This window comes from Neofelis nebulosa, chromosome 4 (genome assembly GCF_028018385.1).
Source record: "Neofelis nebulosa isolate mNeoNeb1 chromosome 4, mNeoNeb1.pri, whole genome shotgun sequence".
In the NCBI taxonomy this organism is placed as follows: domain Eukaryota; kingdom Metazoa; phylum Chordata; class Mammalia; order Carnivora; family Felidae; genus Neofelis; species Neofelis nebulosa.
Window position 1 is genome coordinate 33,052,564 of NC_080785.1, and position 288,358 is coordinate 33,340,921.

At 38.1% G+C, this 288,358-nt stretch overlaps 2 protein-coding genes, 1 long non-coding RNA gene and 1 pseudogene across 6 annotated transcripts; 2 read left to right on the forward strand and 2 right to left on the reverse strand.

Annotated features, from left to right (window-relative positions):
• Positions 1-69,586: 69,586 nt before the first annotated feature.
• ANKRD7 (ankyrin repeat domain 7) lies at positions 69,587-87,807 on the forward strand. Its single transcript, XM_058724486.1, has 7 exons — positions 69,587-69,989; positions 72,557-72,671; positions 72,825-72,998; positions 74,698-74,804; positions 75,490-75,627; positions 84,814-84,923; positions 86,616-87,807. Exons 1-7 carry the CDS (start codon positions 69,760-69,762, stop codon positions 86,621-86,623), a joined length of 882 nt encoding a protein of 293 aa, XP_058580469.1. The 5' UTR covers positions 69,587-69,759; the 3' UTR covers positions 86,624-87,807.
• A 12,525-nt stretch (positions 87,808-100,332) lies between these two features.
• Positions 100,333-218,389, forward strand: LOC131509085 (uncharacterized). 2 transcript variants are annotated; one of them, XR_009260285.1, is made up of 6 exons: positions 100,333-100,367; positions 104,784-104,836; positions 150,968-151,025; positions 151,349-151,625; positions 205,834-206,072; positions 218,033-218,389. It is a non-coding gene; the product is annotated as an uncharacterized LOC131509085 (long non-coding RNA). The 2 variants fall into 2 exon arrangements; XR_009260284.1 differs by lacking the exons at positions 100,333-100,367; positions 104,784-104,836 and adding an exon at positions 116,717-116,824.
• Positions 103,360-116,635, reverse strand: LSM8 (LSM8 homolog, U6 small nuclear RNA associated). Of its 3 annotated transcripts, XM_058724488.1 has the most exons (6): positions 116,490-116,635; positions 115,314-115,354; positions 111,685-111,812; positions 108,223-108,728; positions 107,440-107,724; positions 103,360-103,545 (listed from the first exon to the last, which is right to left on the reverse strand). In XM_058724488.1, exons 1-4 carry the CDS (start codon positions 116,518-116,520, stop codon positions 108,638-108,640), a joined length of 291 nt encoding a protein of 96 aa, XP_058580471.1. In that variant the 5' UTR covers positions 116,521-116,635; the 3' UTR covers positions 103,360-103,545; positions 107,440-107,724; positions 108,223-108,637. The 3 variants fall into 3 exon arrangements, with proteins under 3 accessions (XP_058580471.1, XP_058580472.1, XP_058580470.1); XM_058724489.1 differs by lacking the exon at positions 107,440-107,724; XM_058724487.1 differs by having other exon boundaries at positions 103,360-107,724.
• Positions 204,223-204,719, reverse strand: LOC131509084 (ubiquitin-like protein FUBI; annotated as a pseudogene).
• Positions 218,390-288,358: the final 69,969 nt, after the last annotated feature.

Genomic DNA, 288,358 nt, shown 5'->3' on the forward strand with positions numbered 1-288,358 from the left:
TTCAGTAAAATTTACATAATCTTTAACAAAGTTTTCTGAATGATTTCTTTTCTCAGTAATATAACATTTGTATGACTCAATTTTGACATCTTAAGAAGGTCTGCATAAATATGCATTTTCCATTGAATTTATGATATAGCCACTCAGAGCATATCCTTGACATCATCTCACCTTCTTGGTCACACATTGACATTTTAATGTTATTTACTATAAAATTGCATTGACAGCATCTTCAGAGCATTGTGATAGCATTTTAGTTGCCATCAAAGTGAATTTTTAATAGTATTCACTTGGAAGAAAAAAAAACACTACTGATTTGACTTCAACATACCCATTACAGTACACACACACACACACACACACACACACACACAAACAATTTAACTATTGTATGCTAATTAGCAGTTGATTGTGCATCAATGGCAGATGCGGAAGTGAACCTAAGTGGGAAGGACTTCCTCAAAAAATATAGAAAAGGAAATTCTTCTGTCTCAGGAAGCCAGGACAGAATCCAGAACCTCCTGCTTTTATCTTCAAGTAAAAGGCAATATTATTACCCCCCTCTTCATAGGTTTTTCCAGATAATTGTACTAAAAATGATAATCTATATTATAATAGGTATTCTTTAAGTGTGCACTTAGAAATGTGCATTTTAGTATAAACAGCATAGACTACCTCAAAGGTAAAGTCATTTTGTTTTCGTTGTAGAGTAGGCCAGCAACCTGTTTGATCCCAGTAATTCATTTTGAACAAGTTTTTCAGGCTTAGATTGCCAGTATTCCCTCTTAGACTTATTTATCAATTGCCTACACACCACATGCTGCTAAGTATTTTTTGTAGCTAAAGAAAAAGAAAAGGCAAAATTATAATAACTAGCATTCATGGAAGGCCAGCTATGTTCTAACCAAGTGCATTGTGTGCAAAATCTCATTTATTCATAACAAGAATCTCATAGGGAAGTGCAATTATCCACAAGCTATAGATGAGGGAACAGAGCCCTGGAAAGGAGACACTTCCAAAGGCACATGTGCTTCTAAAGACATGTGGTTAGTGAATAGTGGAGTTGGGATTTTAAAAATGCTGGCTTCAGTGCCCCTGCTATCATTCCTCTTTGAAAAAAAAAGTGAGGGAAAAAGTGAGGCCAGAAGCACATGTATGGTTGGGAGTAGTTGAGCATATCCATAGGTGCTTCCAGCCCATGGGCAGTATTTCCATTTCCCTTTCCAGTGGGAGGCTGGTGGAAGGGAAAGGTCTCTGACCCACAGCAATGCTGGGTGAAGACAGAGTGGCATTTACCAGACCATTTCTGAAAGAGACTGCTGAGGATCATCACCTGAGAAGTTTATCCAAAAAAGACCATTAGAGCAAAGGAGTACAGGGTTCCTACCAGAAGCTTAGTGAATGGTCCAATAGCCAAGAAAATGTGGACAGCTGGACAGGAGTCCCTCTAAATAAATATCAGAGACAGCAGCAGCTGGGCCTCACAGGTTGGATCAGTCAGTAAATTATGCAGATCTATTTAATGCTCAATTATGGCTAGCCATATTACTCTAAGGACTTACATGAGATGTGGTTTTAGTACCAAATTCTTCTTTTCTTACTGTTAGCTAAAATATTTCTCAGGACTTTCTGTCCACAATGCAATCCTGTCAAGTGCCATCCAGGTTAAATTCTGAACATCAATGACTTCTTGCAAAGAATGTCATTTGCTAAGCCACCAAGGAACATGTGAACAAGCATTTGACCTGAACCTACTTAGGACAACAGTTATGTAAACTTCGTTCTTATTCCCTTATTCAACACTAGGATGTAAATTAACTTCTTCAAAACATTCAACCCATTCAATTTTGTTAAGATGGTTGATATAAGCTTATAGTATACCTAAAGAATCATTTTGTCAGCTTGCAAGTCAAATTATCCCAAACATTTACTCACTAGGCATCTACTCCTAAAAGAATCACTCATCTGGATTATTTTCCAATTATAAACTTGAAGAATTTCACTGAAACAAGTGATTTTCAAGTGCCTTTTAAATAAATGAACTTGTTAGTTGTGTTCAGATAAGCTCTAGACATGGTAGCTGGGTGATTTTCAATTTAAGAAAATGTGCTATGAGGGTGCCTGGGGGCTCAGTCAGTTAAACATCCAACTCTTGATTTTGGCTAAGGTCATGATCTCACAGTGGTCACCGGATTGAGCCCTGCGCCAGGCTGCATGCTGACAGCACAGAGCCTGTTTGGGATTCTCTCTCTCCTCTCTCTCTGCACCTCCCTCTGCTCACACACTCTATCTCTCTCAAATAAATAAATGAAAAAGAAAATTTTTTAAGAATACTATAAAAAAAGTGCTACCATTTCTTGCCTTCATTTTAGAAAAAAAATGTCATTGCTTAAATAACTTGACTGCTGCCCCTTGAATCTCTGAGTGCATTGCTAGAAATCATTCTTGGTGATATACATTTACATTTGATAACTTATAATATGGAATGTATGAGATTCTATTTTATATAAATATGTATATATATGTAAATAAACATAATAAACACATGTAAATATGTATATATACATATATACATAAACATAAAAAAAGAAATATATATATACATATTTGTTTTGGTCATAGTTTTATGGCTGTAATAGATTATTAGCTATATTGAGAGTTCAGTCAAAAACAAGTAATATATACAAATATGTGGGTAAAGGTCATAGAAAGGTTTATAATAAACTAATAATAAGTCTCTGTCTGAAGTAAAACTTCCCCTTTCCTTAATAATCCAATTCACAACCTCCATCAACTTTTTTCACACTTTTCCTTTATTAGTTCTCTGGGTGGCTAACTTCTCTTCTCCAAATAATGTTGCTGTATCTAAATTTTACTGTGCAATCAACTTTATATATTAGCTATTGACTTCCTAATATGATAAATAAGGATGATCTCCCTTCCACGTCCTCATCTACTCCTTCTACTAATATTGTTTAATCACTACTCTGATTGGTCAACTATGCAAATTCAAATAAGATACTTAAATGTACATTTCTTATCCCACAGACTATAGCCAATATCTCTTGACTTCACATTTGGTAAGGTGAGGACACCTGCAAAGGTCAGGTAGATGTAGATGTACTTAAGTTCTTTGCCTTTCCAAGAGTCCTAGAATTACATTTCCTACTCTATAGGTACAATGCCATGACTCCTGTGCCCCACAGAGGGGAAGTTTTTATCATGAAATTTAAATGGATTATCCATTTTTAATGGCTTCACCATATCCAAAATACTTTTCTAAGCTCTCAATCATTATATATTCTATCGAATCTCCTTTTTTTTTTTTTTTTAAATTTTTTTTTCAACGTTTTTTATTTATTTTTGGGACAGAGAGAGACAGAGCATGAACGGGGGAGGGGCAGAGAGAGAGGGAGACACAGAATCGGAAACAGGCTCCAGGCTCCGAGCCATCAGCCCAGAGCCCGACGCGGGGCTCGAACTCACAGACCGCAAGATCGTGACCCGGCTGAAGTCGGATGCTTAACCGACTGCGCCACCCAGGCGCCCCTCGAATCTCCTTTTATATAACTGGACCACTCTCTCCAAAAATCTGGTCTTCTGCTGGTTTTCTTGGTACTTAGTATTAATTCATCTCATTATTTCCTAGGTACCTTAGAGTCCTCTTCAAATTTTAACATTTTGACACCTCTTTTGAGGTATAATTGACATACAATTAGCTTCTGATTTTGAAATATTTTAGATTTCAATATTTTAAATATAGAGAAGAGATCTAAAAATAGAACAGTGTTCCCCTACCCTTCATGTAGAGTCTTCTAATACTTTCTTTATATAGTGATCAAAGTTAAGAAATTAACATTGTTATAATACCATTTACTAAACTGGGGATTGTATTTGGGTTTCACCAGTTTTCTCCAAAGTGTCCTTTTTCTGTTTCAGGAGCCAATCCAGGATCCTACATAGGCTTTAATCGTCACAATCCTCCAATCTGTAGTATTGCCTGAGACTTTCCTAGTCTTTCATGACTGTGGCTCATTTTAAAAGTAATTGCAAATATTTTGTAGAAAGCTCCTCATTTTTTAATTTATGTGATTTATCTTTTTAATTAAAATAAGGTTACATAATTTTGAGTTGAATATCATAGAGGTGACTTGCCTTGCTCAGTGCACAATTTCAGGGAGTATGTGATGTAAATACGTATTACTACTGGTGATGTTAAACTTGGTCATTCAGTTAAGGTAATGTCTGCCCTGTTTTTTTAATTATAAAGTTACTTTTGTACCTCTTGATAAATAATATTTAGTAGAAATACCCTGAGACTATGCAAACATCTCATTTCTCTTTAAATTTTTGCCCAACTAATTTTTAAAGAATTTATCTAGAAACCATATCGTTCAACTCAATATGTTGGCTCTCTTGGTAAGTCAAGTACTTCCCTGCTTTTCAATGAGGGATAGATTTATCTGGCTCTGTTCTCCAACTGCAATCTGTTTTCACTAGTGTTATAAAAGCAAAGGTGTTTATTCCCCTTCTTTCCACATTTAAGACTCCTGTCCAAATAGGAGACAGAGGAAAAGGGTCCTGATGGAGTTCAGTGCCCCTTCCATAGTGGCACTCTTCCCCAGCCAGTTTTTCCCCCACAAGAAAGACTTCTCAGGCTTAAATCTTTGCTATAAGAGCCTTGGAGGGTTCCTGAAGGAAAAAAAAAAAACATGCAACAGGATGCAGATTACATTTCTCCTGCAATTTGTTCTCTAGTTCTAATATTTCTTCTCATTATTTTTAGGCTCATTCATATTCATACTGTATTTAAATATATGGTTGTGCACATTTAAGACTAAAGAAACAAATGTCTATTGCAAGCTCTGTCTATGGAGAAAGGGCTTGTATATGGCAGCCCTACTTCAGCATGAGTGTGTGGGGCACCAGGCCATACATACTCTATGCTGATGCAATCCTATGTAGAGAAAATCAAAAGGCTTTTGCCCCCATTTGCTAGAGGGAGGCTTGGGAAGATGGATGTTCTTCATATAGACTTCAATCTCTCTGTTTTCCACCTCCACGTTATCACCTCTCCCAAATTCAGAGGCCTCAGACTAAGATCAGGCCCCTATTTAACATATCCCTAAACATATTATATGCTGTGGCTTTCTTGTATTATTTCAGTTGTCTGCACTCTTCAATCCCTTTTTTATTTCAGAAATGTATTTAAATATGTTATCTGTTGGTTCCACACATGTACATTTTTGGAGGTTTGTATGTCTTCTAAAATATCTTTTATCACTTATGATTTATTAGGAAAAGAAAGTGTTAAATATTAACAATCAATCAGGCATCTTGAACCAAGGCTAAAAGTTTAATTTCTGATTTAATAAAAAACATATTTTCAAGGATGAATTTTAATCATATATATAGTAATGTGTGATTTTTCCTCATCAAAAAATAGATTTCACAAGTTCTTAGCCCTTTTTTTCTTTTGTTCTTACTGTAAATGGAATCATCCAGAAACAGATATATAATACAAAGGACTTTAAAATATGAAGCAGGGCATAAAGTTTCCTTTGGAAATTGTTACGTTGCAAATACTTTTTTTTTCTTGTCATAAGTTTGTATAAGTAGGCAATGGGATAGAGTGAAAAGAGCAATGGTCTTGGAGTCAGTAGACCTCCATTCTAATGTCGACCTCAGTCTGTATCTTAGTCTTCCCACACTGAGTAGTTTGCTAGGATAATTACTGAGGTCCTTTTCAGTTCCAAAATGTATTGTTCTAATCTTTTGATCTCCTTATTTTGTTGTCTTCAGTGAGGTTCTGGATCCTTGAAGCTATTAATTCAGCCTCATTTGTCAATTTTTTTTTGTCACCTAACTTACATAGCAAACACAATTTTAACTATCTGAGCATTGTACATGCCCTCCTATACTGGACAGTAGCACCATAATGCCTCTCACTTCTATAGTCCTTTTCTAAGACATTTCTCCCTGTGTGTAACAATTTAATGGAGAATGAGGGAGCAACTTTAAGTAGTTCATTACCTCTAAGAAGCCCCATTCTGTACTACAGCATCCTGCCACTTGGGAAATAGACCAGGAAATAGCAACTAACCAAATAAAACAAACCTATAGGTTAGCTAGCACTAAAGCACTAACCAAAAATGCATGATAGTATTTAGATAAGTTATCAAATTCCTCCTTTAGGAATCTAAACATGCACTATGGAAATAGTTAATGAGTTGGTAGCAAGAGCAGGAGCTGAAAATATGCACATGAGCAGAGGTCATGAAGGATCAGGGGTCAGAGTGGGCTATAGATAAGAATATGGTTATATTTATGTTAAAAGTAGGTTGAAACTGAGATAGATAAAAGATGTTCATAATAGAAAGTGAAGCAAATAATCACAGGGTGTCTGGGTGGCTCAGTCAGTTAAGCATCTGACTCTTGATTTCAGCTCAGGTCATGATCTCAGCGTTTGGGAGATGGAGACCCCCCACCCCCCACCCCACCGTTGGGCTCCATGGTGTGGAGCCTGCCTAGGATTCTCTCTTCCCCTCCCCCAGCTCATGTACCCTGCCTTGGCTCTCTCCTCTCTTTCTCTATCTCTTTCTCAAAATAAAAAAATTAGAAGTGAATAAAAAAGTGAATAAGTGAATTAAAAAAAGTGAAGCAAATGATTAGAGTAGAAGTAGAAACAAGGAAGAGTGTATATTTCCACAGCAGGGGAAGGAGGATCTCCTACTGATAAGGGCTAAAGCTTAATTGGATTTGCCTAGATTCTAAACTACATTCCTGTCTCTATGATCTCTGGTCTATTTCTGGATTCTCTTTAGATTACTCTGTCCTCATTCTCATGTGCAATATAACCATAATCTTACCATTAAATGTAACCTGAGTGAATCTCTGTTTATAGCCACCAAAATAACCTAGCACATTTTTACAAGTAGATCATAGGCCCCCCAAGTATCTGACAGTGTTCTTTGTACCCACCACATCATGTGCAGTATAAACATCAGGGCTTCCTGACATGGTCTTTTGAGGGTTCCAGAAACTGGAAGAAATTCGATACTCCAGTCTAGGCAGTAGAGAAGCCGTGCACATACCTGCAATCTTTGATGCTACTATCAAGTATCAAAACATTTACTCTTGATACACACACTACAAGAGTAATTGGAGTTGACTTAAAGTACAAAATGTGACAGGCCATAACTTGTACTGGTTATCACAAAACCACCATACTCTGAGACATTCTAAAACATTCCTACGGTGAATCAACAGAAATCTATAAATCTAGTTAAGATGCTTGGATTTGTCCTCCCTCAGAGGACAGTAATGTAAGACAGGTTTCAGCCTGAGGTCATTATGCATTTGATTCATAACATTTTTCTTGTTAGGTTATATCTCCTAAGAATGAATAGTCTGAAAGTTTCTTACACAGAAGTAGTGAAAAATAGGAAAGGAGATCTTCAGACTAGGAAAGGAATGGAAATGCGAAATAAAAAAAAAAACTTCTAGTATAATCTTGTGATGTTAAAATGTTTATAATAAAAATAACGTATATGACATTTTATGATGTTTGGCTTAAACATAAAAGTTTTATCTTTAATATTACTTCAAAACATATTACTAGTGCCAGTGAAGGACTATCTATATATCCAAGTCTACCTTACTTTAATATATGAATATTTTACAACAGCTTTATTATTAATCACAGGTGAAAGCTCATTAATGTAGTCATAAGTTTTGCTTCTTTTCTCAATTTTCCATGTAGTAATAAGATTCCAGATTCCATATATGCTACATAGACTTACATAGTGCCAACGTTTAAAAACTCCTAATGGATATCACATTTTGCTAATATTTTCATTTAGAATTCAGGACTGAATTTTAGTTTCCAAAGAGATGAGTGAAGATTTTTTTTTTACAATCCGCTAATAAATAGATCCCATCTGTCTCTTTAATAAGGTCATGTACTATATAAACCATCTTTGCTTCCACTATTATTAAGAGGATAAAAATGCAGTGCTTTAATATATATTTATAAAGTTAAATTAATATAAATTGTCAGCTGTCCCAAAAATTTATTTTGATAGTGATAGTTTGACTGTAACATGATTTACTCTCTAAGAAAATGGCCTTTTCCTTAGACCTTGAAATTGAGAGCAATTCACTATGAATGAAGACACTCCCCCAAGAGAAAAGTGGAAATGACATTGATTGAACTGTTACATGGCACACATTTGATAGGCTTTTTAACAACCTGTATGGGGAATTTCAAAATTAATATTGTGACCTTGTTCCTTCAAAAAAAAAGAAATTGAGACTCATACTTAATATATGTAAGTTTAGATGTTATATTTTGGTGCCACTTGAGGTTAGTAAATTAGAGATAAATCTATGCTGTCCACAAGACCTAACCACACACAAAAAAGTGTCAGTTCAGAATATTTCGAAGTTTAGTCAGCATAAATAAGATTAACAAGTTTAGCCAATAGCAGATTCCTTCTTCTTTAAGGAAAAATGTCTCAATAAAAGGCTCTGTGGGGCACCTGGGTGGCTCAGTCAGCTAAGCATCAGACTTCGGCTCAGGCCATAATCTTATGGTTGGTGAGTTTGAGCCCTGCATCTGGCTCTGTGCTGACAGCTCACAGCCTGGAGCCTGCTTCGGATTCTGTGTCTCCCTCTCTTTCTCTGCCCTTCCCCTGCTCGTGCTCGCTCTCTCTCTCTCTCTCTCTCTCTCTCAAATATGAAATAAAACATAAATAAAGTAAATAAATAAATAAATGGTTCTACTTCTAACATAACTTTGGGGTAGATGGACCTTTATTCACATACACAAAACCAAGGGGAAAGGGGTAATGTAGGAGACTTGTCAGGAACTGAGACCACAACTGTTGGCACACCCTTCCCATTTGTGTGAAATTCTGAGATCGTACAAGCTAAACCATTCAGTGTTCTAATGTTCAGCTCTGGAAAGGTAGCAAGCCCAGCAAAGTCATGATCCCAAGAAGGGTCAATAATATACCAGCCACTCCTGTCCTGAGGACAGCAGACTCTGAGGCTATCCTGCTTTTAATTATGGCAAGAAGCTGTGTTGGAGAAAAGGATTAGTGCAAGCCCTTCTCTCTCCATAGCATCCAATAAATCCCTCTCCCACCTTTTAAAATCAATCCATGTAAATGAGATGGGGTTGATTAAAATAAGATCTTTCCTAGAACTCTTAAATCTTGAACCAAATTTCAGGAACTGCATAGGACAACAACTTCTGAAATATTACTCGTAACCATCCAGTGTGGTAGGTCCACTGATGAAAAGACTGAAATAACCTGCCCAGCAGGACACTCTTAGTAAATGGCAAGAAAGAGGCTCTGTTGCCCTTGCAACCTAATGCCAAAGTTCATGCTCTAACCCTCTCCTGAGCTTCAGCACCACAGTCAGCTGTGAATATGGTGAGACTACATAGAGAGGGAACAAATTTCTACCTCTTCTGCAATCCCCACTGAGTACTTTGTAGGATGCTCTTCTTGACTTTAAAGTATTGGGCTTGGTCTGGATGCCTCACTACGTTTTACACACACACACACACACACACACACACACACACACGAGCATCCATGCTTGTATTATGTATGTATACATTCCAAATATGGGCCAATAATTGAGACTATTCAGTATGAATAAATTCTCCAGAATAACAACTATCCACATTCCACTCTTCCTTCTGAAGTCCCTGTGAGTCTTGCACAGAGGAGAGGAGGGTTCCTATACATAAGCTGAGCTAGAGAAAAAGCTAGAATAAGGATAATAAGATAATAAACATTTCTGTTTTCAAATAAATATCCTCTCTAAATAACTTCAAAGCATACAGATACTTCAGATGTTGCATAAGATGAGAAGGGTAAACCTTTTATAACTAATCATTCATCACCATATGAAAAATTAGATTCTGTAAATATGCATCAAAGGTTGTGCATTCTAATATTGTATTCTGAATGCTGTCCAGAGGAAAAGAAGAGGAATGGAGCATTAAAGCAATGAAAAAAGAAAACTACAGAATGAGACATGGGTGTATTAGTGATAACCAAAAATATATCCATCTCCTAGAAGTCATACATACTAGAGTTTTATGGTAAATCTCCATCCATATCTAGTAAACAATCTTGGTTTTAAATTTAAAACCCCATGTTTGTGCCAACAGAACTGACCAGTCCTGCCAAGATTAAAAGGAGAAATTAATTGTCCCTCAAGACCACTTTTAACTTGGCTACACAAACATGGTAATATTATAGACAAGCTACTAAAAGTTATGTTTAAAGAAATCTATTTACTCTAACAATATTGCCCTTGAGTAAGTGGAAAATGCACAAACTTTGAAATCCTCAAGAATGAAAATTCAAGAAAAAAAATCACTTCTATTGACATTAGAAATTCAGAAGTCATCACAGAAGAATTGATTCATTAAAGCTATCACCGGCCATTCTGCTTTCAGTTAAACAAAAACATAAAATAAATAACATCATCAACTCTGCACACAATAGAATAATTTGTATTATTTAATTCTAAACCTAAAAACAGGAGGTAAGCATTTCAGTACCCTCTAAATCCTGAAGAATGTAAAGAACCTGAGTCTCACTTTGTCCCTTCAGAAAGCACAGAGAAAGGGGCAGGAGACTCAGGAATGCTCAGTAGAGGCTGCACTGAAGGAACAAGAAAGGGACATGAACATATCCTCTTGCCCTCCCGTCTATGACGAAAAACCTTCCTTAGCCATTCTACAAAATCCAAAGTGTGGCACTTTAATGTTAATTTAGACATTAAGTTGGGAATCTGGTAAGTGTCTAACATTTATTGACTTCCTATGACAAACTAAGATCCATGCACAGCCCTGAGCAGTCAGAGATGACTATGGATGGTGGCTGTCTTATAGGAGCAAATAATCTAGTAGGGAGACAGACACAGGGGAGAAATAAAGTCAAAATAATGCAGAAGATGCTATAACAGTATTAATTACTGGTAATGGTAAATAATATTAAAATATCATTGTACCTGTAACATTTATTACATACTTATAATGTGCAGAGCACTATGCTAAAGTGATTTACAAATGTTACTTCACTGAATCCCATACAAGATAAGAACTACTATTATGAATATCCCATCTTACTGACTAGAGATGAGAGACTCTGGGAGGTTCAGGTTACCCAGACAGTAAAGGGCAGATTGCAATATCAAACCATCCTGAGCCAGGACTATCAATCATACTGTCGTCATGCCAACCAGAGGGAAGTTCAGAGTCTGCTCAGAAGCCTGGAGCAGAAGCAGATAGCCTCACTAGGGTCTAGGAAAGATTTCCTGGGAAGATGCTACAAGAAATAGGAACAGACAGCAAGAGTGTGGAGGCATGAAATAGTCCCAGAGGTATCTCATGACTACAGCATGAACTGAGCGAGACTGGAGGCCCTGGTGAGTCAAGGAAAGGGGATTGTTTGAATGCTTGACCTACTTCTTGTGGGTTACCAAGAGCCTTTAAAAGATTTCTAACAGGGAAGTAAATATCAGGTTTGCAATAAGAGAGATCTGCTCAGAAGCTATGTATTAAAGCCTGGGGAAGGTTTTGAAGGGGGCAAAACCAGGGGTGGGGGTGAGGGTGAGTGAGAGTCCAGTGAACAGCAACAGAGGACAGTGTTGTTAACTCACATCTGCAGCCTAACACATAATGAGTGTGGAGGACATGTTAGACTATTACACTTTTCTCCCGAGTAACTCAGCCCTTAATAAATTACCCACTACTCATGCATTTCTTCCCTCTGCCATCAGCCGACATAACCTAAATCCAGAGATTAGGAGATTCTTCTTCTTCTATATAAATAAAATACATTAGATTTGTCTTCCACTATATTTCTAGATGAGGGAGAAAAGAAGAAAACCCATGTGCCCAATCCACTATCTCAATGCTAGTTCCTGCCTCCTCTACAGAAACAAAGCTCATAAGCATCCAGGGATGCTGGATGGATGGCTAACCACGTGAAAGTGAGTTGGAAACGTAAGGTGCTGGATGAATACAAATGAGTACATAAAAATTCTGCGTATTAAATATTTATATTTACCATCTCTATTTGATCGTTTGTGCTGTGGCTTAAAAGATTAGCAGAAAAATGAAAACACTAATGTCTTTAGTGTGAAGCCCTAACAGAGGTCTTGGAATTAAAAACACGGAAGTGCTGTGACAAGAGAGGATCCCTTTATTGTTGAAATTCCAAACCTGCTTAGACATTAATAGCATCTCAAGACTCTATTAAAGTTAAAATAAAACTTGCAAAGAAAAGCTATCGTTTATACATGTATTTGTTTCCTTTCATTTATGACAACCACGTTCCCATTAGCAATATAAGAATGCATACTCAAGAGTGAATTCTTTCTAAATAGTTTTGCTTTAAAAAAAATCAGCTTTGCCTAGAGTAACTAAGTATAATTTTTTCATTTGTTTATATGATGAATAAAAATTATTTGAAGCTATAATTATAAATATAATTTTCCCTAACTGTAAATGGGTTTTTCATAACTTTAAAAATATTGGTAATAGAAAAGGTAATTACCACAATTATTTCATTTTAGATAAGTAGATATTTTAATGTATATCTTTATTGTTTATCTGAAATATTTACTCCTACTTCCTATATGTAACTCCCTCTACTAAGGTTCTTTAATATTTTATGTCACTGGATAATAACCATGCTAGGTAAATATCTACTAGCTTAATGTTTGCACAGGGTTAACAATATAGATTATGTCTAAAGCTCAATATCAAAGCATCTCCATATTGGAAACTGCCTAGATATTTTGCTTCTGAGATGTAACAATCAATTGATGGACCGAGTTTTTCACTTTCTGGTTAAAATGTTACTCTACGCTGTGTGTATAACATACCCACAAGCTCCAAACCAGGGCCAGGGGTGGTCCCAGTGAGTAATTATCAATAAATAGGCTGGTATCAGTGAAGCACCAGATAAAATCTTTCTGTCTTTTTTCTGTGTGTTTATTACTAATTACATAAGTACGACCTGTCAAACCCTGAAAGCAGCAGTAGGAAAACAGTAAGAATCAAAGACCTGAAGTGTCAGGAAATCAAATCTACAACTGTTTATCAAACACCCACCATGTGCAGCACCCTGATAAGACCACAAAGTACATGGGAATTTGGGATGAGGGAAGACCAGATTTCAGAATTGAAAAACCACTAAATATCACTTCAGAGTCAACCTGAATCAGAAACAAAGCAAGCAAAATCCCCAGCAAACACAGCAACTCAAATTCAGGAGAAGGAACTGGGTTATTGACCAGGAAGAGGAGCAGGAAGGAAGTCATGGAAAGCGATCAAATAACTGGAAAAATTCCCTAGGAACAAGGGTACACAGAGTAACTGAAAATGTCAGGCAGATAAGAAAGTGAAAAAATGTCAGACACGCTAACAAGGGCAATGCCTACATAGAGACAAATACTAAATCTAGCTGGCAGTACCTATGGCAAAACATTCTGAGGGCTCAGGCTCTTGATTTCTTGCCCTAGCCCTTCCAGAAAGTTCTTGTGGAGAGTTTTCTTAAGCGCTTACCAAATTTAAATTTTACCCACATTGTTGTCTAAAAGGTGGAAAATACTAACTCAAAAGATAACTTATTTAGTGTTATCTCAGCTGAGTAATATAAAAAGCACAGTAAAACCAACCAATTTAGCAAAACATGCTTACCAAAAAGGCTAAAAATATCCTAAAAATTTATTCAAAGTTTGCATAGGCATTATTATTTTTTCTGCAGCCATCATGAAAAATTTTTTGTTGTTGTTATTACCTTTTTGAAAACTGTGTCAGCAATGGTAAAGGAAAATGCAAGTTTATTTTGCCCCTACTAAATGCCAGAAACTGTTTAAGGTGCTTTACATTTGTTATCCCATTTAAGAGCTCTTACATTAGAACTATGAGGAGACTATATCTCTCACTCCACTGAAGCTGGAAAGGATTATTTTGGTGCAGTTTATGGTGCAAGAAAACTCGAGGTCATAATTATGATAGACACTTTTATTTGGTGATAGACAACTCATACTTATTATCAGTTTCAGTCACAGCTTATTCTCTTGCTGTGTTTAGCTATAATACTCCCCACGGCTTTGGCAAGATGATGCAAGACTAAGTAACATCATTCATCTCAATCCATGACCAGTTACTCTAACCTAAACTAATTTATTATATACATATGCCTGACTACTTTACATTTAGCTGATAAGAAATGATAGCCTAAATACTTTGAAAACAAGAGTAGGGAGCTACTTAACACTGTACAGTTTGCAAGGTTTCATACCACAGAGGATATATAAACACAGGAAATTTCACCTACCAGTTATGTGACCCAGATCACATATTCTGTCTGTGAAGTTAGAAGACCCTTGTCCTTAGCCACTTAAGTTTAGTAAGTCGACTACAAACAGTCTCCCCTTACTACATAAATTTCTTTGCTGTCATAAAAATAGCTCCTTACTCTCTCCTTACTCAAGAGAATGAACTTTAGCTAGAGATGAAAAAAAGTGAACTTGAAACCAGGGTTCATTGACCTAATTTTTCAACTATACCAATCCTATGATATTGAGTTGAGAGTAATTTCATTACTCTGCATTCTTGTTTGTTTAATTGTAAAATATGAGCAATGATACCCCACAGTTATGATGGGAGAAAAATTATTATATTTTTACCAAATGTTGATATTTTACTGAAGATTCTGCATAAATTGTTCCTCAAATAAGGGGGCAAGAAAATAGTATGGCAGCTGTGTAATTAAAGGGAGATGCTCCCAAACAATGGACCTCATAACATTCAAAAGCATCTCTTTATATGTCTCATGTGGTCCCAGAAATCACTCATCCCTACATCCCAAGTTCCTTGTATTAATATCAGACATCCATTTTATTCCTGTTGTCTATAATGTAAATTTCCTAAATTTCCTGCCATCAATCACACATATCATTAAGTTTAGACAAACATCTCAGAGCATTCCCTTTAGCATTAATGCTTGGGAGAGCCCTTATCCTTTCTTAGGTTGCCAAATAGGCATTGTCTGAGTAGAGTCTGAGGATAAGTTCAAGGTTCACTGGCTGGAGTGACTTCGGTTTTAAAGGAAATGTCAATACTAATCTGAGATGGTCCTTTTTCTGGTCTTCTTTGTCTGGGAAAATACTTTAATGGACATCTTTGAGCATGAAAGACAACTGCTGTATTCATGCCTCTACCACTGTCCAGGGTATGATTTGGAAAGAGAGTATAGAACAAAGAAAAACAAAAATGTTCTGTATAACTGAGGGAGAAAAATATGAAGTTTGGGGGAATAGCCCAAGAGAAAGAAGATAGTGGGAAAACCAAACTAGGTCCAGCGATATGGTAGGAGGAGAGGAGTATCCACAGGGACATGGCAAGTGAGAAAGACCAAGAATTAACAATAGCAGGAAGTTTCTAGGAACAGTGATAAGTGATTAATTGTTAAGTTTTTTGTCTAGGCTCTCTGCAATCACCACAATGTCAATAAAACACTGCCAGATGTGAGAGTCATGGGATGATTCTGTGGAAAAGTGAAGGAAGAGGGATGGCATCCAGCATGAGATGAAGCCAGACAGGAAAAAGGACTGCAGTGACAGGTGCTCAGGGTGACAGCTAAGTCACTGATTGACAAAGATGAAAGGTAGCCTCTACTCCCCATTAATCAGGAACATTAAAGATATGATGATAAGAGCACCAGTGGACTTCCCCAGGTAAGCACTATGGATGTCAATATATTCTTTTGGGATTTTAAAATAAGGTGGCCTGAAGACAGTAGAGGACAGGGAGATATCAGGAGAGCCACTGTGATACCTTTCAGCCATGGCTTATGGTTCATTCCTCTGTCAGCCGTGACTATTGCAAATATCTGCATGGAATTAAGAAAACATTTTCATATGAACAAATCATGTCCATGAGCTGTTTAATGGAAGAAAACCACTTCAGATATTGATATATTTTTACTACATTTCCTTTTTTACTATATTATTATCTCCAAAAAAATTTCAAATCATTATGTAAATGATGGCTATACTAGTGAATCCTAAGTATAATTGCAGGCATAAAAAAATTTGTTTCATTTAATAAATATGGAATGTGTGATAATTAAAAGATAGAATGAAGTAAAGTTTATATTTGCATATCAATGTCAAAGAGTCACTAAGAAATTAGTAATAAAATATGTAGATAAAGCAATCTTTATTTCTTAAACAATTTTATATATAATATCTGTCTTTGCAAATGCAAACAGCTCACTTGCAGGGGGAATTGAAGCTGATGATTTAATATACTGATTTTACTGGGCCGATAGTGTCCTTCCAGAATTATCCACTGGGGTCCTCAGAAAGTGACCTTACTTAAAAATAGGACTTTGCACATGTAATTAGGTAAGATGAGATCACATTGGAACAAGGTTGGCCCCAATCCAATGACCGGTGTCCATATAAGGTGAAGGAAGAGAGATGTGTAGACACACGGAGACCCACAGAAGAATGCCATATGAAGATGGAAGCAGAGATTAAGGAGATACATTGACAAGACAAGGAACAACAAGGATTGCCAGCAGCAACCAGAAGCTAAGAAGGAAGTAAGGAACAGATTCTCCTCCAGAACAGAGCCTCCAGAAAGAACCATCTCTGCCAACACTTTGATTTCAGACTTCCAGACTCCAGAACTGTGAGAGAACATACTTCTGTTGTTTTAAGACACCTAGTTTGTGGTACTTTGTTACCAGGACCTAGAAAACTAATACACTGATCACAAATCATCTCCATCTGAGGATGACTAAGGACATTGAATAAGGACATAAAGTTTATTTAAGTAACTGTGAATCTGAAATGAACTAACCTTCCTTCTTTTAAATCAATTTTGAGACTCAGTTTTTCCAGTCATTCAGGCCTATATTCTATAAATTACTTAGTAAGGTTCTATTAATATTTTCAGTTTTGAAACTTTTTTTTTCCTGGTGAAATAATCTGTCATTTCAACTCTTGCCTCCTGACTTTCAGGTGAACTCTTAAGTTCAGTGATCTAGAAAGCAAGAAACTATTACCTACTTATCTTTCTAAGACTATTCATTTCTTGTTTAGTCATCATGAAAGTTACCCTTGAGCTCCCTTCTTCAGTAACCAAATGAATCTCTCAGAATAATAGTGTTTATACCTGGTGTTCGGGCTGCCCACCCATCACATCTAACTAGATGGCAAGGAAGTAGACAGATTTGTTTCCTAATGGTGTCCAGTCACTTGCTTTCCTTGTAAAATTGACCGAATTTAAAAAGTATTGCTCAGTGCTTTTTCAGTTAACTCTTTAAGAAAACAAAAGAAAATGATGGTTCATTGACTTTTGGTCCTTTTATGTTTCTCCTAAGGTCATCAGTATAAAAGGGACAATCGCACAATTCCTGAAGCCTGAAAAAAAAAAAAATAATGTTACTAGTGTTATCTAGCCAGTACTGTCTACATATAACAGGAAATAATCATATTTGTACAGCACACTGGGGTAACCAGAGAAGGCCCCAACTATTCCGTTCATAGCATGGTAGTGCGCGCTGATGGGTAGGAGTCTCTGGTCGGGCCATTCTATTAAAAGTACTGAAGGAGCACATTGTTTTTTGTGCATGTACATTTACTGTAGGCTTGTTTAAATCTCTTGAAGAAAATAACTGAACAAAAAGAAAATTGTCTCCTTCCTTAAGTTCATCAATTGCTTATTTAATAGCATCATCTGGATATCTATTAATGACATATATCACATATGAATATCTTGATATAATTTTTACCCCTTTCTTCTCTTTTACTTACTGCATACCATCACATTTGGGGAAGAAAATGCACACACGTATTCTCAAAGATCATAATGCAAAAAAAAAACGTTGAAAAAAAAAATTTAAAAAGGGGCGCCTGGGTGGCGCAGTCGGTTAAGCGTCCGACTTCAGCCAGGTCACGATCTCGCGGTCCGTGAGTTCGAGCCCCGCGTCAGGCTCTGGGCTGATGGCTCGGAGCCTGGAGCCTGTTTCCGATTCTGTGTCTCCCTCTCTCTCTCTGCCCCTCCCCCGTTCATGCTCTGTCTCTCTCTGTCCCAAAAATAAATAAACAAAAAAAAAAAAAAAAAAAAAAAACGTTGAAAAAAAAAAGATCATAATGTGTAAGATCTTTTTTTTTTCTCTACATTTGATGCAGTGTGAAGTGACAAATCCATTTCAGGATTACAAATCTTGCATAATAGTAACATAGACTCTAAAATCAATCTTGCATAAAAATAATAAATCTTGACAACAATGTAGTCACCATAGAAGTGACCCAACACTGTTATGAAATGCTCATTCCAAGCATCTGCACTAAAAGCTAGGTGATTTAATTTATTCTGCTCCTATTATAACCAAATTTCTTATCATCTTTATATTTCCCATAAGAAATGGTAGAAATTAACCTTCCTTCAACAAGTTTTCATCCCACAGAAGTCAACCAATTTACTAATTCACATAATTCATGTATTTCTTCTAACTATATTCACTGGTTCTTATTTTGTCTTCATGGTACTATTTTAAGGAGTTACCAATTGAGGGGAATAAAGAGGAGTAACTGAGGGGAGAGAGTGAACTTAAGAATAAAATGGGGCGCCTGGGTGGCTCAGGTGGTTAAGTGGCCAACTTTAGCTCAGGTCATGATCTTGCGATTTGTGAGTTCAAGCCCTGCATCAGACTTTGTGTTGACAGCTCAGAGACTGGAGCCTGCTTTTGATTCTGTGTTTCCCACTCTCTGCCCCTCTCTCTTTCTCTGTCTCTTTCTCTCTTTCTCTCAAAAATAAATAAATATTTAATTTTTTAAAAAGAATAAAATTTGGGGTGCCTGGGTGGCTCAGTTGGTTAAGCATCCCACTCTTGATTTCAGCTCAGGTCATGATCTCACAGTTGTGAGATCAAGCCCCAAATTGGGCTCCATGCTGGGCATGGAACTTGCTTAAGGTTCTCTCTCTCCCTCTCCCTCTGCCTCTACCCAACTTGTGCTCACTCTCTCTCTCAAAAAATAAAATTAAATATGAGATTCCTGATATTCTAAAATATTCAAAACCAGTTATATATATTCCTAAGAAAAATATATTCATAACAATCTACTTCTAAAGATAAATTCTACTTAAACATAAAAATTCAAATAACTGTATACATGAAGAATATACCATAAAGAAAAAAAAATATGTTTATAAGAATTCTTTATAATAAAAAACATGTCCTTAAAGGAGCTTGGGAAGATGGTTGAGTAGGAGGACCCAGAACTCACCATAGCCCACGTTTTCAACTAGATATAATCCACATCCTAGTCAACAAAATACACGCCCTATGCCTACTAGTCTTTTCCTGTCTCTGGCCTTTGGTCTGCAGCTCCAGTAGAAACAAAAGGAACATTATGTAGCAAACTAGAGGAGAAATGAATTGATCATTACTTAAAAAGCTGTTACAAAGACAAAATCAAAACTATTTGACTGAAACTACATAGTTAAAAGAGACAGGTCATTTTAGTGAAATTGTTTTTGGCTAATTGACCTACAGCCCATTTCTACCTAAGCCTGACTCTTCAAAAGTGATATTAGCCACAATTTTAATAGAAGCTGGCTGGAACCAGGTTATGCTTCATTTATATAGATAACAATCCTCTCTTCTCCCCATTACACTGTGTTTTGATATAATCCTCATTGGGGATCAGTTTATTTTCTTCATCTTTCTCTTTTTGCCCACTTTTATCTTATCATCCAGATTTTCTCTGCTCACCGAAGGTAGAGACTTAAGGGGAGTATCGTAATGAATCACCCTCTATTCAAACAGCCTGATATCTCCAGATCCCCAGGAAAAGTATCTTACACTCATTCTGTTTCCTTTGAAAGGAACTGGCCCCACCCATCAGCCATATAGATATTTATTTATAGAATTAAAATTTGGTTTTGGTATTTGGAAGTTCCTCATAATCATTTTCTAACTTTGCTGAAATTTTGCTTTTAAAAATTCCAGTTGGTCGTTCAGCAGAAAATCTGCTGATTTGTCATTGCACACAGCTTCCATTATAGTTATTTGAAACTTTAGATATATCCATCCTCATTCCTTTACCTCTGCCATTCTGACAGATATAAGAGCCCTAATAGGAATCCTTGTGGGGAACCTCCCTCAAAGCAGATCCTTATAAGCTTAAGTAAATTGCCACAATGGTAACTTGTTTTGGACGTTCTCCAACTGATTTTATAATAATCAGCTGTTTTTCTCTAAGTTTCCAGGAGTCACATTTCAAAAGCAAATTTCAAAATTACAATTGCTGTTATATGTATTTTTAAAGTTTCACAATATTGGGGCACCTGGGTGGCTCAGTCGGTGAGTATCCTACTTCGGCATAGGTCATGATCTACCATTTGGTGAGTTTGAGACCCACATTGGGCTCACTGCTGTCAGTGAGGAGCCAGCTTCAGATCATCTGGCCCCCTCTCTCTGCCCCTCCCCCATTTGTGCTCTCTCAAAAATAAACATTTTTTTTAAAGTATCACAATTTTTATGTCACATCTCTCTTTTTTAAAATAAATTTTAGGGGCGCCTGGGTGGCGCAGTCGGTTGAGCGGCCGACTTCAGCCAGGTCACGATCTCGCGTCTGTGAGTTCGAGCCCCGCGTCGGGCTCTGTGCTGACAGCTCGGAGCCTGGAGCCTGTTTCCAATTCTGTGTCTCCCTCTCTCTCTGCCCCCCCCCCCTGTTCATGCTCTGTGTCTCTCTGTCCCAAAAATAAATAAAAAACATTGAAAAAAAAAAATTTAAAATAAATTTTAAACTCTCTTTTTTTTCTTTTTGTTATTTTTACTTTTTATTTTAGAGAGAGAGAACATTTGAACAGGGAAGAGGACCTTAGGGAGAGAGAGAGAATCTTAAGCAAGCTGCAGGCTCAGCGCAGAGCCTGATGCGGGGCTCCATCTCACTACCATGAGATCATGACCTGAGCTGAAATCAGGAGTTGGTCATTCAACCACCTGAGCCACCCAGGTGCCCCACATCTCACTTTCAAATCAAGATGATAACATTGTAAAATATAATTTTCACAGTGTCAGGAAAAAAGGTAACAACATCTCTCTACTTTGAAAATGAATTCTATATTTGCACATAACATAAATAAATGACATCAGTAGAATATGTAAATTAAATATGTAACTTGTCTTTAAGTATTTCTAATATTCCAGTTCATAAAATTTCAAAGTCCAGGTTGAGGTACTGCAGTTCTAACATTAGCACTGTGAGCTGCTTGCAGGGTCTTTATTGCAAAAGGCTTGCAAAATATGAAATATCACCCGGGCAGAACAAATAGCTTCTTTATCTAATCAGAATAGTCAGCTGCTGTTTGTTAAAAAGCAACCCCAGATCCTTTTGTTCAGAACCTGTTTCTCAGAATTTTTTTAAACTGGACTAGTATCTATGTACTTCATTTTTTTATTCTTGCAGAACAAGAACCCGGCCGCCTGTACTTCATTTTTAATAGACAGAAGTGCCAGTCTTTTAAAATTTAATATAATTTTTTTTAAATTTAAGGTTCAAATAAAATAATACAATGTTCTTATGCATATTTATCTCCCTCATATATAAAAGAGACATCGGATTTCTTGTTAATACTCATTTAAATATCTCTGTATTGACTTCTTCCTCAGTTTGGGGTAGAAAGACTTGTTTTCACCTGTGGAACTATAACTGAATCTCCTTTTTTCATTTATGCCCTAGAAATATTGGACTTGTGGATGTGGGAGGGTGACATTTCCCTGACCACAGAAACGGAAGGAAAGAAACAATGACAAGATCATGATTTGAGAGGTGTTTACCGAAGACAGATCTTTCAGATTCAGAACAGGCTACCCTCCAAATATTCTTTAAGAATGTACTAAATATTTGTTCATAGAAGCAGTTTTAGTTAATGGAGTGCTGTTTTAGTTGATCGGCACTAAAAGAAAAGTAAAGTGAGGTGGGTAATAAGTGAAGCCAGTGTGTAAAACTGCCTCTTAAAGAAACTAGGCATTTAAAGAGAGCAGAGGTCTGTCTTCGGCATGACATGCTGATGATGTATTCACACACAAGCAAAAAAAAAAAGAAAAAAGAAAAGAAAAGAAGAGAAAAGAAAAGAAAAGAAAAGAAAAGAAAAGAAAAGAAAAGAAAAGAAAAGAAAAGAAAAGAAAAGAAAAGATGGACAAATACAGAGATAATTGTTCATACCCAAAGGGTACTGAATAATATGCTATGTGTCAGTCTAAAGTTTTTTTAGTCAGTGCCACAAGGCTCCTTCTTCAGCCTTTTCCCATTCAACATTTTAATCCCTGATATGAATAAAGATACAAATTTTATCACTTTTTCTGACATAGCCAAGTCATTGTAAATGCATTGGATTATGGCATCAAAATTTCACAAAGACCTTAGAATGTTAAAATAATATATATTTCAAGATGGAACTTAATTTAAAAATGCAGTCCTACACTTAGATAAATAATAATTACAATACTTCAAGATGGAGACTATGGTTTAGTGAAAGACCTTATGGAAAAGAGTGAGGGTTTTCATTAAATACACTTCCCTAATGTGTATTTTTCTTTGTCAGTTCACTGTTTTATTTGCCTAGAAGAGACTCCAGTATATAGTAGGCATTCAGTAAATACCATTTGAATGAATGAGTCACATGCAAATTCTAACAACCACAAAAAGCCATTAAAGCCTTAGGTTGCTTTAATAGAAATGGACAGACCATAGAACAAGAGAGAACAGTCTTGTTTGCGCTCCATAGCCAGACCATAACTGGAGTAAGATCATGTCCATTTCTGAACAACATACCTTAAAATTGGATGTGTAAAGCCAGATTATTCAGAAGGAAGTTGCCAGAATAATGATGATACTCAAAACCCAGCAGGAATTACAGAAATAAGAGGTGAATCATCAGGGTCACTGTCTTTAAATGTACAAAAAGCTGTTTATATAGAAGAGGGGTTAAATCCATTCTGGATGGTGTCAATGTGGAAGACTAAAACAAGCGACAAGAAGAAAGAGTTCAGCTCAGTATGAAGGAAGGATCTTCTAGACGTAAGACCTATCCAAAGATGCCAAAGATGCCTTAAGTGAGAAGTTCCTTTGAATAGGAGTGTCTTCCAGAAGCCAGTATTTATTTTTTTCCAACTTTTTTTTTTTTTTTAGTTTATTTTTGGGACAGAGAGAGACAGAGCATGAACGGGGGAGGGGCAGAGAGAGAGGGAGACACAGAATCGGAAACAGGCTCCAGGCTCTAAGCCATCAGCCCAGAGCCTGACGCGTCGCTCGAACTCACGGACCGCGAGATCGTGACCTGGCTGAAGTCGGACGCTTAACCGACTGTGCCACCCAGGCGCCCCCAGAAGCCAGTATTTAAAATAGCCGCACATGACATAGCACATATGTAAATAGCTGTGTCTTGAATTACCCTCTAAATAACCAAATTTAATTGTTATGTGTTTGTAATAGAAGTGACTTCAGAAGCCATATCTTGTTTTCTGTTAATGCAACTCTTAAGGGCACTTCTGACCCAGAAAGCCTCCTTGTGTTTGTAACTGTAGTCTTATACCCAAATGTGCCCTTTTCTCATGGATACAGTCTCTTGAAGCATACCTCAAAGTCATAGAGAGAATATGGCATTTGAAAGAAATCATTTGCCTTGGGTCCATATGAGTTATTTTGTGAAACAACATTGTCTTTGTGCAAAAGGGGCCACTACTTTTATATGCTGAAGTATTTCATATCTTTCTGGGAAACCTTATTTAGGTATAAATGGTCATCGTATTATTTTTCAAAAAGGGGTATTTTAATAATCTTATAATTTATATACAGTTTGTGACCAGAATTTGAAAGTCTTTAGTGTCCTATCAAGGGTCTTTTAAATTATACCACTACAGGATGTATCATTTCAAGTTTATTTTGCACAGCAAAAATATTTTGCACATCCTTTCAGTAACAAAGGATGCCAAGTAGCACAATAACAGTATCTTCACATTTAACTAAAACCTAACACATGTTGAAAACCATATCATGCTTACCTGGTTTATCTATTAATTTCAAATTATGTATTTGTAAAACTAACTTAAAATTGCATTGGGAACCTGAGAAAGACTGACTAGTAACAGTTTTTTTGTGTGTGATTTTCAGCGTTGTCTTTTTATTTTATTTTTTTGAGGAGACATTGTTAAGATCTAAAACCTGCCGTTTAATGTTTATCTCCACCAGCATCAGAAGGAACGGCTGCTTTGAGGGTGTTATGTAATGGCTAGTGCCTTCTGTTTTCAGTGAAAAAGAGGTTTTATGAGGGCATTTATGACCATTACTGAAAAATGAATTAAAGGCCTTGGATTAAAAAAAAAAAAACAAAAAAAAAAAGAAGTGAGAAGTTCCTGCATTTTGACGTATGCAAGAATAAGATGGACAGCCAGTAATCAAAATATTAGAGTGAGGATTAAGAACAGCACAAATTACCGGCCTTAAAATCTTTAAGGACCACTAGCGCTTACTCTTTTAATGATTTCTAAATAAGAGTATATCAGAGGTGAAAAAAATGTTCTTGCAGCTCACAAGAACCATGAAAAGATAAAACAAAATACGACAAACTCAGTTATCCGTAAGTCATATATATTTCAAAAATATGAGCCTGATGTTTTTATCTGAGGAAATTTGATGAGCGAGAATGTAGTGATGTAAATATATTTGATTTTTAGCTGTTGCTTTCTAGAAGCAAAGTTATATAGTTATAAATAAGTACATAAGAATAAAATCATTTTATTCTAATGCTTTAACAGTTAACCTATAATAAATGTAAATGGTAAGAAAAATGACAAAATTATGAAACATTAATGAGAGAAGGGGCCTTAGCAGTTAAGATATAATCTAAGCCAATTCTTTATAAAAGTTCCCCAAACCATCTGTCTAAACTCTGTTTAAACACTGACAGTGTGGAGAAATTCATTACCTCAATCCATTTTGAGGTCTGGCCTAATAGAAATTATTTTATGTAAGGGTGCCTGGGGGGCTCAGTCGGTTGAGTGTCCGACTTCAGCTCAGGTCATGATCTCACGGTCCGTGAGTTTGAGCCCCACGTCGGGCTCTGCGCTGATGGCTCAGACCCTGGAGCCTGCTTCAGGTTCTGTGTCTCCCTCTTATCTCTGCCCCTTCCCCGCTCATGCTCTCTCTGTCTCTCAAAAATGGATAAACGTTAAAAAAATTAAAAAGAAAATATTTTATGTAAAATCATATGTTCACTTCTCATATTTTTACCTATTCATCCTGCTCCTGTCCTCCAGAACTTCATAAAATTAGTTCAAACCTCTCTACACATAACCATCCTGCGAATAATATAAGACAACAGGTCTTGGTCCCTAATCAGGTGCCTAATTATTTCATTCTCCAAGCAAAATATCTTCAGTTCTTTCATGTTTGTCCCAAGAGTGACCCCAAACCTTGCTTGCTGCCTACCATGTACACTACTCAATTTGATGAAAGGAGTGCCTAGAGTCAAACTGAGGAGTTCATATGGTTAGGCAGTGAGCACAGAACACAGTGCTCTGGTGATGTCCACCCAGCATGGAGTTGAGAAGCTGTATCACTGCCTTCATCATGGATATTCAACTCCTATTATTATCAACTATAACTCAAATACCTTTCACTACCCAATATGAATCACTACCTTATCTAGCAGTGGTATTGATACCACTACCTTATCTAGCAGTGGTATTGATTGAGACAAGGAGTTGTGTAAATAGTGCCATGAGATTTCTACATATTATTTTCAGGAACATGTGGGGTACAGCCCAATCAGTCAATCATGTGTACAAGGTAAATATTATCCCCATTCACGGATATTAAACGTGAAACCCAGAGACTGACTGATTCAGCCAAGGTCACACAGACAAGAAGAAACAGAAATGAGTCAAAAAATTCTCTGAATCTAGGGCACCTGGGTGGCTCAGTTGGTTAAGCATCTGACTTCAGTTCAGGTCATGATCTCACAGCGCATGAGTTCAAGTCCCACACCAGGTGAGCTTGAGCCTTTCTTCAGGTAAAAACATGAACCTGGGCGAGCCCCACCTCTCTCTCTCTCTCTCTCTCTCTCTCTCTCTGCCCCTAGTTCACATGCCCTCTCTGTCAAAAAAAAAAAAATTCTCTGAATCTAGTACACTGCACTTTTCACCATACCATGTTACCTTCATGAATATTTTCTATAATCTCCATCTATAGAATAGTTTATAACAAAATCATTCTTATATTAATAAAGAATTTGAGAACAAAGTAGTTAAACATACAACTCTGCTGTTTGTTCTTTATCTTCCTGTGTACATTTTTTAAGTGTCTGAACCAAGAGTATCGGCTTGCACTTCCAAAGAGCAAAGTTTTCTTACAATATTTTTAAAAAGAGGCTACCTTTAATTTAAACTGGCAGGTAATTTTTCTTAAGGGTCTAGAATGATGCAAGTAGCATTTTATGCTAAGGCTCTTGAGACTCTAAACAAAATAAGAAGAATTATGTGTTTGAAGCAAAAATTATGAACTATAGATTCAAAATTTATTAGCACAGACCTAAAAGCTGCTTAAAAGATTGAAAATGATGCAGTTTCCACTAGCTTTTCAGTTCCTTTTCAGTAGGGAATTGACAATTCCATTAGAGCCATAAACTTATGTCTGCAGAGGGGATTCAGGTAGGATCCTACCTAACAAACTGTAGCTGATGCCTGGGAAGCAAGAGGAAGCTCCCTGAACTAGAAAACCAGAGGAACGTGGTATATGTAATTTATACACCACCCTATGGTCTTAGAAAATCTATTTTTCATAAGCTCAGAGACATGGAGGTGCATCTACAATGATTTTTTAAATTGCTGTGGTATATTCTGGGATGATGTCACGAAGTCCATTTGACAGAGAACTACGATCTCCCTGAATTCACTGAGATTTCTGTTCCAAGTTCTGGGGCAGCTTTGGGTAAAATTAGATGAAAATCTGCTATTTCCCCCTACTAAATATCTCTCAAGATCAGGGGCACCCTAATCAGTTGTGTCAGGATGACCATCATGGCTTAGCAGAAGATGCTTCTTTGTAACTAAATCATTCAGCTACAATGATAGCTCCCACCTTCCCAGACCGTGATACTCTCCATGGTCAATCCAAAGGTCTAGCATTTTACCTTGTCATATTTTACCACATTCTTTTACCTCTTGCTCTCGGGAAATTCTTTTGTCCTTGTTTGACCTTGATACACATTCCACAACCCAGATACCTAGCTTGTGACAACCACAAAACTTCAATGTACTGTGGTATATTATAAAATCATGGAAAGAGCACTGAACCTAAAATCAGAATATGTAACCGTGAAGCCAGTCTCTGTTACTTAGCTTGATAAAGTTACTTCATCTCTTTGAATCTGGGTTTTGTCCACTGTTAGGTATGAAAACAATACCTGCTTCTGAGCTATTGTGTTAAAAAAATTAGACAAATAATATAAAAAATAAGTATCCAGAATGTGCAAATTTTCTAGCTAGAGATATAATTTTTCCAACTAAGGCTACTGAGTGTTTAAGTACTCAGAACTCTAACTACATTGTAAATGTTCATCAAACAAAAATTATTATCCAGGTAGGTAAAAACCAATATGGTAACAGAAAGTGGTAAAATCTCTGTTGAGCAAATTGAATGTATGCTACTGACTGCACTTTACATACTGAAAACATTATTAGAAAAAAAATCACAGGAGTATTATTACCTCCCAGACATTTTTTAAAAGAAGGCAGGAAGATTTATTTTCAAAAGTCTGTATTTTATGTTCCATCAGTCAGAAATAAAAGTTCAAAACCTACAGTAATCTAAGACTTAAGTGCAGAATTACATCTTTAGGCCACAGGGAACTGAAATTTGATTAGAAAAAAACTTTCTTAGTTCCTGCTCCCTCCCCTATGTTCCATCATTTTCTTACTAGTAACCCTTACCATAATTAGGTCTTGTTAGCTATATGATGGCACAAATCAGGTGTAATTTTCAATGATTAATTGGCTATATATTTTAAGTATAGAATGTCCTTGATATCAAGAGATGTCTGCCTAATCTTTCTTAAAAGAGATAAGGTTTCCTGCAATTATTCCACTAAGGAACACTGGTAGAAAAATAGCTGCGTGACTGATTTATTTGCTCTAAATTAGCAAATCTCCTGTTGCAACAAGATGCTTGATACTTAGGAGGAAGGTAGCTGCAGGGTTGTTATTATTAAATATATAGATATTTATTCTTGTTTTCCATAACCTCATAAAGGGGAAAAAAGGTTTTTTTCCATGGAAAAATAGATAGGGCAATTCTGAGTCCACGTCTATCAATCCTCAGAGAAGTCATGGCTCTTAATGTTTAATGGAGCTAAAAAGGGCACTAAAGGCCTTTATGTATAAAATTTAAATAATGGAAGACTTACTTGAAAATTTTTTAGGGCACTCATGTGTTTATGAAATGAATATACTGGCAATATAAGGGGACATTTTCTCCTATTAATCTAAACTGTCTTTCTCCTGAGGAATGAATAATAAAGGTACTGAATATTTCCAGGTCTTTAAAAAGGCACACAGCAAGCTGGATGCTTACTGGAGTTTACATTAAAAAGAGACAATCCAGTTGCCAAATGTAAACACTTTTTGATGTTGGCAAAAGGGACCAAGAGCCTTGACATCCTAAGGTAATGTGCAATAACGATCCCTATGAGATGTGATTCCAACACAGACTTCTTGCGTCATTATCCTGGTCTTTCCAGCCACCAGGCTATTCCTTGAAGTCCCTAGTATATTAAACAGAGAATGAAGCATGATTGCCATTAACTCATCTGAACTGAAATTTTCCTTCAAATTTGAAAATGACTGTTTGCTTTCCTCCCTAAAGAAATTTGGAACTACTTTTGTTTATTGCTATGGGTAGAATTATATCACTTACTTATCAAAAAGCACAGAGAGGGCTCTGCAAGCTGCTACTTGACTTTGACAGTTACTCTCAATGTATATTCACATTATTTTAGCAGCTATTTATCATGAAAAATGATTTTCCTTATTTCTCTTAGCATATGTTATTTTATAATGAATCTCCAAATAATCTACTTCTCACCCAATGTGCATGTAATTATATTCAGTTATTAGTTTTCTCACCTCATGTGCTATGCCTTGCTTTTAAATATTAGTACGGGGGCGCCTGGGTGGCGCAGTCGGTTAAGCGTCCGACTTCAGCCAGGTCACGATCTCGCGGTCCGTGAGTTCGAGCCCCGCATCAGGCTCTGGGCTGATGGCTCAGAGCCTGGAGCCTGTTTCCGATTCTGTGTCTCCCTCTCTCTCTGCCCCTCCCCTGTTCATGCTCTGTCTCTCTCTGTCCCAAAAATAAATAAAAAATGTTAAAAAATAAATAAATAAATAAATAAATAAATATTAGTACATATTTTTCTATTGAAAACTGGCAAAATATTCCCAAGGAAGCAGGCAACCATAGTTATCTTGTATTCGAGAGAACTGAAATACTTACTATGATTTTAGTGAAACTTTCTTTGAGTTTGAATACTAACTGTATTATTTCTGTCCACACAGTAACCTTTACATTATATTTTGTCCCTATTAAAATATTTGTCAAGGGCATCAGTTTCAAACTATTTTCTGTCCCTATTAGAGCTTTGTTTTAAAAGTTCATAAGTAGTGCTCCATATCTTTTCTAATGCTTCAAAGATAAATCCAATGCATTTGAAATCCCTCAGCATAAAATGAGTTATTTCTACCATAGGTAGAATGATTTTTGAAGATGCTAGAATTTTTTTTCAATTTCCCAGGTAATCTTCAGAGGTGTCGTGTGTATGGCAGTCTCAGTCCCCATGTTATATCACCTAACAAAATTAGCCTAACATAGCAAATCATAAGCATAAGCAATTAGAAAATTTGTCAAATGGAAGACAAAATATTTTCTTTTATAAATGTGTATAGCTCAGCTCTAGAAAATCTACATCTTCTTTAAGGATATATATATACTTTTTTTAAAATAACAGAAACCAATTTTGTTTGGTAATGTGGTAGGAGGAGAGGAGGGACAACCAAGAACAGGAAAACACTCATATATGTATAAATGTATTAGCCAAGTTGTCCAAATATAGATAACTGGAGGCAATTAATATTTCCTCTATATTTGCCTAAGGAGCATTTCCTGGAACATTTATACTTTCAAATTTCCCAAGATCTGGAGAAGAAGTCTTATTCTACTAATAGGCTTGAGGGAGGAAGAAAAGGGCACAATTAATGACATTTTCACTTTTTCCTCTGACCTGGTAAGCAGGCAAGCAGTCCCTGAGCAGCAGAAAAGGGGATGCTGCTAGGCTGCCTAGAACACATCCATAGATTTGGCTGGCAAAGGAATTACTCGTCCAAATGGATTTAAATAGTTTATTGCCTATGACACAGCAGACAGCATGAGCTTCATGTTGCATTGGTTCCCTTCACCCCTATAAAGTCAACAAGGTGATGAAGAGGCAGACCTAGATAGCTGTTGCACCCACAGTGAACCTGTGTCACACTTGAGAGACACTGCATTTAGAAAATGTCCAACCTGCCATCCTGGTTCCATCCAGCTGTGTGCATTTAAGGCCAACAATCTGTAGGTTCAGGTCTATCCAAGGCCTAGAGTGATCCTGCCTGAATAGTCTGGCATTATTTCCTTGGTTAGGTTTAAATTTTATTTTCCTGTCCCAAGCCTGGTATACCTAGAGAAAGCCTCTGAACAACTGTATCAAAAGGTTAAAATGAGCTACTATATGTAAATCACCCAACATATGGTAAGTATCCTAGCATCCTCTTTAACACGCAGAGATTTTATTTCCTCCTTCCTTATGACAGATTTGCCTTCACAAATTTGTTGCCCTCCAGTTTCCCCTGAAAATCAAAGCAAAACAAACAAACAAAAGCCCAGAGGCCTATATAAACCCCAGTCCATTTGTCTGGGACACTGGTGTCTTATCTCACTCCTATCAGCTCCACAGGCTTACGTCCCAATCTCTGCAAGCTGGAATGCTATTAACTCAGATATCTTCCAAGTTCAAATCATCATCATATAGCTAACTATAGCCACTACTTTTTCCTAATATTCCTCTTACCACCCTACAGCCTTGGACCAGCTCCACTGTGACACTGACATTACCCAAGCCTGTAAACAAATTGCATCTCATGCTGGGATACAATGATTTTCTGATCATTCTATAGAGGATGGTACTATAGGATTTAAGAGCTTCCCCATCCCTGCCCTACTTATCCTTTCTCTCCTTGTTAAGTTATAGCACATCTCAAGTGCTAAACTTTTACAAACTCTAAAGCAATGAAAAATAGGACAGATCCTAATGTTTTTTATATCTCCTACAAGGTTTTTTCATCCATTTACAGAAAATGTTTCTTTCAGGAAACAGGTAAAGGATTTCTGCTTCCAATATTACTAAACTCCTATCAGATCAACCTTCCTGCAAATAACTATGAACACTGGAGGGGAAAATCTTTGAAGGCACTGGAGAGTGAACATTCACAGATTTTGGAGGAGAGTCAACACATGCACGAAGGGAATTTCACAGGGTGAGTTTTCCATTTTTATAACTTTAACCTGAGGACAGCCAACAATTGGCACCTGGCCAAAAACTTACATTCTCTGTGGCCTGAAGAGACAAAAGACAGAGTTTGGGAAAAGCAAAACTGCTATGAAGTGAGTGAGGATCCAAAAAAGGAGAAAGCCAGAGAGTGAACCCAAAGTTGGGGTAAATACTCTGCCAAAATTACTTGCTGAATCCTAAACCATAAATGAACAATTGTTCTGAAGAACAAAGAAGAAAAAGTGGAAAAAAAAATTAATAGAGTGTTATGTACCTGTATGAGAAGATCAAAGTCTAGCATGTATGTAACGCAAATCCCAGAAAAATAAGATGGAGAGGGAGACAGTAAATGTCTCAAAACTCCCCAAATTTAGTGAAAGACACAAATTTATAGATTGAAGAGATTTAATGATATAAATATGAAGAAAATAATGACTAGCCACATCACAGTCGAATGGCTTAAACCAAAGATAAAGGGGAAATACTGAAAGCTTCCAGAGATAAACAATACATTATATACAAGGAAACAATGATTAGAACTTTTACTGACTTCTCATCAGAAACTATGGAGATGAGAATATAGTAAAACATTTTTTATGTGCAGAAACAAAAATACTGTCAATCAAGAATTAGACCCAGCAAAAATAGCCCTTGATAATTAAAGGAAAATAAAGATATTTTTGGATAAAATAGGACTAAGGGAATTTTTCACCAGAACTTTATTATACTATATGCTAAAGTAAATTCTTCAGGCTGAAGAGAGATGATTTCAGAAGGAAAAATGGATGTTCAGGGAGGAATGAAGAATATCAAAAATGTTAACTATTTGACTCAATATAAAATATTTTTTTTTGCATTCCCTTAAAACACATATGACTGATTTAAACAAAACTATAAATTATCTTGTGATTGTTTAATGAATATAGAGGTAAAACACATGACAAAAGGATGGGAGGCAGGCAAGTCTATGTATAAAGTGGTAAATTTTTTCACTGCATTTTATGTGAACAGATACAATGTTAACTTTAAACGAAAGGTACCAGTGTGGACAAGGAAGGAAATTATTATACAGCATTACACAATGGAAGAAATAATACCAAGCACTCCATGTATAAACTGTTTGGTAGAATTATTGTGTTTTCTTCTTGAATTTTTTTATAGAGCTGGTCCATTCTCTTACTTGGTTAACCAGCACTTCAGGAATGGCACAGAAGAAAGGTCAGAGCTAAAAGTCCATTAAAAAAAACAAAAACAAAACAAAAACCAAAAAACAACTTCTAGGCTTTATCAGTCATTATAAAGCTTTTGGCTTTTTTTCAGAGGAGATCCAAAAGCAGAAGAGGTAGGAGATATGCCTTACCTTGCAAAAGATCTCTCTGATGTTCTGTTGAGAATAAACTGAAGGCAAGACCGAAGGCAGGAGGTTTGATTGAGAGGACGTTATAATAACCCAGGTGACTGATGGTGGGAGTTGAACCAGAGTGACAGCAGTAGAGAGAGTTAAATATAGCTGTATTCTGGATTTATTTCAGGATGGTAACATATTAGTGAAATGAAGAAGTCTAGTTAGAGACCAGAGAGGTGGGCAAGATAACACAAGTTTAGGCCAATAGGAATGGGATGTTCAGCTGCCTTCAACCTTGGCATCTGAAACTGCTCAGACATTTCCTCAAGGACTTTGTCTAATAAGCAACTTCTTTAACCTTATCCAGCTACCTGACTATATGATAATTAAATGAATCGCTATTGCTTTATCTATTTGAAGACCTGTGTTATAGTTTCCCTTGAGAGGAGCCACACAGATAATTTCAAAGTCTATGCAAACTTCAGTTGGATCTAGCTGCACAAATAAATAGTGTTTATGTATATACATGCTGGACTATGTTGTACTGACTGTATGGTAGAAATATGGCAGCAGTTCCAAGGTATGCCTCAAATAGTACTGAAATGCTTCATGGAGAAAGGGTCCTTGATCCGTGATCTAAAGATGAAATCATACATGGAGAGATGGAAGGAGGAGAAGGTTTTCCAAGTGAACTCAACAAGGAGACTAGAACCATAACAGTTTCATGGGACACTAACACCCTTCTCTGAGCTTCAAATCTTCTTTATATTGAGATGAGTGATTTTCACTGCAGTGGGAGTTGGAGACTTCTAGTGGGAACTCCCTTTAAGGGAGAATGTCCCATAATTTATGGAGGATGGGTAGTTGGAAGGAGCACATCTGACAAAGATCCCAGCTTAAATCTAAAAGTATGGGTTCAGATGATTTACAAGGTGGTTCAATGAATGGAAATATAAAGTCAAGAACTTTTACTTTCTAAGGTCAAGAGGAAATGTTTAGCAAGAGTGGTACTACACAGTCAAAAGAAGGAGAATGTGATCTGCTATTTTTTAAGAAATTACTATGTGTGATGGGCTGATGGCTCAGAGCCTGGAGCCTGTTTCAGATTCTGTGTCTCCCTCTCTCTCTGCCCCTCCCCCATTCATGCTCTGTCTCTCTCTGTCTCAAAAATAAACGTTAAAAAAATTTAAAAAAAAAAGAAATTACTATGTGTGAGATACTCTGCTAGGTGCTTTACACTGTTATCTCATTTAATATCCCAAACAAGTTATCCCAAATACCTACAAGAAGTAGGTATTTTCACCCTCATTTTACAGATGAGGAAATCGAGTCTCTGTAAGATCATGTAACCGATCCAAGACCTGAAGCTTGGATTCAGACACAGATCTCCCTGATGCTCTTTCAAAGTGCTAATGCTTTTTCCACCAGTCCTTTTTTTTTCCCCTAGCAGCTGAGCCCCTTAATTCAAAGTATTTTTCTCCTGTTTTGCCTTAAAGTGCATATATATATACATATATGTATGCATATATATATGTATATATATATATGTGTGTGTGTATATATATACATATATATGCATACACACACACACACACACAATGATAGAGATATGTGTTGATATGGACAAGAAGATAAAAATGAATTTGCTACTCATAAAAAAAGTTAAGTGTTCTGTAACTTAAAGCACATAAGATTTCATATCATTGCTTTCTTCTACCCTAACATCTAATGTGACATATTTTACTATTTTAAATGATAACTAGAGTTTACAAGGCACTTAGCCCCATAACAACATATAATGGATGTTTATGAAATTGCCTATCACCTCCTACAATTTTGTTTTTATAATATATTGTTTGTCTTAAATGAGTTATTTTCTATCACTAATTATAACACAGATCCTTGGGAGGAAATGTTCTCCTTTAGAAGTTTCTGCTTCACATTGTGGTTTCCAGGAGTATAGCAGGGTTAAAAAAGCAGGGACTGAACATAGTTTCATTTCAGAAAACATCTGGAAAAGAAATGTGATAACCAGCATTAAATTTCTCCAAGACAGTTCCTTCTGAAAGCAGTGTAAGTTTCTTTCTTCTATGTGCACAGCTATCCTTGAAGTATATATCTTTGTCCTTAGGAGAGCACTCAGAAATGGGACTGCCATCTCTAGAAACACCCACAGCCACAAACTGCCACTTGTTCATATTTCTTTTTTACCACCTGGTTGTCCTTTCTTTCCACCTCCTTCATAAATGCCTTCTCATTCGCTGTCCTCTCTACAGATCCTTTTATGCTTGTTTCCCAAAGCCTTTAACATCACCTGCCCTTATAAGCTCTAGGTGATTTATGATTTAATTCTGCTCAAATTTCCATTCCATTCTCTGTTCTCCATTAATATGTTCAGCCTTAAGACAACCAGGAAATCACGTGCCCATCCTTCCTACATATTTTGTGAATAATGGCATTTTGGTTGATCACTTCTGTGACCTGGCTTCTTACATCTAAAGCTCTCCAAATGCCAGAGCTCATGCTCAGACGCTCTCATATTTTAAATATGTGCAGAAGCCCTATAAATGCAATGACCTCTTTCTTCCTCAGCTAAATTTTTGCATTAAATATCTTACTCCTTTTTCATTTGTTCATAGATCTGCATCTACCAAAATCTAGCCTTCCCGTATTTAGGCATCTTTCCAGTTTTCATATTATTTTACATTATTGTTATAGCCATATTATAATGTTCCCATTATTGTTTCATTTCAGAACAAAATGTAATCCCGACTGGCTTAACAACATTACCATTCACTTTCTCTAATGTTATCTTCCTTGTTTCAGGGAAAAACCTTTCTAATATAATTCAAGATTTAACTTTCTATATTCCGGATGCAATGTGATTTTCAAATATTTTCTCCTAGTCTGTGGCTTGTCCTTTCCTTCTCTTAACTGGGTTGTTTTTTTTTTTCAGAGAAAATGCTTCAAATTTCAACATATACGTGAATGTTTATATCAGCACTATTTACAATTGCCTAAACTTGGAAATAACCCAAATATACTCCAATGAGTGAATGAATAAATAAATGGAGGTACATCCATACAAAGCAATTCTATTCATCAATAAAAATGAATTAATTACTGTGTATTCAAGTTACACAAGAACTTGAACCTCAAAGGCATTTTGCTGATTGAAAAAAATGTCAAATCCCAAAAGGCTACATACCATATGATTCTATTAATATGACATCCTGGAAAAAAAAATTGGGAACAAAGTACAAATCAGTGGTTTGTATGGGTTAAGGGTAGGGTAGAGGTTCTGACTTATATTTTGTTTTAAAGTTTATTTATTTATTTTCAGAGAGAGAAAGAGCTAGCGGGGGGGAGGGGGGAGGGGGAGGGAGAGAGAGAGGCAATCCCAAATAGGTACTGTGCTGTCAGTGCAGAGCCTGACATGGGGCTCAATGTGGGGCTTGATCTCACAAACCGTGAGATCCTGACCTGATCTGAAATCAAGAGGAGCCCATCTCTTAACCTACTGAGCAACTGAGGTTCCCCAAGAGGTTCTGATTTAAAAAATCAACAATGGGGAAGTATCTAGCATATTGCAATTGTGCTATAATCAGGTGAGATGGTAGATACAAGAATCTATACATGTGTTAAAATTCATAGAACTCTATGCCAAAAACAGTGAATACTACTGTGGTGTTTTTTTTAAGACTAAGATACTAAACGCTGAAAGGAAATCAACTTTGACTCTGCATAGGCATCTATCAGCCCCATCTAGTAGTTTCCTCCACATGGTTATAAAACCCAAGAAAGGAAGCACTGGCGTCTACACTAGCTAAACAGTTTACACTGACAAGTGCAATTATGTTTAAATCAATTACCGGAAGTCATTCCAGTTGAAAAATAAATACTTATGGGGCATGTGGGTGGCTCAGTCGTTGAGCATCAGACTTCAGCTCAGGTCATGGTCTCCCGGTCTGTGAGTTCAAGTCCCGCCTAGGGCTCTGTGCTGACAGCTCAAGTGACTGGAGCCTGCTTCAGATTCTGTGTCTCCCTCTCTCTCTGCTTCTCCCCCACTCATGCTCTGTCTCTCTCTCTGTCAAAAATAAATAAACATTAAAAAAAATTTTTTAAGAAAAATAAATACAACCATCATAATCATATAATTATTATACTATTCATATTAGAAACAATATGACAGTTTAACTTAGGATGGTATCCACATGAATCTTTTTTTTTCTGAAGTCTTTGGCCTTCCACCTGCAGACTTAACAGCTGTGTATCTTTTACTAATTTCCCTTAGCCTGTTTCCTCTGGGTTTACTGTCATTTCCCATGTGCCTATTCCAAAATTCAATAATTTTTATTTCCTTCTTTCCATCAAATTGAAAACTCACTAAGAGGATAAACAATATCTTAACATTCCTTTTGTATCTGCTACTTCACCTAATTCAATGCTGGGCACACCAAAGAGCTCAGTAAATACTAGTATTTGATTATTTACTGTATATTTCCTCTGTCACTAGATGACTCAGGGCACTTCTGGACCCTGTTCCCAGACTGGAACCTGATTCTCTTCAAAATTTAGATTGGATGTTCTACAACATATTTAGATATTTACATATCGATATATGTTGGAGTCCCTTTAATTTTTAGTATTGTGTATCCGCCAAACTTGAACCAGTTTCCTTACTAAAGCTGGTATTTTAATATTCTTATTATCATTAGCTAGCATTTATTGAACAATGATTCTGTGTCTGACATTGTGGTAAGCATTTTATAGTCATTATCACTTTCATTTTGTTGGCTGCCTTCTGAAGTCTTTTCTTAGGAGGATGACAGTCATCCTGGTGGACATTTGAGTTATTAATGGGAAAAACCTGAACAGAATAATCTGTCATTGGTCCCATTTGCAACTTTCCAAGCTTCGTAATTAATTGGCATAGACTTTTGAGTAAGGCACTGGTCATGAAAAGATAGATACAGATTTAGAATACAGGGCTCAGCTCTTTTTTTTTTTTAAGCTTTGCTTTTGTTTTTGCATTTCCCCATTATGTGAACTCAAATGCACATCTCAGACATCTTTTAATACTTTCATTTATTCATTTTTTTCTTATATGACATGAAAAACAGCACATGAAATTAATGGAGTGGTCGTCAGTCCTCATTTATAAACAGTGATTTTTGTGAAATGTTTATTGGAACATTTAAGTGCCTAGCAGTTGATAAACACTTAACAATAGTAATTGTATATTAGTAAATTTCATATTGATCATCAGTTTCTAACCTATTTATTTATGTAACCCATGGTAGTATCATAATGAAGGGATACTGAAACATAAAAATAATTGCTGCTGAACTTGAAAATATCTTGGAAGAGTCATGAATTAGACAAGGGCTCTATTTCAGCTGAACTTGGTATAGAAAAATAATTACTACCTAGTAACATGAAAATCTGGAATTGGTGCTATCAAATATAGTAACCACTAACAATATGTGACTGTTTAAATTGAAATTAACTAAAATTAAACATAAAAAATTCAGTTCCCATTCACACCACCCGCATCTCAAACACTCAATAGCCACATGTGGTAGTGGTTGCCTATCAGAGAACACAGATACAGAACGTCTCCCTTAGTGCAGAAAGTTCTATTGGTGCACCACTAGACAGTGTGCCTGAAAACACATAAATGAAGAGCTGTTGCTCTTTGGAGTAAATCTGTAACTTAATTTATAAAGTAAGTTTAAAATTGCTTAAATCTGGAATTCTGTTAAGTAAATTTTGGCTCACTAATAATTATACTAAAAATTGTGCAAAGTACTAAAACCAAAATTAACTCCAGTAGTCACTAAATATATAGAGAGTACCTCATAACTAAAATATTTTCAAGGAAAATATTAAAACCTCAAAAGTTTCTAAGTCTTCTAAGACTTTTTACTGATATAAAAAATGTAAATCTAAGTCATTATGTAAAAATGCCTTTTGTCCTGTAAATAAGAATGCTTAAATGTCACAAGAGGAACTATACATTTTTATTGTATTTTTAAATTTTTTTTAAATGTTTATTCATTTTTGAAAGACAGAGAGAGACAGAGCACAAGCAGGGGTGGGGCAGAGAGGGCGGGGTACACAGAATCAGAAGCAGGCTCCAGGCTCTGAGCTGTCAGCACAGCTGATGCAGGGCTTGAACCCACAAACCGTGAGATCATGACCTGAGCCAATGTCAGACGCTTAACTGACTGAGCCACCCAGGTGCCCCCATTTTTATTTTGATCAAAAATAATACTTTGCTACTTTAAAATTATCTTTTAAACTGTAAGTTAAATTCTTCTTCACTGATATAGTGAATTTTCCATGTCAAGAGTTAAAATATGAATGTATATACATAAGCCCTTGCCAAAATCAGACATTTGCTATATTTGAATCTTGAGTAATGCAATATAATCTTGGATGTTTGATCATTCATTCAAATGGAGCTGAAATGTACCAATGCACTCTCTATAAAGAATGGCTTTTCTAAACAAATTGATTTCCCCAAATCACAAATGATCTCCAAAGTCATTTTTAGCACTAAAATTCTTTTTTTTTAATTTTTTTTCAATATATGAAGTTTATTGTCAAATTGGTTTCCATACAACACCCAGTGCTCATCCCAAAAGGTGCCCTCCTCAATACCCATCACCCACCCTCCCCTCCCTCCCACCCCCCATCAGCCCTCAGTTTGTTCTCAGTTTTCAAGAGTCTCTTATGCTTTAGGTCTCTTCCACTCTAACCTCTTTTTTTTTTCCGTCCCCTCCCCCATGGGTTTCTGTTAAGTTTCTCAGGATCCACATAAGAGTGAAACCATATGGTATCTGTCTTTCTCTGTGTGGCTTATTTCACTTAGCATCACACTCTCCAGTTCCATCCATGTTGCTACAAAAGGCCATATTTCATTCTTTCTCATTGCCACGTAGTACTCCATTGTGTATATAAACCACAATTTCTTTATCCATTCATCAGTTGATGGACATGTAGGCTCTTTCCATGATTTGGCTATTGTTGAGAGTGCTGCTGTAAACGTTGGAGTACAAGTGCCCCTATGCATCAGCACTCCTGTATCCCTTGGGTAAATTCCTAGCAGTGCTATTGCTGGGTCATAGGGTAGGTCTATTTTTAATTTTTTGAGGAACCTCCACACTGGTTTCCAGAGTGGCTGCACCAATTTGCATTCCCACCACCAGTGCAAGAGGGTTTCCATGTCTCCACATCCTCGCCAGCATCTATAGTCTCCTGATTTGTTCATTTTGGCCACTCTGACTGGCATGAGGTGATAACTGAGTGTGGTTTTCATTTGTATTTCCCTGATGAGGAGCAACGTTGAGCATCTTTTCATGTGCCTGTTGGCCATCCGGATGTCTTCTTGAGAGAAGTGTCTATTCATGTTTTCTGCCCATTTCTTCACTGGGTTATTTGTTTTTCGGGTGTGGAGTTTGGTGAGCTCTTTATAGATTTTGGATACTAGCCCTTTGTCTGATATGTCATTTGCAAATATCTTTTCCCATTCCGTTGGTTGCCTTTTAGTTTTGTTGGTTGTTTCCTTTGCTGTTTTAGCTCTAAAATTCTAAATCCAATTCCACATGTTTAAGAAAAATAAATTGTATGGACTTTTAGAAGGCTTAATGCTTAAACCAAAGTAGATGCAACTATTTACAAATGTAGTTCATCAGTCTATTTATTAAAGCAAGAACATTGAGATTTCTATCTAGAATCATGTTAGCAATTAAATTACTGCATGTGCTTGAAATCAAAAAAGGTTCTTTTCTGTATGATTCCTTAATGTACACGTTTAACATCATTTTATACAATTAATCCTTTCAGACACACCCCAAAATAATGAGTTTTTACTGTAGTAGTGTATAAAAACAGGATAAATATTAAGGCAGATGACCATAATTGGGAATATTTAGAATATTATCTTTTTTTTTAACATTTATTTATTTTTTGAGAGACAGAGAGAGACAGAGCATGAACAGGGGAGGTGCAGAGAGAGGGGGAGACACAGAATCGGAGGCAGGCTCCAGGCTCTGAGCTGTCAGCACAGAACCTGAGTCGGGGCTCAAACTCATGAACTGTGAGATCATGACCTGAGCCAAAGTCGGTCGCTTAAATGACTGAGGCACCCAGGCGCCCCATTTAGAATATTATCTTAATGAAATATATAAAGTAATTTTGTCCTGATAAGGCAATCTGCAGAGTTCTCAGAAAACTGATGGTTACTTTTAAATTTTTCTAATGATTAAAACAAACAAACAAAAAAGCTATTTTGAAGGAATCAATTAATAAAGCTAAGTTTGTTACATAAATTAAATATACATATATTTATAATGACTTTTTCCCCCAAATTTGGTTGTTGGAATAGCTATATTTTTTTCCAGTTGAGAATGTTGATTTTAGTCAAAGAGAACAAAGTTTTAGGACATGATTTTAAAATTGAGTAGAAAAACTAATGAATGTGATTTCAAAGTCAGAAAATGGGTGCCAATAACTTTATATAACTGCTTATCTTTGCTATATTAAATGATTTCTTAAGTAACATAATTTCAAAAAGACCTATTGCCTATGTTATTATTTTAATGTTTATTACTTTTGTCAACTATGAGGAATTATCTTTATGACAAAAAAAAAAGTCTATCATTTGTTTTTGGCTCTTTCTTAGGATTCCCATCTGTCTGCTTACATTGCCTACCACTATTTTATCCATTAAAATCCTTAGCGTATGCATCATGGTTATTTTAAATTTCCAGTGTGATGACTTTTTAAAAAATTTTTTACATTTTATTTTATTTTAGACAGAGAGCAAGTGCACAAGGAAAAGGGGCAGAGGAAGAAAGAGAGAGAATCTTTTTTTTTTTTTTTTTAATTTTTTCAACGTTTTTTATTTATTTTTGGGACAGAGAGAGACAGAGCATGAACGGGGGAGGGGCAGAGAGAGAGGGAGACACAGAATCGGAAACAGGCTCCAGGCTCCGAGCCATCAGCCCAGAGCCTGACGCGGGGCTCGAACTCACGGACCGCGAGATCGTGACCTGGCTGAAGTCGGACGCTTAACCGACTGCGCCACCCAGGCGCCCCGAAAGAGAGAGAATCTTAAGCAGGCTCCAAGCATCATGGGATGCTTGATCCCACCACTCTGGGATTATGACCTGAGCTGAAATCAAGAGTAGGATGCTCAACCAAGGCCACCTCCCAGCCCATCTGATAATTCTAACATCCCTGCCACGTTGTTCTGATACTTGTTTCTGTCTCTTCAAATCGTGTTGTTTGCCTTTTGGTATGCCTGGTAATTTTTCTTCTTAAAAAAATTTTTTTTTCAATGTTTATTTATTTCTGAGAGAGGAAGAGAGCACAGGAGTGTGAGTGGAGGAGGGGTGAGAGAGAGGGAGACACAGAATCTGAAGCAGGCCCCAGGCTCTAAGCTGTCAACACAGAGCCCAATGAGGAGCTGGAACTCACAAACTGTGCGATCATAAGACTTGAGCCAAAGGCGAACACTCACCTGACTGAGACACCCAGGGGCCCCAATGTTTTCTTGATAGCTGAACGGAATGTGCCAGGTAAAAGGAACTGCTTAAAGAGGACATTAGTAAGGTAAGGTGGTGGTAACTGGTGGGGGAAGGGGAAACAGTCTATAAATCCTGTGAGTAAATCTCAGCCTTTTAGTGAGCCTATCTATGCTCACTAAATTAGTCGAGCACACAAATTAGGTTTGTTTGTTTTTTTCTTTCCCCTTGGTAGGACAGGAGGCTGGTGGGCGCTGCAGTTGGGTATTTCCCCTCCCGGTGGTCAGTTAGGCTCTAATAATACCCCAGCTGGTAAGACCTAGGTTAATTAGCTTACCCTGAGGGCAGGCTTTGTTAAGAAGAACGGAGCTCAGACTTCAAAATGGTTCTTTTTCCCTTACCTATGCCACCAGTACAAGAGGATTTTACTCCATTATTTACTGTGGGAACCTGGTCAACTTTTTGGAGGTAAGTCTCACCATATTGTGGGGGTCCTATGACCGGGTCCCCCTGGAGTTTTTAACTCTCTGACATGTCCACACTGAGCCTCCACAGTTTGTCAATTACGTTCAAGTTTTCCTACCCAGTGCTTGTTCAAGTGGCGGTTTCTGCTTGTGAATCCCTAGTAAATCCTGACTCCTGAATTCTACTGTCTCTCTAATCTTGAAGAAAAGAGGTTTGTGCTGTGTCCTCCCCTCTCTTCAGGATCCAAGAAGAGTTGTTAATTTTTCAGTCTGTTCAGCATTCTGCTTGTTAGGACCCAGTGGTGACTTCCAAGTTCCTTACATGCCAGAAACTGGAAGTCAGTAGTTTATTCTGGATACCTAAAAAACTAGAAAGCGCTCATGTTACAGCAAATACTCAGTGCCCAGGAAGAGACAAGGCACACACAGTCGGGGAATCAGGAAAAGACTGTTTATCGCACACCGGTGCTGGCCCAGCAGAGTCACCTCCAAAGCCTGAGCCCAGAACCTTGGCATAGGCCTCCTTTTATGGTTGGGATGGTAGGGAGTTGTGTGACAAAAGAAAAAAGGGAGGGGGCACTTATCAGTGGTGCTCCGCGGACAGTTGGTGGGCAGTTGGTGGACACAGGAGGCAAGCCAGATTATAGAAGCCAAAAGAATGCAAGGGGAGTAGCCAGCCTCGGACATCTGGCTGGCCCCTTTTATCTTGTTTTTGCTGGTTTTTCTTCTCACTCAGATGTCAATTAATAGGAAAATGGATAAACAAGATGTGTCATATTCTAAAATGGAATACTCTTCAAAAAGAAAAGATAAAAAAATAATAACACATGCAATAGCATTGGTGAATCTGTATATGCTGAATGAAAGAAGCTTTACTGAAAAAAAGCTTTACTGAAAAATGTACATACTGTATATATAAAGTTCTAGAATAAACAAAGCTAACCAAGGGTAGAAAAAAATCGAAATCATTCTGATGGAGGAAGGGGATTTACTGGTAACAGATGATGAGGTTCTGGGGGTGACAGTGGGGTTTGTGGGGTGCGGAGCCAATGACCAAGAAAGAATTCTTGAAGATGTCTTTGGTGCAAAAAGGTGATTTTATTGAAACACGGGGACAGGACCACAGGCAGGAAGAGCTGTTCTGGGACCATGAGGAGAGACTGGTTTTATACTATGGGGCTGGGGGAGGAAAGTCCAGGGGAAGTTTCCAATGAGATTTTCAATGCTAAAGAAGATCACAGCATATTGGAGGCCTAGCTATTGTCAAGCTAAGGTTGTTTCCCCTCTAGCAAAGCATTAAGACAGTAGAGAGTTCCTGGAGAAATATTTTATTCTGCCAGCCTCAAATATTTGCCAGTGGGCTGCAGGTGATAAGGAAATTTGGCTCTATCTGCAATTTCCTTCTGCCTTTGTTTCCCACATCAAGAGACATGAGGAATCTTCCTGAGTAATGTTCTGTATCTTGATGGGGATTTGGCTTGCACAGATAAATGCATTTGTAGGTGCTCATCCCTTGGTATACTTGCGATTTGAGCATTTCATTGTATATAAATGTTATCTTAAGATATAAATAAATATTAATCTCTAGTTGATATGCATGCTGAAGTATTTGAGGGGAAGTGTACAGATGTCTGTGACTCACCTTAAAATGCATAAATGAAAAAATAGATTGATGGATGAATAGAGACCTAGAAAGATAGTATGTGATAATGCAAGTATGAAACACAGGAATCCAGGTAGAGAGCATAAATAAATTCATTCAAGTTTTCTGATGTTTGAAATTTTCTTTCTGGAGTAAAAAAAAAGGAATTATAGGAATATGATTACACAGAGCTTTGGCCTTAAATTTAGAAAAACTGAAGTTTAAATGCCACCACACATCTATGAATTCATGAACAAGTTACTCTGACACTCGGACAACAGGGTTGTAAAGATGTTTAGCCAAGGGAAGACATTGGCCCTTAGTTTCAAATGCCTCACCACTCCTTGAAGTTATAATTCCAGGGATCATCATATTTTTAGAAAAGATTTTTTTGCAGTGACTTACAGTATTTGAACTTAGGGACCTCTACAGGTCTCTTTCAACCAAGATTTCATGTTTGGACAAGTCAATGATTCCCAACTGAATTTTTAATATTTTTTATGAATGGCTTCTCTACATTTATTTTTTTTTTTTTTTTTTTTTTTTTTATTTATTTTTGGGACAGACAGAGACAGAGCATGAACAGGGGAGGGGCAGAGAGAGAGGGAGACACAGAATCGGAAACAGGCTCCAGGCTCCGAGCCATCAGCCCAGAGCCTGACGCGGGGCTCGAACTCACGGACCGCGAGATCGTGACCTGGCTGAAGTCGGACGCTTAACCGACTGCGCCACCCAGGCGCCCCAACATTTATTTTTCTTTATATATGTGCATAACTTATTAATCAGGACATTATTCAACTTACTGCTGTGTACCCCCTCCACTCATTAACAAGATAACATGTCACACAACACTTTGAAAATGCATAGCAAAATTGTAGCAGCCCCCACAAAAAAGACCTAGGAAGTACATTTCTTAATCTAATGCTTGATTTAAAATTTTTTTCTCAAGATTGTTTAAGCTAACATAGCACTTTGAACAAAGAAGAAATCTTTGATAGAATATAGGAAACTCAAGTTCTGAAAAATAAACCACTTTTAAACCTCCAAAACAAGAAAAGAACTTTGAGATTTATGGACCAGCAAAAGACAATAAACAAAAAGCAAAAACCACCATGTCTAGAATAGAGAGTTTTGGTTTTTTTATGATTTTGTTCATTCATTCTAAAAACTTAAAAGACTCTGACACAGGAGTGATGGCACAAAACTCCTTGAATGAGCTTACATGAGAAGGGCTCCCTTTATCCTTTGTCACAGTCATTGCCACCATCAATTATAGCTCCTTACACAGTCTCCAAAGAGAAAGAGCCTACCCGGGAACACCAACACAGCTGGGAAACACTGAAGATTTGGCATGAGAAAACATTTAATTTTTGCTGCTTTCTATCAGAAGGGATTTTACAGCAAAAAGTAGTGTAATAGATGTACTTAACATAGTCATAAAAAAGGTTTAAATTTGAGATTGCTTATCTTTTGGAATGAAGCCTTAGGGGAAATAATGGAGTACTTTTTTATACTATGACTTTTAGGAATGTTTTAATAATGAAGAGATTTGATTAGCAAACTAAATATGGAGAATATAAAGTTCATTGTCTTAAAACACAGGAAAATTCTGTTTGGATACATCTTTTAAAATATTACCTTTTGAGTAAACCCGATTTCTCTGTATCTTAAACAAACTACCTCAAAATGCTGACATTTTGAATTTTATTACAATTTTTATCTCTCCTTTCTCTTTGGTGCTGAAACAGTAAAACATTTCTCTAGTTTTGTTCTTTAAGCTAAGCTCCACTTTTCATTTGAACTTCTGTTCTCAGATGTAATAGAACAATAAATGTATATATAAACATGTTCATGTAAAAATGTACAAGAATAAGCTACATTCGTATATATTTCTGGTTAATCTAAAGGTTGTCTTCTTAAAAGATCCTCCTCCAAGGTTTTTATCCGTACAGCTATGAGAGACTGCTGTAATACAGAATGCCATCAATGCATTTTTCCAATGCTAAATGATTCTTCATACAAACAAAAGAAGGAAAAAGGGGAATATAAAACTTTCAGTCCGTGTTTTGCACATTAACAACATATCCTAAAAGAAATTCAATTATGAGTTACATTACCTTCTTCTAGAACAGTAGTTCTCAACTGGAGGTAATGTTTGCCCCCATTTGGCGAATGTCTAGAAACATTTTTGGTTGTCATGACGGGGGCAAAGGGATGCTTACTGGCATACAGTGGGTAGAAACCAAGGATGCTGCTAAACATCCTACAGTGTACAGGACAGTCTCCTAAAACAGAGAAGTATCCATCCCAAAGTGCTATTAGTTGCCACAGCTGAGAAACCCTGCTCTTGAAAAAGAAAATAGGGCACCTAAGTGGCTCAGTTGGTTAAACATCGACTTTGGCTCAGGTCATGATCTCACATTTCATGAGTTTGAGGCCCACATCAGGCTCTCTGCTGTCGACACAGAGCCCGCTTCAGATCCTGACCCCCTCTCTCTCTACCTGTCTCTCTCTCTCTCTGTCTCTCTCTCTCCCTCTCTCAAAAATATATAAACATTTTAAAAAAGGAAAAAAGTCAAAGTCCAAAGCCCATGTAGTCCATTAAATGTAGACAATAAAACAATTGATGAAGGTGGTAGCATACATAACAATCTACAGTTTCAAATTCTACCAGTTCCATTTTACATTCCCACCAACAGTATACAAGGGTCCACTTTTCTCTGCATCTTCACCAGCATTCCTCTTTTGTCTTTTTGATAATAGACATTCTAACAGGTATAAGGTAATATCTCATTGTGGTTTTGATTTGCCTTTCCTTGATGATTAATGATGTCAAGCATCTTTTCATAACTATTGGTCATTTGTGTGTCCTCTTTGGAATTCAGTTCCTTTGCTCAGTTTTTAATTGAGTTATTTGGTTTGTTTTTGTGTTTGTGTTTGTATGTGTGGTGTTTTTCTGTTTGTTTGTTTGTTTGTTTGTTTGTTTTCCTATTGAGTTCTATGAGTTCTTCATATATTTGGATATTAGCCCCTTGTCAGATATGTGGTTTGCAAACATTTTTTCCCATTTCGTAGCTTGCTTTTTCATTTTATTGATGGTTTCCTTTAAGAGTTTTACAGTTTCAGCTCTTACAGTCAAGATTTTAATCCGTTTGAATTAGACTTTAAGATAGGGGTCCAATTTCATTCTTTTGCATGTGAATATTCAGTTCTCCGAGCACCATTTTATGGAAGAGAGTATCCTTTCCTTGTTGTGTATTTTTAGAGCTGTTGTCAAAAATTAATGGACTGTATATGCATGGGTTTATTTCCAAGTTCTCTATTCTGTTCCATTGATCTGTGTCTGTTTTTATGCCAACACCATACTGTTTGGAATACTTTTGCTTTGTAATATAGTTTGAAATCACTGCAAGGTTTTGCAGAGGTCCTGGTAAGCCCTTGGCCATTAGTAATGAAACAGTAGTGATAGTCATTCTCCCAGTCAGCCTGCTCCACTGGCTTCTGCAGAATCCACAGCACACATGGGGCATGAGAACCTTCGGGGTTGATGGGAATCCCGGTTGTAAGGACCTACTGCCTCTCTGAGATGTCAATATGGGAAAATGAGTCATTCCCAAACCCACAAACCTCTACCCCTTCCCAGTCCATAGGCAGTTTTCCTGTCTCTGTATGTTCAGTAGCCTTCCCTCTAGCATCTCTTCTTCAAAAGGCTTAGGCTGTGGGGGTCCAATTTCATTCTTTTGCATTTGATATCCAGTTTGTCATACACCATTCATTGAAGAGACTATCCTTCTTTGCTTTTGTCAAAGAAGAGAAGAGCCTTTGAGTTCAGGCCCTTCTGCTTTACATCCTTGCCAACTCCTGAGGCAAGATATCACCAAGACTAGCAAGCATACTTAAACTGGAGAGGAAAGAAAACTACATACTCAAATTAATATTTTAGTCGATTGTCCTTTTACACATAGTTTATTTATGACTTCAGTATGTGAGCTATAACTTTAGTATGTGAGCTTCACCGGGTGTTAAATGCAGATTTAGTCACATCAATATTCAAATTGCAGTGTTCCAATTACCCACCTGCTAGGCTATGGGAAATTCAGCCTTTGTCATTAGAAACCCAATCTTGTGTGTACCTGTGCTAACAAATCAGAACTGTCTTCGCTGTCCCACAGTCATGATAACTGAGCTCTACAGCATATCTGGAATTCCACTGTCCTCTTCCTTGTTGCCACACTACAGAAACGGTTGCCAAGAGAAGCTTGAAATCTACTACATCCAAGTTGACTAATGTAGCACTACCTTTGAGATCACTGTGACTGTGGTTACTAAGTAGAAAATCTATTTTATTGCTCTTGAGAAGAAGAATGAATCTTCTGTGTTATATTTAATAGAGGTAGGGAAGTTATCCTGTTGTTTGAAATACAGTATATTCTGGTGACTAATGAGAACAGCTTTTCCATTAGTCACCAGAGCAAACCAAACTGAGATTTCAAAGCTCAGGATAGGACAATTTCGTGGAGTGGCTCTGCCCCATATTGTAGACTACTTCCTCTGGCTCCAGCACCACCAACAATGCCACAACAGCATTTCAACAAAAATTTCTCAAGTAAGGAGATAAAGAGTAGTAAAATTGTCAAAAATCAGCTCTGTAGTTTTAAGTAGACCTAAACTCTGCTAACCAAGCCTCTATTGCTGGATTACCGGACTCCATTTTCCCTTTTTCTCTGCAAACTAGCATTTATTGGAGCCCCTTTAACCATCAAATTGTCTGAGTCCAATTGATGAACAGAGGTTAAAACTTTTTCTTTTTCTTTGAGTTCTGTGACCTCTGTGTATGGTAGGAGATGCAAATGGGTATTTGGAATTGGAGCACCACCAGAAGTTACTGAGCCATAGCACATTATGTTCTGATTTAAAGAATCTCTTTCTGAGTAGTGTTAAATCAAGATGCCTTACAATTAAGGCTCTAACTGGTGTCCAAAGAGAAAAATTCATACAAGAAGCAGCCATTACAGAAGATTATTTTAATAAAGTTTATTTTTGTCACAATTTGCTGGTTATTCAACTTTTTTTCTACATACCTTGCCCCAGATTCATTCTTAGCCCTTCTTTATGGTCTGCTCTATGATCCAAGATGCTGAACACTATATAAGGCATCTGTGGATTACATGTGGCCAGCTGGCTCCCATTTGTATTTGGCCAAGTGGAGACCTCAGTAAATTAGAGGGTGCTAGAAAGAGGTGTGTGTATTACACATTCTTCATTTTGTCTAAAATGTGTTTCTTGGCAGTGTTTTGCATCCCCTCCCCTACTACGGTTTCTGTCCTGCACTCCTTGTCTATGAACTGTCGCTATTATTGGACTAGTAATGATGTCTCTGCATTTCTAGTCTCTAAATTCCTCAGCTTCTTTGTTGGTTGACTTAATCTTGCCATAATTCCTTAATTTCTATATTCATTAAAGTCTCATATCATCTAAGTTTGATTCTATTTCTTTCTAGGACTCTGATTGTTACAATGGCTATTCTATTTGTTACACGTATTATATGTTTTTTTAATCACTATATTCATGTTATAATTTAGTTCTTCTCAAGCTACAATAATAGATGAAACTTGCCATAAACAGCATTTATCAGAAAAGGGGGGAACTCACTGCCACCTGCTACCAACAACATTACAATAGCTATGGCTTAGCAGTTAAAGGATTAGCTTCCATTTTACTGAGATTAATAGGGAACATGAATAACAAGATCTCCTTAAGACTTCCTACGATATAGAATGTTCACTAATGCTAATAAAATTAAACTAATCTTAGCACTAGATCATTTTGCATGGACAGCCATTTCCACTGCTGATGTGCCTGTCATATCACTGTGTTATTTTCAATATATAGCAGGGCTGGAGATTTACTAGACAGTTTACAGCACCAACAGGTTATGCTGAGCTCAGCAGAGTTGCCAAGCAAAAAGAAATATTATATGAGGGCAGCATTTGTTCTAAACAAAAAATCCAAGCATATTTCTTCCTTATTTAAATTTGCTCATGGAAACCATTTTCCACAGGTAAGTGAACAGTGAATGTGTTTGCAATGTGCTATTGCATTCCTACCCGGTGCAGAAAAGATGGGAACCATGTTTTCATAAATAAAAAGCGACAGGCCATGTCATTGCCCTCCTCTTTAACTCTTCCCCCCATGAGTGTATGTGCAGTAGGGAAGGTTCTGCTTCACACCAAGCCAGGGAATTGAATATTGATGGAATTTGCTGACAGTTAGTGGATGAACATTTCAGCATAGAACACAAAGGTCATGTTTGCTCTAAATTCAGTATGTTTAATTTGATTTGGCTAGTTAATTATGAATATAGTGCTTGCAAAGGTAAATCAGGTAAAAAAGAACCAGAGTACAAGGAATCCATAAACTATTTAATTTTCAACCATGTTCTCTCCAGTTACACAACTCCTTTGGTATGGGGTCCAAATTTAAAAGTTAATGTAGTTTACTTTAAAAGAAAATTTGGGTGTACTATTAAATCATTTGTAAATGTCTTTGATAATTTATAGACAGCATAAACTAAGGAGTAAAAGGAAAACCATTGTTGAGACATGATTCCTTAAGTCACCGAAAATTTATTCTCTGTGTCCTGCATGAGTCAAATTCACAGTAAATTCTGAGAGAATGCTCAAATAAGTCATTGCGTTACCTCCACTGCTCTCAGGACTTTTTTTTTCACTTATGCTAATTGTATGCAAGGTCTTAGGCAAAACATTTGCCTCATTACCTAGACCTAGCATCTACAAATTTATTTGAAGGATACCAGCCATCTCAGGGAAGAAATATAGTTAGGGGTCTCCCTATCTTTCTACTACAATGAAATAAATTTATAGAAAATAAATAACTTGATTAAGAAAGTGGCTACAGTAAATCCTTGAAGAACATAAAAGTAAAACCTGAAAGAAAATATAACTTCAGAGTTACATAAAAATCATTTTGTAGTTGGAATGCATAGTTTAAGAATTTATTTTTATAGATGTAGAGGCTAATTTAAGTCATCCATTATATAATCAGATTATACATAATAGTGCTGGACACTCTAAGGGACACAAAGATTATAAAGCACCACCACTCAGAAGGCTGTGCTTACAGAGATAAGATATATTCATATATTCTCACAAAGATTAAATGCCTGACAGTATACGACAATGTGTGATAGTATACTGCTGTGAGATGATGTCTTCCTTTAGGTTTTTAAACCGTGTGTTCACACCGTTGATTCAGTATTGGTATCAGCCTCTCCCACAACTCTTCCTAGAATGTCACAGCCCTTCAAATGCTGCTCAGCTCTCCTTAAGGCTGTCCTTACCTTCTCCAGTGAAAGTAAGCCCTCTGCATGACAGCTTCTGCTGTTCTCAGCTCAAAGATCTTATAGCAATGTTTTGATCAAGCAAGGTGAGACTGTGACAATAGTAGAGTATTTCTACCCTGAGCACTAAATTCCAAAATGGAAAGAGAAAAAAAGAAGTTTTTTTCCAACTTTTTTCCTCTTTTTTATACTTTTTATTCTTTTTTAAAGTTTATTCATTTATTTTGGGAGAGACAGCGACAGTGGGGGGGGGGGGGGGGCGGGGAAAGGGCAGAGAGAGGGAGAGAAAATCCCAAGCAGAGTGCACACTGCCAGTGCAGAGTCCGACACAGGGCTCCAACTCACAAAACTGCAAGATCATGACCTGAGCTGAAAGCAAGAGTTGGACACTTGACTAAACCACCCAAGCATTTCTCTCTCTCTCTTTTTTTTAAATTTAAATTTTCTATAGCTGACAACTGCTGGCTAGGTATTACTGACAATTTATTTTTAATACTCTGCTAGTATATAGTGTGAATCTATACACTGAATTCATTTTAAAAATTTTATATTTTAGTGATCAAAAATGAATAAGGCCCCTGTTATAGAATAGGTTACACATATATTATTTAACTTAAATTCTCCCAACAGATCATGTTGTGGATGAAACTGAGGTTTGGTTTGGAGACCTACTCATGGTTTCAGAGGTCAAAAATGACTGGGCATAGATTCAAATCCAATCTCTCAGTGGAAAACATGGAATTTTTTTTTACCACTCATTGAGTCAGGGTTTATGATTTTATCCTGTTATGCTGGGGGATAGAGACTGAAGACCCAGATATAATCATAGCAAGGCTGGAAGGTGATTTTCTTCATGGCCTCTTATGAAGGGTTATATACTGGTAGTTACCATGACAAAATGACAACATAAAATATAAATATGTTCAGAATAATATAGCCTACTGGTTCTTAGGGAAGAATAAAATCAACAGCTCTGAATATGTTTGTGAGTTTATAAACAGAAATAACACACAGAAAATTCTAGGCTTTGTGTGTGTGTGTGTGTGTGTGTGTGTGTGTGTGTGTGTGTGTGTGTTTTGTTTGTTTAATGGAGTAGAGGTAGCCAACAAATACCAAACACCTGGAAGCAACAGGAAGTGATAAGTCTCACCTAAGGTTGTTCCTCAGGTTTGAAAGAGCCCCACAATAAGTTTTAAATACTAAAGAAGAGGAACAAGGAAACATCTGGTGCCTAAGAATATAAAAGAATTGTCAAAGTTCATAGAGTTGGAAGGGTAATATTCCCAAATAATGTAAACTTTATTAGAAAATAAAGTTATGTGTTAGTCATATACTGAATACTTATGTTAGCTTTTTCTACACATCTGAATAATATTATCTAAAATAAGAAAAGTTAATATTTAATATGCCCTAGAATTTACTAGATTTTAGTTACGTATAACTTAGAATGCATTGAAAGAACACATAATTGCATTATGAAATCTATGGGTTATTTTTATAATTTTCCCAAAAAGTAGCAGCATTCCCAGTGTTAATTTTAGAAAAAAGTGTGTATTTTCTCAGTCAGTTAACAAATACTTACAAATACTTATAAACTATGAGGAGTACTATGTATGTAAGTTAAATTTAAATTCATTTGAAAAATACAATTACATTTCCTGATATAAGAGCATGAATCATCAATTTTATTTGTGAAACTCAGATGCCACCTATTGTTTAGAAAAATAAATACATCATTTTTGTTAAAATTCTATTTTTACTACCAATTTTCATGTCTCTACAGAAATATGAACACTGTACACCTAGAACAGAAGCTGGCTCTCCAACTGTACAGAATAATTGGCGGTTTCAAGGACATAAAAATATTAAGTGAAGCTGTGATATTTATTATTAGGTGGGAAGAAGTAAACTATTCTTAAATACCCATATCTTCAGAGGAGTACATTTTGCCCTAGTAATTATTTTTATATGTATATAGTTTTTACTTTTAGATCAATGTCATTTCATATGCAATCGTAAAAAATTATAATAGAGAAATATCATTTATGCTTTAGTCTGTTTTCCCCCATACAAAAACTAAACTACAAATAACCAGGATATTGACATCGGTAGGGTCAGGACATAACTTTCATCATCCAAGGAAACCTTCTGTGACCTTTTTATAGCCACACCTGCTCCCTTATTACCTCCCACCACCTCCTTAATCCCTTGCAATCACCTATCTGTTCTTCATTTCTATAATTTTGCATTTAAAGAATGTTATATAAATGGTATCTACCATACAATATGTAAACTTTGGGGACTGGCTTTTTCACTCAGCATAATTATCTGGAAATTCACCCAGATTGTGGTATGTATCAATAGTCCATTTCTGTTTTATTGTAGTAGTACTTTATTGTATTTATTTGTTTTATTGTAATAGTATTCCGTGCTATGGATATACCATGGTTTGTTTAACCATTCACTCCTTGAAGGCCATCTAGGGTATTCCCAGTTTGTGGCTATTACAAATAAGGATACTATTAACATTTGTGTACTGAGTTTTGTGTGAACGTAAGTTTTCATTTCTCCGGGATAAACTCCCAGGAGTGCATCTGTTGGTTAGTACAGTAGTTACATATTTATTACTTAAAGAAACTGCCAAATAATTTTCCAGAGTGGCTGTACCATTTTACATTCCATCATGATGTGTGAGGGGTCCAGTTCCTCTGTATCCTAACCAGAATTTGACACTGACTCTGTTTCTTATTTTAGCCATTCTGATAGATATGTAGTGGTATCTCATTATAGTTTTAATCTGCATTTTCCTAATGATGTTGAAATCTTTGCATATGCTTATTTGCCATCTGTAGATCCTCTCTAAAAGGTGTTTTCGTGTATTTTGTCCCTTTTTCTAGCTGGATTGCTTTATTTTTATAATTTTTTTATTCTCCAGTTTTGATAGTTCTATATATATTGTAGAAGCTTCTAGTGTTTTGTCAGATATGTAATTTGCAAATGTTTTCTTCCAGAATTTGGCTTGTATTTTTATCCTCTTAACAGAGCATAAAGCAGGGCCTTTCATGGAGCAAAGTTTTAAATTTTTATCAAATCTACTTTATCAGTTTTTCCTTTTATAGACCATCCTTTTGGTGTCAGGTCTAAGAACTCTCTCTAGCTATTGAGTCTGAAGATTTTCTCTTATTTTTGTTTTCTTTAGAAGTTTCATAGTTTTATATCTTATATTTAAGCCCATGATCTGTTCTGAGTTTATTTACATATCAGATGTGAAACTCAAGTCAAGTTTCATTTTTTGTCTATGGATGTCCAATTGCTCCAGCACCATTTTTTGAAAAGGTTATTTTTCCTCCATTGAATTTCTTTTACAAAATAAAAGAAAAGCCAGGCTTCGTCAAAAGCCAGGCATATTTGTGAGTCTATTTCTGTGTTCTGTCTTCTATTCCATTGATCTGTATGTAGATCTCTCCACCGATACCACACAATCTTGACTACTGTAGAAATAATAAGTCTTTAAATCAGGTAGAATGATTCTTCCCACTTTATTCTTTTTCAAGAATTTTCTAGTGCCATTGCCTTTGCAAATAAATTTTAGAATCTTGACTATCTCTACAAAAAGTCTTGCTGAGATGTTGAGAAAATTGCATTAAACCCACATCTACTTTAAGAGAACTGTCATCTTTACTATAAGACTTCTAATCTACAAACATATTGTGTCTTTCCATTTCTTGAGAATTTTTTTTATGTTTCATCAACATTTTGTAATGTTCACTGTACAAGTTCTATACATGTTTTCTTAAGTATTTCATTTTTTCATTGTTAGTATGTGCAAATACTGATTTTTGTATGTTTATCTTATTCTTGCAACCTTGACAAACTCACTTATTTTAGCAGTTCTTTTGCAGATTTCTTCAGATTTAATACATATATAATCATCTCATCTGAAAATAGAGACAATTGTATTTTTTCCTTTCTAATCTTTATGCTTTTTGTTTTCTTTTCTTGCCTTTATTGCACTGGCTAGAACTTCTAGTACTGTGTTGAGTAATTAAGTCATCTGAATCAGAATTTTCTTTGTGGGAATGTGTTTAGCTATATTAGATATCTAATAGATGTCTACTCATATATTTCTCCTTTAGTGAGCTTTAAAATTTTTCTTTTTCTTTTCAGAAATTTGTATATTTCATCTGTGCAATTAAATTTATTGGAAGCTGCAACATTATTCCATTATAATCCTTTTAATGTCTGTAGAATCAATATTGATGGTCTTATTCATTTCTTTTTGTGTGTGTCTGTGTTTATTTATTTTGAGAGAGAGTGAGAAAGGGGGAGGGGCAGAGAGAGAGGGAGACAAAGGATCCAAAGTGGGCGCTGAGCTGACAGCAGAGAGCCTGATGCCAGGCTCAAACCCATGAGCCGTGAGATCATGACCTGAGCCACTGTCAAAAGCTTAACCGACTGAACCACCCAAGCACCCTAGCCTTATTCATTTTTTATTTTAATTTGCAACTTCTGTTTTCCTGATCATTTTGGCTTTAGGTTTAGTAATTTTAGCTTTGCTGAATTGTATTGCTATTTCATCAATTTCTGCTCATGTATTTTTTTCTTCATGCTTTGTGTTTTTTCCTAGTTTAAGGTGAAATTTTAAAGCATTCACTTGAGACAATTCTTCTTTTAATATAAGCATTGATAGCTATAACTTTCTAAGGACTGTTTTAGTCATTTTGCTAAAGATACTTCAGAAGCATTCTATACTTTTTACAGGTTCTCATTTCATTCTCTTTTAATTCAATATATTTTCTAATATACCTTGTGATTTCTTTGAGATAGGATTAATTAGAAATATGTTGTTTAATTTCAAAATATTGAGGGATTTTCCAGATACATTTTTATTAATTTCAAATTTCATGTTTGTCATAGAACATAATTTTAATATTTCAGTCTTCGTAAGTCTGTTGAGATCAGTATTGTGCTCCCAGAATATGTTCAATGTGGGTAAATGTTCTATGTGCACTTGCAAAAAAAGACAATACAAATGTGTTCTTCTGTTGCAAAGTGGAGTGTTCTATAAATGTTAATTATGTCAAATTGGGTAATAGTCTTTCCATATGCTTGCTGATGTTTTTGTCTATTTGTTCTATAAATTAATGAAAGAAGAGTGTTTAAGTTTGAAACTAGAGTTGTAGATTTGTCTCTCCTTTTAGTTGTATCATATCAATTTTACTTAATGTATTTTGAAGCTCTGTTACTATATACATACATGTTTAGGGTTGGATATTTTCTTCATTATATGAACCCATGTCATTATGCAATGTCCTTCTTTATTCCTGGTAATATTTCTTGTTCTAAATCTACTTCATCTAATATTGATATAGCTAATCTAATTTTATTTCAATTAGTGTTTATATGGCATATCATTTTGTTTCATTTTTAATCCCTCTTTGTCCTTGTTTTAAAGTAGGTGTTTTATTTTTTTTAATTTTTTTCAATATATGAAATTTATTGTCAAATTGGTTTCCGTACAACACCCAGTGCTCATCCCAACAGGTGCCCTCCTCAGTACCCATCACCCACCCTTCCCTCCCTCTCACCCCCCATCAACCCTCAGTTTAAAGTAGGTGTTTCATAAATAGTATAGAATTGGATTTTGCTTTTTTGTCTGATAGTGATTTTCTCTGCCTTTTGATTGGGTGTTTAGAACCTTTATATTTAATGAATTATTGATATGTTTAAATTTAAATTTGCCATATGTTACTTGTTCTCTACTTATCCTCACTTTTTGGGGCCTTTTCCCTCTTTTCCTACCTTCTTTTGGAATGACTGCATATGTATTTTTATGACATCTTATCTCCACTATTGACTTTTTGGTTAGATTATCTATTTTTTTAATTTTGTGTTTGTTCCTAGATATAATACACACACACACACACACACACACACACACACACACACACACCCCTCATCACAGTCTTTCAATAATGTTATACCGCTTCACATGTAGCATAAGAAATCTTACAATAGTATATTCTATATCCCCTCTTTTTTTATTTGAATTTATTTTTAATTTTTTTTAAACAAAAATTTTTATGCTTATTTATTTTTGAGAGAGAGAGAGAGCGTGAGTGGGGAGGGGCAGAGAGAGAGAGAGAGAAACACAAAATCCAAAGCAGACTCCAGGCTCTGAGCTGTCAGCACAGAGACCAGGGTGGGGCTCAAACCCATGAACTGTGAAATCATGACCCAAACCGAAGTGGGACGCTTAACTGACTGAGCCACCAAGGCGCCCCATATTTCTCTATCCTTTTCTACTTTGTGTCTCATATCAAGATATTCACAAGCTGTATTCTTACCTGGTGCTCAGGGGTTTCTTCCAAGCTCATATAGATGCTGAAAGAACTCAGTGGTTAGTGTCTTTAAGACTAAGGTCCCTATTTCTTGCTGGCTCTTGGTTAGGGGATGCCCTCAGATCCTAGAGGCTACTCTCACGTTCTTGCCACATGGCCCCCTTCATCTTTAAAGCCAATGAGAGGATTTCCCTCTCGTCAAATATTTCTCATACTTACATCTCTGACTTCTGTGTCTGACCTCTAGATCTAGATTTAAATGACTCATGTGATTAGATCAAGCTCAAAAAGAATAAGCTCCCTTTTGCATTTAAGGTAACATAATCACGGAAATGCTATCTTACCATATTTACACATGCCATCCACATTCAGGGCAGGGGTCACTTGGAGTCATCTTATTAATTCTGCCTATCACGCAAAGCATGGAGACTCATATAAGGTAAAACATAATTCTTAAAGAAGAAAGATAAGAGACTTGCAATCCATAACCTCTCCATTTAACTAAAAATCTCACTGGACAGTAAGATGTTTTTCGTCTTACAGTGCCATGTCTACCACATGCCTGGCATATAATAGGAATTCAGTAAGTATTTGTTGAATGGAACCCCTGACTTCTCTTTGTAAATAACAGAAGTCTAAAGTATCTGTTGATTAACATTATTCCCCAACAATCTCAATTGCCTTAATTGTTCAAGTCAATCAGGTGTCCTAGATTACACTTGTAGGAGCTTACTGGTTGAATACTCCAACAAAATCCCAAGTGAAATCAGTTTCTAGTAAAAGAAACACAACCCTAATCACTATTTCCCTGCATTGTGAGAACTGTAAGTATGAAAGATGCAAAAGGAAAGCATCAGTCATCACACATGCATATGTGATGTAAGTCTATACATTAATATAGTAATCAGGAAGTAGGACCTATGGAGCACTTTCTTGGTTTCTGACAGATGAAATCAGAGGGGTGATGTTTCTAGATAGCTGACACATTGCACACCATTTCTGTTGTCTCTCAACTCATTTTTAATCCCATCTTTCTTTTCTTCTGAGAAAACTTTTAATACCCTTTTCCATTTCCACTTTGTCTAGTTGCCTCTTTTCCCAGCTCCCTCTGTTTCTTCTTTGCTACTGCTTTCAGTCTCTTCATTATCCTTTCTCTCCATGTATCCTTCTCCACTCTCCCTTTCTCTTCTCTCTCATTAAATCCCTTGTTCTTCTCACCGCTATCCTATCTACTGGTTCACCTCCTCTCCCTGACTAGTACTTGTTATCTTAAACAATTGTTACTTGCTTTTTTATAAATTAGCTTTTCATTTTCTGTTTCTGAATACTAAGTCTGTAATAAGAACAATATGTTGCTTTATCTATGATGAGTATACATATCTCTAATATCAGCATATAAGGACAAAATGAAATATTAAATTTTATCTTATGTAATCTGAACTCTTATACACAAATAGAAATCACACATTGCACCAGAATGTCTCTAATCAGTTTCCATCTCTATATACACCCTATACAGAACCCTCTTACAAAGCTGAGCAGTACTTATATTGTCCACTAGATGGCAAATGATCACTCAAGGAGACTGACAATAGAGAAAAGATCTTATAGAATTAAAGATTTGTTATAAAGAAAAGTCAGATTTTTTTTTTACAAGTACAGTAAGTACCAAATAAAATATCCTAAAATCACCTTAAATCTTTATCCAGGACAAAATCCTTCCAAATTCCTATTTATAATTATTTATGAATCAGAAACAAAGCAAAAATTAAAAAATAGAAGTAAGTTTATAAGGAGGAAATGTTTCTTAGCTATAGGGACTAAATAAATGGTTCACAATTATTCATCATTTAAATAGAAATAAATAAAATGAAAAGGTACCATAAGCAGCTCTGTCAGTAAAATGGTCTAGGTTTTAAAACACTGTAATCACTTATAACTTATGTCTAGAGGGGAAATATGAATGATCATATATAGAGGACATATTTAAATAACGTAATAGTTTAGTGAAGGATAAATATATTACTAATGAGGGTGGAGTTCATTTCTACAAGGAATTACCAATTTAAAATCTATTGAACCAAATCTAAATCATCTCTACATTTATCATATGCAATAAAAAATGACAGGTAATACATCAGTAGCCTTAATATTCCAGGTATTCATGCAATTCAATAAAAAAGTGGGACTACATCAAACTAAAAAGTTTCCACACAGCAAAAGAAACAATAAAATGAGAAGGCAACCTACAGAATGGCTCAACATATCTGCAAATCATATATCTGATAAGGTGTTAATATCCAAATGTATATAAAGAACTCATACAACTGAAGATAAAGAAAGCTAACAATCCACTTAAAAACTGGCCAGAGGAACTAACTGTACAGACAGTTTTCCAAAGAAGACACACAAATGGCCAACAGGTACATGGATAGGTGCTTGACATACTTCTCCTCAAGGAAATGCAGATCAAAACCATAATGGGGTATCACCTCACACCTGTTAGGATGGTCACCATGAAAAAGTGCCTTTCCACAACATTGTAATTTACAAAAGGAAAAAATATATGATTAGGGTAAGGGTCTTGAGATGGGAGATTATCTTGGACCCAATGCAAATAGTCTCCTTACATGTGAAAAAGGGAGGCAGAAACCTAGAAAAGGCAAGGGGACAGATTCTCCCAGAGAGCCTCCAGAAAAGAAAGCTGGCATCTCAATTTTAGCCCTGAGAAACCCACTGGGGACTTCTGATCTCCAGAACAGTGGGGTAAAAAATTTGTGTTGTTTTCAGCCACTGTGTGGTAAATTATGACAGCAATAATAAGAAACTAATGCAATTCCTTAGCAAAGAAATATCAGATATTTCTTTTAAAGTAAGAAAGTGATTGCCTAAACTTGAGTAAGATTTGCTTAATATCTCAGAAAATACTGCAGGATAAAAAGCACTCGTCTTATGGAACACATAATGAAAATTCTTTTCCTTGTAGCTGATAAAATAATTATTTGTGGAGAAAGGCTTGATTTCTTGATAATGTACTTAGGTAAGTACATTTTAAGTGAGATATACACTCTGGAGCTGACAAGTTTCTTGCAAGTTTCATGGGCAAGAGGAAAAACATTCTGCATCATAAAAGAGACGGATGGTGGAGTGATGGGCTGAGCTGCTCTGGGTCAACTAGGGGAGGGGAGGGATGTAGAATCCAGGAATAGAACCCAGAGTATGTGTCCTGGGAACTGGGTGAAGGAAATGCCAGAAGCTGCAGGGCCCCTTCTCCATTTCTATACTGATCAGCCTTTTGCTGGGGTAATAAACAATCTCATAGTCTCAGTGGCTTAAACAGTAAATAATATGTCTCACTCATGAGTTTTGGCGGTGGTTCTGTTGGGCCCAGCTGGGTTCCCAGTAGCAGCTAGACTTGGGTTCAGAGCTGCACGATGTGTGTTTCATGCTGAGACTCAGGCTGCAGAAGCAAGCCTGTCTAAGCATGCTGTTCTCACAGAGGATGGTAAGAGTGCAGGAGGGTAATAGGCTTCTGTTAGAGGAGAGCAACTTGTCACTTCAGGGAGAAGAGGGTGAATGTTTGCTGAACAACACTCCAGTCCACTGTAATCCCAGAACACTTCAGTCAACTAGGAAACTAATGGTGAACCTGGTGTCATTTGAAATGTGGTAAAAGCCATAGTGTATGTTGAGTTTTGCATTAAAGTCTGCACAGGACTGAAACAGTAAGCCCAAGGGAATATGGAAGATAGCAAAAGAAAAAACTGGGTTAGTATTACTTCTTTAACCTAAAGGAAAAGGAAGGTGAACCCCAACATTCTGATAAGCAACATTTCTATCAGGTACTGTACTGAATAATTTCATTCTCATGTATTTTCTCAGGCTTGTGAAGTAAAGGGGGGGAAAAAAACTCAGAAAGGTTAAGAATATTGCCCAAGTCCCTGTAGTTTGTATTCCATGATGGGAATTCGGGAATGTATCATTGAGGAAAATTGAAAAACTAAGTCAATGGGCACAAGAAATGACTCTAAAAATAGAAGGCTAGAAAAACACAAAAAGATGGCAACCTCTATCAAAATTGGGAAGGACGGTTTTGCATGGAAATGAGGTTAAAACAAGCTGGATCAGTAGCCCAGGAGAAGTCATGGTCCATGGATTTCTGGAAGACACCAGTGCAGCCTCAGACCCCAGGAGACTAGCTGGAGCCAGCAGAAGCTACAGTTTTAGAGAGATAGCCAAGGAAACAAATTCAGAAGAGTTTGTAGTGGAGCTGAAACAGGGGCACTACTGGCCCATTAGAAATACCTTTGAGGGGCACCTGGGTGTCTCAGTCAGTTAAGTGTCCGACTTCAGCTCAGGTCATGATCTCACAGTTCACGAGTTCAAGCCCCACATCAAGCTCTGTGCTGACAGCTCAGAGCCTGGAGCCTGCTTCAGATTCTGTGTCTCCCTCTCTCTCTGTCTCTCCTCCCTCTCGCACTCTTATCTCTCTCAAAAATAAATAAACATTTAAAAAAAAAAGTACCTTTGAAAGTTAGAAAAATGTGCCCTTTTTTCCTTTGTCACAGACCTGTGTCAAAGTACGTGGTTTGGCCATTCCCACTTGTTTCTTCCAAGGAGGCAGCCTAGATCTGCACCACCTTATGCCATCGTACTAGTTTGGCTGGGATAAGAAGGGAGAGATGGAGGCTAAGGACTTCAGTTATAGAGAAGGGTATTCCTCTAAGCTGTCCACACGAGTGAGAAAAATAGTCTATTTATATGGCTGTCTAGTCGAGATTTAAATATTCACCTTATGTTGGATAGGTGTTAAATAGTTGTCTTTTTGTTGTTAAACTTCTTAAAGAAAGAATAAATGTGCTCTATCTTAGATATTACCAGACACAATAAAAAGTAATTCACAATTTGGCAACATTCTAAGATTTTAAATACTTAGGAGAACTCACAACAACGAGTCACAATTAAATCAAGTACCATTGCACTAGCACTACAAAATACTGTTTCAGAGTATGCATTTTCCTGAAATGGGCAGTCAACATGAATTCAGTTATAAAATATACAAAATTATCTATTCTGTCTAGTTTTTTATTAGATGTCCCACATCAAAATTCCACTCAACCTTCAGGACCTGATTCAGATCCCAGGCTAACCTTGGTCGAGGTTCCACAAATAATATTAGATGATCCTGATTCTTGTGTGTTTTGCTTGTGCCTCTATTGTGGATTTTTTTTTTAATTTTATTAGTGTTTATTTTTGAGAGAGAGATGGAGAGAGGGACAGAGTGTGAGCAAGGAGGGGCAGAAGGAGAGAGACACAGAATCTAAAGCAGGCTCCAGCTGTCAGCACAGAGCCTGATGCAGAGCTCAAATCCATAAGCCATGAGATCATGACCTGAGCTGAAGTCGAACGCTTAACTAAGTGAGCCACCCAGTCACCCCTGTGCCTCTATTATGAATTAACTTTTATGATTATAGGTAAGTTTTGATTAGAAAGCCTAGAAAAGCTACTTATTCTTCAAGCCCAGCCCAAAAGTTCTTTTTTATTTGAAATCACCCCGACCGTCCATAACCTACTTTGTCACTCCCTCCCTCTAGGCTAATATTAAAGGTAGAGTACACATCATGTGACCCTCACTAACTTATATAGCTGAGAAAGAATTTCTTTAGTGGTGGGGACTAGAAGGGTCGAGGTGAACTAAACATTAGTGAGCTCATTGAAGGCAGAGAATGTAAGATATCTTTTTCATCTTTGCTCCTCTGAAATAATATAGAGCCTAGATCAGAGTTTCTAAGCCTGGGAACTATTGACATTTGGGGCCAGGTAAGTACCTGTAGAGGGTTGCCCTGTGCATTGTGAAATATTTAGCAGTATTCTTCTTCAGTCTCCACAGCCAAAAATATCTCCAAACATGGCCAAATATTCCCTGGGGGATAAAATTGCCCTGGTTGAGAACCACTGATCTAAACCGTTATGGGAATTCGTGTGCATTGACTTGATGTAAAGAATTATCAAGTTTTGTTCTCCACCTTACATCTTCCACATCATGTAGCACTAGAAAGGAGTTCAACAAATGTATTCAAATGAATAAATAAATCTTTCCTCTGAGCCATTAAAAATAGGGTTTACAGAGATGGTATGTTTTCATCTATTCATGAAAGAGACAGTATGGAATATTGGCTAACGAGGCAAGTTCTGGAGTCAGATTGGGTGGGTTCAAATCTATGTCATATGAGTTTATATACCAACTCTCAGCTTGCCAGTACAGTAACCTTGAGCAAGTCATTAAACTTTGCTGCACCTCAGTATCCTCACTATCAAATGTTGATACAAATAGTATTTAGCTCAACAAGACTATGTGAAGATTACATGATAAGCTATGCAAAACACTTGGAGCAGTACATGACAAGAATCAGTTATTATGTATATATTATGTGCATATATCAGTATACTGTATAATACAGTATAATGTATGTTGTCTATTACAGAACATGTATCAGTATACTGTATAATACAGTATAATGTATCTTGTCTATTACAGAACATACAGACATATACAATCATTTTCAAAGCAACACATAATAATTGGTATAAAAAGGTTCTGATACCCACCCAGTGGATTTTTTTTTTTTTTTTTGTATGCTTTGAGTGCTATGTACTATTCTTTGAAGATTTCTGATTTTAGGAGCACACTGAGGATAGATTAGGGATTGGCATTCTTCGTGGCCGGGAAGCTGCTTACTGAAGGCTCCTGTGGAGATGGACTGGGGTCTGTGATTTTGGCAGTTACTTCTGGTGGGCCAGTTTCACATTAAGTTCTGTGTTCACACTCCCATCTGCCACCCTCAAGTTCTTGTTTAAACAGTACATCCTGCTTTTTACCTCTGATCCATGGAATTAAGGAGAAGTTCTGTGTCCAAAGTTGCATTCAAGAATTTAAAAGGTAGATAGAAGCAGAGGTCATTATTCAATTGTTTATCCATTCATTTGACAGACATTTATTGAGCATTTAGTGTGGCAAATCTTGTTATGGAAGTTGAGAATTAGCCTGGAACAAAGCATTCAAAAGTGGCTGCCCTCTCAAAGCTTACTTTACGGTGGCAGGAACAGCACTTCAGGAAAGGAGAGCAACAAGGTCAGAGGCTATGAGACAGGAACATGCTTAGTGCGTCAGGGAGCCACTGAGAAACCATGGTGGCTGGAGCTATGTGAGCTTGAGTAAGAAGAAGGACCTGAGGTAGAGAAGTAAAGGGTGGAGTGTGAAGGAGGAGGTCACAAATTGCACAGGCCCAGGTCATTATAAGAAATTCAGCTTTTACTGCGAGGGAGTTAGGAAATCATTGAAGTATTTTTATCAGACAAATGATACCATCTGAAGGCCCTTTAACTGGATCATTCAGGCTGCTGAGTTCAGAATAGACTGGGGCAAGGTGGCATACAAGAGCAGAAGCATGAAGACCAGTCAGGATTCTCCTATAAAGTAGTAAAGTAAAACTACAAATGAGAGAAATGATGTTGGCCTATGCTACATGGACAGCAGTGGTAAAGTTCTGCATGTATTTTGGAGGCAATACATTTAGATTTTGCTAACTTATGAGCTAGCTGATGTGGCCATTGAGAAAGGGGGAAGTCAAAGATGATGCTAAGACTTTTGACCTGAGCAAATTTTGACCTGACTTTTAAAGAATGGAGTTACCTGTTTTTAAGTAAGAGAGTGACAGAGTGGAATGTCAGGTAGAGATGTGAAGTGTAACATTCATGTAGGAAGTCAGTAGGATTCGTGGTCCACCCTGACAATAGGAGTTGTTACTGGAAGTAGGGTGACATCCAACCCCATGGCACTCACCTAGAGTGGGAAACAGACTGTTGTGCTATCTTCCTGGATAAGGGGAGAAGCTGATTGCAGTGGACAGCTTGTGGGCCCAGAGACCATGGCTACAGCATAGAAGACGGATTCCAGAGATGTAGAGTATAATGGCGCCATGGACAATGACTGTGGGGCCCCAGGCCACCATGTGACAGAAACAGGGCATCTGGGTGGAGACATGACAGAGGAGTGAGGAGTGAAAAGTCCACTTGCCCACCACAGAATCACACTGGAAGGGGAAAGGGGACAGCAAGTCCACTCAGCATGGAATGGGCAACAGCCAGCAAAGCAAGGCCAAGACCCAGCTGGCCAGCTTCAACCCCTTCACATTCAGAATGAGTTCATGAAGGTTGATCTGCCAGATTGAAGGCCTCGCTGAAAGAGATCTAGGCCCTTCTGAAGGACAAACAGGTACTCCTTTTCTTGTGCATGCCCAGCGCTCTGACGCAGCAACACGACATGTTGAGGAAGAAGAATCTATAGGCAATAGATACACTAGTCCAGAATTCAGGACAGGGGACCAGATTAGAACTCTCACTTTTGGAGTTGATAATGTATAGATAACCTAAAGCCATGGGACTGAATGAGAGAGATCACCCAGAAGGGAATATGGATAGGGGAAGAAATCAAATGAATTCTGGATATATTTTGTAGTTAGAGTTAACAGGATTTGCTGGCAATTTAAATGTAGGTATAAAAGATAAGATTCAAAGATGACTGACTCCAAGGATTTAGGGGGGGGCACAAAATGAAGCTATTGATGGACTGACCCTGGGGTTCTCCAATACTGGAGATAAAGAGGAATCAGCAAACCGAGAAGGAATTGTTATAAAGGAAGAAATCAAACTAGGGAAGTGTGATATCTTAGAAGCCAAGTGAAGACAGTGTTTCAGGGAGCAAGTAATGGTCCTTGAAACCTGTGTCAAATGCTACTGGATTAATATAAAAACTGAGTGATGACAATGGGATTTCACATGCTAGAGATCATGATCAATCATACTTAAAGCAGTGTTGGTTGAGAGGGATGGGAATAAAAGAAAGGTTGCTAAGAGAGTGAATCTTAAAAGTTCTTAATCACAAGAAAAAAATTTGTTGTAACTTTGATGACAGATGATAAGTAGAGTTACTGTGTTGATCATTTTGCAGTATATACAAATATTGTTGCAGGATTGTTTTACCTTAATACTCAGGATTCATTGTCTCGCTACTTTGAAGAATGAAGAGGTGGACCCAAAATGAGCAGCAGGCAAAAGTTTATTAGAGTTTAAGATTGGAAAGGAAGAATAGTATTAAAACTCTCTTTACAGAGGGGTGCCTGGGTGGCTCAGTCGGTTAAGTGTCTGACTTCGGCTCAGGTCATGATCTCACGATCCGTGAGTTCAAGCCCCATGTCGGGCTCTGTGCTGACAGCTCAGAGCCTGGAGCCCGTTTCAAATTCTCTGTCTCCCTCTCTGCCCCTCCCCTGTTTATGCTCTTTCTCTGTCTCAAAAATAAATAAATATTAAAAAGGGTCCTTGTTTTATAAGGTTCAGATCAACCCCCCCCCCCTTTTCCCTTCCCCCTAATTCCTTCTCAGGTCCTATCCTCACTGGCTTGATAGCTCTAGGTGCTGGGTGGTCCTTTCCTGATTGGCTCGTTTCCTTTGTATGAGGGATGGTCTATGGCCATATCATTCCTTGTGGGTTATAGGTCTTATGGTCTACTACTTATTTTTAGTCAGGTCTTTTGTCAGATCCCTGAGGGGAACCTGAGGGGAAGTAGGTGGTGTGTTACTTTCTCAAGAGGAGCCTTACACCTGAGTGGGGCAGGGTATGCTGTGGTCAGACACTCCCAACTTTGTTCCAAAATATGTCTCTCCACCCAGGGATCTCAGGTCCTAATCCTTTTCCTCTCTGCCTATTTTATCCTATCTTTTCCTATCATAATATCAATTCATTATGTTGTATACCTGATACTGATATACTGTTTTATGTCAGTTATAACTCAATAAAAAATAGGTAATGATAGGAATTGCTATGGGAACAGAAGAAGAAAAATGATATAGAGAGATTATAAGATTATAGACAACTCTAAGGAGTTTTGCTGTAAAGGAGAGAAATGAGGAAATGAATGTTGTGGAGGAAGGTGTGGTCAGTTTTGTTTGTTTTTAGTTTGGACAAATATTAGTATGTATTTATGCTAATAAGAGTTAGTTAACAGAGAGACAAACTTTATAGACACATGAGAAAGCAAGAGGTTGCTGAAGCAATGTCCCTGGGCAGGCTACAGAGGATGGGTTCCAGTTCACAGGAGAAGTGCTAGCCTTTGCTAGAAACATGGACATATCATCAATATGAACAGAAGAGAAGGTAAAATATTTTTTGGTAAGTAGGTGGGTAGATGTCCTGGGAGTGTAGAAATTTCTTTTGTGATTAATTCTTTTGTCTAAATGGATCAGGATACCAGGTCATCAGCCAAGAATGACTTTGGAGAGAAGATAATGAAATGGTTAAGGAAGGTGTGAGTGTAAATGAATCGGAAATATTTGAGGATTGCTGGAACATAGGGCAATCTTCTTAAGGTGAATCTTCATGAACTAAAGATGAGACAAGACAATGTGGCTTTGTTTTTTCCTTCAGTCACATTCAGTGACTCAAGAAAGATAAGTTTAGTTGGGAGTTTTAGATTTACCCAGGACTGTGGTTTAGGCAGCAAGTAAGAAAAAGATTGAGGGCTAACATGAAGGTATAAGCATTGGAGTGATGATAATGATTAACCATGGAATTTAATCTCGTTAAGTAGGGAAATGTGGACACAAAGTGCAGTGGTCAAGGTCAGTGAAGGTTGCAGAATTAGTGCACTGTAGGTGCAGTGAGTTGGAAGGATTTTTGAAATTTTGTGACGTGAAAAGGTAAGCTGGAATATGAGAGGTAACATTGAAAAGTAAGTTTGATATTGAGATTATAGAAGGATCTCAGTCACTGTTAACTATGTGTTAGATCCTGTGAACCATATGGATGAGGGTGGGGGATAGGCTGGAGGGCAAGGTCCCTGGAGAAGATCCATCCCCACCACAAGGAGGGTAAATCTCAGCTTTCAAGAGTTTAAGTCATTAGGTTTATACTCGAACGAGAAGGGGTTATTTCTAAGAAAGTTGGTAGGTTTCTACCAAAAGGCTTTTGATCTACTAGTAAGACTCACGGTGTAGCAGTCAGTCAAAGATCTTAAGTGAGAGTCTGGGTTTGGGCGTCTACAACACTGAATCCTGGTTGTCGCTCAAGGTCCTGGGCGTTGCCAGGCAACTGAGGCGCCTGCGTTGCCCCAGGCAAGTGGCCCAACCCCTTTGTCTTTGCCCGCTTCCTGTCACTGGTTCACTTCCTGTCTCTGGCTAGCTTGGACTCCTGGAGTGGGGTGAGGACCTGCCCGGACGCACCCTCAAGCCAGGGGGTCCAGGCCCCAGGGGCAGGTCGGGGGGTTAGGAGTGACCGGGACATCCTGGTCCAGCTGAAGGACTGTCTCCTTTGCCACCATGAAGAAGCTTCTCACCTTCTGGAGAAGGAAGGATGAGCCTCAAGGCCCCTCCTCACACCTGCCTGTGGCCCAGGCCAGTACCCACCACCCCGCCCAGCCAGGCTACAACCTTCGAGATAAAGATTTAAAGAAACTTCACAAAGCTGTCTCGGTCGGGGATTTGGAGAAGGTGAAGGAGTACCTTCAGCTCAAGAAACGTGATGTGAATGTACGGGACAGACAGTACAGGTGACCAGACGGATGAAGGGCAGTGTGGAAGGGAAGTTGGGTCCACTGGGTCCTGTAATCAGGAGCAGGACTTGTCTGGGCTCCTTTATGGGTTGTCGCTACAGGTTTTCCACAGTGGAGAGGTCAGGTAACCACTGACAGAGGGTCACGTGCCCAAATCCAGCTTGTTATTTTGTTTAATGCTTACCTGGATATTTGAGGGCATCTGTGCCTTCCCTGATTGCCACCACTTCCCCCGCTGCATTAATCTACATCTGGCATTTCACCCTTTACCCGAACTACTGTTTTTAACTTGATACATATATATTGTCCTAAGCCATCCAAGATTTACCATATTACTAATATACTAATAGGAAAAGAGTAGAGAGACCTCTCAGAATAGTGGTTGTGAAGATTTTAATATTTTGAGACAGCAAAACAATTGACTTTAATGTGGATCTCTGATGATTTTTTTCAATTGCAGAGTCTCTTGAAAAAGTCCATCAACAACCACTTACTGCAAAAACAAAATTAATTTTATATATTAAGAAACATAGAAGTTATGTGTTTGACATTAATAACAAAATATGTACTATCTGTGCCTACCTTAAAATCTTTGGGGGCATTTTCAAGTTATAGGGTATGAAGAGCATTATTTTTCACCATAACTGGGTAACTGGAAACTATGGTTATTAAGATTTATGTCAGTTTGCTGATAGTATTATGCCCTTTGACAAAAACAGAGTTATCTAAATTTATCCAACTTTTATCCTACACCACCCCATTCAATTACTTTACAAGGTCATGGATAACCTCAAAATGACTTCATTCAGTGGTCAATTCTCAGTCTTACCTGGCTCATATCTCAGCCAAGTATCTTCCATGCCCTATAAGTTGTATTCGAAATATTGACTTGTCTTTTAGGACACTTGGTTCACCTGGCATTTCTCCTACCTCTGTGGACACTGCTTTTCAGACTCCTTTGCTGATTTCTTTTCCTCTCCCTGCCTGGTAAATATTTGAGGGCTCAGAACTTGAAATGATTCTGTCTCTTAATCTTCACTTGCCTGGTGAAGAGAGATTATCTTTAAATGTCTATATTCCAATGCCTTCCAACTTTTTATCTCGAGCCAGACCTCTTCCCTGAACTCTGGACTCATATACAAATACCTATACTTCAGTGTGGATATCTAATAGCCTGTGGTGTACTGGTAAATGTTTAATAGCAAGCTCTGAGGTGAGGGTGGGAGTGGAGCTAAGGGAGGAGAAGCCCTGATTTCAGGCTACCAGTGTGATGTCATTTAGCTTGAATAGTTCCTGAAAATTTAGTAATTGATTTGAGAGCCACTGGCTCCACCACTGACTCTTTACAAATCTCAAGCATCCCCAAACGGCACTTCCATTTTCCCTCCTTAGATCTTCATTTCTCTTTCTAGAAATCCCAAATCCTTTCTTTCAGTTGTTTGGCCAGAAACATTCTTGCCTCCTGGAGTCATTCTTGACTCTTCTCATTCTTTCATACCACCCATGTGATTTTCTTGGCTCCACCTTCAAATTGTATCTAAAATCCAACTATTTCTTGCCACCTTCACAGTTACCGTTCTAGGCAAAACCTCCATCGTATCTTAACCAAAATTGCTGCAATGGCAGGAATTTGTTTTTTGTCTTTTAACCCTTTCAATTTATTCCCAACACAGTAGTCAGAATGATCCTATAAAATGTATGTAAAATGAATCATTCCTTGCCTTAACAACTTCCCCTGGCTTTCCATCTCATTAAGGATAAAGGCCAAAGTCCTTCCAATGGCTCATTCAGCCTTATATGATATGCACTCTCACCCTATTCTCTCTCTCATCTTACATCCTATGACTCTCCCTTTCCTTCATATCCAGCTTCCCTGGCCTCCTCAGTGTTCCTCAGAAATGCCAGAAATGTTAGGACCTTTGGACTTGCTGTTCTATTTGCCTCGAGTGTTTTCCCGCCAGATACCCACATGGCTTCCTCTCTCACTTCCTTACAGTGTCTATTTAATAATCACCTTATCAACGAGGGCTTCCTTGGCAACTCTATCTATAATTATAAGTTCTCTCCTTGCTGACATTTCCTGTCCTTCTTCCCTGCCTGATTTTTCTCTTTAGCACTTAATACTGTCTGCCATGCTTTTCTATTTCAAGCTTTTTATTTACCTTTTCCACTAACATTTATGATCCATAAGAGCAGGTGTTTTTGTCTGTTTTGTTTGCTGCTGGATCCTCATCATCCAGAACCCTGCCTAGCCATAGTAAATGATTACTAAGACATTTTTATGATGAAGGTATGCATACAAACATACATAGGTATTTTTTGACTCATCATAGTTAAATTTTCCTTGAAGTGAAACCAGTTAAATATTTGATCTTCAAGGCATTTGCACAGCCTTATTAGTTCAGTAAAAAGCAATTAATATAAATTTTCTATAAAGATCAATAAGTACCTGAAGCAAATACCTTAAAAGTATATGATCTGGCATGTTCTTGGGTATTGTAACTTCTCAAAATAAGACTTATCTTAGACTTACCTTAATTTTGTGTTCTGTCATATTGATATAGAACCCCTTTGCACCTGGCCTGTGCTAATGGATATTCAAATATTGTATCTCTCTTAATTGAGAAACAGTGCGAAATAAATGTCTGCGATGGTGAAAAAAGATCTCCATTGACTAAGGTGTGTTAATTTTTTCCTTTTCAATGGAAATGCATTTGAGTTCTTCTGGTTAACTTGGGTTGGATTTCATCTTTTAAAATATAGTACCACATGTTAGTTTAATATATCCTGGATAGTAAATTGGTTACTCATTTATTCTTGTTGTATCGACAGGCAGTACAGTGCGCAAAGGAGGACTGTGCTACTATTCTTCTGGAGCATGGTGCATACCCAAATCTGGTAGATTTCGATGGCAATACTGCTCTCCATTATGCCGTCTGTGGCCACAGTGTCTCATTAGTTGAAAAATTGCTTGAACACAAAGCTAATCTTGAATATCAAAATAAGGTAGTGTATTAAAAATAACATATTTTAGAAAGCAATGGAAGAAGGTATTTATTGCAGATGATTTATGTCTGTTGAAACACATGTTATATGAAGCATGAATTTTCCAAAATGAAATTGGGGAAAAGGAGAAGGAGAATAAGATGATGAAATACTGATAAGGTTTTCTTTTTTAAAAAATCTTGGTCCATTTCATGTTAGACTATAATGCTGACCTCCAAAACAGCATTATGTTTAACAATGATAACTGTTCAAAGGCTTATATCAAATGAGAAATATCTGATTTCCCTAGAAGTGGATATTGGTTAAAAATCATAAGCCTACATTTTTTTCCTGTCTTATTTATATACTCATAGATAATGAAAATGGGGTTGACATAGAAAATCACTTACTATACTAAAAGTAATCCAACTCTCCTATAGAGATGAGGGGTTTTGTTTGTTTGTTTTTGTTTGTTTTTTTAAAAAAAAAAAAAGCTTCTTAACACTTAAGTTCACTGATATTTTGTCTCCATGACAGCCCAGAATAAATGCCCAGGCTTGGAAGTTTAAATGAAATTCTGTGGAAACTGAAGCGTAATATTATTACATGTGAATTGATGGTTTGTAATATTTACATTAAATACTAGGTGCTTATCACTTAAATACTCCAGACTTCTCTTGCCCACAATTTGAATTAAGCCTAAAGTAGAAACTTTAATTTTAATTTTTAGTGACCCAACTCCAGTTTGTTTTCTTGGTCTCTGAAATCATATTTTGTTATATATCAAAACCTTTTCAAAATTAAAGTATATATTCAGAGGTTTCTTATTAACACACTTATCTTTTATTTTTATTTGTCTTTTATTTTATTTATATCTAAGTTAACATATAGTGTAATAATGGTTTCAGGAGTAGAATTTAGTGATTCATCACTTATACGTAACACCCAGTGCTAATCCCAACAAGGGTTCTGCATAATGCCCATCACCCATTTAGCCCATCCTCCCACCCAGTATCCCTCCAGCAAGCCCTCAGTTTGTTCTCTGTATTTAAGAGTCTCTTATGGTTTGCCTCCCTCTGTTTTTATATTATTTTTCCTTCCCTTCCCCTATATTCATCTGTTGTGTTTCTTAAATTCCACATATGAATGAAATCATACGATATTTATCTTTGACTGACTTATTTCACTTAGCCTAATACATTCTAGTTCCAGCCACGTTGTTGCAGATGGCAAGATTTCATTCTTTTTGATCACAAGTAATATGCCATTGTATATACACACCATATCTTCTTTATCTATTTGTCAGTCAATGGACATTTAGGCTCTTTGCATAATTCAGCCATTGTTGATAGTGCTGCCATAAACATTGGGGTGCATGTGCCCCTTTGAATCAGCATTTTTGTATCCTTTGGATGAATACCTAGTAGTGCAATTGCTGGGTCATATGATAACTATATTTTTAATTTTTTGAGGAACCGCATACTGTTTTTCAGAGTAGCTGCACCAGTTTGCATTCCCACCAGCAGTGCAAAAGAAATCCTCTTTATCCATATCCTCGCTAATGTCTGTTTTCTGAGTTGTTAATTTTAGCCATTCTGACAGGTGTGAGGTGGTAACACACTTATATTTTAAATTAAACCTAAATCTAAAATGTATATAATAAAATACATAAAATATTAGTACCATAGTTTAAATAATCATTTTGAAATAAAATTTTCAGGATGGGTATACTCCACTTTTACTTGCCGTTACTGAAAATAATGCAGAAATGGTAGAATATCTTCTGAAGAAAGGGGCAGATGTGAATGCTTCAGATAAGAATCAAAGGTATAATACATTCTAAATAAGAGCATATAACTCTAGCTACTTAATAAGATGATATGTGTGTGTGTGTGTGTGTGTGTGTGTGTGTGTGTGTTTATATATATATTTGTGCCTATATGTTTATGCATTTTGTGATATTGATAAAAGATCTGGGCATTTATTTTGGGCAAATTACCTAGATCCCAGGATCTGTTTTTTTCTGTAAAATCAAACAGTTGGGCCAGATTAGTAGGTGGTGGTGGTGGTAGTGGTTGTTGTTGTTGTTATTATTATTGTTATTATTATTATATTACTTATAACATTAGAATTAGGATCTTACACAGAACTCAATCTCTAAGTTCTAGATGCTGTAGTTAAATGAGGCAGAGGACCCAGAACCCCAGAACCCCAGACATGCCCCTCCCTAGCATTTTGAGATTTTTGAGATTTGGGTTCCAGGGAGCAGGGATTGAAAACCTTTGAGCTAGCTGCTTCCTAGAGACTCTTCTATCTTTAGACTCCATGATATAATCTGTGATTGATAAACCTTTTCGAGTAGATCTGCTCCAGTTTTTACATTCTTGCCCTGATTCTTTTCCTGATAGAGATTCTACATTTGAACAGTACATTTAGAAGACTAACGTTTAAAAAATGTACAAGACATGTCTAAGACCCATAAATACACATTTATGTATCTCTCTCGCTCCAGAACAGCCCTTATGATTGCTCTAAGTGATGAACCAACAAATTTAGTCAGTCTTCTTCTTCAGCAAGAAGTGAACCTATCTTCCCAAGATATTTATGGATTCACAGCTGAGGACTATGCTTCCTTTAATGGTTTTACTGTGTAAGTGGTACTTCATATCTTTTAACAGTTGTATGGGATTTGATCATAAGAACCATGAGCCCCCAAAGTAAAAAGCTGGAATGGGCTCTGCAGTGGGGGTAACCATATTAGGAACTCTGGTCCCAGGGACCCGGGGATCCTTGATTTCACCTGGTTGTGGGATCCAGTCAATATAAGAACTATAAGTGGGCCAAGTGTACAGCTTCACTCCCAGTGGTATGGGAATTTGAAGTCTGTCAGGACAGTGATTTCAGCAACTAGTGACATAGCCAATAATAAAACATCTGTGTAAAAGCGTTGGGCAAAAGATGATTAATCTACACAAGCCTCTTTCAATGTTTTTATGCATTAGTAATATAAATATTTTATTCAAGCTTTGAATATTGTTGTTATGTCAGCTAACTTTAGTTTGATAAGTTTTCAGAATTCTCATTAACCTATATATTCTCATTAATCTAAAAGACAAAACTTTTGAGATAATGGGGGAAGATGGTGGCATAGGCTGATGCTGGGCTCACCTTGTCCTGCTGATCACTTAGATTCCACCCACATCTGCCTAAATAACCCAGAAAACTGCCAGAACACTACCAGAACAGACTCTCTGGAGCCAAGCATAGACAAGAGGCCCACGAAAGAGGGTAGGAAGGGCGGAGAGGCAGTGTGCACTACCCGGACTGGTGGGAGGGAGCTGGGGCAGTCGAGGGGCAGCCCGCCTGGCAAGGCAGAGCCCCCGAGTGTGACTTGCAAAAGCAGAGGGGCTGGACTCTGTGAGTTCTGACAGCCAGTGGGACTTAACATCTGGAATGTTAAAAGTCAACAGCTCTGCTCAGAGAGCAGATTTCAAAAGAAATCGGGTCTGACTGAGGCCCACCCACCAACACAAGTTACTCTAGATAGCACAGGGGAAGTGCCCTGAAGTTTGGCACCACCCCAGGGACTAACCAAAATGACAAAACAGAACTCTCCTTAAAAGAAACTCCAGGGTGTAGTGAAACCGAATGAATTGATCAAAAATGATTTAAGCAATATAACGGAATAAGAATTTAGAATAATAGTCATAAAATTAATCGCTGGGCTTGAAAAAAGTCTAGAGGACAACAGAATCTATTGCTACAGAGATCAAGGGACTAAGAAATAATCATGAGGAGCTAAAAAAAATGCTATAAATGAGGTGCAAAATAAAATGGAGGCGACCATAGTTCGGACTGAAGAGACAGAGGAGGGAAGAGGTAAATTAGAAGATAAAATTATAGAAAAAGAGGAAGCTGAGAAAAAGAGAGATGAAAAAATCCAGGAATATGAGGGGAGAATTAGAGAACTAAGTGATGCAATCAAATGCAACAATATCCGTATCATAGGAATTCCAGAAAAGGAAGAGAGAGAAAGGGGCTGAAGGTGTACTTGAACAAGCCAGAGCTGAGAACTTCCCTGATCTGGGGAAGGAAAAAGGCATTGAAATCCAAGAGGCACAGAGAACTCCCTTTAGACATAACTTGAATCGATCTTCTGCATGACATATCATAGTGAAAATGGCAAAATACAAGGATAAAGAGAAAATTCTGAAAGCTAGGGATAAACAGACTCTAACTTACAAAGGGAGACCCATAAGACTAGTGGCAGACCTATCTACTGAAACTTGGCAGGCCAGAAAGGAATGGCAGCAAATCTTCAATGTAATGAACAGAAAAAAATATGCAGCCAAGAATTCTTTATCCAGCAAGTCTGTCATTCAGAATAGAAGGAGACATAAAGGTTTTCCCAAACAAACAAAAACTGAAGGAATTCATCACCACTAAACCAGCCCTACAAGAGATCCTAAGGGGGATACTGTGAGTGAAATGTTGCAAGGACCACAAAGTACCAGAGACATCACTACAAGCATGAAACCTACACACATCACAATGACTCTAAACCCATATCTTTCTATAATAACACTGAATGTAAATGGACTAAATGCTCCAACCAAAAGACTTACGGTATAAGAATGGATAAAAAAAACAAGACCCATCAATTTGCTGTCTACTAGAGACTCATTTTAGACCTGAGGACACCTTCAGATTGAAAGTGAGGGGATGGAGAACTATGTATCATGCTACTGGAAGTCAAAAGAAAGCTGGAATAGCCATACTTATATCAGACAAACTAGACTTTAAATTAAAGGCTGTAACAAGAGATGAAGAAAGGCATTATATAATAATTACAGGGGTCTATCCATGAGGAAGAGCTAGCAATTATAAATGTCTATGCACCAAATATGGGAGCCCCCAAATATATAAAACAATCACAAACATAAGCAACCTTATTGATAAGAATGTGATAATTGCAGGGAACTTTAATACCCCACTTACAACAGTGGATAGATCATCTAGACCCACGGTCAATGCAGAAACAAGGGCCCTGAATGCTACATTGGATCAGATGGACTTGACAGATATATTTAGAACTCTGCATCCCAAAGCAACAGAATATACTTTCTTCTCGAATGCACATGGAACATTCTCCAAGATAGATCACATACTTAGTCACAAAACAGCCCTTCATAAGTATAAAAGAATTGAGATCATACCATGCACACTTTCAGACCACAATGCTATGAAACTTGAAATCAACCACAGGAAAAAGTCTGGAAAACCTCCAAAAGCATGGAGGTTAAAGAACACCCTACTAAAGAATGAATGGGTCAACCAGGCAATTAGAGAAGAAATTAAAAAAATATATGGAAACAAATGAAAATGAAAATACAACAATCCAAATGCTTTGGGATGCAGTGAAGGCAGTACTGAGAGGAAAATGCATTGCAATCCAGGCCTATCCCAAGGAACAAGAAAATCCCAAATACAAAATCTAACAGCACACCTAAAGGAACTAGAAGCAGAACAGCAAAGACACCCAAAACCCAGCAGAAGGAGAGAAATAATAGATATCAGAGCAGAAATAAACAATATAGAATCTAAAAACACTGTAGAGCAGATCAATGAAACCAAGAGTTGGTTTTTTGAAAACATAAATAAAATTGATAAGCCTCTAGCCAGGCTTCTCAAAAAGAAAAGGGAGATGACCCAAATAGATAAAATCATGAATGAAAAATGGAATGATTATAACCAGTCCCTCAGAAATACAAGCAATTATCTGGGAATACATTGAAAGAGTATATATCAACAAACTGGACAGCCTGGAAGAAATGGACAAATTCTTAAGCACCCACACATTTCCCAAATTCAAACAGGAAGAAATAGAAACCTTGAACAGACCCATAACCAACAAAGACATTGAATCAGTTATTAAGAATCTCCCAACAGAGTCCAGGACCAGATGGCTTCCCTGGGGAATTCTACCAGACATTTAAAGCAGAGACAATACCTATCCTTCTCAAGCTGTTCCAAAAAATAGAAAGGGAAGGAAAAATCCAGATTCATTCTATGAAGCCAGCATTACTTGATTTAGGATTTGATCCTAAACCAGACAGAGACCCAGCAAAAAAAAAAAGAACTACAGGCCAATATCCCTGATGAATATGGATGCAAAAATTCTCAATAAGATACTAGCAAGTCGAATTCAACAGCATATAAAAAGAATTATTCACCATGATCAAGTGGGATTCATTCCTGGGCTGCAGGACTGGTTCAACATTTGCAAATCAATCAGTGTGATACATCACATTAATAAAAGAAAAGAAAAGAACCATATGATCCTGTCAATTGATGTGGAAAAAGTATTTGACAAAATTCAGCACTCTTTCTTAATAAAAACCCTCGAGAGAGTCGGGATAGAAGGAACATACTTAAACATCATAAAAGCCATTTATGAAAAGCCCACAGCTAATATCATCCTCAATGGGGAAAAACTGAGAGCTTTCCCCTTGAGATCAGGAACACTACAGGGATGTCCACTCTCACCACTGTTGTTGAACATAGTGTTGGAAGTGCTAGCATCAGCAATCAGACAACAAAAGGAAATCAAAGGCATCAAAATTGGCAAAGATGAAGTCAAGGTTTCACTTTTTGCAGATGACAAGATATTATACATGGAAAACCTGATAGACTTCACCAAAAGTCTCCTAGAACTGATACATGAATTCAGCAAAGTTGTAGGATACAAAATCAATGTACAGAAATCAGTTGCATTCTTATACACTAATGAGGAAGCAACAGAAAGACAAATAAAGAAACTGATCCCATTCACAATTGCACCAAGAAGCATAAAATACCTAGGAATAAATCTAACCAAAGATGTAAAAGATCTGTATGCTGAAAACTATAGAAAGCTGATGAAGGAAATTGAAGAAGATATAAAGACATGGAAGAACATTCCATGCTCATGGATTGTAAGAATAAATATTGTTAAAATGTCAATACTACCCAAAGCTATCTACACATTCAATGCAATCCCAATCAAAATGCACCAGCATTCTTCTCGAAGCTAGAACAAGCAATCCTAAAATTTGTATGGAACCACAAAAGATCCCAAATAGCCAAAGTAATTTTGAAGAAGAAGACCAAAGCAGGGGGCATCACAATCCCAGACTTTAGCCTCTACTAGCTGTAATCAGCCTTAGAGGCTTTAGCCTCTAAAGCTGTAATCATCAAGACAGCATGGTATTGGCACAAAAACAGACACATAGTCCAATAGAATAGAATAGAAACCCCAGAATTAGACCCACAAATGTATGGCCAATTAATTTTTGACAAAGCAGGAAAGAATATCCAATGGAAAAAAGACCGTCTCTTTAACAAATGGTGCTGGGAGAACTGGACAGCAACATGCAGAAGGATGAACCTAGACCACTTTCTTAAACCATTCATAAAAACAAACTCAAAATGGATAAAGGACCTGAATGTGAGACAGGAAACCATCAAAACCCTAGAGGAGAAAGCAGGAAAAGACCTCTCTGACTTCAGGGGCAGCAATTTCTTACTTGACACATCCCCAAAGGCAAGGGAAGTAAATGCAAAAATGAACTATTGGGACCTCATGAAGAAAAAGACCTTCTGCACTGCAAAGGAAACAATCAACAAAACTAAAAGGCAACCAACGGAATGGGAAAAGATATTTGCAAATGACATATCGGACAAAGGGCTAGTAGCCAAAATCTATAAAGAACTCACCAAACTCCACACTCAAAAAACAAATAATCCAGTGAAGAAATGGGCAGAAAACATGGATAGACACTTCTCTATAGAAGACATCCAGATGGCCAACAGGCACATGAGAAGATGCTCAATGTCGCTCCTCATCAGGGAAATATAAATCAAAACCACTCTCAGATACCACCTCACGCCAGTCAGGGTGGCTAAAATGAGCAAATCAGGAGACTATAGATGCTGGTGAGGATGTGGAGAAACAGGAACCCTCTTGCACTGTTGGTGGGAATGCAAACTGGTGCAGCCACTCTGGAAAACAGTGTGGAGGTTCCTCAAAAAATTAAAAAAAGATCTACCCTATGCCCCAGCAATAGCACTGCTAGGAATTTCCCCAAGGGATACAGGAGTGCTGATGCATAGGGGCACTTGTACCCCAATGTTAATAGCAGCACTCTCAACAATAGCCAAATTATGGAAAGAGCCTAAATGTCCATCAACTGATGAATGGATAGAGAAATTGTGGTTTATATACACAATGGAATACTACTTGGGAATGAGAAAGAATGAAATCTGGCCTTTTGTAGCAACATGGATGGAACTGGAGAGTGTTATTTATGCTAAGTGAAATAAGTCCTAAAGAGGAAGACAGATACAATATGTTTTCACTCTTATGTGGATCCTGAGAAACTTAACAGAAGACCATGGGGGAGGGGGAGGAAAAAAAAAAAGTTTAGAAAGGGATGGAGCCAAAACATAACAGACTCTTGAAAACTGAGAACAAACTGAGGGTTGATGGGGGGTGAGAGGGAAGGGTGGGTGGGTGATGGGTATTGAGGAGGGCACCTGTTGGGATGAGCACTGGGTGTTGTATGGAAACCAATTTGACGATAAATTTCATATTAAATAAATAAATAAAAGACAAAACTTATCATGTATGAATATGCATTTCTAAATTTTAATAGTCAATGAGAGGGGCACCTGGGTTGCTCAGTCAATTGAGTGTCCGACTCTTGATTTCATCTCAGGTCGTTATCCCAGACTTGTGGGCTCAAGCCCTGTGTCTGGCTCCATGCTGAGCATGGAGCCTGCTATGTATTCTCTCTCTCTCTGTGTGCCCCTCTCCCCAGATCACACACTTTCTCTCTCCTTCTCTCTAAAATAAAAAAAATTAAAAAAAAAAGTCAATGAGGAAGTGAGATGCAATGAACAGAAATTTACTTTATAGCTAATGAAATTAAACAATATACAGGATATTTTCCTTATAATTTCATTTTAAGATAAAATTTTAATTTTACATAGACATTTTTTTCTAGTTTACTGTTTTCTTATTTTTCTTCCACCTACTTATTCACATTTTAGTAATACATTTTAACCATTAATTCCATATGAGCATCTTAGGAGTGGTGGAAAAAGGAGAGAGAGAAGTAAATATATATATATATAATTATATATATATTTATTTATATATTTATATGTATATTATATACATATATACATATACGTGTATATTATATACATATATATACATGTATATTATATACATATAATATACATGTATATATATGTATATAATATACACGTATATGTATACATGTATACATACATATATGTATATATGTATGTATACATGTATATAATATATATATATTATATATATTATATAATTATAATATAATATATAATATATATATGTATGTATGTATATATGTATATAATATACATATTTGTATATTTTGTATATTTGTATATATACATATACACATATACGTATACACATATATGTGTATATGTATATATATACATATATATGTATATATATACATACACATATACATATGTATATATACATATATACATATATATATGTATATAATATACATATTTGTACATTTTGTATATTTGTGTATATACATATATACAAATATATATATTATACATATATATTATTTATATGTATATTATATGTATATTTATATTTATATTATATATTATATATATAAATATTTACTCAGATGTTTATTTTTAAAGCCTAAATTGAACTTTAGAAAGTAAATATATGAAATTACATATATGAACCATAATTGAATATAATACTTTCTTTGCAATATTGGACATGTGTACCATGTTTTACCTTGGTTTAAGCAAACCATATGTAGAAAAATTTAAATAAAGAGAAAAATTAACTGATGAATATCTATTCTATAAAAGGATTCTTTTTTATAAAAAGAATTCCTGTTACTTTTAAATAGGGAATTTTCGGGGCGCCTGGGTGGCGCAGTCGGTTAAGCGTCCGACTTCAGCCAGGTCACGATCTCGCGGTCCGTGAGTTCGAGCCCCGCGTCAGGCTCTGGGCTGATGGCTCGGAGCCTGGAGCCTGTTTCTGATTCTGTGTCTCCCTCTCTATCTGCCGCTCCCCCGTTCATGCTCTGTCTCCCTCTGTCCCAAAAATAAAATTAAAAACGTTGAAAAAAAAAATTTTAAATAGGGAATTTTCCTCATCATTTAAAAAGTTTGGGTAAATGCAATTAGGATATATATATATGTATGTTTAAAATATACATTAGTCTAAAAACAATACTTATATATCTAAAATAACTTGTTTGCATCTGTAAATCTTGTGAAGCTCTTATTGGCTAGTTCGATGGGAAGGAAATCTTACCATCTTCATTCATCTCCCCCAAATGGTTTTGCAGAACATTCTTTTTGTAGTTTACTCCATCATTAATTTCAGAATAAATAGAAGCATGTTGACCATGGAATATTATCCTCTCAATTTTATTTTAATATGTTCACTATTTAAAATTCTAAGCATTACATCATTTCTTTTTTTTCAGAGAGGTAAAAGGGAAGAGAGGTAATTTCCTAATGATGAAGCAATTACCTTTAGGATGTGGGAACTATGAGCATTCAATAAAAATTGCAAATAACTTCTAAGTTGCAATCGAATTCTCCCTGTCCTCTTTTCTGCTTTTATTCCTCTTTTTCAGTGGGAACTAAGCTCTCTGTAATTGTGACTTTTGTTGTTTAAATAGTTGTTGCCTATCTACGGTATTTAGCGCATGGCTTCTGCTTATTGGTATCACTAGTTAGCTCTCTTCTTGGTGCACATCTATGGCTTAGTAAAAGTAGAAGCATAGAGTATGCTTTTCATATAGTTTTTTTTTTTTTTTTAAAAACTAAGCGAGACTGTCAAATGAGAGAATTATATTTAGCTATTTATTTTACAATTGGCTTTAACTCACATTGGCACATTCATTTCACTGAAATTGTGAAACCATATGTCTATTAATGAATAACTAGGTCGGCTCTTTTCAGGCATGGAGAAAAGATTTATTACCTTCTGGATATGTTTCAGTCAGTCCCTGAATTAATTGTCTTCACTTTGTCAATTTACTGTTAAGCCCAAGTCTGATGAGTTGAATTGTGTCCTACCTCTACCCCACACCCCCCCAACCCCCCACAAATCATGTCCTAACCCCTAGTATCTCACAATCTGGATGATTGTATTTGGAGAGAGGGCTTTTAAAGAAATGTTAAATTAAAATTATTGTGCTGTAGGGTGGGTCCTAATCCAGTTTGACTGGAGTTCTTATAAGAAAAGGACATTAAGACATAGAGACAAGAATGGTGCTTGCTGTCAGAGGGGCAACTTTTAGCAAGAGCACAGTCATCTGTTAGCCAAGGAGAGAAGTCTGGAACAGATCTTCCCCTTACAGCCCTCAGTAGAAACCAACCTTGATCTTGGACTTCCAGCTTCCAAAACTATGAGACAATAATGTAAATACCACCAAGTCTGTGGTATTTTGTTACAGCAGCCCTAGCAAACTAATACACCAACTATAATCTAAAGCTACTTTTTATATCTTGCTTATGGTTTATTTTGAGAGCAGGAAGTAAAGAAGAAACAGAGAATGGGAGTATGAGAAATAAAAATGGTGTCTGTTAATGGAGTTGGCTTAAAAGGAGGCTTCAGGTAAGCAGTGAATGTATAGCATATTTAAGAAGGCATTAGCTAATGTCTAAAGTTTTGATTTGGTGATTATATATTATGAATTTAATTGACTATGAATTCTGGAATTTATATATATTTTCTCTTTGTTGATAGATATTATCAATTAATTGCCAGTTATGGAAAGGGGAAGAAAGTTAAACAGGTATCTAACTCTAAAGATACAATCTTGGACACTACATTTGATACAGAAGAACTGAAGGAAGGTAAGAAGATACAAACTGAACAAGTAGTTTTCCTTAATGGTTTTCATTTGTTTGCTTTTTAGGAAGGGATACAGCCTTATCAAATAACATTTAAATTTGAAATAGAAGTTCTCCTATTTTGAAATATTAAATATTTTTTAAAACTGTTCTTAAGAAAATTTGTAATTAAAATATTCTGATGTGTTGGCTAAAAATGTAAAGAGAAACTGAATGATTAAGATAATTTTTATTCGTAGTCTAGTTATAAAAAAACAAAATGTGACTAGTTGTAATAATGATGACTAGTTATAAAAAACAAATCTTTAAATAAATATAAAACTATTAGTAAATTTTAAATTTTATTCTAAAAATGCATCAGGTAGGGGCGCCTGGGTGGCGCAGTCGGTTAAGCGTCCGACTTCAGCCAGGTCACGATCTCGCGGTCCGTGAGTTCGAGCCCCGCGTCAGGCTCTGGGCTGATGGCTCAGAGCCTGGAGCCTGTTTCCGATTCTGTGTCTCCCTCTCTCTCTGCCCCTCCCCCGTTCATGCTCTGTCTCTCTCTGTCCCAAAAATTAAAAAAAAAAAAAAAAAACGTTGAAAAAAAAAAAAATTAAAAAAAAATAAATAAATAAAAATGCATCAGGTAAATACATTTGAAAATTTTTAATATAATATCTATCTAATATCACATAAAACTTAAAATTAGGTAACAGTATTTGTGAAGAATTGAAAATACCGTGCATCTATGAAAATGATTTTTGGTTCTTATTTTTAAAAAACAACAAACATACATAGTTTTGGGATTTTTTTGTTTTTTTGTTATTGGTTTTTGTTTTATTGGTCGATATGTCATACTTTGACTTTTTTTAATCAGATGACATAAAAATTTTTAGTTATTCTCTGTATTCACCAATAGCCACACTCCTCCCTTTCCCTTCACCTATAGTATAAAAAAGAAGAAAAATAAAAGAAAACTTAAGGCAGAGAGGGAACCTGATGGCAATAGGTGGTCCCATTACTGTCACAACTATTCAAACACTCTTTCTCCATCACCTCAAATCTAAAGTATCTAAGTTATGATACTTAGAGCAGTGTGTGGTCCTACTGCCTCTAGGTGAGAGAATTTCCCTGAATTTTCCTTATAACTTAATGTCACACACTCAAGAAATTTTGTTTCTTTGGACCCTTGTTCTTCATCCTAATGTGCTCCTCTCCTACCCTCTCTCTATCTTTTTTATAATGTTCACATAGCTGTAAGAAGTAAGGAATTTCTGTGATTTACACTTCATTTCTTTAGGGAAATAAAGCAGTAGAAACTTAGAAATACCACTCTTATATTTTGAGTATCTCCTGAGGCTACACAATTAAAAACACCCCTCCCCCCACATCCTTCTATCAATGGCAATACATGTTACAGTTTTTAGTGAAATGTTAATCTTTATGTCTTGAAGCATAATGGAGATATTAGGTCAAGAAAATTGCCAAAAGACATTACAAAAGATGGTGAACTTTAAAGTTTGTATTTCTGTCAGATTCAAATGGGGTCATTTAATTATGCATTTTTAAAAAGGACCATGAAATAAAGAAATATTATAATTATAGTATATAAATTATAATTGTTTTGTAGCTGAGCCATAGACTTTAAGAAATATACTTGGGAATGAAAATATCTGAACATAAATGAAGACATTACAAATATTACTTGTTTTCTAGACATGTAACCTCATTTCTACAAATCCTTTGCTGCTGCCTTGAATTAGAAAATCATTTTGAAAGAACAACTAAATGAACTGTCACAGCATTTCACTGACTACTCATTTGAAGAAAAGTTTGTTAAACAGAGCAGTTTTCGCCTTAGAAGATGTGAAGAAGTTTCAAAAGACAAACATCTATATCATGAACTGTCAGTTGAAAGGATACAATTTGTGTTCAGCTTATAGGCAGAAAAAAATCTTTTTAGTCATAGTTTTGAATGGGATATTCATAAGGGGAAGCTTTGCAATATATTGTGTTAGGTGTGCAGTAGAGCATTTAAATAAAGCAAAAACGAAGAAATAACTGATGTATAAAAATAGAGGAAATTGCAGCTATAGAGGAAGAAATGATAAATAATCCTGTGTAAATGGAAATTCTCTCCTATTTACAAGTACTTTCACTAACAAAACCTTCTTTTTTAATTTTTGAGAAATAATGCAATAATACATATCATGAAAATTTGGGTATTACAGAAAAAAAAATAAGAAAATGAATCACCCATAGTGTCATCACCCAAACAAAATATCTGTTCATTTTTGGCATGTTTTGTAGTCTTTTAAAATCTGCTTGACTTTTTTTTTTTCCTCAAAGGGAATTTACAGTTTTACATTTTTCTTTTTAAAAGCAATACCTACTACATAGTTTTCACTGTGTTCCATGTCCTACCTCCAACACATCCATCACAGTGTAGCTTCAGGGTTCTTCCCTGGAAGACTCTTCCTTGAGTTGTCTGCTGGGACGCTTCCTCACCTCATATGGGACATCAATGAAGTCTTCTCTGGCTGCCTGGCCATTCTGTCACTTACAATGTTTTAGTATCTATTCCTCTCCCCCTTGCCTTTTGGATTGCAAGATCTGTGAGACCTTGAACTTTTGGTTCATAGTAAATCCTCACCACTTGTAAAATGTCTGGTGATAGGAAATATTCAGTTGCCAAATACAGGCATACCTCATTTTATTGCACTTTGCTTCATTGCACTTTGGAAATATTTTTTTGCAACTAGAAGGTTTGTGGTAACCCTGCATCAAACAAGTCTGTCAGCACCATTTTTCCTGCAGAGTTTGCCTACTTCATGTTTCTATGTCACATTTTGGTAATTTTCGTATTTCAAACTTTTTCATTATTATTGTATTTGTTATGGTGATGCGATCAGTAATTTTTGATGTTACTATTATAACTGGCTTGTGCCACAAGCCACACCCACATCAGACAGCAAACTTAATCGATAAACATGTATTTTGACCACTCCACCAAACCTCCTGTTCCCCTTCTCTCTCCCTCTCCTCAGTCCTCCTTATTCTCAGAGACACAACAGCATTGGCATTAGAACAATTAATAACTGTATAATGGACTCTTAAGTGTTGAAGTGAAAGGAAGAGTCTCAAGTCAGTCACTTTAAATCAGAGGCAGAAATGATTATACTTAGTGAGGAAGGCATGGTGAAAGCTGAAATAGGCCAAAAGCTAGGCCTCTTGTGCCAAATAGTTAACCAAGTTGTGAATGCAAAGGAAAAGTCCTTGAAGGAAATTGAAAGTGTTAATCAAGTTAACTTTATATGAATCAAGAAAACAAAACAGCCTTACTGCTGATGTGGGGGAAATTTTGGCGGTCTGGAGACATCACCAGACACAACGTTCCTTTAAGTCAAAGCCTAATCCAGAGCAAGGCCCTATCTCTCTTCCATTCTATGAAGGCTGAGAAAGGTGAGGAAGCTGCAGGAGATAAGTTTGAAGCCAGCAGAGGTCGCCATGAGGTTTAGAGCAAGAAGCCGTTTGCATAACATGAAAGTGCAAGGTGAAGCAGCAAGTGCTGATGTAGAAGCTCCAGCAAGTTCTCCTGAAGATCTAGCTAATAATAATTAATAATAATTAGGATGATTCATGAAGGTGGCTATACTAAAAAACAGATTTTCAATGTAGAAAGAACAGCCTTGTATTGGAAGAAGATGCCATCTAGTATGTTCATAGCTAGAGAGAAGAAGTCAATGCCTGGCTTCAAAGCCAGGCTGACTTTCTTGTTCTGGGCTAATGCTGGTGACTTTAAGAGGAAGCCATTGCTCACTTACCATTCCAAAAATTTTAGGACCCCTAAGAAATATACTATGTCTACTCCTCCTGTGCTCTATACATGGAATAACAAAGCCAGAACATTTCTTTACCACACGGTTTACTCAAAATTATAAGCCCACTGTTGACACCTACTGCTCAGACAAAAAGATTCCGTCAAGATATGACTGCTCTTTGAAAATGCACCCAGTCATCCAAGAGTTCTCATGGAAATGTGCAAGGAGAATAGTGCCTGTTTTCATGCTACCATAGCATCCATTCTGCAGCCCATGGATCAAGGAGTAATTTTGACTTCCAAGTCTTATTATTTAAGAAATACATTTTTGTACACTTTTGTGAGGCTAGAGCTGCCATAAGTAGTGATTCATCTCATGCGTCTGAGCAAAGTAAATTGAAAACCTTCTAGAAAAGATTCATCATTTTCGATGCCATTAGAACATTCGTGATTCATAGGAAGAAGACAAAATACCAACATTAAGAGAAGTTTGGAAGAAGTTGATTCCAACCCTCATGGATGACTTGGAAGGGAAGGGTTCAACACTTTAGTGAAGGAAGTAACTGCCAATGTGATAGAAACAGCAAGAGAACTAGAATGAGAAGTGGAGCCTGAAGATATGACTGAATTGCTGTAATCTCATGATAATGCTTTAATGGATGAGTTGTTGCTTCTTATGGATGAGCAAAGAAAGTCTTTGAGATGAAATTTACCCCTGGTGAAGATGCTATGAAGATTGCTGAAATGACAACAAAGGATTTAGAATATGGTGTAAACTTAGTTGATAAAGCAGCAGCATGTTTTGAAAGGATTGATTCTAATTTTAAAAGAAGTTCTACTGTGGGTAAAATGCTATGAAACGGTATCACATGCTACAGAGAAATCATTTGCAAAGTCCATCGATGTGGCAAACTTCACTGCATTATTTTAAGAAAGTGCCATTGCCATCCCAGCCTTCAGCAACCTCCACCCTAGTCAGTCAGCAGTCGTCAGCACTGAGGCAAGACCCTCCACCAGCAAAAAGATTATGACTTGCTGAACGCCCAGATAATGGTTAGGATTTTTTAGTAAGAAAGTATTTTTAATTAAGGTATGTGCATTATATCTTTAGACACATGCTATTGTACACTTAATAGACTACAGTGTAGTATAAACATAACCTTGATATGAACTAGGAAACCAAAACATTCATCTTAGTTTATTACCAAGCTGAGAATAAATAGCCCAGGAACTCAACATGAAGTTGAGCATAATTCAGACCCAGTGGTGACTTTCTGTGTTAGCAGGGATTCAACAAGCCACTAAAAGCAAGGCACAAGAAGTCTCCAAGGGAACTGCACCCAGCTGAAATCAGGATCTGCAGTGATAGGTGATGTAAATCAAGTCTTGCCGGGTGGTCTAAGGAAACTGTGGAAATAAAGATAACCCAAATGAGAATAAATAGAAGCTATTCATTCAGAGATTATAGTAAGGGAGTGAGCCATCATCACTTACATTTGACGGAGACTCAAAGGAAAGTAGGAAAATGAGAAAGCTCTAATATTGAAAACAATGGAAGACTTCAAGTATGCTGTGATTGGGGGTGGTTGGCATGGGGAAGCTAGAGATTGGTTAATTAGAAATGTTGCATTTTATGTGATTAATTTGAAGAGCATATTTGGCTTTCTTTAGTTGGTGCTGAGTTGGAAGCAGAAGGAGGGAGGAGTGAAATACTGGGAAATTGGCAGTTATTGACAAGGTTTTGACCATTCTGGGATGATTACTGCAGAGTACTGTTTTCACATACGATCTGGCTATTGTCCATCTGTGTATTTACTCTTTCGCATATATTCTAATATTAATTTCTTTGCCTCCTTCTGACTTCTGAGTATTAAGTCTTGAGAAAATGTAAGTACTTAATCAACAAGTTACTATTAAGTAACTATTAAGTTACTATTAAGATGTTTAAGTTATTTTTCTGCCTTCTACAATCATTACAAGAGAAAAATTTGCCAACTTCTACGCTTCCTATATATATTTACTATTTCCATTGATGTTTCAGTAGCATAGTGGAAAAGATATGGTAGAATCAAAAGTCTACCTAGCCCCTCAAATGCAGAAGAATTTTCAAGATTCTTAACTATAGCTTCAGTTCCTTCAGTGTAATATAAGGATGATACACTAACCACTTCCCAAGATGGTTCTCATGAGGCAGATCTTTTCTCCTTTATCCTGTGGTTATACTACACTTTAGCATCCTTGGAATCATGGATCTTTGATATAAATTGTATTGATTGGCTAAATGATTCAGATATTCCCTTACTGTGAAGTATTACGTTTTTGTTTTTGTCCACCCCCCCCCCCCCGCCCCCCTTAGAGGCTGAAAAGCTTCTCTTGCTATCCATGTTTTCTTCTTTGGGATTATGTCCATTGGAGACGTACTTCTACATTGAGATTACTAGTTTAAAGTATAAAAGTATGTATGCTTCATAAAATACACTAGCAATATTTTTCCAAGGTCTTTCAGTGTTTTTTAAATTATTTTTTTAATATTTATTTATTTTTTGACAGAGAGAGAGAGACAGAGAGTGGGGGGAGGGACAGAGAGAGAGAGAGAGAGAGAGAGAGAGAGAGAAACACAGAATTCGAGGCAGGCTCTGGGCTCTGAGCTATCAGCACAGAGCCCGATGTGAGGCTCAAACCCACGAAATGTGAGATCATGACCTGAACCTAAATCGGATGCTTAACTGAGTCCCCCAGGCACCCCAAAAGTCTTTCAGTGTGTTAAGATCCACTGGAATCAAAAGTTGGCTGAAAAAAAAGATTTGACTATACTGAAAAAAAAAAAAAGGAAGACCAGAAACCACAGTGACAGAAGCCAATTTCTTCTTTGGCCATCTTGTCATATTTTATAAGAGGAGGAGGAGAGAAACACATGAAACAGATTTATATGAAGGATTTGTTTTGAATAATAAATTTTAAAATGAAAATCCTTAACACAAAAACATTTTGCATGTAATTAAGCTATTTGCAAACAGAGAGTTGATGATGTTAACATTTCTCTAAAGTTGTGTGAGGAGAAATTTCTTTAAATCTTGACAGTGCCATCTCTATGATCAAATTCATGAAACTTACTTGGCATCAGGGATAAAGTTTAAAGGTAAGGTTTTATTGAGTGAGGCAGAGCTGGAAGAGGAGGGGAGGAGAGATGATGAAATGCCTTTTTTCTTTTCATCTGGACAGGGTACTTCCCTTTTTCTTCATAGGTTTCACCTTGGGCACATGTGCTGTCACACTCTGAAACCATGTCAGGGACGAGGGTTGCTGCATGGGCTCCCAAATTATAATCCCCACTACCTTCCAGATGTGGGAGTGGAATCAGCTTCAGGAAGGAAGCTTCGGCCATTAGAATCAGTAAGTAGAAGAAAAACAAATGCAAGGTGCCAGGGGAAGTTTTCTGGGTGCAAACCACAATGCCACAGGCTATTACCATTACTGTCCACAGGCTGTAGTGCCCTCCTGAACACCTCCCCAACCACTGCTGTAAGTACAACCATATCTATCAAATGACACAGAAGGGCCAGTTCAGCACCTGCTCACTGTGTGCCTGTGGCTAGAACAAATGCACTTGCTCAGAGCTGCTGCCTTACAGTTAGGTTTAGTTTCAAAGGGTTTAGCTTTTTTCCTTTCCCTGGAAGTACGAGGTTATAAGGAACAGAGCATTGATGCTGTGGGTTGCTGCTGCAGGAACTGCTTCTGTGACCTCATGCTTCTGGGGTGGGGGGGGGGGGATCAGGTGGCAGAAAGAAACAGGAAACTAGGAGAGCATCAGGATTCCTTTAGGCGATCCTCAACCCACTCCCCTAGACAATGAAATAGGTTGTGTTCTTCCTTGGAAAGGAAGGGTTAGTGACACATCAGGTCCTCCACCCAGAGAAGAGACTGCAGGGCCATGGGCATGAATGGTGACGAGCCTGAGTCCCACTAACAGAGCTCAGGAAATCCACAGGGTGCTGTGTGGGGAACATGAGGAAAGTGCCCTGTAGCCTTTTGATAGGGATCAATAGCCTCACCTACAAGTCATAAAAGAGCAGGTAATAGGGACAGTGTGACAGGAGGCCAATGGGGCACGGCCAGGAAGAAGTGGAGACATTCTGGGAAAAGACTGTGTGTCTGCCCTGACCACCCCCCGGAGTAGATGGACACTATCTGCATCCCCTGTGAGGCATTGTTTCCCCTTCGAAGTTTCCTTAGCAGCTGGGACATAGTAACACTTAAAACAGTAACTTCAGGGGGCACCTGGGTGGCTCAGTTGGTTGAGCGTCCAACTTCGGCTCGGGTCATGATCTCGCAGTTTGTGAATTCGAGCCCGGTGTCGGGCTCTGTGCTGACAGCTCAGAGCCCGGAGCCTGCTTCAGATTCTGTGTCTCCCTCTCTCTCTGCCCCTTCCCCGCTCATACTCTGTCTCTCCCTGTCTCTCAAAAATGAATAAACGTTAAAAATTAAAACAAAACAAAAAAACCCAGTAACTTCAGGGGGGACCTGCATGGCTCAGTTGGTTAAACATTGGGCTCTTGATTTTGGCTCAGGTCATGATCTCAGGGTTGGTGGATCGAGCTCCACTTGGGGCTCTGCTTGTGAAGCCTTCTTGGGATTCTCTCTCCTCTCTCTCTGCCCCTCCCCCTCCTTGCATGCATATGCTCTCTCTCTCAAAAATAAATAAACATTAAAAAAAAATCGTAACCTCACATAGGATCCAAGACACTGTGTGTCTGTCAGCCATTTATCAAAATTTTAACATCAACAACAGAACTAAAAACTTTTAGCTGGATCCTGATCTTTTCATAATGCATTATAGGACACATTATTGACAATTTTAAAGAGGTTTAACTAAGCTTAAATAGTAATAGAAAGTACATAAACCACCATGTCCTTTTTTAGTATATACATTTTATTTATTTTTTTAATTTTTTAAAATGTTTGTTTTTGAGAGCAAAAGACAGAGCGCGAGCAGGGGACGGGCAGAGAGAGAGGGAGACACAGAATCCAAAGCAGGCTTCAGGCTCTGAGGTGTCAGCACAGAGCCTGATGTGAGGCTTGAACTCAGTGACTGAGATCATGACCTGAGCAGAAGTCGGATGCTCTACTGACTAAGCCACCTGGGCACCCCTACTCATTTTAAATTATCAAATATTAGCATATTATAGATAAGTCTGTAATGAGAGAAAAAAAACTCTTATAGGAACTTGTGAACTAAAAATACTTTTGATAAAATCATGTTTTTAAAATAGACTTTATATTTTAGAGCACTTTGGGGTTCACAACAAAATTGAGCAGAAGGTACATTTCTCATATGCCTCTGTCACAAATGCACTGCCTCCCACACTATCAATATCACTCACTGAAACTACACTGGTTACCAAGGATGAACCTACATTGACACATCATAATCACCCCAAATCCATAGGTTACATTTACTCTTGGTCTTGTATGTTCGCCGCCCATTCATTCCACACTCCCTCCAGCCCTTGACAACCTCTTTTTCCTGTCTCCATAGTTTTGCCTTTTCCAGGATGACATTATGGCTGGAATCATATAGTATGTAGCCTTTTCACATTGGCTTCTTTCACTTAATAACATGCATTTAAGTTTCCTCCATGCCTTGTCATGACTCAGTAGTGCATTTCTTTTTTTCTTTTTATCTTTTCTTTTCTTTTCTTTTTTGAGAGAGTGCGAGCGAGTGGGGGAGAGGGGGAGAGGGAGAAAGAAAGAAAGAAACTTAAAAGAAAGAATCCCTTAAAAGAAAGCCCTAATGAAGGGCTCAATCCCACAACCCTGGAATCATGACCTGAGCCAAAATCAAGAGTCAGATGCTCAACCGACTGAGCCATCAAGGAACCCCAGTGCATTTCTTTCTAGCATTAAACAATATTCTATTGTCAGGATGTACCACAGTATCCGTTCACCTCCTGAAGGAAATTTTGGTTGCTCCCAAGTTTTGGCAATTATAGATAAAGCTGCTATAAATGTTCATGTGCAAGATTTTTCGTGGCCATAAATTTTCAGCTCCTTTAGGTAAATACCAAGGGGTGTGATTGCTGGATTGTCTGCTAAGAATATGTTTAGTTTTGTGAGAAACTGACAAACTGTCTTCCAAAATGGGTGTACCATTTTGTCTTCCCACTAGCAATGACTGAGAGTTTCTTTTGTTCCATATCTTCACCAGCATCTGATATTGTCAGTCTTCTAGGTTTGGGCTGTTGTGATAGGTGTGTAGATCTCTTAGTAGTTTTAATCAACATAGTTGTTTTAATCATAGGTATGTAGGTAGGTAGAGAGGTATAAACTGTATGCTTTACTAAAGGCATCTTAGAAAAACCTTTGGAGTGGAGAGGTCCTCCATGTTCTTGAACAAAAAGACTCATTAATCTAAAATATGTAAACTTTTCTCTTATTATTTTAGTAATTTTCTATAAACCAAATCAAATATCAAGATTTTAAAAATTAGAATCATTTGTGATGCTATTCTCGTATACCATTATGATGATATTAAGAAAAGTTTTGGAAAAAGATAAAGATATTTGTAAATTTCCACTAATTAAAATATTGTTTTACTGACAGAAGAATAGGTGGACAAATGAATGGAATAGAAGAGAAAGTCTAGAAACATCCCCAAATATATATGAGAATCAATACTTGATCATTATGAAAATTCAAATTAGTAGGGAAAGGTTAATTCATAAGTGCTGGCCCAGATTTTTAGTACTGAACTGCACTTGGAGTCTTAGAGTACAGCTCTTTTAGTGCACACTGAAGTGCTCAGGCATTGTTTCTGAAGCATTCCCTCATGTCAGTTGGAATTTTATGTGGAGCCCAGATCATCACCCAGACTCTCTGCTAGGTTCCCTTTTGAGCCTTTTGTTGTTCTTGCCAAGAAATCAGGGCTGGGACTAGGATGAGGAAAGTGGGACACTTAGTGTGTAAGTCCAAGGGGTGCTAATAGGGACCAGCTTAAGCCATCAAATTCAAAGAGTATTGCAAAAAGGGATCAGTCTCCTTTCTTTGCTCCTAGATGGTCTCCGAAGACCTATGTCTGATGTAGCTGCCTGTGTCAGATTGTGAAAATTCCTATGTCATCTTCCTCCAGAGCAGTGGGGGACCACTTACTTTCAATTCCAACTACTAAGGTCAACTACTCAAGTCCTAAATTTGATATAGTAATGAAAACCTCCTATGTGGCTTGTATCTGTACCTTAGTTTTAGGAGACGCTATCATAATTTTCAAGGTTCAGCAGAATTCTCTAAATCTAGGGAACCTAAGTCTCTCAGGGAAAGTTCATTCAAACCCATCTATATATGACAATCCAAATATAAAGGTTAATGTTCATCTTCTAAAACAATTGGGGATCAACATGGAAATTGAGCATTATTCTCACTAAGATCAATTGGTTTGGAATGTTTGTGGATAGAGTAGGAACAGTATTCTAAATCAGACTTGACCTCTGTTAGCTGTCTCCCATTAGCATGATTAGCCACTGTTAATAGAGACCCTAAAATTTTTATATGCAATCACAAATGTGTTATCTAATGACTTATAATATATGTAACTTTAGTTACAAATGATGCAGTAGCTGGGAGCAAGTCATGAAATTACAAGCCACAAGGAATAAGCCACCTAGTAAGTAATATGGGATTTAAAATATTTTATGAAAACTGCAGAACTTGGAAACTGTAGCAACTATATGAAAACAGACAGTGGGGGGCGCCTGGGTGGCTCAGTCGGTTAGGTGTCCGACTTCGGCTCAGGTATCAATCTCACGGTCCGTGAGTTCGAGCCCCGCGTCGGGCTCTGTGCTGACAGCTCAGAGCCTGGAGCCTGCTTCGGATTCTGTGTCTCCCTCTCTCTCTCTGCTCCTCCGCCATTCATGCTCTGTCTCTCTCTGTCTCAGAAATAAATAAACATTAAAAAAAAAAAAGAAAAGAAAAGAAAAAAGAAAACAGACAGTGGAATTTATTTAAGGATCCAGAATAGGATAGTAACTAAGTTAATGAGCAATTTCTTCTGTTGCTTCACTATCTCACATCATTAAAGCCCCACAACAACACTTAGGGATTAGGAAAGTCAGGCAAGATTCACATCTTAGACAAGACAGTGGAGCCTAAGAGAAAGTACTTGACCAAGAAAAAATAGTTATGTGTCCAAACTGGGAGAAGAGCTAATCTTCAGAACTTTAAAATCTTCCCATCATATCATGCAACTTCTGGTTAATTTAATGAAATGTACTGCCCTCAATTCAGGACTACTCAATGATAATTTTTTTACTGAAATGCTAATATAAAGTTAGTATAGCTCAGAAATTTGAAGTATATAAAAATTATATACCAATTTTATATAATTATTTGTAGTTATAAGCTTCTGTTCTGTTATAAATATGAGTATTATGTAGTACAGTTGGTACATTATATCAGTATTAAAATAGCAATGTTATTTATGACTTCTTTCTATATAATAGTCACCATGTGATTTTCCAGAAAAAATAATAAGGGAGATCCAAATATTCTGTATCCAAACATAGCTATCTAGTTAAAACTACTGATAATGAATTTTCTCTTGGTGGTCCTGCCAAATATACAGAAAGTAGGATTATGACAGTTTTGATAATAAAAGAGCTATTTAAAAATCAGTGTGTAAGTTTTATTGTTTTCCTTTCTTAAAATTCTACAATTTTTAAAAAATGTTTATTTACTTTTGAGAGAGAGAGACAGACCGTGAGTGGGGGAGGGGCAGATAGAGAGGGAGACACAGTCCAAAGCAGGCTCCAGGCTCTGAGCTGTCAGCACAGAGCCCCTCGCGAGGCTGAAACCCACGAACTGTGAGATCATGACCTGAGCCGAAGTCAGACACTTAACCGACTGAGCCACCCAGGCGCCCCTTAAAATTCTACAATTTAAAATTAAGATGTTAATTGGGAGATTCTGAAATCATAGTGTAACATTTTTTGTATGAAGAGAAATGTAGTCTCAAAAGTTTACTAAGTTCATTAAATACATATGGTACCTTTGTATAAATTAGAAAATAATTGTTATTTGTTTCTATACAGTTACAAACTGGATTTGTTATAAAATGGATTTATTATTTTTACAAGTTATTTCTAATAAATTAAGTAATAATTATTTATAATAAATGATAATAATCATTTATAAGAAATGATAGCAACTTATTCATAATAAAAGTACCTGTGTATTTAAACTGGGACTGTAAATAAACACAAAGCAATAAGAAATTTCAGGTTATATTTTTAATTTACTTTTGCAGATCAGTATGGAAGTTGGAAAAGCAATTCCTTATTGAGGATCACAAGTTCTTTTATATGTTGTTACGTTAACAATCTATTAACCTTTCTCTTTAATAGGTTGAAGAGAATGAGTTGTTCCCATTAGAACAAAATATTTTTCTTCCATTTGTTGGCTAATTATCATGTTTCACTGTCTTAATCTATTCAAGTTGGTATAACAAATTACTATAGATTAGGTTGCTTAAACAACAAATATTTATTACCCACAATTCTGGAGGCTGGAAGTATGAGATTAGAGTGCTAGCATGATCTGGTTCTTGGTGAGGGCCCTCTCTGTTGACTTTCTGTGTCCTCAGATGGCTGAAAGACCATCTCTGGCTTCTAAGAGGCACTAATCCCATTCATGAGGGTTCCCGTGACTTAATTACCTCCTAGAGGCCCCCTTCTCCAAATACCATCACATTGGAATTAGAATCTGAACATAGGACTTTTGGGGGGACATAAACATTTACTTGGTAACATTTACTAATTTTGTTAGAACAAGATATTTTATTACCATCAGCCAGATTTGTAGTTGTATAATAAATATACATCCAGCCCATCTCTGGACTTAAAGTTTCAATAGAAGTACAAAAATGTGTCACAAAAACAAAAATGCTATGATGTAAGTTGTACCCTTATATGTGGTGACTTGTGCAATGCAGATTTAATAAACTGTGTGAAGCCATCTTAGTTTGGTCTAAGTTCATTAGACATTCTATGAATCTGGCATTTTACTTCAGATCAGAAATACAAACATGAAATAGATGTAGTTCTCATCTTCAAGGTACTCATGTTAGAGCAGAATTAATTCCCATGGTTCTAATCTTTTCTAAGGAAAACATTGTTTTCATCCATTCATTTATTCACTCAACAGATAATTGTTTTAGTTGTATTAGTATTTCTTCTTAGTATTGGGGAATGGAAAGTATTTTTCTTACCTCAGTATACATTAAAGATTATTTGCTTTGTGTGTTTCCATATGCTTTTGAGGGTAATATCTATATTGTCTTACTTTGATCTTTATATTTGATTTTCTAGGCAGCTAAACCATGCTATAACATACTGTAATAGAAGGGTCAGTGGATGGCGTTTAAATGGTTAGAAAACAAAAATGCCAAGCTAATGAAAAAGATTTTTCTTGTCCTTTGACATAGGGCTTGTCATAAGAAAATGACATCACTCTTTGGACCATCCTACTGTATGAGAGTCCAGATTCTCTAGCACTAAAAGAGAGAATCTCAAGTGGTCACCACTTAAAACTAGAATCACAGACTTTTCCACAACCATCTCCTTATTGGAAACAGAGTCAATACAGAATATAAATGCTGTTTCAAAGGCTCCTCATTGATCCTCTTCCCTTGAGGGACAAATCTGAAAACAGCCTGTATCACACAATATGGCTTAATTTCTACTAGTTTTTCTGTCATGAAAAGTACTTTTAAAAGATGGCACTGTTTTGGCTTACATGTTATAAATGAGAGTTCTCCCACTAGAGAGAGGGATACCTAATGTCACACTCTGGGAGCTTGACTGTGTTGATGTAAATTATTAATTACATATCCGGCAGGATCCACTCTGGAAAATTGCCACCACCTGCTCAGTGGTTCATCTTGGAGTTAATAAGTATAAACTCCAAGTAGTTCAGACCTTTTTCATTTATTCTTTCAAGAGAGAAGTAGATATGTTTGCAGGGTACATAAAGTGGCTAGGATTAAATGAGTTACTGCCATCTCTCAGAGAACAGGAAATAAATACACTTGTCTATTTTGTACTCCTCTCCTCTGGCTACTGGAAAGTTTATGCAAGGATCATTGTCTCTTACCTGTTTTCTAGCATTGCATAGTATAGTCCCTCTAGACCTTATAATGGGTTCTTCATGCTAAACTGAACAGTTTCTACCTACATCTCCTCTTTGAACTAAAGAATTAGCAAAGTATGCTGTCACCTGACTGCCCCCAATGGAAGAGATCTAGAAAAATTGTGCTACTTAAATTTGTTGTTCAGTTGTAGTACCAAATTCCATTCATGATGCCATTTTGTGATTTGTTAGGTTTAGGTTACGATTATAACTATACCTGTATCAAATTTTGATAAATCACATTGCCCTTTGCATCTAATGATTGTGATAGTGGGGAAGATTTTAATGTATCAACTACCTACCAATAGTATACTTAATACTCATTCTGGAATATTCTCCAGGAGTGTTCCAAAGGGATACTTTGTGGAAAAGCATAAGAGTATTATATTAATAATATTATTTTCCTTTTGCTGATTCAAATTCATTTTATTTTTTAGTTATGGATGAAAGTTCTGAAGAAGACTTACTAGCAGGTAGGATTTTAATAGATTCATTTATTACCTTTTAAATAAGGAAATGAAGAGAAATGGAACTAACATTCATTCAGTGTTTGACTCTGGGCTAGACAGGACATTATGTGCTTGATGTATGTTCTCTGTATAATAATCATAATTGCTCTGCAAAGTTGTCATGCTGTCATTTTCTTTTTATTAATTACAAAATTGTGGTTTAGGGAGCTTGATTAATTGGCCCCAGATCCCTTAGGTAATACATTCAGCCCCATAACTTAACTCCAAGCCTACCAGGCTTTCAAACCAATTCCTCTCCCCATGGGTACACCCATAGTAGCAAGAGACAGGATCCAGTTAAGATCCACCTCAAGGGATGCCTGGGTGACTCAGTGGGTTAAGTGTCCAATTTAAGCTCAGGTCATGATCTTGTGGTCCGTGGGTTTGAGCCCCGCGGTCAGGCTCTGTACTGACAGCTCAGAGCCTGGAGCCTGCTTTGAATTCTGTCTTTCCCTCTCTCTCTTCCTCCCCCACTCTCACTCTGTCTCTCTCAAAAATAAACATTAAAAATTAAAAAAAAAAAAAAAAAAGATCTACTTCAAGAAGTCAGATTTTAACTGCTTTGGTTTTATTATTTTCTGAGAAGCCTAATTAGGCCTAGAATGTGTTTGTTCTAATGTGTTTGATAGTTAAAGTAGTAATCAATACCTTGTTTTTGCCATAAGGGTTTGAGGGCAGATCTCAGCTGTGGCCTTAAGACTATAGATTTGATTGCCTTCTCAGATTAAGATCAGCAAATGAAAAAGATACTTAGGGTGAAATCCAAAAAAACAAACAAAAAAAAAACAAAACCCAAAAAACAAACAAAAAAAACCCCCAACCAGTCACAAGCTTCCAATAGTCCTCTCCCAGTGGAGTTGCAGATAGCCTCTAATTTTCCCAACAACGTCTGACGACCTGTGCCAAGTGTTGCTAATCTGAGCAGCTCACCCAAGCCTTGGCGTTCGGGGTTTTTATCAGTTCAGTGAACACTGTTGAGATAGATAGATAGATAGATAGATAGATAGATAGATAGATAAATAGATAGATATGCAGCTCCCACCCCCTTAAGTTAAACTGAAACCAGCATGGCCCAGGACTTCAGGTATATGAAAGCTCTCTTATTAGGAAGGATATTCCAAGGACTCTGAGGTTACTCCCCAGAAGACAGAGGGTCAGGCCAAGTCCTTTCTTTGGAGTGTGCAGGATTGGAGCTTTTCCTGCACAGATACATCAGTCTATTCCTTATTACTCAAGGAATTATTACACATCTTGCTCATTCTGGCCTTTGTGTCTACCAATGCTGAAAGCTGTCTCAACCATTATGCAAAGCCTTACTATCCCTAAGGACCCAGCACAAATCTGTTTCCATGAATTCTCCTCCGTGCTCTCCCACATCTCTGCACATGGAAGCATTTGCAAACTCTGCCATACATTGGGCACATTTATGTATTGCCCTCAAATAATCACTTTGTCATCTTTCAGTGAAGATTCTCATATAGCACATTCTCAGGAAGTAAAGTTGTATTGACAAATTGCTTGGGTTTATTATTCATTCTTTAATGTAGAATTTTATTTGCCCTAAACGGTTTATTAGAAGATAAACTTCCAATCTTTGTAAGATAGTTTTAATATACAAAATTAACTGTGCAAGTTCTTATCATTCTTAATTTCAGACTTCTAACACATTTCCATTTCCCATCTATCTTTTCATGCTAGAGAGATCTAATCTTTCTAGGACTTCTAATCATTTTGACTTTAATTGCTTTTCTCTGTACTTTCTCTACCTCCAGCATTTAAAAAAAGTGGCGATCAAAACTTATCACCTTTAAGGGAAAGATACTTTTACTTCGTTAACTTACAGCTCTGTACAGAATCTTACTAGTATTTTTTCCATCAAAGAGCTTTATCAGGAAATGCTCTTACTTTTGAGTACTTTTCCTACCTCACAATAGACAAAGTCCTTCATTCAATATTAGGATGTATGTTAGGTGTTATTAACATTGACACATTACTTTGTTCCAGGCAGTGTTCTAAGTGTTTACTATCTTAATCTTCATTTAACAACTCAAGGAGGGTTGTCCCATTTTTATTAGAGCATCTAAGACATGGGAAGATTAATTTGCTACAAAAGCTAAGTCTGATTCCCTTCACTGACATACTACACTGGCCTCACCTGACTCTAATTTAAAAATCCCTAAAAATTACACCTCCTACTTATCTTCAGTTTCTCTGGTCCTTTCCTACATAATTACAGTAGAGTTTACCCAAGTCGGGCTGAGATCTCTAAATACTTTTTGAAATAAAATTTTAACTTTTAAGAAAAATTAAAACCTTTTTAGCTATTATGTCATTAACATCATTATTTTTAAAATGTTATATAAGCCATAATGCAGTGCTTTCTGGCAACTTGTATCAGCTTACATACTTACCCTTTGTAGAGTGCAATTTATTATAATCTATGATTTTCCTGGTATAAGACAAATTAAGTGAAACAAAAGATATATTGTGCATATTTTAAGACATCAAACAGAACGTTATTTTCACCTGCTCCCCAATACACACATACACACGCACACGTTTTTCACACACGAATTAAGTTATGTATCCCCCAGAGATATGCCCCCCCATACCCCTGCTCCTGAATTCTTTTCCTTTTAATATATTTCAAATGAAACAATTTGGTACCATTTTCATTATTTGGTATTTTGAAGACAGTATACAGGGAAAAGAAAACAAAAACCAAAGGTTTACAGTATAATTGAAAATTACCCTAATGAGAAAAGAGAAGCCATATATTTGAAAGAACACTGGGGTAGAAATAATAGGATGGGAGTTGGATCTTAGTTGTAGCAATACTTTACCTGTGCCACTTCTGGCAAGTAATACATCTAGAAGATAAAAGGATGTTTAAAAAAGAAACATGTACACAAAAGATGGAAGTAAAAGGTATAACAAAAAAAATCAATACAGAAAGTGGAGGTTTGAAAATTTTTAATGCTGCACCTAAGATCTGAAAGATGTCTTGCAGAATATTCTCAACTCCTCCATTCACCAAATAAAGATCGTGGGCAGCAGATGGTATTCTGTTAACTAAGGAGAGAAAATGGCTGCTGAAGTCCTCTTTTGCCTTTATTCTTACTGTTACACAACTACAGAGACTCTGCAATCTTAAAACATGAAAAAAATTAGAACCACTTAAAAAGACAGTTTCTAGTTGCTTTAAATGAGTATAAGCCCTGTAAGTGACTTCCTAAGGTACTGAAGGAATTTAACAAAATAACTCATGACCTTGGATAGTAAACCTTTGAGTCAAGATGATTTGGTTGAGGTGCTAACAAGCTTCACAAGGACAAAAACTTGTTAATGTCATTCCCTGGTATATCCACAGGTTAAAGCATGGTACCTAGTGTGCCTTAATGGCTTTACAAATGTCTCTGATAAAATTCCAAAGTACTGAATATTTTTCAGTTTGTGGAAAAATAGAAAAGGAAGCACTGATCACTAGGAGGCAGTGTTGATTCACAAAGACTGAATATGCTCATGTCACATAGTTTCTCTGCTAAAAGAGAAATGAAGATCACGGCAAAGCATTTGACCAAATTTCACATAAATAGTCCCTATAAGCAAGATGGAGAAAAAAGACTAAATATCTTATAATTAAACAAATTTGTAGCTGGCTGAATGGGAACACTGTGTTGTTTAATGGATCAGTATCAACTTGAGTGGAGAGTTCTCACTTGTCAACATTGTTTTTCAGTCTTAAATATAAACAGAATTTTTACCAAATTTGACAATGACTTAAAAACTGAGAATAACAGCCCAAGGTAAAAAAACAAAACAAAACGCCAAATCAGTAAACAAGAATATTAAAATGAATAAATTTATAAACTGAGGTATATAACTACACAAGTTCAGAATGGATATCCTAGTTTATGTGAAAAACTTGTTTTCATTTAAACCCCATCAATCAAGTGTATATGATTGCCATAAAACAGATTTATTTATACTGTATATTTGTTAAATAATATAAACTTACTACACATACCTTCCACTTCACCTTAAATCATCATAATATAAATACTCCAGTCTCTTACATAGAGATATGGTAGCCAGTGGGACTCTGAAAACCGAAGGTGCAAGACCGCCATTTCCAGTTTGGCCTTTGAATACCTAGAATAAGCTGTTTACTGTAAAATCCCATAAATCAAATCAAATTTTGTAAAGGGAATCTAATTTTGTCACAATGCCCAAAGATCCATATTGTTATCCATGTCTCAAAGGTAAGGATTTTGAAGCATAATTAGGGACTCATCAAGGCATATAATAGGTCTTTTAATAATTCTACCACACTTTCCTTACTTAGTTAGCTATTTATTATTACTTTTTGCATCATTTCAGATCTACTGAACCGTATCAGTGAGTGGGACCTGATAATATTTAAAGCAATTCAGGTAATTTGAAAATGACCCATAACACAGCTTTGCAAATTGCCTTAGATCATCTAAATATTTCTTTCAGTCAGGCCTCAGGAATTTGATATTACACTTTCTACTCATAGGCAGTTTATAAAAATACGAAGACCTGATCAAATTCAAGCCCTGTTACTCATAAGTGTGACCTCTCATAAGGCACTTAACCCTGCTGAGCATCAAATTACCCATGTGTAAAATGGTCACTGTTGTAAGCATTTAGCATCATGCCCAACACATGATATGCACTTAACCTACTAAATTTTGAAGGTGAAGGCCCGAATTACACTGTATGGCCGGTTAAAGACTGCTCTATAATTCTGGGTGGTACCCAAGCAGGTTGACATGCCATTGTGAAGACATTATACTTGCTCATCCACGTGGTGAATCCTTTGTTACATGTCTGAGAAACATGTTGACATGGAGAGCCTACATTTATTATTAAATACTACTTAAAAGTTTTTATCATATCTCACATCAGGTTAAAAATTCTGAATGATTTTACAAAGGTGTTAAACAATATATTTAAGTAAAGCATATATTAATAAAGCTTATCTTTATCTCTTATTCTTCTGGTATCAAGATTTGTAATATTGAAGCTAAAACTGTCAGCATGTAAGGCCATTTGATTTAGCAAAGTACATTAGCCTAAAAGCAGTGTTCTAAACTATTGCTTTAGCTGGTTTTTCAGTTAAAAAGAAACAAATTAAGTCCTTTTGCAGTTAATTGCCCTTTACAAAAAAGTTTAGTGAAATATCTTGCCAAGACAAATTTATTTGATTCATTAAGCTGGACTTAGATAGTGCCAGAATCACAGAGCAGAGCTAATTATTGGTTAAAATTTATTTGAGGCTCTTTAGTGATTGCAGAATAAAAGTCTCATTAAAAAACATAAACACTTGACACTGTGCAAGAATCAAGTTGCCACTCATGGTTGTGGTTCCTTTACAATGCTCATGCAAAAAAAAAAAAAAAAAAAAAAAAAAAAAAAATCCAAATTGAACTGGTTAAGAGCACAAAAAAAACCCTACCATGTGCACCCAGAAATAAAGAACTGCTTATACCATTTTTTTGTTTTGTTCTTAAAAAAAAATTTTTTTTAAGGTTTATTTATTTTGAAGGAGAGACAGCGTGAACAGGGGAGGGGCTTAGAGAGGAGACAAGAGAATCTGAGGCAGGCTCCAGGCTCTGAGCTGTCAGCACAGAGCCCAACACAGGTTTCAAAATCACGAGCCATGAGATCATGACCTGAGCCGAAGTCAGACTGAGCCACCCAGGCACCCCAAGAATTGCTTATATCATTTGGTGTGCATTTCATTTGGTTTGCTTTCCCTACTATTCACAAAAATATCCAAGTCATATTTGGGGAATGATTTTTTTTGACATCCCTCATTACTGTGAGGGAGGGTGGGGGGGACTAGGATTTGTTTACTACTTTGTGTGTGGTTTGTATTATATCAAGTATGTTGACAAAGTATCTGACTTGGACTTCATTTGTACTGTTAGAATACATTTCACTTAGCAAATGAATATCTGTATTCCTTATTTGATTTTTGGAAATAGTTTACCCATTTAAAATACCATCATTTACTTAAATAGCACATTTGGTTTATAGTTCCTAATTAAATTACCTGTTTTACTCGCTTTGCATTATTTTCATTTTATTAATTATAAAACTTTATACTACAAAAGCAAAATGTTTTTTTAAGTTTTATTTATTCAAGAGAGAGTGAGCTTGTGGACACACTCGGGGGAATGGGCACAGAGAGAGAGGGAGACAGACAATCCCAAGCAGGTTCTGCGCTGTTAGCACAGTGCCTGAGGTGGGGCTTGAACACATGAACTGTGAGATCATGATTGGAGCCGAAATCAAGAATCAGACGCTTAACTGACTGAGCCACTCAGGCACCCCTAAAAGCAAAATACTTATGATAGCCAATACTAGCTAAACTTCCTCTAATCCTGAGGCAGATCAGAACATCAACCAAGATATGCTGGGTGACGGTGCCTTGACGACCAGTAAAGAAACTATCTCAACAGATCTCCTTATAAGTCTTGTTTCTGTGAAAGAGTGAAGATACTTTCCTCTGAAAAATGTTTTCTTTTTGCACCAAAAAACTATCATATCTGGCAAGTAGAGAGTTAAATATTAAAAGTACAAATGAAATCTACCTCTAAACTCTAAAAGGATCTATTCCAGAAGCTCTTTTCAGATTTTAAACAAATTAGCCCTCATCTTTTCTTATTGAGCTTGTATTATTTTCAGCCAAGGGTCAGCAAACTATGGCCTACAGGCCAAATCCAGCCTGCTACCTGTTATTATAAATGAAGTTTACTGGAATACAGCCACAACTCTTCATTTATGTATTACCTATGGTTGTTTTCATGACAGAACAGAATTGAGGAGTTGTGACGGAGACCATATGGCCCTCAAAGCTTAAAATATTTGCTATCTGCATTTTGACAAAAATGCCAACCGTAACACTTGCCAACCCTTAAACACTTTCATTTTTTAAAAAAGAAAAACTATTTTAATTTTTTGTTTGAATTACAAGAATGTAAATATTTTTCTATTTTGTACTCACCACAAAGTTACAGACTCTGGCCCTCAGGGAACTGATGAGAATTTCTGTGGACCAGTCAGAGATCTCAACAGTATTTTAGCATTGTTTCTATGAATTCTTTAAAAAGTCCACAGTCAACTGGGGTGCCTGGATGGCTCAGCTGGTTGAGTGCCCAACTTCAGCTCAGGTCACGATCTCACAGTTCTTGAGTTTGAGCCCAACACTGGGCTCGCTGCTGTCAGCATGGAGCCTGCTTTGGATCCTCTGTCCCATTCTTTCTCTGTCCCTCCTGCTTGTGCACTCTCTCTAAAAAATAAATATTTTTTTTTAAAAAGTCCAGTCAACTGTACAAGGGGTTTTAGAAAACAGCCCATTTGTAGATGAGGGACATTATCTACTTAATTGATTCACTCAAACAGTCAACCTATTCTGTTGATTATTGCTCTGAGAAACCAGGTTTACTTCTTTTGAAAATAGGTTTATGGAACCAAGGAGTCATGGAAGTTCTTGACAATAATAGCGAGCACTGCCTCAATACAAACATAAGGTTTATTTACTCACATTTATAAACAACAAAAAACTGTTAATACTAAAAATTCTCCAATTTTTAAGATTAAAAACTAAGATGGCTTTTAAGACTATACGGAATCATTCTTTTTTCAGATAATATCAACTTTGTTAGCATTTTTCCTTTTCTTAACCAAACACATTTTTTACCCAGGCTTCTAAAATGCTAGAGAACAATGAACCACCAGGGCAGTGTGATAAATGGGGATGGTTCAGACAACATGACACATGACTTACCTTTCTGTGACTTTCTTAAAAATTGGAAACGCGTGTATCTTGCACCATTGATGGTATTCGGATGCTTGATTTAACATAACACACAAATTTCTCTTTTTAACTAGTTTTCTATAAGTATTAAAATATCAAAATATTTTTTCCAAAAGTTCTCACAGTAAACATTAGATTTTCATACTATTTAAGAGAAAAATAAAACTAAGCTACCAAACCTGATTTAGGCAAAAAAATAAATAAATAAATAAAATAAAAAATTTTCAAGGAAATGTAGAAATATTTTAATTTACATATCATACTACAATGAATCAATATATGGAGTCAAAAGTCCACAATTACACATTCATAAAAATTACATCATCCTCAGAATAATCAGTTTCTATACAAAGATTTACAGATGTCCAATGTATGTAGTTTTTCCTCAGTGTGCTACAGAGTTTAGAGGTTCTGCTCGAATATTCCCCAAATCAAGCGCAGAATCTGTCTCTTCATCAATTTCTCCAATGACTGCACTGTAGTTATTTAAGGAGAAAAAAAATCAGTTAAAATAATCTCACTTGTAAATAAAACTGAAAGGACACAGTAAAAACTACTTAAGGTGACAAGCAAATACCGTTTTCATGAAGTAGTGAATTGCAATTTAAGTCACAAAACTCAAGAAGTAATTTGAAGGCAACATTATTGTAGGAACCAATTATTAAGACAGATTGTATACAGTGTGATTGGATCATGAGTCTTCAAAGAAAAAAGACACATATCAGATAGATAAGGTACAAAACCCTCAAACTGGGGCAACTGGGTAGCTCAGTTGGTTAAGCATCCGACTTAGGCTCAGGTCATGATTTCACACCTCGTGAATTCAAGCCCCACATCAGGCTCTGTGCTGACAGCTCAGAGCCTGGAGCCTGCTTTGGATTCATTGTCTCCCTCTCTCTGTCCCTCCCCCACTCATGCTTTATCTCTCTTGCTCTCTCTCTCAAAAATAAACATTAAAAAAAAAATCAAAATCCCAAAACTTCCAATCCTATGATTTCAACTCAACCCAGGGACTGTGTTAGGGTTGATCACAAAATCACTACTAAATAAGCAAATAAGTGTCTATTCTTTGAGTAACTTTAATGAACTAAATCCATCAGAGTATACGTAATACCCATTAATTTCTGTTTCAAGATTTCTCAGTTTACTCAATTTAAATCCAAGACCAAAATGTACAGTTCTTGGGAAGCCTCAGTGGCTCAGTCAGTTAAGTGTCCAACTTCAGCTCAGGTCATAATCTCACAGTCTGTGAGTTTAAGCCTCACGTCAGGCTATGTGCTGACAGCTCAGAGCTTGGAGCCTGCTTCAGATTGTGTGTCTCCCTCTCTCTGCCCTTTCCCCACTCGTGCTCGGTCTCTCTCTCTCTAAAAAATAAACAAACATTAAAAAAAAAAAAAGACACAAAGATAATAGCAACGGGTACTCAGGTAACTTAACACATGATTTTTTGATGTGATTGACTAGGGTTAAAGCCAGCAAAACTTTCCTTGATTCAAGGAATCACTACCATAACATCTACAATGAAAACGTTAATACCATGCTAAGCACCAAGCCACGGCTCTCCAGCTGGATATAGTTGTTGTTATATCCAGACCACAGGACATATATGAAACATTATTCCACAAAAAAATTGGTTGTTTAAATTAGTTTGGCTTTAATAAGAGTAGCATCTATTAGTGAATACAAGTAATAGAGAATTTGCCCAATTTTGCTTTAAACTCTACATAGCCTTCAGCTCTCTGATAAATGAGAAGTACCAAACTCTGGTTAAAATAAATATTGTTTTCTCAATATAAAACAAATCAAAGATCTCAATTCCACCTTAAAAATTTTAGTATCATTTGAAATCCTTAAGGAAGACAGTGGAGTACTGGTACAGGTTTTAAAACTTGCTCTCCAAAGGAAAAGAGGGAGGCAGACCTGCAGTGTTCACTCACATCCATAGTGCAAATACTCCCACTATGGTCAATTTCAAACTACCACCAAGACATCAACCAGCTTGCAAAATTCCTGAAAATATAACAATCTGCCTCCATGAGCCAATCAAGCTGGCTCTAGCACACCACTGAGTCTACACCAAAGTTTAAATTTTTTTAAAAATGAAGTCCAAAAGTTTTATTTTTAATTTTTTTTTAAAATCGAAGTAGGAGAAAGCTTCTTAAAATCAATTATTAGGCAGAGATCCAATATAAAATAATCATTATTATTCTCATCAGGGAACCTGGTCTCCACCAAATACTCTGCCTTTCTCTCGTATTTTATAGCTCATTTTATAACTTCACACCTAAAAGTCACCTCTTTAGAATATTTTGTAAACTCCCGAATTTTGATTAAAGATCAAATAATTTATCCATCCAAAGGTGATTTTCTTAAGATAATTTAAATGAATAAAGTATTCCCTCATCTATATCCTATTGTCTATATTCGATACCCTATTTGTCTTCCAAAATAATGTGTAATATATCTTTTGCTGCCTTCCAACCATGTTTTAATTCTACACTCACTAGAAAATGGATTCAACAATCTTATAGCCTCTATAACTACACTAATACAATAGCTACTAGCCACATGTGACTATTAAAAGTAATTAAATGAAGTAAAATTTAAAATTCAATTCCCATCACACCAGTTTTCAAGTACTCAATGGCCACACCTGACTAGTACCTTAGGACAGTGGACAATGCAGACCTACATTTCCATCACTGCCACAAGTTCTACTGCACAGTATTGCTTTATACTGTTGCAGATTTTCTTAAATTGCTACCACTAAAGTGTATTTTCAGTTAACTGACGCTACAGCATAAACATGGGGCATCTTATTGTACTAAAATATTTAAAGAAAAAAATAATGGATAAGTACTTACTCATAAATTCATCAGTTATAGAGCATGAATTATTTAAAACTGTTCACACAAGAGGTTTCAAAGGCATTTTCAAACCCTAGCCTTGGACCCTAGAAGTATATTTATATTTCTCTAAAATTAGGATTATTTTGGAAGAACACTTTAAGAAGGCTCTCTAATGAAGTATTCAGTGTAAGGCAGGGCCCTTTCTGGATCCTATCTAGGCCACTTAACTATCATAAATATGACCAATCTCAGTAGATAAAAACCTCTTCTCCATACAGCAAGGTAGTACACCTATAGCAGATTTGACCTGCCCTTAAAAAGAAGACCTATGTGGGGCGCCTGGGTGGCGCAGTCGGTTAAGTGTCCGACTTCAGCCAGGTCACGATCTCGCGGTCCGTGAGTTCGAGCCCCGCGTCAGGCTCTGGGCTGATGGCTCGGAGCCTGGAGCCTGTTTCCGATTCTGTGTCTCCCTCTCTCTCTGCCCCTCCCCCGTTCATGCTCTGTCTCTCTCTGTCCCAAAAATAAATAAAAAACGTTGAAAAAAATTAAAAAAAAAAAAAAAAAGAAGACCTATGTTACTTACACATTGTCACCTCTTACGATGTATAGTCCTAGCACCACCTGTTCTACTCCCTGTGAAGAGCTGAATACTCGTTCATGGCTTTCATCCAAAATCAAATTAATGGTCTGGTCAAAACCTTTCAGTGTTCCCTGTAAAGAAAACATTCAAAAGAAAAAGATAAATATTCTAGTTTACCTGAATATAGACATTAAATGACACAAAAATTTTAGTTCCAGGGACACTAACAGAAGTATTCATTTTAAATAGAAGTCCACTGAAAATAGAACACTTCTTTATAACCAACAGTACCCTGGGGCACAAAACTTACCTCTGGGTTTTTTAAGACAGGAAAAACCACACCACACATGTGACTAGTATGCAGAGTTGTCCAGAGTTACAAAGAACACCCATGTACCAATAAGGAAGTAGCCTAAAAGCCCATGTAGTGTAGGAGCTAACATTAGACATAGACTATTACAAATACAATACAAGGGAAAACTATATAAATATACAAGAAGCATATACATAGCAACCATAGCTGGTAACAGAACAGTATCACTTTGTTCTACATACTAGTAGGAGGCCTGTGCTAAACACACTGTACACAGTATCTCAAATAATTTTAATCCTTTGAGGTACATACCATAGTTATTCCCACTTCAGAGAAGAAACATTGAGGCACAGAGAGGTTAAGTCATCTCTCAAGGTTTCATGGGTAGAAAGCAGCAGAGTTAGGAGTTGAACCACAAAAAGCTACCTTCAGGGCCATGCCACTGAACTACTATATTATACTACTATGAACGAGCAAATAGAATTTACCATTCTTCAGAGATTCAAATCAGTCCCATAAATATATACAAACTTTGACTGGTGGTGACAGCTAACGCTTAAGGAGTACTTCCTATCTGCCAGTGTTCTATGGGCCTCACATGTATTTATTTAATCTTCCTCAAACCCGGCAAGGTAAATACAAATAGGATTGTAATTAGTAGAAGCAGAACTTGAAGGAAATATTCAGAGAAAATTTTATGGAAGAATCCTGGTTTTGAATAAAGGAAGATATGGATCTAGCACAACACGGTCACTCAGATGCTTTTCAAGTTTCTGAAGAAATGTCAACTTACAGTTGTTTTGGTTGGTTAATTCTCTCAAGCTATTAAACTCTTTCATGTTTTGAAAATCAAAATATGTAAAATCAGGATATAACAAGAGAAAACGATAACCTAGAATTTGGATGAGAAAGAAAATCTGGAGTATTTACTAAACTAATTAGTATATAGTTGTTACCACACCGAGACATAGCCTCTTGACTTCATTTTACATGTAAGCATTCTATCAAGTGAGCCGGGGTCAAAAAAATACAAAATTACTAAATTTTGGTATTCAAAATGCTCTTTTAAAATAACTTTCCTCCTTTTTAAAATTTTTTTAGTGTTTACTTATTTTTTTTTTTTTGAGAAAGAGAGAGTCAGAGCAAGCGGGATAGAGGCAGAGGGAGAGGAAGACAAAATCTGAAGCAGGCTCTAGGCTCTGAGCTGTCAGCAAAGAGCCCGATGCAGGGCTCAAACCCACCAGCTGTAAGATCATGATCTGCGCCGAAGTTGGAAGCTTAACCAACTGAGCCACCCAGATGCCCCTAACTTTCCTTCTTCTATAAAATTAAAATATTTCTCAAACTTAGCTATCCCATTAACAAAAACAGGAAAAATTAAACTTGAGGTATTATTTTTTTTTTTTTAAAAAAAACTATTTGCAAATATTTAATAGCAATAGATTTCTTGAAGTGTCAAGATGAGATAAAAATGTTTCAAACTGTCCTTATTGACAACATACAATGAGGTGCCTAAAAAACAAAAAGATTGTTTTCTTAAGAAGGAAGCAAGGCAGGGCTGCCTGGGTGGCTCAGTCAGTTAAGAAGGAAGCAAGGCAGGGGCGCCTGGGTGGCTCAGTGGGTTAAGCATCTTGACTCTGGATTTCGGCTCGGGTCATGATCTCACAGTTAAGTGAGTTCGAGGCAGGCATCAGGCCTTGTGCTGATGGTGGGGAGCACACGTGAGATTCTCTCTCTCTCCATCTCTGCTCCTCCCTACTCACGCTGACTCTGCCTCTCTCAAAAAAAAATTTTTTTAAAGAAGGAAACAAGGCAAATGGGACTTTTTTTTAAAGAGTCAAATTGAATTTAAATCTCAGTTTTGTTCTGCCACTTATTATTCAATGACTCTGGGAAAGTGACTCACTTTTTCTGAACCTGGTTCCTAACCAAGAATTCAGGGATACTTCTACAGAGTTGTATTGAAGATTTAGATGTAAAGTGCCTGGCACATGATATACATTTAAATAAATGGCTAAGTTTAACACTTTGATAAATCACTTAGGGACTCACTTGGAAAAATCACAAGGATTAAAAAGAAAACAAAGACCCAACTGCAAAATGGGAAAATAAAAGATTAAATTACATGAATTAGATACAATTAGGAAACAGAGGGGCGCCTCGGTGGCTCAGTCGGTTGAGCGTCTGACTTCAGCTCCGGTCATGATCTCACAGTCTGTGAGTTCGAGCCCCGCGTCGGGCTCTGTGCTGACAGCTCAGAGCCCGGGGCCTGTTTCAGATTCTGTGTCTCCCTCTCTCTCTGACCCTCCCCCATTCATGCTCTGTCTCTCTCTGTCTCAAAAATAAATAAACGTTAAAAAAAAAAAATTTAGGGGCGCCTGGGTGGCGCAGTCGGTTAAGCGTCCGACTTCAGCCAGGTCACGATCTCGCGGTCTGTGAGTTCGAGCCCCGCGTCAGGCTCTGGGCTGATGGCTCGGAGCCTGGAGCCCGTTTCTGATTCTGTGTCTCCCTCTCTCTCTGCCCCTCCCCCGTTCATGCTCTGTCTCTCTCTGTCCCAAAAATAAATAAAAAACGTTGAAAAAAAAATTTAAAAAAAAAAAAAAATTTAAAGAAAACAGAGAAAGCAGCTTTAAAACTTTTTTTTTTAACAATGTATGAATTATAAGTGAAGAAATAATTAAGTAGCCAAAAATCATGAGATAAATTCCTCAGATCAAGAAACAGATCAAGGAGAGAGTCCAAGAATTTTCTGGAATTATAAAGGGGATACTGTGATAAAAGGTCAAATAAAATGATATAAAAGAGTCAATTATAATTTATCCTACAGAAAACAGAGGTCATGCAACCTACAAATATTAAAAATATATTAACAACCATACAAGCCTTAAAATGTTCATTATTCTATATATGTAGTATCTACATCATAAAGAAGTTTCTAAGAGGCATACACAAAATTTCAAAAGAAAGCCTATGATTCATGTCGGCGATGTCAGAGCATTGAATGGGGGAAGGAAATAAAAAAATGTTAGAGGAAGATAAATATAAAATACAGGCAGATGTCTGAAGACTATTCTCGAAGCTCTCCGAGGACAGAATCTGTTATTCATCTTGGTTCCTAGAAGCTTTGTATATAAATTACACCCAACGTTTATTAATGAAGAAAATATGGATCAGCAGCTATTTATGATAAAGAGGTGAATCATAACAAAACTGCAATGCAGGTGTACTGTGATGCTTAGGCATTAGAGATCAGAAGTTTGACTTAAAACTTTACAACCAAGAAGCTTACAAGGAAAGGATGAATATGCTAAACACTTACCACAATCATTCTCCCATCAGAAGTAATAACTGCAACAGTTCCTGATAACTGAATCAAGGAAAGCATTCTCAGGGAATGAAAATAAAGATGTTAGAATCTGGTAAAGAAATGGTTTTAATTAGTAGGAAAAAGGTGGACGGAATTAAGATATTATTCAACACAGCCACTACATTCACAAGATAACTTTAAGTATTTATAACTTCCTCAATTAAATTACACAATTAAAACAGGAAAAAGAGAATCCCTTTCTGTTTGTGATCAGTTGTTTCCCATCTCAAAACAGTTGAGATGTTTGGTACTTTTTCACTGGGGAATGTTGCCAGTTGGACTTTGAGCAAGACATTTCCCCCATTCCTCAACCTGTTCTTTGATCTCTAAAAGGAAAATTCTATCAGTGCTAAATTAATCAACGTTGACTCTTTTCAAACGTGTTAAGACACTTTATTCTAGGACCTGGCCTCTGGAACTCAAAAAAGAAGCTATAATCAGTGTCACAAGGTGCCAGTACGCTTGCATTATTAAGGCTTTAGTATTTCACTTTTGTCCCAAATTTGTACAGGAGAGCAATGCAGTGTTTCTGTCCTGAGACTTTAAAATGGTAACACCTATATAGGGTACATTAAGACTTCACATGGGGTTTTAGAAGTTATTTGCCCTTCGTGGAGAGCAATTACAACGAGCGTTATTGTCATTCTATCAACAAAGAAGTTGAGACTTTAAGTGGTAAAGGGGCAGAAACTCAATCTGCGCACCATCTTTAAAGTTTCTGGTATCGTCGAACAATGAGCAAAGCCAATGAATAAAGTAAATTCAAGGATTTACAAGACCCTTCTCCCCAAATGTGAACGTATAGGCCTCTAGGGAAGTAGCGTGGAGGAACAGATGGCTGATTACTATAGAGACAGGCGTTTCTATAGAGACAGGAATATTTCGGTTTTAGGTGAAAATTAAAAGGCGCCCTGGGCCCCCAGGACCGGCAGGCTTTAGCCCCAGGAGCGGGATTAGCGGGTCCCAGGTCCTTAAGCCCCTCACCCGCAGCCCAGGCCGCGCAGGGGCCGGACATCCCAACCGCCCGCCGGTCCCGACCCCCGATCTCTCCAGCACCAGCCCTCCCAAGTGCGAACGCGGGCTTCGCCGTGCCCCGGCTGGTAGCTGTGGCAGCCGGCCCGAGGATACGGTTGATGTAGTTCTCCAAGGCGGACGTCATGATGCTCGGCCCGGCCGCTCTAAGCAACACAGCAGCAAAGGGGACAAGAAGAGCTAAAAAGGCCCGCCAGGGACCGGCAGCGGCTCCCGCCGAGTGGCGGAAGCAAATATCGCGAGAGTTACAGCCCCGCAGGTTAAGAGGATCGGAAATTTAAAGAAACCGGCCAACCACACTTGAGAGTCAAAGCGGTAGCGAGTTAGTGCGCCTGCGTAGTGTGTTCCGCAGTTTTTCCGGTCGGCGATCTCAGGAACCAAGAGTGGCAAAAACGAGCAGCAGGCGGAAGAGAGGAGGAAGTTTCTTGAAGGTGGGGTAGGAGGGAGAAGGTGGGAGAGCGAGTTTTCTAGTGGAGTGAAAGGCAAGTAGTAGAAGTCGCTGAGGGAGAATGTTGAGAGAAGACAGGGAAGGCGGGAGAAAACGAAATAAGGTGTTTTCATCACAAGTAGAGAGATGAATGTGTTCTCATATGAAATGTAGATGCAGGGAACTGGAACGATCCCTAGTTTCTGCCACACGGGCCGAAAATTAATATTTTAGAAGTTCAGTGGCCCAGGACAAAATTGTGCACGTTGTGACCATATAGTATACATCTCTGGAGAACACTACAGTAAAAAGCATGCTCGCGCATTCTACATTTCCCTCTAAAAGTGCTCCAACGTGAAGGCATTGTTGCTAATTTATTTAAGAAACCGAATACAAAGATGTGTGAGCCTCCGAAAACCGCCTCCCTATTACCGTGCCGCAAGGTCTCTGTGTCCTCAGGGTGAAATTAGTAAATATAAGGCAGATCTGCCACTGCTTGCGAAAAGACAGATTCAGGAAGAGGCTTCCACATAAGCACCGGATTGGGTTTTAGACTTGGGTCTGCTAACGAATTATGCGGTCGTCCTTGCCCAAGTAACAGCAACTTACCTGGATCTCAGTTTGCGTATATCCTGTCACAGGTATTTTGGGTATCGCCATATATTACTAGAAAACGTCACTACTATTTTACTGTAACTTATAACTTGAGGTTAGAAAAGAATCTATATACAAAATACCGACGAAAGCTATTTGTACAAAATTTCTAAATGGTTTTAGTTAGGCTTGTGATTTCTTAACTGAAGTATTGTGGGTTTGGAATCACTTGCAGTTTCAGCCTTTTTCTTCTGAAAAGTGAAGCATCTGTTTTCATTACGGCATACCCACACAATTACCTACAGATCACTCCCAAATGGTTAATATTTTATATACTGAAAGGTATTCTGGCCTGTTTGAAACTCCAGATAGTCAGGAATTAGGTGATGAGTGTCCCATTATTTTTAGGGGGGAAAATGAAAGTATCTTCCACACATGAAAACATGAAGGTATTGTGTGATTTGCAAACGTTAGACATTGAAATAATGAAAAACAGAATGCTGATTAGTGATAAATGAGGTATCATTAGTAAAGAAATAAAAAAATAATTTTGCTATATTTTTAAAATGAATAGTCTGTAAGTTTTTCACCTCTTAGAGTGCTTATGTTTGAAAATGTTTATTAACATTATATAGTAACAATTAATTTTATCATAAATACATTACAACTTTATGACCCTGTGTGGTTTCCAGTAAATTAATATGCCAGATAAATAGCAGATGTGTAGTGTTTATGTAGCATCACTTTGGTTTGAAACTTTTTTTACACGGGTCTTAAAAATGCTGTATTTTCTGTAGTCCATAAGGGTCACAAATGCTGAGAGAAAGCCTATGGATAAAAAGTCCAGTTAGTAAGACAAAAAAAAAAAAAAAGAATTATATCTGGATGACCTTGGGATTATATGGACAGAGAGTTCAACACCTCATGAAGGAAAATTAAGTCCCATCAGGGGAAAAGGATAAATATAAACATCTGACAACTGAAAAACCAAGGTGTACAATGAGACCTTTAATTTCGATCAAAACCTCTCAAAGTGCTACTCATTTAAATGATACTCTATTACTGTTAAAAAGAGTCAACCAAAGTATGCTGGAATAGATACTCGTTTTATTCCATTAGTCCTGAATCTAAACCTTAGAGAGAAAACTACGTTTTGCTTTCATATGTAGTTCATTTAAGACTAGCTTATAGGCACGCCTGGGTGGCTTAGTTAATCGACCGACTCTTGATTTCAGCTCAGGTCATGATTTCATGGTTCATGAGCCCGAGCCCTGCATCAGGCTCTGCGCTGATGGTGCAGAACCTGCTTGGGATTTTCTCTCTCCTTCTCTCTCTGCTCCTCTCCCCTCCCACTCATTCTCTCTCCCTCTCTCTCTCTCTCTCTCTCTCTCAAAAATAAATAAATAAACATTTAAAAAAAAAAAAAGGCTAACCTAAAATTTTTTATATCTCCCAGCCCAATCATGAGCCTCCCTCTTGTTAGTAATCCAGTCGCCTGTATCCAGAACAACAGATAAGATTAATCAAGAACAGGACCAAAAAGAGAAAGCAGTATCCCTAGACATCTGACATCCTGGGAGTTACTTTTTGTTAGTAGAAACCAATGTGTATAAAATGGGTCTCTCTGGAAGCAGAATCAGGACATAACTCATCTCCCTTTGTATTCTGTATTCTTTTGTTAACCTGAAGAATCAGACTCATACTAGGATCTGAGGATACTAAATTTTCACTTTCCTGTGAATGGCCCATGGAAAATACTACTTTTAACCTAATGTGATATGAACTTTTATTTACTTTTATTTTTTATTGATTTACATTCCTGAGTTCCAGAAGTGTCAACTAATTAGTAATATATGTTGAATAGATCATTCTAGGATTTTCCAAGACAGAAAAGGACATAAATCATGGTCTCTCCTTACAAGTAAACTGAATAGGTACAAAGCTTTAATTATAAACCTGAAACAATTAGTACATGGAAAAACAATAAATATTCCAAATTTAAGGAAAGATAAATGATGTTAAAGTACTAGCTCATTTAACACTATAGATTACAAAGGATTACCCATATTTCTTTTTTTGTCTTCTAAGTTATTAAGACAGACATTCTAAACTCCCATTTGTTAAGGGATGGGGGAAAAAAATCATATACAATTGACTTGTTAATTGAGAAGCAGTACAGGATCATGATTAAGAGGACTGACCCAGGAACTAGCCTGTCTAGATTTTGATACTGTGTAACCAAGTGGATTGCATAACTTTACCTCAGTTTCCCCAACTGTAAAATTGAGAAGATGTTACTTACCTCATCACATTGTTGGGGGACTAAAAGTAATTCTTATAAAACTTGGCATAAAATAAAGCACTTAATAAATATTAGTTATTATTACTCAAGGATATACATCACATAACCTTTCAGTCCCGAAGCTTGTTCTCCTACAATAGTTTGTTCACTGCCCTTTTTTCTGATTGGCCAAACTGAAGGGTTGCACATTTTAAGTGCTTGAGGAAGAGGGATATGTATTGGAATCTTGGAAGGTTTTTTTTTTTTTAATTTTTTAATCTTTATTTATTTTTGAGAGAGAGAGAAAGTGGGGGAGCAACAGAGAGAGAAGGAGAGAAGGTGCTGTCAGCACAGAGCCCAATGCAGGGCTTGAACTCAAGATCTGCAAGTTCATGACCCTGAGTGAAGTTGGATGCTCAACTGGCTGAGCCACCCAGGCACCCCGGAATCTTGGAAGGTTTTATGAATAGCATAAGACTTAAACTGGGGCTTGAAAAAAAGTACAAATACACTTTAGGAAAATTAATCTGACATTATTTATTTAGTGGTGGTAGGAACTAAGGATAAGAAGGCTAACAAGAATCCAGGTGTGAATATCTGATTTATAGCAGAAGGAATAGGAAAGCAGAATAAAGATCATTCAGAAATAATGGTTAAGAAAGACAGTGGGGCAGACAGCATATCGTGGGCTGCACTGTGACAGTGGTTGGTGAAGTGAAAGGATGGCAAGTGTAAGGAGACCCGGGAAAACAGGACTGCTAGGTAATAAAGTGGATGGTCCAGTCTGTAAAACTGTGTACATGTAACACTTGTTGCTTACCAGCTAGTGGTGAAGCTACAGAAGGTACTGGTCACTCTGAAAATGGCAGTCACTTCACCTTAAAGGTCCAGTGGCAAATCAGTGTATCTCAGGAGGTTCACTATTTGCCTTCATGAAGGATAATACATGTTAATAAAATACTTATGTATGCTTTTATGAATTCTTTACATTATTTTTATTTTGGAAACCCAAATAGTAATAGAAACATTTTAGTTACAGTGTGCTATAATTATATTCCTATAAACACTACATTTTAAATTATAATTATATTTATATATATGTATATATATAATAATTATATTCCTGTAAATACTACCTTTTTTTTTTTTCAACTTTTTTTTTTTTTTTTTTTTTTTTTTTTTGGGACAGAGAGAGACAGAGCATGAACGGGGGAGGGGCAGAGAGAGAGGGAGACACAGAATCGGAAACAGGCTCCAGGCTCCGAGCCATCAGCCCAGAGCCTGACGCGGGGCTCGAACTCACGGACCGCGAGATCGTGACCTGGCTGAAGTTGGACGCTTAACCGACTGCGCCACCCAGGCGCCCCAAATACTACCTTTTAAAAAATAGCTCACTGGGGGCGCCTGGGTGGCTCAGTCAGTTAAGCGTCCAGCTTCTGCTCGGGTCATGATCTCATGATTTGTGAATTCCAGCCCTGCACTGGGCTCTGTGCTGACAGCTCAGAGCCTGGAGCCTGCTTGGGATTCTGTGTCTCTCCCCCCACTCCTGCCCCTCTCCCAATCGCATGCTGTCTCTTACAAAAGTAAATAAACATGAAAAAAAAAATAGTTCTCAATGTAACAGAGCTTAAGGAAAACATAGATCTGGCAAGGACCACTCAAAACTTGACCTGGTGAGTAATAGTTCCCTGACTGCTCTCACTGAAATCACCTGGGGATCTTTGAAAACTGATGCCCGGGAACCACCCCCAGACCTTCCGAATTAAATGGAATAAAGGGAGAGTCTGGGCATCCAGCCTCTCCCAAAAGCTCCCCAGGTGACTGCAACATGAAGCAAAGTTTGGGAACTACTGAACTGCAGTATTAACAGGGACAATTCCTAACAAATAAAAGCCGTCGTTACTTATTTACCTTTTAAAAGAGTTGAAGTTAGCTTGAAAAATGAGTTTGTGGAAGAGTTGATACTGCTGACTGATTGAAACACGAGCAGGCAGTAGTTATCATCAGAGGTTGCAGGTAGAGAAGCAGTTGCAAACTTTGCACAAAATGTAGCAATGCCAGAGATGGATAGCTCTGATTCATGTCCTCTGTGGCTTTTGCACAAAGATCTAAGAGAACTGCAAACTAAGCACTATCAAAATGGAAAACAGGGTTGAGCTAAACCAAAGGAAGAATGGGATGCCACACAATGAAATGTCATTTGGGTACTGTCTTCCTCCAGGCCTGGCGTGATCATGGTGGAGTCAGCTGTGTACTTTGCATTCAGCTGTTGTTTCTTGGTAGCACAAGACATAAAGTGCTAGGAAAAATTAAGTATGAACCAACCCGCCTTCTGTGTCATTCTAACATTTCCCCCCTATTTAATAATCACATGAGCTGATTTGCATTATACAAAACAGCGCTATAGCACAACGGACTGTTACTATTCCGCTGAGAATATGGGCTTTAAATTTGGTTAATCTGCCCCTATTCTCCCCTCCTGTGGTTCATCCTCCCTTTTAGTAGCAGGTACCTTTTTGGGTAGGAAGGTCTACAACCTCTGACTCTGTCCTAAGAGGATGTTTGAATTTGTACAGTGTGGGGTGACTTTATTTAAATAGCGAGAGTAGGACTAATCTAAATGGAACACGCATGCCTGAGCCATTTAATATCTTTTTTTTTTTGTATAAATTGCCATCTCTGTGTTATCACCATCACAAAGCAAGTTAAGAAACATTATTTTAAGTTGAATGCATCCACTTGCATTTTTACTTTTGCTAATATTTAAAGCTTAGTGTCTTTAGTGGCTTGGATTGCAGTATAGGTAAAATTATATTTTTCTTTTCACTGGGATTTGGCATGACAAAATTGAAAAATCATATTGAAGGCAGACATTACTTTGACTTAGGTGTCTATAATCTTTCACGTGAACTCATTCCTGAATGGCATAATCCACACTGAAGGAATAGATTGATGTAGATTTGTTGTGACATTATATTGCAAGAAAGAGCAAATGTAGAGGCTCCTGGCTGACTCAGTCTATAGAGCATGCCACTCTTGATCTTGGGGTTGTGAGTTTGAGCTACATGTTGGGTGAACAGATTACTTAAAAAAATCTTAAAAAAAAAGAGATCAAATTTGATGTATTGGTATCCTTGGGGAAAAATACTGAAGTTAGGCTATGAGGGAAGAATAATACGAGAAAGTACAGAAGATAAATGGAGTGGTAGGGGAAAGTATTTGAATTATATTGACAAAAACTAAGCATGAGTAACCTTCAGTTACTTTTGGGAAGCAAATGCTGAAATTATGTTAAAATATGTATTGGGTAGTTAAGCCACACTTAACTGGGTGGCTCAGTTAAGTGTCCAACTTTGGTTTCAGCTCAGGTCATGATCTCATGTTTTGGGAGTTTGAGCTCTGCACTGACAGTGTGGGGCCTGCCTGGGATGCTCTCTCTCCCTCTCTCTCTGCACTTCCCATGCTCGTGTTCTCTCTCTCTCACTTGCTCTCTTTCTCAAAAATAAATAAATATTTTAAAAAAATATGTATTGGGTAGAGGGGTGCCTGGGTTGTTCAGTTGATTAAGCGTCCATCTTTGGCTCAGGACATGATCTTGTGGTTTGTTGGTTCAAGCCCTGCGTCAGGGTCTGTGCAGACAGCTCAGAGCCTGGAGCCTACTTCAGATTCTGTGTCTCCCTCCCTCTCTCTGCCCTCCCCCATTTGCATTCTGTCTCTCTCTGTCTCTGTCTCTCTCTCTCTCTTTCAAAAATAAATAAACATTAAAAATTTGTTTTCAAAAATATGTATTGCCGGGGCACCTTGGTAGTTCCATTGGTTAAGCATCCGACTTCAGTTCAGGTCATGATTGATTTGTGAGTTCAAACCCCGTGTCAGGCTCTGTGCTGACAGTGCAGGCCTGGAACCTGCTTTGGATTCTCTACCTCCCTTTCTCTCTGCCCCTCTCCCACTCAGGCTTTGTCTCTCTCTCTCAAAAATAAATAAACAGTAAAAAAATTTAATACAAAAAATACGTATTGTGTAAAAAAATGAAAAAAGAAATTAATGCTTTCTTACTGTTTTTGAAAAGTTCTCATTATTTTTATATCTAAGCTATATTACTCTCCCACCCCACCCCCCACCTTTTTTTCAGAGCATGGACCTAGATTTTTAGAGCTGGAGAGAAATTTAGTAATTTCCAAGTCCATGGTTCTCATCTTATGGATAAGGAAATTGTCCCAAAGAAGCTCAGTGACTCTCTCGGGTTACATAGCAAGGCTTACAGAGCGCTTTCTAGATTCTAGATCAGTAACTTGACAGTAATTAGTAATAAGTTGTTTTACTTGCAAGACAAGATTTGAGTCTGTACATATAAATGATCAGCATATATCCATAAATATGTCATTGTCTGCCTTTGTATGTAGACTTTTTTTAAAGATCAGAAGGAACAGATATCCAAGAGTACTCAAAGGCAGTCTGACATTTTTGAGATATCAATATCACTGGGAAGGCTAGGAAAAACAAATAGGATGTTGTGTTAGGCAGAAAACAACCCCACTCTACCCCAAAGATGTCCACCTCCTAATTTCTGGAACATGTGATAATGTTACCTTGTAACAAAAGATAATGTTACCTTGTATGACAAAAGAAAACAACCCCACTCTACCCCAAAGATGTCCACCTCCTAATTTCTGGAACATGTGATAATGTTACCTTGTATGACAAAAGAGTCTTTTCAGATGTGAGTAAGGTTAAGGACCTTGAGATGAGGAGAATATCCTGGATTATCCAGGTGGGCCCACTCTAATCACTTGAGTCCTTAAAAGTGGAAGATGGAGGGAAGGGAGTGGATCTGAGAGATGTATGCAAGGACTGGTTCCACTGCTCATGGTTTTGAAGTTGGAGAAAGGGGGCCATGAACCAAGGAATATGGTCATCTTTAGCTGGGCACAGCCCTTAGTTTACAACCAACAGGAAAACAGGGACCTTGGTCCCACAAAGGCAAGAAACTGAAATCTGCCAGCAGGCCTGGTGGGAAGGAAATGGATTCTCCCTCAGAGCCTCCAGCAGGGAACACATTCTGCCAACACCTTGATTCAGTCCAGTCAGATATCTCCATACCAGACTTCTGACCTATAGGTCTGTGAGACGATAGTTCTGTTGTTTAAGTCACTAAGTTTGTGATAATTGTTATATCAGCAATAGAAACTAAGGGAGATATGCAGTGTCTTAATTTATTATCTTCCTGGATTTTGACTAAACAAAGTTATTAGGAAAAAATCAGCTGTACTACACCTTAGAGATTTAGAGCATATTTGATTTTGGAGCACTTATAAACAACTTAGGTACTGTTGTTCATGGCCATCTTTCTCTGTCTTATGAAGTCCATTTAAATTCTAAACTTCTCCCCAGAATTTCCTCCATAGTGGAATTAAGTAAAACCTGGGTTTCTTCAACCCAAATTACTATTTACTCATGTGTGTATTTCTGACTCATCATACTGTCATTATCATAAGGTGGAGGGCGAGGAATGGTACATACTCAACCTTTACTTCTCGATCAGGCAGTCACAGTCTTCTCAGCTTTCCATCTCTCCTGTGAACATGTTCCATGGTTTTAGTTTCTTTGGGTTTTGTCTTGCCCAAAGTCATTTTGTTAGTAAATATCAGAGCCAGTTTTGGAACCTAGGCAGTCAAGCTCCACTGTACTACACTGCAGTTTTAATGTTGTCTAAAGGAAATGCCCAATAGAATGAAGAAATATGATATAAACAAAAGGTCATTTAAGGTTAATGGCCCAGATGTGGGCACTTGTGACTCTTCCTTCAAATTTCTGGTTAGGACACTTTAAAAAAATTATTCAACAGTAAGTTCCTCTGCTGCATTAATTATATATATTTTTCTATATTCATCTCTTTCTATTCAATTCATCTGTATTATTACTATTAAACTTTTCTTTTTTTTTTTATTTTTTTATTTTTTTTATTTTTGGGACAGAGAGAGACAGAGCATGAACGGGGGAGGGGCAGAGAGAGAGGGAGACACAGAATCGGAAACAGGCTCCAGGCTCTGAGCCATCAGCCCAGAGCCTGACGCGGGGCTCGAACTCACGGACCGCGAGATCGTGACCTGGCTGAAGTTGGACGCTTAACCGACTGCGCCACCCAGGCGCCCCAACTATTAAACTTTTCTAACAGTGGCTGGCAAACTATAGCTCTCAGACCAAATATTTTTGTTAATGAAGTTTTATGGAACAGCCACACCTACTGATTTATATGTCTATGGCTGTTCTTCAGGGACAATGGCAAAGTTGAGTAGTTGTGAAAGAGACCATATGGCCCACAGAGCCCTAAAATATTTGCTGTCTGTCTCTTTTGCAGAAAGTTTGCAGATCTCTGTTCTCTAATGTCAACAAATGAGATTTTTAAAATTTTTATGTCAATATTACCAAATTGTCCTTTTACAAAATTCGCACACTTCCCAGCAGAAATATGAGATGATTCATCATCCTACCCAGTCTTAGGTATCACCATGATGCCCATTTTGACCAACTTTAAGATATGGTTCCTCCATTTTTCTGAATTTAATAATTCGTACCATGAATAACAAGAAACAAACAAAACTCAGGTTAGACTTCAGAGGTATGTGTGCGTTTTTTCTTCCATTTCTCCCTTCCTTCCTATTGTTGGAGTTTCAGGCCAGAATTGTAAAACATTTTCCAAGTCATTACCCCGTGTGATGACAAAGCATGTAATGGGGTTTTTCATGCATAAGAAATAGAAAATAATAGAAAATAAAGAATGACCTTTATTTTTATTTTAACATATGTATTAGAAACTGAATTAAAAACCACACACACATCATAATACAGTGGATTAAAGGAAATTATGAGCAGAGAGGTTTTTTTTTTTTTTTTTTGGAAACAAAAAGTGGTAATTCAAATTAAACACAACTCTGCATTAGGGATATTAATCTTTGTGATTTTGTTTTGTTTTGTTTTTTCGCTATTCAACATCAGAAGGTGTTAGATAGAGCTCAGTATATCAGGTACTTTTTTTTTTTTTTCCTGGTCTTTGATTCAGCAAGGGAGCCTGAGTCTCTGCTTATAACCACCTCACACTTTGAATTGGGACCTACAGAGAATGCACTCTTGAGATCACATCAGTTGCAGCAGGAGCAAGTTCATAAAGGAGCTATACCATTGATGCTACTGGTAACATCAGCTTCCGTCTGTAATGTTTGGCAGTGGTGTCAGGATTCTAACTGACCCAGCTTTGCTGTGTCCTTAGGACATGCTGCAAGGCTGTGGAATTTCCGACTCTTTCTCCAGCCTGTCTCACAATTATGTTGCTACTGAATATCCTCTAATAACCCTTTGCTGCTTAAACCAGCTTATGTTGATTTCTGGTTTCAAGCTGACAAGAATTCTGACTGTTGAAATGTTCTGGAAGTGTAATGTTAGCAGTGAGCTACCGAGACCTTGAAATATTCTTTTGCTTATTTCTACCTTTCTTTTAAGGTTGTTTATTTATTTATTTTACTAATCTTTACACCCAACATGGGGCTCGAACCCATGACCCCAAGATTAAGAGTCACATACTCCACCAACTGAGCCAGCCAGGTGCCCCTTTTCTACATTTTTTTAAACTAAAAAAATTTAAAACCTGTTTATAGGAGCTTACTTTAAAACTCTAAATTTTTGTATCATAAGTTTATTAATTACAATGTTATTTCTGCCACATGGTATAACTTTTTAAGTTTATTTTGAGAGAGACAGAGAGGGTGGGGGAGGGGCAGAGAGAGAATCCTAAGCAGGCTCCATACTGTCAGCACAAAGCCTGATGTGGGGCTTGAGCCCATGAAACGTGAGATCATGACCTGAGCCAAAACCAAGAATCAGTCGCTCAACCAACTGAGCCATCCAGTGCCCCTAAATATATTTTCATTAAAACCTTGGTGCTGCAGATTTGACATAAGTTTACAGCAAAGCCCATTACCAGACCCATCAGCTAACTTTCTTTTCAATTTAAATAAATATGTTACCATGAATTCTGTGAGAACTGAACATCCCTGCAGTATGGATATGTTGTGGATCTAAAGTCCTGGTCACTCCACCTGGGCCAACTTTATGTCCTTCTAGCTCAATTTCTGGATACATAGGTATATAATAACCATTTTCCAGTTCTCTCAAAACTATTTCAGTGTGCTCCAGTCACTTTCAGTTGTTGATATGTGCATTTCTGTGTTTGAGGGCTTTTTCTGGAACGCTGTCTGTATGGTGATAGGTTGGAAATGCTAAGAACTTAGCAACCCCAGGAACCAGTCTTCAGTCCATGACTGACAAAGTGGGTTTCTAATACCTCAGCCCCTTCATCAAGTTGGGATAATTCAGTTGGTATATCTCCTGTCATTCAATACAGTAGCCGGATTAATAGCGCACCTTTCATTGGCTGCCTTCCTTTCCTTGTAATGCTTTTCTATCCCCTTATTGGGGATAGAAGTAGTTTATTCCCTAAATAAACTACTTGCACTTGAATTCATGCCTCAGGGTCTGCATTTGGGAGAACCCAAACTGAAATCATGAATACTTCTTCCTTTCAAAGGGGTCTATATCTTCCTTGAGCTTGAGAATAGCTGTAGCCTAACCATAGTGCTTGTCATCATCTGATTCCACCTAATCGTCTTTTAGATGATGCAAAGGACAGGATGGTCTTCTATTCAGGCATCTTTAAATATCCCTAGGTAAACAATCACTACTGTCGCCAAAGTTGGTCTGAAGTGGGAAGTTTACTCAAAAATGAAATATCTGTGTATGGTACCTTAACTGGGTAGCTGCATTGAAACCTTAGGCTCAGTGCTGTATTAAGAAATGAGTGCAGATGGGGTGCCTGGGTGGCTCATTCGGTTAAGCGTCCAACTTCAGGTCATGCTCTTGCGGTTCACGAGTTCAAGTCCCATGTTGGGCTCTGTGCTGACAGCTTGAAGCCTGGAGCCTGCTTCATATTCTGTGTCTCCCTCTGTCTCTGCCCCTCCCCGACTCGTGCTGTGTCTCTGTCTCTCTCTCAAAACGTTAAAAACATTAAAAAACATTAAAAAATTAAAAAAGAAATAAGTGCAGTAATTACTCAATTATCTGACAATGGCTTAGGAAAAATTTATGGTATTAGACTCTTGACTCTTGATGAAGGGATATCCCTCATCAAGCCTGAAATGGAAAAAGAAAAAAAAAAAAAAAAGAGAGGCAGAGAGTGAGTCCACAGTTCAGAGCTGTTCTCTTGCTCATTCCTTCCTTGGGGAGAGTGATATTCCCAAAGCCTGGATATGCCTCCTGATTGCCAGTGACTAGTCTCTGTCCTAATCTCATGTATACCTTTTACTTCTCTTGCTTACTGGTTCAAAGGCAAACCAAAGTGAAAGTACCATTGAAGAGAGCCCAGGTGGCCAGTCAGTTGAGCATCCAACTCTTGATTTTGGCTCAGGTCATGGTCACAGGGTCAGAAGATTGAGTCCCTTGTCGGACTCCATGCTGAGCAAGGAGCCTGCTTAAGATTCTCTCTCTCTCTGCCCCTTTCTCTCTCTCTCTCTCTCTCTCTCTCTCTCTCTCTCTCTGTCTCTCTCTCATAAATAAAAAAATAAAATAAAAATAAGATAGTAAAAAAACAAAAACAGTGAAAGCACCATTAAGTGAATCCGAGTGGCCATTCTGACCCATCCCCAAACTCTGGCCAGCGTGCAGTCTGGCCATAGGTAGAGTGCTACCAGTAAGCCTGGGTATCTCCCAAACATTGGGCTCTTCAGGTAAACATTTGACAAATCTAAGCTCACCTTCCTCTTCAACACCACAGTGAACTAGTTATGACATTGAGAAGCCTGAGCCAAACTTGCAGTTTGGTGATTTAGGTGGTAGAGATGAAGGTTTGAGCCACCTGTGCCTCTTTCCTGAAATAACTGGGTGTGAGATGTTGAGTTTGCAAAAGGCTTCTCAGGTTTTTGTTGGGATGGTGACAGTGATGAGACTGGCCTTGTTATATTCCCCCTCTGAGTCCTGGGATCTCTTTATAGACCTTTCCGTTTAGAAGAATGTCTTAGGACAGAGTCTCCACAAGCACAACTTGAAGGAAGGATTTATTTATATGTCAATGGTTTACTAAGGAAGTGTTCCTAACAGGAATCCGTAAGGAAGCGAGGAAAGCAGGAGAAGAAGTGGACCCAAGCACAGGTACATTTGCAGGCTAGTTCTCACCAAAGATGGTTTGAGTCTGGCCCACTGGAAAATGTTGATGTGTGAGTTGGCACTGTGCAGTTTTATCCTCATCCGAGGCAAGGGACCTGGGCTTCTCCAACTCCCTGTCTGGTCCTTAGGAAGGGCTGCCTTGAGTGGGGGCAGCAGACTTCTAGCTCACTGTAAGTGAAGGCAAAACCCAACTAGCCTAAGGGTAGGCAGTATTCTGGAAAAGAGTACAGGTCCTGACCTCTGGAATAAATGGTTTTGAAGTCAGGAGAGAGGTGCCCAAGTAAGTATAAAAGCAATCCAGGTCAAGTCCGTAAAGCTCCCACAGAAGAGCAAGGGAACTTTATTCATAGGACTCCTTATTAAGTCACATTTCATTGGTCAAAATGTGATACATGTGCCTCCCTGAGCCAATCAGTGTGGTTAGGTGCAGGATACTCTGCTGAACTTAACCAACCTGGGGATGGGATCTATGCTCAAACCACATGGCTGCTTTGTACTGGGATGGGTGAGTTCTGTGATAGAAAATGTTTGGACAAAAGGAGAAATGAATCCTGAGGAAGCAGCCAAGAGATATCCACTTTTCCCTAAGAGCTATTTGAAGCTAATGCAACAAAGCTCCAAAGCTCTAAGCAGCTCATAAATTCAGTTATATCAAGTTGAATCATATTCCCTATATATAATACCTATAGTATCTAAAATGTTACTAAACATTTTTTTTTCCTTTTGCATTTGCTTGAAGTTTTTAATATAACCATGAACCTAAGTTTGGAAATAAAGATTTAAACATAAGCATTTGCAATTGCTGTCCCTTTAGTGAGAAGTCCTAAAAATCTGATGGCTCAGAATACATTTGTTTTTTCTAGGGACCCCTGGCCACAAAATTTCTGAACAGAAAGCATAACATAGGGCTTCTGCTAACTCAGGACAGAGACGTTTTTCTGAGGCTTTTCTTTCTGTGTTGTCTGCACATAATCAGCTCCCCTATACATTTTCAAATAGTCTCTGAAGATATACAGGTTGTATCTTTCCCATAATTCCTTATTCTTCTGTTTTCCTTAATAATTACTTTCAAACATTTCCATGCTTACGGTGATACACACATTGAGAATGAGCTGTGCAAAATAAACATTTTGTTGTAGGTCCAAAAGAACTAGACTTTTTTATGTCTGAGAAAATACTTCAAAACTTACCACCTACACAGCAATAAATCATTTAATGATAACCCTTTAAGTGTACCATTAGAACTCGTCTAGAATTTCATGAAAGACCTGCCAGGTTATTTCCATGGCAATTGGTCTAATATTAGAGATATTATCCTAAGGAGCATTCCATGTTGTTTAAAAAAAAAAAAAAAATCAAATGAGTAAGTTTGAAGATCTGATTGGCATTATTCGATGATTCCTGAATCAGGCAGCATCCCATCTAGCGAACAGAAGAGAGCTCTGAGTTGTATGAAATGGTTAAGTTTTTACAGGCAGGAGGGTAGGACCAGAAAGGCAAAAGAATGGATTATTTCAGGTGGTTACCTTCCCTTAGGTGCAGGCCAGTGGGTCTTATCAGGCAGATTACTTCACTAGTGCTGACCAGGAAATTCCAGACTATTAAAATTCCACTCCTGGAAGAGGCTGTAACTGTAGGTAGGTTACATATTAAGTTGTGGGGCATAGCAAGTGACTCCACTTTGGGCTTGTTGTTTCTTTTTAACAATGTAAACAATTCATATTTACTACAATTTTTTGAAAAAAAACTTTTTTTTTTAAGTTGAGCTAGCATTCATATCAGGGTCTGCTGAATGAGAGCAGTGCTGATGTTATGCGTGGGCTATATTAGACCTTACATAAGGTACAAAACTATGTCATATTTTAACAGCTGTGACAGTAAGTGGGGGTATATATAGATGTACTAGTGAAGCAAATTATTGAAGAATATTATTTTTTATTTTATTACTGGTCACTTTTACTTATGTTGAGTATAGCTTGGGTTGCTAATTAGTGGTAGTAATATAAAATATCTTTTACAAATTAGGTAACAACATGAGTTTATTTGAAAAAAAATAAAATAATGAAGTTATTTATATGTCTTTAGATGTTATCATATATATATATATTATATATATATAGGTTGTATATATATGTAATTATATATATAATATATATATATATATATATATATAATATATATAGGTATGTTCTCACCTGTAATAACAATCATTGAAGGTGGTATAAGTATGACTGAAATTTAAGAAATGTCGGCTTTGCCCTTCAGCATATGCTAATGGACTTGTAAATGCAAATGAAAGGTTATCTTCTATATGGAGGTGATCCTAGACTCCTCAGAGAACTCTGAAAGTTTAAACAATAACAAGTGTAGTGCATTCAGTGCAAAGAAAAGCAGAATCAGTTTATAGAGATGTATCTGCTCCTCGGCAGAAAGGTATCAACATTGTAAGGAATGGATAAGCACCTTAGAAGCAGGATGTTTAGAAGTAAAGGTGCAGGAAGTTGCCAGAGCCGACTTCACCTAGAGAAAGAATGTTCTATGAGGCTGATGTAAGAAGCCACTTGACAAGGATATTGCTATTGTCACGTGGAAGCTAGATTTCATGACCCATTCCAGTAATCTAAGTCCTTGTTCAGGCTGATCTATCTAGACTGCTTAGCAGTTACACTGCTTATAAATAAGGGAAGTGGCTCAAACAGCGTTCTATGATGAGCTTTGTTAGTATGGATCAGCTTCTTGAGAAGCTAATTATATTCCCATTGATGAGATTAAGTTTCTAAATCTGAAAGGTTCAAGGCCAACCTTGAACTGGACTGGGTGATTGCATGAACATGTGCGCTCACTTTGTGAGGATCTGGGTGAGCTCCACATCTGGAAAATCCCTACGTCTCAACAAGGCTTACCTGTTTTTAACTTTTTCACTTCTGCTGTTCATGTTATTTGTCATTCGAACCAAGTTCTTGATGTTATTTTATACCATATTAACATATGAGATAATTTGCAGATATTCTCTTAAGGAAAAAAGATTTATTTCTGTTTCTCATTTTTGAAAATGTAAGGACTCAATGTTTTGCAAAAAATGTTGAGTTATTTGAGTATCCACCTGCCTGAAATTGAAGCATCAGACACATTAAATATTTCTCATTCAAACTGCTGTATATCTTTCTCTTTCTTCATTGCCAACTCTTTTGAATGAGCCATTTGCTCTCACTGCCTCCACTTGTTTAGTGCCAAGTTTCCTCTCTCCACCCCCCACCATCTGGTTCCCACCTCCATTATTCTGCTGAAACTCTGCAAGATTTCTGACTGATAGAGCTGCTTAATCCTCATGTCACTTGACTTCTCTGCAGAGTTGGATGGTCTGTTTTATTTTATGCTTTGAAACATACCTCCTTTCCTTTCTGATGTCCAAGACCTACTGTCTCCTCTTAATTTTCCCCCTGACAGCGTATACTCCTTTCCTTCTTTTGGTGTGTTTCACTGTAAGCTTTTTTTTGAAAAAGAAATAATACCTGGCAAATGAAGCTCATCTCTTTCCTATTCTTCTCCTCCACTCTATTCTCCTATTCTGAAGTTGTATTATCATTAATATGCTTTCCTACATTTGTGTGTCCACATACAGTATGTGTTAACTTTATGTTTTAAACTTTCACATACACAGAATCATAGCATCCTTTGTAGCTTTCTTTCACTGAACTTTATTTGAGATTCACCTGCTTTGATATATCTAGATCAGTTAATTCACTTTAATTTCTCTGTGATCTTTTGTGTATGAATTAATGACAGTTTTAACGACCCTTTAAACACAGACTTTTAAAATTAAGACTTTATTATTCAGGGCAGTTTTAGGTTCACAGCAAAATTGAGGGGAATGTGCAGAGATTTCCCATATACCCTTTATTCCTACACTTCCATAACCTCCCTCCTATCAACATCCCCACCAGAGTGTACATTTGTTACAATTGATGAACCAACATTGACACATCGTAATCAACCAAATTCCATAGTTTACATTACTGTTCACTTTTGGTGTTGTATGTTCTGTGAGTTTAGACAGTTGTATATTGACATGTATCTACCATACAGTATCATGTAGAATAGTTTCACGGCCCTAAAAATACTCTGTGTTCTGTCTATTCATCCCTTCCTCCCCGACCAACCCCTGTCAACCCAGTACTGACCTTTTCATTGTCTCCATAGTTTTGTCTTTGCCAGAATGTTACATAGTTGGAATCATACAGAATGTAGCCTTTTCAGATTGGCTTCTTTCACTTAGTAATATATATCTAAGTTTCCTCCATGTCTTTGTTGGTTTAATAACTCCTTCTGATTTAGTGCTGAATAATACTCCCATTTCCGGAGTGTGCTAGAATTTGTTTATCCATTCACCTACTGAAGGACATCTAGCTTCCAACTTTTGACAGTTAAAAATAAAGCTGCTGCTGGGGCGCCTGGGTGGCTCAGTCGGTTGGGCGTCCGGCTTCGGCTTAGGTCATGATCTCGCGGTCCGTGAGTTTGAGCCCCACATCGGGCTCTGGGCTGACAGCTCAGAGCCTAGAGCTTGTTTCGGATTCTGTGTCTCCCTCTCTCTGACCCTCCCCTGCTCATGCTCTGTCTTTCTCTGTCTCAAAAATAAATAAATGTTAAAAAAAAATTAAAAAAAAATAAAGCTGCTGTAAATATCTATGTGCAAATTTTTGTGTGGACATAAGTTTTCAACTCCTGAATTCAAACTTCTAAGAGACTTGGTATTATTTTACATATTTTTAAGTGATTTCATCTATTCCCATTGTACCAGCTACCAGTTATAGACCAATGACTTCCATAACTCCATTAGCCTCAGAGATCATTTTGGGGATAATTTCAGCAAGCTCCATGTGTATATTTCTTGTAGGTATTCAACTTGTCCAAAAATGACCATTGTTACTATTCCTGAAAGCTTTTACTTCTCTCATCCTTTTTCTCCTACCACAGTTGAGAAAACCAGTACTCTCCCAGTCACCAAAAATAGGAAACGTGCAGTCATTTTTTTAACCTATTTCTGTCATGTTTTTTCTCATTGTTTATCTAATCCTGACTCTTTACACAATATGTCAACTTTTTTTTTTTTCTTTTCTGTGTCTACCTCCATTGGCTTAGACCAAGCCTTTATTACTCTTACTGCACTAACACAATTTCTTTCCAAATATTTCCCATGAGTCTAATTTCCCCCATTCTTATTTATCCTTCATCATGCTGCCAGAGTTATCTTTCTAAAAAGAAGCTGTTATATTTTTCTGGAAAGGGATAGTAAATATTTTAGTCATTGTGGGTTATATGGTCTCTGTGTCAACTATTAATCCTACCATTGTAGCATACTAGTCACAGATAGGAATACATAAATGACTACTCCAATAAAACTTACAGAAGCAGTCAATAAGCTAGATTTGGCCCAGGGCTGTAGTCTGCTGACCTCTATCCTACAACATAACTTGGATCATGCATCTCCCCACCAAAGCCTTTCCATTTCCTACAGAACATAATATTCACTATCCTTCTGAATCTGGCATTACTAACTTAACCACTTATTATCAGTTGCCTCAAACTCTGAAGTTTCCAGCTATATTCTGATATGTTCCTTGGTATCCTGATCTCATGGCAATGGGAAAAATGGTTCGGAGGCAGTAGGCCTGGGGATTTGGTTGTGGGAGGATGAGAATGCTTCTGTCTGACAGTTCTGTATTCTCAATAAATTAATGGGCAAGGATACCTGCTAAGAGATAAAGGTGGAAGAGGGAGAGTAGAAGATAAATGAAAGAGAATCCAGATCAATATGTTCATCCTGGGGAACAGAAAAATAAAATCATTAGAGAAATCTAGCAAGATTTCTGGGTCATAGTCAAGATTCAAACTGTGGCCTGAGATTACGAATTTAAAGTGAAACTAGTTACATGATTATGTAATCTGTGGTCACTAACATTTCTGTGCAAACAAGGAGAAAGTCTGAAGCCACAAGAGTTCATACATGGATTAGGGTTTTGTAGGGTGAGCTCAGTTGACGGAAAGAAGGAACTAAGAGTTGGAAGTATTTACAAAGGGTCATTATGTTGATAATGGAATCTGTGCTAAACAAGATGGGAAGTGATGACAGGAGGGGGCTGATGGATAATAAGAAAGGGGGGATGAGAGGATCAGATGTCCCCATATCATTGAAGAACTGTGTAATTGTATGGAAGTACTTGTGCCCACTGAATACATTGGAAGCTGCCCTAGGAAAGTTCGGTGTTTGGATAGGAATGTTTTGAAAAGGTTTGTATTTTTTAAGAGATGTAAAGATCCAGGGTATGACTGCATAAAGTGAGTGACTGAAGTGGAAAAGAAAAATGTCAGTGGAATATAGAAATCAGGAAACTGAGAAGTTGGAGCTTTTTGATGGGTCCCCCCACTTACGTATTGAAATCACCAAATATAAGGAAAGGAAACCAAAATTGGAACATTGCCAGGAACCAGAGGCTGGTGAAAGATGAGGTGTGACTAGGAGGTTGAGAAGAGTGTAAGAAGGTGCAGGAAACAGTGATACATCCAAATGACAGCATTAAAAGAACAGTGATTCTTGCAGGAGGAAAAGGGTGACATCATTTGGAAGTAGCAAGGGGGAGCAAGAAATACACCTACCTCAATCAACTCCATATAATCAGCTTCTGACCCTGATGTTTGCTCAGGACCCAGGTAGGTTTCAAGTAAGGCAAGGAGGTGAAGGGAACACATATTTGAAGAACAGGAATGGCTGCTTCAGATTGGGGTCGAAGGAGACACTGGAAGAATTTGTTTGGTAAGAGAGGGAAGTGGAGAGGATATACAGCTTGTGGGTTAAGAATTTTTGAGAAAGAATAACTTAGGCTCAGACTCCTGCTAATTAGTGAAGCATGATGGCATTAGTCCTGAGAGGTTCACCTTGTAATACTCTTGATAGTGTGTTGGCTCAGGACTAGTGGTTATTCTCAGTAATTGAAAGTTCTAGATTCATCTGCTACAATTAGCTCACTTAGCTTGGGCAAGGCTCTAAACCATTCAAAACTGCAATTTTCCCTCTATGCAGTGTGGAGTTGGTCTAAATAATCTCTTGAACTTCAGGTATTTAATTAATTTATTTGGGCTGGGGGAGACGGGACAGGGAACAAGCGAGGGAGGGAGGGAGGGAGGGAGAGAGAGAGAGAGAGAGAGAGAGGGAGAGAGAGAGAAAACCCCAAGCAAGCAGGCTCCATGCTCTGTGTGTGTTTGTTTTTTCTTTTTTTTTTTTTGCATTTATTTATTTTTGAGAGACAGAGACAGTGTGAGCAGGGGAGGGGCAGAGAGAGAGGGAGACGCAGAATCAGAAGCAGGCTGCAGGCTCCGAGCTGTCAGCACAGAGCTGGACCTGGGGCTTGAACCCATGAACCGTGAGGTCATGACCTGAGCCGAAGTCAGACGCTTAACCGACTGAGCCACTCAGGTGCCCCAACCATGCTCTGTGTTTAGACACCAGGTTAAATCTCAGGACCCTGAGATCATATCCTGAGCCAAAATCAAGAGTCGAATGCTTGACTGACTGAGCTACCCAGGTGTCCCAAACTTAAGGCATTTTAAATATCTGAAAGCAAAGAAATAGGGTCATGGCACTCATGAGTTTGCAGTATTAGAAATAAATATTTAGGGGCGCCTGGGTGGCTCAGTCGGTTAAGCGTCCGACTTCGGCTCAGGTCATGATCTCGCGGTTCGTGGGTTCAAGCCCCGCGTCGGGCTCTGTGCTGACAGCTCAGAGCCTGGAGCCTGTTTCAGATTCTGTGTCTCCCTCTCTCTGTGACCCTCCCCCGTTCATGCTCTGTCTCTCTCTGTCTCAAAAATAATAAACCTTAAAAAAAAAAATTAAAAAAAAAAAAAAAAAAGAAATAAATATTTATTCTGTAAATCAGTGATGTATCAAGAGTGAACATTAGGAAGAAAGAAATACCGGAGAGTTTATGCATCTGCTACATTTGGCTTCACAGTAAGTTAATGATTTCAACAAACTAGAGATAAGTGACAGAACAGTTCAGAATGTATATTTTAGAGCTATTTGGTAATGCCTTCCTGCTAAAGCAAATACACTTTGTTAACTCATAAATATGAAATAGTGATAGATTTATGATATCTCAAATGGTAGGTAGTAATTAAAGTTGGAACTGAATCGCCAGCCCTTATCTCATCCTCTTCCCATTTTTATTCCCCTCCTTATTCAATTTGTGTTATTAGTTGATCATATTATTGTTATAATAGCATGATGCATGAATGAGACAGTTGAATCATAATTGGTGAAGGCAATGAGTTAGTGAGGAGGTTTATTCAATCAAGAATGAAAATGCTTCTTCACAAGTTTTTAATTTTTAGATTAATTTCCTACTAACCTACTTAGTAGAATTGTTGGATCAATTCAGTCAACCCTGTAACCATGCTAATAAGCCTACTGGTTAAACACTGTATTTCAGTCCATATTGGAGAACAGCTTTGGATCCAATTAGATGATGGATCTTATCAGGTGAGGACTTTGTCCTGCTGTCTTGATATTTAGCTGAGTTTGGTGTCCTGGTATGTGTTTTGTTGAATGGCTTAGACTCTTCAAAGAGAGAGGTCTCTAAGAGAAAAACCAGCAAAGTTTGAGCTTGGTTGGGAAAGGACATTGCATAAAATCAAAGGCAGGTAATATGGACATTACATATTCCTTATTTGCAAATAAAAATGATATATATTTGAGCTATAAATCTTATAATGTGAATTAATTTCAAATAGAGGCAAAATGTTAAGAACTGGAATATTTCACTAGTTTAAAAGTGTATATGTATAAAATTGGTATAGAAGTTTCTTATAATATTGAATGTAATTTAAATGTTTGTATCTGAGAAATAGGGCATATTTGCTTATTTCATACTAGGTATTGCACCTACAGTTTGGGTAATTGGCCACTAGATGGCAGAACTGTGATGTGCAAGTAGGTCAGAAGACATAAAGGGGCATTCTGAAAATAAAATAAAAAATAAATAAAATAAAATAAAATAAAATAGAGGGGAATTCTGTAGGCTTAGATAATTTAAAGAGCCAGCACATGTAATTCCTTGAAATACAGTTTAAATGCACAAGTTAAGCAAATACTGGTAGGATTTTTATAAATGAATATTATATGATCTAGGTCATCAAAGAATTGATAGTTCAAGATAGGTGTGAGGTTTTTATGTTTTTTAAAGCACTGTAATAGAATGTGATAAATACCATTACAGATTTTTTTATGTCAAAGTATAATGGGAACATGGGGACTGTTAGAATTAATTCTACTTGTAATGGTGATGTTGAGACAAGGAGTTCTTGGAAAGGTATAGAGAATGTAAAAGTCAGAGAGGAGCATGTCTTCTAAAAAACAAAACAAAAAACATAATCTAAACAAAAAGTATAAAAATAACATCTTTTATGGATAAAGTGGCAAAATAAAATTTAAAATAAGATGAAAAAACCCAAAAAAACTAATTCCTATGTAATCTTTACTTCTGATCCAGTGATCACAACCAGGGACAATTTGCCTCCCATAGCACATTTAGCAGTGTTTGTAGATATTGTTGATTGTCACAATTGGGGAGGGGGTGCTACTGGAATCAAGTGTATAAAGGTCAGGGATGCTGCTGAGCAGCCTACTCTGCACAGGACAGGCTCCACAAGAAAAATACTACCTGGCCCAAAACAGTAACAGTGCCAAGGTATTGTAAATATAGGTAAATAAATCCAGAAGTTTAAAATTGGACAGTAGAACACAGGTGAAATTCAGTATTTAGGAACAAGTTCAGTTTGGAACATGAAAACTAGAATTTTTATTTCAAGAACAAGAGCAGATGAGATCTGGTGTTTGGCAGGGGGGAGGCTGGAAACAGATATTTGGGCAAGACTTCTCAACCACAGTTGGAGCTAGGACAACACAGGCTTGATTTTGCCCTGGCAAATAAGGGCCAGGGGGTGGAGTGGCCAGAGTCAGCTCCGTGGAACATGCACAACAGGGTTCAGATCTAGGCTTTGGCATTTTTTAGCTGGGTGACTCATCTAACTTCTAAGGTTCCATTCCTTTAAAATGGGGAAACTTATTGAAAGGATTAGAAATGTATGTTAAGTACCTACGGCATAAAGGTGCTGCATAAATGGTATTTAACATTATTGAGATATCGTACCAGTTCTCTCTCATTCCACAGTTGTCTTCGCCCCTTCTGGAAAATTACTCAGGATACAACTATATTTCATAACTTCGAAAATAGAAAAACATATGAATTGTGGGATGGGAAAGAAGAAAAGTAAATGACAAAACACGAAACTTTTGCAAGACATCATTGGGAGAAGTACTGAAAGCTGAGTCAGAATCACCAAGCTCTCTGAACAGTATTGTTATCTGTTAGGAAAGAAATAGCTAATATTTCCATGAGGAGGAGAGGGGGTTCAGGGATGGGGGGTGGAGGGAGATGAGGCTGTGATTAGCCAAACACAGCCTGGCTAAATCCAACTGTGCTGTTCCTGCACCTACACATCTGAGTGGAATGAAGCCCACAACAGTGCTGACTACTGTCACTTGCTGTCACTACCACTGTTCCTAAAGTAGGTGACATTGCCCTGCGATGCCGATACCATATATCCCCAATCCATACTCTTCCTTGTTGATTACTTCATACTTTCTGCACCTCTCCTCAAACCTCCAAGGCCTTCTCCACCGAAATCACTCTTAGCTGATGACCCTGATTCCTATTTCACTGGCAAAATAGAAACCTTCAATAGAACTTTCATGAACTCTCACACCTCATCTACTTACCTCCTGCATCTGTGTGCATTCACTCTGCCTTCCTTTTCTGTTACTAAGCATGCACTTAAATTGTCTGTATTCTTAAATAAGGTCAGTTTCTCACTGTTGTACTATATTCCATCCCTTTTCACCACTAAAGGCATGATTCCAGCAATTCTGACCCATTTTTTTGGATCATAATTATTCCCTCTCTTTTGGGTTATTACGTCACCATACTAACTGCTGTTATATCTCCCATTAATTTTTTTTTTTTTTTTTTTTGCTATGGCAACTTCATTTTGCTTCTTACACATAAAAAAACTTTGGAATTCTCTATATTGACTGCTGACTTTCTCTGCTTCCATTTACTCTTGAACTCAATCCATTAGGCTTTTATCACTGCTTCACAAAAACTGTTTTTCACCAGGACAATTTGTGTTGCTAAATTTGATCATGAGCTCTCACACCTCATCTCCCCTGAACTATTAGCATTTGATATGGTCAGTTATATTTTCCTCCTTAAAACATTTTCTTGGTTTTCTAGCTACCACACCTTGCTGGCTTTCTTTCTGCTTTGCTTGTTGCTTCTCAGTCTCTTGTTTTCCTTCTACATGCTCTCTTTCCCAACTTCTATATCTTGGAATGCCCTGTAGTTAGTCTTGAGACCTCTCCCTTGTCTATCTATGTTCAGTCTCTTCATAATTTTATTCAGTGTCATAGCTTTAAATACCATATGCTGATGACTCCCATATTTATATCTCTGGCTTGAACCTCTATCCTGAATTCAGGCTTATTGCTCAGACTTCTTCCTCAGCGTCTTGAGTTGCAGGTTTAATATCCATCTCAAAGTTAATGTGTCTAACACTGAACTCTACATACAAACTCCCAAACGTCCTCATCTCAGTTAATAGAAATGTAATTCTTCATTTGCTGAGGCCAAAACTTTGGAGTAATGCCTAACACCTTTCTCTTTTATTAAAAACATCTCACATCTGAAGTGTCAGCAGATTCCATTTCTCCCTGCACCCTCACCCTCCCTGCCCCCCATACTGTTACCGTTCTGGTACAAGTCCTTCTTCTGTCACCTGGTATTGCAGTACAGTGATTGGTTGCTTTTCCTGAGTATTCTTTGGTCCTCTTTTCCCAATCTGTTTTTAATACAGAAGTCAGAATCATACTCTAAGATGTAGTCAGATCATATCACCCCTCTGCTAAAATTCTCCACTCACTTCCAAAAGATTCTGTGTGATCTAGTCCCCTATTAACTTACACCTTTACTATTATTCCCTTGCTCACCCAGCTGTAGCCACAATGGCCTCATCACTGTTTCTTGAATGCTTCAGTAACAGCCTTGCCTCAAGTTTTGTATACTTGCTGTTCTTTCTGCTTTTCTTTTAGATTCCCTTGTGGTTCCATCTTTTCCTAAGGGACTTTACTCAAATGCCGTCTTCTCAATGAGGTCATCTTTGGTTACTTAATCTAAAATTTGACACCTGTTTGTAAACATTTTCTCTATTCTCCTTTTCTGCTTTAGTTTTTCTCAACTCTTAACACTCTCTAGATACTATATATTTACATTCTATGAATTTATTCTGCTCATTGTCACTCTCCCCTCTCCAAGGGGACAGGGTTTCTTATCTATTTTGTTCATTACTATAATAGTGCCTAGAATAGGGCCTGCCACATAGTAAGTACTCAATAAATATTTGTTCAGTGAATTTCAAATGACTGTTGAGTGAACATCAAATGACTCTGATAACCCTATAACATCCACACTGGGGAGGAAGGTTAGAGTAGGCATGAAAAATTTTTACACAGTAATATTCAACAATGTAATTTGGCAAAAAATATCAAAAACACTTCCACTCAGAATCACTAAAATTACTCAGAATCCTTCAGAGCCATAACTGATGGCAATTCTTCCCAGCATGGTATTGTCCAACAACCTTGGGACAGCATCAGTCGTCTGAAGGCTTGACCGGGAGCTCAGCCAGACCTCTCAGTCAGATCTCAGTTCTTTTTTTTTTTTTAATTTTTTAAAATTTACATCCAAATTAGTTAACATATAGTGAAACAATGATTTCAGGAGTAGATTCCTCAGATCTCAGTTCTTTTCACATCGTCCTCTACATTGAGCTTTAAGTTACTGTGACCAGATTCCAAGAGCAAGCATTCCGAGAAGTAAGAAGCAGAAGCTGTGGGGTCAGTTGAAGGCTAGACCCAGAATAGGCACAGAATAAGTTCTGTTTCATCCTATTAGAGCCATCATAAGCCCAGCCCAGAGACTGTGGAAGGGGGACTGCACAAGATTCATTAACTATCTACCACATTTGGGTACTTTCACTAGACACCTCTGAAACACTGAATCTCATTCCTTGTGCCCACCTTTGATTTTAGCTGAAGCTAAAGTGTGTACTTCTGTGTAAGCTCAGGCTGCCTTTGCACTTCTCACTTCAAGTGAGAGGCAGATTTTTCAGCTTTCTGCCCCAAATCTTTCTGTTATACCAGGGAGCCTGAAAATACAGGTGAGTTAACTTCTAGGACAACCTTATATCAACAGGAGATGGAAGCTCCAGCTTCTTGTCCCTTGGGAAGCATAATGTATGCATCAGGACACTCAGGTGAATTGAGCCCCTTTTGTCCACAGTGGGAATTTGGTTATGGACACTTATATTGGATTTTTCAGTTTTTTTGTTTAATGTTTATTTACTTTTGAGAGAGACAGAGTGGGATTGGGGGTGGGAGGCACAAAGAGAGGAGGAGACAGAGGATCCAAGCAGGCTCTGCGCTGTCCGCATAGAACCTGATGTGGGGCTTGAACTCAAACGGCAAGATCATGATGTGAGCCAAAGTTGGATGCTCAACCAACTGAGCCACCCAGATGCCTGGATTTTTCTATTTTTTGAACTCACTTTCCCTGGGTCCTTTGTCCTATGTCCTAGGATCACCACCCAAATAAACTACCTGACTCTTTTTTGGGAAAACACACTTGGGTATTTTAGGTAATAATGAGAAAAATCCTTGCATCTTTCATTTAAAGAACAAAATTAGGACTTCTGAAAATGGTTGAACTTGTGACTATAAATTCCAGTCTTTCCATTTCTGTAAAAGGGTTTATAGTCTGAGGGCTGGAGATGTGTTTCAGTGTGTAAAGCTAATTGAGGTGATAGGGAAGAGGTTTAATCCTTTGTCAAATGGAGGACCAATTGGAGAGGATGACTCATTCTGTCTTGGCTGTTCCTGCAAAGAAGTTGGATGTCTCCAGATTTAGAAATAATGCATGTAAATGTGCATGCAACTTTCCTTTTTTTAATATAGATTAAGCCTTATTGGAAGGATAATTCTGTCTCCTTAGGAAAGGTGACAATTGCAAAATTTTCCTGTTTTAGGAAAAGAAAATATTCAGTACAAAGCCTTTAAATGTGGTTTATAAGCTAAGATCTGGCACCTTCATTCAGTAAATAATTCAGTTGAAATGAAAGAAGCTTTTATGCAAACTTTGGAAGAGTCTTAATATGTATATGTTGTATATGTATGTATTTACTAGTTGAATTTATATTTGAAGATGTATATTTGAAGTAATGTACTTAAATTATACTTCTTTCACAATTTATTTCTCATCTTCAGAAAAATCTATGGCTTTCAATGATACATAAACATGACCAGGTAGGAAGTATTAGAATTAAAACAGAAGAAAGAGTAACAAGGTGGGGCACAAAGCAGATATGCATTCAAATATATGTGCTTCTGTGCCGGCCTTTGTCATGTCTGCTCCGCTTGAGATGAATATAGAAGAATACCTGTGGAAGGCTGACTTTCTCTCCAAAATATAACTTGGATCTGTTCTAGCATACAGTTGAACATAAAATGGAATCCAAAAGTGTAGCATGGCAACTATTAATTTAGTTTGAAAATACTTTAAAACAGCTATAATCAGATACTTGCTTCAGGTGAAAAACCACAAAAACGGAATTCTTAACCACCACCACCACCGCCCCCCACCAGCACCTATAGAATACCTGACTTTGAGGAGAGCTATTTCCTCCCACATCCTCCAAGATGTTCTGTTTGTTCAATGTTCACCAAAATAACTGAGATCACTCCTTGTATTGGCTTGTTGTTTATAAATTAGTTGAAAGTTCTGGGACACCCTCCAAAAGCAACTATTTTCACATTTAAAAAGTTAGTCTGTAACTCTTTTCTGACAATAATGAGTTTGCAGAACCTGTTGTTTGTGCAGGCTACTCACGATTTGAGATAATAATATAACTGCATCATTAGCTTATAAAACATTGTTCATCTTTGTGTTCTCTACGGGACTGTGTCCAACTCATCTGAAAGCGGCATCTGATCATTAAGAATCAAGTTATAAAGAGCGGTGGGGGGTAATAACTTTGCTTTACCCTTGTGGAAAATTTCGGCTCTTGTATCAGATACCTATTTTTGATAAATTTAAGGATTATTGTAGGCTGCTCTTCTAGTTGAATAACTAATTCACTTTATTGTTACATGATTTAATTATTAAATATTAATTATTAATATTATTAATTATTTATTATTAATTATCTGGGCGACCCAGGATGACATTCACAAACCAATAGGACTTTCCAAAATCTCAGTTTATCTAGGTTGAACCCACAATTTCCCTTTGATGCCAACCCAAGAATGTTGATATTGGTTCTTTTTTGTTTTTCCTTTTGTCTTCTCAGCGCTGCTGCTAACTCCCCAAAACAATCATTCCAACTTTAGAACTTTGCTTTTTCTCCAGGCCATGCTATTGTATTAACAGTCTTTAGCTAAATCACTTAACCTTCCCATGTCTCAGATTCCTCAGCTGAAAACACTTACCTCATGGGTTGTGATTAAATGAGTTAATACATACAAACTGTGGGGGATGAAAATATTATTTTTTTTCTTCTAACCCCTGTAGGTTCTCTGGCTGGGGCCCTGTAAATTGGCTGACAAAAAGACAGATTAAGTTGAAAACATTCGCATGTACATTTGCATGTACGTTGCATATCCGAGAGCACTCGGCAACGAGGCACTCAAAGGAGTGGTTAGAATTTGGGGTCTATATACCTAACTTAGAAGGGGAGGGGATGGCAAAGGGCACTTGGGGAAGAGCAAATGGCTTTTTGGAAGGGTGAATGGATCCTTGGAGGGCTGTATGGAAGATATGATGGTTTGTGACAGTGTGTGTCTGGGTGTGGTGCTGACTTCTTGTCTCCCAGAAGCTATTAGAGTGGATCCTGGGAGAGGATTTGTGGCACTTGAGTTCTTTTGGGAGGCCCTGCTTTTAGGCAGATAAGGGATTTTCAAGAACTCAAATGCTTTCCTCTCAAAATAATCCTGTCAAAGTGGCATATTTGGGGATGGCATATTCTGATCCCCTTCAATATGTAAGACCATGTAATGCTCTTAGAACATTCCTGACAAATAGCAAACACTCTCTGAATGCATGTTGCTGTTACTGTGGTGCTCGCTGACTCGATTCTGTTGGAGCATTCATAAGTGAAGGTTTGAGCTGAGCTGTACTCGAACCAGAGTCTCTGCCCACCCAGTTAAAGGTGAGGGGGATCTAATCCCTCATTTCTGCCTCCTTCAAGATTCTGACCCAGTTAAGAACAGACATAAGACAGTAGTGCTGAAGGTCAGTTGGTTAAGCATCTGACTTCAGGTCATGACCTTACAGTTTGTGAGTTCGAGCCCTGTGTCAGGCTCTGTGCCAAAAGCAGGGAGCCTAGAGCCTGCTTTAGATTCCGTTTCTGCCTCTCTCTCTGCCTCTCCCCTGTTTGTGCTCTGTCTCTCAAAAATAAATAAACATGAAAAAAAAGAAGAAGACCATAGTGCTGGATGGCACAGGGACAGTATGTGGATAGAAGCAGACCTCCAAGCCTCTAGGGCTGTCTGTAGCAGGGGTTGGGGCATTCGAGACAGCATGGCCTGCCACAAGCCAAGAACTGTGCAGGGTCTGGGCACCTGAGAGTGTAGATGTTTGCTTCACATTTTAAAAATTAAAGCCTGTTGCCACCATAGAAGCTGGGCTTTTTCTATCCTGCCAACAGCTATAATTCTCTCCTTTGGCTAAGGAAAAATTGGGTGTGAACTGATTTGACTTCCGTGTTACCCTGATACTACTTCCCTATTTACTGTGTGTGAGCTAAATCACACTGCTGAAATATATGTGGCAGAACTGTCCTATGAAGTTGTGACTCATGTTTGCTTTTTCATTTTAAGGTTCCATCTGAATGTCAGTTACTCTGGCTGGTGCAGGGCAAGTGGAAGCAGGCCTCTGGGACCTCGAGTGGGATCCTGCAGGCCTGTCAACCACGGGCAGGTGTGGGCACACACAGATGATCAGATCCACTAGGGATTCATGGAATTAGTTAAAACACATACATACAAAGCAAAAAAAACATGTGTTGAGAATTTTCACTCTGCTGGGTTTTTTGTTATTGTTGTTCGTACATCTTTGATATCCTCTGTGGCATCCTCTGGCTGTGCTGAGCTGCCGGCCTGGAGCTGATGCACCATACAAAACCATGTAAAGTTCCCAGCATATAGCAGACATTCAATGAATATCACCTGCTCAACAGAGAAACGCAGCCTACCAGGTACTGGTTTCTCCCAGGTCTGTCAAGTCATTCAGTCATGCCTCTTTGCAGAAGAAGTTGCTAGTAATTGAGATTTGCTAAGAATGGAAGATTTTTTCCCTTGGCATTTCTGAGAAGGCAGAAATGTTTGTCTAAGTCTCCAACACTTTGCTTAGAGAAAGGAAATGTTGATGGAAGTTCCTACATTTTGAGCCAAGGCAGAAACACACAGTGCAGATAATGAAGTTTCTATTTATAGCATGGATTCATGTAGATTTCTCCACTGGAAGAACACAGGCAGTTGGACTACAGATCCCACATGTGTCCAAATATATTTTGTGTGACTTAGCCAGTCCCAAGGCCTCCCGGTTCATCAAACACAAGCAGATGGTCCTGGCAGGGGTGACACCATAGCCTGTTTGCTGAACGCTTCCTCTGGAACCTTATTTTGGGGGAGGGAATGTGCACACTCAGTAGGGTGTCCATGATCGTGTGTCTGGTTTGTCTAGACTGTCCGGTGTTCTGTTGTACTAGCATCCCAAGTGATGTAGCATTTGTCACTCTCAAAACTGTTCCAGTTTAGGTGATAAATTATATGCTTACTTCAACATGAAGACACATCAGCTTGCCAAGAAACAAGTTCTAAAATCACATAAAAAGATTTCTTTCCTAATGCTTTAGACAATTTTGCAATGGAAGCCATAAAACTGATACAGATCAAGATGATGGATCTATCTGTAGCTTCATAAGAAATGAATAGAGAATTAGGGGCTTAGTTGGTTAAGTGTCCAACTCTTGGTTTCTGCTCAGGTCATGATCTCACGGTTCATGAGTTCAAGCCCCGCATCTGACCCCTCCCTGGCAGCAGGGAGCCTACTTGGGATCCTCTCTATCTCCTTCTGTCCCTTCCCTGCTCACTAGCTCTCTGAAAATAAATAAATAAACTTAAAAAAAAAAAAAGTAATGGTTAGAGAATTAAGAGACCCAAAGGGCCAAATATAGAAAAATTAATGAACAATCCAGAATTCTAACAGGCAACTAACATTAAAAGCCCCCAACATTTTGTAGACCTTACTCTTGGGGTCCCAACCAGCCAAAATGCAGAAGAGGATTCTTGGAGGATGCAGACTGTGCTCCAGGACTCCCACCACTCATTTATCGTGCTGTGGAGCTCATGGCTCATGGGTTGCTAGAGTGCCATTTCTTGTAGAGCAGTATACTCTACCTCCAGCCAGCTGATCCCATCTGAGTCAAGAATGGTGGATGAGTCTGCGGAATTTCTGACTGACCATTAATCCCCACTGGATTAGGGGTTGGTGGTAAAATGGCTGGAGTCAGGCGGTGGGATCTATCTGGAGACAGCTAAGTCCCCTCCCACTTTCTGAAACTTTGCAGTGTGTTAAAGATGGCAGGATATGAGAGGCAGGAAGAAGACAGATTATTTAGTATTGGGGAAGAATCCTTTCAATGGGAACATCTTTCAGTGCAAGACATAAAGCAGTCAGGCGATTTGGGGCGAAGAGGGCAATTGTCATTATCAGAGTTATCAGTGGCTTAGATCCAAATTTGATAAAATACCCTTTGAGGGACTCTAGTTTTCATAGGATAGCATCCTGTACCCTCTATGAACAAAGAAAAAAGCCTGGAAAAGCCCAGCCCAGCCATAACGCTTTACTTTAAGAATTTGGAGGACTGAAGGGGTTGGGGACAAGGTAATAATCATAGATGGGAGACAAAGATCATGATCAGAAAGTTTGAAAAAAGATACAAAGTATGTAAATATATAATGAATATTAATGTTATATATTGTTAGACGCACAGAAAATAAAATTATACAAACATGTATGGGATTGTTTACATGCACTACAGGAAAACCATTATCCTGGGGGAAAGGGGAGAGGACAGAGATGAGCTATGGCAGGACTTTGCCCTTATTCTCCCCAAATTATATTGGAAGTGAATATTTTGAAAGCAGTGACAAGACTCTGATTTCCAGGTCCCAGGACCCCGGTGCGGCCTCTGAGAGCTCCATTACTCTTGGCTTCTCAGAAGGATCTTGGGTGTAAGGTTGGCTCACCTTGCTCTTCCCTCCTGGAATTGCCAAGATGTGCCTAAAACCCAATTATTGTATATTTTAGAAACCATGGATTCTGACATATATTTTCTCTTAAGGAGAATGGTGTGGTATGTATGTGTGTGTGTATATATATATATATGTATGTATATGTATACATATATATATATATACACACACACATATATATGTATATATATGTATATATATATATATATTTAGTGTAATATTTTAATAAGTCACCTTGTTGGCCAATTAATGACCCATATACAGGGGAGGGAGGATAATAATGGCCTTGGGAAAAGTTTATATTGAGCAGGGAGTAGAATGTGTTGGGGAAAATCCAATAAAGCATGTGGGCGTATAGTGAAAGTGGGTTAGGATGCATGGGAAGGGTTTTTACTAGTTATAATAAGGACTCTATCCCTATTCACACTTTTCCAGACCGGTGGTTCTCAGAATGTGGTCCCCAACTCACAGCATCAGCATCACCCAGGCCCCACCCCAGACCCAATGAATCAAAACCTTAGGGGCTGGTGCCATCAATCTGTGTTTTATAAGCCCTCTAGGTGATTCTAAGATACACTGAAGTTTGGTAGCCACTTCTCTAGACTCAATTCTTGTTTCCTGTAATGAAGACGGGTCATTAAAAATCATTACCACCATTCAATTCAACCAAAAAGAAGAAATGGGAGAACAAAGAGGGTCATCCAAACCCAAGTGAAAGACAGGCTTAAACTAGTCCTTGAAGTGTACAATTATAGAATGCTGACAGTTGACAAAATTAAGCATAATGATTTAAATTTATAGAGAAACCTAAAATTAAGAAAAAGAACTAAGATAATGCTAAAATTAAAATGCAATAAAATAAACTGAAGGTTAAAAATAGAATAAGGGGGAAATAAGTAAAACTTTCTATAAAAATAACATCTACCCTATATATCCTTCATATCATACCAGACACTATTCTAAGAAAGGTTACTCTTCTAACTCATTTAATTCTCTCAATAATGTCATGAGACAGGACCATTACTATTTCCATTTTATAGCAAGGAAAGGAAGGCACAGAAAGAGTAGGTACTTTGCCCAGAGTCACACAGCTTGGTAGGTAAAGTGAAGAGCAGAAATCCAGCTAGGAGAGCAATGAAGAACATACCTATTAAGAGAGCCTAGATTAGAAATAAAAATAAAGACTATGAGTTTAAAATGAAAGGTCAAGAAGTAGGAGAAGGTTGGAAACGAAGCAAAGACAAACAAGGTCTTTGATGGAGTGTGGAGGTGAGTGCTTTCCCAGCATCAGGGCATCAAGGCAGAGGGCTCTTCTGTGAAGAAGTGGGTGGAGAGCCTGGCCCACCTTCATCGCTTCCCTTTCATTTTACCCCCTCTCAGGACCTCTCCCCTCTCCACCGAAGCTAGAAGCAGATCTTCTCAGACCAACAGATATCCCTACAGTACAAATACCATATCTGTTACAGGGCCAGGACCTCATTTGGTTCTTTTTTAGTAAAAGTAGAAAACCTTTGGTATGTCCTGGTTAATTGGGAGTTAATTTGCTGTATATCAGTTGAAAATTTTGTTTTGTCTGAATCTAGGATATGATGGCTTCAGTATTTCTGAAGACACAGAATTTCCATTAATCATTCAGCAGAGGTAAGAACCCTAAGCTCATTGAAATAACTGCTACTATTATCTGGGTTTAAGGACAATTTAAATGGCTTTTTTTTTAAATTATTTTTGAGAGACAGAGTGGGGGAGGGGCAGAGAGAGAGGGGGACACAGAATCCGAAGCAGGCTCTAGGCTCTGAGCTGGCAGCACAGAGCCCACCACAGGGCTCGAACCCACAAACCGGGAGATCATGACCTGAGCAGAAGTCGTCTGAGCCACCCAGGCATTCCTAAATGGCTTTTTGTATTTTAAGTTTTGTTACGTGTTTTTCCGCCTTCTCCTTTCTTACTGTGATTCTTCAATGAAGAGGAGCTATTATGAAGTTCCAAGAACAAGGACAGAATATCAGGGCAGCTCACATCCTAGCAATCCAGTCGTGGCGTGACTGAATGAGGAGGCATCCAGATGTGTCCTGGGTGCAGACCTAAGATGACCTGCCTAAAGCTATAGCTAATAAGAAGTAGTTGCTTGAAAGCTGGTGGGAAGTTTCATTGTTTGCTCTCCTCTCTAGGAGACCAAAGAGAGGTGAAGTCTTTCCTGAGCACAGATGATCGAAGCTGGGTGAACACTCAGTCAAATTAGAGGTAAAACTGCAATTGAGGGCAGCCATATCTTTGGAGTGTAAAACTGGTACTTGTACTACTTTTGGAAAAAAAAAATGTTTAGAATTAGTATTCCCTTCTAAGGTAGAAAAAAGAAATGTTGAGAATCATAAAACTGAAAGGGAAAGATAAATTGTGCAATATTAATATGATTCAGAGTGTATACATTTTAGTTAATGAATAACACTTTGATTAGATAATATCTATATAGAGTATAAAGAATTTAAAACTACCAACAAATACACTGTTGAGATGAATTTTTCCTCTCGCTTCTATTCTCTGGTCCTCTGGGTTTTTCCACTCAGGAGGCAACCAAATATATATTACTAAATTTTGTTCAAAGATTTTTTTTACGATTTTTTTAAATACTTTTTAAATACTTTTTTAAAACGTATGTATGTATGTGTGTATGTGTGTAATCTCTACACCCAACATGAGGCTCAAACTCACCACCCCAAGATCAAGGGTTGCATGCTCTTCCAACTGAGCCAGCCAGGTGCCCCTAGTTCAATGATATTTAAATATTTTGAGTTGTTGATCGATTATTTTATATTTAATTTTATATTGGGAAAGGGGCCTTATGGCAAATTTCCTGGGCATTAGCCTATACTTGGCAAATGCCAACAAACAACCTTTCCTCTGCATTAGCACAGAAGGACCAATGTTTCCTCTGAAATAGAATTTTCTAGATCTTGGGATAGACATATGGGTAGAATCTGGAATGTCTTTTGCTATTACATACAGCTTGTCAAAGGGATTTTTAATAAAATACATTGGAAGTTGCCATAGGATCGCCCTTTTTTTTTTTTTCTTTCTTTCTTTCTGGATATGTGTGCTGTTGTGTCTACAGTTACCAGTGTTGGTTCACCTGGACCTGGATACTCTGAAACTAATTACTGGACAATTAGGCTTAAGGGTAACAATGTTAGATGTAAGATCCCCAAGCTGACCCTAAGCTTTGTGGTTCCTTTTGGGGCATTTGTGATAGACTATTCTAATGGTTTGCCAAGAAAAAGACTATAATAGTTATCTCTTGTTGTGTAACTATTTATCCTAAATGTGATGGTTTAAAACAACAACACTCATTATGGTACAGTTACTGTGAGTAAAGGAATCCAGGGGCCTCTGTTTCAGGGTCTTTCACAGGTTTGCAGTTAAGGGGTTGGCTGGGGCTGCAGTCCTCTCCAGGGGTTTCTGTGGGAAGATGTGCTTCCACATTCATTCATGTGGCTGTTGGTTGGAGACCTCGGTTCTCAGCCACATGAGACACTTCATAGTGTAGCTCACAGCATGGCAGCCAATTCCCTAAGAACAAGCAAGCAGGAGAACCAGAAGGGGTCCTCAACACAGAGTTTATAATATTTTAGAATTCAGTCTTGGAAATTAAATTACATGCCATCCACTCTATTCTATTCTGTTTGGTTCTATTTCTTGAAGACAGGTCAATAAATCCAACCCATACTCAAAGGGAGGGGACGACATAAGAGCAGATTAGGGGCGCCTGGGTGGCGCAGTCGGTTAAGCGTCTGACTTCAGCCAGGTCACGATCTCGCGGTCCGTGAGTTCGAGCCCCGCGTCAGGCTCTGGGCTGATGGCTCGGAGCCTGGAGCCTGTTTCCGATTCTGTGTCTCCCTCTCTCTCTGCCCCTCCCCCGTTCATGCTCTGTCTCTCTGTCCCAAAAATAAATAAAAAACGTTGGAAAAAAAAAAAGAGCAGATTAGCAGTATACTGGGATCCTTGGAAGCTATAACAGAGGGCGCCCACCACAAAGACACCTTACTATAATTGCCTGCTCATTTAAAACTTGTTTCCTTCTTTGTTCCTTTCTTTAACCTGTATATTCTATAAAAACAAGGGCTGTGTCTCTTTTGTTTACTATTCTAGCAAATGTGTACTCATATGTAGTCAATAAATATTTGTTTAATGAACAGGTTAAAGGATAAATTTTAAAAGTGGTTGTGGTCATAATTCTTGTACAAGTTAGTATCTGTCAAATTTTTGTTTAACTCATTAATGAGAAATGAGAGCTCATATATTTATTATCAGATAAGGAATGCGGAGACGATTTTTACAAATGGGTGCAAACTGGCAAAACTGGTCAGTATTCACAGGACAATAATCAATGGCATTCCACTGGACAAAATTTGTGTTCCTATGGACAGAAATTATTCTCATTACTAATAGTTTTCTACAATTAACTTGTATCTTTACTGTGTTGTAAAATAATATAGTCAAAGGCAAAGGCAGAAAAAAACCTGTATTAGTGAACTAGATGGTGTGTTCACTAAGTTTCAAAATCTGCCAGAATTGTTTCTTACAAACCAGTGGTACAAGACAGAGAAAATGCACCCCAAAGAAAGGCCAGGCAAGAGGATAATCTTTTCCCTTCAAATTCATGTAAGCAGTTATGACACTTAACTGGGGACTTAATGTTCCTTGATTGTTAAGGAATAGGATTTCGTAAACACATTAGAGAGTATAAACCATAGAGAGTAAAACCAAACCATTTCAATGCTTCAGGGATTGAAGGGGTCGTATAGTAGATTCCAAGGTTTGTGAGATCCAGGGTTCTGTTTGTCCACAATTGCCAAACGTAGGTGGATCAGCTACATAAAAATCTTCTTGGTGGGGGAGTGTGTGTATCAGGGTGCAATGTCTTTGTCAAAAATTTTACTCATGGGCTCTATCCTAGACATACTGAATCTACGTGTATTACAATGAGGCCTGAATAATCTTATTTAAAGGTACTCCTCAGATCATTCTATGTGACCGATTTTATTATGCACTGGTATAGATCTCTTCTCATTGAAGGCATTCATGGTTCTGTGGCCATGACCAAAATGCATCTTAAGAATTTGGGGAGCCTTTGAATCTACCATAGAGATGTTATAGATGCCTTTCCCTTTGAGTTTCTCCAGGTGAATATGGGAATAGAGATCCTTAGAAAACATATTATGCTATCAATTTAGCTGTAAAATCACTACAGGAAAAAAAAAAAGAAAAAAAAGAAAACAACAAGAGGTGCAACTACAAGTCTCTGCCTATATCCTCAAACCATAGACCATGGTATACACTGAACTAATTTTCATAGCCTCAGTAAAAAGCCTTTTGTTGATAGTATCAATCCATGGAAATTTCAATAGATATTTGCAGAATGTCCTCCTAGGTTCTACTGGAATAAGAGAAAGACGATTATTTACATTTTTTCTACCATGCAGATTTTGCTGAATCATTTCAGTACACTTGAAAAGCTACAACTATTTGAAATTCAAATGAACATTTACCATCTGTGGTATTCATTAACATTATAATGGCATGATTTCAGACATTTCCATTGATGAATATTAGTTTTCTTGAGCTTTATACCCACTAGTTTTAATTTTGTAGTCCATAAAATGTAACAGGTAATCTGATTTAGAATATATGGTATGAATTACAGACTTTAGAAATGATCAATTCCGATATCCTTATCAGAAATGGGAACAGTTATGGGCTGAATTGTGTCCCTGCAAATTAATATATTGAAGTCCTAACTCAGACACGATCTTTAAAGAGGTAATTAACTTAAAATGAGGTCATTAGTGGAGGGCCTGGGTGGCTCGTTTGGTTAAGCAGCTGGCTTTGGCTCAGGTCATGTTCTTTTGGTTCGTGAGTTCGAGTCTGGCATTGAGCTCACTGCTGTTAGAGTGTCAGTGCAGAGCCTGCCTCAGATCCTCTCTACCCTCTCTCCCTGCCCCTCCCCTGTTCATGTTCTCTCTCTCAAAAAATAAACATTAAAAAAAAAATAAGGTTAATAGGGTAATTCCATATGAAATGTGTCCTTCTAGGAGGCAGTTTGGACATAGGCATTGTCCTGTGCATTTGGGCTGCTATAAGAAAGTATCATAGACTAGGTGCTTATAAACAACAGAGTTTATTTCTCACAGTTCTGGAGGCTGGGAACTCCAAGATCAGGGTGCCAACAGATTTGGTGTCTGGTGAGGACCAGCTTTCTGGTTCATAAACAGCCTATCTTTTGGCCCTGTCCTCAATGGTGGAAGGGGCAAAGGCTCTCTGGGGTCTCTTTTATAAGGTCACTAACCCCATTCATGAAGGCAACACCATCATCACCTAATCACCTCCCCAGGGCCCCTCCTTCTAAATCATCACATTGAGGATTAGGATTTCAACATATGAATTTTGGGGGTGCACATTCAGTCTATAACAGGCATATATGGAGGGAAGATGATGTGAAGACACAGGGAGAACACAGCCATCTGCAAGTGAGGGAGAATGGACTCAGAGGTGACTACCTCTGCAGACACCTCGATGTGGGACTTGTATCTTCCAGAACTGTGAGAAAATAAATTGCTGTTGCTTAAGCCACTTTGTTATGGCAACCCTAGCAAACTAACACAGGAACTAAATTGCCCAAAATTGAAGAACAATAGCTGTATGCCTGAGACTAAAGTATCCAAGACTTCTGCCTCTCAGTTTGGTATATTTTCCTTTATGTCATGATGCTATTAATACACAAAATATTAATTATTAAAAAGCTTTAGTTATGCAAAATTATAGGACCATAGCAGAGTAGTTTCAAGATTGTTCTCGTTCTTCATTCACCTTGAACATTAGATGCTCTTAACAAAGGTTGGATGGGGACACCTGTGTGGCTCAGTGGGTTATGCGTCTGACTCTTGGTTTGGGTTCAGGTCATGATCCCAGGGTTGTGGGATGGAGCCCTGTGTCAGTCTTCATGTTGAGTGTGGAGTCTGCTTAAGAATTCTTTCTCTCTCCCTCTCTGCCCCCTCTCCCCCTCCCTCACTCTCCTTAAAATAAAAAATAAAAACAAACAACAAATTTTGGATATCAGTGTGGGGTTGAGCATTAAATGTAAAACATTTATGCTCTGAAATCCAAAGACTAAGCATTGTACCATTTCAAATATATGGGGTCTATTAAAAACTAAAAACTTTGGCACTTGTTATTATAATAATGTCATCTTTGGCATCACCTGTGCTTGCCTGTTTCTCCGCTTACTTTCTTATGTACTATGTGTAGTGTCTGCAAGCCCATGACTGAATCCAGCTTTTATACTAGGGTGACAAATAGCTTTTTAGCCTGCAGTTGTAGCTGAAACCTTAAAATTTGGTGCTCAATGATTTAAACAAAACAAAGGTTTCAAGATTCTTTGAGAGTGAGAGGGTTTTTTTTTTTTTTTACTACATTAGAATTTTGTTCTCTCCATACTTCATCTGTAATTTGTCTACCAACCTAAAGTAACTAACCTGAAATAATTATTGAATTCAGTTTTGTAAAGTCATTAAGATCTTTCAGGATCACGAATAATAAGCAATTGGAGGATGTGTATTGTTAAAGTAGAACCACAAGTCCTGCCACATACGTGTTAGGTAGAGTTGCCAGATAAAACACAGGATGCCCAGTGCAATATCTGGGACATGCCTGTACTAAAAAACTGTTTGTTATTTTACTGAAATTAGAATTTAACTGAGTTTCCTATATTTTATTTGCTAGATCTGACAACCCTAATTTTATATGATTTAATGGTAGATTGAATACCAACATTTCTCCATGTGATGAAAGACCCCAGAACTTTCTTTTCCTAATGTGTGCAGAAAAGATTGTGTTAAGCACATCTGATGCTTACTTTTTCAGAACAGAGATTCATTTATTGGAGAAGCAATGATCTATATAAGAAATAGATTGTCAATTAACAATACCTTATAAAAACTACCAAACTAACCTATTTATGAAGGAAGAGCAAGTTATCGCTTATTGCATTAAGGGACATCATTATATTGACAGTGTGCTTCAGAAGCGTCTCAGGAAGGGGAAGTCAAAGGCAGGTATTTGTTGGAGTTGAAGAGTCTTGTTTAAGACAGGTCTTTCAATGTGGCAGGAGGGCTGTTGGGATTGGGCAAGGTTTATGAAATAATAGTTTAGGATTGATGGACCCAGCAACACAGATTTTGAAGTTAGCCTTGAAGAATAAACAGTCTTTGATGAGACTGATGAATGATCTATTACTCAGATGAGGGCAAGTTTAATGGCTGATTACTTGGATAAATGGATTTTCAGAAAGTTCTTGTAGCAAATAATAAACAACAAATAATAAAAGCAACAATAACAGTAGCGAAACAAATAATTCTAACGTATTTACAGCTTCATCTTCTAAAGCAAGAATTTTATGGAATGAGTGAGTCATGTAAACACAGACTATTCTGTGGTAAAATTATTGTAGTGTAGTCAGCTGCACAGTCATGGCTCATTGGTTCTCTAGGTGTGGTCCAAGGACCACTGGGATCCTGAGATCCTTTTAGGAGGTCAACAGAGTTGTCTCTTTTCCAGCTGCATGTCTGTGTGAGGCCAGTTTTTCTGGATACATTTTAGCCAAGATGATATATTGCAAGGATTGAATCAGATGAGAAATCTTTCTTCTATTAAGTCAGACATTAGAGATTTACGAAAATGTTAATACTGCTGTTTTCATTGCCTTTTTTGGTTGTGATTATCAAGAACTATAAAGGGTCTAAGGTTTTACTCTACTTGAAAGCTAACAAATTAGCTTACCACAGTTTAATGGAGGCTGACAGGAGACAAGAGACTCCTGTGTCAGAATCAAAAGATTTTATTATTCTCAGCAAAACCAGTAGCCAGAGTGTCGGTATGTTTACATCACTTTCCCCCAGTGAGTACCAGTTCCTCAGGGGCAGCACAGACAGGCCTGGATGGATGCCTGTACACACAGTGGGTTGCAGACAGGAGAGAGAGGCTGAGTTTGGGGAACCTGCTGTTCATAGCTGGCAGTCAGCAAGCCTGCTTTTTGTCCTGGAGAGAGACCCTAGTTTACCCCACAAGGCTACTTGCTGCCCATTAAACCATGAGAAAACCTAAATAATAAGCTGTCAGAGCATTGGCTTCTTGATATACATAACAAGTTGTCTTGGAGCATGAGACATCTGTGGAGGCATGTCACTCAACAGTTATTTTTCATAAAAATATTTGTCAACATATACATATATTGCTATTTTTTAACAAGTTAAATAGTATATAAACTTGTCTCCATTTTAATTTGTAATTAGTAAATATCAATAGTTATAACCCTTTTAAAATGTGCTCTTTGGCATCCTTAATAATTTTTTTAAGACTATGGAGATGTCCTGAGACCAAAAGCTTGAAAACTACTATTGCAGATAGTTTGACTTCTCACTATTATAGTCCCTCTATTCTTTTACCCTAGTCCTAGAGACAATTTATTTATTGCTGCCAAGGAATGCCAATGGGTTTATACAGTGCATGCTCTGGAACAAGCTCTTTTTTTTCATTAATTTATTTACTTTTGAGAGAGAGCAAGATCACGCATGCATGAGTAGGGGAGGGGCAGAGGAGAGGGAGAGAGAGAATCCTAAGCAGGCTGTACTCTATCATGCAGAGCTGGACATGGGCTTGAACCCACGAGATCATGAGATCATTGAACCCATGAGATTATGACCTGGGCCAAAATCAAGAGTCGGACGCCCAACTGACTGAACCACCCAGGCGCCCCTGGAATAAACTCTTTTAAGTGTTCCCTTGGTACCTCACCACTGCTGGTCCCCACTGCGCTGTCTGTCCCAGAGAAGGCTAGAAGAAGTAGGTGGCTTCTGGACCCAGATGGCTCTGAGAGAGTGGAGACATTCCGTCGAAGGCCCTGCTGGCTGAATTTGCTGAGGGACTTTTGGGTTTTTAATCCTTTGCTACTTGATGTCAGGATGGCAAGAGTCAGGCCTAAAATCGTCAGACTGACATATGCCATTAGTTAAATTTTCACTTTTATTAGAAATCCTCTGAACAATTTGTTTGTTTTTTTCATTTGGGATTTCTTTGTTCTTCATGTTTATTCAGGAAATCTTCCTTTCTTTCAGGTTTGTCTGACAGAAGTCTTTGGACTTTCTTTGTTATGTATATTTATACAATATATATTTACATGTGTGGGATATATATCGCAGGACTTCTTGGCCATATTTGCATTTTGACGGCATGGGGCCTCTAAGTTGTCTTTGTTTCCTTTCTTATTTGCATTTTATCCAGACAAGACCTCCAAATTCTTATTACAAAATAGCCACTTAATGATTCCTTAGCACTGTCTAGAATATGGTCACATTGAAATGCCTCATAATTCTGAATAGTAGGCGACACCAATACAGGATGTCTACTTTCTAACTTAACACATGTCTGTAATATTTCTTTAGTAATGAGCAGATGCTACTTTTTTCAAACAAAAAATTACACGTAATTAGAAAAATGGAAAATAGATTTTTTTCAATATAATAATTATTTGGCAGCCTTAGAATTTGAATGCTTCCGCTCAAATTCAAATGGAATACAAGCCATCAGACTGAAAGTTCCTTAAATTCAGGAGTTATGTCTTATTCACCTTTCTATCCTGAATAACTAAAAAAGAGTCTGAGCACACCAGAGGTGCTCATTAAGTGTTTACAGTATTAATGAGATGAATAATAACAGAAATTTATTAAGTGCTAATTTCATGAAGTCATAAAACATCCTTATGGAGTTATCTTCTTACTAGATCATTTGAACATCACTATTCAGACTTTGAAATTCCTGAACAAAATTTCTCAATAGACTTCCACCATAACTGAATATGTCTAGTCTATTCATTTGAACTCCCTAAAACTCCTTTTTTTTTTTGTAGAATTGTCAGATAATGGCTATTCCATGTGATTTATCCTGAATAGACCTAGGTCAATGTTATTTTTTTGTTATATATAATCTAATTCAGGTAAGATAGGGCAAAGAAAACAGGTAGCTGATCCCTCAAATGAAACAACCTCATTGTGCTTCTATATTGCTGTAAAGGGGTTGGATTTGGGGTGGAGATAAGGTACTATGATATGTTAGAGACCTACGAGATGTTTTGTTTATATTTTGTTTCTGAACCACTCCTGTTAATCATGGACTGAAGGGAAAAGAGTGTGAATTTGGATCAGACGTCAGAAACAAATACAGAATGCTGTAGAATTATATAGTCCTCTCTAAAAACTGAAGCAAATGGATGCACAATATTTCATATTGTGCTTGGGATTTTAAAATATATTATTTAACCCTATTTATTTTTTTTAATGTTTTTTTAGTTTTCAGAGAGGGAGAGACAGAGTGTGAGCAGGGGAGGGGCAGAAAGAGAGAGAGAGAGAGACACACACACAGAATTTGACGCAGGCTCCAGGCTCTGAGCTGTCAGCACAGAGCCCGACGCAGGGCTCGAACTCACCAACCGTGAGATCATGACACGAGCCAAAGTCGGACTCTCAACCAACTGAGCCACCCAGGCGCCCCAATTTAACCCTATTTATAATGAGAGATGTCATCCAAGAAAAGGAAGCACTGAATCATTGATAACCATTTTGGCCAGTGACCACTTTGGTGCTCCTGGGTAACCTCTTTGTTCCACTGAAATCTTCTTTCTGGGAATAATATATTTTGTGACTGACAACGTTTTGGTTCCTAGAAATGTTCGATCCTCATCATCTCTCATCCCCAAATAAACAAACGTAGGAATATTTTCTAGGTTAAAGCAAACATCGGATACAAGTCGTGCAAGTTTCTGGGTGGCTTGAGGCGGCAGATATGCGTACAACAGTGTATTCCAAACTTTTTTCACTGCAAACCTCACTTGGAAATTTATTGAGCATCATCATCACACACACACACACAGACACAGACACACTCCTGAAACAGAAGTTTTGTAAAGTATTATTTATCTTTGATATTTAGAATTCACACTAATGTTTTTATTTTTTATTCTATATTATCAAAGCATTGCCACAACCCACTAAATTGGCTTCCTGATACACCAAGAGAGTCCTGCCTTTAATTGGGAAACAGGAAATAATTCATATGTAAGCATGTAAAATCTTTATTTCAATAAGGGCTGAGTAAAAAATATAAACAAGTACAATTGTCCTAGGAATGAAAACCTACTGGAAGACAAAGCCTCAGCAATATTTTGGGAACAATTGAGGGAAATCAGAAGGAGTGCCTGAAGGTGGAATTTTATTGCTGATTAATCTAGGTTGTTTCAGAAGTAAATGCCTTCTATAACTTCTATTTACCAGGTTTCAAATCTACACATGAACATTATTTTGATTCTCTTTAAAACTATTTTGATCCTGTATCATTTATCTTTTTTTGATGCCTTGTTTTTGCTAACAGTATTTTTAAATAATCATATTTTTTTCCAGGAATGTAAATCTCATGGTTATCAAGAGATATAAAGCAATCTGTTGCCAACCCTGTCTATACATATCCCTATCTATCTAATCTATCTACATCTATCTATCTGGCATATTAAGTGATTGTAAATCTAAAAGGAAAACAGGGGAAGGGGACTAGAAATGCTGGATGGAGACAGTTGCAATTAACATTTTTTTAATGTTTATTTATTTTTGAGAGAAACAGAGAGTATGAGCGGGGCAGGGGCAGAGAGAAAGGGAGACAGAATTTGGAGCAGGCTCCAGGCTCTGAGCAAGCTGTCAGCACAGAGCCTGACGCGGAGCTCAAACTCACAAACCACGAGATCATGACCTGAGCCGAAGTTGGACGCTTAACCAACTGAGCCACCCAGGCACCCTGAGACAATTGCAATTTTAAATAAGATCATCAGGGAGGGTCTCAGAATGTGACATTTGTGTTAAGATCAAAGGTTTGGAGAGCAAGACACATTAATTAAGAAAAAACTCTTCAGACCAAGGGAACTGAAATGGCAAGGAACCTGATGCTGGAGCTTGTCTAGTGTGTTGGAGAAGCAGCAAGGAGGCCACTGGGGTGAGGCAGAGTGAAGAGTGAGTGAAGGAGTGAATGGTAGAAGATGACATCAGAGCAGTCACCTCAGGACAATGGTATAGGACACTGTGAGCCACACTAATGATTTGGCTGTTACTTGGGGGCAAAACGTGAAGCTAATGAAGGGTCGGAAACAGAAGAATGATAAAATTTATTTTACATTGGATAGGATCTGTGGCTCCTATATGTGGGGTGAGGGGCAGTGTGGGAGCAGGGAGACCATTTATAGTAAGCTGTGCAAAAGATGTTGGCTTGGCTAGGGGGGTAGCAGTGGAGTGGGAAGAAGTGGTAGGACTACAGATTATTTTGATGATACAGTTGGCAGCATTTGCCTACAGATTGGACATGGGCATGGGAAAGAAAGGAGTCAAGAATGACCCTGAGGATTTTGGCCTGAGTTACTGGAAGAACCCGTGCTGACCGATTGAATAATGATGAACACCTCAATGGAAAAATAGGCCACAGTGTAATTGAACTTAAACAAAAAGTGATTTTTAAAGCAGTATATTTTGTTTAGCAAACCTTTTATCAAAGATAAGTGCACAGATCAGAAGTGTATAGCTAGATGCATTTTCACAAAGTGAACAAAACACATCCATGTAACCAGAACCTAGATCAAGAAAGAGAATTATTACCTGCACTCATGGAAACCCCCTGCCTGAAGTAATTATTTTTAAAAATAACTCTGTATTTGACTTGGTTAGGCCTTTTCTGCATAGCAGATGATGCTGAGCAGCAGACCACAGAGTAGGGGATATCTTCAGAAGTCAGAAGAGGAAGAGTTAAGAAACCTACCTGCAACAGTGTGACAGGAATTAGTCATCCACTTGATCTCATAAAATTCATACTGAAAAGTTCTTTCCTAATAATACAATGTGAGACAGACAGAAGGCAAAAATAGATACATTTTCTACATAGATGTCAAAATTAGAAAGTTCACTAAAAAGTTAGGGGAAAAAAAAAGGAGCCCTGAGTTGACAAAAAAGAAACTTTAAAAAACTGAAGTTGAATATATACTAAGGTCCAATGATCTGTACTTTTAATATAAAATATTCATTATCTGGAAAGCTTGGTGAAGGCAATGATGAAAGTAAGAGGATGTACGTGCTGAGTCTGAAAACAGGACTTAGAAACTATGTTATAGTTTTTCTCAGAAGTTACATATGAAAAATACATGATCCAAAATGGGTGTGTGAGGGGCTGGAGGTGGAAAGAGAGAAATAAATGAAATTAAGTTTCTAGATAACTGTATTAGCTCCCCCACCCCCGCAGTATTTTGGAAATAAAAATCTTAGGAAGAGAAGAGTCCTTGATTTTGGAAATAATACAGAAAATTGCTTCATTCTGATTGGAAAAACGCTGTGTAAAGACTTTATGCTGACAACACAGGAATGAATTTATGCAAATATATTTTTTCTTCTTGGGCAACATGGAAGGAAAAAGAAACATTTTATAACTCTAAGAAATGACTGGAATTTCTCAAAAGCCAATTAAGGCCCTTTCAGTGATTAGCAGAAAGCAGCAGAGCAAGCCTGTGAATTACAGCCACAGAAAGACTCAATATGTCTTGATCCCTATTCTGCCCAGAAAGACACTCTACTAGTTGTTAATATACCTAAACATTCTTTATGTTATCTTGTTTTTTAAATGTTTATTTACTTTTGAGATAGAGACAGAGTGTGAGCGGGGGAGGGGCAGAGAGAGAGGGAGACACAGAATCCAAAGGAGGCTCCAGACTCTGAGCTGTCAGCACAGAACCCGATGAGGGGCTCGAACTCACAAACTGTGAGATCATGACCTGAGGTGAAGTCAGACACTTAACCAACTGAGCCACCCAGGCACCCCTATGTTATCTTTCTTAATTTTACCGGCTGCATTTCATTATTTTGAGTCTGAGGTCATGTCTTTTAAGGTCAGTTAACAGGCTTGACAATTTAATTCCTAAAACCAGAAAACAGAGACATCAGATATATCATACCTTGATAAATTATATGGATATTTTATCACTAAAAGGCCAACTTAGAGATACTCGTGTGCTTAGAATCCTCTGGAAGGAATTCTTGAAGTTATATTTCCATCTAAATAAATGGTAATCATCAGGCTTTTGTGAATTACCCAAATGAGACTCATTATGTAAAATGCTTTATATTCAGAAAATCTTTCAATGGTTCTTTCCGTTTATTTTACCTATTTATTCTAAGTGATAGCTGTGGCCACACATTTATGTATCATCTTATTGCAAAAACACAATTGTCTCAGATATTTTAGCTATCTTCTAGTGATGTCTGTAAATCTTTCATGTTGTGCTCATGGGGCTATCCATTCTTCCTTTTTAGCAATATTGTAATCATCTTCACAAGTACTTGTAAGACTCATCTTCTTTCCAGTGCTAGACTGAGTGGCCTCCATGTTGCTAATGGCAAGAGCAGTATCCATTTTGTTTACTGCTATATTTTGGTCAGTAACCATACAAAGTCGGGCATAAGTTTGGTAGTTAATATTTGTTGAAAGAATAAATGAATGAATATCAAACTTGTGGAGACCCCCATGCACTGGAGAGAAACCAACCATGATAATACCCTGAAGTTTGTCTTTATTTCTCTTACCTCTTCTGTGGGTGGATCAACACCATCCACCCACAGCATTCTGTCGGGGAGCCTATCAGATGACTGGGAAACATGGAGGTTTAAATCACCCAAGCTGTGTTTGCCATGTGTACTTATGCCAAGCCTGGCCATACACCTGGCTCCACCTCAAACAGCCATGTGTTACTGCAGATACATAATGATGTGAGTGGGATTGTGTGTGAACGTGCTCTTGAAATTTGTGAAATAAGAAATATTTCAGCGCAACCACATTCACTCATCCTTCAGTTCAGATCCCTGTCTCTGAAAATGCTATTTTGTAGTCACATAATTTCTACCAAAAATGAAATAAGTGAAAGGCACTGACAGTACCCTGCCTTCCCTGAAACCATCTCTATAAATTGTCCCATATTATGTTGAAGAAAGAAAAAGCCAAAATCCTATGATGAGTATTTCTTTTTTTTTATTTTATTTTTTAATATATGAAATTTACTGTCAAATTGGTTTCCATACAACACCCAGTGCTCATCCCAAAAGGTGCCCTCCTCAATACCCATCACCCACCCTGCCCTCCCTCCCATCCCCCATCAACCCTCAGTTTGTTCTCAGTTTTTTCTCAGTTTTTAACAGTCTCTTATGCTTTGGCTCTCTCCCACTCTAACCTCTTTTTTTTTTTCCTTCCCCTCCCCCATGGGTTTCTGTTAGCTATGATGAGTATTTCTAAGGCTGTTTTGATTCCTCCTGTATCTCCTATCCCAATTATTCGGCAAAAAAGGAAAGAATGTCAATATTTGTTAAGTGTTCCCAGGTGACAGACATCTTATGGGTAGTATCTAATTTTAACTTTGCAACAGGGCTAGCATGTAGGTACTACTTATCTAATCTGCACAGACTACTGGAAATGAAGCAAACTGCCCAAGGGCAGGTAGCTAATGAATATCGAAATCTGCCTGCTGTATCCCCAACATCTCAGTGCAGTAAGTGCATGCTGCAATTCACACACTCTAATAGAGATCTCAGATTGCTTTAACCACCTTTTTTTCCCTCACCTGGATTTTCATGTACTGTGCTGCTGTCAGATTTTTTTTTTTTTTTTTTCTGAGAGCAGATAGTACGGAGACTCCATTAAGGAAACTTCTCAAAAAAGTAATTAATAATATGTAACTAAAAACTGTACAGGTGTTTAATATCTATTTTGCATTTTTGGTTTCACAGCTTATTTAGTTCTAAAAGGCAGACTTATTGAAATAAACTTTTCAGTGTGTAGAAAGGTTCTCAAGTAAAAGGTCCCTTGCACTTAAAAATATTTTTGTTGGAGCAGCATGGAAAGGTACCACAGAAGCCTATTTGAACAAATTGCATGAGTCATCAACTCTGTACAGGCATAGTCTGAAAGATTTGTGAATTCAGGTATACATTTTAGAAGGAGACCTAACGTTTCAGGGTTCCAGCCCAGTTTGGAGGCATATTTTAAATAAACATTTATTATACGCTACTCTTTTCTAACTATGACTGTAGTTTCTTAAAATGTTGAAACAACAAACTAATCTTTGCACAGGACATATATATAATCTTTCCCAGGAGTTATTTGGGCTGGGGATTAGATATAATTTCACTGTCTATTACTATCAGTTCAGGGTAAAAAAAACACAAAAAATGTTATATAATATGACATTGCTTCTAAATTTTACCTGGAGGGGGCAGTAAGGAGGAAAACGGTAACATTTCGGTAGATAGGAACATTTTATTAAAAATCAGTTCTAACAGAGATGGATCATAAATGAGAAAAAATACATGTGTGGATGTGTGTTTAATCTATACCCTAAACTGCAACAGTTTATAAATCTTTACAAATCTAGATATATACATACATATACAGATATATGTACTTATTCACATATACATATAGAATTGATGAGTTTTTATTTGGTTTATTTTTGGAAAATAATAGTCCACAGAAAGCACTGAAAGTGAGCTACAGCCGTCTTACCTATTCGAAGGATGTTTTAACTTTCATGTCACCAGACATTTACAGTTAAATATATTTTGATTCAATGTTTTCTTCTCCACAAGCACAATAAAGAAAGAATATTCTTTATTCCAATAATTTAAATGTGTTGTTAAAAATAACTCATCTTGGGGTGCCTGGGTGGCTCAGTCAGTTAAGCATCCGGCTTCGGCTCAGGTCATGATCTCAGTTTGTGAGTTCAAGCCCTACGTCGGGCTCTGTGCTAACAGTTCAGAACCTAGAGCCTGCTTCAGATTCTGTATCTCCCTCTCTCTCTGCCCCTACTCCCCCACCCCCATGCTCTGTCTCCCTCTCTCTCAAAAATAAAAACATTAAAAAAAATTCATCTTGCAGTATTCCCATCTTGCAGTACTTTTGACTCATTATATTCAGCATATATTTGTTTATAATTTATTATGTGACATCGTTTATAATTTCTGTATTATATGACATTGGCTGTAGAAACATTTTCTAGATACATCTCCTCAAACAAAGGAAACAAAAGCAAAAGTAAACTTGGTACTACATCAAAATAAAAAGCTTTCACACAATTAAGGAAACTCAACAAAACAAAAGGCAACCTATTGAATGGCAGAAGATAGTTCAAATGATATATCTGATAAGGAGTTAATATCCAAAAATAGAAAGAACCTATTCAACTCAACACCAAAAAAACAAATAATCTGATTAAAAAATGGGCAGAGGATCTGAACAGACATTTTTCCAAAAAAGACATATAGATGGTCAACAGATGCATGAAAAGATCCTCAGTGTCACTAATCATCAGGGAAATGCAAATCAAAACCACAATGAGGTATTACCTTATGCATGCCAGAATGGCTAAAATCAAAAAGAAAAGAAATAACCAGTGTTGGTGGGAATGTGGTGAAAAGGGAGCATTTGTGTACTGTTGGTGGCAATGCAGATTGGTACAGCCACTGTGGAAAAGAGTATGGAGGTTCCTCAAAAAGTTAAAAATAGAATTACCATAGGATCCAGTAATTCCACTACTGAGTATTTACCTAAAGAAAATGAAAACACAAATTTGAAAAGATATATGCTCCCAGTGTCTATTGCAGCATTATTTACAGTAGCCAATATATGGAAGCAAGCCAAATGAATGGATAAAGAGGTGGTGTATATATATATATATATATATATATATATATATATATATATATATATATTTATATATTTACATACATATAGTATATAAATATATATGTTATAATATAATACATATACATGTATACAATATGGAATATTATACAGCCATAAAAAATGAAATATTGACATTTGCAACAACATAGACCTAGAGGGTATACTGCTAAGTGAAATAAGTCAGAGAATGACAAATACCATATGATTTCACTCATATTTGGAATGTAAGAAACAGAACAAATGAACAAAGAAAAAAAGAGACCAACCAAAAAACAGACTCTTCAATATAGAGAACAAACTGGTGATTATCAGAAGGGAGGTGGATGGAGGATAGGTGAAATAGATAAAGGAGATCAACAGTACATTTATCTTGGGGGTGCCTGCATGGCTCAGTGGGTGAAGTGTCCAACTCTTGATCTTGGCTCAGGTCATCTCACAATTTGTGAGTTTGAGCCCTGCATTGGGCTCTGCATTCACAGTGCAGAGACTGCTTGGGATTCTCTCTCTCTCTCTCTCAAAATAAATAAACATTTTTTTAAAAAAGAGCACATTTATCTTGGTGAGCACCGAGTGATGTATAGACTCATTGAAACATTATTTTGTACTCCTGAAATTAATATAACATTGTATGTTAATTATACTTCAATAAATTTTTTTATTTTAAAAAATTCATGTCACTTTTCCACCTTGCAGTATTTTTGACTGATTATAAAGACAGTATATATTGGTTTATTTGAGTTACAATCTTGTATTTTGTCACAATTGTGCACAAACTGCATTCCTTTCTACTCAGATCCACTAAGTCTAAGTGTTTAGAATGAACTTTGTGCATTGCATGAATTTATCTTATATAGAGATTTATTTTAAATGTATTGAGTTTGGAAATTTCAGGGGATTCATAGTTTTTTGTTTTGTTTTGTTTTTTTCTTTCTGGAAAAGCTAAAGTAAAGAAAATCATTTTTTATTGAACACCTATTATGTGCTGTCCCAGGGAACTGATTATAGAGTCGTAGCATTGTCCACATTCCAGTAGTTGGTGCTAGTATTACCAGCTCCTACTAAAACCACAAGAACTTGCTTTATCTTATTCATTTCAGTGGATCTTGGATTGCAAAGACTAGACTTCCAGTTAGATGCTAGCTATTTTGTTAATGTCATATTTGAGAATCGTGGATTTTAGAGCAGTATTGAAATAACTATCCATGGCTTGAATTTTCTTTGTACAGTTTTATTAAGTATTATTGGGCAGAGGTTTATATTCCTTGGCACAAGGGCTAACTCAGTACCTCCTGAGGTAATCATCCCACCTATGAACTACTATGGCTCTAAGAAAATTCCTTCTAATATAGAGCAGGAATCTTCTCCTTGTAAAATCCATCCACCAGTTCTGAATTAACTCCCTGGGGTTATGCAGAAGCAATCCAGTAATTATTTACTGAGCATATTAGTTTCCTAGGTAGGGTTGCTGTAACAAAGCACCACAAACTGGATTGGTTATAACAACAGATATTTGTTCTCTTCTATTTCTGGAGGCTAGAAGTCCCAAATCAAAGTGTTGGAAGGGCTACCCTCTCTGAACACTCTAGGAGAAAATCTGTTCTATGTCCTTCTCTTAGCTTCTGGTGTTGCCAGCAACTTTTGGCATTTCTTAGCTTATAGATGCATCACTTCCTTATTTGCCTCCGTCATTGTAGAGTATTTCTCTGTGAATCTGTGCCTGCGTCTCCTTTTCTTATAAGGACACCACCCCTATTGGACTAGGGCTCATCCTGATACCACCCTAACAGTTAACATCTACAAAGACCCTGTTGCTACATAATATCACTATTTCAGTGATACCGTGGGTTAGGACTTCACCATATCTTTTAGGGGGCATAATTCAACTCATAACACAGAGCATCTACTCTGTCTCAGGGTTTGAATTAGTAACTGAAGAACATAAAGGGGAAGAAAAAGATAAAGTAAAAAGATGAAATAACTACACTCTGAAGGAGCTCAGCCTCATCAGAAAAAGGCCCATAAAGAATTAGTACATGTTTAGGGGCATCTGGCTGGCTCAGTTGGAGGGGCATAGATTCTTGATCTCAGGGTCATGTGTTTGAACCCCATGTTGGGTGTGGAGATTACTGAAATAATAAATAAACTTAAAAAATAAAAAAAATTCGTACATGTTTAAAGTGAGGGAGAACAAAAATGCTGAGAATGGAAGCAGCAGCCCACTCTGATTAGGCAGGTAGAACAAGGCTTCACGGAGGAGGTCACTTCATGTTTTCTTCCCACTGATTTTCTGCTTGATTATAAAATTCATATTCAGTATAGATCATTGGAAAATATGGAAAGCATAAAACAAAAATGTTACATTAAATGTTCACTCAAGGATAACAATAGTTACTACTTTAGTGAACACTTTTCAGTATTTATGCATGTATAAAAACTTTCATAGGAAAATGAAATTGCTACAATACTTGCTATAATGTTCTATAAACAATTTATTCTGTTTAATGCGATTTCAAATATTTTTTCACTTCACAAGATACCCTAGAGTATTTTTTTAGTTCTATAATAGTTGATTTTCAACTATTACAACTTATTTAAACTGTGTTTACAGAACCATAAATATATTTTTAAATTTCTTAAACTAACGATGTGGTTTTCTAAACACATAAGAAAAATTTCCCATGCCCTCCAGAAAAGTATCTTTAATTTACATTCTCACCAGCAGAGAACCTACTTCTACATCTTGTCACCAACATTGTATATTTTATTTTTTTTTAACGTTTATTTATTTTTGAGACAGAGAGAGACAGAGCATGAATGGGGGAGGGTCAGAGAGAGAGGGAGACACAGAATCTGAAACGGGCTCCAGGCTCGGAGCTGTCAGCACAGAGCCTGACGCGGGGCTCGAACTCACAGATTGTGAGATCATGACCTGAGCCGAAGTCGGACACTTAACCGACTGAGCCACCCAGGCGCCCCTGTATATTTTAAAACTTGGCCACTTGATGGGTGAAAATGTATATGTTGATTTAATTTTCATGTCTTTGGTTTTTAGTGAGGGAAAATTTTTATATATATATTTTTTTTTTCTGCTTTGCTTTTGTGAATTTTCCTAAAGATAAGCTACATGCAGGTAAATGCTGTATCTCTCATTTTATTACTAGATTCTAGTTCCCAGTGCAGTAGTGAATACATTAAATATTTATTGAATGCATTCATGCATTACTTAATTTTTCCACATGTTTTTATCATTGTATTTATATTTTGCTTACTGAGTAGTTAGCGCTTTGTATATTTTAATTTTTTTTTTTTAACGTTTATTTATTTTTGAGACAGAGAGAGAGCATGAATGGGGGAGGGTCAGAGAGAGAGGGAGACACAGAATCGGAAGCAGGCTCCAGGCTCTGAGCCATCAGCCCAGAGCCCGACACGGGGCTCGAACTCACGGACCGTGAGATCGTGACCTGAGCCGAAGTCGGACGCTTAACCGACTAAGCCACCCAGGCGCCCCTGTATATTTTAAATATATTTAACTTCCCACTTATATCAGGACTATTTTCCCCACATTGTTTGCCACTTAATTTTTTTTTAATTAAAATTGTTTCCATTTTTGTGTAGCAAATCAAGTAACATTTTCCTCATGCATTGTGTCTTTGGTGCTTGCTAAATAAGGCTTTTTGCATGCGAATATTATGTAACTAACTATTCATCACTAGTTATAAGAAGCAATTCAGGAAGTAATGGTCAAGCTCTATTTTCTCTGAAACTTTTAATCATTGTTGTTGCAACATTGTTGTGGAATTATTTTCAAAGTGTTTTGAAATCCCAAATTTTATTATATTAAAATGATAATGGAGGAGCTCCTGGGTGGCTGAGTGGGTTAAACATCAGCTCTTGATTTCGACTCAGGTCATGGTTTCACAGTTTGTGGGTTCAAGCCCTGTATCGGGCTGTATACTATCAGCCCAGAGCCTACGTGGATCCTCTCTCTCTCTCTCTCTCTCTCTCTCTCTCTCTCTCCCTCCCTCCCTCCCTCCCTCCCTCCCCTCTCTCCTCTCTCTCTGTCCTGCCCCATTCACTCAGCACACACACATGCTCTCTCTCTCAAAAATAAACATTTTTTAAAAAGATGATGGAAAATTATAACAACTGTAGTAATTCTAGAGCCAAGAATTACTGTTAAGCATTTGATATGTGTTATCTTAAAAAGTCAACTCTATTATCCTATTACCATCTCTGCTTTACAGCTGAGGAAATTTAGGCTAAGAGAAGTAGTAAATTTACTATATTTACCATCTCTGCTTTACAGCTGAGGAAATTTAGGCTAAGAGAAGTAGTAAATTTACTATATTTACAAATATAGTAAAACTTATATTTGAGTTTGTTTCTGAAACAGTGCTTTCTGATTATTGTTACGTCAAAACATACTGCTTTTATTATTTTAGCTTTATCATCTGCACATCAGGTAGAATAATGGACCAGCCTTCTAAATAGAGGTTTCTAAGAAAACCAAAGCAGGAGGCATCACAATTCCAGACTTTTGCCTCTACTACAAAGTTACAAAGTTGTACTCATCACGATAGTATGGTATTTGCACAGAAGTAGACACATAGACAAATGGAATAGAATAGAGAACCCAGAATTGGACCCACAAATGTATGGCCAACAATCTTTGACAAAGCAGGAAAGAGTATCCAATGGAAAAAAGACAGACTCTTTAGCAAATGGTGCTGGGAGAACTGGACAGAAAACATACAGAAGAATGAAACTAGACCACTTTCTTAGATTTTTTTTTTAATGTTTATTCATTTCTGAACAACAGAGAAAGAGCACAAGCAGGGGTGGGATGGAGAGAGAGGGGGACACAGAATCTGAAGCCGGCTCCAGGCTCTGAGCTGTCAGCGCAGAGTCCAATGCAGGGGTCGAACTCATGAACCTCAAGAGCATGACCTGATCAGACGCTTAACCGACTGAGCCACCCAGGCGCCCCGAAACTAGACCACTTTCTTACACCATACACAAAAATAAACTCAAAATGGATGAAAGACCTAAATGTAAGACAGGAAACCATCAAAACCCTAGAGGAGAAAACAGGTAACAACCTCTTTGATCTCAGCTGCAGCAATTTCTTGCTTGATACGTCTCCAAAGGCAAGGGAATTAAAACGCAAAAATGAACTACTGGGACCTCACCAAGATAAAAAGCTTCTGCACTGCAAAGGAAACAATCAACAAAACTAAAAGGCAACCAACGGAACATGAAAAGATATTTGCAAATGACATATCAGGTAAAGGGTTAGTATCCAAAATCTATAAAGAACTTACCAAACTCAACACCCTAAAAACAAATAATCCAGTGAGGAAATGGGCAGAAGACATGAATAGACACTTTTCCAAAGAAGACATCCAGATGTTCAACAGACACATGAAAAGATGCTGAACTTCACTCATCATCAGGGAAATACAAATCAAAACCACACTCAGATACCACCTCACACTAGTCAGGGTGGCTAAGATTAACAACTCAGGAAACAACAGATGCTGGCATGGATGTGGAGAAATGGGAACTCTCTTGCACTGGTAGTGGGAATGCAAACTGGTGCAGCTGCTCTGGAAAACAGTGTGGAAGTTCCTCAAAAAATTAAAAATAGAACTACCCTATGACCCAGCAATAGCACTACTAATAATTTATCCAAAGGATACAGGTGTGCTGATTCATAGGGGCACATGTACCCCAATGCTTAGAGAAGCACTTTTAACAATAGCCAAATTGTGGAAAGAGCCTAAATGTCCATCAACTGATGAATGGGTAAAGAAGATGTAGTTTATGTATACAATGGAATACTACTTGGCAATGAGAAAGAATGAAATCCTGCCATTTGCAGCAACATGGATGGAACTGCAGGGTTATGCTAAGTGAAATAAGTCAGTCAGAGAAAGACAGATATCATATGTTTTCACTCATATGTGGAACTTGAGAAACTTAACAGAAGACCATAGGGGAAGGGAAGGGGAAAAAAATAGTTACAAACAGAGAGGGAGGGAGGCAAACCATAAGAGACTCTTAAATATAGAGAACAAACAGGGTTGATGGGGGCATGGGGGAGAGGGCAAAGGGGGTCATGGCATTGAGGAGGGCACTTTTTGGGATGAGCACTGAGTGTTGTATGTAAGCGATGAATCATAGGTATCTACCCCCAAAACCAAGAGCACACTACACATTGTATGTTAGACAATTTGACAATAAGTTATATTTAAAAAAATAACAATATAAATAAATAAATAAATCGATAAGAAAGAAAGAAAGAAAGAAAGAAAGAAAGAAAGAAAGAAAGAGAAAGAAAGAAAGAAAGAAAGAAAGAAAGAAAGAAAGAAAGAAAGAAAGAAAGAAAGAAAGAAAGAAAGGTTTCTGCTTTGTGTATTCTCCATACACAGTTAAGCCTCGTCTTCATTACTGATGTTTTTGCTCAGTACTCTCTTTCTAGTTGGAATAGTAGCTTAAGAACTCTGAGGATACAATCAAACCTATTTTTGAGTATTGTTAGGACCTCAACAAAGGAGATCCTTGGAGGTCTGTTCCCATGAGAAACATCTTGTATCTCCTCTACTTACTACTTGTGATACCAGCTACCTTGAAGGAGGAAAGTGGCAAGTTGTTTTTGGTGTCTTCTCTACCCAGACCTACCTGCCCTATATCTAATAGACATCAAGATCTTCTAGCTTGTATAAGGTATTTCTGTTTTTGTATTCTTGGGCCATTTCAATGAGGATGTGGGCATAGAATAGGAAGTTAGAGGTTTTCTAGAAATCCATCATTATCTTTAAAGGATGAGTAAATGTCTGTTTAGGCAGAAAAGAAGAGTAAGACATTCTAAATAAGAAAATTATTCATAGAAAATGTAGAAGTAAGAACGAAGCTGCCTGGAGCTGGTGTGATTGCAATTAGAAAGACATAAAGTAGGAAAGGTAGTTTGGAATCCGATTGTGCAGGGTTTTGTATGCCAACTGAGATACACGGGTTTTGTTCTTTAAGGAACCATAAGAATATTCTCTCCACAAATGACAATCCTTCCAACACATGAAATAGCTAACATATTTCCCTTGAGATTGTCTTCTGCAAACTAATATGTCCACTTTCTTTTCTCACATAGCATAGTTCAGTTTTATTATTTTTTTGATAGTTCTCCTGTGAACATACTTCAATTTATCTATGGCAGTTACTAAATGGACTTTATTCAGTTTCCTTTTGCATCTTTAAAATTCTGCTTCCTTGGGGCGCCTGGGTGGCGCAGTCGGTTAAGCGTCCGACTTCAGCCAGGTCACGATCTCGCGGTCCATGAGTTCGAGCCCTGCGTCAGGCTCTGGGCTGATGGCTCGGAGCCTGGAGCCTGTTTCCGATTCTGTGTCTCCCTCTCTCTCTGCCCCTCCCCCGTTCATGCTCTGTCTCTCTCTGTCCCAAAAATAAATAAAAAACGTTGGAAAAAAAATTTTTTTTAATTCTGCTTCCATGTATATAATACCTTGAAAACACAGGCTTTATCATTTTCTCTTTTTTATACTCTCCTACCACCACACACACAATACCTCCAAACACACACGAAATACTGGAATCACTTTATTAACTCAGTATACAAATTTTGGTGAATAAGGTGATTAATTGCTAGTATCAGCAATCAATTGTATTTGGTAGTAATGCTGCAAACCTCTCTCTCTCTCTCTCTCTCTCTCTCTCTCTCTCTCTCTCTCTCCCTCTCTCCCTCTCCCTCTCCCTCTCCCTCTCCCTCTCCCTCTCCCTCTCCCTCTCTCTCTCTCCAACAGTGTATCAGCATGTCTCTTTTTCATTTCGTCTCTGAAATGAAGTGATGCCCAAAGATCAAAATTAGGAGACATCCAAGCTCTCAATTGGGGACCTGTTAATTAGTACAAGTTCTAAAATCTTCCCAATATTTTATCCAAATGCAAGAGAATAATTTATTTGGAAACTTTTAATATCTATGGTTTCCTTAAAGCTGGTTTTACAATAGAGCTGAACCATTGCCATACTTCCATTAAACCAAAAATGGGGGGGGGGGGGGAGAGGAGAGTAAATGTTTCCTACTTGTTATATCCCTTAAATTGTCTCCAGCCATGCAGAGTATCTTTAATGGCATTATTGTTAGCTTGGAATGCTGTGTAAGAACCTTTGCAGATGTACCAACTTAAATAGGAAAAAAAAAAAAAAACAACAATGGTTAACCGTGACATAAAAAAAAAAAAAAGGTGGGATAATAGCATACACACCCTGAATAGTTTAAGCAAATTTCCTGAAAGTTATCCAGTGGAAATTTGGAACACTGTCTAGTTGTCTAAGTCTGAGGTAAAATGTACTATATTGGATACTGTTAAAGTGATCTTGAACTGAAATACATGATCAAGAAGAATTTGAATTAAAGAAAAAAAAAGAGTCCTGTTATGACAAAGTAGTGGGGAAAAACATACTATGGGAATATTTAAGTATTCCATAGCAAAAGTTGGCTCCTGGATGTTTAATATCATCTGTGACTATAAGGGTTAGTATGTTAGTATATGCGGGTGGGGATGTGTCTTTTGGTAAACACCTCAGTGTGCTGTGCTATCGTGTTCAGTGGGCAGCATCGATTCTGATACTTAATTTTTTAGATAAACAAATGATTATTTCAGAAGCAATAATAAGAAACTCAACAAAATATACCTAAACTTGATGAAATCTAAATTTTAACAAGAACATAGATGTTTGTGATTATAATTGGATACTAAAATGAAAATATTTAATGAAAGCCTTAGCTTTACTTGAGGCCTTACAAGTGTGCAAACTACTCCTGTGTTTTAAAATGAGGTATGAGAGTACTATACATATGGGACTTGCAAAGGAGATGGTCAAAAGCTAGGTTTGTGTAGGTCTTCACCCACGTTGAAGGCATAAAAGGGCAGGCATGGAGATCAGAAGAGTGTTTATTATGGGAAGAGCTGTCAGAAAACTGAGTGCTCTACCCTCTGCCTGCCTCTTTATTATGCTCAGGAAAAATAGGCATCAAAATAACCACTCAGAAAGCTTGGCACATGTCCCTTGCTACTTGGAAGGCATAGTGGACAGTGTCTCAGGCCAAACAAATTAAAGGGTAGGAAGCTGGCTGTGGTTGGCTGGCTGCCTTGATGGTAGAACTGAGAGAAACCAATACATTGGGGCAGTCTGTTCTTTTCTGCCCGAATTTCTTAGCGGCAAAGAATGTGTGATGGTTTCTCACAGACTACATGAGGGAAAAGAGAGACAGAGCAGAGCAGGTGGGGTAGCTCGATTTTTTCTCCAACAATATTCTTTCAGAGGAGAGAAGCTGGAGGTGAACTCTGGATGTCCAGGGACTGAGGTATGCTGTCAACCAGAAGCGATACTTTGCTCTACACCACAGGAACTTTGGAGAAGCGTTCCCCAGCAATAGGCTTCTCTCCAAAGAACCTTGAAAAGCATTCCAAAAACAGAACTAGAGCTTTAAACACCTGCCAAGCCTGGAGAATGTCATCTCCAGTTCTTTATGACAGTGTATGATGAATAAAATCTTTCCTGCTACCTCATCTTCCCAAACCCACCAGCTCCACCTTGGGAGAAGTCAGAAGCCACGGATTTGCAAGCTGAAGGAAGAGAGGTAGAAGCATAAAACAAACAGAAATAAAGCTGATATTCCTTTGAGCAGGTTTGATCTAGGGAGCAGAAGATTTGGTATAAGTATAGCTGGAAGTTTTTACAAGTCCACGGGACTGGTCATTTTATTATTAGAACTGTGATTTAGGGGGCTAATATGACCAGAGGTTACTCTGAAGGTGACCAAAAAAGGCAACGGTGCCTGCCCTAAAGTTCATCTTTTAAAGCGAGGGAAGAACCAAGCCTGCAGAATGGGTTTGGATGGACAGCTATTTCCTGGTTGCACATTTGATTTGTTCTTGTTACTGAACAATGTGATTAGTTGTTTACCTCTCCCCAAAGCCTTCTAGGTTCCAGACTGAGGCCATTTGGCTCCCATTGTTAACTTCATCCTAGCCCCAAAATAAAAGGGCCCCTTCATCCCAACATACCTTAGTAGTTCAGGATCCTTTTACCTCATTGCTCACCCCTCTAACCTTATACTTTGAGCCTTGTTTTAATAGCCATCATTTTGTATCCTTCCTTGGGACCAAGCTTCCATCTTCTCTTCCAACTCTGAGTTCAGTTTTTGATTTGCACCTGACATCCTCCAGCTGTTCCTCCTGTGGCCTGAGCTCCAGTCCCCTGATTGGAATACCACCACACATTGACAGTCCACCTGCCAGCCAGCCCTTCTTGTTTCCAGACACTTAGGCTTTGCAGAGTTTACCTACTGGGCTATCCTACTCACTCATTCACAGAGCTCCCCGAAGCAGAATTCCTACCCAGACTTTTCCCTGCCTCTGGCTCTTTGTTCCATATCATTGCTAAAACAGACTCCTTTTGCCTATGTTGAGCCTCCTGATACTCTTTCCTTACTACTGAGAAAAACCTCAGTTACTGTCCCATGCCAATGGGCCTACCTCATTTCCTGTCCCAAGAACTCCTTACAGATCAGGCCTAAGCCCTTTCAGTCTTCTAGACTTTGGTTAAGACCATGGAGAGCATATTCCTCAATTTAAAAATGTTTATTTAATTGTCTAGTCTGGGTGTTTTAGAGTAACAAAGAAACATATCCCTGAGTACCCTCATGTGAGGAAGACCCATGTATACAATGCTTAAACTGATGAAAAGAAAGCTTAATGTATTTTTAAAAATCCACTTCTTTATTAATTGCTCTTACACTTTTGTATTCCTTTCTCACCCAACCCTCCTGAATGACAGTTCTAGCAGGGAAGGTGCCTTTTGTAATCCCAAGTCAATTTACCAGGCCACCAGGATAGTAAGCCTCTTCCAAAGCCATGAGCACATCAGGCAGCAATGCCACCTTGTAGAACAGGTATATCAAGATATCTAGGTTTTACTGTGTACTTTCATTTGTGGAAACCCGTATTCATGATTTATAACCTACACCAGCTTGATCAGCAGGAAAAGCAATACAGCTGTAACGCTGAGGATGTTGCCAAGAATGTAGGCTTGGATTTATGCATGTATATAAAGCAAACTCCCTTTCTTTCTTTGTCCCCTCTTTCTGATCCACCCAGATTCCCATTCAGTACCACCTTTGTGGCAGTTGCATGGTGAAGTCTACCCTTGCATCATATCCCACACCCGTCGCTATGATGTCTTTTTAATAAAAAGTGCTAGAACAATATTAATTTTTTAAATATTTTTATCCTTTTTTAATTGCTATAATTTCATTTAATTCTTACAGTTTACACTCAAATTTAAAGTGGGCACAGGGACCAAATAGTGCCATTTTATAAGGGTATGAGTGACACCAAAAAGTTAAGAAATTTGACCAAACTTAGTTGGTAAATTGGGTAAGCCCCTGTTCTCCCAACTCCCAGCCCAGCATTCTTTCCATTATGCCAGCCCTTATCCTTATGACTTCTATTCTATTCTTTTAATTGAGGTATAATTGACATACTATATATGTTTCAAGTGTACAACATGACAATTCCATATTTGTGTATATCGATAACTACCATCAGTCTGGTTAGTATTCTTCACCAAACATAGTTACAAAACATTTTTTTTTCTTGTGATGAGAACTTTTAAGAATTAGAACAATATTAATTCTAAAGATTAAGTTTGGTTGCAAGTGATAGGAAAACAAAACAAAACAAAAAATAGTGGTTTAAACAAGACAGAATTGGGTAATTTCTTTGCTATCCTCAATACCTGGCTTTTCAAGATGACTACTCAAGTTCCAGTCATGAGGTCCACAGTCCAGCTAACAATACATTTTTCCCCTTTAAGGACATTTCCTAGAAATCATACAGGACACTTTTGCTAAATTCCATTGGTCAGAATTTAATGACATGACCCTAGTTAGTTTCGAGGGAGGCTAGAAAGTATAAGCTTTATTATATGTGGTCACAAGCTTTGATAAATTTGTAGGTTCTATTACTGAGGAAGAAAAGGAGAGAGGATATTGAGGTGATAGCTAGCAATGCCTACCACAGCTTTGCATTTTATTGGCAGAGGTCTGTTTTCTTTAGATTATCTTTTTATTTGTATCCACTTATTTCTGGAATGCTGTGAGATTTTTAGGTCTCTTATTTTGTACCTGTGAACTGAGTACCATAAATGTCAGTAATGGTAAAATTATATTTAAATTTTATCTTTGCCCTAATTAATCTTTAACGTGACATCTTGCTTGGGTTTTAATTAAGAAGGTCCTGCATAAACATTTTCTTTGACTTGTTTATCATACAAATCATGGTATTGAATACTCAGATATATTGATTAATAAAATAAAGTATATTATGCCACCAGTTACACCAGTCCCTCCTTGTTACTCATTTGGACTCTTAATAATAATCAGTCTCAATATAAATAAATAAATCAGTCTCAATAAAAAAAAAAATTCCTCTTTTTTTTAAATTATTTTTTTAATGTTTATTTATTTTTGAGAGAGAGAAAGAGAGCACAAGCGGGGGAGGGGCGGAGAGAGAGGGAGACAGAATCCAAAGCAGGCTCCAGGCTCTGAGCTGACAGAGCCGGACACAGGGCTCAAACCCATGAACTGCACGATCATGACCTGAGCTGAAGTCGGGCGCTTAACCGACTGAGCCACCCAGGGACCCCACAAACTCTTCCTCCTAAATCTGTTGAAAATTTCACTGCTGAAATAATTTCCCTGGAGTATAGCTATGATAATGTCACTTCCCCATGTAAACACCTTAATAAATCCCCATTTCCTATAGAATAAATCCAAAGTTTTTAGCCTAGAATTTACCACTTCCCCCAATATTATACAAACCGTAATCTTTAGGTTTGTCTTTCACTATATCCTTTGTAACATTCATCCTTAGTGGAAATACTCCCTATATCCCCATAAATGCCTGGCACTTTTGCTCCTCTCTAACTTTGCTTCTGAAGTTTTGAATTAAGTACCTCCCCATACCTCCCCTGCACCTTTTCTCCCCTACATCTCTTCTTCTTCTATATATTTTATCATTCTTCAAGGACGTATGAAATGCCACCTCTCCATGAAGCCCTGGCACTGATATATTTTTTTTAACATTACTACAGGTCAAATTTTAAGGAATTTATGCATCTCTTATCTCATCATACATTTTATTAAATAAATTTCATTTAATTTTACTCTTTTTTAGTTTATTTATTTTTTGAGAAAGAGATAGAGCAGGGGAGGAGCAGAGAGGGAGAGAAAGAATCACAAGCAGGCTTCACACTGTCAGCACAGAGCCCGATGTATGGCTTGAACTCAGAAACCATGAGATCATGACCTGAGCTGAAATCAAGAGTCAGAGACTTAACTGAGTGAGCCACCCAGGTGCCCCCAAATACATTTTATTTAATTTAAATTCACCCCATAAGACTTTGAAGATAAGGTTTATACAATAAGTGTTTATTGAATGAATGAATAACATAATGTTTTGACTTTATGAGTCAGGGCTCCTTGGAAATAACCTCATGAGAGATGAAGCAAACTTGGGCTCTAATATTTTACATCTAGTTTAAATCTAGTACCAGTTAATAGTAAGTGAATGGCATTACTCCTTGGGACCAAATGAACAATTCATAAGCTAACTCAGTTTCAGTGTAACATTTTTTTTGCAAGAAAAACAATAGCAACAAAAACACATTACAAACCCCACATATTTTGTTCTCCTAAGTGGTGGTGTATCTTTATTAATCATACCATTCATTCAGGATGATAGTTTAAACTTACAGGCAAATATTTTCCCAACAGTTTTTAAAACAGCAAAAAGTGGGTACCATAAATTTGGAGCAATTTGATTAACCTTAAATTTGGGCAGCACTCAGAACAGATAATTGAACTGGTAATGTATGAGTATTTATAATAGAATGTGGTGTCCATCAGAAGCCATAAAATACAAATTACAACAAATTAGATTTGCTACCTTCTTTTGACAGGTTTATCATAATGGAAAATCAGGAAGCATTATGTACCAAGGATATCTTGTTTTCTTTTTTTAGTTATTGAATAGTGTTCTTTATGTAATATAGAAATTATACTCTAATAGCAGTGAGAGAAACAAACATTAACCCCATCTGGTCATCTAATGATCGTCTCTCTTTATTCTTCCAAAATCCCTCCAGTTCTTTAATTCATTTATTCACCAAACATTTGTTGAACATCTTCTTTGTATTTCATATAGAATATTTGAATTTTTAATAGTTCATTTGACTTTCCAGATATCCATGTGAAGAAGAGGGTGAAATATAAATTTAGGGATAATATGATATGCCAGATCAATTCCCAATCTATCCAATCATACCTAAAGAATGTGGATTACTGATTTGGTATCAACCTAAAAGGATGCTAAAATTTCTATTTTCGGGCCTATTCGTAGTCAATATATTCATAATGGTCTTTACTATTGAAAGAAGTAATGCTTATCAAATGTGCAGATGTGCAGTTAAGACAGAATTGTTGGTGGTATCACAGATGATAAAAACTAGAATTTAATTCTGCTCCCATTTTCATGTCATAAGCCCCAGGATTTGTGTCTACATCATTGATAGTAATGATATTGATGGAAGTTAATGCTTTGAAAAGAGAGCTGTTATGTATCAGCCATGGTGCTAAATTTTACGAATTATATTTAATCCTCACCAAAAATTTTAGAATGAGACAGTCGTTTTATAGATGAGGAAACAAAGGTTCAAATTGGTTGGGTAACAAGGCCCCCAGCTCAGTGAGGATTAAAATCAGGATCCCAAGCTTGATCTTCTGACCATAGAGCCTGTCTTGCTTTTATTTCAAATTCTTTGTATTTACGTATAACTAGGAAGTTCTTTTTTTCAGTATTTGCCCCATCCTCAACACATTCTGAAGGATTTCTGCTATGTCTACACTATATTTACAGACCTGTAAAATTAGAAACAAAGGATAGATTCACCACAGAACTTTCTGTGAGACACACAGATCACTTTAGTTACCTCTCTCTCCTTTCTCTTTCCAGGAATGCTTTTGTAATCTTATTCCTACTTTTTCCTACTCTCCTCAGTCCATCATGGGAGACAATAGGGTTAGGCTAGTTTTTGATTATTTACTTTTTAAAAAATACTGAATTTGTTAAAGCAGTTTTGGATTCGCAGCAAAATTGAGTAGGCGGTACAGATATTTCCCATATGTCTTCTGTCCCCACAAATGCATAGCTTCTCTCGTAATCAACATCCTGCACCAGAATGCATATACATTTGTAACAGTTGATGAACCTACACTAACATATCATAATCACCCAAAGTCCATAGTTTACAATGGACTTCAGTCTTTGTGTCATATAATTGGTGGGTTTGTACAAAGGTATAAATGACATGTATCCATGACATTTATCCATCATTATGGCACCATACAGAGTGTACGTTTACCTCCTGAAAAATCCTGTCTGTTCACCCCCCAACCCTAAATTCTTTGCAACAACTGATCTTTTTACTGTTTCCATATTTCACCTTTTCCAGAATGTCAGATAGTTGGAATCATGCAGTATGTAGCCTTTTCAGATTGGCTTCTTTTACCTAGTAATATGCATTTAAAGTTCCTCTGTATCTTTTTGGCTTGATGGCTCATTTTTTTTTGTGCTGAAATGATATTCATTGTCTGGATGTACTGCAGTTTATCCATTCATCTACTGATGGACATCTTGGTTGCTTCCAACTTTTGGTAATTATAAATAAAGCTGCTATAAACTTTGTGGGCAGGTTATTGTGTATACATGTTTTCAGTTCATTTGGGTACATACCAAGGAACATGATTTCTGCATTGTATGGTAAGGACATGCTTAGTTTTGTAAGAAAGCACCAGTCTTCCAAAGTGGCTGTCCCATTTTGCATTTCCACCAGCAATGAATGAGACTTAATGTTGTTTCACATCCTCACCAGCATTTCATATTGTCAGTATTCAGGAATACGTGAGTAGTGGGACTATTTACTCTTTCAAAGATTGATGACCTTCTTGCCAATGCCTGGTGCCTAATTCCTTGGCTATTATAAATTCTTAAATGGCTTGGTTCCAAGGTTTTCATCAGTGTCTCTTCATCAACCCCCTGCAGTTTTCACAACCAAGTTTAGACTAACGGTTTTCTTTATCACTTTCTCTAAAGTCTGAAAAAATGATACTGTCTAGAAGATAAGGTAAATATTTACGGATGCACTGATTTTTAGCAGAATATAGCTTTAGAAAATGTCTGGACAATTTAGACTTCCCATTATGTGTATCTTTTGTTTCTGGGAAAGCCTTGTGATTTGCCTTTGGCAGCACTTCCACACCTTTTACCTGACTGAACAGCCCACAATTATAGAACCATGACATTTTCATTGATTTTATCCTCATCAAACTGTGGTCCCTACACCTTTATCTTTAGAAGATATCCAAAGTTTGTTCCAACATCAAGATTCTATCATTTTTGTTTTGTGCAATTAATTGCACAAAACCAATTAATTGTAGATACTCTATATGTCAAGTAGGATGTCCTGAATGCATAATGTTGACATTTATTTATTTGTAATTTTCTCAAATTTGTATTTGTATTTCTATTTTATCAAATAAGAATAGTCATTTTTAATTGTATAATTATGGTGGAACAGAGAAGAGGTAATTGCATCTTAGCTTGTTAAATATTTTAAACAGAGCATGAATATCTATTAATAGCAGCTACTCATGTAAATATTTAATTGAATTTTCCTAAATGAATTCCTCAGAGAATCACAAAGCAGCTGCTACTACATTAATTGAGATAAGAGTCAGATTCATAATGCCAGAAAGGAACTCAAGATTTAACCCCAACTTTCCTTGACTAAACACAAAGTCTTAGTTCTGTATCATTTCTCTAGTTCTTAGAGCTAGAAAGTTCAGGTTAGTTGTTACTATTGATCAGATCCTTTTTCTATGCAATTCAGATAGCTCTAATTCAGTCAATACAAGGAACAAAATCTCTGGAAAACTCAGAATTATTTTTGATATTTGAAAAATGATGGCTTGGCATCACGTGTGTCCATAGACATACACAGAACTAGTTTCCAAAGCAACTGTAACAAAGTTGTCCTTATAAATTCAACTATGTGTTATTTATTTCTTAGAGATTTTTCAGTAAGGATAATAAAAACAAGTACACAGTAGCTATCCCATATTTAGAGCAGCTGCCATTTAGGAGGAAAATCTTGTTGTATTTAGAAAATATGATATTTTGAACTGCTACAATTATGCATTATTTGTCCCATTTACCTTCTCCTAATGGTATGGAAAAAAATGTATAAGAGGAGAAATGAATGTTGAGCTTTTTATGTCATACGTAGGTTAAGTAGGCACATTTTTCTCAAAAGCGATGAAAAGGTAATGGATAATATCTAAGTGCCATTCTACCAGCAAGACTCTAGCTATTTGAGTAGAGAGGTATCCCTCCCTCTATGAAATGAGGTCATTTTTCTATTCTTTCTGCTGATGAGTGAGCAGTGGTTCAGTAGGTAATAGGAGAGAGAGAGAGGTGATTCCACCAGCTGGAGTCAAAAAGACCCAAATTTCATATGCATTTAAGCAATCTTTGATAGCCATCCACTATCACTGAGGGATGAGATTTTTCTGTCATCCTTCCATAAGGAAGTTTTCTTCATACCTGCACTTTAAACCTGTTTTCTCCATATGCAAAGGTGAATGGTAGTGTTGAGTATTTAGCATGTCCTATATTAGCATCCCTGAGGCATAGCTTCAGAATGTTACTCTTACAGGTTTATAGCATGGAGGGTATTTAGCCCAGTTTTCTGACATGGACATATAGCATGATGCCATGTTTTCCTAGGTTGCTAGGGCTCTCCCTCAGCTTGTATTTTATGGCTTCTGTTGGACACCACATTCTATTCTAAGTACTCACAAGTTATCAGCTCAATTATCTGTTCTGAATGCTGCCCAAATTTCATATTAATCAAATTGGTCCAAACTTACAATATCCACTTTTTTCTTTTTTGACAGCTGAGGCAAGAAAAGCATTCATGGATACATAGCATAGTTGTTCATTAACATCTCCTATATATTGTCCTTAAGAATGTAGTTGAATTAAGCAAAACCAAAACTATCTGTTTTGGACCCATTTATTGGAAACATGGGCAAATTATTAGAAGTGATTCCAGTATTTTGTAACTGTTCTTTTAAAATTACATTAAAGATGTGAAACACTTGGCTTTATTCATTTATGGAGGTTTGAACTACTTTTTTTTCCCCTCTCAGGTGACGCTCAGTTTATAATTAATTTTCTAAAGTGTATTTATTGGCATTTAGCAATTACCTAATCAGTTCATGACCGCTGGGGTATCAGTTTCCCTAATCTGATGAGAAATAATTGCTCTTAAAATAGAGTCCACTGATAGCCACATTCCACTGAAATTATATGATTTTGACAATTAAAAAGCAGTAAATGGGCTGCCATTTTACTACTGGACTATCAGTGCAAAAATTAAGAACTTCCTGACTTTTAATAGCTTATAGGTTCTTGTTCTCCTCAAGTTTGGAGACTGAGGTGCCAAAGGCACGCTTCACCCGCTAAATATTTTTGAGTTGGGAGAGAATAGGGAGTCATGTAATGGCAAATAATAACCATAGTTGTTATGAATATGGCAATATGAGGTACCCAGATGTAAATAAGGCATTGTTTATTTGTTTTTATTTTCACTTATTTTATGTTTTAAAATTTTATTGAATAATAATTGCATACAATATTGTATTTCAGATGTACAACACAGTTATTCAATATTTATATATGTTACAAAATGGTCACCACAATAAGTCTAGGAAAGTTCTGTTTATTCACTTGAGCTACAGATTTCCTCATTTTTCTGTCCACACCCACATGGGTGTATTTATAGTTAACTCATTCATACATTTGAAGAGTCTTGATGTATATCAGAATTGCGGTAGACACAGGCAGTGGTGAGACCCAGTTGCCCTAAGATTTGCAATGAAGTAAAAATGTTAAGGTCCACAAATGTGTAGGAAGTGGAAAAAAGAGGTAAGCAGAAAGGTTTAACTTAGGAAGAAACATTTGAGCTGGTGAAGAAGAAAGAGAGAAGAGTATTCCAGCCCAGGGGTAAAACCAAGTGATATACACAAAGATGATGTGGTTGGGAGCACACCATATGTATGAATGGTTGGTAAGTTTGGGGACACAAGGAGAGAGAGAGGGGAAGAAGATGAAGTTGGAGGGGTAGTCTGTAGAAGAGGACTCAGCGAGCTAGGAATGGTGTTTGGATTTCTCATTTGGGCCCTAGGGAGAACCTGAATTTTTTTAACACTGAGGATTAACATGATTAAATTTATTCCTTTGAACAAAAGTAGACTGTAAAGAGGAGAAAATGGATCCAAAGGGACCAATAATCAGGCCACTTATTTTTGTTTCTTATTTGATGCAATGTACAGACTCAGTGAATGTTTAAGGAAAGAATAAATTTCCACTTGTAAATTTAAACTATCGATGTGGAACTGAGAAGTGAGATGAAGGTATATACGGGTGGCCTGGAGTATCATTTGGGTGAGGTGCCCAGGAAAAGGAAGAAAACATAGGGTAGGGCTCCAAAAACACCAATATTTAGGGGTAGGTAAAAGACAAGAAACAAGCAAAATGTCTAGCGGAATGGGAAAAAGCATGGAGAATGTAGTGTCCATGATCCTGGTGGAAGTAAATTTGAAGAAGGATAGAAAAAATGAGCAAAGGGGCGCCTGGGTGGCGCAGTCGGTTAAGCGTCCGACTTCAGCCAGGTCACGATCTTGCGGTCTGTGAGTTCGAGCCCCGCGTCGGGCTCTGGGCTGATGGCTCGGAGCCTGTTTCTGATTCTGTGTCTCCCTCTCTCTCTGACCCTCCCCCGTTCATGCTCTGTCTCTCTCTGTCCCAAAAATAAATAAAAAACGTTGAAAAAAAAAAACTTTAAAAAAGAATCCAACTGAGGAAATAAAAAAAATTTAAAAAAAAAATGAGCAAAATAAAATGGTGTGCAAGATGAATGTTGGTTTTCCTTTGAAGGCCATTGCTGGCCATTATGACAGCAGCTTCAGAGTGACAGCAAGGAGGAACCAACCTATGGTGAAGAGGATAGGAATATATGGTGAGGGTAGTCATGGAGGAAGGAAAAGGATGGGATTGTAGCTGAGGTGGAAGATAGTGCTAAGCTTTTTTTTAGTACAGGTGGAGCTGAACTTGTTTATAAACTACAGACAGTAAAAAATTGAATAAGAAAGGGAGAGGCAGGGAGGATACTGATGGATGAAATTCTGAAGAAGTCCTCAAGCAGTGGGATACCACTGTATTGGCTGAAAGATGTTTTTATGAGAAGAACCTTAGAGCTTAAAAAATATTTAAAATGGAAGAGGCATGGGGTTTGAGCTGGTAATTTATTCATACATCTGCCACAAAGAAATTGATCTAATTGAATCCCTAATCCTGTTAGGAAGGGGTAAAACCCTCCGTTTGAAAGAATAACTTTTATTATTAACTATTCACAGAGTCATAGATTTTTTTTTTATCTGAAAGGGAATTAGAAGATCCCCTAAAATTTTATCGGGTCAATGAAGTTGCTGAAAATGGAGGAAAATCATGACTTCGCGGCCTCTTTTTCTGGATCCTGCTTCTAGTGGTTGGAGCGGTTAATGGAGGGAGAGAAGTGCTCCTTTCTGCTTTCTGCTGAGGCTCCCCTCGCTGCAGGGAGGTCCAGATGGTAGGTGGGAGGGAATGGGCACTAAGATCAGTCTGGATTCTGCTGGTGCGTGCACTGAGGATTTATGTTCACTGTTTTGGATTGGTGGTTGATCTGTGATGAGAGTGAAGCAAGAATCCTTTAGACCTCATAGCAGATAATCAAAAGCATTTTAAAAGTTCAACTGGAATAAGAAAATATGAAGTTATAAAACCTATAATACAGAAGCTTTCATCTATAATATAGATGCCAATACAAAGTGATGACACCCTAGCAACACTGCTTGCACAATGGAAGCTGTATTTAATGGGAATGTCATAAATGCTCAGTATTTCTAAAATACATATTAGAGAGTAATAAAAAATTAATTTCAATGTTACTTTATTGAAAAATGGATTTGCATTAAAAATGTGTAGTTTTTCTGTGGTTGAGTCTACTTTCTTGGTCTTTTTTTTTTTTTTCCTTTGTTCATTTTGTTTCTTAAATTTCACTTCTGTGGGGAGATGGATAAAATAGGTGGTGGAGATTAAGGAGGGCAGTTGTTGTGATGAGCCCTGGATGATGTCTGGAATTGCTGAATTGCTTTGTACACCTGAAACTAATTTAACGCTATATGTTAACTATACTGGAGTTAAAATAAAAATTTTTAAAAAGTAGAACAAAAAAATGTACTTTTTATAATATAACTTTCAACTCTGAAAAATAATTGGTGTTTGAAATATTTCATGAACTACTTTTTAATTTGAGAAGGAAATAATTTTATTTTCTTTATTATAAAAATAATGCATACTCTAAAATATTAAAATATATGAACACAAAAAGAAGAAAGTTTTAAAAAATCATATAACATACCACCACCTAGAGATAAATATTGTTCATATTTAGGAAAATATCTCCTCAGATATAGCCCTATAAAAGCACCAATACACATACTCTTGTCAATTTTACTAAATAATTCTTTACTTTTTGATTGATGTCATAAAACATCTCAGAATTTAATTTCCAGGGCTTGGATCCTCTGGCTTCTAAACATCTTTTGTGTTTTGGCCTATACTGCAACAAGGATAAACATACTTTTGGCCTGTAAAGATATTTTTTAAAAATTTTTTTAACATTTTATTTATTTTTGAGAGACAGAGCACGAGTGGGGAGGGGCAGAGAGAGAAGGAGACACAGAACCCAAAGCAGGCTCCTGGCTTTGAGTTGTCAGCACAGAGCCCAATGGGGGGCTCAAACTCAGAAACCCTGAGATCATGACCTGAGCCGAAGTCGGACACTTAACCAACTGAGCCACCCAGGCACCCCAAGATATTTTGTTTCTTCACTTTAGTAGGCAGTTTTCAATTAGGAGACCAGTTCAGAAGTTCTTTTGTGTCTGTAAGTGATTTTTCACTGTTCTTTTCATATAAATCTTTATGATGCCTTTCTTTTCCTACTAGCTGTGGTTTTCCTCCATAAAATGAGGCAAAAGCACAGTACTTGCTCATGGTAGTTTTTTTTTCCATGCATGGATTTACAAATTACTAAGAGAATATTTTATTCCATTAGGCTGAGAAGTCTTAGTAACAACTTGAAGACATGCTGTGAGGAGACTTAACTCAGAATGAAACTTAGAAGACCTTGGGGGAGGGGAAGGGGGAAAAAATTACAGAGAGGGAAGGAGGCAAACCTTGAGAGGCTCTTAAAAACTGAGAATAAACTGAAGGTTGATGGGGGAGTGGGAGGGAGGGGGAAGTGGGTGATGGGCTTTGAGGAGGGCACCTGTTGGGATGAGCACTGGGTGTTGTATGGAAACCAATTTGACAATAAATTTCATATTAAAAAAAAAAGAATGAATCTTTTTTTCATTTCAAGAAAGGGAATCTTTTTTTTCCTTTTTTCATATTGAAGAGAATGTAGGAGAAAAGGTCATGGCCATGTCAACTAGAATTTATTCTCTGACAAAAGGAGGAACCCAAAGAAGGCATGTGAAAAAGGTGGGACAGTGCTCATAAATTCCTAGAGAGAGCTCAAAGCATCCTGTTTGGTGCAGTTGTTTCAAAGAGAGCTAACTTGTTTTGGTGGGAGAGTTTAAAAGGGGAAAGAAAAATAACAGAGAGCACAGGGAGAAATAAATAGAGTCAGAAAGAGAAAATCGAAGCAGGTTGTGGATGTGGGTGAGCCAGTACCTCCAATGCCCACGAACCCTTGTTCCTTTCTCCACCCAGAGCGGCCAAGCACCGAGCTCTGGTTTCTGCCCTTGCAGACAGTTGCTCCTTCACCTGGGCCCGCATGATTTATTCCATTTGTTCTTGTGCTTATGCTGTTTGGATTTGCTGACCAGTCTTGGATTCCTATGTTTCTTTTGGCCTTTCTTCTGCCTACCTAGGAAAGCAAGGTTAAAGCTCTTACCAGTGAGTATCTGGATAAAAGACACCTGAAGGAGAGGAGACATCCTGAATGGCCAGGGGAGCATCATGTGTCCATCTCTTTTCCTTTCAGAACAAGTCTCCCGACATCTACCTCAAACCAAATGAGCCCCAGGCAGTGACTCTGACCCCTCCTAGAAAACAAGGTAGCAATCTTGGTTGCAAACCTAGAATATAACTTCTGTCACTAGTTTTAGCATTTGGTATCACATGTTCTGTCAATATTTACCCATCTGTATTTTTCTTACTGCTGTTCAAAAGAGACTGTTGAAAGGTTTTTTTGAGTAGTCAGTCCTTCTTTATACTATAGTTTCAGTTAAATGGCACCTTTGGAGTGGTTTTTCTATGTGGATTCCAACAAAATTAAGACAACAAATAAAGTACTTCCTTTTCATTTTTTGATAGATGGGGGAAAAAAAGATATTTTTGCTTTTCCATAGAAAGTAAAATAGAAATTTAACCCCTAAGCCTTTTGCAGAATAACTAAATTACGTTCTAAGCTTTACCGCAGGTTTCATAGTCTCTAAGGATACATAGAATATAATCTTTATTCTGGGGTTGATTATTTCTTAATTTAAGGAATGATAAACCTGTTTTATAGTCTGCAACCTTTGCCATTCTCCTCCTTTTCTATAGTCCCCCCCCCACAATAATTTTGTTTCTAAATGTTACAAGGTAGTATTTTGCTTAAAAAGTGACTGAAAGTACATAAGACAGTATTAGCTATTGTTTATTCTAGTCACAGGGAACATTGTTATGTTATTCTTTATGCTTTTCTAAAAATTTCAAGTATTTCAAAAGAATTTTTACTGAAATCCTTTTTATTTTGACATAATTTCCAATTTACCAAAATAATGCAAGAATAGTACAAAGAATTCCTACATACCCTTTGTTCATATTCTCAAAAATTAACATTTTACTACACTCCCTTTACAATTCAGTCTTTCTACGTGTACATGCTGTTTGTTTTTTTTCCTGAACCATTTGAGAGTAACTTGCACATATGATATCCTTTTACCCTTAAATCTTCAAGGACATTTCTTACCCAACAGTACAATTTTCAATATCAGAAAATTGATATATTAGCATTGTATTGATACAACACTAGTTGCTAATCAATAGACTGTATTCAAGTTTTCTCCATCTGTCTCAATAATGTCCTCTGTAGGGAAAGGACTCAAGTATGATACCTGAATGCGTTTAGTGGTCAGGTCTCTTCAGTCTGCTTTAATCTGGAAGACTTTTTGTCTGTCCTTACCTGTCATGACCTGGACATTTTTCATAAGTATAGCTCAGCTGTTTTTGTTCAGTGATCTTAAACTTAGGTTCTCAAATTTTTTGTTTTAATATTTTAGGGGAAATATCCTTCCTGTTTCTCAGACTAACTTAAAACTGCATCTAATATTGCATTCATTTCCCCTCCACAGACCTAATTCTCCTCCATATCCTACATCTGTAAAAAGGGGTCATCATTTTACCAGCTTTTTTTTTTAATTAATTAATTTTTTTTTATTTTTTAATATATGAAATTTACTGTCAAATTGGTTTCCATACAACACCCAGTGCTCATCCCAAAAGGTGCCCTCCTCAGTTTACGAGCTTTTTAATCCAGAAACCTAAGCATTGCCCTCCTCCTTCTCATTCAGCTTCCCTGACAGAAGTGCTATAAAGAGATTTTTGTAGTTCTGCTCTCGTCTCCCCTCACCACTACCTCTGAGTTCCAGCCCTCCTGTCTTCTCACTTCCAGTAGCCTCCATCTGGTCTCTACTGTGTCCACCTTTCCACATCTTCCCCTCCCCATGATTAGTCCTTCCTCCCTAACACTCCCAAAGCAATTCTTTACATCTAAACCAGGAATCAGTGGTTGAGCATCCAACTCTTGATTTCGGCTCAGGTCATGATCTCACAGTTGGTAAGTTAGAGTGCTGAGTCAGGCTCTGCACTGACAGCAGGGAGCCTGCTTGAGATTCTCTCTCTCTCTCTCTCTCTCTCTCTCTCTCTCTCTCTCTCTCCCCCCTTCCCTGCTCTCTCTCTCTCTCTCTCTCTCTCTCTCTCACTCTCGCTTTCTCCAAATAAATAAATAAAATTTTAAAGAAACATAAATTTTTCAGTGTTTCCCTATTAGTAAAGATACTTAAAGGATTACACAGAGTTTGTGGGAGAAATTACAGATGCCTTTTTAGTGCACCAGAGTCTGCCTCTCTGGCTTTAATGCCCAGCTCTCCCTCTGTACCTCCCAAGCTGCAGTCATATTGAACTACTTGGAAACTTCCAAACAACTGTGCTGGTTTATGCCTTAGAGCCTTCACATATATCACTCCCTTAGCCTTAAATATGTTCCTCCCTCCCCAACTACACATTCTTTTTTTTAAATTTTTTTTAAATGTTTGTTTATTTTCTGAGAGAGAGAGAGAGACAGAGAGTGCAATCTGGGGAGGGGCAGAGAGCGAGGGAGACAGAATCTGAAGCAGGCTCCAGACTCTGAGCTGTCAGCATAGAGCCCAATGCGGGGTTCAGACTCAAGAACCGTGAGATCATGACCTGAGCCAAAGTCGGACACTTAACCAACTGAGCCACGCAGGCACCCCCCCTTTTTTTTTAATTTTTTTTCCCACGCATTCTTTTTTACTCATCTGATTGCTATTCTTCCATTAAGACTCAGCTCAAATAGCACTTCTTCTGACAAGACTTTCCTACCCTCATCCCCCACCTCTAACAATGAGATTTTGTTCTTTTTACTATGAGCTCTGAAAAGGAAAAAACTTTGCACCAATCCTAACAGCCAGAGAACACTTTCTGGTAAACTAAGCCATTCCTGAACCAAACCAGCAGTCCAGAAGACAGAACTCAATGCACCACCCTAAAGAGCAAAAAGGGCTCTTTTAGTTTATTCTCCCTGTTTGGTCCTGCCATAGTTAGCTTCGTCTCTGACTATTCCAAGGTGTTTACTTGTGTGACTGGTTGAGTGAAGTTTCTTATGATGTTGTTACTACACTTACAAACAGAGGCTTTTCCTCCCCGGAATAGATTCCTGGCTGTCCTTTAAAAATTACATCAGTGCTAATATATATGTAAATCACAGAAGTTGGCATTGTAAGAATAGTGAGTGGTAGCAGTGTTACTGCAGCAAAGGTTAATTCGACAGGAAAAAAGTTCCATGTGGTTATTATTGTCAGTATGTTCTGTAAAGTATGATAGTTGGTACATCTGGTTTATGGGCCTCTGACTAGGCTTTCTCTGCTCCAGGTCATTTTGTGCCTAGCAGGATGCATGGAACTCAACCAATATTTGTGAAATAAATAGTAGCTTTGTCCACCCTAGATATAATCAGGCCTATAAGTACATGGAGAAACTGTTATTCAAGTTATCTGCTTCGAAGAAAAGTCTTAGCATTTAGCACTGTGGGGATTAAAACTAATTTTGATTTGCTTCCACCCAGGTCTCTGAGACTGTGGTCAGAGCCTTGCCCTGAATCATGCCGTAGCTCATATTTTCTATAAACTGACTCCAGCCTGTGTTTAGTTTCTAATTTCCACTCCTGTAAACCAGTGTTTTTTTCAAATCTGCCTTCACATGAAAATCATCTGAAATGCTTTGAAAAATAATGAAGGCTGGGACCCATCTCTAGAGGTTCATATTTAACTCTCCCAACACTGGAATGTTTGAAATTGGGCATTTGAATGTAAAGTGCCAGGTGAAAATCCTTGCTGGAAAAGAATGTATTTTATTTCTGTCTAGCGTCTGAACAAATTTTCTTTTCAATTTCACTTTTGTATATGTTTTATTTATTGTTTTTAGAATTTGCACGGGGCTACCATGCTAGTTATGAGTTGCATAATCATTAGAATTTGCACGGGGCTACCATGCTAGTTATGAGTTGCATAATCATCTTTATATGACTGTAAATGTTACTATATTTCGCATGTCGTTTCTTCAGAGAATAGCAGCGTAAAGACACTGGAAGGATTTAGTCATTTGAATTCCCACATAGGATTCCTGGGAAAACATCAATATAACTGATGACACTGAAGTTATCAATGCATAAATAAAGACTCGTCCTAAACTGCTACATTGTTTTGAGTGATGAAATGAAAGCTACTAATGGCTTTCATTAGAAATCATTTCATTTCATTTCCTGGCTGTTAGTTCCAGGAAAAGTGAAACAGCTAGGAACTCTAGTAGCTGAGTGGATAGAAAGTCTTTAACTGATGAATGATTGTTGAGTCGTCTGCTTCTTTAAGTGGCAACATGTCCAATCTTTCATGAAAAAATATGGCTTTCATTGATACAACAATAAATTAAAACCATTAAGCATTATTCTCAGCCATCATCTTGCATAGCAATTGCAAGAAAAGATAATTAAGTAACTGGCTGTTGCACTAATGTAAGGTTTAGGTGTCAATTTAAAACTTGAAATAAAAAAAAATACTCTTTTTATTAAATGTTGTTTTTCCGCATTATGGTTGCTATTTGGCTTCTAAAATGATAGTCTAGGGGCACCTGGGTGGCTCATTTGGTTAAGCATCTGACTCCTTGATTTTGGCTTAGGTCATGATCTCACTGTCCTGGGATTGAGCCCCAGGATGGTGGTCCATGCTGAGCATGGAGCCTGCTTAGGATTCTCTCTCCCTCTCCCTCTCCCTCTGCCCCTGCCTCTTTCCTGCTTGCATATTTTTTCTCTCTCTCTTTGCCTCTCTCTCTCTCTCAAAATAAAATAAAATAAAATAAAATAAAATAAAATAAAATAAAATAAAGGTCTAAATTCAGTCCATTTTGGTTGGGCATATAAAAAAAGAAAGGCTAAACAAATTGAATTATGGTTATCTAGATTTAAAAAAAACCTATTATAATTAAGATACAGTGTTATATTAGTTTCGGGTGTACAATATATTTATTCAACTTTTCTAAACATTACTTTGTGCTCATCACAGTAAGTGTACACCCCCACCACCTCTTACACCCATTCCCCCCACCCACTTCCCCTATAGCAACCACCAATTTGTTCTCTGAGAGTCTGTCTCTTTTTACCTTTGTTTGTTTTGTTTCTTAAATTCCACATATGAGCGAAATGATGGTGTTTGTCTTTCTCTGACTGACATTTCACTTACCATTATACCTTCTAGGTGTTGTTGCAAATGGCAAGATGATTTTTAAAAGTTCTAGAAATTCAGCCCCGCTGATTATAAATTCTCACGATGTTAAGCCCCTCTGGTTTTCAAAGCCAAATGTTGTGGGGATTTGTCTTCCCAATACAGGTCCCCTGTGCCTGGGGTGCCTATGTATCTACTCTTCTCCCTTCTCTGTGCTTGTGGTGGCCCTCCCTCTCCTGAACAATCTTGAGGTCAGCTTGATTCCAACCACTTGTCCATTCTTCCTGTGGTTTTTGAGGTGGCTTCTTCTCTATGTTGAGCTGTGGAAAGTCTGTTCTGCCAGTTTCCAGGTCGTTCTCTGGGTTATTTACATTGATGTGGGTATTATCTAGGTGTATCTGTAGGACGAGGTGAGTTTGGGAACCTCCTCCTCCACCATCTTCCCCCTAGCAATCTAGATTTTTAAAACTTTGACACCAGATTAATATATTAAAAAGTCAAATTAGGGTTATGAAGACGTTTTTAAAGTGACTCAATCCCTGTACTTTGCAGGGAGAAGAGTGGGCGAGAGTGCTCAGAATAATGTATAATGGACCAAATTCAAGTCCCTTGTTCTAAAACATTATTTAAAAAAAAAAAAAAAAACCATTTTGGATATCAACTAACTCTTACAGAATATTATCAACATTTAAGTGTAAATGAGTAAGAAACATGTGCACTCTGTTTTCCTTAAAATGCAATTTTTAAAAGGCTGGTAAAAGTACAGAAGAGAACAAAGCAGCAGCCGGTCTCCAAGTGCCCCCTGTACCCACACAAGAGCTGGCCCTGATTCTGCTTCTCAGATGGGCCCAAGCTTCTTGGCTAATGTTCTAGTGGAAGGACTGTTTCTATATATTCATCTCCAGCAAAAAGGTAAAGTACTAATCAGCTTGATCAGTGGTTGTAATACATGCACTATTGTGGTCCTCACTTAGCCATGGTTTTGGTTTTGTTTTCTGAGGTTTCAGTTACCCAAAGTCAGCCTCAGTCTTCTGAGATTAGTAGCAGTAGCCTAACACTATGGCACAGTGCCTAAGTCATTTACCTCATTTGCTCTTATCACGTGGGCATTTTGTCACATCCCATCATGACAAGAAGGGTGAGTACAGCATAGCAATATATTTTGAGAGAGGGTGACCACATTCATATAACTTTTATTACAGTTTATTATAATTGTTCTATTTTACTATTGGTTGTTGTTCATCCCTTGCTGTGTCTAATTTATAAATTAAACTTTATCATAACTGTGGATGTAATGGAAGAAACATAGTATATATAGGTTCAGTACTAACTTTGCCTTCAGGCATCCACTGGAGGCCTTAGAAGTGTCCCCATGGATGGGGGGGTACTATATTTACAGAAAACAACGTGAATGTCTTAAATGTGTCCTGTCTCGCATTGGAACATAATGACCACAAACACAGTAAAAGAGCTGCCTCAGAAGTTATATGACCCATTTGACAATATGCTTGCTTGTCATCTAGTTATCTTGTGGGAACTTCCTTGCCAATAATCTTTCCTCCTTGGCTCTGACTTTATGGCTGAGAGGTATCAGACAATTCAGTACTAGGACTTCAATTTTTTTGATCAATATTCATTTCTGAGAAGACTTGCTATTTCTGTGGCTCTGCTTGCTCATTCGCTTTTTTTAAGTAATCAAATATCCCTTTGCAATAGTCCATAAAATGCATAATGCCTCCTGGGCATATGTGATTTTTCTTTTAAGAGTAGCATAGTCGCACTTAGGTGTCTCTGCGCTGCTTCTGTTGTCTGGCTGAGCAAGAGATTGTCATGACTCCTACTGAGAGTTTCTGCTGGCGAGTGCCACACTTTTTCTTCTTCCATAATCAGAGAGCATCTGATTGTTTAAAACCAGAGGTAATACAAGTTAATGGGTCTGGAGAGCGCCATGGGATGTCTTGGAGGGCTCCTCTGAAGTGTTGGGTTTGCATAAGGATTAAATATTGAGACATGGCTTGGATACTGATTTAGGAGATTTGGAAGAGAAATTGGAAAGAAAAAAAAAAAGTCAGTTTCCATCAGCCAGTGTGTTCATTCATCCTGTATCAGGCATGAGAGAAGAGTGAAGCCTATCAGCTCCATTAAATGGTCTCATTTGCTTGAGAGAAGTGGGTATAGTTGTGACAACTCAAATGAAGGTGATTTTGTTGAAGTTGTTACACAGTTGTTGGCAAAGCAGACTTGCTGCCATTCAAAGCAAAGGACACTGGGCAAACCACTGCAGTGGAGGTGGGTTCAAATGCTCACAAAAGAGGAGATACTCCATTTTCTACCTCTAGCATCTATAAAATGGGACAGGTTGCATTTTGATCAAGAGTTTGAAATATCTGCTTATTTCAAAATAGGATGTTATTTTGGGCATCTGAGGAGAAAGGTTTAAACCTAAGGTTTTGTAGCAAATTTTACATGTGTTGGCCAAGTAGAAAAGGACTCGTGCTAGGTATATCCTTAGCCATTCACATTCGTCACCATAAAATATAGCCTCACTAGCACAGATGGAAAGAATGGCTCAGCTTTTCACAAAACTTTTAGGAGATACTGTGTGTGTGTGTGTGTGTGTGTGTGTGTGTGTGTGTGTGTGTTTAATGTTTATTTATTTATTTTTGAGAGAGAAAGAGAGAGAGATGTGGGATGATGGAGGAAAGTGCATGAGCATGGGTGGGAGGGGTGAAGGCGGGAGGGGGGTGTGGAATGGGGAGCGGGGGGTGGGGGAAGAGCAGAGAGAGAGGAAGACAAGAGAATACCAAGCAGGCTTCACAGTGTCAGCGCAGAGCCCAGTGTGGGGCTCAGACTCAGGAACCTGAAATCATGACCTGGGCCCAAACCAAGAGTTTGATGCTCAACCAACTGAGCCACCCAGGTGCCCGGATACTGTGTGCTTTGTATGGAGTATTTTAGGATCTTAATCTGTTCAGATGAGAAGCAATGGATACTATTGTATCATAAACACTTAAAAAAAAATAGATGACCACCACCTAAAGGATTGCCAGTTTTTTTACCACTCTGATTTTAAAAAAGGAAGAAATAGAACTGTTTCATAAAAAAGGGTGCAGTATTTATCTTAGCCATTTTAAATATTGACGACAATATGTTTTTCAAATACTCTAACCACCTCCAGATGAAGCACCCTGCAACATTGTGAATTTAGGGATGATATAAATTTGGTCACAGTGTGATCAGTGATTGACTAGCCTCGCATTTCATTTACCTAGCAAATTGTTACCCCCACAATCCATGCATCTGGAGTTTGATCCAGTGTATGATGGATTTTTACTTTGTGGTGAAAACTGTTTCAAAACCAATCAGTAACTCTTAGGACCCTACATATTCCTCATGTTCCTTCAAGTATACTTGGAAAGGAAGTATTATAGGCAGTGTCAGATTTAGAGACATTATGATTCAGAAGGAAGAATGGTAATGAGAGTTCTGAGACTGAACTCAACTTTCTCTGATGACCTTGCTTCCTTTCATAGATGGGAAGAAGGGATGAAAAGGACTAGCAATATTGGGGGTGGGTATGAAAACCTTAATTTTTCTAATTAAAGATAAATTTCTTCTTGAAAATTTGTCTCTTCCACATTAACCCATCTTGCTGGAGATGATGGTTAGTTTTACATAATTCCCTCCCCTTCCTCCTTTGCTTCTAACCAGATGGTGTGTAGGTACCAGAATACTTGTGAAACCTTGTGACCTCAGAGGGATAGTTATCTGATCCACATGCTGACCTGGGATGGTCCCTGATAGCTCTGGGTGCTTCATTCCCTGTGGTCATTATGATATTCTAAAGCAATGGGTTCCATCTGTATTTGGGTCAAGTCAACAGCTGTTACTATTTTTTTTTTAATTTTTTTTTCAACGTTTTTTATTTATTTTTGGGACAGAGAGAGACAGAGCATGAACGGGGGAGGGGCAGAGAGAGGGAGACACAGAATCGGAAACAGGCTCCAGGCTCCGAGCCATCAGCCCAGAGCCTGACGCGGGGCTCGAACTCACGGACCGCGAGATCGTGACCTGGCTGAAGTCGGACGCTTAACCGACTGCGCCACCCAGGCGCCCCAACAGCTGTTACTATTGATGTTTGTGGTCCCTGTCATAGCCCCTGGAAGTGACATCTACATGCCTCATCCCCACCTGGAGAACCCACAAGTCCATGTAGTCTCTCAACAGTTTTAGCCCCTGGTGGGGGTGGTGATGGGGGTGGAGGGGAGGGTTCTGGACCTTTCCTTGGCTTGCATAAATCCTAGAGAACCAGGAGCAAATGCTCCCTTGAGATTCCCTACTGACATAAACACAGATAATTGCTGTCTCACCCCATGTCAATCAATGCAGATCACTTTGGTGCCAGTTGGGAAGAGAAGTGTAAGTCCTCTTTGCTCTCAGATCTCTCCACCTTTCCTTTCCTCCAACCTCCACCCCAGCTCCCAGTCAGGATTTCCACCTTGGAAGAGGGGAAGGGCCAAAACACTATCAGAGGCACCACACTCACCTCATTTGTGTCTCCTTTCCTCATTCTCTGGTGCAACTAGACATTGTCTCTAAAAAGATCATAATGTACACCCTTTCTCCCCTATAGCTTATAGTAAATCTCTATGCTTTATGATTCTAGACCTTTAAGAGGAAGCTTTAGGAATTTAGAAAATCCTTTTCTTTCTCCAGTGCAAGGCTATTGTTACAGGAAGCCTATGCTTCCATGATTTTTGTACCTAACTTTTAACAGTTTATTTTGAGACCTAAAGATGAATACTTTCTTCTTTGCTCTTGGCTGGTTCTGCTTATGCTCTGAAGTAATCGTGGCTTCATTCTTGTTGGGTAAAGTGTTAGACAATAACAGTTATCAGAAGTAAAGATTATGTCAGATAATATTTCAAAATATCCTATTATGAAATTATTAACAACTTGCAATTATTCCCAAGTATAATTATATTCTTCTTCAGGGACAAGCATGATAGACAAGTTATAAGAAGTGAAGTAGGGGTGCCTGGGTGGCTCAGTCAGTTAAGCATCTGACTTTGACTCAGGTCATGATCTCATGGTTCATGAATTCGATTCCTGCATCGGACTCTGCTGTCAGCACAGAGCCCACTTCGGACCATCTGTCCTCCACTTTCTCTGCCTCTCCCTTGCACATGTTGTTTCTCCCAAAAATAAATAATGAAAACATTTTTAAAAAGAAAGTAGTATTCAGTGATAGAGTGAAATCATGCTTTGAAACAAGTTTGAACAACATAGACTTTCTGCATTTTAATTCATATGGGCCTAGGTGAAGAGAGGAAATAGGTTGGATTAATGTATAGCAGGCATCACATAACAAGTTATGATGTTAAATTTATATGTTGGCCAGGTTAGTTTACTAACATTACCCCTACTCTCTCAAGACCTTCTCTGAGATGCAAACATCTGTATTTGGTGACAGACAGCTGAGAGCAGTAGGATTGAGTTATTCACTAGGAATAACTCTGATTAATCAGCTTTAAGTAAAGACTAACTTCCAGGCAACCATCTATGCCATTACTAGAACCTGGAAGTTCCCATTTATATTCAATGTCAAGGGTGAAAAGCGAAATTTACTTTGAAACAGCAAAACCTATTTTAGTCTCTCCCTTACTTTCAAAAGGTAAGCACTTGTAAGTAGCAACTTCACTTGTTTTCAAAAGATTAAGAATATACGTATCTTGTCTATGTTCTCTGATTTCTTCACAGGGGAAGATTGTACCTTTATAATAAGATAGAGTCTTTAAGAGGAGTGGCCATGCAATACACGTATTGTGTATCCCTGAGAATACCTAACAAATATTGGGTATGTTCTAAATAAATTGGTATATTATACTCAATTAGTTGATTGATGTTCCATAACTTCATGGTAGATACAGAGAAATTGTTTAAATCATTTTGCATGATATATAGAATTTAGGATTTCCCTTGAACTTTGCAAATGGATGGGCATTACATTCGGAGAGAAAAGGAGGTTATAGTCAGTGGTAAGGCTACTGAGAGTGAATACAATGCATTATGAGAGCATGAACACATCCATAATAGAAGGAGAAGCCAAATGTTGGAATGCTCAAAAGCAAGCAACAAAAGTAGTGATGTGACATGATGGAAGCAGGTTAGGTCTATATTTTCCATTTTCCACCTACGTGGAAGATAAATTGGGACCTAACAGTACAAAAGAGACAAGGTGCTTTCTGGCTTTAGGTACCAGCTCCCTTTAGATTAGAATTACTGAATTCTAATTTTTTTTTTTATGCTGGTGTTCTCTCCAATTCCCTGTGATGGACTCTAACAATGGCTGCATGTATTCTGCATTGTTGCCATGACATCGCCTGTCGTTTCTGATGTAGATAATGTGGCTTAGTACCGAAGTCATAGTCATGTCTCCTGATTTTGTTATGCCTCTGATATCCATTACACTAACTCCTCCCATTTCCTTTGCTACTCCCATCATATATTACACTCTGTTATTTGCTCCATGAAGCAGCAAGCTATTTCTTATCAGGGCTTTGCCAAAAATTATTATCACAGCCTATTACCCCCTTGGTTCCGACCATAAGTTATAGAGGGAGAGGAGGAAGCTAAGAAACAATCTGGATTTATATACACATAAACTGTTGTATTAGTTATCTATTGCTACATAATAAAGTGTCCCAAAACTTAACAGCTTAAAACAGTATGCATTTATTATTTCATGGTTTCTGTCAGTTAAAAATTGAGGCTTAGCTGGGTCCTTTGGCCCAGAGTTCCTCATCAAGGTGCAATAAAGGTGTCAGCAAGGGCTGTGGTTTCATCTCAAGACTCATCTGGGGGAGGATCCATTTCCAGGCTCACTCACGTAGCTATTGGCAGGACTCCAATCTCTTGCCGAGACACTAGTTCCTTGTCACATTTGCCTGTCATAGGGCAGTTCACAGCATGACAGCTGGCTTCTCTCAGAGCCCCTGAGGGAGAGAGTGAGTGAGAGCCAGCAAGATGAGTTAAAGTTTTTTTGTAAATAAATCTCTGAAGTGCCATCTCATTGTTTTACCATTTTAGTAATATTCTATTTGTTAGAAGCAAGTCAGCTGGTCTAGCCCACATTCAAGGGGAGAGAATTACACAAGAGCATGAATACCACAGAGGAAAGATCATTGGGACCATGTTAGAAGCTGCCTACCACAACTGTGGAGAATTTCCCTACTTTTCTGGTGACCATACCCTTTTAAAATCTTGAGTTCCTTATGCAACTACCAGGCAAACTCAGACAAATATGAATTTGGATAGGCTCTCGCTCTCAGACTCCTGTTTTACAGTCTCTTCAGAAAAGGAATCTGGCAGCAATATACAAGATGGATTAAGGAAGGCTTAATGTGGGCTGGGGAAATAAACCAAGAGACTATCATAATAGTACCGATGAAAAGTAGTAAAAAGTCCAAACCAGGATGGTGGTAGGGAGCATAAAGGGAGATGCAAAAGAGACAAAAAAAAAAAAAAAAAAAAAAAATGAAGAATCAAAAATACTTGCTTCCAAACGGAATACAGAAAATGGAAAGAAAGGAACAATGATGACTTGGATTCTCAGGTGGCTCCAGGCTTCTGCTGGTATTTATGAAAAATGGGAAAATTTGGAAAGAAGTGCAGGTTTGGGGGGAAATGGTCAAATTTGATAGGCTAAATCTGAGGTGTTTTTGTTTTTGTTTTGACTCGACTAAGTGGCTTTATTGGGGAAAGCCAGGATTACAGCGGACTTAAGAGTTGGCATTGAGGCTCTTCTTCTTGCAAAAGTGGGCACAACACTGACAAAGCACCAGTTGTACTGCATCTGCCACTTGGCTCCGCCTGTCTGTCTTCTTTTTCTCCTGTTTCACCACCTTGGGAGTCTGCCCTCTTACTTTCCCAGCAGGGGCCAGTGAACCATTGACTTTACCTCCAAGCATACGCCTAGCTACTTCCAGGGTGCTCAGAGCCTCCTCTCCACACTGACTTAGGGTAGCCTCATCCTCTAGCACTGCCTGCTGGGAGTACAACTTGATCTTCTGGAGCGATGCCCTCCAGCAAGGCTACATGAGCCTAGATCTGGGCGACATGTCCTGGCTGGTCACTTGAAGGATGTGTAGCTCCTGGGCATGGACAGAGAGCTGCATGTCCGCGACCAAACTGCACCACCACAGCTGCTACTACGAAGATGGAGTCAAGAAAGAGGTTTGATTTATGAAGAATAGATATAATTTGCCTAGTTTTATGTCCGTTGGTCTCAGGTACACAAAGACTTAGAAGAGTCCCATGACTTTATAGACGCATAACATCTAGACAGCAGGGGAGAGTGACTGAAGCCAGGGACAGAGGTCAGGACAGAAGTTGTAGATTTATTTGCCATCAATATGGAAACTTTGACAGAAGATAGAGTCAGAGGAAGGCTCCAAGTAGGAAGGTAGAAGACGGAAGGGCCTTCCAATAATACTCTACATTTGAAATCTTCCCTGGGAGCTAGGTAGCCTCTGCACTATGGTAGGGTGGAGCTGTGTGCCAGAATGCTTCTCTGTCCAGTCAGACGCTTGCCTAACGAGTGGATTCTGCCTTGACATCAATACCACCAGCGCTGTGATCCCCACACCTGCCACGGGGAAACAAAAGAAGATGAAGAGGAGTAGACATGCTTTATCTGAAAGAAAAACTATAGTCTGTTCTCCATAGAAAGCTTGTAGCCTTTGCAACAAAAGGAAATAAGAGAATAACCCTTAAAATTAAAAAAAAAAAACCCAAACAACAAAATGAAGCCAATCAACCAAATAAACAGTCAAGAAACTCCAAAAGTTGTTGTTGTTGTTGTTGTTGTTGTTGTTGTTGTTGTTGTTGTTTTCAAAACTCCTCGAAATTATCAAACAAAAAAAGGTTATTTAAAGAAGTCTGGGGAGGACACCTGGGTACTAAGTGTTGCTTAACTCCTCCCCTTTTGTCCTTTCTCCTCCCCATTTACCCTCCTATCATTATTTTCTCTCCTGTCTCCTCATTCTCCCTATTTTGTCCTCTCTCCCCTGCAGAATGCTCCCACCCTCCAGTCTCTAATTCTAATTTTTTTTTAAAGTTAAAAAACATTGAAGTTTATTGTAGGACACTTGGACAGTATGGGTAAATGGAATGGAAATGCTGGCAGTCATTTTGAGAATCATCTATGATGTGAATTCTAAAATTGCTACAAGCAGGATTTTATTCACCATGATGCTTTCTTTTGTTTCCTCTTTTCATTTTCTTTATTTTCAGTTTCAGTTTCAAGAATGGATTTCTCCATGTCTCAGGGATTTTAAATCTTGAGGAGATGATCTTACCTCATGACAGCCAGTCCAGTGTTTTTGCCACGTGACCAAACCACTTCCAGAAGGACCTTGATAACCAGCTTGATGGTCAGATTGTCCATTTCGATGACTTTGTCAGTATAGAGTTTCTCCAGAAGTTCACACAATGACTTGGCACCCTGGCCTGTGACATCATTGGCCTTCCAGGTATGATATGTTCCTGTGGGGCCAGGCTCCCAAGGGGCGGGAGTGTGAGGGTGAGGATAGGTTGGGTTATGGAGGGAGGGTGGGGTGGGAAAGAGGCAGCCTCAGAAGCAGGAGCTTAAGCTCAGACTCCATGAGCCTAGGAGGCCCATAGGGAGAGGACTCCTGACTCCTGGCAGCAGGCGTGGAGAAAATTTATTGGTTTTCTCTTTTCTCTCAACTCATCTATAGCAGAGTCCAACAAAAGGCAAACAAAATGTTTTCTCGACAAATATAAATAAAAACAATAATAGAATTTCCATATTGTAGGATGCTATAAAAGAGGAATACTTCATTTCCAGTGTCTCTTAAAAATGAGGACTGTTAGTGTAAGGAATATTCTTTGGAATGCTTTTCTTTTTTTAAATTTAAGTTTATAGAATATGGAAATGACCAAGAGTATTAACATAAAACTTGATTATGGATATTTTGTAGGAAATAATTCAAAATGTCAAAAGAATTTTTAGCATGGAGTTTTTAGTATAGCAAAATGTGTTACAGAAATGTGTAAAAATGAATCCGTGGATCTATAAATCGTGGTGTACACATACAATGAAACCTTATGCAGCTACTAAAAACACTTCTTTCCAAGTTTTCAATGATATATGGAGGTACCTAAGTAGGAAAAAAACAGTATATCTTAAAAGCAAGGTAAAAAATTGTGATCAATCTGCATGTATTGATATGGAGCCATTTTCAAGACAGATGACATAGCAAGTAGGATTTTTCATTGTCACAAGCTTTGTTTTACAAAAATACAGTTGACCCTTGAGCAGCATAGCCTTGACCCCACATGGGTCCATTTATGCACACTTTTTCCAAAAACACAGTCCAGTAAATGCATTTTCTTTCTTATGATTTTCTTAATAACATTTTCTTTTCTTTAGCTTATTTTGTTGTCAAAATATAGTGTATAATACATATAATATACAAAAATATGTGTTAATTGACTGTATGTTATCTGTAAGGCTTCTGGTGAACAGTTTTGTCCTTAATGGCTGTAATATCTGACTCTTATTCCCCATCATCCCTGATAGAAGAAGAAATAATTTAGTCATTTCTAAGTAGACTCTGTCAAAGGCAGTGATTTCTCAGTCAAGCAAATCGAGATGTTGGATGCTGGAATTCTACCATACTGTTGACCCTGCAACACCAGATGCCTTCACTACTGTGCTTGCCACAAGGCACATGTGCATTACTTTATTTTTTAATTTTTTTTAATATTTATTTATTTTTGAGAGAGAGAGCAGGAGAGGCAGAGAGAGGCAGAATGAGAGAGAGAGAATCCCAAGCAGGCTCTACGTTGTCAGCATGGAGCCAGCTGTGGGGTTCAATCTCATAATCATGAGATCATGACCTCAGCCAAAATCAAGAGCCGGATGCTCAACTGACTGAGCCACCCAGGTACCCCTGTGCATTACTTTATATAGTCAGCTCTGTGTCCAAACCTCACTGTGGGTTCAACTGATTGGCAGATAAGTTACATGCTTCTCATGGTTTCAAGGCAATGTTAGAAATGTCATTTGTTGTTTTGTTTTACTTCCCAGCTTCTCTGATATATAATGGAACTTATATAGGGTTGAAACTATTTGATAATGGAACCATAAGTGGCTACAGCATCATCCCTGTTAGGATGACCAGGTTGGTCTACAGTTTGAGGTTACTAACAGTGTACCAGCCCCATGGTACCTAATAAGTGATTTTAACAATGCAATTTAATTATTCAACTTGATTATTCAATTTGATTGAAAACGAATGACTTTAGTGGTTAAGTTTCCCTTCCCAATTATGCCAGATTTACCCCTGTGGAATTGCAAATATCTCTCAGAATGATAACATTTGTCAAAGGAGACAGTGTATTCATTTAGCAATCACTCAGAGTATCCACCGAGCACCATGTGCAAGATAATCAAGTAGAAATCGATTGTGTCTTATATTTGCACAGTACTTAGATTTTGTAGAGCATGCCTACATGTCTTTTCTTACTTGATCCTAAAAATAGGTTTGTGAGGTGAACTGGGAAGAGATCCCCATTTCATAGATGAAGAAACAGGGGATCAGAGTTGAACCATTTGCCCTAAATCAAACCAGTAGTATATGGTGATATTGGGACCAGGACTTAGCTGAGGATATATTGGGTACTGTTTCTAGTATTTCACATTGTCACATTTTCTATTGACTCCATAAAGAGGCTTTTGTAGGGAGGCTGGAGAAAACCTGAGGAATGGGAAGGAGACATGTCTCAAATGGTGAGGATGAGGGAGGGCATCTTTTAGGAGAGGCTAATAGAGCTGAGGGCCCATTCTTTTGCTAACTTCCCAACATTGGCCAGGGCCAGCCCTCCATGAGTAGGTACATCTCCAGCTCAGATTCTGTACCTTCTTCTGTCCCCCCCTATGCCACCTTTTGTGTGTCCCTGGCCAAAAAATACCCTGACCATTAGAAAAAAGTTACAGGTTATGAGATCCCACAAGATCCCACTTGTCAAGGAACACTATAAACATCTGTGGTGCAACAGCCTTGGAAAGGGAGCTTTCCTTCATTTTAAGAAGAACTCTATGAACCTCTCTACCTCTGATCTGTAAACACAGCATTCTCTTTAGGGCCAGAGACTTCTTTGGTGTGTGCTGAAAGGACAACAAAGACTGGAAAAACAAGCCCACTGATTCTGAGAAAAACCACAGTCTAAAAGTCACAGCCTCTCTGCTAATATTTTGTATTCTTAATGTTTGTCATGGTACTTGGGAATAATTCACTAAGGCGCCATTAGATTTACATAAAGACAGTAGGCTTTCTGCAATCACAGGTGAGGAGCGGGTGGGAGGTAGGAGGTGATGAGAGCAAGGCTGTCCATGTAACACAGCAGAAGCCTCTAGTTTTCAATAGCAGCTCAACACCCAGTGTCAGCAAAGGAAAAGAACAAAGGGATGAAGACAAAAAACACCATGTCTTTTGCAGGAGAAAAGAGTGAAGGTGGAAATTCTGCTAAATAATTTTAACTACATGAGGCTACCTGTTTAGCGAATCATCAGGTTCTTCCCATGTGTGTCTCTCAGGAAAATGTTTTCACATTGGTGTTTGCTAAACTAAGCACATTGTGATTGTTAAGCTAAAGTTGTGGGTTTAGTTAGTTACTTGTTTGTGTATTCATTTATACTTGGCTTTGTTCTAAAAATGCTTTGAGGGGCGCCTGGGTGGCGCAGTCGGTTAAGCGTCCGACTTCAGCCAGGTCACGATCTCACGGTCCGTGAGTTCGAGCCCCGCGTCAGACTCTGGGCTGATGGCTCAAAGCCTGGAGCCTGTTTCCGTTCTGTGTCTCCCTCTCTCTCTGTCCCTCCCCCGTTCATGCTCTGTCTCTCTCTGTCCCAAAAAATAAATAAAAGTTGAAAAAAAAAAAAAAATTTAAAAATGCTTTGAGGTGACAGTGTCCAATAGCTCATTGTGCTTTGTGCATTGATCATATTTAGTCAGTTATTAAAAGCACAAGTGATCATTTCAAAGGGTACCTGTATGAATAGAAGAGTACAGATTTATTACCATAACTAGGAAAACATGCCAGAATGTTTGTTTTTTTTAATCATTAAACTAACAATAGGTCTGCAGCCATTTCAGCGATAGATGATGGTAGGACAATTTTAGATAAAAATGATCAACAGCATATATGCCCCAGAGGATCATGAAGGCCCATTGAAGCTGACAAACTCAACTGCCATGCCTCTGGTAGACCCAGAAGTGCATTCCTGTGATCCTCAGTCTCAGAGAAGTTTGGCCCAAACCAATGCTTCTTTTATCAGATAAACTATAGCATAGAAGTGCTGAGATGTCACTAGAGATTGAACAAGATGTTTACATAATTACTGATCATTTCATTCCATCTCATTTTAATCTCAAACCAATTTGGTTTCTCTCCAAGGTTCAAGAACAAAACATTTATTATGGCAGAGTTGCAAAATGGCTAAAAGTGAAATCTCTGTGTTTAGAGAGATGGGTTTGAGGATTACTGCAACCACTTTCTAGCTAGTTCTGCAGCCAGTGCTATGGGTTTGGACAAGCCCCTTAAACTGTCAGTGCCTTAGTTTCCATATTTGAAAATGGGGTAATAATAACACCTACCTCATCATCTTGTTGTATCAAATGAAATAACACTTGTAAAATGCTTAGGCACAATGTGAAAGTTTGTTGATGTTGGCAACTTAGGCCTTTCAGATGCGAAGATATCTTAGTCCATTTGGACTGCTATAACAAAAGGCCATCAACTGAGCGGATTATAAACAACAGAAATTTATTTCTCACAGTTCTGGAGGCTGAGAACTCTTAAGATCACAGTGCCAGCAGATTCGATGTCTGGTGAGAAACTGCTTCCTGATTCATAGGCACTGTGTCCTCACACAGCAGAGGAGTGAGGAACTCTATGAGGTCCCTTTAAAAGGTCACTTATAGGGGTGCCTGGGGGCTCAGTCGGTTGAGTAACTGACTTCGGCTCAGGTCATGATCTCATGGTTTGTGAGTTTGAGCTCCGCGTCGGGCTCTGTGCTGACAGCTCAGAACCTGGAGCCTGCTTCAGATTCTGTGTCTCCCTCTCTCTCTGCCTCTCCCCCACTCGTGCTCTGTCTCTGTCTCAGAAATAAATAAACATTAAAAAAATTTAAAAAAATAAAATAAAAGGTCACTTATCCCATTTATGAGGCTTCCATGATCATGACCTAATCACCTCCCAGAGGTCTTACCTCCAAATACTATCACATTAGGGATTAGGATTTAACATATGAACTGGGGGGAGGGAGGGAGATACAAATATTTAGTCTATAGCACAAGATGATTAAATAATCTGCCCTCAAGGAGCTTGTATTAGTCTGGGCTCTCCAGAGAAACAGAACCAATAGCATATGGAGGTAAAGATTCTTTTTTTTCCATCAGACATTTTTTAAAAGCTAAGACACTTTTTCCAGTCTGGGATAAATATCTTTAGTTTCGGTAGCGTACATTAAGTGGCACTAATTACAGTGGCAGTAATTATAAGGTGACTAACATGAAACCACAGTATAACTTTGCTACCGCCACATAGACTTGGCCTTCCTGTCTGAGCACATTTTTTTAAAAAACTGGATGCTCGCACCAAAACTATGCCAATGAAATCTGTTAAGGAGTAAAGCTCCTCTAAGTGGTGACTCACTAGAGTACCTAGATATAAATATAGATTCAGATTTACTGTAAGAAACTGGTATAGATAGAAAGAGATTTACTCTAGATATAGAGAGATTTACTATAAAAAAAAATCTGAGAAGGAAGCCGAGAAGTTTAAGACCTACAGTCATCAGCAAGCTGGAGACCCAGGAGATACAAAGGCATAAGTTCTGATCTGAAGCTGAGGCAAAAGGTAAGAAGACCAAAGGCCCAGCTCGGAGTCAGTCAGGTAGAGAGAAGGGATTCTTTCTTATTCAGCCCTTTATTCTACTCAGGCCTTCAATGAATTGGATTAGGCCCACCTTCCCTGGGGAGGGTGATCTGCTTTACTTTGTCTACAGATTCAAATGTTGATCTCATCCAGAAACACCCTCACGGGCATACCCAGGAATAATGTTTAACCCAATATCTGGATACTCTATGGCCCACTCATGTTGACACATAAAATTAACCATTAGAGTTTGCAGTGAGGTACAAAAGACTGATATATAAGTAAGTATTACAAAGAAATAAATGAAGTGTAGAATTAGAAGAATTTACAAAGAGCTGTGAGAGTCCTGACAAGGGAGACTCCCATGAACCTGGGGTGGCTGGGGAAGGTTTCCAGATGTTTGGGTGCTTGGCCTGAGGTTTGCAGTGTGGGGAGGAGTTTTCCACGTGTCTAGAAAAATGGAAGGGGCACAGGACTCTGGGCCATTTCTCACCTACTTAGTCGCTAACACACTAGTCCAAGCAACTTCCATTTCCCCTACACTCTCCTGCTAGCCTTCTACCTGGACTCCTTGCCTTTGCTCTTTGTACCTCGACCATTAATTATCCACACAACAGCCTACGGAGAGGACTTAAATCCATCAGTCAACTCATGGTACACCCTGCTGTCAATGATCTAGTAATTTTCCATAATACTTGGTAGAAAATTCAAAGCCCTAACACTACAATGCCCCATACGATATGACTCCCCATCACATCTCCCACCTAATTTCCTGTGACTTCCCTTCTCTGTTGTGGGAGACCTTCCGTGAGTCTGACGACCTGCTTTCACTTCAGGGTATTTGTTTCTACCCAGAACACTTTTCCTACAAATAGTCATATGGCACTCTCTCTTACTGCATTCAGGTTTTCATCCAGAGTCAGCATTATTCAATGGCACAACATCCCTGTTGTCAGTTTATCCTGCTTTCTATAGTTTGTATAGTCAGTTTTGTTGTTGTTTTGCACATATCTGGAAACCTTCCTGGACAAGGTGATGCTTGAGTTGTATGTTGAAGGATGAGATAGCAGGTAAGAAAGAGGGAGAAGAGAATCCCAGGCCAAAGGAACAGCATGTGCAAAGGCTCAGCATCAAGAAATAGAATGCCACCTTGGAGAAATGCAGGTGGTTCCATTGGGGTAAAAAGTGCAGCATGGGTGAACGAGAGAAAGGAGCTAGAGGAAGACAGGGCCATCTGTTGACATACTAACAGTGGTGCCTGTAGGCCCACTGCATCTGCCAACACCCCATCCTTCCTCCTTCATTCAGAGGGGCTGGTCTCAGATTTCATGTCTTAGAGCAGTGTTTCCCAACCTTTTTTTCATATTGTCACTCCACCCAAGTCTATTTAAACATTTTTTTTCTGACACCACTCCCTATGAAACTTTAATACCACAGGTATGCTGTGTATGTGTTTATCTACTGTATATGCTTATCTGCACTTTTTATATAAAAATAGGATTTTCTCCTCCTGAAAGCCAGTTTTCACCTCTATTGAGAATGTATGTTTTATAATTTTCACTGATGGCATGATTTTGTCTCTGTCTTGTCTCCTCTGTCTCTGTTTCCTTCAGACGTACAGTTTCCAGGGAGCATCTAAATACAATAGGATATCACAGATGTGACAATCTTTGAGCCACTCTAGCATAGTAGTAACTAAACTTACATAAAACTGGAGTGATTTTTCTTTAATACCCTGTTAATTCTGCCCTGTCCCTCATATCTGGACCACCTTATTCTACATCAATGCTTCTTAGTGGCATTTGAGACTCTGAAACGTTCCAAGGAATGTCACATATCAGATCCTTAGAGCTCTGCCTTCAGTGATAACTGATTTATTCAGATGCTATTTATCCTCAAAGTCACTCCTCTGTCTCCCCACCCCGACCAGGGAAGCGAGCTGAAAACACCTGCAAAGGGCACAGGAGGAAAGCAAAAAGGCCTCTGAGTAACCAGCCTGAATTCTACACTGCAGCAAACCTTGTGTATTTTTTTTAAAAAAAATCAGTTTTGGGGCGCCTGGGTGGCGCAGTCGGTTAAGCGTCCGACTTCAGCCAGGTCACGATCTCGCGGTCCGTGAGTTCGAGCCCCGCGTCAGGCTCTGGGCTGATGGCTCGGAGCCTGGAGCCTGTTTCCGATTCTGTGTGTCCCTCTCTCTCTGCCCCTCCCCCGTTCATGCTCTGTCTCTCTCTGTCCCAAAAATAAATAAAAAACATTAAATAAAAAAAAAAAATTAAAAAAAAAAAATAAAAAAAAAAATAAAAAAAATCAGTTTTTCCAGCTGTTGAATGTAAGTATTGAATCACTAAATTGTACACTGAAACTAATATTATACTCTATGGTAACTAACTGGAATTTAAATAAAAATGAAAAAGAAAAAAAGGAATAGAACTAAATAAAAGGAAAGATATGCCATGTTTATTTAAAAAATCAGCTTTTGGGGGTACCTGGGTGGCTCAGTCAGCTAAGCATCCCACTTCAGCTCAGGTCATGATCTTGTGGTTCATGAATTTGAGCCCCACATCGGGCTCTGTGCTGACAGCTCAGAGCCTGGAGCCTGCTTTGGATTCTGTGTCTCCCTCTCTTTCTGCCTCTCCCCTATTTGTGCTCTCTGTCTCTCTCTCTCTCTCTGTCTTAAAAATAAACAACATTAAAATTTTTTTCAAAATCTTTTTTATACAATATCTATTTACATTTAATATACACAATTCTATTAAGATTTGTAAACTTATTTCCAAACTCATGATTGATTTGGGGTAGCAAAATAGAAAAGGGAGAAAAGGGCTGATGATAACAAGTAAAGTACAGAAAAGCAGTGCTAATCACGTTTAATAATATTAAAACATGTCAGTCTAGGCCCAGTTAGTACCGGGGCAAGTGGACCCAGGTATGTCACCAGGATTTTACTGGTTATAATGTTGTTCCTAAATGTGACCTTTTGTTTAGGAAAACAGAATATGAATCTTATTTTCCAAAGCTTCCAACTAAGAATAAAGTTCTTTGCTTAAAATAATAAAGCTTCCTCTAACTGGAAAATTTAGCTATCCATAAGGACTTATCTCCATGAGGATCCTGGGCAGTGTCTGGTTTTAATAATTGCAGGAGCTGTCACATGGAAATAAATGCAGGGTGTTCAAAGGTTCCATGAGACAAAATACAGACTTTGCTCATTTGGAGTAATGATATATGGTATGAGTGAACCTGAAATGAAAAAATTAAAAGGTTATTGTTTTACGTGTCCAAAATTTAAAAAATATAATTCCATATCACAAGTAGTTTCATCACTGGCCAGCACATGCTGTGATAAAAGCTTAGCTAATTCCCTTGATGGCGATAATGGAAACTAAATGTGTACAGAGACTTACATCAATATATGTAAACGAGTTACCCAATGATTGAGCAGTGTTGCATAGCTAACAGAATTGTGTTCAGGTTAATGTTGCCTGCAGAGATAATAAGCCATTAGGATAAATTCTTCACTTCCCCCTAATCTAATACCTGAGCTTCATTGAGAGAAAAATAAAGCAATATCTCAGTTGCAGTAACAGTAGCAGTATGATGATCCCCGAAAAGGACTTTGGGATCAAGAATCAAACAAGATCGGGGTGCCTGGTGGCTCAGTCAGTTAAACATCTGACGTTGGCTTAGGTCATGATCTCATGGCTTGTGGGTTCGAGCCCCGTGTCAGGCTCTGTGCTGACAGCTCAGAGCCTGGAGTCTGCTTTAGATGCTGTGTCTCCCTCTCTCTCTGCCCCTCCCCTGCTCTCTCTCTCTCTCTCTCTCTCTCTCAAAAATAAATAAACATTAAAAATAAGAAGAATCAAACAAGATCAATTTGTTGAATATGGCTGGGTGATGTGGATGGGGGTGGGGTACAGACACATTCTGGCCCACAGGTGATCGATTATAACTCTTCCACCTGTATTATCAATAGAAAGATGACAATCAATTTAGTCACAAAGGTGGGCACTTTTCTTTTTTTCTTTTCTAACCAGTCACCCAGGTGGTTTCAGTGAACTTTTCTCAGAATTGACCGAGTCAGGTTTATGAAATTGATTAAATTAGCTGCTCAAAAAGAAACAGACTGAGAGATTTAAAAATAAAATTGACCAAAAGCAAAGCTTAAAAAAAAATCTTTCTTAGTATAAGGTAGTATGGTAAAAACCCATCAGCATCGAAGTCTCAAGGGAGAGTAATTGTGGGTGAAGAAAAGGGACCAGATCCAAAGGGAAAAGGCATGTGGCACCATTGGTTCTTTTTGCCTGCTGTCGCTCTCCTCTAGCCTGTGCAGCCAGTTGAGGGGTCCTCTGGCCTGCTTTCTAGACACCGGGCTCAGGAGGCTCTGAGGAGCTCCTTTATTTGGAGGAGATTCAAAGAAACTTTAAGGAGAAAGTGGCTGGTGATTTAACATAAAACCTTGACAAGGAGAAGGACTGGGTTATATGCCACAGCTGAGTTGTATTAATAAGAGGGAAACTCCCATTAATTAAACAATTTGCCCTGTTTCCTTTATTTCTATTTAACTATTACAACTTTAAAAATAAAAGCCTAGACTTAAAACATTTTTAAATTTTAGAGAGTCACTCTTGTGTAAACAATCCTTGAATTCCAAGCAGTGAATTTTATAAGGTAATTTCAAGGACTAACATTTTGAAAATGCAGAATTAGAGGCCATTATGTTCACCTTTCTTAAAACTCTCTTCTCCCTGGGATAAAGAAATTGTGGTTTATATACACAATGGAATACTACTCGACAATGAGAAAGAATGAAATATGGCCTTTTGTAGCAACATGGATGGAACTGGAGAGTGTTATGCGGAGTGAAATAAGTCATGTAGAGAAAGAGAGATACCATATGTTTTCACTTTTATGTGGATCCTGAGAAACTTGACAGAAGACCACGGAGGAGGGGAAGGGAATAAAAAAAAAAGTTAGAGAGGGAGGGAGCCAAACCATAAGAGGCTCTTAAAAACTGTGAATAAACTGAGCGTTGATGGGGGGTGGGAGGGAGGGGAAAGTGGATGATGGGCATTGAGGAGGGCACCTGTTGGGATGAGCACTGGGTGTTGTATGGAAACCAATTTGACAATAAATTTCATATTAAAAAGACAAAAAACAAAAAAAGTCTCTTCTCCCTGATCTACACAATTAGTTTCTGGTTCTTTCCTACCTGCCTGACCACTCCTGTTAGCTATGTCTACTTTTTCCTTGTCAGAACCCACATCAGTGCATTCCCCATGGTTTTAGTCTTGGCACCTCTTTGCCTTCTCCCTCTAAATACTCTGTCTTCGGAGTTTGGTTTACTTCATGGATTCAACTGTTACCCATATTCTATAAGAATGCTATATGAAAAGAAAAGAAAAAAAGTTTTCCAAAGAATAGTCCTTACACTAACAGCCCATGGTTATAAGAGAAACTGGAAATGAAATAGTCCTCTTTATGGTATTCTATGATATGAAAATTCTACAGTAGTCTTATTTATATTTTCCCAGAAATCATTTTACTTACCCTTGTTTGACTCTGCTGTGACTGAGTTCAGAGAGAATAAAGAACTCTCTCCATCATGATGGATGACCTGCCAACCTGAGTAAACAAGTTACTCTCAGAGATGTACTGTAGCACAACAACATGGCATTGACATTTTGGTCTTAATTTAAGTGAAAATGTGATTTTTAAAACTCAGAATTCATCTAATTTTTTTCATCATTGAAATTAAAGATTTAACGCACTTAAAGTGCTAAAATTGACACAACTTTTACAGAACATGTAAAAATATAAATGTATAAAAATAGTAGAAGCTCAGTGGATAACCTAGAGGTGGGTGAGGCTAGACTTTTCCAATCTGCTTACACAGATGGCCAAGATAGTCATTTGGTGCCTGGGTCTTTGGTAATTCATGGGATGGGATTCTCCTAGATCTTCCCACCTTCTATTCCCTGTGTGATTTCTGTCAAAACTGGACCAGTTTATCTTTCAAGTACCAGGGGCCCTGAATGTGAGCTGAGGAGGGCAAGAATGCCACCTAGCCGGCTGCAGGGATCAGGTTGGAATTCCTGTTCCCATCAGGATCCCAGGGACTCTGAGCTGGGACTTCAGCTCTGGCTCTTGGATCTGCCTCTCACCCACCCCACCCTCCAAGCAGGATCTAACTTGCCTTCATCCACACCCCCAGCAATGCGAGATACTATAGGACTTAGACTGGAGGAGGCAGGAGGAGGAAAGACAGAAGGGCAAGGGGATGAGAAGGCTAAGGAGGGAGAGCAGAGGAGAAAGGAGAGGAGTTGGAAACACGCTGCTTCCAGATATCTTCCTCAGATTTCAGATGAGCCTGACTCTTGTTTGATAACTTTGAGGACTTTTTTTTGTTAACAGCCTTTGGGTTTTTTGTCTGATTGGTTTGTTAGTTTGGATTTTTGTGTGTTTGTTGGTTTGTTTTGTTTGATTTTTTTTTTTTAACTTTAAGAGTTGTTTTATTTTATTTTGTTGCCAGGACTTCAGGAAGCGTTCCCAAGGCCCCATCTGATGCAAAGTCCTCCCCTGTGCTTCACCACTGCTTGTCTTTACCCTGATCCCAGCACAATGGCTCTGCTTGTTGTCTGGTTTGCCACGTCTGTTGTTAATTTAAACCACCAGGAGGTCAGGGACGGCTCTATTTTGTTTGAATGGCATGCGTTCACCGGAAAATAATCTTCTCTCCAATGTAGAATCCTGAGCATGAGAATTCTCAAGACACACTAGGTCAAGAGTGAGAGCAAAGTACAAAATATATGTTCACTGTCTTATATGGTGTTTCTTCTTGTGAACATATGGGTATAATCGTGGCTCAATAAAAGATGTGCTCCAATTATCTCTCTTTGGTCCTCCCTTTGAAATACTCCCTAATTGCTAACACATTTGCTTAGCCACTCTACTAGGTAGTTACTACTTAAAAACTGGAGAATTTTTAAGAGTTTAGCAGAACATCTGGGAGCTGTGAAAACTGATTTTGGCTGAACTTCATTTTTTTCCAGTGTTTGGTTTTTTGTTGTTTTTTTTTCTTTCTATACAATTACACTTGCATCCAACTTCTGTCAAACCTGATTGTTCGGGAATTTTACCCGCAGTACTCTTATTCCTCACAGAACCCTAGAAACCTGAGCATTGATCTTTCCTGCTTGTCTCCAGCCCATATCTGAGTCTGACATTTATTACTTTCTTCAGCTGTAACATTTTAATCCATTCATAACTTTGCTTATATCTCTGACTTGGAGATCTTGGGCCACCTTTTAATTTATTCTTTTATGCATTCGTTCATTCACATGTTCAACAAATATTTACTGAGTTGCCTTGGCATCACTAGAGATAAAAGATGAATAATGGTTCCTGCCCTCAAAAACTTTACTATGGGGAAATAGTCAAACAATCCATTAAAATACAACAAAATAATGCTATTTATTCATTCAGGTAGTCTCTGGGTTCCTACTCTGTCCCAGCACTGTGCAAGGCAGATGTTACAAATAGATTGCCATATAGGAGGAATACCTAATGGGGGAAGGAGAAGTCTTCCAGAAGAGATGATCCCAAGTTTGGTCCCGAATGATGAAGAGGCTCTAACCAGGGAAGTTGGAGGCAGAGAAACAAGGAGGGATTATTATGTTCACAGCAGAGGGAGCAGCATCTAAAAAGTTTTAGAGGGGCGCCTGGGTGGCGCAGTCGGTTAAGCGTCCGACTTCAGCCAGGTCACGATCTCACGGTTCGTGAGTTCGAGCCCCGCGTCGGGCTCTGGGCTGATGGCTCGGAGCCTGGAGCCTGTTTCCGATTCTGTGTCTCCCTCTCTCTCTGCCCCTCCCCCGTTCATGCTCTGTCTCTCTCTGTCCCAAAAATAAATAAAAAACGTTGAAAAAAAAAAAAGTTTTAGAAGGAAGAAAGATGTGCCAAGGGCATTGCAAGCTCTTGGCTATGGCCAGGAACTGTGTCATAGTAGCATTTATCAAATATATGCTGAATGAAAGAGTAGAGAGAAATAATGCTGTAGAAGCAAGGAGGGATGAAGTGTTTTTTAATGTTTATTTATAAATTTATTTTGAGAGAGGGAGAGAGAGAATCGCAAGCAGGCTCTACACTTAACACAGAGCCCAATGTGGGGCTTGATCTTATGACTGAAATTAAGAGTTTGATGCTCAACCTACAGAGCCACCCACGTGCCCCTTAAGAAGCCTTTTAAGTTATGCGAAGGAGTTTGGACTTCACCTTGACAATTATGGGAGACCATTGAAAAGAATGTTAGGATGATGGGGCTGAGAGTAGGGGTACAGAATAGATATGATCAGACCTGTATTTTAAATTTCTCACTTTGGTCTTATCATCAAGATTGACACAGGCAAGAGTGAGGGCAGGGAGCCCAGGAATGAAGCTGTTGCTATAATATAGATCTTAGTAACCCAGAATGTGGTCCTGGACCAACAGCATCGTCTACATAACCCAGAAGCTTGTTATAAGTGCAGAATCTTGAGGCACACCAAGATTGAGTCAGAGACTGCATTTCATTATAATAAGTTCACTCAGTGATTCCAATACATATTAAAGTTTGAGATGCACTTATCTAAACTTAATTATGTTAGTGGTAGCAGGGTTAAGAAGAATGGGAAGATTTGAGAGGTATTTCACTGGAACAATCAACCAGATTTGGTGAGCTAATGGATGAGAGGGAAGGATAATAAACAGATGTAGTATCTCTAAGTGAAGAAAAAGGGTTGGAGAGAGAGCTGGTACTGATCTCTTGGGCCTGTACTTTAAAAAAATTGATTTGAAATCTATTCATAGAAGTAATAAAATTGTTATATAGCTAATCTCTGCTCTGAAAACCACAGCCAGGGGAACGCTTAGAATTATAACATAGAAAATATTATGGAATCAAAGATATCTGCTCAGTAGGGTAGCACTTTTTTGATTACATTATACCTCAAAACTTCTCTCTTTATGGCAACATATCAGAGACTGAAATAACACTCTTAGTTTAGGTTAGCATGTGTCTAGCAGACCAGAAAGGGAGAAAGGAAAGGAGCTTGCTCAAAAGAGAGAAACAGAGAGACAGAGACAGAAAGACTGAAGAATTCTTCAAGTCACAGCTCCGGCCTGTTGTAGAGCCTGTTGGAGAAAAGTGAACTTCTTTATACATAAAGATCACAAAAGTTCTAAACCTAAGTAAATTTGCCTTGAAAATTTAAGGGAATTGATAAGATACCTAATGATTTTGAATGCTAACTATGTACCAATCACTGCCTATTCACTGTTAGTATTTAATGTCACTTGTTTTTGACAATCCTATAAGGTAAGTGTCTCCCTCCTCTCCTTTCAGTTAAGGAGATTGAGTATCATCAATGTGAAAGTGTTTGCTGGAGGCAGATCAGCCAACCGCAACTTCCACCCAGGATTTCAACCCTGTATGTCCAGGCTTTTCCTACCATTCTGTGCTGTCTTTTAAAATAGACAACTCTTTACATTTGACAATCCTTTAAAGGAACCAACATCCAGCACATGTGACGTGGGACATAAAACACCTTGCATGGAATACATAACCAGTTCAAGAAGAGGAGAGCATACAGACCAGACAAGGTCAGAAACATTCCCTTTAGCCACACAGCTAAGAATCCATCAGTTCCCTAAAGTGAAGATTAGAAAGGTTAACACCAGACCCATAATGCATATTGTTTGTATTTATATTACATTCATATATATTATTGTATTTTATTAGTTACATTCCACATGTTGCTACATTCATTCTTGTACATTCAGTTCTCAACATTTTGTTGTCTTCGTATTGTCCATGGAATATAAGGTCTTTAATTTCATTAAGCAAGGTGAAGATAAATGACAATTAGGGCCAGGAATTTGGAACCAAGCAAAAGCAGAAACATGCCTTAGGAAGGCTATTTCTTGTCTGTGCTGGAAGTTACCAATTTTGAATACATTTTAAGGCAAGTCATTGCAGAAGATACAAAAATCAATAAACTAGGAGTTCTGCCATCAAGTACCTAGCAATCTAGGGTGGGAGACACAGCAAGTTTAGTAATAAAAATAGTGAAAGAATATGTTAAGTACCATATGTGACCATATAGAGATAAAATGAGAGAAGTGAGTTTCCATTATTATGGCTGTGTAACAAGTTATCCTGAGACTTAGTGTTGTTAAATACCCATTTATTCTATGGTTTGGGAAATAAGACAGGGAATATCAGGGATAAATTGTCTCTACTTCATGATGTCTGGGACCTCAGTTGGATGACTTGAAGCTTAGGGGTTGGAATCATCCGAAGGTTCATTTGTTTGCATGTCTGGCAGTTGATGCTACGTAGACTCAAAAAGCTGGTCTGCTGGGATAGTTGAGCTTCTCAGGCATCTCACTCTGTCTTTTTGTGGTCCCTCTACCTGGTCCCTCTATCTTGGGCTGCATGTTGAAAGAGAGCAGCAGGTGGCTGTATGGCTTTTTCTAACCCAGTCTTACTTAAAAGTCACTTCTACCACATTGTTTGTTGGAATCAATTCACTAGGGCTAGCCTGTATTTAAAGGGAAAGGAATTATATTCTACCTTTTGTGGGAAAAGAGTCCAACAATTTGTGGGCATGTTCTTTTTTTTTTTTTTTTTTTTAAATTTTTTTTTTCAACGTTTTTTATTTATTTTTGGGACAGAGAGAGACAGAGCATGAACGGGGGAGGGGCAGAGAGAGAGGGAGGCACAGAAGCGGAAACAGGCTCCAGGCTCTGAGCCATCAGCCCAGAGCCTGACGCGGGGCTCGAACTCACGGACCGCGAGATCGTGACCTGGCTGAAGTCGGACGCTTAACCGACTGCGCCACCCAGGCGCCCCTGTGGGCATGTTCTAAAAACACCACACTGGAAGGGCACCTACGTGTCTCAGTCGGTTGAGTGTCCGACTTTGATCTCACAGTTTGAGTTTGAGCCCCACATTGGGCTTGCTGCTGTCAGCACAGAGCCCACTTGAGCTCTTCTGCCCCCCTCTCTCTCTGTCCCTTACCCGCTTGCACTCTCAAAAATAAATAAATGTTAAAAACCACACTGGAGAATCGGGAACACTTCCTGGAAATACTACCATTGGAGCTGGGTATTGAAAGATGAATGTAATTTGAATAAGCGAAGGTAATATAAGTGGAAGTAAACACAGGGATCTTTATCTGCAGGTAAACCATGCAAGAACATAACAGACTGATAAAGCTAGTGCATTGGGAGTACAAGAAATAAGCCTGAAACATAAATGGGGCCCAAGGTGTGGCAGGAGTTCAGCACCAAGCTAAGGAGAATGGATTTGATTCAGCTGGCAATGCAAATCTATTATAGTTGTGGTTCTCAACCTGAGCCACCATTGGAATCATCTGGGGAGCCTTAAAAATACCAATGCCTGGATCCCACCCCCTAAGATTCTAATTTAGTTGTTCTAGAATACAGCCTAAGCTTCAGGACTTTTGAAAGCTTCCCAGGTGATTCTTTTGTTAGCCAACGTGGTAAACTAGTACACTAAAGGCGTTTGAAGAGATGAGATATTATCAGAAATCAGTTTGCATGCTCTCTCTGGGAACCAGTGAGTAGTTTACAGCAGGTCAGTTTTTATTTGTTTGTTTGTGTTTTACTGAGCCAGACTCCTGGAGACCGTTGTGGCTATTTGGGGTGCCATGGAGGCCAGTAATTCTGACTTCATTAAAATCTGGGCTACTCCTTTTTATCATTTAATATTATAGTTTTAATGTAATCTTCAAGGGAGAAAAACCTACTGCTGTGTTACCTGTCTCCAGAAGCCAGGATTTCTGAGGAGCTGCCACTCAGGCACTGAGATCCTAGTAGATCTGCCTTAGCTTTGAAAATGAAGTTCTTATTCAGTAATCTTTTTTTTTTTTTTACTGTTTTTATTTTATTTTTGAGAGAGAGAGAGACAGTGTGTGAGTGGGGGAGTGGGGGGTGGGTAGAGAGATGGGGAGACAGAATCTGAAGTAGGCTCCAGGCTCTGAGCTGTCAGCGCAGAGCCTGACGTGGGGCTTGAACTCACACACTGTGAGATCATGACCTGAGCCGAAGGGATGCCCAACCAACTGAGCCACCCAGACACCCCTATTTTTTTTTTAATGTTTATTTATTTTTGAGAGAGAGCACACACACAGGGGAGGGGCAGAGGGAGACACAGGATCTGAAGCAGGCTCTGCGCTGTTAGTGCAGAACCCAGTGCGGGGGTCGAACACATGAAACGCAAGATCATGACCTGGGTGGAAATCAAGAGTCAGAGAGGCTTAATCGACTGAGCCACCCAGGCGTCCCTTACTCAGTAATCTTTATACCATCCCTTGTATCTGCTCATGCCAGGGAAATGGTGAAGGTTGCCAGGTTTTAGAACTTGTAATCTCCTCAGGCATTTTTTAAAAGGCCATCAGGGGGCGCCTGGGTGTCTCAGTTGGTTAAGCCTCTGACTCTTGATTCTGATTCAGGTCATGATCTCACAGTTTGATTTGTGGGTTCGAACCCCACGTTGGGCCTGGCACAGAGCCTGATTGGGGTGTTTTCTCTCTCTCTCTCTCTCTCTCTCTCTCTCTCTCTCTCTCTCTCTCAAAATAAATAAATAAACTTTCAAAGAAGAATAAAAGGCCATTAGAATCCCCTCCTTTCCGTACCTACCTTCCCATCTAGCCCTGCATTCTAAGAATAAATGGTAGGTGTTTGTACTAAGTACCCATGGCAGAGGTAACTACTGTCATAAAATTAGTATATTCCCAGCAGAATGTCAATTGGAAATTTGATAAATGGAAACTTTGGATATTGAATTCTCAAACTATCAGTGTCACCTTGGGTCATCCTAATAGTCTATATCTTAGTGATTCCAATGAATTATTTCATACCTTGTATATGATATATCCATTTGTGCTGAATGTACATTCAACTAAATCATTGTATTTATTATTCAGGGGAGATCTTACTATCCCCATTTCACAGATGACAAAATGAGATTTAGAGGAATTGTGACTTGTGCAAGGTCATAGAGCTAGTAGGTAGCAGAATAAAATTGAGTACAGCTATTCTGATTTCAAAGTTAGTGTTTTTCACACTATACACAATTTATGCCTTGAGGGGGTTAGAGCATAGTTTCTTCCCATTGTATCAGTCTCAGAAATTTAGGACACTTAAACATTCCTGCTTCCTTGAATATATATTTTTATGTTAAACCCTTTTTAAAAAGCTCATACACATTTTCAGCATGTGTACCTTGTGAAGTAATGAGATATGTACATTTACTGTGTGCTTTGCAAATCCCTTTTTATTTGACTTATATTTATCTCTTAAATGTCACAAGATGCCTCATATTTATTATATACTGAATTTTTTATCGAGTTGGGGGGGATTCCATCCATTTTGTTAGTTTTATTCTAAATGCTCTTCAGCCTCTAACTTTTAGACTTATCTTTTTCAAATCTGCAACTACACCTTTGCTTACACCATCCCATTGTTCTAAATGATCATACCAGGTCTCCTAATGGTTCATTTTACAAAATACTTTTTAAAACCTATTATGTGCCAAGAACTTTCGGGGAGCAATGATGAGTAAGATTGCAAGCCTTTTCCAAATTGACTCTCTTCTTCTGGAGGTACAATGACAAGAAGTGCATGAAGCAATTCAGGCGAGGCTATAACATTTTGCTTACAAGGGATTGATAACATTTTATGTCCACTATTTATCCTTACTATACCCATATCTTGGCCTTGTTGGTTGTCACCTTGTATGATTACAATCAATAGCCTTCAATTCACTTTGAATAATTTTTCTCATAAGACATTAATCAATCAAACTGACCTTGCAAATCATAATTTATAAACCTTACAACTTGAAGTTTTATTTGTTACTTCATTAATATTCTTAACATTTTTTCCATATCAAAACTATTTTGTTTCTTTACCTTTATATATCTCATTGGAATTTATCTCCATCTGCATAGAATTCAATTATCTACAACATGACTTTTATCTTTAGGCTTACAAATGACACTGTGCTCCCATTCCCTCATCATTACCATTTATAAAATATTTAATAAGACAGCTCTCGACACCAATATTATTTGTGTGTCAGTTTTGCTGAGTTGAGCATTCAGATTTTCTCTGAAGGGAGAAATAGACCTGAAGAAAAAAAGTTTTTTAAATGCTACAATTAAGCCGGAAAGTAAAATAAAGTTTGCAGAAGTCATCTACCAACTAAAAATAACCATTACAATAAACATCGATTTCCTGATTATCAGGATGAATCTCAATGACTATCATATCAATCATGTTTTTGTGTAATCTACTATTGCATTTTGCATGCTGGAATCTTCCTATATCTTATTGGTTAGAGATCCTAATAGTGATAATTGTAGAATCAGTTGACAAGAAAAACAAGAACCTTAAATAAAGTATCAAAAAATTTATTAGTGTCTTTGATATTCAAGGAAATACTCCTTGAGGTCCATTTCTGATCACCAAAAGTATAATTCATTTCACAGGTTGAATTAGAATTCATAGGGGGTGCCATGCACCTCCATTCTAGTCTCAGATCCCGAAGTCACACCAAGGGACCTCAGACTCAGAGAGTACCACTTCTCAAAGATTCCGATCTTGGTGCTCTTTTTTTTTTTATCTGGCCCCAATATCATGGCTTGTTCACTCTTCCAGAATCTCCTACTCTCTCAACTTCTCTTCTAACACCAGAGGCCATCTCACAGTCTCCTGCCCATTGACTTCCTCCGGGTTTCTATGGCCAATCTTCATCCGCCAGGTTCTCCCCACCAGCCTGGTGTGCCAGATAGCTAGGAGATCAGGTTCTGACTTCCAGTCTGGAGTTCTAGTCCTGATTTTGCCCATAATTACTATGCACACTTATTCCCTCATGAATATATCACTGTCTCTTCATTGTAAAGAGGGATATACAAATAGTCGCTATACTTTCTTTACTTCTAAATGTTCTACTTTTCTGATCAGGTACAGAGTAGCATGGGCAAAAGAAATGTATATTCTATTAATTTTCCTTTCATCTTTTTTACTTTCTTAGCCCCTTTCAAGAAAACCTTTAAGGTAGTCCTATGGCTGAATTAATTCTCTCTTCCAACTTTCCCCAACATTCATCTGATTGGATGTACTGACAAATGAAAAAATAGTTGCAGAGGTTAAATATAGCATGCTAGGAAACTGCTCCTTTACACTGGTTAACTATGTAGATGTGAGAGACAGTGCCCTGCATGAGGAAATATGGAATTTTTCAGTGAATTTAAATTCAAATTGCATTTAAAAATATATATTCCATGAAATTGGGGAATCACCATTGGTGAAGGGTTATGACACCCTGATTCACCTAAACTAGCCAGTTCATTTCCCAGTTGTGCCATAAACATTTCTAATTCTTTGACCACTGAAATGCCTTCTCCCCTCTTTTTCCTACTTGTTTAAAGTTCTGCTTCAGCTTCAAGATTTTGCCTGAATTCTGATTTTTTTTATGTAGGGAGATTTTTTTTCAGCTCCCCAAATCCATAATTAACCTCTTGCTGCTTTAGAATTGCTAGAGCATGATTATCTGCTCCACTTACTTTGTACTGACCTTATGCTGCCATTTGTTTTTATTTATCTCTTGATGACTATATCCTATCTTTCCAACCAAATCTTAAACCTATTGTAAAGGACCATGTCGTGGCTCTTTGTGTCCTCAGCATCTGGCTCCATGCCCAGCACACAATCATCACCCAATAAAAGCTTATTAGTGGTAATGGCACATAATTCCTTGAGAATCACTTAAATATTATTGACTGCATATTACTTGAGAGATGTATTGTCTGGCTCTTATTTGGCAAGAACATCAGATCTTCATTCATAAGGAAACTAGCCTTGCAGCCCTGAACACCAGCTAATGGATGGCCAGAAATGGAGTCTATTGAACATTTGCTGTGGACATGACAAGTGTTTAGTAACTGTCAAAATGGTTGCCTTAATTCTTTCAGGCTTCTATAATAAAATACCACAGACTGGATGGCTTATAAACCACAGAAATTTATTTCTTACAGTTTTGGAGGCTGCAAATCCAAGATCAGAATGCCAGCATGGTCAGATGAGAGCCCCCTTTCAGGTTTCTGACTGCTGACCTTTTGCTGGGTCTTCACATGGCAGGAGAGTCTAGGGATCTTTGTGGGGTCTCTTTTATAACGCATTAACTGTCTTTATGAGGGCTCTAACCCTGTGAACTACTACTCACCTCCCAAAGGCACTACCTTCCTAACACCATCAACTTTGGGGATTAAGATTTCAATATATAAATTGGGACTGGAGGGACAAAAATATTCAGACCATAGCAATTGGTCAATACCAATGAGCCAGTATATATCACAGAACTTTTATGTGGTTTTAATCCTGGAGGCATTAAATGTCATTAACAGCCCTAACTGTATATCTTAATCTTACTTATCTTACTATGTTAGTAAAAGGGATATATAAAATAATCATAGCTTATGCTTATAGAATATTTTATGCATATTTACTTACTTAATATTTATGACAACCCTTTGAAATAGATAATATTCCCATTTTATAAAAGCCATATTTTTCATAAGGAAATAGGACACAGAATGGTTAAGTAACTTCCTCAAGATTGCACAGCTAATAAGAGAGAGAGGTGGGATTTGAATGTAGGCAGCCTGACTCCAGAATCCAAAACTATTATGCCATGAAATAAGTGGGCTTCTTATATTCTATAACAACTGGGTAGGTATGAAGCTGTAGAATTTATTTTAATTAAAGAAATTTGTGTATCAGGTGGCTTTTCCCAAAGGGAATAAAGACCACAGGAGAACTGAAAAGCCCCTGTGAGGAAATGCATTGCACCAGCTCAAGGTCAGCCTGTATACGCCATTCCTGTTCCATCTTTAAGTTATTTTCCACTAGTGTGTAAGTGGAAGCCGGAAGCCGGAGCCCTGGCTGAGGTGAACAGGGTCTTTTATCTTCCACGCAGAGGGACCACTTGGGAAAGCAGGCCAATGAGAACTGCAGGGGAGCTGAGCCATTTTAAAAACACATGAAAGCAGAGCTTAAGAGAGAATTTTTATGAGGATGGCAAAGCCGAGGGTGTATTCTCATGTTCGCATTCAGGAAACGTGGGTTAAAACTGATCAGTGATTAAAATTCCTTAGACCTTTAAAATGCAAATGATTTGAAAAGTGTCATATTTTTGAAAAGTAAGTATTCTCATTTATGGGAGCTACAACATGGTACATTATTCTTGAGAATATTTGAAGTTGCATGAAAATCACTAGAGCTCCAGTACAAATTATTAGACAAAAATCTTGCCTGCTGGGGCTTGGGAAAGAATTTCATTGATTTCTCATCCCCACCTTTTTATCCTTAAGAAAGCAGTGGGGCAATTAAACATTGCCTTTTTTACCCTTCGTGTAGATGATGGCACCAAGGCTTCAGTGTAAATTGGGAAGACAATGTCATAGTCTCCTGTTTTTCAAAGCCGTAAATTCCAACTCCCTGTTCTGGTTTCTTGGAGATTGAAGTCAGGCACACAGATTTTCAATGACACCCATTTTTTTTTTCTTTGTCCTTCTGAACTGGCTGCTGCAGTTTCTCTCACTAACGCCTGCTGCCAGTCAGGTTCTCCAATATGAATAGTGAATACTCTGGCTCTCTCGCTGGGACCTTCTAATTACAAGGCTAAGTTTGAAGATTTCAACTTATTTTGGCACACGGGGTGGTGATTCAAGATTTTAATTCTCTCCTCAGGCTATCTAATTAATAAAACTCCCTAATTTTTGTCAGGATACATTCAGCAGGGGTTTAAATAACTAGTTCTCAAACAGCCCTATTTTGCTATTGTCAAAATCTGTTCTTTAAAGGTGCTAAAAATATCCCAGGATACAGTAAAGGGAATGCACAGCTTCCTCCCCTCGTGAAGATATGGTGAGTTCCTTTTGCATTTGGCTGTTTTAAATATATGTCAAGAAGAGTAGGAGGAAGGAGGAGTGGAATTTTGGCACCAGAAACTACAGGGCTCGAATGACTAAAGATGTACCTTCTCCATCTATAGGGATTGAGGAAAGAAAGAGTTTAAAATGCTTAAGCTTATCCTTTTTTTCCCTTTTTCTTTCTCTCATTTAAGTCTGCATATACTACCTGAACAAGTGAACTTCATCACAAAATGAATTCAGTTGGAGTCGTTTTCTTCTGCCAAGAAATAAGGTAGGGAATTTTCCCTTTAATGTACTTTAATTAAATTCCACCATGATTAGCAGTCAAAGATAGGATATCCAATAGATTAGTGATAAGAAACAGACATTACACATGAAGGTCAAAGACTATACCATTATTTTTAAAATATCTGTGTGATAAAAAGATTCTCAAACCCCAGTTATGATCTACTTACAGAATGGTATACTCTGTACATTTTGCAGTGAAACAGTGTCTCTAATTCACTGCAGTGAAATTTTTGCTCATGTATTTTGTGCTTTAAATATTAGGAAAAGAATTCATTAATTCAATGGATATTTATTGGGCATTTTATATGTACCAGACAGTGAAATTTGGCTCATGTGTGTTTATTTTGTTTCAGAAAAATAATGTATTTGTTCATTCAATGAATATTTACTGAGCATCTTCTATGTAACAGACAATGCTTGCTAGGTGCTGAGAAACAACAGAGTGAAGCAGACAAAAATCTGCTCCTTCCTAGAGTGTACATTATAGTGGTGTAGACAAAAACAGAAAAAGTAAGCAAATATACACTATTTTAGTGACAAGTGCTAAGGAGAAAAATAAAATAGGTAAAAGAAATATAAAGTGTCCTGAGAAGTGGGAACAGTAATTTTAGAGACGGTGATAAGAAAAGGTCTAGCAGAGGAGTTGATATTTGCATAAAAACTGGAAGAGGGATGGTGCCTGGGTGGCTCAGTTAGCTGAGCAGCTGACTCTTGATTTCAGTTCAGGCCACAATCTCATGGTTCGTGAGTTTGAGCCCTGCATCAGGCTCTGTGCTGACTGTGGAGTCTCCTTGGGATTCTCTCTCTCTCTCTCTCTCTCTCTCTCCCTCTCAAAATAAATAAATAAACTTAAAGAAAAACTGAGAGGAGGGATTGGCTGATATTAAGAGGAAGAATGTTCCAGGCAGAAGGCGGAGGCAAAGGCCCTCTGAAGTTGGGGCAAGCTGGGCAGATTTGAGGCACATCAAGGAAACCAACATGATAGAGCAGAGTGAGCTAAGAGGAGAGGTGACAGGATGAGTCAGAGAGGTACTGGGGGCCCCCGTCATGGAGGGTTTACACATAATTATGAGGACTTTGTCTTTTGCTCAGAGTGAGATTTTTGAGTAAATGAAGGTTTGAGGCAGAGGAATGACATGATCTGACAGATTTTAAAAAAGATTGCTCTGGCAGCTGCCCTGAGACTATGGTGAAGGTAAGATAAGAAGAAAAGCAGAGAACCAGATTAAAGATCGTCACAGTAATCCAAGTGAGAAAGATGATGCATTGGACCAAGACAGTATCAAGGGAGGTGGTGAGATGTGGTCAGATTTTGGAGTTAAAGATAACAGAATCTATTAATGACCAGAACTGATATATGAGAGAGTCGAGAATGATCACAGCCACTGGAAAGATGGGATTGCCATTTACTGAAATCATGAGGAATGCAAGAGAAAAAATTTGGGGTGGGGGAATGTTAGTAGCACAATTTTGGACACATTAAATTTGAGAAGTTCCCATAAGACTTCTAAGTGAACTATCAGGTCTGGAGTTCAGAGGAGATGTCCAGGTTGGAGAGAGATCTATATTTTGGAGTCTTCAACATATAAGTGGCATCTAAAGCCCTAAGATTCATCAAGATCTCCAAGCGAAAAAGCGTCAATGAAAAAGAGAAGTCCAAGGACTGAGTCTTAGGGCACATCTACACTTTGACTTCAGGGAGATGAAGAGACACCAATGAAAGAGACTGAAAAGCACTAAAGAGCCAGGCAAGTGTGGTAGGTTAACCCAGATCCTCTGTGCAGAGGATGGCGCTAAAGATAGAACTAAACATGTAAGTATTTTATTAGGGAAAATGCTTGTGAGGAAAAGCAGAGGAGGGAGCCCCACAAGACTGGGACAGCTGACAGACTGCAATGAGACTCTGATCACAAGTGAAAAAATTTGGGTGGGGGAGGTTGAATGGATGCAGTTTAAAGAGGGCTTAGGAAGTCCACAGGGAAGTCCTGAAGCCAAGTCAACCATCTGGAGAAGTGCTGCTTTCCCAGGAATGGGCCTGCCTTGATATTCCTGCCACACGCAACCATTCATATGCTATGCAAATATGACAGTGCATTCCAGAGATAGCAGTTGGGTGCCCTCGGTCAGTTAGACTCCCTTTAGTCTGAAGCCATGTTTTCATGTTTCCTAAATGGGCGACACAGTTATTTATTGCTGTATAAGAAACCAACCTAAAACTTTGTGCCTTAAACAAACAACTTATTATTATATGTCAAGGCTGTATGAATTAACTGAGCTCAACTAGGTGGTTCATGCTTGATGTCTCTCCTCTGGCTGCAGTCAGATCTTGGCTGGATCTGTAGTCACTGTAGGCTTGATTGGGGTGAAAGACCAAAGTTATTTTGTCGCTCACATGTCTGGCACCTCAGTACTGTTCCATATGGCCTCCTGGCCTTCTTAGCTCAGGGTTCAAGGGGGCAAGAAATAGGAACTGCCAGTCCTCTTAAGGGCTAGATCTGGAACTTAAAGTGTTATTTATATTAGTCAAAGCATATTCTGTTAGTCAAAGCAATGACAGGCTAGCCTAGATTCAAGGAAGTGGAGGAATAGACACCATTTCTTAGCAGGGGAGTGGCATGCACTTACAGGAAGGAAAAGAATTGATCATGGCTACCTCACCAAGTGAAAAAATATTTGGAGAAAGGAGAGAGTAATCAACTATGCCAAATGCAGGGTTTTTTGTTTATTTATTTATTTTGAGAGAGAGAGAGAGAGAGAGAGAGAGCAAGTGAGAGAGAGAGAGAGAGAGAGAGAGAACCCCAAGCAGATTTTGCATTGTCAGCACAGAGCCCAATGAGGGGCTTGAACTCATGAACTGTGAGATTATGACCTGAGCCGACTTCCAATGCTAACCAACTGAGCCACCCAGGTGTCCCTGCCAAATGCTATTAAGAGGTTATTAAAAATGATGATAAGATGTACTTAACAACATAATTTTGTTAAGAAAATAGTCCCTGCACATGCACCCCCATGTTTATAGCAGCACTATCAACAATAGCCAAAGTATGGAAAGAGCCCAAATGTCCATCAATGGATGAATGGATAAAGAAGATGTGGTATATATACACAATGGAGTGTTACTCAGCAATCCAAAAAAAAAAAAAAAAAAGAATTAAATCTTGTCATTTGCAACTACGTGGATGGAACCGGAGGGTATTATGCTAAGCCAAATTAGTCAGTCAGAGAAAGGCAAATATCATATGACTTCACTCACATGAGGACTTTAAAAGACAAAACAGATGTACATAAGGGAATGGAAAAAATAATATAAAAACAGGGAGGGGGGCAAAACAGAAGAGATTCATAAATATGGAGAACAAACTGAGGGTTACTGGAGGGGTTGTGGGAGGGGGAATAGGTTAAATGGGTAAGAGGCACTAAGGAATCTACTCCTGAAGTCATTATTGTACTATATGCTAACTAATTTGGATGTAAATTTTAAAAAATAAAAAAGAAACTTAAAAAAAGAAAAAAACATAAAAAAAAGAAAAAAACATAAAAAAAAGAAAATAGTCCCTGTAATAATGATATATGTGAAAGTATGACTGAAATGGTTTGAAGGGGTATGGAAGGAAAAAAAATTGGAGCTACATAGTAAAGGCAAATATTTTTAAGGAGTTTTCTTGTAAAAGGAATGAGAAAAATGAGATAGCAGAAGCAGGGAGAGGATAAAGAAAGGGTTATTTTAAATTGTGGGAAATATTACCATGTGTATATTCATGGTAATGATCCAAGTAGGGAGGGAGAAATTGATAAAACCTTAAGCAGGGAAAAGAAGTTGGAACTAATGTATAACTGGAGGGACTGGCCTTCGAGCAAGGACACATTATGAACACAGATGCCAATAGTTGGGTAGATACAGTTGGGGAAATGAAATTCTCTTCAGATTGCATCCATTTTTTCAGTGAAATAGGAAGCAAGGTGATCTGCTGTAAATAGGGGTGGGGAGAATACTTGAAGTTTTGAGGAAAGAAGAGAGACCTGAAAGTCATCCAGAAGACTGGGAGAAGGAATTGGTCAGGGGCGGAATGTCATGTATCCTTAGGAGCCCTCTGACGTTCATGAATTTAAAGGGTGACCAATCATGGTAGATCTGTATTTTACTCATGCATGTGTAGCAGAACATGTGAGCATGGATGGTAGGATAGATGGATTTCAGCAGGGTGTGGTTTAGTCAAGGGAGTAGGATACAGCTAAAGAGAGGCAAGCAAATTGTAGGTACATGCAAGGAGCTGATTATAATAATTGACCATGGAATTTAACATGCTGATTTTGATCACTAGAGTGCTGTCCATCTAGTACTATACTTTTGTGTATTTCTCCAATGTTTGTTTTATTCCTTCTTTTATTTAGTAAGTTAAAACTTCCCAACTTTGAATGGACTTGCCCAGAACACAGGGATTTCTCTAACTTTAGAAGCATCCATGAAAATACTGAGCAGATGTTTTGTGTCAGATATTTAAAAGAATTCATACTTCAGGAGCACTTGGGTGGTTCAATCAGTTGAGGATCTGACTCTTGATTTTGGCTCAGGTCACGATCTCACAGTTTGTGAGATTGAGCCCTGGTTCAGGCTCTGCTCTGACAGCACAGAGCCTGCTTGGTTCTCTCTCTCTCTCTCTCTCTCTCTCTCTGTCTCTCTCTCTCTCTCTCTCTCAATCAATCAATCAATCAATCAATCAATAAATATAAAGAAAGAAAGAGAGAAAGAATTCATACTTCAGAAAAATGTTGGACCAGAACATTTTTAAGGGTTCTCTGGGGTTCAACTCTGATATTCTATGACTATCATAGGGATTAATTGTGCACCTGTTATGTGCAGTTCTGTACAGGACGTACTATGGGAATTACAAAGGTACATTTGATGTACTCTCTGACCCCAGGATAGTTATATAATTCAGTATCTTCTAAAAGTAAGTTTAGAATATAGACATACTTAAGTATTTACTAGATGATGAAAATTGACACTTATTAATCTGTTAGTTCTGCTCATATGCTACTGCCATGGTGGGCTAACCCCATGTTTATTCTGAGCCTGTTACATCATCAGTAAGCTCCAGAGTCCATCAATTTTGTCTCCTAGAAACCTAGATTGGAGGAAGAAATAACTGGCTGGTTTTATTTTAATAACATGTCTTTAAAATGATGGATTCAAAGGATTTGTTCCTATAGGGTCATTGGCAAATGTAGGAAAATGTGGAGCACTTTGATGACTCCAAGAAGGAAAGAATACCCTCCTTTGACTGCCAGGTAAACAAAATCATAGTCTTCTTTATGTGGAAGAAAATGTTAGCGGTATATAGGCCATTTCTATATTAAGCCTGTGCATTAAACTGGGGCACAGCTGATGCACTCATTTCAGACAGAACCAGTTGCTGCAGATGGACTTTTCATTTCTCAGTTGGCATATTCATTAACTTGACAGAAATGATTGGTTTCATTGTACCACATTCTGGTTGTTTTATGTATAGAGTCCTGGTATTACCCTAGATTGTTGGGGCCTTCGGGCAGAAAACATCTTCAACATAGAGGTTTATGACTCTTGACATTTATGTCATCCAGAAGACACCAGTTCAGGATTGAACCCTGTAGGCTGTCACAGCTGGGATGCTGTGGAGAGGGCTTTCTCCATCAATCTAGTTCTATACTGGCAAGTGCTGTGGTAATGCCCAGTAATACTGAAATGATCCTTCTTCCATAGACGAGAAGTATTATGAATGATGGAAGTTATGCTCAAGTTGCTGGAGTGGTTCACTTTAAGAAGATCGAGTATGAAAAATGTACATTAGGGGACAAGGATTCATAGCACAAATGAATCCTTTTCAATATGTAAATGTTTATCCCAGAAATCCTTTATATATTCAACTACAGCTGAATTTTTTAAATGTCCAATTTACTAAAAATAGTTTCATATTTATTGCATAGCGTGAGTTTCAGGAGAATATTGATTTCACACTTACTACTTACAACTGAAACTAAAGCAAAAGGTGAGGGAGATTTTGTGGGTCAAATTTGCAATGCTCAAATTGCAAAAACAAAACAAAAACTCTGCAAAGTTTATTCTCTACAAAAACAGAAACAAAACAGAACAAAGAAAATCATGTGTCAGATGAACAGACAAAGCCCGATCCATAGCTCAGGCAAGCAGGTGGGCAGACAAGCAGGCAGGTGGGTGGATGGTTGGGCCTGATGGAGAGATGGGTGGGCAGGCTGGCAGGCTGTTCCATCCATGTACAGGGGCGGATTATTAGGCAGGATCCAGAGAATGACACGACAGATTGGCAATAAGGGAAACATCAGAAAATATGGCTGGAGGACTTCATTGTTAAGGCAGAAACTTTTTTGTGCTTTCTCTGTGTGGGAAAATCACCTGTTATGTGTGGGCAGTCCTGGCCCATAGGGTTACAAAGAGCCAGAAAAAGTCAGGAGCTCAAGTGAATTCTACCCATGATCAGAGATACTAAAATTATCCCCAGACTAGCCTTGTTAATGTGAAGAAGAGAATCACTAACAAAATGTTCCCTTTGACTCTGGGAGTTGATGATAACAGTAATAACTCTGCAATCTCTACTGGGGACTTGAGTCATGCAACAGATGTCACTGGAGGTTGAGGCAAGTATGTGGCCCAACAGGCCAAATGGCCTTCCTTAATGTCACAAAAACCCTGGTAGGATTGGAAGTCAATTTCTCTTAAAATTCCTGCTTGGATATCCCTCCATGAAACATTAGTAAATAAACCATGTGGCTAATATTTTCAAGTTTGTGAGAAAAGGATTGATTGAACTGGAAACAGTGAAAAAGGTAGCATAAGTCAGGAAGACTGTTGGGCCCTTCGGTAAGGTCTTAACATTCTGAAGACGCAGAGGTAGTCCACCACTAAATACAGGCATAATAGAAATAGAACTCATGGGGCCAGATAAGATTTCAAGTGATTCATCCACTAAAGATGGTCTGCATATTGATGATCCGTAGTGATGATTCTAAGAGATGTATCTATCCTTCTAACAAAATTAAATTCCTTGGCTTTTATGTCCTAATTTGGCTTCATAATTTTCAGCTGACGGAAGCAAAAAGCACATGTTGGGTTTTCAGTCCCAGATGGTAGTATCTGCTTCCAGGTATACTTATTCATTATTTTGTTGTGTTTTCTTAGAACTAGGTATAGCAAATTATATAGGGCTACAAAGACCTATAAGAGGTCACATGAGTGAAAGGCCACCTACTTTGTTCATACTCTCAGTCTTATCTTCTTTTTTTTTTTTTTTAAATTTTTTTTTTCAACGTTTTCTATTTATTTTTGGGACAGAGAGAGACAGAGCATGAACGGGGGAGGGGCAGAGAGAGAGAGAGAGGGAGACACAGAATCGGAAACAGGCTCCAGGCTCCGAGCCATCAGCCCAGAGCCTGACGCGGGGCTCGAACTCACGGACCGCGAGATCGTGACCTGGCTGAAGTCGGACGCTTAACCGACTGCGCCACCCAGGCGCCCCTCAGTCTTATCTTCTGACTATCTTCAGGATACTCAATTCCTCCAGTGGTATTTTAAATTTTGAAGTTTTATGTAGTTCCATTTCTGGCCTCTTCCCTCAGTAACCTCATCAATTTCTATGGCTTCAGATACCATCCCTGTTCCAAGTGACTTCCAAATATCAAGCTCTACCTCTGTTCTAAAAATGTGATCCCTGAGTCAGCAGTAACAACATCTTCTGGATCCTTGTTAGAAATTCAAGTTCCTGCCCCTACTCTCCCAGATGTATAAAATCAGAAACCCTGAGGGTGAGGTCTGGTAATCTGTATTGAACAAGCCCCAAAGCTGATTCTGATGCTAAAGTTTGAGGATTACTGCTTTAGTTTGTACTGGCTTTGTGAGATGCATGCTGCTGTAGGTGACCAACTAGAATTTCATGGATGTCTAAGCAACAGACATGTCCAAAATGGACCCATGATCTTTCTCTACTTCCCAAACTATCCCACTTACAGTATTCCATATTTCAGTAACTATCATCACTCAGTTTCTTAAGCCAGAAATCTGAGAGTCACCCTTGACACTTGTTTCTACCTCCCCTTCCACATTCATTTAATCACTATACTGTGTTTAACTCTACCTTCAGAATGTATTTTATACCTGTTTATTTCCATCATGAAGACTACCACCCTGTGCTAAGCCACCATCATCTCCTGCCTAGACTACTGAGATATATCCAGCTGGTATGTCTCTACCCTCTTCTGGTCCCAGTAATACGCTTTTCACTGCTCCTTCCATGGTCCTGAGCATGTCAACCCTTAACTTAGATCTTTCAAGGGGGTTATCCTTTGCACTTAGAATTAGGACCCACATCTTCAGTAGGTTCTACTGCTTCCCAAAGTGTAAGGGGTGGGGGTGAACTATTGCATTAGAATCTCTTGGGGATAGAGCTTGGAACTTTGCATTTATGATATTATATAAAGTATTCCAATTACAGTCAGTCCTCATAAAATTTCATATTATAAAATGTTCCAGATTATAATGTGTAACCAGTTTTTAGCAGTAAATGCAGTTGCCTTTCACTAAAAGCCTAAGAAAAGTTTGATCATTGTTAATTTCATTTAAGATTTTTCAATTAAAAGTATACCTTTTATGTTTAGTTCACTGACATTTATAGTATACTTACACTGTTTTCATCAAGGATATATTACTAAAAATTATAATTGTAACCCAATCCAGAAAAAAAAAACATAACATTGAAAATCTCATGGTTAGAGAAAATTAAAAATTTAAATTTAAACCTATGCGCATATTTTGTTACAGATTAGAATGATATGATCAACAAAATGTTTTTCAAGCACAACATATATAAGGATAAATATCTAGGAGGGTATAGTAGAATAGAAATATGACTTAACAAATAAAAATGAAAGAAAGTTTCTAGATGTTAGGGAACAATTTAATATACTTTAAAAGGATTATGGTAGTTATCAAATTACAGCATTCGATTTCTCATGAAACATTTAGAAGAATGTTGTAATAGTTTCATTTTTAAATGTCAGTTCTTATAGTGTGCCAGAAATTAAGTGCTGTGTAACTATTTAATATTATGATCTTTTCCCTTGAAAATAAAAAATCTTTGAGGCAATAAGTGATTTTTCAAAATTATTAGAAAGGGTACATGAACAAAAATAACCTAAGGTAGTGGTGTTTGGGGCAAACTCTTCATCTTAACTAGTTTGAACTTTTGACTAAAATAAAGGTATTTGACAAATTAATTTTATTTGTGAGCAGGAGTTGGAGGAAGCATACTTCTATGAATTATTGGGCATGAGGTGATGCCCCAGATTGGAAAAAGTCTAATAAGAGCCGCTCCTATTCATTCACTTCCCTAGAAGAGAACTCAGAAAAAGGTGTGGCCCCCAAAGTCATAGATAAAAGGACGGTTGATTATACAACCAGTCTCATAAGGGTCCATTTAATCTCTAAGGTCCTGGAGACATAAGTAAAGGCAGTTCTTGCTATGCTGATTTTAAATGACTCTATTAAGAAGGACTCTAAGAAGGTAGAAGTATGCAGAAAAGTAGACCCCGTCAGACAGGAAATATCCAAAGAGCAGAAAGCCTGATATTTTCCAAGAGTTATATCACTGTTGAGAACTTCATCAGAATTGGGAGGAGCTTGCCTGTTTTCCTTACTTTCACAGTAGGTGTCTGGAGATCATCTCTTCTGGGTAGATGTCTTTCCTATCATTTTTCTGCATTAAATAATATTTTAGCCTTCTATTATCTTACACTTCTTTACCTTTTGCACAGACCTGCCCAGTGAATACCCATTTTCCCTCAGAATATTTCCCCCTTCCCTGATTATATAAAGGATTTTTTCTATTTTGATATATTTGGTACGGATTGAAATTAAATGGATTGAAGTTGGACCTGTGTGGGGGGAGAGGGGATTCAAAACGGTAGCTTTAAATGGGGAATTATTGGTCAAAGGGCCCAAGTTTTCAATTATAAGATGGGTAAGTTCTGGGAATCTGATGTATAGCATGGTGACTCTAGTTAAAAATACTGTATTGTATATTTGAAAGTTCCTAAGAGAGTAGATCGTAAGTGTTCTTACCACACAGAAAAAAGAAAAAAGGTGACTATGTGAGGTGATGGATGTATGAGCTGATGCTATGGTGGTAATCACTTTGCAATATATAAGTGTTCCAAATCAACATATTGTTGTACAACCTAAACTTATACAATGTTATATGTCAATTATATCTCAACAAAGTTGGGAAAGACAAAAACCAAAGTGCTAGCTTTGATGAAAACATATCAAGTTAAATACGCCAAAGAGTGCCAAGTGCTAGCAAGAGAGGAAATTCACAAGGCTAACATAGGAAAATTAGAGAGAAATTAAGCTTGCATTATAATAGGCAAGACAATAAACAATGTAAATAAGTAAAATGTATGATGATGAATGCTAAAGAGAAAAAAAAGCAGGGAAGAAAATATGTGCAGGGTAAAAAGGGAGGAAGTGAGCTTTGGGACTCTCTCAGGGAAGAACAATGCAAAGACCTTGCAGTAGGAGCATGTGTAGTAGACATCAATGAGGACAGCATGGCTGTATTTGAGTGGCCATAAGGAAAAAAAAATTAGGAGATGAGGCCAGAGAGTTGGTGGACCAGGCCCTGCAGAGCATTATGAATAACTGTAAGGACTTCACTTTTCATCTGCGTGTGCTGGGAAGCCAGTGTTGGGCTCTAACAGAGATGTAGTGTGATGTGACGAAATCCCCCTGGCTGCTGGGTTGAGATTAGACTGAAGTGGAACAAAGGTAAATTCCAAAGGCTACTTGGGAGACAAAGATATTACAGGTAAGATCTGATGGTGATTTAGACTAAGGGAGAGACAAATGGGGGCGGGGGCGGTGAGAAGTGGTCTGAGTGTGGATAAGATTTGAAGCTATACTAGGTTTTACTAAGTAGAAAAGGTTTATAAACAGTTTATAGGTTTGCTAAAAATAACATGGTATCAATAATATCTAAAGATCTTTCAAGCCATACCAGTTTTTTGTTTCCCCTTAACACCACAAAGACAAAAGAGAATGAAAAGAGGGGTTCTTCTAGCAGAAGCCAAATGCCAGGAATCAGGTTGTTGGCTCTTTGTGTAGGGAATGCTGGTCTCTTGCTATTGACTGAAGCCAGAAGACGGTCAGTGGCCTTCCCAAACTTGGCCAAGTTGGAAGCAGGGAGATAGGATTGTGACATAGCCACAAAGAAAGGACAGGTGGACAGCACCTGATGCTGCCTAATGTAATTAGCTCAATAATAAAGATGCACAGGCATGTGACAAGGGTGAAAATTTGAATTTGTAGCCATATGTGTCCCCTCTAGAGGGATATTTTCTCAGCAGGCTGGAGGCACAGGGTTACAGAGGTGAGATGAGGGGACTGGTACAGAAAGTCAGAACACATGGAGTTGAGCATTTGTTTCTGAGCTGAAACAGATTCCCCTTCCAAGTGACAACACACTCAAGGCCCTCAACTTTGTTCCAGAAGGTTCTTTGTTCTCCTATTCAAACATACATCTGCTAGCTGACAGCTTGGGAATTTGAACATTTAATTCTCTTTCCTGCCAAAACCCAGCCCTTCCTGCTAGTCTCAGGACTAAGTGATTGCCAAAGTAGACAATTAGTCTTGTTTCCTTTCCAAAGAGACACCAGCTACATTTTCACATGAAAGGGAACATTCCCAATAAAAAAAAAAAACCCACAAGAATATAATGACAGTGAGGAAGTTGGACAGAGGAGAAAGAGGGTAGATAATATAAATCCACCATAAAAAATTGAGTGAAATATGCTAAGAATCTAATCCAGGTCTCTTATGCTCACATTTTATCTTGGGTGATAAAAGTTTATCAGAAAACCATGGAATAACCTAATAAGTACTGTATAGGATGATTTTTATCTAACAGTGAAATATTCATATGTCTAGTGATAGAGGTAAAATAACCTTTCTTGGCATATTGCGATGACTACATTTTTCTTTTTTCTTCTTTGCTTCCACTGGCTCCCATGATATTCTAGATCAAACCGACCACAAATCTCTAAATACCTCTTCAAGATTATTTACACATTTTCTACCTTTCCCACTTCTATCGTCTCCTCTCTTTAACTTTTTCTAATGTACTCACACATAATTGTATAGAATTATAACATTCTATTAGGCCACATTACCTAGCCTCAAAATTTGCTACCATTAGGTCAAAGCCAAGGGCCACTAAACTTTCCTAGGATATTAGTCTCTTTGAGAGAGACACAAATATATAAAGACTCCTCAGACGAGTCTCCTCAGCTATGAGGGCTATAATAGTGTGCTTGGCCAGTGATTTTAGTGGACTCCAACTTTATGTCCCTAGGCAAGCTTTCTGAAGGTTAGCTCAGACCCCAGTGCCCTGCATAATTTTCCTAAGGATAACTAAGATGTTTAAAACTTCTAAGCATTAAGCAAGGCTACATAATTAAGAGCCGTTAGATTTTTCATTATACAATCCCAATTTTTGAGATCAGCACAAGAGGTTGATATAGCTGTCCATGGTTCTGAAAGGGTGGTAGTTTTGAACTAATTAATTTAAGAAGGTCTAATTAATTTACTAATATCTAATGGATTCCCAGTATTCTGTTGTGTAACTTGTATCAATGACATGTCCCACAACTCGTTGGTTTGACATTCTGCTGTGAATGACAAAAATATAGATTGGTCTGAATAGTCATTAAACCCGTGAGAAAACATTTAGTGATTAAAAACTTCCCAGTCCATTGGGGTGCCTGTGTGCCTCAGTCAGTTGAGCGTCTGGCTTTGGCTCAGGTCATGAGCTCGCAGTCTGTGAGTTCAAACCCTGCATCGGGCTCTGTGCTGACAGCTCAGAGCCCGGAGCCTGCTTCGGATTCTGTGGCCCCCATCTCTCTCTGCCCCTCCCCCACTCATGCTCTGTCTCTCTCTGTCTCAGAAATAAACATTAAAAAAATTTTAAAAACTTCCCAGTCCTTAATATGTAACTCTATGGCTAAATCCACTGAACTATGTGAAAATGAAGTTTAAAAATAAAGTATAATAAATAATGAGAGGATATTAGAGAGTAAAGAATAAAATAGTATGGGGAAAAATTGCCATAGAATGTATTAATATGTTCAATTTCAAATAATGTTTTAGGAAGAAGCAGACTATAAAATCTGAAAAGAAAAATTTAAACTAAAAACAAAATCAAAAGTTTAAGGATGATATATTTATGTCAATTTAATAAAAACTAGAATCTATAAAATAGAGTAGAAAGTAAAGGTCTGCATACTTTAGATTAGAGAAGCATAATATGGTTTGCACACTTTTAGAATACAACCAGCCAGCAAGGGAATTATCTCAAAGAAGTGTGCTAGAGCCAAATGAGATTATTAAGGACAAGAAACCACTTTTTTTTTTATTACAATGTCACGTGTATAGAATGAAGTGCATATAAAAAACCTAATTTCCACACTGAATTGGAGACTATCTCATTGGAAACCTGGATGGAGTCAAAAGAGAGAACAAAGATAAAAATGACTACGGGTTTTGCATAAATGTGTAAATGTCCAGATGAAGCGAAGACTATTTTTGGAGGAAAGCTGATTGCATTTAGTTACAGAGAAACTTTTGAATGATTTCTTTCCAGTGTGGATTGCCTGTTTCCATTGCCTGTAACAGAGGGGCCCATGTCATAGGTCTTGTTGTAAAATAAATCAGTAAATTATTTGACACACAATAACTCTGGTCTGGTCCTTGTTACTACCCAAAGTGCAGGAGCAGATGGAAGATAAAGGGGAGTTTACACAAATCAATTGATTAAAATCTTGAACAACATAAAATTTAAGTATTTTTAAAAATTTTATTGTAATTTTATTTTTTTAGAGAGAGAGTGTGTGTATAAGTGGGGGAGAGGGGCAGAGGGAAAGAGAGAATCTTAAGCAGTCTCCACACTCAGCATGGAGCCCAAAGTGCAGCTCAATCCCACAAGCCTGGGATCATGACCTGAGCTGAAATCAAGAGTCAGATGCTCAACCAACTGAGCCACTCACACACCCCAAAATCTAAGTATTTTAAAACCTTACCTTTTGCTATTATGAAAATGAGGGTCACAACAAACAGGAAAACCAACAAAAAACCCTATTGGATATTTGGTTGGTTGGACCATATCAGGATTTCCTGGCAATTCACACACCATTAGCATTTAGTATGCAAAACATAGACACACCCCATGCAAGAAAGTTCTTGTGCAACCCTTCAAGTCTTACGTTAACTTAATAATTCTGCCAATGAAACATAGTACACGCATAGTGCCTCTACTATTATCATTATCGGTTGAGCCTGGGCAAAGAAATCAACCTGTCAAGACAAGGACTCTTATCACTTCTTGGAATCCAGGATCTGAAAGAGATACTGTGTGCTCCATAAGATGCTGATAAAGGACTCACATGTTTTCAGACTAACCTAACTCTTTTAAAGCTTTACATTTGTTTGAAACTGATCATGAGAAAATGCATTCTTGAAGAAATACACAGAGGTACAGGTCAAATAAATGTTGTACATGTAATGGAATGGGAGTAGGCCAAGTTCATCTTGATGTGAACATTTTTAATGTTTTGATCGTATTTACTTGTACTTTAAGAAGGCAAACTACCAAGTTCTGGAGAAATTCCATTTTGAAAAAAGAAACCACTGTAAAATCATTGGGTTTAATCCACTATAATAGTCATCTCAATTAGAATAGACTCGTGAATAGACAACTAAGACTAAACTACATTCCTTTCAGATTTATCTTGTTCTTTCTAATCTTCTTAAAGTTCAACTGAGGGTGGGGGGATAGGAAAATAATCAGTTTTTCCACCTGACTCAGATTAATGCTTCCATAGGAAAATGATATAGTTGTTGGATGTGCACCTATATAGCTTAGTCTAAATTCATGAAGGTGTGCATCTCATCAGTGTTCCAGCCACATGGCCCATCTGGGACCAGACTCCTCTCTCTTAACCAAGGATATTGTTTTGGAATAAGCAAGACCCTTCCAAACAGTATAGATGGGCACCAATAGGTAGAAAGTTCTGGAATTGAAGCCCATATGGTCCCTTCAGTGACAGGTTTGTATAAAGACAATTTCACTCTTAATTATTTTTCAGTACATGTAGCCAAGGTAGTTTTTGAGTGGGGAAAAATTATTCTTCTAAATGTTACTCTTTGCAAATTGGCTTGTGAAAATGAGACTTACCACCTATCTGAAAATAGCACCCTCAATGCAGCTGTTACCCTACTGCTAACTGTTCAGTATCCGTAAAATTCTGCACATTGAGATTACACCTATCTGAAGTTTCATCCTTTTTGTAATCTGTAGCTTTTCTTTCATTTATTCATGTCAAATATATTTTTTCACATGTTTATATTGGAATATATTCTGTAAATGTGAACTTAGCTGAGAAATGGATAATGTCAGAACAATTACTAACATATGTCACTAGAATAGTTGTTCTTATGTACCTGGAATAAAAGGAAAACTCTCAGAATTTTCCAGTTGCTTTGTATCCTGTACCACGTATACTTAACAGCAGGTATGGACTACATCTCCAGCCAGAATCTAGGACAAATCTGGCTCAGCATCCTAGCCCTGGTCATTTGCCTGTTTGCTTTAAGACCCATCCCCAGCCTCCAGCTCTGCAATGTATTGCCGAGTGAAAAGTTCTGCAAAGTATGCTTCTCAGGATCCCTTTCCACCTGCCTTCCTATTAGCCTCAGCCAATGGGAGGCACAGGTGTGAGATTGGAGAGCAAGTGGAAGGGAAGAGCCAGGCTTTCCTCCCTTTCTCTCAGCTTTAAAAAGTATCTCCAGTAGTGGCTACATCTCTGTGGTTCCAGCTCCTGTCAGTCAGCTACTTCCTTTGAGGTCCCAGCTCTCAAAGGCAGTCCAGGCAGTAAGAATGTGTGGCAGTAAAAATGTTCCCTACTTTTGTCTCTCCACTTCCTTAGGTGTTGTGTAGCTTTTTGTCCCATCTCTGGGTTGCCTGTCCAGCCCATTTTCCCTTTTAGCTCTTCCAACACTTTTAAACTAGCATCCACACTGAATTTCCTTTTGTTATATTACCAGGCATAGGTCTGTTTCTCCGAGCAGACTCTGTCACCATGAGCTACAGTGCAGACAGTTCATTTCTGTCTGTAAAGTCAAAAACCTTGGCATCTGGCACTAATATCTAGAAGTTTATGAAATTTTGACCACTAAGAACACATTGCTTGCAAAAGTGTTAACATGTGCAATAGTTGTTGCTTCTCCTCCGATGAAAGAAAGGCATTCTCTGGCCATTCTAAATAACCCAGAAAAATCTACTTTCTAACTTGAATGCAGTCTATTTGTTTAAAGGTTCATAAAGGTACTAAAGCAATGATTCTTAACCTAGGCTTCACATTAGCATAACCCAAGAGCATTAAGAAATCCCAGTTTTGAGGTTGCAACCCAGACTAAAATGAGAGTCCCTGGCAGTGGAACTAAGTATCAGTATCTTTTAAAGCTTCCTAGGTGATTTCAATGTGCAGCCAGAGTGAAAACCACCTGTTGTTTCTCCCTTTAACTCAGTTGCTGGTTGGTGTAAATCAGCCAGTATCAGCTAATTTGGGAAGTTGCTTCCTCTTCTCATCTGCTGTCAGCGTTACCTCTAGGACTGGTTCTGAGCTTAGGAGACCAGTGGAGCCCATGCCTTCATAGTGCTTGTGAGCAGAATCGAAGTTGTTGGGATTGTAGTTGTTGGGATTGTTGGGATGTGTAGCCCACTGCCATCATCAACCTGCTCTCTCTGATCCTTACAGCTTCCAGGTATGGTGAGTCTGCCTGGAGAGAAGGTAAAGTAAGGTTGTCAACACCAGGGATAGGAGATAGCAGAGTAGGATTATTTTAAAAGTCTCAAAAGTTTTATTTTCTCACTTTGACACAAAAGGTACTTATTTTTACTGTTTTGTGCTGGAATCTATCACAAATGTGTTAAAAATTCATTATGTTTTATAATTCTGTTCTATATACCATTACTTTAAGAGATCGTAAACTTTCTCTTATTGTTGTTAGACAGTAAGGCCTGGTTAATGGGGCCACAATCTCCCAGTCTCCTAAATCAGAAACCTAGGAGTCATCTTAGAGTCTTTCCTCCATCCCACCTTCACTCCATCACCACTGTACACGCATCCAATCAACCACTAAGTCCTGTTGACCCTAATTCCTAAATAATACTCAAGCCCATCTCTTCAATTTCTTTCCTCCGTCTTTGACTTGGCCAAGGCCAATGGCTCTCAACTCTGGCTTCATAATAGAATCATCTGGGGAACCTTAAAAATGTCAAATTCTCAGGTCACATCTGGTATCAATTAAAATAGAATCTCTGAGTATGGGACCAAGGCATTATATATTTTTAAAAGCTTCCCACTAGACACTCAATTATGAGAGCCACTGACCTAGGATCTCATTTTTTCTCACTTGGACCCTGGTAGTAACTTCTTAATTGATCTTCTAGTCTTATATCACTCTCAGTTAATTCTCTACATTGCTGCCAGAGAGATCCTTCTAAAATTCAAAATGTATTGCATTTCATATTACATGGTAGTTAGAAATTCCCAAGCACCTTCTCATTGCTTATTGGGTAATAATCTCCAAACACCTACATGTGATAGATGGAAGAGAAATGCATGCTTAGAGACAAATCAAATCTGAGCTCAAATTCTACCTCTATCCAAGCTACATGATCTAGGCAAATTAGTCATCTATCTGAGTTGCAATTTCTTCAACTGTAAACTTCCTCATGAAATAATGTATGTAAAGTACTTGGGACATTGCTGGGAATGTAGTGCTAACTAAGTAAAAAATGAGTGTAATAATAGTAGTGTATTAGCCCCTAACTGCTATCTAGTTCTCTAGTTTCATTCTTCCCTCTCCTCTCATCGCCAGCTAAACTCCAACCCAAGAGACTCCCAACATCAAGCCATTTCATGACTGCATTCTTGCATAAGTGTGGTTCCCACAGTTTAAAGGTTCATTCCCCTATTTCCCTGCCAATCCTACTCGCTACTTGATCCAGTTCAAAACATTGATGTGATGGCTTCCCTGACCACCCCCGCCTTTGCAAACACCTTTCTTTTGTGCAACTCCTACATATTATATTGGGATTACTTATTTATTTCTCTATCACTAGAGTATGAGCTTCTTTAGTATAGAGGCTGCCTTATGCCTTTATTTTATTTTTTTAAATGTTTTTTTTCAACGTTTTTTATTTATTTTTGGGACAGAGAGAGACAGAGCATGAACGGGGGAGGGGCAGAGAGAGAGGGAGACGCAGAATCGGAAACAGGCTCCAGGCTCCGAGCCATCAGCCCAGAGCCTGACGCGGGACTCGAACTCACGGACCGCGAGATCGTGACCTGGCTGAAGTCGGAGGCTTAACCGACTGCGCCACCCAGGCGCCCCTTGCCTTTATATCTCCAATAACAAATATAGTGCCCAGCTCTCGGTAATTATATAATAATGTTTGTTGCATGACTGCATAGCTGAAAAAAGATCAGTAAAAGAAATTAGAGAATAAGTTCAGGGGCTGAGAAGATTGTATATTGCTAACTTTAGAGAGCAAAGCAGTGCTGTGCATCTTGTTCCACAAAGAAATTCTCATGTCCTTTGAGAGAGAATAGGGGGCTGGGAAGACCATAGTTTATCTTTATGCAGTATATATTATATTTTTATTTTGGAGGACAAGATTCTGGAGTCAGAATGATTTCATCTTAACTCTACTATTTGCTAGCTATGTGATTATGGATAAATTATTTAACACTCTAGAATTTCCCCTTCTATAAGATGTGAAAATAATACCTACTTGGTGGTGCTGCTGTAAGGAAAGAATGACATAATATATAGGAAGTATTTGGTATACTGAGTCCTCATCAAATGGAAGTTGTCCTTATGATTATCATTATTATAAAGAAAGAATATTTCATCAGCTTTCATTCCTTTTTTTGTTTTACATGCTAAAACTGGTTTGATTTTCTTGACTAGGTGATTTAATAAAAATATTCAAATCTGCTAATATGAATACACAAAACCCACATATGGGTAGTTGATGTGGGAAGCTACTATGACAAGTGTTCGAAATTGCTTAATTTAGAAGTCTTAACTAAAATGACTTGAGTTTATGCAAATATAGTTAAAAGTATCACTTGTGGGTCGTTAGGACTCCTCTCCCCCAACTGATGCTTGGTGCTATTCTCTGCGTCTAAGGAGAAATCTTGTCCCATCTCAGTGGTTACCATGGTAATTGAGTATTTTTGTCAAGAGATAAGGAAGAAAGGAAGTAGCTTCAATTGCTACTACTAATATTCCTGAATTATCTTGATAAAGAAAAAAATGGTAGTTTATTGCTAGCTATAGAGATAGATGACAGTTAACATATCATGTAATTTAATTTTCTTATGTTTTTTACTTATTTATTCTAAGCTGCATAGACACTAAATAATTTATGGTTGGCTGTAGGAGATTAGGAAGTAGCTAAGATCCTGAAATTTAGATCACAGACTCAAAATGAAGTGCATAATCAGCAGTTATACTCTTCATTTATATCGTGCTTACATATTTCCCAAGTCCTAGTAATGATTGGAATCAGAGAACTTAAAACACACATAGAGACCACAAGCCCAGATACATTATATCAGAATCTCTGAGGTTATGACCTCCAAGTCTGTATTTTTTTTACTTATTTTTTTAACGTTTATTTATTTTGTGGGGGAGGGGCAGTGAGAGAGGGGGACAAAGGATTTGAAGTGGGCTCTGCATTGACAACAAAGAGCCTGATATGGGGCTCGAACTTGCGAGCCACAAGATCATGACCTGAGCCGAAGTTGGACACTTAACCGACTGAGACACCCAGGTGTCCCAATTATCCCATGAATTTTAATTGCAAAAGAAATCAAACTGGATCACCAAATGCCCAAATAAATTTTCCTAAATAATGTTATGGGGGGAAAAACCCAGAGTATTAGATTAGGAGGGAAGCTAGGATGCTCTCTAAGTTCATTTTACAGGAGAGTCTTTTAGGCCTAGAAATAACACGGAACATTATCCAAGTCATGCAACTGTTTACTGACAGAGCCAGGACTGAAAACAAACAAACAAACAAACAAACACACAAACAAACAAAAAACAAACAAAAAACCCCGTATCTTTTAGTTCTCATTTTAGTGCCCTTTTAACTATGTTGTGTGTGTGTGTACATATGTGCACTCACATTTTGTATGGCCATTAAACCAGGCTAAGAAATGCAGAAAATTCACACTATTTGTATAATAACTTACTGAGAAGTTAATATTTAGTCTATTTATGGATCATTTGTATTCGAAGTCCTAAATTTAAATGCTGCTGGGACCCCACTGGTGACAATAATGAATGCTTTGGGCTACGAGTGGTTGAATAGAAAATAGTGGAGGCCATGACATACCAAGAGAATATATTCTTTCTAAAGTTTCTTAAAGATTTTTCAATGTAGGACTGTAGCTCCAAGATTGGGCAATATTCAGGAGAAACCATAAATAGGGATTTTTGTATGAACTCTCCTAATTATTAAATGCTTCTCCCCCCACCTCCCCCCCGAAAGTGTCTAACAGCATACAGGCAGAACAAAATACATTTGTAGGCTGAATTCAACCTCTTGGTTGTTACCAAGGCTTCTTGTCTACTCAAATATAAACATATTCACTATAATTTCCAAGTTTGGAAATGAATTGATGTATCTCACCAAATATGCAGGGCTCTGACTCCAAAAACAAACAAACAAACAAACAAAATACCGTGTACTTTGACAACTTAGTAGGTATTTTCCAAATCAAACTTTCTGAAATGCTCGGGATCGTTCTGGGAATAACTTCCCCTAAGACTTTTGTCACAATTAAGCCACAGCTGGTTGTCTTTTGTTATATTTAATTTTAAGTATAATCTAAGGATATTATATCTAAATGTGTAAAATCATTAAAGGTTCCATACAAATCTCTTGAGGACCTACATTTCTATGTAAATAGTAAAGTAACTACATATAACACAATATATGTTTCATGAGCCAGGCAGGTCAGAAGACCCAAAGATTCATCCATAGGGCCTTATTTCTGGTTTTCTTCCCTCCTGCCCACACATTCTATTTCTAAGCTGGCTCTAAGGAGATTTTTTTCCCCCATGAAATAACCCAGGCAAAGATTATATCCTACAAGGGAGAGCTACATTTAAAAAAAAAAAAAAAAAAGGAATGAAAAAAGCTAGATAATGTATTTTGCACTTAACATCTAAGATCAAGATGTTTAAAATTATATTTGAACACTGGCTATTTGGCTGCCAAATTCCTGATATCTTTCCTGTTTCTATTTTATCTGCCTCCTTCTTTATCCTGTTTCAAATTTATCCTCTAGCTCAAAAGAGTGGTCTAAAGGATAAAAGGTGCTTATGAAAGAAACTTTGTAATCCTCAACTCTACTTTAGAAAGGCTTGAACACATACTTTTGGCAGAAAATGGAGGCATATTTTCGCAGCAGGAGTGAAGTGATTTCCCAAATAGAGTACTATACAATTATGTCCCAAAGACTCTGGAGCCATGGCTAAGAAATGATGCCATTGCTGGCCTTTTGCCTCTGACTCAGTGAGGAAGCAGAGAGTGATCAAGGCTGTGACCAAAGCCTGAGTAATCTTCATGCCCTGCTTGGGGCAACTGGAAGCTGTTGGCCTGGAGCTGATTTCACTGTGTGTCACGATTGTCTTAGAAATCCATGCAGCAGCAATACAGGTCACCAATTCAGAGAATTCACCCCAGGAGGGCAGGCTAATGAACACATTTCAGTGTGGCACCTCTCCATGATTCCTAAAGGCCTTGCCCACATGGGCAGAAGATAAACTGGAAGCCAAGCCAGATCTGATTATATTTTTTCTGGCATGTGACATGAGTAATCTGACACCAAAGGTGGCGGGGCACATTTTCTTATAAAGAGTAGGGATGGAGTTGATTTGCTTTGTGGGCCCAGCTAATATCTGTAGCCGAAAAAATATATCTAAAAATCAGTCGTGCAGACATGCTAGGCCATAGTTTGTCAAAATTACTTCATAAAGGTTCATACAGTGTAGTCACTGGCAATATTATTTTAGAATGATTTATTTGGATCTGTGCCAAGTTTTTGTATAGAAAGGACTTGAAAATGCTGTTTTCCATAGTTTACTTGCACAAGATGGCACATTTACAGGAAAATATCGCTAAAATCTGTGAATTGGTAAAAAGGTACCCTGGGCTGACATATTAAAAAGGAGGTTTTGTGTCTTTTAAATCTATGCAGTGAAGTTAACTTGACTGTTTCAGTTGCATTATCAAATAGATAGGACTACTGTAATACATTACCAAATAGATAAGACTAGGTGCATTCTTCTCATGTCCTTACAAATAGTATCCCCCCACCCTTACCCCGCTGAATTATTCGTCCTGTAACTTCTGTATACTACTAGTTTATTTAGCATTTGCTGCCTTTATAATGCAAAAGAACTTAGACCTGTCAGATATTCAATTTTCACAAAACTTGAGTTAGTTTAAATTAATGAGTTCTTTGTCGTTTCTTTGTATCAGCTCACAATGATTTCTGCCATCTCTCCTACTCTCCCAATTCCCCCCAGACACCCTGCTCTCTTCCTCACCATGGAGTGACTCTAACAGTGCTAATGTTAAGTGAACACAGTCAAGCACTGTGTTAAAGTCTCTCAGGAACCATCTTACTTAATGCTCAAAACATCTCCATGATGTAGATACTATTGTTGTCCCAGTTTTAGTGGACCAGAACCTGAATTGTTTATGACCATAGAGCTAATGTGAAAAGGAGCCAGTAGCCCTACCTTTGACTCTTCCCAATCTTCTTGGGGCACCACAGGAGGGGACCAAGTTTCCAAAGTGATTGTCCTCCTCAAGGCCACTTCTCTGGGGACTGCACGCCCTCTTATGAGGGGCCAGAGAAAATGAGGAGAGACTGTGTCCTGAGCTTAGGTCACTTGTGAGTGACTGAATCTCTAAGACAGTTTTAAGACTTAGAGCTCTGCAAAGAGGAATGGAAACTGAGAAGAAACAATAGGAACCATTTGGTGTCCATAGCAAGTTATACTTTGTTTTCATTCAATTAAAATAAAGTGGCAGTTGGTCACTCTTTCAGGCAGATACGCACTTGGGAGAGAAAAACAAGCACTTGCAAAACTTACTAGTCCTTTATCTGTTCTCCGGTCTCAGCTCTATCCCCTCACGGAGTGGTTCTGGAAGGAAAGGCTATTCCCTTCTCCCACCCCACCCCCCCACCCAGCAGCTCATTTTTCTTGGTTTTGTCACCAAGTTCTAATCCCATGTTTGAAAGCTCACAATTTGCTGTAATGGAAAAGATATCCATGTTTAATTCCTTGCACAATTCAATTTAAATAAAATCAGCCAGTAAGTACATCCATTTACACTTCGCAAAGCTCTTTTTCACATGTATTATCTTATTTAACTGTCAGAAAAAAATCAATTAAGATAAAATGATTGACAGAAAGAAGCAAACCATTGTTTAAGGCACAGATGTCCTTGATAAATCAGTAACAGAAATTGTTGCAAAAGAAAAATTATGATATTTATGTGAATCAAGAACAGATTGTGGATATTGGTGTGTCTAACCTCTATCACGTCAAAGTTTTCATTGGCCTTTCCCACCAGTGTATAAGCAGGACAGCTGATCTCAACTCACCCTGCCCCAATAAAAACACTTCATTTATTGCAGTTGCAGAAATAACTGGCCATTTGTTCCTTTTCCTCACTGTGCCATGATAAATAGTAATGGGTCCTAGAACAAGTTTGCCTTTTACCTTTCACTTCTGGTGAATCCCATAGATTGATAGGATCTAGCTGCTGCTGTAGCAGCTATACCACAGTACTGGTTTCAGAAAATATGAGGTGTATTCTCCCCAGTCCTCCTCACCTGACACTATCTTTTCCCATTATTGATCCCTTTTGGCTGTGTTTGATGTGATTGCAGGTATTCTTTGAGCCTCTAGAGGTGATTCCTATTTCAAATATCCACGCCCCTCCAGATGTACTTGCTTGGCTATTCTGTGTAGACTCAAGGCTAACCTCAATGACAGTTGATAATTATTGTGCTCTTACTGTATATCAGACACTGTGCTGAGAACTCAAAGTGTATTATCTCATTCAATCTCCGTAATAACCACAAGAAGTTGTACATCTTATTATCCCCATCTGATAGAGAAGGCTTTGAGTTTATTTATTTTTTATTTTTATTTATTATTTTTATTTTTTTAATATATGAAACTTATTGTCAAATTGGTTTCCATACAACACCCAGTGCTCATCCCGAAAGATGCCCTCTTCAATACACATCACCCACCCTCCCCTCCCTCCCACCCCCCATCAACCCTCAGTTTGTTCTCAGTTTTTAAGAGTCTCTTATGCTTTGGCTCTCTCCCACTCTAACCTCTTTTTTTTTTCCTTCCTCTCCCCCATGGGTTTCTGTTAAGTTTCTCAGGATCCACATAAGAGTGAAACCATATGGTATCTGTCTTTCTCTGTAGGACTTATTTCACTTAGCATACCACTCTCCAGTTCCAACCACGTTGCTACAAAGGGCCATATTTCATTCTTTCTCATTGCCACGTAGTACCCCATTGTGTATATAAACCACAATTTCTTTACCCATTCATCAGTTGATGGACATTTAGGCTCTTTCCATAATTTGGCTATTGTTGAGAGTGCTGCTATAAACATTGGGGTACAAGTGCCCCTATGCATCAGTACTCCTGTATCCCTTGGGTAAATTCCTAGCAGTGCTATTGCTGAGTCCTAGGGTAGATCTATTTTTAATTTTTTGAGGAACCTCCACACTGTTTTCCAGAGCAGCTGCACCAGTTTGCATTCCCACCAACAGTGCAAGAGGGTTCCTGTTTCTCCACATCCTCGCCAGCATCTATAGTCTCCTGATTTGTTCATTTTGGCCACTCTGACTGGCGTGAGGTGATATCTGAGTGTGGTTTTGATTTGTATTTCCCTGATGAGGAGCGACGTTGAACATATTTTCATGTGCCTGTTGGCCATCCGGATGTCTTCTTTAGAGAAGTGTCTTTTCATGTTTTCTGCCCATTTCTTCACTGGGTTATTTGTTTTTCAGGTGTGGAATTTGGTGAGCTCTTTATAGATTTTGGATACTAGCCCTTTGTCAGATATGTCATTTGCAAATATCTTTTCCCATTCCGTTGGTTGCCTTTTAGTTTTGTTGGTTGTTTCCATTGCTGTGCAGAAGCTTTTTATCTTCATAAGGTCCCAGTAGTTCATTTTTGCTTTCAATTCCCTTGCCTTTGGGGATGTGTCAAGTAAGAAATTGCTGCGGCTGAGGTCAGAGAGGTCTTTTCCTGCTTTCTCCTCTAGTGTTTTGATGGTTTCCTGTGTCACATTCAGGTCCTTTATCCATTTTGAGTTTATTTTTGTGAATGGTGTAAGAAAGTGGTCTAGTTTCGTCCTTCTGCATGTTGCTGTCCAGTTCTCCCAGCACCATTTGTTAAAGAGACTGTCTTTTTTCCATTGGATATTCTTTCCTGCTTTGTCAAAGATGAGTTGGCCATACGTATGTGGGTCTAGTTCTGGGGTTTCTATTCTCTTCCATTGGTCTATGTGTCTGTTTTTGTGCCAATACCATGCTGTCTTGATGATTACAGCTAGCCAGGCTTCTCAAAAAGAAAAGGGAGATGACCCAAATAGATAAAATCATGAATGAAAATGGAATGATTATAACCAATCCCTCAGAAATACAAGCAATTATCAAGGAATACTATGAAAAATTATATGCCAACAAACTGGACAACCTGGAAGAAATGGACAAATTCCTAAACACCCACACACTTCCAAAACTCAAACAGGAGGAAATAGAAAGCTTGAACAGACCCATAACCAGCAAAGAAATTGAATCAGTTATCAAAAATCTCCCAACAAATAAGAGTCCAGGACCAGATGGCTTCCCAGGGGAGTTCTACCAGAGATAATAAAAAGCAGAGATAATACCTATCTTTCTCAAGCTGTTCCAAAAAACAGAAAGGGAAGGATAACTTCCAGACTCATTCTATGAAGCCAGTATGACTTTGATTCCTAAACCAGACAGAGACCCAATAAAAAAAGGGAACTACAGGCCAATATCCCTGATGAATATGCATGCAAAAATTCTCAATAAGATAGTAGCAAATTGAATTCAACAGCATATAAAAAGAATTATTCACCATGATCAAGTGGGATTCATTCCTGGGCTGCATGGCTGGTTCAACATTCGCAAATCAATCAACGTGATACATCACATTAATAAAAGAAAAGATAAGAACCATATGATCCTGTCAATCGATGCAGAAAAAGCATTTGACAAAATTCAGCATGTTTCTTAATAAAAACCCTTGAGAAAGTCGGGATAGAAGGAACATACTTAAACATCATCAAAGCCATTTATGAAAAGCCCACAGCTAACATCATCCTCAATGGGGAAAAACTGAGAGCTTTTTCCCTGAGATCAGGAACATGACAGGGATGTCCACTCTCACTGCTGTTGTTGAACATAGTGTTGGAAGTTCTAGCATCAGCAATCAGACAACAAAAGGAAATCAAAGGCATCAAAATTGGCAAAGATGAAGTTAAGCTTTCACTTTTTGCAGATGACATGATATTATACATGGAAAACCCGGTAGACTCCACCAAAAGTCTGCTAGAACTGATACATGAATTTAGCAAAGTTTCAGGATAGAAAATCAATGTACAGAAATCAGTTGCATTCTTATATACTAATAATGAAACAACAGAAAGACAAATAAACTGATCAGATTCACAACTGCACAAAGAATCATAAAATACCTAGGAATAAACCTAACCAAAGATGTAAAAGATCTGTATGCTGAAAACTATAGTTTATGAAGGAAATTTAAGAAAATATAAAGAAATGGAAAAACATTCCGTGCTCATGGGTTGGAAGAATAAATATTGTCAAAATGTCAATACTACCCAAAACTATCTACACACTCAATGCAATCCCAATCAAAATTGCACCAGCATTCTTCTCGAAGTGAGTTTAAGAGGGCAAGTGGACTGCTGTGTCAATCCAGGCCCACCTACTCCAAAACTTACTCCAAAATTCTTCACAGCTGATGAATGAGCTAAACGTTCACCATCCCTTAATTGGTTAAAATTATGTTTCCATACTTATTAACATATCAGTTTTTATTACAATAATGCTGCATAACAAACCAGTGGCTTAAATCCATAATTATTTATTCTTTCTCATATACCATGACTTGCTTTAAACTTAGCTGATTGAAACTTGGCTTACCTGGGATAAGTCCCATGCTGCAGCGTGGGCCCAGGTCTGCTCCACAAGTCTTTTGTCGTGTCTCCTCCTACCACTGGGATACCTGGAGCATGTTCTCATTAATAGGAGTAATGAAGAGGCAAGTCTGGACTCTTAAGGTGCAGACTTGGACTTGGCACACTATTCCCACTCATGTGTCATGGGCAAAATAAGCCACATATACAGCTCACCATCAGTGAGGTGGGAGAAATATAATTCACTTTTAATGCGAAGGACTGCAATTCTACATGGCAAACAGCATGAACACAGAGAGACAGGGAGGAAGGGGGAATGAAGGATTTTTACACTCTACCATGAGGAGATAAGCAGTTAAGAAAATGAGTCCTCTGTATTTTGTAAATTTTCATATAGAGAAAGAAACAGGAAGAAGGCTTGACCTTAACTGAGCAGAGAAATAGAATCTAATGTTCTATTCCTAATTCTTATATACAGAGCTGAGGGAACAGGTATGAAATGTCTCTAGGGCCATCACGAATCTACCTACAGAGCTAAGCAGATCAACAAGGAATGCTGTGTTGGCGCATCTATGCTTCAGAGATAGAACTGGCTGACAAGTAAGTATAATATTTATGAGAACAAAAATATCTATTTGAGAATTGGGAATATGTGGAAAACTCAGGATTTATAAAACCCATAGTCTGAAGGATACTTTTAAATGATTTTAAGCCCCCCAAACCTAGAACTTTTGATGCTAAGTTGAAAGGGATCTTAAAGTTCCTCAAGTCTTAATACCCACTCAGTTCTTGAACTCTCTCTGTAACATGCAGCCTCTATTTGAATATTTCCTATTACTATACTTTTCAAATCCATTTTGAATGGCTATCTCTTCCTTGTCCTCATCATTTTAACCCATCACATGTTTCCACACTACTTATGGGTGAGGTAGCAAGTAAAAACCATCAAAAGATGATAAACCCAGGAACACTACCCTCCTTTCCTGGTGATGAAACATTGCTGTGCAGGGCCAGCTTCCTAGGGCCATGTGCCTACAAGGGCCCTAAACTTGACCTAATACTCTGCTGGTGCCATCTTGAAATTCTTAAAAATTTTTAACAAATGACTCCGTATTTTCACTTTGCACTTTTCATTTTGCACCAGGCTTCACAAATTATGCAGCTGATCTTGATCCTAAGTCATCACCATCGTTATCTATTCCTGAGTTAATTCCCCACCTTCATTCCTGCTTCTCACCATTCCACTGGGGCAACTCCACTCTCTTTCTTACCATTTTTGGTTCTTGCTTGACTCTCTGTTCTTCATGGTCTCCTGATTTCACTGTTACCTGATTTTAGTGGAGAGATTCCCTCAGTCTGCCCCAGCTGGACCAGGCCCTCACTGACACCTTACTTCCTCCCCCAGGAGAGAGAGTTTTTGATCTTGCCTTTCACAGCATTCTTCCTTAAGCTGTACTTAGATCTGGCTCCATGATTCCAGTTTTCCCCCTTGGAACGAGGCAAAATAAATCTTTTTGATGTTTCACCTTTTTGAAGCCAGACCCTTGAAAGCAGAATTGAGGAGTCACTTGGTAGGGAGAAACAGTTCAGCTTCAGGGAAGGGCCTGGTGGTGCCTAACCATTGGTGGGAGGTAAGTAGAATGTGCTTAGCCCAGGCTGTCATTACCCTTGTCTTTCACCTCTTAACCATATTACATCAGCTGCACTGACTTGGTGCCCTCATGCTTAAAGTTTGATGTGGTAAATGCCATTTTTAAAAAGCCTTGTCATCCTACTGTTAACAGCTTACATTCAAAACCACAAAACCATATACTTTGTATTGAAGATCATATCTTCCTCATAAGTGTATAAATTATATAAGCAGATGCTTTAGGTCTATGATAGAAGGAAGAGTTCAAACAGGAGAGTTCAATAGTCATTTTGACCATATTTAATTTCAGCCTTTATATTTGATGCCAAATGTTTGAAATAATATTTAGTGCTTGGCTTTTTTCCCCCTGTTTGCAAAAGTAGCACTTGTTCTTGTAGGAAAGTTAGAAAATAATTTTAATACCACAAAGAAAAAATAAACACTTCCTACAATCCCACCTACTAAAAATAAGTACACTTAACATACAGTTTAATATTTCTGTATTTTTTTCTATGAACATACACACATAACATTTAAATACAATCTTACAGGGGCACCTGGGTGGCTCATTTGGTTGAGTGTCCAACTTAGGCTCAGGTCATGATTTCATGGCTCATGAGTTCAAGCTCTTTGTTGGGCTCTGGGCTGCCAGCTCAGAGCCTGGAGTCTGCTTCAGATTCTGTGTCTCCCTCTCTCTCTTTGCCCTTCCCCCACTCATACTCTGTCTCTCAAAAATAAATAAACATTAAAAAATTAAAATAAAAGAAAATACAATCTTATAAGCATGTTAAAGATACTTACATTTTTATAAGTAGGTTTTATAACTTACTGTTTTTCTTTTAAATTTTCATCAAGAGCAATTTCCAACTTGACAGGCTAATCCAGAAGCAATGACATCTAAAGGCAAGCACTGACACAGCTGTACAATTCTATCAAAAGTGGTCGATTTGGGAGGAAGGAAACTGGCGTGATCAGTCTACTTGGAGTTATGTAGGCCAAAGAATGGGTGATTTGTTTACTGTCTACTAATACTAAATTAAACCCAACAACCAATTGGCATGCTGGTGATGGGTGACTGGAGCCAGGGCTTAGAATTTAAAGCTCTATACTGTTTTAATAAATACTGGGCTATTTTGGATCTTTTAACATCTTTTGGTAAAGTCTAAAGGTTTTGATTTTAAAATAAAGGGTTCATTCAGAAGAAAAGATTTTTATCTTCTTTAATGAGTTGCAAAAACATGCAAAACAACATCCTGAAGCTGTTGAAGTTAAAGTTTCTGAGCCTGAAAGGGTAAGAAAAAACCCAGGAGTATTTTGATTTCCCTGGATTTTTTGTTTGATGTGTCTGGAGTTACACATTAAATAACTAAATGCCCTTTCCTTCCCTTTTAAGCTTTTCATCTTCAAAGATTAAGCAATATATAATTATTTATTCCAGCACTAATTTTTATGTCTGCCAGTAAAAATCTGTTCATTTAAAAATATGTTTAAAAAGTACCTGAATGCATTATGAATTTAGCGACCATACTTTAATTCTATAACTGCAGATGATAAATCTATATTCAAAGAAGCATTTCTGTAACTGACAGGATAGTAACATGTATAATGCAGGTCTCATGAATACTGATTCTCTCTTGCTAGCTCTCTCTCTCTCTCTCTCTCTCTCACACACACACACACACAAACACACACACACACACACACACACACACACACTGCATTTCAAAGTCATTCCTGGAACATTTTCCAAGCTTACATTCACAAGTACCTTTCAAAGAATTAGATGTGTTTATTTCATATAGTGAAAGGGAAAAGCAACTTCACATTTGCCTGATCCCATATATATTCCAAAATTTATTGAGCTTGTTTGTTGTTGTTGTTTGCTTATTTGTTTACAAGCCTTACATTGGTCTTCAAATTTGATTCTTTTAAAGATGGGCATGATACAAGTGGTCTACAACAGACCATTGACAGTACAGGAACTCATGAATTCTGGCAATCCTCTGGGTAATCATAAACCAAACAAAAACAAAAGCTAAAACTCAAAACTTCTGAATATTGACTTTTGTATTCTTGCTTTACTTTATCAGGTTCTATGAAAAATAAGAGAAAACTGAAAAACATGATAATTAATTCTCTAATCTTGATATTCTCTATTCTTTTCTCCCTGTCCTGTCTTGCGTTAATATAGATTTCTTTGATAAAATAAGAGGTAACATTAAGCTGCTTTCCTCACTGTCTTTCAGATAATGCATTAAAGCTTCCATACTTATTTATTAAATGCATACTCAAAATTTATAGCTACAGATAGTCACCTTGACTTTAAGCAGCTGTGTAAATTTGGACTAATTTTTAGCCAACATACTGCAGCCACTGTATCTGGATCTGAAGAGTCTGAGTCATTCCTGAAATGCCTTCATAATATTGTGTACTCACTCAGAATATCTCTAGACCTCATTTTGTGGAAGTTAGTTTGGTGGCTTAGCACACAGGTCTGGTCCTAAGGACACCTGGCTTCAAATCTCAACCTTTCTCTTATGTCATTTTGGGCAATTTTCTTAGCTTCTCTCTTCATTTTTTAAATGGAAATAAAATAAATAGAAATAAATGGAAATAAAAATGGTATGCAAATTATTTGGTGGTTATGAGTTTTAAATAAAATAACACAATCAAAGTGCTGGGTGCTAATTAAGTGTTCAAAATGTTAGTTTCTATTATTATGACATCATTCCAGATCAGTTTATCAGTGACCTCATTACTTCATAGCCATATTTTATTTTGATCTTACAATACTATTCCCTGGACTTATCAGCCACTATATTTATGAAACTTGCATCTCAGCGACTTTTGACTATATTTGAAAAGCAAATTTACTCTTGATGGCAATTATTTCCTTACATTAAACAAAATGTGAAGAAACAAAACAAAGTGTGAAGCCAAATATGTTTTGAGGAATGACTCAAGTTTACTCTTCTAGTCTAAGTATCTTTAAGAAAGAAATGTGATATTCAGGAGGCAGGAAGTAGAGTCTCCTTCAGCTCCTTCAATCTTGAAGGCATTCACTGAGCATCTGTGCTTTGGCCAGGACTCCAATCTCCTACAGCAGTGTGCAAAACTCCTGGAAGGAGGGGTCCAGGTCTTTTTCAGCATTTCATCCCCAGCATTTAGGGATAATGAAGAGAAAATGTAAGAACTTGTCTTAAAGATATTTTTCTATTCAGACAGAATGAGAAAGCCCCAGCAGTTACTTAGAAATTTTGATGGGGTAGCAAAGGAAACTGGAACAAAGGAGCCATTTTGCTGACCTAACTTCTGCAGAGCCTACCCTCTAGGGATGCATCCAAGAGTGGTGATGAACCTCAGTTTCCTGTGACAATGGGTCAGATCTGAGGTGGGCTGGCAATGTGAGAAGTTTGTGATATTGTACAGACTGGTTTAAAAGAGAAATGAACTCACCAAGTTGGCTTCACTTGAACCATGCATCAAGCTAACCTCTTTCTATCAATCCACAAAGATTAATTGAGCACCTCCTAATTGCCCAGCACTGTTCAAGACCCTAGGAGAGACAGAAAACAAGTATAACTCTTGGCCATCGTCTTTGGCAATATAAAAGTTTTTTGCCTTTATCTTCCTCTCTCTCTCGGGGAATTACACTTTCTCCTCACGAACAGGCTTTTCATCAAGTATATCTCTAGTCCACTCGCCTGAATGGCAATAACTCTTCTTTAAACATTCCTATCCTCTCACTCAGTTGTCCTCACATTCCTAACTTTGCACCTGCAAAATGCCCCTGAGACTTCAGAGCAAAATTCAGTGACTTCCATAGGGAAGAACAGAACAGGAAAAATGAAAAGTGCGAATAGAAGAAAAGAGACCACTCAACACATACATTTATCTACAAGTGTTTTATAATCCATCTCTCTCTGATTTTTAATATTCAACCTGTGCTTTACAATATTGGTTGTATTTATTAACATAATATTTATAAACAAAATTATAGTATAAATTTCATGAACCCTAACATCCAAGCAAATGCTAAGCACGTTGAGAGATCAGAGTAGATTTAGCCATGCCCCCATTACAGAACATTAACAACACTTGGGCTGCGTCACATGCAGTAGCTATAAATGAAATTTGTCTCCAATCTGCATACTTCTAAATCCCCAATTGAGGGCATGTTTAAAAATAAACATGCCGCAGGAAAAATAAGATCAGTATAATAGCAAGAGAAATTAGAGTGGCTATTAGTATATTAACTGAACACCAGATGGAAAAGGAAAACAAATAATAGCATGCCAGTCTCCACAAGAAATGTCTTCTAAACATTTTAGAAGAAATTTTAAAACAACATGTGGTAGTAAGGTGTATGGGTAATATATCTTCAGTTATCCTGAGCTTGCTAGTGACCAAAATAGCTTATGTATTATACCACTACAGGATATGAAGTCAGAAATTGTAGAGAAGTCCACCAGCAATTTAATTGGGAGTGACCTTTACAAATAACAGATACCAAGCTTTTCATATAATTGTTGTTGGTTTAATTATCTGGGAACTGCGTGTGTGTGTGTGTGTGTGTGTGTGTGTGTGTGTACGTGTGCATGCACGTGTTTGCATGTGCTTATCAAATTCTGTTGTCTTTCTTGCCATGTGCAAATGTCATACACAGTGACCCCAGTGGCCTGGGTGAAGATTAGTGCCATTCCAGTGGTCCAGAAGCCTGTGGGTGGCTTTGCTATGGGCTGGCATGTCAGGCACCTTCAGGATGCTTCCTTGAGCTGTCCTTACTGATCCCGCTCACAGTTGAAGCCTGTAAAAGGCAGTGTCTAACAACCCACAATTTAGGAGCTGTTTTATAAACTTCTTTTCTGAGAAAGAGAGAGAGAGAGAAAACCAGCAAGTGAGGGAGAGAAGGAGAGAAAGAATCCTAACCAGTCTCCATGCCCAGCATGGAGCCCTACATGGGGGTTTATTCCTATGACTGTGAGATCATGACCTGAGCCAAAATCAAGAGTCAGACGCCCAACCGACTGAGCCATGCTGGCGCCCCAGAAGCTATTAAAAATTCCTTGAATTAGTCCAGTTTTAGAAAATGTGCCCAAATATATAAAATCGTTTGTTCCCTTGTTCATTTCCATAGGGAATAATTCTTTTCTGATTTTCTCATGTATTGTATTCTAAAATATAAAAAGATTTTTGTGGAATAAAGGACACTCCCTAATGTATGTCCCTACAGATGTTTTAGCTATGTTAAAACTGGTTCTGAAATGTCAAAGTTGATATATTTATTCCTTGTTAAATTCTATTATTCATCAAACTCTCTTGAACATATACAATGTGTCAGATGTCATTGGGCACAAAGTTGGATCTCCTAAGTGAGAGTGAGTCCAGTCACCTTATTCAGTCACTGTGATGCAATAGAGTAACAGCAGTAATATGGGTAAGGAAGACATGTTATGGGACCATAGGTGGGAGAACATTTAAGTCGGCCTGGGAAGGTCAAGGAAAACCTCAGGATGTGGCCTTGAAGGTCAAGTATGAATTCTCTCAGGAATGAGAAAAGCTGTTTCAAAAGACAGAAACCAATTGATAAATCCTTTACGTAGTATATATTCATCCATCAGATCTTGCCTTTCCCATTGTCTTCTAGAAATTCATTGTTACCAGAGGCTTCCAAGCTAGATTTAGTACACTCCTAGGATGTCTCTTCACCATCACTCAGTGCTCTCATCACTGTTTTAATTATTTGTTTTTCCATACCCCTTCTAGATAGTACTTCCCTAAGAGTGTCAAAACTACTCATTGTGGAATCCCTAGCCCAGTCAATGCCTGGCACGTAGCAGCCACTCATAGAATATTAAATAAAATAATAAACATTTGGGATAACCTAATGCAACATGAATGTAGGGGACATGATAGTCTGAGCCAGGTTGCAGTGGGCCTTAAGTGTGCTTCTGAATGAGGTTAGAGATGTTACATACCAGGCAGCAGGGGTTCAGTGACTGCTTTGAATGGAGGAATGATGTGGTACCTTTAGTGGCAGGTGGGGTGTGGACTGAAATGGGGAGTGACTGACTGGGAGATGTGTCCTGGATCTCCCTCCCTGAGTGGAACAGATGCATGGATAGATATTAGAGTGCACCAACCTGCAACCTGGTTATAGGCTTGGGAGCCGGAAGGGGACAGATTCTGAATAGTAACATCCTGTGGGATTTCTAAGTTCATCACCAAGCCGGCATTGGAATCTAGGTTACTGGGTTCTAGAACATGGAGTGAAGGCATAGGAGGCCAAGAATAGAAGATAAGGAAGTCAAGACCTGAAAGAATTCCCAGTGCTGAGCAGCAAGCAGCCACCATGAATTTTCCCAGATGCAGCTTGCTGTTAAGGGTGGTGAAAGGTAGGTGGGTGGGTAGAGAGAAGGGGGAGAAATCAAGAAAGACTTTGGTTTGGGTAAGGTGGTGAGTGTTGGTGCATTAACAGGTTAGGGATGAAAGGGGGAAGAGCAGCCGCTTGCTAAAGCTGCCATCAGAATGTACAGGGGGAGATAGGAACAGGTGGCAGATAATAAATAGATTTTGTTGACTTCCAGTCGGGGAACTTAGAGGGAAAGCAAGACTTTGCATTGTGTTTTAAAGTTAATCTAAGAGAACCATTTTATTTTACTGCTAAATGTAGCTTTTTTTTTTTTTTTTTAAATTTTTTTTTCAACGCTTTTTTATTTATTTTTGGGACAGAGAGAGACAGAGTATGAATGGGGGAGGGGCAGAGAGAGAGGGAGACACAGAATCGGAAACAGGCTCCAGGCTCCGAGCCATCAGCCCAGAGCCTGACGCGGGGCTCGAACTCACGGACCGCGAGATCGTGACCTGGCTGAAGTCGGACGCTTAACCGACTGCGCCACCCAGGCGCCCCTAAATGTAGCTTTTTATAAGCAAGATCACCTTAACTGTGTTCCTAGTTCTAAGAGTCTGTTCAAAACTTTTTATACCAGTTTAGTTAACTAAAATCAGGTCAAGGAGGTCTGAGTCAGTGGGTTAAGCATCTACACACTGGTGAGTAAGATCAGCCTCCTAGGGCAAATTGTTTCAACATTAAAGTAAAAATTTTTTTTCTTTAACAAGCATTTTCTATGTAGCCTCCTACAATAAACATTCAGTCTCAAGGCTATAAATCAACAGAACTTGGAACAACCTACACAAAATGTTCAATATAAGAAGATAAGAATAGTCTTAGATCAAAACCAAATTTTATAATGATAAGTTATAGAGTAAGTATAACTTTAAGATATATTTTGTGGTAACTAGAATATAAATATACGCAAATCTTCTCTCTTATCTATCTTTGAAAAAGGCTAGTTGTTAGGCCAGTGCTTTGCATTTTCAAAATTAGTTGCATCAACAGCTTTGTAAACTTTCTGTTAAATTTTTTGCCAAAATTATTATGGCCCAAGGATTTGAATTGGATTTTATTCTGTTTTGTTAATTGGCTTAGTCAAATATATTTGGGGCTTATCATACTCTCCCCATACTGAATGAGATATTCTGTTATTCTGTTTCTTTTCTTTTTAGTGTTTTTTTCCCCCTCAGCTTAAAATAGGAGTACTCATTCCTGTGCCAAAGAGTATGAAAAGTCCTAGGAAGAATTTGGCATTTTTTTCCTAGAGTATACATTTTACTTGAGGAACTTGTCAGTTGCAAAATGGGGGAGGCTAATTAATTTAACACATTTTTATATTAAAATAAATATGCTATATTACGCTAGAATAAAAATTCACGTGAATTTATACATATTAAAAAAAGAACAGCACACAAAACTTCAAATAACTTTTAAGCTGGCTGCCAGGATTTTCAGCTTCTCACTCCATCTCTGAGTGAGGTTTCATACTTTCTAAAGATGGCCTTGCAGATGGGGCATTATACCCATCACTCTGGGGTGCTGTTCTAAACAGACTTCAAGATGTCATAATAGAATCAAGAGCCCAGAAATAAACCCATGCATTTACAGTCAGCTAATATTTGACAAGGGAGCTAAGAATACTCAATGGAGAAAAGACAGTCTCTTCAATAAATGGTGCTGGGAAAATTAGATATTTACATGCAAAAAAAAAAAAAAGAAGAAAAGAAAAACACCAAAAAACTATCTTAGATCCCCTCTTACAAAAATCAACTCAAAATGGGTTAAACACTTACATGTAACACCTAAAACCATAAAACTAAAAGAAAACATAGGGAAAACCTTGACATGGGTCTTGGCATTGATTTGGGTGGATGGGGGGGATATGACACCTAAAGCACCAAAAACAAAATAAAAAACAAATAAGTAAGATACATCGAACTAAAAAGCTTCTGCATAGCAAAAGAAACAATCCAAAAAATGAAAAGGCATCCTATGGAATAGGGGAAAATATTTGCAGATGACACATCTATTAAGTTAATATCCAAAGTATATAAGAATCTCAAAGAACTCAATAGCAGAAACATAAATAATCTGATTAAAAATGAGCAAAAGACCTAAATAGACATTTTCCCAAACACATAGAAAGGTGCTTATTAACATCATTAATCGTTAGAGAAATGCAAATCAAAACCACAATGAGATATCACCTCACACCTGTTAGAATGGCTATCCCCTAAAAGACAAGAGGTAACAAGTACCAGGGAGAATATGCAGGAAAGAACCCTTGTGAACTGTTGGTGGGGAATGTAAAGTAGTACAGACACTATGGAAGGGAAGGTCCTCAGGAAAAAAAAAGAATTATCATATGATCCAGGTATTCCACTTCTGGGTATATTCAAAAGAAAAGAAGTCACTATCCTGAAGAGATATCTGCACTCCAATGTTCGTTGCAGCATTAGTTACGATAGCCATGACATGTAAACAACCTAAGTGTCCATCAATAAATGAATAAAGAAAATGTAGCATATACATTCAATGAAATATTATTCAACCTTAAAAAAGAAGGAAATCCTGACATTTGCAACAACATAGATGGACTGAGAGGATATTATACTAAGTGAAATAAGAAGGAAAAATGCTCACTTATAAGTGGAATCTAAAAAAACCAAACTCATAGAAACAGAGATCAGATTTGTGGTTGCCAGTGGCAGGGAAGGGAGGTAGTCAAAAGGCATAAACTTCTAGTTTCAAGGTAAGTAAGTTTTGGGGGTGTAATGTATACCATGATGACTATAGTTAAAATACTGTATTATATTTTTGAAAGTTACTGAGAGAGTGGATCTTAAAAGTTCTCATTGCAAGGAAAAAGTAATCTGTGACTATATGAGGTAATAGATGTTAACTAAACTTATTGTAATAATTTCACAGTATATACATTTACCAAATCATTGTGTTACATACCTGAAACTTATTTAATATTATATATCAATTATATCTGATTACAACTGGGGGAAAAAGGTATCTAACAGCCCAAAGTCATGCTTCTTTCCGTGTTCACCACCTCATCCCTAACATACCCTCTTCATAGAATCTGAGCACCCATGAATTTACTGTGTTTATCTCACCATGTAGCAATTATTTGCATGTCTCCCCAAAGTGTTAGTACCCTGAGAGCAGGCTTTTTTCTCCTTAATCATTTCTATATCCCTAGCTTTTAGCTCCTGTCACAGACTATTTAATAACGTGTGTTGAAGGAATGGGTGAATACATAAATGCATGAATAAGTCTCAGGAACTGTCCAAGGCAGATCACAGTCCATACACTCACACATGGCTGATTGATAATGACCATGGGGTTACCTTCATGTTTAGTCTGGGATGGAACTGATCATTTCCATGAGATAATAGACCATAGAGTTACAAGAGGACAAATCTTATAACCAGGGCAGGAACAAGAAGTGTCTCCTGGGAAATCAAATCTCTGTGCAATAACTGAGGGAATTAGATTTGTTACATTGAAAAAGTGTATGTACAGTAAACTTACTGGGAGAGTCCCTGTGAGATCATCCATTCTTCTGACAGCTAAGACAAAAGGGCAGAAAAATAATAAAGTGAAAATAATGTGTTTCAAAGGCTCTGTGTACTGACCACAACTGAATTGATTTCCTACAGTCAACACATGTGTCATTATTCCAGTAACTCATTGGGCCCAAATACATTGCATCATTAAGGTCATAAAAATATTAGGCCTTCTTTGCCACATCCCATTTTTATCAGGCACCCGGACGTGGTTTGAGAATCTGTGGATTTTTTTTAAACTGGTAAAGAATGAATTGACAATGAAAATGAAGTGAATTTTGCACATGGAAGATGAACCTAGACTATGAGACAGGTGACTGTTTCTAAGGTTGAAAGAGGAAAGGATTTCATCCATTCAACAAATATAAATAAGCAAAATAAAATGAGTAATAGGCCAAATAAATATCAAAATATTTGCTTTTCAATAAGGTATCCATTTAAGAAATTTTAAGTTTGAACAACATATACTTTGTCATTTGCACCTTTATAATAGACATTATATGGTAGGTGTTTAATAAATGACACGGTAGCCACATACCTATAAAGAGGAACATTTTCTCTCTCCAGTCTGCACTCTCCTGGTGTGAGATACAAAACATCAGTGCAATAATAAAGCATTAATTTTCACATTCCTATTGCAAACTTACTTTTTAAACTTAAAAAAAAATGTTTATTTATTTTTGACAGAGAGAGAGAGAGAGAGAGAGAGACAGAAAGAGAGGCAGAGAAAGAAAGGGAGACAGAATCTGAAGCAGGCTCCAGGCTCTGAGCTATCAGCACAGAGCCCAACGTGGGGCTCAAACTCTAAATGGCAAGATCATGACCTGAGCCAAAGTCAGACACCCAACCCACTGAGCCAGCCAGGTGCCCCTAAACTTTTTTTAAAAAACATTTTTTTTTTTATATTTGAGAGAGAGAGAGAGAGAGCATGTGCATGCATGTGGGGGAGGGGCAAAGAGAGAGACACAGAATCCAAAGCAGGCTGCAGGCACAGAGCCTGATAGGGGGCTCAAACTCGTGAACCATGAGATCATGACCTAGGCCAAAGTTGGACACTTAACTGACTGAGCCACCCAGGACCCCCCCCCCCCCCCCCATTGCAAACTTAACATGCAGGCAGTACATACCAGACCACGTGCTCGGTATGTCTTGGTTAGAACTGTATTTTCAGCACTTACTAGTAGTATGACCCTTGAGCAATGTACTTAAGCCCAGTATGTCCTCTCTTCCTCATTAAGAAGCATAAGTAATCTGTATATTATTCCACCTGCCTTTCTACAGTTTTTATGATGAAATGGGATGGTCTATATAAAATCCTCAGAGCAGTTCTTAGCACCTGGATATACTCAGTGAAGCAGGCTATTATTTGCCTGTAAACATAGTAGACACCAGAAACATAAGAGTAAATAGATTTTTCAAAATACCTTCATTAGAAGTGGATTCTAAAAACAAATAGACAATATTCTGGAATGGGAAGTTAAGTCTAGAATGGTTGATCAAAGAGCTTCAGTCCACAAATGAATGAGCATTCGTTCTGTCTTCAGCACTGTGGGTGATGGTAAGGAGGATGCATGTGGCCTGAAATCTCACTTTTGTCCTGCAAAAATTGACATCTTACTTGGCGGCAACAAGGCAATGACAAATGGAAATAATTAAATAGTAAAAGACTGAAACAAATATTTAAGGCCACAGTAAAAGAAATGTCACAATATAGTACTATATTAAAATAAATAACTGAAATGTATTTTTATAGTCATAACTTTATTAAAATTTTTTTCACAGTCATAGCTTTTAAAAACCCTGTGTAATTCCAGTGTTGACCTAAATTATTTATATTGTAATGTAACTCAACTATCTACAAATATAAACTATGTATACTCCATATGTTTATAGCTCTTACATAGCTATAAAACCAGAACAAATCTATAAACTAAATACGAAAAAGTAGCAAAAGTCACATATCCCAATTAACAGTCATCAATTGAGTGAGGTAGGTAACACTGTTTTACTGAAACTAAATTGCCATAGATTCTTTTAAGTTTGACATGCTTCTATGATGGTATGCTGAGTGACGACATAGCTCTCCAAGTACTTTTTCTTTTGAAACTAATGGTAATTTTTGTCTGCATGTAGAATACCTTGCTTTCACTTAAGGCAAGAGTATCATTTGCGTATTAAGTCTGCCTATGCGTTTATTAGCTTGTTATGATTAAAGTGGTATTGCTTGAAACCAAACAGTCAGAAACTCAAATGGGCACTGAAAATATAAGGCAATTCTCAGTTATGAGGTATTTATCAGATGATCCAGAGCATGCCTGTAGTTTTTAGATTACCACTGATATGAAACAGACATATATGGTTACCTACAAGTTCTCATAGAGAACTAGTGGTCCTGGAGAATAGGACTGAGGTTGAGAAAGACTTTAACAAACAGTTAATTGCCAGATGAATTTTACAAATAGTAAATAAAAGTGCTATAGAAACTCAGAGAGGAAAGTCAGTTTGTGTTCAGATGTTGAGTGAGGTAGGCTTATGGAAGAGACAAAACCTTGGAATCTAGTTGTTACAGTGGTGGAAGATACATTTAGTTATGGTCGTGGAGGCAGATACGTAGGTAATGGAAGAAGAGGTCTTACTTAAACAGAAATTTTACTCTTTCCTCTATGGATTTCATAGATGTAGATTTACATGTAGATTTACACAAGGGAGTCAAGAGACAGAATGCAGGATGTACAATGCTGGGGGAAGAATTCGCTTTATTGAAAGGTATCTTCATGAAGTGCATAAAGGAATTAGTTCTTCTCGTCTTTGGTACTGTCAGATAGTGTCTCTGGCTGACTCATAAGCAGTTCATTTAAGGGGAAACCCTGTATTGAAGGGAATGTCCCTGGTGTGATGAGAATGATTTAGTGTTTGTTTATTAGACTCACTAGCCTTGAAATGCTCTTGTTATTGACCAAATGAGAGAATGTTTGCTACCAGACTGCCAGTCCCAGTGGTCCTTCAACTATACTGGTTCCCCACTTCTCCAGCATGTGTTGAAAGTTTCAAAGCCGATGAGAACACCTCCAATTTATATGTTGGACCCCTAAGGGACTGTATCTGGAGATAGTCTTCAGGAAGTATTTAAGGCTAAATGAGGTCAGAAGGATGTGGCACTAATCTAAATGGATTGGTAGCTTTATAAAAAGAGGAAGAAAGAACTCTTTCTGTCTCTGTCACTCTCTGCCATGTGAGGACACAGCAAGAAGGTGGCTATCTGCAAGCCAGGAAGTGTGTCTTCCCTAGAGCCCAACTGTGCTGGCACTCTGATGAGAAATAGATGTCTATCGTTAAGCCACCATCTTGTCTGTGATATTTTGTTATGGCGGCCTCTGCTGCCAACCCAGTGTCAAACAGGATTACTTCTGACCCTCACCGTTTCCTCTTATTTTCATTGGCTGTGATGTATACAAGTAACAAGTCCTCTCTGTTGAGAGCATGGATGATGGGATGATAATTTCGTCTGGTTTGGTTGTATTTCAGATTGTCTTACAAAGGCAAGAAGCTACATTTCAACTGACCTCTAGACTGTTATTTACAGTACAACTTCTCGGCTGTATTCACTGGTGAAATCTGATCCTTGTCTCTGGCACGACTGGTAAAATTGCTGCAGGTGTCAGGTGAATTCTGTCATCCAGGGAGAGGAGAAATTTCACAGGTTTCATTGTGCATGTGAAACTGAATTCATGCCTCTAAGAACTATAAAATATGGAAACTAAATATAGTCTATGAAGGGTATGAAATGTGAATGAACAGCAGCAGAACCCAAATTTACAAAAGAAAAACAAAATGGGCTGAACCAGAAGCCTCCATCTTATCTAAAATTTCCTTATTACCTTCCCAGGCATCTGCCTGAAACAACAGTGAAGTTCACGGTTATGGAAATGGGGAGAACCAAGTGGAGAGCATGCCCTTCCGTGTGCTTTCACTGAGGAGTGGTCACAGGTTTAAGTGACCTTTTCTCCTGCTATGCACTGTCCCAGAGCCATCAGAGGTGACTTCACACAGGAGCCCATGCTGAAGAGGAGGGGCAGGCTCTGGGGCAACATTCAGCCCTGAGGTTGCCCAGGCTGGATGCTTTGCTCCTTCTGACCTCTAGCTTATTTCAGTTCACTTCAGCACACACAGTTTGATGGAGTACAGGGTCAAGAGTGTGCTATTTCTATCCCTGCAAAGCAAAGCAAGAGACCTTTGGGTTCTAGCCAGGAAGGTGTTCCTAATAGTGGGTTTTAGGTTAGGGTCAATCATGATGTGTGACAAAGCTGGATTTTTTTCAGGTATGAAACTTAGTCCATCAATGAACCTCCCATCATACCACAAGGATGAAACAATCCTTTCCACTGAGGTTGTATCTGATTCTGGGGCCTTATTTAGTACTAAGGCATAATCTGAAGGATTTGATCTGATATAGATGGCCCTCTGTGTTTATGAGAGTTCAAGTTTATCTTTCCCATCTGATTTTCAGTAGGCCCACTCAGGAACCTGTTCCAGGCTGCTCATGGTCTGGGGTTCCCTGAACTCACTCTCACAACCCTATTAGGGCATAGATCATGCTGCTATGCCTGCAAAGCATGGGGCCATGCAAAGCTTGGTGCCCTTCATAGCCCTTCATCACTTCCCTGCTACGCTTAGGCACACAGGAGTTACTCCCCTCCTCCTGGGTTGGGGAGAGGGCCCCATGGGCTGCTCAGGCCTATAGGCCAAGGCACATCATCAAGGGATTTCTACTCAAGGGAGTTGGTGCTGATTCTGATTCTACATTGGAAGATAGGCATGAATCTCTTCTGAATTCAGATCCCCTAAACCAATCTGATAGGTGTCCCCTCTCTGCCCCATCTCCAGACTTGCAGTTCCTAAGCCTACTCCTAACTCTCATACCCGGTAACTCATGATGTTGACTCAATATTTGCTTTCTCTCCAATTCTCTTTTCCCTCAACTCTAGAAAACAACCCAGTCTTGATGCTAATGGATTATCTATTCTCTAAGTCTTTCAAGGGTCTGACCCTGGGTCAGTCAAGGCTTTTCTCTATATTTTGTAGGAACACCCTTCCATGAAACATAGTTGCCTCACCATTTAGCTGATGAGTTATTGTCTTGCTTTATTATCTTGCCTTGTGCTCATTCTTCCAATGGATAAGTTTGATGCCACCTTCCAAAGTAACTCAAATCAGACTTCCATGTTTCCTCTAAAATGTCATCCATTTTCAGAGAAAAGGGCAGAACAAGGGCAGGGGCTCGGTTCATTTGTGACATCAATCACATTCGTCTTTAGTATTCATAATCTGTCTCTGGGCCCTCTTTCTCAGTCTCTACCTGAATTCCCAGGTGCTCATCAAGACATCGATTCCTTTCCTCTGTTCATATCAGTGGGTTGGTGGACAGAGTAGAGTAATGCCTACTTTATCAGAGCCTTCGGGTAATGATGTGCTCCACACTGACACTAATTTTCCAGGCTATTGAAGCTTACCTGTTTAATTGAAAAGTTTTAAAAGTTGCAATGGCTTGGAACAGAAAGTTTCTCCACATCCTTTGCACTGGTTCCTACCTGTGAAAACATGAATTCAAATTCCTGTCTGTTTCTCTTGTAATGTGTTGTTGAATCAATAACCATTCATTCAACAAACATATTGAGCATCCATTATGTGAGAGGCTCAGAGATACAAAGATGATGCCTTTGCCATTCAAAGGGGCTAACATCAAATTGAAATGATGCTCAAAACAAATTACCACAGTCCAGGGCAGTAAGGGCTGCACTAGGGCTGTGAACAGTGCATGGGTGGGGCATTGAAAGACCCAGAGGAGGAATGGTAATTCTGCCAAAATAGGGTATGAGGTGTGGGGATAGGCTCTCAGAGGGCTGGTGATCTGTAGTTAGGGACCCTGCCTCCTCAGAGTCCAGACTGGTCTAGCTGTTATATTGTTTCCGTTTCCTCCACCCAGGCAGACCCTCAGCTGTCACATCTTGCTCCCAGCAGACTCTTCCCCTTCCAATTTGCATTTCTAATCATCCATGAGTTGGGAAGCCTTATAACCAAGCTCCTCAGAACCAGGCCTCCCTTGAAGTAAATAGGCTCTCAGCAAGGCTCCCAGGGGCTCAGCTAGGATAATGGGCAAGAGTGTTGTTTGATTGCTTATTTTGATTAGACTATTTTGATTGCTTTGTGTTTCTTTGCTAATTCTTAGTTGGCTTGAGGGTTCAGTAGATAAGCAACTTCCAAATAAAATGAGGAGTCATTATGGGATTGTATTAGGAGGGTGTCAGGAGAAGTGTTTTTCATCTAAAGGAATTATTAATATCTCCACATAATGAGGATCTATTATGTGCCCAATTCTTTACTTTTATTGCTTCTTTAATTCTCACAGTAGCCTGGCAATGTAAGTAAATTATCTCCATTTTATGGAAGAAGAAACAAATACTCAGAGACTATGCTACTTACTGCCTTCATAATATTAGACATGTCTCTTAATGTTCCTGCCCCTCCTATCTTTCATGTATAGAATGGGGACACTTCTTCTGTGTAGCCCTCTGAGTATGAGGCTTAAAAGGTGAATAAATGTAAAATGCTTGGTTAACCTAAGTGCCTGCTTATAATTAAAGTGCTTGATTCAGGGGCACCTGGGTGGTTCAGTCGGTTAAGCATCAGACTTTGGCTCAGGTCATGATCTCGCAGTTCATGGGTTCGAGGCCCACATCAGGGTCTATGCGGACGGCTCTGAGCCTGGAGACTGCTTCAGATTCTGTGTCTCCTTGTCTCTCTTCCCCTCTCCCACTCATGCTCTGTCTCTCTCTGTCTCTCAAAAATAAATAAACATTTAAAATAATAATAATAATGTGCCTGATTCAGTTCTGGCTGCTGTTAGTGCTGTTGTCACATTGTAATCACCAAAGTCATGTAGTTACTAAGAAGCAGAACCCAAATCTAAAGTCTGTGCTACCTCAGGCACTCTGATAGGGGAAGGAGAATTACTTGGTAGCAGGTGACCTTTCTCAGCATGGATCATATCACCCATGGAGGCAACAACCTGTCTGCCTCTGAGCAATAGGAGGACAGGGTTATACTCTTACCCCTGCTGCCCTTATCATGGGTGCCTTGACTCACTACAAGGGCAGTTAATTGTGACATTTTAAGAGAAGGTTGTTAGCAATGGTGTCATGCTATTTTTGAAGTTTGTCTCAAGGTCAAGTTTTGCTTTGAAGAAGCAAAAAAAAAAAAAAAAAAAAAAAAAAAGCCACAGCTTTTCCTCTCTTAGGGAGACAGTGCCTTAGGGAGACAGAGTTTTCTTATGCTTCTTTGGAACTTGAAGATACATAATTTCAGCCAGTATGTTCTTCATGTTGGCCCATTTTATTAGAAAATAACCCTCTACCATGCTGTGCTAAATAATCACAGTTAGGACTGAGATTGACTGATTAAGAACAAATTGAGCATGTTTCTAATCATCCCATATTTCTGTCTTTAGAACCATCATTTATAGTATGAATAGGACTTGGAATAATCATTTGCATGGATTTTATTTGGTCACTCTCTTTAATTTCTTGAAACTTTAGAAAGGAATGTTAGCATGAAATATGCCATTCCATAAGTAATACTTTTTTCCACTATTTTTTTTCCAATTCAAAAAATGTCAAACTTTACTTAAAGGGTGTCCAGAAGTTGTCTGAAATATAATAGTTTGAAATCTCAATAAAATCCTGATTTGCCCTGGGAAAATAGCTATTACTTTCTCCTTTCTTTTCAAAAACTCATGTACAAAAATTAAAGTCCTCACAACATATATAAAATAGGGTTCCCATAAAAAGCACTTATTAACTATTATTACTGCATAATTGTATGCAAAGATTTTACCATGTGTATAGCCCTCAACAAATACTTATTAAACTGAATTAGGTCTTGTTACTCTGCCCTATCCATCGCTGCCTTCTAAAGACCTACTATAAATTAAGGAAATTGAATACAGCTAATACAACATGAATAATATCAACATTACCATTATAAATTTAGCACAGAGCGTGTTTTCACAGCCCTGAGTTGCAGAGATTCATGGAATTTGTCTTATTTAAACATTTGGTGATATCACTTCTCTTTTTTATATTCTATGAGGAATTCTAAGATGAAGTGAGACCTTAAGCCACACCTGAATGGAGCAAGGAACACTCCCTGGCAAACAGGATAAAAGAGAAATGTTGGGGGAGGGTGGCACTTCAGGGAGTCAGGGAGGCCAAGTGGGATGGAAGAGGCCTGGAGGATCCAGCAGAAGGATCAGGCTGGCAAGTCTCCAGTTTTCAACTTGAAGAAAGCTGGACTGCCAATACAAATCAAAAAGGCCCTTTGTCTTTTTTGTCTTTCCCACTACAAATACCAGTTCAATCGAGGGGGAGAACCCTATGTTATTTGGAAGACAAGGACCAAAGTAATTTTTACAAGAATTCCGCCACCTGTAGAAAACAACTGGATATTCCTAAGAGTCCTGGGAAGTGACATTTGACCTTTCTGAGGACCAATTTGATATGTGGCCACGCTCTTTTTTCTGGGTTGATGTTAGCTGCCAGTAGAGTTGGAAGGTAAGAGAATACAGGAGAAAGGAAACCAGGGGGCATGTTGCATCTGACAATGTCTTATGCGGAACTTCAGGAGAGCATTTCCTGAAGCATCTGCCATGAAAGGAAGGACGCCTCACCATAGGCGTAGAATGCGGAGGGAGGGTTGAGCCTCTGCCAGTCACTTCCTCAGCAGCTTGAGCCGTGATAGGGAGGTATGTGGGGGTGGGAAACAGTCCATGCCAAGCCTCAAAGCCAGCTAAGAGGAAGCAAAGTCAAACCAGGGTGTGTATTTTCCGTTTCCTAGTAATCCCCTGCTTTGTTGAAAGAAAACTGGGCTGGGGACCTGGTTCTGGGGATTTGTGACTTACTTAGTAAGGAAGTATCATTAGCACTGCTGAGGAATGATGCCTCTTTTCAACTGCCTGCAACATGAGTCAGCAAACCCCAAGAGCTTCCCAGAGTCTAAGGAGCATGAGATGAACTCAAGGCACCTTTTACCTTAAATAACACTTGGCCTGAGCAGGCAGAAATGTGGCGGGTCTCCAGACCAATGGTGACTGTTGCCGGAGACAGAAGAGTTGATCAAAGAAAGAAGAGCGTATGTTAGACAGTCAGGGTCCTTCAACCTAGGAGGCTCCCTGTGTTACTCACTGACCTTTCCTGTCTGACCAGAGGGCCTGGGAACACAGCACAGTCCCTAAGCCCCCCTCAGGACCCTGTCTTTGTAATGAGTTGTTGGGAATATCACCCTTGACCAAACCAGGTAGAGTTGCAAAAAAACTACATCATACAGGTGAGCAATCCCAGGTTATCAGCTACAAATAGGTCAGCATATTACAGGTTCTTGTTGGGCATTGTTAGACATGAGCATGGTTTGTTTTTACCCCATTGTGCTCCTCTGCCCTTGAGTAAGCATTTTTAGCTTGAAGGGTATGAGGAAAGTAAATTTTGTGCCTAGCACGTTCACTCTGGTGACAGGCTAGAATTGTTCTCCATGCTCGCAAGTCTCCTGGTCCCCATGTCCACAAGTCTCTAGATACAGGTTCCTTTCTAGGAACTTAACCCAATTCAACTTCCTAATCTCCTTCCATCCATTCATTTTAATAAACGCTGCACCCTTCTTTCTGCACTCACCAGTCTCCTTCCATCTTTGCTTTTATCTCCAATCTGTTTCACCTCTGGCCTTTGCAGACCTTTGGAGCTTCACTGCCTTCCCAAAGCCGTCCTTCGTACCCAATAACAAAAAGCGTACACGCCACACGCATGGCCTTCAAAGGGTGTGATGTTCATCACAAGGATGTCAGGGAGGAACAGAACAAACCAGTTCTTCATGGTCAGGTATAAAGTATTTGTGAAAGAGATATTGACATAGGATCTAAGAACTGTAAAACTGAAGGGACTTGAGGGTTTTTTTGATCATGGTCTGATATTCGAACATTAATTTTTTACCATCTCTTCCCAAAGGTCATTTAGCCTAATCTTAAACACCCTAAGTGATGGGAACTCATTACCTTTAATTAAGCTTCTGTGACATTTTGGGAGTTCTGGTAGAATAGTCTTTTATAGAGAGAGCGAAAGTCTGTCTCCCTGTGGCTTCTATTTTTTATTCTTTGAGACATGAGTGTGGTATCCTAGAGGAGGGGCAAGATCCCTCTCCCTACTAATTTAAAACTTCTTTAGGAAAGAATGAAGAAAGAAAGAACAACTAGTGAGGAAAGGAATGAGGGGTTCTTTGGGAATCTCTAGACCAGACTTCTTATATAGGACCTATTACGGTAGGTACGTTATTAAAACTGCTGCTGCCACCAATGTTTGTGTGCCACTCCCACCCCCCCACCCCCACTCAAATGTTGAAGCGTTAATCCCCAGTGTGACAGTGTTTGAAAATGAATATTGGAGATGTATTTCTCTCATGCGAGAAGTCTAGAGGTAGCGCAGGTATTTGTTGCTGGCATTGGTCCTGAGGGTCATGGATGTCGGGGCGGGTTCTCTGCCACTCTCTTGGCCTTTCCATGAAGGTCCCAAGATGCATGCTGAAGCTACGGCTGCTTCATCTATTTTTCAGGCAGAAAAGAAGCAGAAAGGGGGTGGTGATTATACCAGGGAAGCAAAGCTTACACAGAAGCCCCAGCTGACATCCTTTTGGCTTGAATTACATCCACAGCCATGTTTAATTGCAAAAGAAGCTAGGAAATGTCATTTTTTTGCTGGGGACGTTGCTACCCCTTACAAAACAGGGTTCTGTTAATAAAAAAGAGGGGAAATGGCTGTTGGTTAGGCAACTAGCAGTGTTTGCCAAAGCATATTAATAGATTTATGGTAAAACTGGTTTAAACTCCGTATGGTGTTAATTATAAATGTCAGGACTCTTACAGGCAACCGATTTGTCTCTGGATAGTTTAAACAGGGGAGGGTTTATAAATGGACGTTAGGTAGCTCACAGACTTCTCTGGGAGGGCCAGAAAAACGCCCTTGTTTGTCATCAGCCACAGACACAAATATAAAAAATGCCCAATCTCCTCACAGAAGCTGTATTGCTGCAAAGCCACTGCTGTCCCCATCGTCCACTACTTGCCACTTCACATGCTAGGATCAGACGCCAAAAGCTCTAGTGAAGCTGCCACTGAAGAACCAGGTGCCCTGGTACCTGCCTGCTCTGTGAGCCACTCTCTCCTGACATTGCTCACTTCCACATCCAAGGTTCCTGTACACACGACTGCGTGGAGGTCTACTTGGTTGCCGGGCTGTGTCCTAGCTGCTGAGCATTTGGCAAACGCAGACCTAAGCTTTCCAGCCATTCTACGTGAGAAGACAAACTAGCTGGGGGTTGGGGTGGGTACTGTGTGAGCCAACCTCTGGTATCATCACTGTGTTTTCGAAATAGGGGCAGCCAGGAGTTCTGCTTGGTTATGTTTTATCAGAACTGACTAATAGTTTCCCATGGCTTTGAAGGGAGATAGGAGAGGGGGCGGGGGGAGAAAAGAAAGGAAAAGAAAAAGACCAAAAAAAAAAAAAAAGGCATCATCTGGTTCTAGAAAATAATGGCCTACTGTAAAAGAAAAAATGACACAATCTTTTCAAATCTATTTTTTCTTCTGCATTACATGGTACATTTTTGTAAAGATAACAGATGGGAAACCTATATTCATTAAGGAGAAGAAAAAAACTTTTCATCTGCTAGTGTTTTAAATAAGGGAAATACATAGTATTTACTGCTACCCTTTGAAGACCCTTTGAAGATTTTAATTAGCACTGAATGTGTTATTCCATCTGCTAAATGAGCAGGCCACATGGTCACAAGGCCTCTCATTGCAGGATGGCTGGCAAATGAATCCACTGGGTCTCCTTGGTTGGACTTAATAGAAAAACCTCAACTAAAAAGACCCCATAAATTATCCCAAAGTTATCTTCATTAAAAAAAAGATTTAAAAGGAGCACCTGGGTGGCTCAGTATGCTGAGCTTGATTTTGGCTCAGGTCATGATCCCAGGGTCAGCCTCTGTGCTGGGCATGGAGGCTCCTTGGGATTCTCTCTCTCCCTCCACCTCAGCCCCTCCTTGGCTTGTGCACATGCACTCTTTCTCTCTGTCTCATAAATAAATAAATAAGCAAATAAACATATTTAAAAAATAAAAAAGATTTATAAGAATATATGTAGTATATACAATACATATATAGACTCAAAATATTTAAGTGATTCAAATATTTGTCTAAATTCCTGATATGTCCTTTTTTAAAAAAAACATTTTATGCCATTTTATATTTCACAGAATATTTGCACATATTATTATATGATCCTACCTACCCTGTGAGTAAAACAGGATAGATAGTATTTTGTCTAATTAAAGATAAGGAAATGAAGGCTCAGAAAGATCCAATGATTTACCCCAGTTCACCAAGTTCAAAAGAGATTCACCTGACCCTAAATCTTAAATCTTTTCATTTCCATCCTGATACTGTAGCCAGTAATGAAAGCTTAATAATCAAAGGAACAATCTTTCTGTCTTTAGGAAGATTCTTTTACATCTACTGGGCTTTACTTGGGTTAGATCTGAAAAGCAATGCATGTTAGAAAAGTGGCTTCAATAATAGGGCAATATGCCATAACGACTGTGATTATCAGGAGGAGACAAATATGGGATTGGATCCCACATCAGCTATCTTCTAGCTGAGGATCCTGAGCAAGTAACTACTTAATCTCTACAAAATTCCACTTTCCCAGCCATAAATAGAGGATATAAATAAAGCTTATTCTTATAGAGATACAGCACACACTCTATGTTCCCTGAAAAATCAGATCACTGTACTGCTGGATCATTTTAATAAATTGAGGTCCATTCATTTTTTAAAAAAAATATTAAACACCTACCCTGGGAGTACTACTGTTCTTGACACTAGAGATATGAAGATTAATAAAGCAAATTCCTACCCTTATGGCACCAACAAAGAGGGTGTGGCCAATTTTACTTGGGGTTGAGTGTATTTGTGTGTGTGCATGTGTGTGTTGGTGGTAGGGGAGTGGGAGAAAATCTCTATAGGGGATGTATTCCTTAAGTTTTGAATATGCTTCTTTATTATTTCTAGAAGTTTCTAGCAGCAGGATCAGTTTCCATAGTATATTCTCACTGTAGCAGCTGGCTACCCATTCTTTTCTCCCTATCAGAGAGGGAGTGGTGCATTTCAGAACATGTACAAATTCCATTTTATGCAGCACAAGGTATCTGTTTTGCCTGATTCACAGAGTAGGGTGAGCAGAGCCCATGTCTGGATCTTTTTCTTTCCCTCAGTATTTTGCATTGATTTATCTATGTTAAGCTAATCCTCAGTAACCTTAAAAAAAAAAGATGGAAACTGGGGCACCTGGGTGGCTCAGTCAGTTGAGCATCTGACTTCAGCTGAGGTCATGATCTGAAGGTTCCTGAATTTGAGCCCCACATCAGGCTCTCTGCTGTCAGGACAGATGCCTGCTTTTGATCCTCTGTCCCCCTCTCTCTTTACGCCCCCCAAATAAATAAAACATTAAAAAACAAAAAATATCTGCCAAAAAAAATTAGAATTAAAAAAAAATGGAAACTCTCAGTTTGTTCTCAGTTTTTAACAGTCTCTTATGCTTTGGCTCTCTCCCACTCTAACCTCTTTTTTTTTTTTTTTCCTTCCCCTCCCCCATGGGTTTCTGTTACGTTTCTCAGGATCCACATAAGAGTGAAACCATATGGTATCTGTCTTTCTCTGTATTGAGGAGGGCACCTTTTGGGATGAGCACTGGGTGTTGTATGGAAACCAATTTGACAGTAAATTTCATATATTAAAAATTAAAAAAAAATAAAATAAAATAAATAAAAATTGTTTGAAAAAAAAAACATAATTTTTAAAGGCTACCTAACATGCTTATGCATGGACATACCATAATTCATCCATCCATTTTACTGCTGCTCGATATTTACATTTTGCAAAGTTTTACTACTAAAAACAATGCTGTGATAAAAAAAAAAAAAAAGGAAACTAAGAAAGCAGAGAAGGAGATAGGGATAAATTTCCCCAAACAGTACCATACTCTTGCCTTTTAAAGAGTAATAACAACTAAGAATTTCAGCCACCAAAGATTAGTGGGGGGTGGGGGGTGGGAAGGGATGGCATCTTTGTTGAGCAAGTCCTTGAAGTGTCCTTCAAAGCTGCTGCCACTGCTGCCCCTATAGGAAAGTCACTGAAACATGTACCAATGAGGCCCCTGTGAGTTGGAGGAGAGCTCTCCAGGGCACCCCTGGCAGTGGAGGAGGTTGCCAGCACAGCCCTCTTGGCCAATATAGAGCCCTAGTATTATTTCTCCCTAGGGTCTGGGAGAGTGATGCATTATAGAGAATAATGCCAGAAATAAGCCTGAGCTACAGAATTAGCATCCACCTTCAGTAGCAGCTTTTGGTTTATTTGTTAGAGACACAATCCAAGGGGAGATATAATTCACTTCTGAGCAGCTTGAACTAATATCATTGTTTTTCTCCAGCTTATGTTTCAACTTCATACTTGAATTAGAGTAGATAATCTTTTTTTCCTTCTTTCTCTAGCAAGACAATCATGACAGTCCTCCCAGTGCCTGCTCATTCTCAGCATGATAAAATGTCTAAGAATGAAGCGGATGCACCTTGCATTCTGAGAATGGTGAGGTTTCCAGATGGTGCCAGGGAGGAGATACAGGTGACAGCAACACTGGGCTTCTAATGGAAGACTGTTCACATAAAGTACAGGGAAGCCTCGTCCAGGAAAAGGCAGGCATCTCCTAATTTGATCCGGCAGGCCATTAGTGACCCACTCACTGGGCAGTGAGAGGAAAATAAGTGTGTGTACTAATCTGTTACCAATGAAATCTAATAAATAGCCTCTCCACTTTACCACCTCTGAATTAGAGGTGGAAGTCAGAGAAGTGAAAACAGCACACTTGTCAAAACACTCCGTGCTATGATGTCTGGAACAACATAGATGAGGCTGAGAAAGGAAATTGCTGGGCAGCAGTTCAGAAAATCACACTATTGGCTGCTCTTCTGTCTCTAATATAACATACTTTCTAAGTGAGGGTGAGTAGAATAAATTTATCTGTAGGTCCTAGTAAAGGAAAGTATGTTGGCGTCAAATCACCTGCATTCAACTCTGCAAGAGAAAGCCTTTCAGACCTTATATCATTTATTATGTAATTTATTCATTTACTGATTATGATGATTATTCATTTGGTGACTCAAATATGTATTATGCCTCCTGGGCCAAAGACACGGCACCAAGGAATAACACTGTGGACGTTATTCTAGAGTAGCAGTTCTTAAACTTTAGCATGCATCAGAATCATCTGGACAGATTCTAATTCGGTAAATTCATGCTACGGCCTATGGATTTGCATTTCTAACAAGTTCACAGGTGATACTGATGCTGTTGACTAGGGTCCAGAACAGTGGTTCTCAATCTTGGTTGCCCATTAAAATCACCAAGGGAGTTATTAAAAATCTTGACTACAGATTTCACCTCAGATTACACAAACCAAAATATCTTGAATGAGATCTAGGCATCCAATTTTTATTTTATTTTAATGCTTATTCATTTTTGAGAGAGTGAGATAGAGTGTGAGCAGGGGAGGGGCAGAGAGAGAGGGAGACATGGAATCTGAAGCAAGCTCCAGGCTCTGAGCTGTCAGCACAGAGCCCAGCGCGGGGCTCGAACTCACGAACTGCGAGATCATGACCTGAGCTGAAGTCGGACGCTTAACTGATTGAGCCAGGTGCTCAGGATGCCAGGTGCTCCTAGGCATCCAATTTTAAAGGCTCTACAAACCAATAGTCTCATGGGAAAGACAAATCAGAAAACCAGCTAGAAGTTGTAGAGAAATCGAACAGGAGGCAGTGGTAGCGAATGGGAACAGGAACCTAAGATGACTAGGAGACAGCATTCAGATGACCTCAAGGAAATGAAAACAAAATGCAATGAGCCATGGGATGAATATTTCAAGCGGAAGAACCAGCATGTGCAAAGGCCCTAAGACTGGAGAAAATTCGTGTACTTAAGAAGGTAAGAAAGGGCTAGCATGGGGCTGGATCCCTCTACCCCTCTCCTGCCCGTGTGCTCTGTCTCTCTCTCAAAATAAACAAATGAAGTTAAAAAAATAAAAATAAAATGGGAGCCACAAGAAAATGTATATAAGTGATGGGAAAGATCTAATTGACCAAGAAAAATCAGCAATGCTGGAGAAAAGAATAAACATAAAAAAATCTTAAGAAAGCAAAGGAGGAGGCATGCAGAAAACATGATAAATTTTTAGCTTTTGTGAGCAAAGAGAAACTTCCTAATCATAACAAGAAGAAAGAAGGCAAAGATCAATGCCAACACAGCTAAACCTGTGAAACTCGTCATTGAAAGATAAGGGAGCCTTTCTGGTGTTGCCTTCTGTTTTTCCCAATGGAAATAAATATGAGAAAAGTGGGGGGTTAGGAAAGATATGAAATAATAAACCCTGAGTGTGGGAAAGAAAGTCACCTGGAGGGTAGATACAACTCCTATCATAAGGAGGAAAACATTATCACCAAATTCCTCTTGGAACACTGCATTCAGTAGAAAATGCTTGTGGAAGAGAGTGAAGTCTTCAAAAATTGAGTGCTAGAGTGCTATACATTAGACAAAGGAACAATTTTATTTGTGATCCAAAGAAGGAAGAGAGAGAAGGGAGAAATGGAGAGAGAGAATAAAGCCAAGGGAAGGGCAAATGCCTGTTCTCTGTGCTATCTGAACTGCTCCTGTGATTTTTACCCCCCTACCTTAAATGCTTAATAGAGTCTGTTGAGCTCACAAAATCCTTCATGTGTGTGGGCTTCTCCTGGAGACAGATGAGACTGAGGCAGCCAATTCCTTAAAAGTATGAGCCCCCAGAGATAAACATAAATTGTGGGGAGAATTTAAACATCTCTAGGCATACAGGGTTTTAAACAACCTTTTCTAGATCTCTCTCTCTTGATATCAAGATGACATTTGCATTTCAAACCAAAGATGCAAGAATAAAACATGAGTCAAAGTCATATCTTGGATTAAGGAAGTAAAGTGCATCTCCCACACATGGCCCTGGTGGTGCCTTCAATTTTCTCTCCTACTTCTGAACCTGCAAATCCACTCTTATACCTTCACCTTTAATGCCTGGAAGATTTCTGCCACATTCTGAAAGAAGCATTATTGCCTGAAAAACTGCATTCCATTTTTGTGGGATTCTGAACCTCTCATATTAGATTTGTTGGAAAGTCCCAGAGCATAGAAATAATAGTTGTTATGATGGGAGACTTAAAAGAAGAAAAACAAGGGAACTCAGACTGTCAGCCACCAAAAAGTCACACCCAAATCAATGGTGTGGATGGGTCCAATCCACCAAGCAAAACCAACACATAAATATCCTAAGCAAAATAGAGCAAAGGAATTATTCAACATCTGAGTACTTTGCCTTTTTCAGTTTCTTCGAGACAGTGGATCACTTTGTGGATGCAGGGAGTAGGAAAGGGAAATTATTTCAATAATTGCTTGCCCTGTGGTGACAACACAGTGCCTAGAATTTTCTACTGCAGTGAACTCTCCACAATTTTACCCCCTCTGAGCTTTGTCCTACCTTACTCTACTGGTATGATAAATATTCCCTTAAGATTTGGAGTCAAGACCTACATTTGATGCCAGCTGTTTATTGTATTCAGTTGCTTGATCCCCAAGGAATAAAGCTCCACAAACGCCTCTAGTACTCACATAGCTTTATCGACATCCTCACACCAACCCCTTGTTCCATCCATACTCAAACACAGGCTGTTTCCTAAACATTAAAGGGAAAGGGAACTCACAGGGATTTCTTCGTAACTCCACCCTGCCCCCACCACCTTCCACCATCCCTCTAATTTATCCTTTGAACATGGCTCATGGCTCAGATTTTCCTGGAAACCTTTCCTTGTCCTCTTAAGCCGCTTCCAGTTAGACGGTTTCATTTTCAGATTCTCCTTAATATTTCTATATCTTGTACATATGTCTATGATAGCATTTTTTCACTGTAATATAATTTCACTGAAATTGTATTCCTCATATCTGCTACTAGACTATGTGCTCTTTGAAAGCAGGTACTATGGATTGTTCATTCTTTACGTACATACTGCCTGGCAAGTGTCTTCAATATGTTCTTGGCCTAAAATTAAATGCTCAGATACTATAAGTAGTGGTATGGTTCTCCAAGGAAAGTTGAGGTGCAATTACTTTCATAGAAGATAGATGCCAGGAATGTAAAAGTAACTAATGTACTCTACAGACCCTCACTGCCTTCCAGGTGAAGATTCTCAGTAGGGCAATCAATGACACCCCAAATCTGGTTCTTCGTTCCCTACCATTTTCTTATCCCTCTTTGTTTCCTCTGCCTGGATACAGGCTCTTCTTTCATTCTTCAGCTAACTCCTACTTGTTCTCCAAGACACCTCATGAAACCTTCCTGGATTGCCTGAGCTAGGTGACTCCCTCTATGCTCTCTGTGCTCTATGAGCATATCTCTACCACCACACTCACCACACTTGCTTAGGAGTAATATTAAACTCACTCATAACTCCCATAGCCAATTACAGTCATTGTGCTGGAACAAACACATAAGCTAAATTTCTGAGGCACAACAGAATATTAGCTACTTCTGTAAGCTTTATTTCCACGGAAGCAACCGTTAACATGGCAGGAAGGACTCATTGTGACTGTATTTTATATAGTTCAACACACTGGTATTTATCTAAAAAGATTCAGGATTCACTGAGAAATCTCCTCCTCACATAGTAATTGATAGAACTATTACTTCACCTTGATGAAACTGAAAACTATTGCTGTCCATGGATACAATAGCTTTTGTTCTCTCCTATGACTTGTAGACACAATTGCTCTTTACTTTAGATTATATTAAGAAAAAAAAATTCTGATGTTAATATTGAGGAAGCTGATTAGATATTACTTCAGCCCCCTCTGCTTAGAATAGATGAATATTTTCAGTCAGAAAAGGGATGTTCTAGTTCTTGTTCCTGTTTTCTAATACGAATTGATCTGCTTCATGTCAATAAATCTTCCTGACATTTTATAGTCATGGCACTAAATCACTAAAGCATCCATGTCAAATGAAAAAGCTGTTGAAAATAATGGTATTAAATGATGATTTTTAGGTCCTGTCACCAACTTTAAAATATATTCTCGGCTGGGGCGCCTGCGTGGCTCAGTCAGTTAAGCGGCTGACTTCGGCTCAGGTCATGATCTCGCGGTCCGTGAGCTCGAGCCCCGCGTCGAGCTCTGAGCCTGGAGCCCGCTTCAGATTCTGTGTCTCCCTCTCTCTGACCCTCCCCCGTTCATGCTCTGTCTCTGTCTGTCTCAAAAATAAATAAACGTTAAAAAAATATATATATATATTCTCGGTAAGACATTGGGTTTATAT

Coding starts and splice junctions, on each gene's coding strand:
- LSM8 (XM_058724489.1), bottom strand. CDS start 116,520: ATGACGTCCGCCTTGGAGAACTACATCAACC. Junction 115,355..116,489: donor CTTGGAGAACTACATCAACC/GTATCCTCGGGC, acceptor TTCAGTTATCAG/GAACTGTTGCAGTTATTACT. Junction 108,729..111,684: donor ATCGTAAGAGGTGACAATGT/GTAAGTAACATA, acceptor AAATAACTACAG/TGCAGTCATTGGAGAAATTG.
- ANKRD7 (XM_058724486.1), top strand. CDS start 69,760: ATGAAGAAGCTTCTCACCTTCTGGAGAAGGAAGGATGAGCCTCAAGGC. Junction 69,990..72,556: donor GTACGGGACAGACAGTACAG/GTGACCAGACGG, acceptor ATATTGATATAG/AACCCCTTTGCACCTGGCCT. Junction 72,999..74,697: donor ATCTTGAATATCAAAATAAG/GTAGTGTATTAA, acceptor TAAAATTTTCAG/GATGGGTATACTCCACTTTT.